Source organism: Somniosus microcephalus, chromosome 18 (genome assembly GCF_052327205.1).
Source record: "Somniosus microcephalus isolate GS21.2 chromosome 18, FLI_Smic_1.0, whole genome shotgun sequence".
Classification (NCBI taxonomy): Eukaryota; Metazoa; Chordata; class Chondrichthyes; order Squaliformes; family Somniosidae; genus Somniosus; species Somniosus microcephalus.
Genome location: NC_141004.1, coordinates 18,107,794 through 18,351,586, shown reverse-complemented (window position 1 = coordinate 18,351,586; position 243,793 = coordinate 18,107,794). Strand labels below are relative to the sequence as shown.

Here is a 243,793-nt window from a genome sequence, read left to right as displayed (position 1 = left end):
ACCGGTTATATCTCTAACTTTTTCCAGTTCTGGCGAAAGGTCATTATTTGGAGACGGTAACTCTGTTTCTCTCTCTCCACAGGTGCAGCCTGACCTGCTGAGTATTACCAGCATTTTCTGTTTTAATTTTGGTTCAGTTACTAACTGGCTGGCAATAAAAAAAATACCTTTGATTGCTTTTTTGTCAGCACATTATCTGCATAATTTTATATAATTGTCTACAAGTAACCATTTGATCTGAGTGAATAATGTTACTGGTGCAGGACAAGGAGCAGGTGAACTACAACTCCCATGGTGCCTTTTGGATGAGACATTAAACTGAGGCCCCGCCTGCTCTCTCAGGCGGACGTAAAAGATCCCATGGCCACTATTTTGATGAAGAGCAGGGGAGCTATGCCCGGTGTCCTGGCCCATATTTATCCCTCAATCAACATCGTTAAAAAAAAGGATTATCTGGTCATTATCACATTGCTGTTTGTGGGACCTTGCTGTGCGCGAATTGGCTGCCGCGTTTCCCACAATACAACAGTGACTCCACTTCAAACTTCATTGGCTGTAAAGCACTTTGGGACATCCTGAAAGGCGCTATAGAAATGCAAGTTCTTTCTTTTATACACAAATTGGCCGCCACAGTTCCTATATTATAACAGTGACTACACTTCAAAAGTACTGCTGTAAAATGCTTTGGGAGAGCCTGTGGTCATGAAAGGCGCTATAGAAATACAAGTCCTGTCCGTTTTTCCTTTAGTATTGCAAAAAGAGTTAGTGAAGTGTTGCGCATGTTATTTTTGCGTATCCAAGCTAATTGTTCTGTAATCAAGTGAAATCTGCTGCACTAATTTTATGCTACTGTTTAACCTTTTCTTTTGATAGATACTTTTCTTCTTAAGCAGTCCCTCGGAACCGAGGATGACTTGCTTCCATACTAAAAATGAGTTCTCAGGTGACTGATAAGTCCAATGCAAGACCTGCAGTCTCTGTCACATTTGGAGCAGAAGGGGCGGGTGGTACGTTTCATAGTTCTCTCCCCACAGGGGCTGCCTGGCCTGTTGAGTATTTCCAGCATTTTTCTGTTTTTCACATAGAAACATAGAAGATAGGAGCAGGAGTAGGCCATTCGGCCCCTCGAGCCTGCTCCGCCATTCAATGAGATCATGGCTGATCATCCAAATTCAGTACCCTGTCCCCGCCTTCTCCCCATATCCCTTGATCCCTTTAGCCTTAAAATATATATCCAACTCCTTCTTGAATATATTTAATGAATTGGCCTCAACTGCCTTCTGTGGTAGAGAATTCCACGGGTTCACCACTCTCTGGGTGAAGAAATTCCTCCTCATCTCTGTCCTAAATGGCTTACCCCTTATCCTTAGACTGTGACCCCTGGTTCTGGACTCCCTGGTCATCGGGAACATCTGTCCTGCATCTAGTCTGTCTAGTCCTGTTAGAATTTTATAAGTTTCAATGAGATCCCCTCTCATTCTTCTAAACTCCAGCGAGTACAAGCCCAATCAACCCAATCTCTCCTCATACGTCATTCCTGCCATCCCAGGTATCAGTCTGGTGAATCTTCGCTGCACTCCCTCCATGGCAAGAACATCCTTCCTCAGATAAGGCGACCAAAACTGCACACAATACTCAAGGTGTGGTCTCATCCTTCCTGCATCTAGTCTGTCTAGTCCATTTTTTGGTTTGTTACTAACTGGGCTGGCAATAATAATTTTTTTTTTTAAATACCTTTTGATTGCTTTGTGGATGACGACGACTCCCGCGGTGGGTGGTATTGGCAAAATGGCGGCGGGTGCGAGAACTACAACTCCCGTGGTGCCCTGGGGGATGTCGATGGGTGCGAGAACTACAACTCCCGTGGTGCCCGAGCGAGATGGTAGGGCGGTTTCCGGTGGCGGTGGCCAGGATGTGAGGCGGGGAGTTTCCGCTTTTAAACGCTAACTGTCAGCGCTCGAGCGATGCGTTTGAAGTGCTAACGGACCCGGACGAAAACCTGAGGCGGCATCGTCGTTTAAACTTTTTTTTCCTCACCGCCTCCTCTACAGTTTCCTCCTCAGGTTTAAAAAAAAAAAAAAAAATTTCATTCGGATGTTGTGAGGAGAGCCAACGCCTTGGACTCGATCTCCGCGAGGAGGAAGGTTGTGGAGGCGGTGCTGGTCCGGGCCCGGTCCGCCGTCTCTTTATTTGTTATTTTCTGCCCTCCTTGGGGTTGGGATTAACCCCCACCACCCTCCTCCAGTTGCCGGGATGGGTTGCACCATGAGCGCCGAGGACAAGGCGGCGATGGCGAGGAGCAAAATGATCGACCGCAACCTGAGGGAAGACGGCGAGAAATCGTCCCGGGAGGTCAAACTTCTGCTGCTGGGTAAAGAGAGAGAGAAACAAAATCTCCGGGCTGGAGTTTTATTACAAAATATTACGTGCAAAAAAAAAATTGGTGTTGCTGTTTGGCCGATTTCGAGATTGCACGCTGTAACTGATGCTGGGCATCCGGCGCCTTTAAGATTTAGCAATTTTTACCCCTCTCGCTATTCCCACCCCCCCCCCCCCCCCCAAAAAAAATGGGCAATTGGGATTGTGAGCAGGGATTTGGATTATAGTTTGGGGAGGTGACCCAGGGTGAGGTCGGTTTTAAAGGCAGGCGGCAGGGAGGCAGACATTTTACTTGGGTGGTGGTGAGAAGACAACCCACTGATGTGGGGACGTGCACCTAGCCCAGACTGGAGAGAATTGGAGGGCTGGTGAACACCGGGGCGGGGGTGAGGCACGGCGCTAGTTGGGAACGGTAGCATAGTGGTTATGTTAGTGTGTGAGTCAGTGGGCAGAGGAAACGCTTCAAGGACACCCTCGAAGCCTCTTTGAAAAAGTGTAACATCCCTGGCCCAAGACCACACAAAGTGGAGGAGAAGCATCCGGGAAGGCGCCGAACACCTCGAGTCTCTTCGCCGGGAGCAAGCGGAAGCCAAGCGCAAGGAGCGCACGTCAACCCAAGCACCCCGCCCCTTCAACCACCGCCTGCCCCACCTGTGACAGAGACTGTAGGTCCTGCATTGGACTCATCAGTCACCTGCGAGCTCATTTTTAATGTGGAAGCAAGTCATCCTCGGTTCCGAGGGACTGCCTAAGAAGAGTACCCTCGTCTCGGAGTCAGAAGGTTGTGTATTTCAAGTCCCACTCCAGAGACTTGAGCACAAAAATCCAGGCTGACGCTCCCAGCGCGGCACTGTCGGAGGTGCCTCCTTTCTGATGAGATATTAAACCGAGGCCCCGTCTGCGCGCTCAGTGGATGTAAAAGATCCCACGCCCACTATTTTGAAGAAGAGATTGGGAGTTAGCCCCAGTGTCCTGGCCAATATTTATCCCTCAATCAACATCACTAAAAGAAGCATTATCTGGTCATTATCTCATTACTGTTTGTGGGAGTTTGCTGTGCGCAAATTAGCTGATGCGTTTCCCACATTAGTGACGATACTTCAAAAAGTACTTCATTGGCTGTAAAAGCGCTTTGGTGGTCATGACTGGCGCTATATAAATGCAAATCTTCCTTTCTTTCTGGACTAGTAATCCAGAGGCCTGAACTAATGATCCAGAGACACGAGTTCAAATCCTACCGTGGCAGCTGGGGAATTAAAGTTCTCAGTTAAATAAATCTGGAATAAAAAGCTAGTATCAGTAATGGTGAAACTACCGGATTGTCGTAAAAACCCACCTGGTTGACTTAGGAAGGGAATCTGCTGTTCTTACCCGGTCTGGCCTATATGTGACTCCAGACCCACAGCAATGTGGTTGACTCTTAACTGCCCTCTGAAATGGCCTAGCAAACCTCGAGGACTACAGTAGTTCAAGAAGGTGACTCACCACCACCTTCTCGAGGGCAATTAGGGATGGGCAATAAATGCTGGCCTTGGTATCGATGCCCTCATTCAATGAATGAAGAAAGAAAGTGGTGTGGAAAGACAGTGGCGTGGAAGTCAGTGAGCTTGGTGGGGTACTGGGAGCAGGAATTCTAAGATATAACTGGTGATCAGAAGTGTGGATAAAATCTTAAACTGGATCAGGCTATAAATTGCAGTAGTAAGGAAATGCATAGCCCAGGGCATTTATTTTAAATGGAAGTCCTACTGAGCAAGTTTTAAATTAGGAGTTGGAACTATTAAAAATAGCTATTTCAAATCCTGAGGCGGTGAAGTAAGCATTAGTGTTTTTTGTGCTGAATTTGAGCCAATCATGTTTTTGTGTGTACAACAGCAAAAAAGTACATCTACCCATATAGGCATCCTATTTATGCATCTACAACAACAATTCAGAAATCGCTTTTATCTTTATGATGATGACTAGCATATTCCAATGTAGAAAATTTTGTCCAAACCCCAATTAAAGCCTAACCGCAGGCTGTTTACTTAATTCAGACTTTGTGGCCTTCAAAGGGTCATAGCTCAACATTACCGGAACAATAATGTGTCGGGCATTACATGATGTCAATTTTAACTTGGTGGTGGGGAGGAGCGGGGGGGGCCGGGTGCGGGGGCCAAAGCGGTGAAGATCCAGATGGCAAGGCTCGGGAGATTTTAACTCATTTGAATACCCAAAACTGATTCCTGTCCAAAGACAGTTGGAATAACATCAACGCCAGCGGCCGGGAGTGGAAAGACGTGGGGGGTCGGTTTGGTCGCTGCCGGGGACCCACTGAAACGATATCCAGCAAAGTAAGTGAGGTGGGGGGGGAGAATCAAGATCGATCACAGTCGGCAGAGGGGTGGCAGCCAGGGGAAGAGGAAATCCAAGGTATCCTTGAGCCAGCAAGAGAACTGCTACTCCGCCTGGTCCACAAGGATTCAAAAGTTCACCATTTCAAATTTACCATATCTTCCGGCCCCTTGCAGGCCTCCCGAACACAGAAGCTAAAATGTCATTGCAGCGCTGATGATGTAATCGGGCCGCGATTTTAAGATTTAAAGGTGGGCCCCTGCCTGCAGCAGGAGTCTCGGCCAATTTCAAAGTCGGTGAAGATGAAATGTCGCCGGGCGGGAACAGTGTGGCCTCTGATCGATATGTGGACTTGGACAATTTTACACCCACCAATGCACTGCCCCATCCGGGGGGGGGTGGGGGGAGGAGGATAGAACAGTGCATTGTGGGAGCAATGATGTGGGATATCCACATTAGACAGGAGTTATATTCCTGATGTACGGCAGATGGGGTTCAGTACCATTTGGTAGTTAGTGTGTGTTAAACTAGTATGGTGAAGTTAGCAACTGGTTGAGTAATTCTATTGCAGGATTCGCTCAAAATAGGCCACTTATGGATAATTGCAGTGTGATTTTCCTAAAAGATCTTTTCTAAGTGGTACATGTGCAGCAAAGAAGATATGTTATAGTAAAACCATCTTATGGGAAGAGTGGTAGGTTTGTGTGGGGAATATTATAGAAATATGCAGTAGGTCTGCCATCATCTGAACATGAGAACGATTCACATTTTGGGTGGAGACTATTCAGAACAGATATAGTGGGCCTATGCTGAAACCATTGACCTCTCTTTTTGCTCTTTAGGTGTTAGCTGGCCTGCTGTGTACTTCCAGCATTATCTGCTGTAGTTCACATTTTGAGCATTTATTTTCCCCTTCTCATCTTCTGTATGTTGCCTTATGAAATGGGTCCCAGTTTATATGGTGGGGTTGCAGGGTTCATGTGAATATTTTTTATCAAATGGGTGAACCTCAAGGTGCTACAATGTAAACTGTCCCGTGGTGTGATAACTAATTTCTGCTACAGGAAACTTTGTGTTATCCGGAGGCTAAATGTCCGGCAAGCTCGAGCCACCGGCAAAAATCAGGAGCCGTTTTTTTTCTTTTCGTTGCTTTTTTCTCCACAGTCAAGCTCTGCAAGGTCTGTAGCTAAGCAACAGCTTCAGCTAGAGATGCTACAGAGACGCTTGCCGACTGTTTAGAAGCTGTTGCTAAGCAACAGGGTTTGTTGATTCTCACGGAGCTGAAAATCTCCGTATGTTTCAACATTAGCGCTGGAGTGTCCGGCAGTTTTGAGGGAACGGCAACAGCTCGGTCCCGTCGGTGCCGGATAGCACACAGTTTCCTGTATTTGTTCAATAATACCTGGCCCCTTTGCTTAGAAATGTCCATCTGCAGGCTAAAAACTTATTGTCACCAATGACACGTTGATGGTCACCTTTAAAAAAAAATTTTTGAGTAAAATGACTACCTTCCCTTGATTTAATTATAGTAACCTGTTGATATTTTGAATAAAGTTAAACTTTGCAGGTGTCATTAATGCATGAACAGGGTAGATGCTGGGAGGATGTTTCCACCTGGCTGGAGTGTCTAGAACCAGGGGTCACAGTCTCTGGATAAGGGGTCGGCCATTTAAGATTGAGATGAGGAGGAATTTCTTCACTCAGAGGGTTGTGAATCTTTGGAATTCTCTGTCCCAGAGGGCTGTGGAGGCTCAGTCTTTGAGTATATTCAAGGCTGAGATCGATAGATTTTTGGAATCAAGGGATATGGAGATTGGGCGGGAAAGTGGAGTTGAGGTTGATGATCAGCCATGATCTTATTGAATGGCGGAGCAGGCTCGAGGGGCTGTTTGGCCTACTCCTGCTCTTATTTCTTATGTTCTTATGAATATTTTAATTAATGCTGCTATTCTGAAGCCTGATAATCCAATCTTGTCTCGCTATATTGAATGGGAAAGTAAAATTAATTATGTAGAGTTACCATAGCAACTTTGTCTGCAAGAAAATTACTCAAGTTGTGACTGAAGAAATTGAAATACTCAATAGAGGGGAGTAAGATTTAATGCTGAGTGTTGGACCAATCATTTTTGGACTCTAGATTCATATGATCCACTTGCTGAAATGTCCTTGCTGAAAGATTAAATTCCAGTGACTGTACGATAAATATAATCTGCTGTGGGAAGTAACACTGCTTTCTTTTATGTTTAATCTTGTTCATTTGGCTTTCTTTCCTTTTTGCTATCTGTACAATGAAAACAGCTTATAAATGACATTTATGTAGCTTGCTGATTCTCTGCATTATATATCCTACAGGAAAATGGTTCATGTTTCATTGTGAAACAACATTTTCAGCATGCTTCCTTTTTCCGATTTTGGTCAGATTTGCGACCATTTTAGGCTATATCCAAGGACGCTATTCATCCACTATAACATTGTTCTCCTTTCCGTTCACAAATGGGAAGGACACTGATCGATCACATGGTCAAATTTATGAGCTAGGGAATGAACATAATACAAAAAAAAAATGTTTGTTTTCCCCACAGGTGGAAATGAATTAATTCTTTCTGGGCTGTCAGTCATAAATGTGTCTCCCTTTTAATTAATCACATACGAGAGGTAGACTTAAAGGGGAAGGAAAGTACAGAAGTAATTTTGGTACACAGCACTCCTTCATCTAATTTTCAAAAAAAACTCTACTTAATACATGACGCATTTGTGAAGTGTTCATTTCCTCTCCCATTGCGACCAGCCATTTCAATTCTCTACTTGCATACCAAGCTATTCTGGTGAGATATTATGGTCTGCCCTTGAAGCAGCAATGCAAGAGTTCACAGTTTGGACAGACCTGAAGGGGAAATTAAATACTTCCAAGAAGGTATCTTCTACCAGGTAAAAGCCTGGAGGATACATTTTTTGTTGTTGTAAATAAAACTGGTAGAATAATTTGCACTATTATTGACATGGTTTGTTGCTTCAAGATAGGAATGCCTCTGTTTCCATTTACACTAGTTCTTGATGTAGAGGCAACCTGTCTAAAAATGTCACGTTTGATTTCCCTAATGTATAGCATAATATGATTAGTAGCCTGGTGAGAAGCACATAAATAAGGAGTAAACTCATCTAACAATTCAGCAGCTTATCCAGTCATTGGGTTTTAGCCGATGTCTCTGCTGAGTTAGCTGACCTCAGCCAGGGTAGTGTGAGGCAATATTAGGGCTAGGAACTATACAAATAGTCAACACTTTGAGGAACAGAGAAGAAATATTGTCAAGGAAGGGGGGGTGGTGATGGAGAAGGAGAAAGTTTTTAGTGCTTTGTGTAATGTTTGTTTAAACCTGTAACTTCTGATTCCCTGCAAAGAAAATTGTAAAAATGTCCAGAAAACTGGTAATGAGCAAACAAAGTAAAAATGAGAAAAGGCCATTTACCCATCTAGTTCACCTAGCCAGGACATGCAAAATAGAAAGATGGTTGTGTCTTGGTGATTGTTGTTGGTGTAGTTACTTCAATCCGCATTTCACACCTCATCTAGAGCCGTCTTTTGTCTCTCCACTAGTCCTGTCACCATCTCGTCTCATCTTGAATACCTCTTAATGCCTCTTCACTTCTCTTTGTTCTTTCATCCCCATTTCCCAGCCCCCAAACTGGCCTTTTAATTTGTTTCATTTCCTGTGTTTTTTCTCAGTCCTGACGAAGGGTTTCGACCTGAAACGTTGACTCTATTTCTCTCTCCACGGATGTTGCCTGGCCTGCTGAGTTTTTCCAGCATTTTCTGTTATTTCGGATTTCCAGCATCCGCAGTATTTTGCTATCGTACTTCAATCCACAACAGTTAGACTGAAATTAGTACAGTCTCTGAGTTTAAAGGAGGGGAATACAACGATGGTTTCTAAAAAAAAATCTTCAACAGTAAGCTGTAATCAAGAGCTTTTCTAAGATGATATTGGGCAGAACTTGAAACTTTGGCTGAGGCGTAAAACAGGCAATAGCAGCTTGTCTGTGTTATACACCCAGCCCAATTTTCCTTTCGATTGACCTCAATGTAAAGGAAAATGGGCGGATTGTATAACGGGCGACTGATCCACTACCACCTTTTTATATCTCTGTCAAAGTTGAAAGTTACGCTCCGGTTTAGATATTAAACCAGGATCAGAGACCAATCGTTTACTGAATTTATCAGGTAATTCTTTGTTTTCATTCTGCCTGATATGGAAAAGCCAAGCAAATAGCCATTAAAGCAGCTCACAGGAATTTATTTTTTGATTTAGTCTGTTAAATCTGAAAATGACTCAATCTGGAATTGGATTTGGAAATTCGAGGTGTAGAGAAATACATGATACTTGATGGCAAATTTTTACGGAATTGAATTTTGTGGGTCCTGCTCACAATTATCTAAATGTATTAATTAAGAGTTGCATATAGCACACATTTCCTGTAAGTGTCATATTTACTTTCTGATGACATTAATTTGAAAACAGTCTAACCACTTAATGTGAGCGACACCATGTGGGATCTGCTAATAGTAAATTAAGTATGTAGTGATTTTCTACTAAGTATTCTGTCATTTTACACACTCAAATCAAAATTTATTAGATTGACCCGGAATTTGCGGTCAACAGTGAAGCAAAAGCGTTCGCCGCTGGCCCCAAAGAAAGCTACCCAGAGATCTCGCGGTCTTTGTGATGAGAAGTTTGCCTTTTTGCTGCACAAGTGATTTCAGTGCAGTATAGTGAGGATTCCCTAATGTGATTTGCTGTGACGTCAACAAGCTGTCTAAGCAGCCAATCACATTGCAGAATTCTCGCAGATGGGGAAGCAGGAAATGAGAATCTGCTTTTATCCCGACTTTTAAAAAATGTTAGAGAGCAAAACCAAGATTGGAGCTTTCACATGGGTATACAGTAGAACCTGAAACATCATGAGGACTTAAAATAAAAAGGTTTTTTATATATTTTTTTTTAAGTTCCTTTAAAATTGTAATTTTTATCATCATGGAGAAATTCGACACTCCACAAAATTAAAATTAGTTTTTCAGGGCCATAATGTTAAAACCCCAGTTACACCTAATCCAATAAGGCCTAACATCTAATGGGGTATTTAGCAGTGATATTACCACAGAAAAGCCCAAGTTTTCGTCACTTTCACTGATTGCTGGCTATGGGGGGGTGGTGTCGAAGCAGTGAATGACTGACCGCAACTTAGGATTTCTGCATTTAGATACTATATCCTGAAATTGCAGTCAGTTATGCACCACAAATTCCGGCCCTATATCTTTTTAGTCTTGCTGTAAACTGAGAAGCCAAATTATCTTTGGACCTATATTTGTGGCTTTCAGCTTTCACTAGAAAGATTTGCTCACAGTCCCTGAAAATCTCATTACAGGGCCTAAGATTTGTGTTTATTCAAAGGATTTGTCCATTTTATAGTGATAAACTTTTTTTATTTTAAAGAGCTAAATAATGTAATTCCAGATGAAATTGCAATCTGCTAACATGTCTCAACAGCTTGACTTAAAAACTCGTGCCAGTAAACATTGCTTCAGACTTGTTAGAAATGAAGTAATAACTCCTAAATATAATAGCTTATTTTTCTCAGTACAAAAGAATACTTTTTTAAATGCTTGTAGTTTTACTGAGGATAGTTTTATATATTAAACTTTATACATTAAACTATTAATTCTTAGAGTGCTGTTTGGTAACTAGAACTTGTGTGCAACTTGATGATTAAAGGCAACCTCTTTATTTCCTGCAGGCCAGGCACAGGGTGGTTTTGCCCTGATGCATGTTTTGCAGAATGTGCTTTGTTGGGCTTAAGGTACTATAATCCATGTGGTACCAGACCAAAATGAATGGTCTAAACTGCCTGTCAGACCACAGTTGGACAACTATACAGTACCTCAGACCTTTCATAGGGCTTGTTATATTGCCTGTGCTAGTAACACTGGCTGTTGTTGTCTTGGCCTCATCCAGCCAGCTGAAAGTAAATTTGCCAGGATTCACCAAGACCCAATTAAAAATGGTTATTCCTGGCTGCCATTTCAAGTTTATTTTCATGTTGCAGCCAGCTGTGTGAGACCAGAGTATTGGGAGCCAGCTCCACTGATTCAGGTCTTAGTGCAATGTAAAAGCAGCTTCATGCCGTTGCAAGATAGGTGTTATGCATGGATCCTTGAGGTTTACGGTCTCCCTTGATACTAAGGATTAGTCATTTCTTTTGTCCCCTGCAGCTTCAGACATGGAGTGGGGGGGGAAGTTTGCAAGGCCCTGGCAATCCAGGTTAATTTGGTGTGTCCAAAGTCTGAGATTCTATTTTTTTTTATTTATATATATATATATATATATATATATATATATATATATATATATATATATATATATATATATATATATATATATATATATATATATATATTTATATATATATATATATTTATATATATATATAATGGGGTGGCAAGGGAGAAGGGAATTTGCTGTAGTCAGAGCCAGCAATGGGCTGACAAAGTGTTGAGATTCACTAAATCTCTTGGGGTTTCCTATGACTTACCTGACCAGATTCTAATCATTAAAGCACAAAGAAATTCCTTAACTGACATATTTTAGTTTATACCTAAAACAAGGTCTCATGTTGTGTTGCTTATCATTTATTAGAAGCAGAAGAAAAATCCTATGGATTCATAGGGCAATTGTAATTCCAATAACTAAATTAATTAAAAGAGGGGTTGTTCTGTTCACTATCCTGGACAGGTTACTGAAAACTAGATATCAAGGCTAATGATACTTTTGAAGGCACTGAGAGTGGGTCTCATCCATGAACATGATCTAGGATATGAGAACTTAAAAATCTGGTAGAAAAAACAAAAATATAAAAACTTAAACCACGTTAGTGAAGCGTGACATTACATTTTGTTTTTGGGCAATTTTAGTTTACATTTTGAAAAGAGCAGCATTACAAAATGCTAATTTAGGTGACAGCATATTATTGAGCTATGAAAATGGGTTACCATTGCTCTGTTATTTCTCACATGCATTGACTCCTAGATAGTCCCCAGAGCAATACGAATCCTGTGCCTGTGGTGTAGCAGCAAGCATAAAGAATTAAATAACTTGCAATCGTAAAAAATAAATACACTGCTAAGAATGTTCTGCAAATTAACTAGTGTTTTCTAAAGCTGAAAGAGTTGGTCGTCAGGTAACACAAAAGAATAAGACTAGTTATCATGTGTTTGTCACACCCTGCTTTCCAGCATGTTGAGAGTACTAATCACACTGCCATATACAAACACTGATGCAAGTCTCTTCCCTATACTTAAAGGGCTTAAATCTAGACAAAATATATGTCCCATCACATGTTACAGTAAGGAGATGACTCATTACTTATTCACTGAAATTGAGAACTGCAGTAGAGGTTTATATGTTAATTAGTCTGGTAATACATGCATGTTCTACAATTAGTTCATAATGTTCCTTATACAGGAAACTTTTTTTTATCCGGCACCGACGTGTTGCCGGTTCATCAAAAATTCCGGATAACCGAACGCTATAGTAAAAGATACGGAGCTGAGAGCTCCGTATAAAGCAACAAACCCTATTGCTTAGCAACAAGTGCAGAACAACGGCCACAAGTTCCAAGCGTCTCTGTAGCTTAGCAACAGCTGCAGCCACACCCTTGCACAGCACCAGGTGGAGGAAGGCAAGTACAATATGAAGTAAAACCTACTCCTGAATTTTGCCGGTTAATCGAGATTTCCAGTTATTTAGGTGCCAGTAAATCGAAAGTTTCCTGTATAAGCTTTAATAAGGCCATGTCTATGCAAACCCTTATCAAAATACGGGAAAAAACCCTCTCTTTCCCGGCCCTTTTTCTGGTAAGTAGCAGTTTAGTTCATTGTTGCATCTATACTGATACCATGGCCCGGATTTTGTGGTGCTGATGACCCAGAACTTGCGATCTGCCAAGGTTCACCTTGACACAACAACTGCACTGACTCAAAAATCACCTTTTGCTGGTGCAGAGTTGGGCTAACTACTGCCCAGCAAATGTCCACGAAACCCTTGCCCCTGGTGAAAGCGGGGCCTGCTTTCACCAGCGTAAAGGTTAATGTAAATCTTAAATTTAAAAAAAAATCATGCACAAACACTTAAAATTCATTTATGCAAATTTTGGTCTGGATTAAAATGTTTAAAATTATTTTTCAGGCAATTACATTTTTATTGTGTATATGCTTTATTGAAGGGACTTTTAATTAAATTTGAAAAAGAACATTTATTTTTATTGCAGTTGTATAAAATATTTAATTATTTGGGGATTCCTAATATGCTTACGGGGATTCTGTTCGTAAACTGAATCTCCATAAGCATATTAGGAATCCCCCTTTCTCATTGGAGGACCTGGCCCACGTGATCCCAGGGATGCTTCCGAACCGCCTGGGATCTGTGGGCCTTTACGCAGGCGTACGCCGCCAGGCCCAGGACCCAAGTCTCTGAAGCCAGGGAGCCTGAAGGTAAGTGCAGATATTTTTAGCGGGTCGGAGGCGTACTCCGGAGATGCGCCTCCGACTGCAAATTCTGGGCCTGGGAAAAGAGGACTTGAATGCTACCACTTGTGTTCCTGTTGTCTATCTGAATTAAAAATGATATTCTTATGTAGGTAACAAAATTACATTCTGCTCAATCTTTTGATTTGTCGGATGTTATGTTACTGTTGTAATTTCCACAAGCATTGCTGCCCGACCTGCTGAGTGTTTCCAGCATTTTCTGTTATTTCAGATTTCCAGCATCTGCAATATTTTGTTGTTCTAAAAGATTGAAGTCTGTTTAAAATTTTTTTATCTGATTTGCTTCAAACTGGAACAAAAGAGTTAGGGTAAATGGGTGTTTCTTAGAATTTACATAGGATATACAGCACAGAAACAGGCCAGGCAGCACAGAAACAGGCCAGGCCATTCGGCTCAACCAGTCCATGCCGGCGTTTATGCTCCACATGAGCCTCCTCCTGTCTTTCCTCATCTAAATCTATCAGTATAACCCTCTATTCCCTTCTCCCTCATGCTTGTCTAGCCTCCCCTTAAATGCATCTATACTATTCGCTTCAACCACTCCCTGTGATAGTGAGTTCCACATTCTCACCACTCTCTGGGTAAAGAAGTTTCTTCTGAATTCCCTGTTGGATTTCTTGGTGACTGTCTTATATTGATGTCTTCTAGTTATGCTCTTCCCCACAAGTGGAAACATTCCCTCTCTATCCACTCTATCAACATTTTTCATAATTTTAAAAACCTCTATTAAGTCACCCCTCAGCCTTTTTTCAAGAGAAAAGAGACCCAGCCTGCTCATCCTTTCCTGATATGTATACCCTCACATTTCTGGTATCACCCTTGTAAATATTCTCTGAACCCTCTCCGGTGCTTCTATATCCTTTTTTTATAATATGGCGACCAGAACTGTACACAGTTCTCCAAGTGTGGACTAACCAAGGTTTGATACAGGTTTAGCATAACTTCCCTACTTTTCAATTCTATCCCTCTGGAAATAAACCCTAGTGCTTGGTTTGCTTTTTATATGGCCTTGCTAACCTGTGTTGCTACTTAGTGATTTGTGTATTTGTACTCGGAGATCCCTTTGTTCCTCTACCCCACCTAGACTCGCACCCTCCAAGCGATGTGACCTCCCTATTCTTCCTACCAAAATGTACTACCTCACATTTATCTGTGTTGAACTTCATTTGCCAATTATATGCCCATTCTGCAAGTTTATTAATTTAGAGGGGTTCGAAGTGTATACCTCAGTGGTCAGGCAAGTTTAGTTTGCATTTTTTTTCAAAAAGCGAGCCAGGAGTTACAAATGTCAATGTAAGTAACAGTGTATTATTGAGCTATGAAACTGGTTTACTTATTGTCCCACTATTGATCACATGCATTGGTCTCTGGGCTGTGCCCAGAGAGATAATGACTGAATCCTGTGCCTGTGGTGTAGCAGTAAGCATAAATAAATAACTTATTTGCTAACACTGTATAGTGGTAAGAATGTTCTGAAAATTAAATAGTGAATAGTGCATCCAGCACATAACTATATTCAGAGATGTCAAAACTTGAAGTAGCTAAATGGAAAACAACATTTATAGGTTATACATTTTGTGTCACCTCTGAATGTTCATCTATCATGTAACAAATCTGTAAAATGGCTTTGGATTAGGTATAGGGAACACAATCGTGAAATTTATTGATAACACAAAGTAAAGGTTTTGGAAAACCAGTGCGAAGGGCTGTAAAGGACTTCAGTAAGATATAGGTTAGTGAAATGGGTAGACAGGTGGCAGCTGCAATCTAGTGTGGATGAGTGTGAGGTACAGGAAACTCTTTTTATCCGGCACCGACGTGGTGCCGGTTCATCAAAAATTCTGGATAACCGAAAGCTATAGTAAAAGATACGGAGAGCTGACAGCTCCGTATAAAGCAACAAACCCTGTTGCTTAGCAACAAGTGCAGAACAATGGCCACAAGTTCCAAGCGTCTCTGTAGCTTAGCAACAGCTGCAGCCACACCCTTGCACAGCAACAGATCGAGGAAGGCAAGTACAATATAAAGTAAAACTTACCTGAACCTACTCCTGAATTTTGCCGGTTAGCCGAGATTTCCGGCTATTTAGGTGCCGGTAAATCGAAAGTTTCCTGTAATTTTTTTTTGGAGAACAAAGAAAGGAATGGGAGTATATTCTCGATGGAAAATGCTGAAAGATGTGGATGAACAGACCTAGGGGTTCAAATACATAATTTTGTAAAAGTGTTAAGTGCAGGTAGATAAAGCTGCAAAGCAATTTTATAAATGGAGGCATAGATTACATCAATAAAGTAATTGTAAATTTATACAAGACATTGTTTAGACTGCAGTTTGGGTATTGTGGTTTTGGGTGCCCCATTATATAAAGTACAGCAACCATTTGCCAGGATGATCTCTGGAATGGGATGCTATAGTTGAGGAGTGACTTGAGGTTCTAGGGGGTAATAATTGGGTAGAGCCCCCTTTGGGCTGCTTCCTTCACCTTCGTGCCCCGAAAATGTTAGCGCCCCGCAGCTGATTTTTCCCAGGTAGCGCCCCGCGTCCCTCTTGGGGCGCTACGTGTCGCAGCGCCACGGTACTACAAGCCTTCCTCCCCTTATTAAAGGGGAGGGGCCTGGCACAGCGCGCCCCGCCACCCAGCTGGGCCACCAGGGATCGGGAGTGCCGGCAAACGAGCCCGGCACACGGAGAGCAGCCGGCACCCCGCGGGGGAGGGGGCAGGAAGAGGGCTTCACGGGGGCCGGGGACAGCAACGGGGACAGGTGCTGGCAGGCAGCCAGCAACAAAAATGGCCGCCTGCCACCTCCCCTTTAACCAGCGCCGCTCCGGCTGCAGGTAGTCTCCCCTGACCCCATCGGACATAGCGTCCGGCGGTAAGTTGGGGGGTGCCACCCAATATTACAGCCGGGGCGCTGCGCACGGCGCTAACGGTCGCTAACCTCCTGCTGAATTTCACGGGAGGCGTTAGCGGTGCCACGCCCAGGTGCTGGTTGATTTGCGCCAAACGGGAGGCGCAAATCAACCGAATTTGGCCCCATAGACTTTTTTCACTTGAGCAGAGAAGCCAAAGAGGAAATTTAAGAGGTTTTTAAAATTATGAATGATTTGGATGGGGAACAGAGAAAGACTGCTTCTGCTGATTGCCCCTTCACAATCTCCGAACACCCATAGAGGTAAATCTCCTTTCTGGACTATATGGTGCCATCCCACAGCAGGTGGAATGTACTGTACTGTACCATACTCCTCTTCCTATCTTCAGCCACAGTTCATGGTCACTTTTACTGATACCAGATTGTTACTGTTTTGTTTAAATTGAATTCAAATTCTCATCCTGCCATTTTTGGATTTGAACTCTCGTTCTCTGGGTTACTAGTCTAGTAACATAACCAGTACATTACTGTATCCTGGCCTCCAATGCTGTAAACTTCTGTAATTTTAAATCTCATCTAAATCTGCTCCATAGTAAAAGATGCCCAAACACTTAGTGCTGAATGCAACTAAAATAAATTATTTTATGCTTTACACAATTGGGATGTAAATATTATGTTTTAGATGCAATGGTGTTTTGTATATCTGTACCTTTTTTTTTAAATGGTATTGGAAAAACTGGAATAATGTCCAGGTCCTTGATTTTCAACACTAAAATGGAGGATTTTTACATAGAATATACAGCACAGAAACAGGCCATTCAGCCCAACCAGTCCATGCAGCTTTTATGCTCCACTTGAGCCTTCTCCCATCCTTGCTCATCTAACTATCAGCATAACCCTCTATTCCCTTCTCCCTTGTATGCTTATCTAGATTCCCCTTAAAAATGCATCTTGCGATTCACCTCCGCTACTCCCTGTGGTAGCGTATTCCACATTCTCGCCACTCTCTGGGTAAAGAATTTTCTTCTGAATTCCCTATTTGATTTCTTAGTGACTATCTTATATTGATGGCCTCTAGTTTTGCTCTTCCCCACGTGGAAACACTGTGTCTACTCCATCAAAACCTTTCATAATTTTAAAGACCCCTATTAGGTCACCCCTCGGTCTTTTTTCAAGAGAGAAGAGACCCAGCCTGTTCATCCTTTCCTGAGCAGTATAACCTCGCCATTCTGGTTTTTGTAAAGGACACAATTGAAGGACTGGTTTTCATTAACATTTGTTGCCTGCTGCAAAATGGTCTGAAAGTATTGTGATCTGTTCTGTTCTTGTTCATATCTTGATGGAACTTAAGCTTTTGCCATATATATCTTGGTATGTGTGATTTTAACAAAAGAAAAAGATCTGAAGGCACCTGTTACTTTGGTTTTCAGTGTCAATTTGGTTTAACTCAAAATCTGAGTTCCTCCAAATTCAATCTAATAGTCATCACATTATGTAGATGTTTTCACAAAATGGATTGTCTTTCTGAACATTAAGATGGCAGTTCTATAAAAGGTCAGCCAACAAATGTTAATCATTTTTTACATTTATAATATGATTTTAGTAACTGTTATGACCTCAAAACTTCAGCAGAAGGATTCAGTGAAATGCTTAGGCAGAATATTTTCCAGTAACAAGATCTATTTTTGGCAACAGAAATCATGATTTGTGGGATTTAGATAAAAGCATAGATGCTAATGCAAATAAATGCTTGATAGGATTGTTTGGAACTCTGATTTGAAAAGGGTGGACCTACCAATATTATTGAACAATAGGGTTGATAATAATAGTTTTAAAGTACTGCCTAAGCAATTCTTTAAAGATATATTAAATTGTGGATTTTTTAGTGATTTTAAACATGGGATCCTGACCATTTAGACACAGTTCAGTGGCAATCTACCGAATATGTGCACAGATCTCATTGTATGCACTCCTACCAAAAACGACAACTATCATTGAGTGTGATTTATGTATACTCCAGAACTCTTGGTATGTTCTAATGAGACACAGTTGGTTTCCTTCTGTAATTGATGAGGACTCGTTTGTGTTTTCATCTACAGAAGTATCTATTTAGCATTACTGGATTCAGATTTAAATATAGCAGAAGGAACTTTTGATTAGAAGTCAGTTGTTTAAGTCATTGTAAGGTGTTAAATATATGTACAGTACAGGTAGACTATCCTTTATCCGAACTTCCGAAAACCTCTAAAAACTGAAAGTTTTTTTGTTCAGCGTAAGTCGTGCGCACGACATGACCAGAGTGGCGCACGACTTACGCTGAGCAGGGCAGAGGGTCACGGAGTTCCCTCCTGGGTAGGAGATTGCAGGCCGAGCCGGGCAGTGTGAAGGAGGTACCGGGAGAGTGAACCCAACAATACAGCGGCCCGTCGATAGCTGCAGCGGCCTGTCCGATATTCTTTTCTCTTTTTCCCCCCCCCCCCCCCCCCCCCCGACCCGACCCATATTCTTTTCTCCTGACCCGAACCGCGGCCCGTCCAATATTCTTCCCCCACCCCCCCCCCTCCGGAACAATCGCAAGAGGTAGCCTGAAATTTTACAATTTATATTAAATACAAAATTCCCAGTCTTATAATAATACCTTTTGAAAACCGAAACTCAGCTGGTCCCAAGGCTTTCGGATAAGGGATAGTGTACCTGTATATGTAAACAGGAAGTGTCCAACTTTCTACGCAAAGTATTTACCACATTCAGCTATTATATAGTGTTGAAATAAGTTACAGCATAACTGTAAAATGTTAGAGAATCAGTTTTTAGAAAGTGTTTCCACATGAAATTGGAGGGACAATTGTGTGATGTGCAGCAATTTTCTCTGGCTGGGGAGACCCCATGCTTACAGACCAGCAATGTGGTTTTTGCAAAGCATAAGGAGCTTGGTTATTTTTCTGCCAGTGCTGAGAAATGTATCCTAAAGTGGAAACTGAGTGGACTCCAGAACACCCAGAGGTCTTTCAAGTAAAACTATTTTTGTAATACAAGAATATTGGTGAAAATCCTGTTTTCCCATAAAACTGTTGAGGGTGTCATATAGAAGGTACCTTTTCCAGAACAATATGCTAACAATGCAATGTGTAGTCCTTTGATCTTATGTCAGCATTCCATCTGCATAAAGTAACACTTGGTGATAGCTGCACATTTATTGCTCTGATGGTTACATTAATTGGATCACCTGAAGGCACTTTGTCAGCTAGGCTCAGTTGGTAGCACTCTTTCCTCTGAGTCAGAAGATCATAGGTTCTAGTCCCACTACAGATTTGAACATATAGTCTAAGGTGACACTTCAGTACAATACTACGGGGATGCTACATTGTTGGAGGTGCTGACTTTCCAATGAGACATTAAACCAAGGCCTCCATCTGCCTACTTGGGTGGATGTTAAAGATCTCATGGCAATATTTGAAGAGCAGGAAACATTCCTCCCTCAACCAGCACCATTCATTCATTTGTGCCTAATGTGCATATTGGTTGCCCCGTTTGCATTAATAACACGTGACTGTGCTTTGGAAGTGACCCATTTCTTGTAAAGTACTTAGAAATATCCTGAGGCACTATAAAAGTTCAAGTCATTCTTTAAATTGCTGATAGCCTGCTGTCATCGAAGTAGGCAGTGACCTAAGTAGACCGGCTCCAAGCTCCGTCACCATAGTCCGTACAAGTGATGGTACATTGGAGTTTCCCAATTCCAAATCTTTGCCCTGGCATGAAGTTGAGCCACGGGCTGACTGAAGGCCATGCAGGAGGAGGGGGGGGGGGGGGAAAGAGAGAGTCGATCCCACCCTGACAGCTCTCCCAGTTGGATACACAGCTACATTGCCCTTCTTTCCCATCCACCCCTACACCCCCTCCACTGAAGGGGCAGCACGGATAGAGAAGAAACTTGGGGCACAACACTTTAGAAAAGCAGCCACTCAGATGGGGGCACTATAATTGGCCTCTACCCCCAGGCAAGGGAGGGTTAAACTAGTCCGTATCCCCTCTGCTTAGCTGTAGCTTGGTGGTAGCACTCTTGTCTCTGAGTCAGAAGGTCATGGGTTCATGTCCCACTCCAGAGACGAGCCCATAATCTAGGCTGACAGTACTGAGGGAGTACAGCACTGTCGGGATGTGCTGTCTTTCGGATGAGACGTTAAACGGAGGCCCTCTCCGGTGGATGTCAAAGATCCAATGGCACTATTCAAAGAAGAGCAGGGGAGTTCTTCCCTGTGTCCAGGCCAACATTTATCACTAATCCAGATTGTGGTCATTTATCTCATTGCTGTTTATGGGACCTTGCTATGTGCAAATTGGCTGCTGCGTTTCCTACATTACTACAGTGACTACACTTCAAAGTATTTCATTGCTGTAAAATGCTTCGGAATGTCCTGAGGTTGTGAAAGGCGCTATAGAAATGGGAAACTACATTAAAAGGTATGACAGTGGATAAGCAATGGCTAGCATTTAAAGAATTTATACATAATTTACAACAAATATACATTCCTTTTAAGGCATGAAAACCCCACAGGAAAAATGGTCCGACCGTGGCTAACGAGAAGTTAAAGATAATATTAGATCACGGGAAGAGGCTTATAATGCTGCCAAAAAGAAAGGTAACATAGAATATGAGAGTAGACTAGCGAGAGATATAAAAACGAACTGTAAAAGCTTCTATAGGTATGTAAAAAGGAAAAGGTTAGCAAAAGTAAATGTGGGTCCCTTACAGGCTGAGACAGGAGAAATTATAATGGGGAATAAGGAAATGGCAGAGAAATTAAACAAATATTTTGTCTGTCTTCACGGAAGAAGATGCAAAACAACCTCCCGAAAATAGTGGAGAACCAAGGGTCTAACGAGAATGAGGAACTGAAAGAAATTAGTATTAGTGAAATTAATGGGACTGAAAGCCGATAAATCCCCTGGACTTGATGGCCTACATCCTAGGGTTTTGAAAGAGTTGGCTATAGAGATGATGGATGCATTGGTTGTCATTTTCCAAAATTCCATAGATTCTAGAACGGTTCCCGTGGATTGGAAGGTAGCGAATGTAACCCCACTATTTAAGAAAGGAGGGAGAGAGAAAACGACGAACTACAGACCAGTTAGCCGGACATCAGTAGTAGGGAAAATGCTAGAATCCATTACAGTATTAAGAACATGGTAACAGGGCACTTGGAAAATAATAATAGGATTGGGCAGAGTAAACACGGATTTATGAAAGGGAAATCGTGTTTGACAAATCTGTTAGAATTTTTTGAGATTGTAACTAGCAGAATATATAAGGGGGAACCAGCGGATATGGTGTACAGTATTTGGATTTTCAGAAGGCATTCGATAAGGTTATTAAACAAAATTAGGGCTCATGGGATTGGGGGTAATATACTAGCATGGATTGAGGATTGGTTAACGGACAGAAAAACGGATTGGAATAAACGGGTTACTTTCAGGTTGGCAGGCTGTGGGGTACTGCAAGGATCAGTGCTTGGGCCTCAGCTATTCACAATCTACATCAATGATCTGGATGAGGGGACCAAATGTAATATATCCAAGTTTGCTGGTGATACTGGGTGGGAATGTAAGTTGTGAGGAGGATGCAAGGAGGCTTCAAGGGGATACAGACAGACTGTGAGTGGGCAAGAACATGGCAAATGGAATATAATGTGGAGAAATGTGAACTTACCCACTTTGGTAGGAAAAATAGAAAAGCAGAGTATTTTTTAAATGGTGAGAGATTGGGAAATGTTGGGTGTTCAGAGGGACCTGGGTGTCCTTGTACACAAATCACTAAGTTAACATGCAGATACAGCAAGCAATTAGGAAAGCAAATAGTATGTTGGCCTTTACTCTTATACTCAAATCCTCTTGTAATAAAGATGTCTTACTGCAATTATATAGGGCCCTGGTGAGACCACACCTGGAGTATTGTGTACAGTTTTGGTCTCCTTACCTAAGGAAGGATATACTTGCCATAGAGGGAGTGCAACGAAGGTTCACCAGACTGGTTCCTGGGATGTGAGGGGGGTGGGGGTTTGTCCTATGAGGAGAGATTGAGTAGACTAGGCCTATATTCTCTAGCGTTTAGAAGAATGAGGTGATATCATTGAAACATACAGAATTCTTACAGGACTTGACAGGGTAGATGCAGGGAGGATGTTTCCCCTGGCTGGGGAGTCTAGAAACAGGGGGTCACAATCTCAGAATAAGGGGTCGGCCATTTAGGACTGAGATGAGGAGAAAATTCTTCACTCAGAGGATGGTGAATCTTTGGAATTCTCCACCCCAGAGGCCAGCGAAGGCTCAGTGGTTGAATATATTCAAGATAGAGATCGATAGATTTTTGAATATTTAAGGGAATCGAGGGATATGGGGATAGTGCAGGAAAATGGAGATGAAGTAGAAGATCAGCCACGATCTTATTGAATGGCGGAGCAGACTCAAAGGGCCAAATGGTCTACTCCAGCTCCTATTTCTTATGTTCTTAAGTCTTTTGACTTCTGCACTGTTTAATTTTTAGACGGTTGCTGGTTGCGCTGTAGAGATTAGTTTGTCAATAAACACAGGGATTGGCTTGCTATGTTTACTATAATCAGCATTCTTAACCTGATGGCACATTCATGGGCCCATGTGGTTCTATGCTGACATTGGTTCCCCAAACACTTAGGCATTTTTACCACAGAGTACAACTAATAGAGGAGCAGTGGGTTTCATGTAGGCTGCATTTCCTGTGATATAAAGTGGAAAGCCAGCTTGTTCTCTAATCTCTGTACCTCCCGCAATCTTTGAGGAAGGTGTGGACAGTTATAGTGGACCTGCTGCCATTGGGCCACATTAAGGTCTTGGGGTTAACATCTAGTCATAGAGAAGGTGTCAGACTCCATAGGATTGCAGTGTGGCTGAGATCATCCTAAAATTTTGCCTGGTACGTTGGGGCTCTGCTCTACTGTTCAGCATAAATTTTCTGTTCTAGTGTATTTACGTTGCCATTTTGCGGTCAGCAGTAACTGAAATAAGCAGCAAGTATTCACTACTAACAGTTGGTTCTGGCCATTGCATTTATATAGCACCTTTTTAAAATAGTAGTAAAATGTCCCAAGGTGCTTCACTGGAGCGTTATCAAACAAAATTTGACACCAAGCTACACGAGATATTGGGACAGGTAAAGAGGTAGGTTTTAAGGAGTATCTTAAAGGGGAAGAGCAAGGTGGAGAGGTATGGGGAGGGAATTCTTGGGCTTGGGGCTGAGGCAGAAGTATATACTCTCATGTCTGGTTTAAAAATATTGAAGTATGATTTGGTTATCTCCAATATCTAAGCAGGAGTTCTAACTTGACAATTACCATCTCCATTTAGTAAAAAGAACAAATTTAACAACTGGATGCCTATTTAGTCATAACACTGCTATCCCCAGCTGTGTGGTTTATAGTATTTCTTATGACAATTGCATTAATTAACGTATTTTTCCACATCATACTTGTGAAAGCTGGCAGAATAGGTGAGATAATTTGAAAGTGGCAAGTCACTTGCAAATGGTAATTCAGTTAATTCCATTGGTTGCATTACTTGGTCAGGATCCATGCAGCTTGATAAAAGTGTAATTAAAAATGTGTTTTCAGTTAGAATTGACAGTAAAGTTTGTCTTTGAATAATCTATAGTGTTTCCAAATGTTTGAATGCTTCTGTAAAGATTGCTTGGGCCAGATTTTGCCAGAAAAAATTGGGGCTTGTACATTCCAGTTTAAATATATTTTTAATGGCATGACGATAAGTCTTAATTACTGTCAAACAACCTCTCTGGCACTGAAAAGTAACTAACACTGAAAATTAACTAACCAGTGTGGAGTCTCATTCCTTCAGATTTTAATGTTGGAGATTTTTTTTTAACTATCACTCTTAATCCAATATTTCTTTCTTTCTCTAGCTTTCTGTACCTGATTTGACATTGAATTAAATACTCTAACCCTTCCTGGTTCAGACTCTGTGTTGCTCATTAACGATTCATCACTCTGGTTAAGGAGATACACCGTTGCTTGCTCTGTTCACATGCCCTGCAGAGCGCACTGCGCTTTTTCAATAGTTGGTTGAGAGGAACTTCAATGTGTAAACCCATAAGGAAGTCTATGTGCAAGTGTAACAGTTCGCCACCGACTGCAAAATCCAGCCCCTTATATTAACAACATTATAGTGCCTTGTGTACATCTCAAGTCAGGAGAGAACACTGTATCTAGGGCTGTGGGGGAAGGTATAACTTTTCGAACGGTGACAATCACAGGGTTTAAAAACAACTTTACAATTTACCCAAATGCAAACACTATTCCAAATACTGTACATGCTAACCACACATTGCAAAATATAATTTTGTTTCCTGAGCTTTAGGATTTTTCAATAAAATTAGGCGTGCCACTGCTGTTTTGTATGATACTTGGTATTCTTTAACTCAAATTGCTGCTACCTTTGCCAAATCGCCAGCATTTTCATAGTTCAGATGGATTTATTCTGAGAACAGGTATGCACCATTATCCTTTACATATACCTCCTGACAACATTGAAGATTTTGTGGAGTGTCGTGCTTCGTTGTAGCCAATTTTACAAAGTATGCTTCTTGCAATTCAGAGTTGTGTGAAGATACTGAGATGTGACCGTAACAATTTTCATTTTCTTTTTCTTTGCAGGTGCTGGAGAATCTGGAAAAAGTACCATTGTAAAACAAATGAAGTGAGTCTGATACATCATCAGTACTGATAGTTTTTGGTCTTGGTTTCTTGTGTTGATACTTCAGAATTTAAAAATCAAGTGCACACTTAAATGTAGGCCTTCTTTGTACTGTTCACGTTGGTATTTTAACATAGCTTTAGGTTAAATGTGGAACTGTGGCCGCATCACCACTTCTGCCCTGGGAGTGTTTGATGGGACAGTGTAGATGGAGATTCTGAAGGGGATTGACAGGGTAGATGCTGAGAGGTTCCCTGGCTGGAGTGTCTAGAACTAGGGGGCATAGTCTCAGGATAAGGGGTCGGCTATTTAAGACCGAGATGAGGAGGAATTTCTTCATTCAGAGGGTTGTGAATCTTTGGAAGTCTCTGTCCCAGAGGGCTGTGGATGCTGAGTCTTTGAGTATATTCAAGGCTGAGATCGATAGATTTTTGGACTCCTGGGGAATCAAAGGATACGGAGATCGGGCGGGAAAGTGGAGTTGAGGTCGATGATCAGCCATGATCTTATTGAATGGCGGAGCAGGCTCGAGGGGCCGCATGGCCTACTCCTGCTCTTATTTCTTATGTTCTCCCTTCAGCCCATCTCCATGCTATATTGAGATGCTCTGTAGTCTCTCATTGCATTTTTTTCTTCCTTCAATTTGGTTGAGGGTAATATTGATTATAGTTACACAATGTGTAGCTGCATTATTCTCCTCCTGCATAAAGCTAGCAGTAAAGCTATAAAGTAAAATTAAAATATTATTTCTAACTTATTTTCATACTACCATCTTTGATAGAAATTGGTATTGTAAGTTGCCTATTGTGTGTATATAAAGGGTAAGGGATACTGGTTGGTGCAATATGTTCGTGCACTGCCCTTTGGCCTCAGACCTGTTTGGATTCAGTCCAAGGTGACCCTTGCCAAAATTTACAGATTAATTTAAGTAGCATTTTACTTATGGCTGCTGATAAACTGGGAAAGGAGTTGCCTTGCTATGCCTCCAGATTAATATTTTTAGATTTGATGCCATCTTAGTTACTACTGATGAAGGTCCATAAAACCTCAGTTGTTCCTGCTTTTGTGTATGTAGCTAGATGCCTGGGCAAGATACTTGGGGCATTTTCCTTTGGGCTTAGAGTGCAACTAGGTTTGACTGAACAGGATGCATCTTTATGATGCAATTTGCAGCAAACAATATGAAAACTAGTTTGGTAGTTGAGAGGAACCTCTGGCTTTACTACTGGGCAACAGTTTCAGGCTCTCTGGTTTTGATTACGAAGCTGCTCTTTGAGAGATGGTCTGGATTTGGACTTACTACCTCATAGTCAGTGCCAGCTCCAATTGAAATCCTCTGCAAGGTGCATACATGGTTATTGTTTTTGCATGGTAGGAAAATAGCACCAATAGAATTTCAGTAAACTCTCACCAGTAGAATACAAGTTAAAACAAGTTTATACATGCCAGTGCTGGCAAGGCACTGTTATTTTCCAAGATCAGACTGTAGGAAGTCAAATCTATGCCACGTCCAGTGGAACTGCTTGCTGATGTTGCTGGAGCTGACGTGTTGAGTGGGGAGATCCAAGACAGTGAGTCACTGTGGGGAAGAAAAAGATTGCATCTGCAAATATTTTTTATAACCATGTTTTCACGTTATCTAACTGGAAGCAGTTCTTACTGTTGAAAGCACTCTTTTCTCTCCCCATATTTGGCCTTAATTTAGCCTTCCATCTATGGCTAGTTAATTCAGAGAGAGAACTTTATGGTTGAACAATTCACTGATTTGAGAATAATTTTATATGGTGGTATGGTTTCAGTTTGTCTTTAGTCCTAAACTTGAGTTTAGTTCTGTATTGCATTCTTGACATGACTTTCTAGTGCTATTTTAACTAATTGTTTCTCCTTTTCCCTTGCAGAATCATTCATGAGGATGGGTACTCTGAGGAGGAGTGCAAACAGTATAAAGCAGTGGTTTATAGCAATACAATTCAGTCCATCATTGCTATAATCAGGGCCATGGGGCGGTTGAAGGTTGATTTTGGAGACCCAACAAGAGCAGTGAGTACATATAGATGATATTTGAATCTAACTACATTCGGGTACTGACGAGCTGAAGTATTATAGAAGAAAGTAGAATAAAGACTTGGAATTTTTTTCAGTGACATTGGTTGATATTTAAGTCATCCAGTCGATAATTTTCTGCTTTTAAAGATGTGGGAAAATGGAGAATATTCAAGACTTTACAGAACAACAATTAAAAGAGAACTGGTACTTCTATTAATGAATGGAAACAGAAGCCATTATGAGCAGTGTTGGAAAATCTATTTTATGATTGACCATCATTTTAGAGACTGCTAGTTTATAATCTAATATTATTGATTCACATTTGAACCTGCATTTAGTGATTTGAGTCTGTCCCAAATAAATATTAATGTACATTTAGAGAAATGGCTTAATCTTTTAGAAATCTATTGGGAGGGGTGTAACACAATGGCCAGAGCCTGTAATGATATTATTTGTTATACTTTCATACCCTTGTAGTATCAAGGTGTATCTAATTATCTACCTCCTTTGTCTATACGAAAGGCTCTTTGTCTAATCTAAAGGCTCTGAGTTTAGATCTGTTGCAACAGTTCTGGGTGTAAGAGTACAAATGAGAAAGATTGAGTAGAAGCAGAGAGCAGAATAAAGCATGACAACTGTCCAAGCCCCTAAATTCAACAAAGGGAAATTATGGTTCTGCATATTCAGTATGGACAACTGTAGTGGTTAACTAGTGTCTAGTCCCATGAATGGTTACCATAAGATATAAAGTTGCAACAAAAGTCAGTGAATTAAAAAGAAACCATACAAGAGGTTCTGTATAAAAAGCAATTTTAATTTAGTCAATTTTTCATAACTTATGACCCAGTATTCAGCATTGCATACTGAATTGACAGTTTGACCCATATAACCACAATTTTGCTTTGCTGGAATTAAGTGAGCCACTTAATTCTGCTTCCTGTTTCCACCATGTACTTTCATCCAAAGTGGCAAAGGTGTTGAGATTGCAACAGACTATACTAAAGCCACTTAAATTAGATAGAGAAGGGTGGGTAATTAGACACACTTTGCTATTATCAGGATATGAAAATACGAAAACGACATACTCTGGATGAGAAGGCACTGGAGGTACAAAAGGGATGTGTAAACCACTAGGATACATGTGCATCTTACCAGGGTGAGGATATTGTATTATTGCTGACTGTAAAGCCCCTAAATGAAACTAGTTTCCCCAATTGAGGTGGACTCATGTGACATTAAATAGTGCTGACAAAGGCCACAAGAAAATTTTCTTTAAACTTGAAATGCCACATTTGCATAGTAAAGGAATTGTTTTTGAGGTTAGATATCAAGTAACCTTTTACTGTCAATAGTGGCTGTGAGTTTACCCAATCAGTAGAATGAATCATACAGACCAGGAATGTCCTAAATTTGTGGTAATGTAAACTGCAACTAGAGATGGTCTCAAAGCTCCTGGGTAAGATGGGAGCAAAAGCAACCTGGTTTTCTGCACCTAATGGCTATCCAGTGACTCCGGCTGGGAGTGCATGTATGGATGCCAAGTGAGGGCAATATCAGGCCAAATTGTTATGTCCCCATGGTCAAATAGCTTGCTGACACTCCTTATCGAGCTTGCATCTGAGTAATGGCCCCTTGGGTGTGGTGCCAGAGGGCATTCGGCACCGTTTCAAATCTTACCCAGGAAATAATCCATACCATTAGGAAAGGAGAACGTTGATAAAGGAGACTTAAAACAAAGTACCTCCTGGGCAGTGTGAGTGAACTTTAGCCTCCACCTGATCTGGATTGCACAGGTACAGGAAATGTTTGCTGATATTTGCTGGGAATGTTCTGTAACCTAACACTGACCATCACTTACTTTGAGAACAAAAATTACAAGTAATTCTTCTGGTAGGGATGGTGCCAAAGTTAAAAATAAGATCATTTCATTTTTTCCTTTGAGTTTTTTTGGACTGATCTAAATTTGTAAACTATGCAACATTTTATAGTTGGCTACTGGAGCTGAAGAAAGACTGAATAAAATGGGTTTAACTGACACCTGGCTGAAGCCAGAGGATGGCCAATAGATTCAGATATTGGAGCTTTGAGTGTTCAGGGTTTTTTAATCATATCACAGGAAAGATCGTGTTGACTGTTGCAGTTTTAGTCATTAGCCATTTTTGACCTCAAATTAAATCTTTAATTCTTAGCCTGCAGGTACACTTTATTAATTTGGCAAAACTATTTTTCCAGACAGATGTGGTATAGCAAACATTGTTAAATGATGTAAAGTCAGTGTTCGAAGATTTAAATGTACCTCAGGGCAGTGTCCTAGGCCCAACCATCTTCAGCTGCTTCATCAATGACCTTCCCTCTATCATAAGGTCAGAAGTGGGGATGTTCGCTGATGAGTGTACAGTGCCATTCGCAACTCCTCAGATAATGAAGCAGTCCATGCCCGCAGACCTGGACAACATTCGGGCTTGGGCAGATAAGCGGCAGGTAACATTCGCACCGCACAAGTGCCAGGCAAACGGCATTACCATCGCCAAATCCCCCACCATCAATATCCTGGGAGGTCACCATTGACCAGAAACTTAACTGGACCAGCCATATAAATACTGTGGCAACAAGAGCAGGTCAGAGGCTGGGTATTCTGTGGCGAGAGTCTCGCCTCCTGACTCTCCAAAGCCTTTCCACCATCTACAAGGCACAAGCCAGGAGTGTGATGGAATACTCTCCACTTGCCTGGATGAGTGCAGCTCCAACAACACTCAAGAAGCTTGACACCATCCAAGACAAACCAGCCCGCTTGATTGGCACCCCATCCACCGCCTTAAACATTCACTCCCTCAATCACCGGCGCACCATGGCTGCAGTGTGTACCATCTACAAGATGCACTGCAGCAACTCGCCAAGGCTTCTTCGGCAGCACCTCCCAAACCCACAACTTCTTCCACCTAGAAGGACAAGGGCAGCAGGCGCATGGGAACACCACCACCTCCAAGTCACACACCATCCTGACTGGGAAATATATTGCTGATCCTTCATCAGCGCTGGGTCAAAATCCTGGAACTCCCTCCCTAACAGCACTGCAGCAGTTCAAGAAGGTGGCTTGCCACCACCTTAAGGGCAACTAGGGATGGGCAATAAATGCCAGCCTTGCCAGCAACGCCCACATCCCATGAACAAATAAAAAATATATATATATTCATTCTTTGGTAATTTCCAACCACTTTAAAGCACTTTTTTTGTATGTAGGACGATGCCCGCCAGTTGTTTGCCCTAGCGGGGACCACAGAGGAAGGGATCATGACAACAGAACTTGCAGGAGTAATCAAACGATTGTGGCAGGACAGTGGTGTTCAGGCTTGTTTCGGTAGATCCAGAGAATATCAGCTGAATGACTCCGCATCGTAGTAAGTATCGTTTTTTAATGCTAAAATTATTTTGGTAATGCAAGTTTGGTTATCTAACACATTGCCAAATTAAGCTGCGAGTGAGCAGCTTCTGTGCCTCCCTTTTGGTATTTATTTTGTGCACACCATATAGATTGAATTGCTGTAATCACCTTTACTAAGCTTTGATGCTTACCAGCAGTTATAGCAGTCTTGGATTATTTGTCTCAAGCTAGAGATTGATCAAAATTCTAGATGCCTTTTACTGCAATGATATTTAGTGTAGTGTGGCTGACTGCCATCTATGTTTGAAACTTTAGTAAGACTGCTTGCTAGTTTTCTTTTGATACTTCATTTGGAATGTGCATGGATTAGATGTTAAATAATGGTCCCTTCTGCCTAAATAGGCGAGCCCAAAGCTCCCATTGCATTATTCACAAGAGGAACAGGGACTTCCCTGATGTCCTGGCCAATATTCCTTCCTGGACCACCAAACCAAAACTGCTGAACTAGTTGTTCATTTCATTTGTTATTTGTGGGACCTTGCTGTGTACACATTGGCTGCTGATGGCCACTTATGTAGACCATATTTTTTTTCAAATTCATTGGATGTCAAATACTTTGACATCCTGAGCAGGTGCTACCATGCTATATAAATGCAAGTTCTTTACTCATAACCACCTAACTCCAGAGGGAGGGGGGCTGCTAACTGAGCCAGGTTGACTCTAATATAGATGCACAAGAAAGCTATTTTCCACTTTGTAGATTTTTGTTTTGGTTAGTTAGCCAAAGAGCCTATAATATTTGGTTGCCTGACTAGTCTTGTTGTCTATGTACCTTTTTAAGGGAATAACTGGTCTTAGACTGCAGTACCGGCAGTGACCACCCCTGTACAAAAGGCCCTAGCAGGCTTCTGTATTTTCAGTCTGACGCTGCCTCCTGTTCAGTAAAGTACCTGTTAAACCGTTCTCCCGAAGTCCGTGTATTATTGAGGCGCGGACTTTACAGTGGCGACGAGTAAGTTCGAACTCACCTGCAGTGTGGCATCATCTCACGGGGATCTCTCCTGAAAGGAAGGTCCTGGAAGGTCGTAGTCTGAGCAACGGGCGTCGACCGAGGGCAACCGCCCAAAGAATCCATCGGTGTTCGGAGAATTGCGGGAGAGACTGTGGTTCCAGCGAATCGTGCTGGTAGCAGGTAGCGCGCTGACCCTTCCGGACTGCGGCGGGCTCAAGCTCGATCGAGCGGCTCTACAAAACGGGCCGCACAGCGTCGCCGGAAAAGAAAACGCGAGAGAGGGTGGAGCGCACAGGGCGGGTCAGTGCTCAAGAACAGGACAGCGGAGAGAAACTAAAGGGGGGGGGGGAAGGAAAGCGAGACGCGCCGAAGCTGCGGGTCGCCGCCATTACCCCGTACAACGCTAGGAGCAGCGTGGTAGTAAGGGGAAGAAGCAAAAGCGCAGGAGGCGCCATTTTATCCCGTTGGGGAAGAAGCAAAAGCGCGGGAGGCGCCATTTTAAATCGCCCAAGATGCCGAAAAGTGGCAGTATCACTGCTTTCGACAACGAGGTAGAAGACTGGACCACGTATGTGGAAAGAATTGAAGTGTACTGCAAGGCAAATGAGGTGGCCGATGGAAAGAGGGCGTCGGTATTATTAAATCTGATGGGTGCGAGTACGTACGGCCTATTGCGGAATTTAATTACCCCAGCTAAACCAATGGAGAAGTTTTGAGGAGATTGTTCATATCTTACAGGAACACCTAAGCCCTACACCACTGCTGATAGCAGAAAGATTCAAGTTCCATAAAAGAAACCAGCACAAAGATGAGAGCAATGCTGACAATCTTACGGAACTACGCAAGTTATCGAAGCACTGCCAGTTTGGAGCAGGACTGGCAGACACCTTACGGGATAAGTTTGTCTGCGGGCTCCAGAGTGAAGGAACCCAGAAACGACTACTTTCAAAAAAGGACCTGACGCTAGAACAGGCTTTCAGCGTGGCAGTATCCTACGAAGCAGCAGCACGGGGAGCTGCGGAAATACAACAGAAACCACAAGAATACAGCGCTAACGAAATGGCGTATGGAGCCGAAAAGTGCTATCGCTGCGGCAGAACAACCCGTGAGCAGAAGGACTGCTGGTTTAAAGACAAAATATGCAGGCAATGCGGGAAAATGGGACATATAGCAAGAGTCTGCAGGTCGGGAAAGAAGACCAACACAAGAACTACTAAGGAACAGTACAGGAAAGTAAAGAAACTGACGGATAGTAGTTCAGAAGATCAGGAGAGTGATAAGGACTCCGGGAGCAGGCGACTAAGTTGTTTAAACTTACACAACGTGATCGCAAAGGAAGATCACCGAACCATTTGGGTCACCCTCATGATAGCAGGGTCCCCAGTAAAGATGGAATTGGACACAGGATCAGCCCTAACTGTCATGAATCGACGAGACTGAGTGGCTATTCTCACACATACCCTTAAAGGACACGTCCATTGTATTGAAGACATACACGGGGCAAAAGGTTTACCCCAGAGGAAAAATAAGGGTGCCAGTTGAATATAACAGAAAGGAAACACAGAAACTATACATGTATATACTACGAGATGGAGGACCACCATTATTGGGACGTGAATGGATCTGAAAACTACAATTGGATTGGCATTCCATTCTGGCACTAACTGACAAAAAAGATGATGACGTCGCACCTGGACGTCTGTCACAAATTCTATCTGACGCGGAAGAGGTGTTCCAACAAGGACTTGGGACTCTAAAAGGAGTAAAGGCAACCATAAAGATTGAGGATAACGCAACCCCAAAATTTTTCAAGGCCAGACCGGTGCCATACGCGATACGCCCAGCTGTGGAAGCTGAACTGGAGAGTCTGGAGCGTTCGGGGGTGCTGTCTAAGGTGGACTGGAGCGAGTGGGCCGCACCCATCGTTCCTGTAATGAAGAAAGCATTGAGCAGCACGCCTGGGGAGCCAAGGAAGGTTCGCATCTGTGGGGACTTCAAGGTGACTGTGAACCCAGTCCTGCACACAGTACAGTATCCGCTTCCGCGGATAGAAGATATTTTCACCTCACTCTGGAGGGAAACTTTTTACAAAGATTGACCTGGCTCAAGCGTATCTACAAATGGAGGTGGAAGAAGCATCCAGGAAATACCTCACGATAAACACTCAAAGGCCTTTACCAGTACAATCGACTGGTATTCAGGGTAGCATCGGCCCCGGCTATTTGGCAGAGGGCAATGGAACAAGTCCTGCAAGGGATCCCGGGGACCCAGTGTTATTTGGATGACATCCTGGTTACGGGCGACAATGAACACCTTGCCAACCTGGAACAGGTGCTCACGAGATTGCAGGAATATGGGCTACGAGCCAACCGTCCCAAATGCGAGTTCTTCAGGAGACAAATCTCGTATTGTGGCCACATGATTGATGAGGAAGGGTTGCATAAGTCGCCGGACAAGATTGAGGCTGTAGTCAAGGCTCCAGCACCGGAAAATGTGTCGCAACTGAGGTCGTTCCTTGGGTTGGTGAACTATTACCATAAGTTCTTGCCGAAGTTATCTACAATTCTGCACCCACTGAACGCCCTGCTTCAAACTGGTGTAACATGGAAATGGAGTGATGAGTGTAAGCGTGCCTTTCAGGAATGTAAATGCCTAATCACTTCAAAAGAAGTATTGGCCCACTACAGCCCAACACTACCGATTTAGGTTGGCATGTGATGCGTCACCTTACGGCATTGGAGCGGTGCTGTCACACAAATTCCGTGACGGTTCAGAGAGGCCAATAGCCTTTGCATCGCGCTCGCTAACCTCAGCCGAGCGTAACTACGCCCAGATTGACAAGGAGGCCCTCAGCCTGGTGTGGGGGGGGGGGGGGGGGGTGTGAAGAAGTTCAATCACTATCTGCACGGGCAGAAATTCACCCTACTGACTGATCATCAACCCCTGGTCTCAATTTTTAACCCAAAGAAGGGCGTTCCGGTGATGACGGCGCAACGGCTGCAAAGATGGTCACTTTTTCGAGGGGCACATCAGTATGACAGAGTACAAGGGTACGAAACAACATGGAAACGCTGATGGGCTGTTGCGCCTACCGTTGCCTACGGCGGAAGAAGCACCTGCAGTGGACCCTGTGGAGATATTCCATGCGACCATAGTCGAATGTTTGCCTGTTACAAACGCAAGTATTGAGAAGGAAACCCGAAATGACCCGACACACACACACACTGGTCTATGATTTGACGGTGAAGGGATGGCCAGCATACGGCGACTCACTTGCCAGCATTCTCGCCAAGGAGAGAACAGCTGTCAGTGTGCCGGGGAACCTTGATGTGTGGATCCCGAGTGGTAATTCCACCAAAGTTGAGAGATAGAGTACTCAATGAGGGTCATCTGGGAGGGGTAAATATGAAGAGCCTAGCCAGGGTGTTTGTGTGGTGGCCGGGAATCGATAAAGAAATCGAGGATATGACCAAGAGATGCACAGGATGCCAGAAGGTCCAAAACGCTCCACCACAGGCCCCGCTACATCCATGGGAGTGGCCCTCCTCTCCATGGCAACGGGTACACATTGATTTCGCTGGTCCATTTATGGACTCAATGTTTCTAATCGCTGTGGACGCCCATTCGAAATGGCCAGAAGTCATTAAAATGTCCTCCACCACCACGGAGAAAACTATTGCAGTCCTAAGGACCATCTTCGCCAGGAATGGGTTGCCAGAACAGATTTGTTCTGACAATGGCCCACAGTTTGTGTCTGAGGATTTCTGGAGGTTCCTGAAGAATAATGGGGTGAAACATTACACATCTGCCCCATATCATCCAGCCACAAATGGATTGGCTGAGCGGTTTGTTCAGACCTTTAAAAAGGCCATAAAGGCAATGTATAATGACGACATACCACTGCAACACAAGGTGGATAACTTCTTGTTTGCTTGCTTACCGGAATGCGACTCATGCAGTAACCAACCAAACTCCAGCCGTACTGTTTTTCAACTGGAGACTATGATGTCGCTTTGATTTGCTCAAACCAAACATAAGACGAGATGTTGAGGATAAGCAGTTCCAGCACATAAATGAGAAGCCAACCAGGAGCTTCAAGATACCGAACAGAAAAATGGCAGCCAGGAACGATATGCACACAGCAGGGACGTTGGAGAGAGCATCGTGAGACGCCATACTGACCAGATTCTAGAGTCACAGGAACAAGCCAAACCTGTACCACAAGCATGTGCACCTGGTAATGAGCCCGAAGTACAGATTGCGTCTACCTCAGAAGCAGGGGTATTGGAAGCTGACGAACCAACCAATGACAATGAGCCAGAATTGACTCCACCGCCAGAACAGGATACTCGAGAAAGGCGCTATCCAGTCCGGATCAGGAAGCCTCCTCAAAGACTGAACTTATAAATGACACTTTCAGTTGATGTATATATTACTGAGGAAATTGTAATTGTAATTATTATTTAGTTGTTAAATCAATGTTATGTACTGTTTATCTAAAAGGGGAGGAATTGTGTATGTACCTTTAAGGGAATAACTGGTCTTAGACTGCAGTACCGGCAGTGACCACCCCTGTATAAAAGGCCCTAGCAGGCTTCTGTATTCAGTCTGACGCTGCCTCCTGTTCAGTGAAGTACCTGTTAAACTGTTCTCCCGAAGTCCGTGTATTATTGAGGCGCGGACTTTACAAGTCTGAAATTATGTTTTGGAGGCATTAATGTAGACGTACTTCTATTGCTTAGTAATTGTTGTCTAGTAGCATATGAAGACCATTTTCACTCCAGTTCCAGTTTTTGGAAACGTTAGTGTTAAACCAATGGCTAATCTGATGCTGCATTTACCTTGCAGCAATGCTGCCACTAGCAGCCTTGACTCCAGTAGCAGTGGTGCAAGGTAAATGAGATTGTTGCTTGCCAAATATATCTCAATAGTGGCAACTGCTGCTGTTACAACAACTATTTTATATGTCTGCATCTGGGCCAAGTGCCTGACCTGTGATCTTCCCCAACTTTATGGGAAGATCATCAACCAGAAAACTTGTCATGATCATTCCAATTGCACAAGTGCTGTTGTTTATCTGTTGCAATATAAATGGGGTGAACTCTTAGAGCACTGTTGCTTTATACAATAAATAATAATGGCAACATGAGTCTTTGTTGATCTTCGTGGGTTGATGGTAGTTTGACAGGAAGGATGTGGTACCACCCATTTTACTGTGTTTTACAGATTCAAATGTTGCTTGTGTGAACCAGATTATCATAAGCTAATTGCTTGTTTGAATTTAAAAGTGGCCTCCAAACTTAGATGTTCACTACCTCTTTTTCTCCTGCGCCCCCCCCCCCCCCCCCAGCCTCTCCTTCCTTCCCCCGGCCTCTCCTGCCCCCTGCCCCTCTTCTTTCCTCCCCCCCCCCCCCCCCCCCCCCGGCCCCTCCTGCTGAAGAGGTCTTTTCTTTTCATTTCAATTGCTGTGATTGTACCAACAGGTGAGCAGTCACATTCCAAATCTGACATACACATGGAGAGTTAACAGCATACAGTCACTTTTGTGTAGAGTAACATTAGTTCTCAAATATTAGAAACTCTCTCATGGTCATCTAAAGGGAAAGCGAGAGTAAACCTTGGAAGATATTGTACCCTAAATCATTTTAGGACCAAAATGTGTAATCACGTTTTGAAGATTAGGCAAGGTGAACAGCCTAGAGACACATAGTAGTAGCACAGCAATACCAGATGGATAATTTGCATTCCTGTCCCCCAGCAAGATGTCTTATTTCCAACCTAAGAAGTGCATCTCTTATTAGATTAATGTGAATTTTTCCAGTTCCCACAACAGCTATCTTATTGATCTGAGTTGGCTAGTCAGTGCCAAATTAAGGCGAGTTTTGTGTTGATTAATTTCTTTTATTATTGGGCTCAGTATCTCCTCTAACTCATTTCCCCCAGATCTCATCAACATATACTCTTCAATCAAAACTATTTAAATCACTACAGATGTAGCAAAAGAGATGTTTAAAAGTGCTGTGACAATGGGGCTCCCTCTTGGAAAATGAATTGAATTGATTAATGTATTTTCATTAAATGCATTCATTGTAAATTATTTTCTTTAGTTATTTGAATGATTTGGATAGAATATCCTTGCAAAGCTACATCCCAACTCAACAAGATGTTTTAAGGACCAGAGTGAAAACTACAGGCATAGTGGAGACACACTTTACCTTCAAGGATCTGTATTTTAAGTGAGTAATAATGCTCTTTAATCACAAGCAGTATATGTACCATTTGTTATTTTACAAACTGTGTAAATATGCAGTTCTTTCACAGCCATAAATTCTTGAAGATGGCGATCATATTGGACTAAGAATCAATTTTGAAAAGTTTTAATATCTATCTAATATAAATATATCATGACCAGAAATTGCTGCAATGTCACGGCGAGCGAAGTTAATTGGACTTTTTACCTCACCGATCAGATCACATTATATTTGCACTGGAATGGTGCAGCAATTTCAGTGTCTCATCTGGGACCCCTTGAACGTCGTGCCCGTTGGTCGATGTCCTTAACTAATGAAAGAAATGGGTAGATAAAGAAACTGAGTGAACAACGGAGAAAGAAATCGGGTGAATTAGAGTCAAATTAGATATAGAAAAAGAAAGAGAGTGGATTAAGAGAGACAGAAAGGAAAAGTAAGAATTTTTTTTTAAAGAACAAGCAGAAGACGACATTGTAACCGAGTTGCCTTTGGGAATTGTTGTATTGGTCCTTGAGAAGTTAATGAGTGAATGGCAGAGTAGGTGTGCGAAATGTACCGACATTCTTCAACCATGAAGTATAGAACCAGCAGCCCCATCCACGATGATCAGGAACAGTCAAACTGCTTTCGTGGGAACATAGAAATTGCTACACGAAATAAGACCGCGGCCCATCGAGTTGCCTTCTGCCATCCTGGTAGTCGCATGATACAATGATAATGGAGTTGTTGGGAAAACCCCAGTGGTGACGAGCTACAGGAACCATCGGTCCTAAGTCACCTTTCCCTCCCAAGCACGCTACACTCACCATGACTTGTCTCAAATTACTCATATATACTGTATCCCCAAATTATTTACTGAAAGAAATCTAGCTAATTTGGATTTTGTGAGTAGAAACAGCTTTGCAACCTGAAAATTATTGCCTTCTGACACTAACAGGAGTGTGGGTGATAAGACTGGCATAAAAATACTGACAAGATATAAAAAGTTTAGAAGCCTATATAACAATTCACTACCTGCTGAAGTGAGATTCCACAGCTTCATTGTTCCCTTACTGAGCTTCCAAGATTGAGTGTCCTGTCAGGACATGTCAAATCACATCATCAACAGGGTCCATACGACATGAATTACCAGCCCTAAATGGCTGTGGAGAGATTCACTTGCATTAACGGCGTATATCCAGCAATTTCACGACATGCAACTAATTTCAGTGGTGACGTTGCAATTTTTTCCGTTTTGTCGAGGCTAACGGCAGAGTGGTGCAAATCGTCCAGCAGTTTATGGCGAATCGGAACTCGTGGTTTGTCTATCCCTCGTCACAAATTGTTGGATTTATTACGAACTAGTAATGGCGAGCGTTGTTAATTCACCATTATTTTTCCAGCAATTTCTGGCCCATGTATGTAATATGTGAAAACTGGTCATTGTAAAATATAGTATTGTTCCATCAGTTCGCTTTTGCAGCTGTAATGGTTGAATAACATGCCACAAGCATGGAACAGAGTATTTTCAGTAGCTGCTTTTATATGTTGCTAGTTGGGTCAGTTCCTGGGAGATTGTAGTTCATGAGCGAGCTCCTAGTGTTTACATCGCTAAATCTGACTTGCTTGTTATCTTAGCGGCAGACTTGTAGATCCACAAAAATGTAAGTCTACTAACTTCGAGTGTAATGCCGTTTAAATGCCAGATGCCTGTTCACCAACGATGGTCTCCCAAAATTCTGCCTAACAAAAATGATTAATATAGGGCAACATAAGTAGCTAACACAAGTTATTTATCTTGCGGTGGTGACGCTAAAGGTTGGTTCAGAGTGTCACCTGAGAGGAAAAATTGAAACTGAGTAAGAAAGCATTTAGTAGTTAGTATTTGGGTGCTTTTATACTGGCGCATGATGTGTTGTGTTTATTGATATCAGAAATAAGCCATGAGGTGACTAGGTGGTAAGATCTATCAGTGATTGGTGTGCAGATTCAACATCCTTACTGACCTTGGGTTATGACCTTGGTATGCTGAACAAAGTTTAAATTTCAGTACTATCCAGATCTTGAGCCAGAATTGCATTGTACAGAAAGCGTTTGACAATAATTAGACTTCAATACACTGAACACTAGAAGAAAATTCATGGTACTGTAATTCAGAACCTAGCTGTCATTCCTGGAGTTTTTTTAAAAAAATAGCCTCACTTTCTTCTAGTTTAAAATATTCTCGTACCTTTTTAGATGATCTCTTCTTAAAACGGTTTAACTATATAAGCATTTCAGTGAGAGCAGCTGACCTGGAGGAGACGGTGCTCATCATTGTTCAGTGCCTTACAGTATTGAAGAAGCAAAACAGGTTATCTACATTTCTCCTGTTGTGACACGTGTGGTAACCTAGGAACATCTAATTTCATTGGAATAAGACAAGTCATTACATTTTTAGCCATAAAACTACAGGGATGACTGTTTTTATTTTTTTTTAAAACTTGAGTTACAGAGCCCGTAATAGCTTCATGGAGTTTTTTTAAATACCTCCTCCCGGGTGATCTTGAGTATTGAAGTTTAACTGCATCTACGGTTTTCTTCTTGTTAATTTTCTCAATTTATGGTTTTGCAAGAGATGATCATCATCTGATACCTCACCTAAGTGGTAATTATTCACGGCATGTGTTTGCACATTGCATGAAGCAAGGGTCTAATAAGAGTACTACAGAAGCATTTACATTTTAAAGCACTGGGGGCTTGATTGAGAACAATTGAAAATTCTAAATTGTACCACCGATGAAAATAAGTTGAACAAACAGCACTTCCTACCATTGTCAACTTAAAATTGAGCGCGCCCATCTTTGGTTGAAATTGGCAATGGGGAGCAATTGAGCAGAGAGTAGATGTTTTCATTCTTGGATGTTAATCCATATGCTTGCACCCAACCTAAAGGTTTTGTATGAATTAGGATTCAAATTATACTTGTATATAAATTATTGCCAGATGAAAGGTCTATATGTAAGGACTCGCAGTCTGCTGTTGAATCCTGTATGCCAGCAAGGTGCTAAATTAGGGATTAAGTGATTTTGATGCTAATGTTAGATATGCAACGTAACTGAAGAGAACTAGGAGGAGGGCCAATGCAGAAATATGTGCTAATACTGCTTTTGCACCAGGAAAGTTGGTTTCTTCTCATTACTGTCCAGGCTAATTCGTCAAATATTTGTTTTCACAAGTACATGACTTGTGTGAAACACTTAGTTTACATTGGAAAAAACTTCCCTTTTCCTGTATATTAGAGTTCTCCTTTTTAAAAACTTATTTTACATTGCCATTTATTCAACCCTCCATATACACAAAACAAATCCATATACTATGCCATATATGCCAAGGATACTTTAATACTATCCAATATATGTACGTCTCCAATATGTAATGAGTTACAGTAGAATAGATTTCAAGTTGAAACTCCTATCCATAAAGCATGTACTTTGGACATGCGATTTATGGCAGAACCCCGAGAGAACCACACGCTCAAGATTTTTTTTTAAACATATGCGGCTTTATTCCTTGAGTGGGTGTATCACATTCAGTATTGCTGTAACTTGTTGCCAGTATGTTACTTAGAAATCTGCTGTCCTGCAGGAACTTGAGTATATAGATTTTTACAAACTAAGCGTGCAAATTCTGTGGTGAAGTGTGTGTGTGTGTGTATATATATATATATATATATATATATATATTATTTCTAAAATTATTCATTATAATGTCTGTGCAGCACATTACTGTGTCAAAACTCATTGCATACAAACTTAATTTGTTATATTTTACAGAAGACTAGTAATGTTTGGCAGTTTTCATTCATTTGTTGCTTTTAAAAGTTTTACGGTTATCTCTCTGTCCATTTAAGGATGTTTGATGTAGGAGGACAGAGATCAGAACGAAAGAAGTGGATTCACTGCTTTGAAGGTGTAACGGCAATAATATTCTGTGTGGCACTGAGTGATTACGATCTTGTGCTTGCTGAAGATGAGGAAATGGTGCGTGCGTCTTGTGTTCTAATTCATGTCCGTCCGCCAGCAGCGAAATAGGTCAAGATTGTGTCTTTACAGGATTTCGTAAACTGCCTGCTGCAATTGTGTACATTAAAATTGAGAGTTATGGTAATTTCAAAACTTGTTCTACAAGTGGTTAAATCAATGAAATTGCTGTTCATAAATATAAAGAGCAAGTATTTAGAACAATATTCTGTCAAAAAAAAAGTATATTCCATCAAGTTTATTCTTGCTGATCAGTGGAGCAACTGACCTGGAACAGTTACCAGCTAAACGCTGAACATATGAGCAGCTTATATCCTGAGCAAAAGGGACTATACTTGGTTAAAATACTTAATTAAAATCAACTGTGTAGTGGTGCAGGACATTTAAAAACTCAGGTTTTGGAGCTATGAGAAGCATTTAAAGCAATTTTAACTAGGGAAACTTTAAAAATGGAATGTATTTCAGGCTGTACCACAGGGTGAGGGAAGAAAGTTTATTTAATTTCTTTAAAAGCAAATCAAGATCCAGCCAGCAATAGTTTAATAAGGAGGCTTGCAGGAACACACAAAAATACTTTAAAGGATATAAACAAATAAAGTAAGAGAATTCGAGTAAAGTCAGCGGGTAACAGAAGAACCCAGAAAACTTTTATAACCTAATAGTAGGAGAAAGGTCAGTGAACAGTTGGGTATATTAAAGGATAAAGTGGGTAAAATATTACAATCAGGATTTGGCAGGCCTACTTCAATTTTCACAAAGGAGGACTGTATATAAATGCCAGACATAGTAAATGGGACTGGTAAGGTTTGGCTCCAGTTTATGGTCAAGACCACAAAATATGAATGCATTTTCCAAAACACTAAATAAGTTGCACTAGTGTTTTAGTCCTAATGTTTTCATATTTTTGGGACCTCGCTTCTCAGTCAGTGGTCAAAGCTGGACTGGTAGTCATCATTGTGACCAGGTTTTGACTATATAGCCATATATTATTTAAAGGAGAAGGAAACACTAACAAGAAACTTTATATAGAAAGTAATTTAATTCCCTATCTCTTTTATATAATTTTTTTTTTTAAATCAATGCACATCACTTGCTTTTTAGGAGATCACTTTTTGTAGTCTATTTTCAGGCTTATAGAGGTAGATCTCTCCATCAGCCATTAATGGCATTTTGATGGCTGGATGATTTGAAATCAAACCCCAGACCAGTGCAAAGCATTAGCTTGCATTGAAATCAATGGCGCTATATCAGTAAAAATGCATGCATTCTTCTTCCCCACCCCATTATAACCTGATAAGGGGACCTGGCTAGTCTTCATGAGACAGAAGTCTGCAATAAAAAAATAAATACCTCCTAAAAAAATAAGTGACGATCTGGTAATTTATATGTTTTTTAAACACAAGGTGGAGGAGTACTTGTCCTAGCTTTACAGTGTGACATTTTATGTAGTAACATTGCCCAGTAATTATTCAGTATATTTTGTTTTTCTCCAGGCAAGTCATGTTATGTGTTTAACTAAGAAAAGGATTAAAGTGATAAAAATCTGTGCATTGTTTACTTTGTAAATACAAGCAATAGAATTTTCTTTCCACAGAACCGAATGCATGAGAGCATGAAACTTTTTGATAGCATCTGCAACAACAAGTGGTTTACAGACACATCCATTATTCTGTTCCTGAACAAAAAGGATCTATTTGAAGAGAAGATTAAGAGAAGTCCTTTAACAATTTGTTACCCAGAATATGCAGGTAATGTCTTGTTACCCACCTTAAAATAACAGTTTGTTGTCTGATATGGAATCATTTTAATCAAAATTAGATTTAGTGGTCTACTTTGTCACATTTTTTAGTATTAAATATCAGTGAATACCATGCAGTTACACAAATGGAAGAAATGTGTAAATCCACCTAAACTGTATAGAATGGCAGATAGCTTGAGGTGAGTTACAGGCCTGATCACACCTAACTAGGAGTATGTTAAGGCAGTAATGCTATACACACAGGTTCATTTAACATGCTAGACCTCCAGCAATTTTTGAACTGTATTGTACAGTACCTGGTAATACCATTGCTCATATATTCTGTAGAAATATTTACCACTTTGTCAAGTCATTATCGAAACTAAATTCCATTGCCGATATCTGCAGATTTTGCCATCTATCTGAAATAATACAGGATTCTATTTGCAGTATTGGTATTTTTCCCCTCTTCCAGCCTAATGCAAAATAAACCACTCCCTTTGCTTTTGACCAGGATCCAACACTTACGAGGAAGCCGCAGCATATATTCAGTGCCACTTTGAAGATTTGAACAGGCGAAAAGAAACCAAGGAGATCTACACTCATTTCACATGTGCCACAGATACCAAGAATGTGCAGTTTGTGTTTGATGCAGTGACGGATGTCATCATCAAAAATAACTTGAAGGAATGTGGATTATACTGAGACTTGTTATTGAGAGCATGTCCAGGTGAGAGAGTCTGAGCTAACTACAGACTCACTACTAGCACACAAAATATGTTTGATTTTTAAGTGGGTTTTAACTTGGAATTTTTTTTAACATTACCGTGCCCTGCTGAATGTAAAGCTTACATTTTTCTAACCTGTATTTTACTTATAGCAATTTTTGAAAACCTCTAAAATTACTCTTTTTTAGGTTTTTCTTTTGTTAATTAAAAGGAGCCTGCAAGTGGACCATTTTATACCCTGGTTATGTTGCCTGCCAAAGGGGACAGCAGGTTTGAAGAGAAATGACTGACGTCATGAGGGAGGCTGCATGCAAGATATTCATTCAATACTAAATATGTATTATGGACACTTTTAAAATTGCATTTTAGGCTGAAATCAGCAAGTACATAATGTACTTGTTCTGACTCAGCATTGTGTTCAAGAAAGTTTTGTTCATTCTTGTTTGTTTCTGTTCTTTTTGTCTTAACGTTTATATGCAATTGAGTTGATTGACCAAAAGATGGTGAAATCTATGACCATTAGATTGCTTTTTTTGGAAGGCATTTCATTAGGTGTTCTTGATACGCATTTGTTGCCAGACATATCGAAACTTCGTAGCATCATGAATTGTTGAAACTTGTTTTGCCATAACTGGTCATCGGTCCTTTTACTGGTTCTAAAGGACCGATACAAAATTCAAGGATTATATTAATTTGTGTGTTTGTTAACCTACAAGAAGTTGCATCCTATGACATTGATGGTAGAACTGATGAACCCACCAAAAAGAAAACCCAACTGTATAGTACAAATGTCTGTAGGCCAACGGCAATGCAAATTATTTCAAGCATATTTGCCCAGGTAGAAAGCAGTATTAAGATCCACGGAATATAGTGACTTACGAACTTCTGATGTAGTATTATCCTGCAGTTGTGGTTAGAATTATGCACTGCCATTGGGAGTTCAAGTGCCATCTATTGTTCAAGGTTTGCCAAATATAAAAACATATCATGGCTAAAATCTAGCCAGTTAAAATCAGGCCAAACTTTTCTGATGAATTGCCCATTATGTTGCTGTATCTTACCTACTTTTATTTCAGATTTAATCCCTGCGGATCTTTTTTTTTAATGCAGGGATTGTGATCGGTTAAACTATCAGTTCATGCCTCCTGTTCATACCAGAATGTTAGAAACAGCCATGACCTAAAAGATTTTTGAATATCATAGTTATGATCTGTGGAGTAGTATGACACTACTGTCACTTGATTATTTTTATAATATAATACAGCACTGCCATATAGACCACAAGAAATAAAACCCAATCATGAAAAACCTAACTAAAATATATATATTTTTTAAAAAGATAGTGGTTCTGTAGGAGCTTCCTTTTTTCTCACTGAAAAGGCTATTTATCCCAAGCATTCAACCAGCCTTGGCCACAGTTCGGAATAACTTGTGCCCTGGTTGTTCCTTTTGCCTTAGAATTGTTCAACGTTGATTGCCACAACTGATGGTTACATTTACACTGATTTATAATTAGCCATCCTTAGAGACCATCTTTTCCTTTCTCCCCCCCCCCCCCCCCCCCAACCAAAAAAAAAATTGCGTAAAAATGATGATGAAATGGAATGTCTGCAAGTCGCTGTGTGATTTTATTTTTTAGGAAGGCTCCGAACTCTCATCTAGCAGACCAGTTTTTTGGTGTCAGTCAGAAAAGCCAATCCATGTTCTGGTGTCCACTGAAGTGTTTGAGTATTAATCTGTTTAATCAAGAATTGGAATACTTGTTGAGGAATTTTTTTTTAATATTGAATTGCCAGTGTTACTGCTTTCTTTTATGCCAGGAAAACTCGCCTCCAACAAATACAATTTTAAGGAGCAAAATTAAAATTGGTGCCAAACCACATTTAGCACATCGCAGGTTGAGTGATGGAGCCAGTGGTGATTTGGATTCGAATTTTTAAGTGACTATCAATCAAAAAAAGGTTGAGGCTTCGCTATGGTGAGGCCTGGCCTTGGGTCCCATGGTGATTGTATTTCCAAATGGCCATAGCGGATATTGGTTTTTGTTAGAATTTCTATTATGCCAGCTTCTCTAGGTTTTTCCCCTCGCTGCTCCTTACATCTGAATGGACAATGTTTATTGTTTAATTTCCTATTATTCCTATATTTGAGATAAAAAGTCAAGTTTTATAACGGTTCCATGGAGCATGGGGCGGAATTCCTTCTGTCATTTCTGTCAGAGTCTGCCAATCTGCTGGGATAGGCCTCATAGACGGTTAGAAGAATTTTGTTCACGTAAGAATTATGATATCAAATGTGATACCACAAGTTATTATTTACACGGGAGTGGGATACATACTTGGAGACAGATATTGAAGGGTACGAGTAAGAGCTGAAATGTGGGATTAAAGTAGACCGTCCTAGACACACGTGCCAAACGGTGGCTTCCTGTACCCAATTTCTATGATTCGTGCATCTCGGCAGCGGTCCTTTGGGCAGCAATTGATGTGTGGCTCATAGATCAGTGGGGAGGAGGGTTAGTTTAAAAAACAATAAAGTGGCCAATTTGATGAGTTGTGTGCAGTACAAGATATGCTAGACAAGAACTTGGTAACCTGCATTATTTCAGTGTAGTACAATGCTGATTGAATTACTAAGATCTGCAGTTTGCTGTAACTGCAGATTCTGTCTGGAAAAATGACCTGTTGTATATCAGTATTCATGTCATGTTAAAATGTAGAATATCTCAATGCAGTGAGAAAAGTAACCAATGCATACTCTGTGTAAAACCATTTCATTTCTATAGGTGTGCTGTGCATTAAGAATAAAGATAATTGCCTATTGTATTTTTATGATTATAGGCTGTGGCTTATGACTTTTTTTTTTACATCTCAACAGTTGGGTCTGTTGTCTTCAACCTTTTATGTATGCAATTTTTTTCTCATTCCAATTTACAGCCTTCTACCTAATTGCTGATTTATTGCGACCAGATAGGTCATCTGCTAATTTACAGCAGAGAATGCCCGGTAGAAATCTCTCCTGTAGGGTGATATGTGGGATCTCTGGTTTCATCTGAAACGTTGTACGTGTGGGATTGGTGATGAGCTGTTGGGAGAAATAAAGCTAAGTACAGCTGTGGAGGTGGGAGTCTGAAAAGAGACTTGGTACTAGAGAGTGTTTCAGCATTAAAGGAGAACATGGTCTGTCTGCTTCAAGGGATGACTAACGATTTAAAAAGTCTCCATATGGTTGCTTCTGTTGGGCTTTGGGTGTTTTTTTAAGATTGAGTAATGGTAAAAATATTCTGAAGGCTGTAAAAACAGGGACTTGCACACAAGGCCAGCCACACTTCCATTGCATATGTACATCTAATATCCTGAGAGGAGAATTTGAGGGCATTTACCTGAAAACTTGCTGATAACTGGAGGCTTGTATATGTAAATAAATAATGAGGGTTCATTTCCTAACCAGTTCCTAATCTCCATTCAGCTGTTGGGAAGAGTAACTAGCAAAATAAATGGACTTCTTGCCAGGGAAAATGAATATTACAAGTTGGGCAGTTCGCACACAACTTTTCACAGCAAATTACAGAAGGCTATTGGCAGAGACTTTAAATCGGATTAGCTGACTGCTTGTCCTCTGGGGATTTATCGAGGAAGAGCTTGGTTTGCTGTATATGATATTCACTCATCTGTTCACTTTGTGTCCATTTGATGTCCTTGGTAATACCTCGGCATGTTTCAACATTGATGACTACTACTAAGTTGTAGTTATTTGGATAACTTTATTTTTGACAATGAACTGTGATATTTTCTAATGGCTCTTCTAATCATCCAATGTATTAATCGTCTTTTTTTTTTAAACTAAATACCTTTCCGAGCTATTGCCTGAGTATTTTGTAAATTTGTGCCAAACTGCTATTCTGTCAATTTTATTTCATTTTGGTGAACTGTAGCTGTTTTTAACATAGTGGATACTTTCCTCTGCTGGAAATGTTGCTTTATGGGTTAGACTCTGTCTTGTTTGTACAGACTTCCTTTGTTACTGTAGTGGCAGTTCTAAATGAGAAAAATATAAACAATTTGGAGCTTGAGATTGTCACTGGACTCAATTCTTGCTTTTACTCTCAGTACTGCAATAAATATTTGCTAATTCCTTTTTTTTTTTAAATACAGCCTCTTTGTAATGAACTGTCATTTGTTACCAGCACCTTTGCAGGGGAAAATAAACTAGCTAAGATGCTAAATATATCTGGGGGAACAGAAATCATCTGCATCACAACTTGAGTCTGTCATTATTCAGTCATATGATACAGTTGTAAATTTCAAGTGGCTATCTGGCCATCAAGTTTTCCCAAGCAGGGGCCTTACCTTTAAATCATTCCCTTTGTGGTGCTGTTACAACATTCATGTATCACCATAATGGAGCATTCTGGTTTGGGCTCCAATACTGTGTTCACAGCAAATAAAGGCAAATTCTTCACCAGACAAAGTCTTCTGTAGTCCAAAGCCTGAGCCATCAGAAAGCTTGAGTCTGTGCAATTCTTGTCTGTAACTGAGCTGAAGTTTTCATGGGAAGGAAATATCTGGGATTGTTGTTTACAACCTTGTTCTGTTTTAAGAAAATCTATTTCAATGTTAATATCTGTACCATCTGAAACTTAGAATCTTGGGTGAAGCAGACCCTAATTCTCTCTCTAATAAGTAGACCCCCCCCCCCTGCCCTTATGTACAATTCAGTTAGCACCTTGGACAAAACCCCTACATCCTGACTAATTTGCAGACAATCAGCCTGCTCTGAACCCATAGACTATTCTTCTCTCAACCTTAATTTTGTAAGGAAAGACCACCTCTAGTGACTGTTATTTCAAAATGATAAAAATTAAAACACACATTACAGTTACCAAAACTGAAAAGAAAGCTGCAATATGAGTACTATCAATGATGCCTTTTTGCTATATCCTGCCATTTAGAGAAAATGCAGGGCACTCGTGTTGCTGTTTGTACATGGGCAGTGATGTTTACTGCTTGCTTTAACTGCATCAGTCCTTCAAGGTAGGAACTCACTGACTATAGCTCCTGAAGTTTGTACACATGGATTCAAAATCACACCATTATTACCTCCTGACTTTATCCCAAAACTCAACCAGTATCAACTATGGGTAATCGCCCCCTAGTATAAACGCTCACTCATTTGCTCATGTTTATAGCTGACCTTGTAAAATAATTCATGTAATCATAGTCATTGATAAGCTCTCCCTTCAAAGAACAGCTAGTAAGTTTTAGAACCATGTGAATATTGGGTGAAACTCTGGTGTGATATTTTCCACAATTGTTTAAGTGGCTATTTTTCATGACTGATACTAGACTATTGTCGGGCTATTTTATGTACCACAGTGCTGCCAGTGAATGTGGAACCATATGGTGACTAGAGTCGGTGTTTTGACAGAGCAGAGAACCGGAATCAATTCCTTCTTTTGAGAGAAAGCACACCTCCATATTAACCAATTATTTAATCCCCCATCTCGCCCATACATATTAAATCCTGTCCATTCCACTCCAGTAATAAAATCTTTAGTTGATGGGTTAACAGGTTAGAGTCACTTTTATCCCTATTGACCCCTTTCCAGCTTTATTTAAGTGAAAAGACAGCCACCTAAATACAAATGCCAAACTGCCTTCTGTGATAGAGAATTCCACAGGTTCACCACTCTCTGGGTGAAGAAATTCCTCCTCTCAGTCCTAAATGGCTTACCCCTTATCCTTAGACTGTAACCCCTGGTTCTGGCCTCCCTGGCCATCGGGAACATCCTTCCTGTATCCAGCCTATCTAGTCCTGTTAGTACTTTATCTAAACTCCAGCGAGTATAAGCCCAATCGCCCCAATCTCTCCTCATGCGTCATTCCTGCCATCCCAGCTATCAGCCTGGTGAATCTTCACTGAACTCCCTCCATGGCAAGAACATCCTTCCTCATAAGGTGACCAAAACTGCACACAATACTCAAGGTGTGGTCGCACCAAGGCCCTGTACAACTGCATCAAGACATCCTTGTTCCTGTACTCAAACCCTCTCGCTACACAGGCCAACATACCATTTGCCTTAACTGCCTGCTGCACCTGCATGCTTACCTTCAGCGACTGGTGCACAAGGACACCTAGGTCTCGTTCCACTTCCCCTTCTCCCAATCTATTGCCATTCAGATAATCTGCCTTCCTGTTTTTGACACCAAAGTGGATAACCTCGCATTTATCCACATTATATTGCATCTGCCCAATCACCCAACCTGTCCAAATCATACTGGAGTTTCTCAGCATCCTCTTTACAGCACACACTCCCAGCTTTGTGTCGTCTGCAAACTTGGAGATATTACATCCTTGACCCTTGCACCAGGGAGGCAACATACCATCCTGGAGTCTCGTTTGCGGCCGCAGAAACACCTATCTATTCCCCTTACAATAGAATCCCCTATCTATCACTATAGCTCTCCCAGTTTTTTTCCACCAGTCCTGTGCAGCAGAACCACCCATGGTGCCAGGAAGTTGGCTGCTGCTGCCTTCCCCCGATAAGTCATCTCCCTCAACAATATCCAAAGTGGTATATCTGTTTGAGAGGGGGATGGCCACAGGGGACCCCTTCACTATCTGTCTGCGCCTACTACTCTGCCTGGTGGTCACCCATTCCCTTGCTGCCTGTGCAGCCTTTACCTCTGGTGTGACCAACTCCCTAAACGTGCTATCCACGATGTCCTCAGCATCGCGAATGCTCCAGTATGTATCCATTTGTAGCACCACGCCACAATGGGGTCTGTCAGTTGCTGCAGCTGGATACACTTCCTGCACACATGGTCGTCAGGGACACAGGAAGTGTCCCTGATTTCCCACATAGCGCAGGAGGAGCATGCCACGGGGCCGAGCTGTCCTGCCATGACTTACCCTTTAATTAATTTAAATTATATACTCAAGGGCCCTTGGTTACTAGCACTCCCTGATACACAACAGAGACCTTATAAACAATAACCACAAAAATTAAGACCTATATTTTATAAACTATTAATCTTAACTGTCAAACTATAGAGTAGTTTAAATACTCACCTGGCAGTACTCACCCAATCAGCTGCTTCCTCTTGCCCACGTCACTTTTTGAATCATGACGTGGCTCCGGAACGCCGTCACCACTCTGTGAGACTAGTAAGCCTCTAAAAAAAAAAACACAAAAGTGAGTTTAAGTACTCACTGTACCACTGCTCCTCCCGACACTGGCCTCTGTATAAATTTTTTTTTTTTAAACTATTGCATCCAACCATCATTCTAACTGTTGTTTGAGATCTCAGCTGATTTCTCCACATCTACAGTTGTGATTCCCAGCACGTTCTGGTCTGTTGGAATTTATATTTGTAATAGTACAGACAGAGGCTGGAGTCACTGTCTATAGAATCATGCAGCACAGAAGGAGGCCATTTGGCCTGTCATGTCTCTACCAGCTTTTTGAAAGAGCTATCCAATTAGTCCCACTTCGCTGCTCTTTCCCCATAGCCCTGTAAGTGTTTCCTTTTCAAGTATGTATCCAATTCTCTTTTGAAAGTTGCTATTGAATCTGCTTCCACCACCCTTTCAGGCAGCGCATTCCAAATCATAACAACTCGCTGGGTTTTAAAAAACAATCCTCATCTCTCCCCTGGTTCTTTTGTCTATTATTTTAAATCTGCATCAGTGGAAATAGTTCTCGTCTTTACTCTATCAAAGCCCTTAATAATTTTGAACTCCTCTATTAAATCTCCCCCTAAATCTTCTCTGCTCTAAGGAGAACAACCCCAGCTTCTTTAGTCTCTCCACATATTTGATGTCCCTTATCCCTGGTACCATTCTAGTAAATCGCCTCTGCACCCTCTCCAAGGCCTTGGCATCCTTCCTAAAGTGTGGTGCCCACAATTGGACACAATACTCCAGCTGAGGCTAACCAGTGATTTTATAAAGGTTTAGCACAACTTCCTTGCATACGCCTCTACTTATAGAGCCAAGGATCCCTGAAGCCTTTTGTTGTGATATATATAGAAATAAGGGTTCTGGATGCAGGAGTCGAACACTTGCGGGTTTATTAAAGAATTTAATGAATCAGCAGGGATGCTGAAGGTGAGGAAGCTTGGAGAGCAGGAGGTAGCACTAGGACTGTTGCTCAGGATACTGAAAAAAGACATTGCTTCCTCAGTATTAAAGTACTGATTATCAACCCCTGCGAGGGCCTCAGAAGTTAGGGACTGCATCATAACACGATGCTGCAGAACGGTTTGCGTGGCTCCCCATTGATCACGCACCTTTACCTCCAATTTGGCATTTTGCTTTCTGAGGTGCTTATTCTCATGGATTAAATGCTGATCATCAAGTCTATTCTGCTCCACTTGAAACAGGCCTGAAATCCCTCCTAAAGATGGCCACTTCTACCTGTAATTTATCTGTGTTGAACAGCTCCAGTGGGACCCAATTGAATTTAAATTAGATCAAATCTCTGAGTGACCCAGTGCTGCTGCACAACAAACAACAACTTGCATTTATATAGCGCCTTTAGCATCCCAAGGCACTTCACGGGAACGTTACCCACAAAATTTAACACCGAGCCTGATATTATGACAGGTGACCAAAAGCTTGGTCAAAGAGGTAAAAGTTTTAAGCAGCGCCTTAAAGGAGGAAAGGTAGAGAGATGGAGAGGTTTGGGGTGGGGGGGATTTCCAACACTTAGGGCCTCGACGGCTGAAGGCACGGCCACCAAATGGTGGAGCGACGAAAATCGGGGATGCGCACGAGGCCAGAATTGGAGGACAGCAGAGATCTCTCGAAGCCTCACGGCCGCTCAGCTATCTGCCGGTCCCACACAGCCCAGGACCCGCTTTTCAAATGAGAAATTTCGGGCCGGTGTGAAACTTTGAATGGGCCGCGCAGCCCGTTAAAGGGACCGCGCACCCCTAAAAAAAAATTAGGGGGGGGAACATTGGTTATAGGGCTGCAGGGGGTTGCAGAGATAGGGAGGGGTGAGGCCGTGGAGGGGTTTAAAAACGGACGAGAATTTTGACATTTTAAATTTTGCACTTTTGAGATGTCGATCGGCTGCAGGGTGGAGCGGTAGAATACAGGTTAATAACCACCTGGTTAATAACCGCCCATCCCTTTCTCAACTCAGCCAGGTTATCGGGAGATTGAGAACCAATCACCATTGTGAGTGAAGGAAATTCTGAGCGTGCCTGGGCCAGCTCCCGTAAGAAGAAAATTCTACACCAGAAAATTATTTAAATGATAATCACTCCCTGTTACTGTAGGTCACAAGTTGAGATGAAGCCTTCCGCAGATGTTTAATCAAAATTTAAATAATACATGTTCTGTTAGTGAAGCTTTTAATAGAATGTTCATTTGCGATTTAATATGCAATCAGTGTCTAGCACAATTACATATTACTTACTGCCAAGGCAAAATACTGAGGATGCTGGAAATCTGAATACAATTTTCTGCCACTGAATATTCCCCAGGCTTAGTTTTATGCTGCTGCCATACCAATTGAATTTAGTTACAGTAAGCTGTCTTCATACACTCTCTAGCCACCAGGGTCAGTTTTATGAGACATCTGCCTTGCGTCCTTACAATTGCGTTCATCCCACACTCAAGAAATTCAGCACAGTAACATAAATGACATTGCGCTGGTTGAACCTCAGGTGCAGTAAAGCACTGAATCAGTCCTTGCACATTCTGGTCACGGTGGCAATGTTCTTCCGAGTGAAGCCCAAACACAGTAAAGACAGCTGTCGTGCTGAATGAACCTGAGACATAGTCACTTACTGACATCGCACTGAACGAACCCGAGAAGACATAGTCACTTACTAAATTGAATCCAACACATTTCAGTCCCAGGCAGAAATGTGTTAGTGAACCAAGCTCAGGCACAGCACTGGATTGACATCACTGAATTAGCATCCAGCGGAATAATGTACTTCAGTCTCACTGAATGAACCTCATCTCACTCAGATTATATTCTTTAGAATATGCACGTCTTTCCAAAGATATATGTTCTTTTGTTTTGATATAATGCCTTTACCATTTGTTTAAAGGATAAGAATCCTTCATCGTCGCTGGGTCAAAATCCTGGAACTCCCTCCCTAACAGCACTGTGGGAGTACCTTCACCACACGGACTGCAGCGGTTCAAGAAGGCGGCTCAACACCACCTTCTCGAGGGCAATTAGGGATGGGCAATAAATGCCGGCCTTGCCAGTGATGCCCACATCCCATAAACGAATTTTTTAAAAATTGTAGAATCTTACAGCACAGAAGAAGGCCATTGGGCCCATCATGCCTGTGCCTTCCCTTGTCCAAATAGTCCATCTGAAACTTTGAGGCTTTCTTTTCCCTCTCGTGAGGATTTAAAAGTATTTGAATCGCTGCTGGTATTACAAGAGAGATCTTAAATCCACCAGAATAGTTTTTAACAACTGCGTGGGCTTGATTTTGTGAGACACACATTTAGAGTTACATACCATGTCATTATCCTCGACCAGCACCATGTCATATGCGCTGAGAGCGCCACAGAAAATAATGCAGTTAACTCCTTCAAAACAGTGCATCCACTTCTTCCGCTCTGACCTCTGCCCACCAGCGTCAAACATTCTGAGGTTAGAGCAGAATTGAGCATATTACTACATTGGTATTTCAAGAATCTAAAAAAAGAGTGGCACTGCTTATTGTGCTGTACCTGTAAAGGTATAGGCCCCGTTCAGGTGTATCATTTCGGATAAAGTAGCTGTTTAGTTTTTTTTAAATTTTAATTAGAAGGTCCATATAAAGGAAAGCCTTCCTGAATGCCAACCCTGGGTGGAATGGCAGGTCAGATGCTGGCCATTCACGCTTGGGACCTGGGTTTTAAAGCAGCCCAGACTGATGACCAATGCTCCCTGTAAGCTGCGCTTTGTTCTGCCAGTCCTGTTTCTTTTAGTGCGTTGTCCCTTTAAATTTCCACCCCTGCGCGGTACTTACAATGGAGAAGCCGGTGAGCGGCCTTTCCCATTACTGCGCGGCCGCGCAGCTTAGAGGGAACATTGCTGATGGCATAAATGTCTTTTACGCTGCCGTAAGGGTCCCGTGAGAAATTATTTTGGCAGTCTCAATCCGGTTCCTAATGGGCATGGATCTGCAGGCTGACCTTAATTCAATCCTAATTGACAATCACACTCAGAGAGGCCACAGGATGGTCAGTACAAAAAATATCACCCGGAGCGCTTTTGTGAGGTTGGAGCTGAGGCATGTTGGCGGAGAGTAGAGGGGGTGGGGAGCTTTATTCCGCATCTGGTTGGTTGTACTACACCTGGCAAGGGAGTGCTTAATGCTGGCACTATGCTCCTGCAATGGGAAAAGTTCTATTCCCCAGCACCAACATCCCTCACCTTGATAGGAAATTGTTTTTTAAAAGTGTACGCCCCTTACAGCTATACACTCGCAATAAGTACCACAGACTTCAAGATTAATACCATTCAAGGAATGTTTTATAAAATTTTAAGTGCAACTTTTTTGTAGTCATAGAAACATAGAAGATAGGAGCAGGAGTAGGCCATTCGGCCCCTCGAGCCTGCTTCGCCATTCAATGCGATCATGGCTGATCATCCAAATTCAGTACCCTGTCCCTGCCTTCTCCCCATATCCCTTGATCCCTTTAGCCTTAAGAAATATATCCAACTCCTTCTGAATATATTTAATGAATTGGCCTCTACTGCCTTCTGTGGTAGAGAATTCCACAAGTTCACCACTCTCTGGGTGAAGAAATTCCTCCTCATTTCTGTCCTAAATGACTTACCCCTTATCCTTAGACTGTGACCCCTGGTTCTGGACTCCCCGACCATCGGGAACATCCTTCCTGCATCTAGTCTGTCCAGTCCTGTCAGAATTTTATAAGTTTCAATGAGATCCCCTCTCATTCTTCTAAACTCCAGCGAGTATAAGTTGTTTTAAGTATAGTCAAGTTTTAAGAGAAACTCACAGAAGTCTATTTAACTTGGATCGGAGTGATGCAAGGTGAATCTGATCTCCGAGTGTTTTACAAAACATCTCTCCACATACAAGAAGCATTATGGCTAGAAGCAGTGGACCACTGCAGAACACCTATTCTACGAGGATGTCAGTTTACTCATTGGCCTGGAATTTGCGGTAGGGATGACAGTGAACTCGCAGCATTCCCCGTCATTCCGCAGTTGAAACTGACCACAACTTCGGGATTTGGCGCGACTCCGAAACAGGATGCGCTGTGCCCACCCCCCAACAGAGCTGGAAATCCGTGTAATCACCCAAATCAGGGAAACTGACGAAAACTTTGGCTCTTCTGCAGTAAGCACGCTGTTACATTCCCCACTAAACATTAGACCTAAAAGGGATTCGGTGTAACTGGGGTTTTGACAGCGTTATTACTGCTAAACAAATGCTAAGAGCCTGGAAAACTAAATTTAATTTTATGCAGTGTGAAATTTTATAAAAATTAAAATTAAGAAACTTTTCAAAACAGATATTTTTAATTTTTGTTAAAGTTTACCCATCTTTATTTCAGGTTTGCCTTTTCCCCATGTGAGAATCCCAATCTTTGTTTTGTTCTCTCTGACATTTAAAAAAAGTTAGAATTTTAAGAGCCTACTCCACTTGTTCGCTGACTGTGAGAATTCTGCCTTTTGATTGGCTGCTTAGACAGCCTGCTGATGTCACAGCAGCTCGCACTAGGGGATCCCCATTAACCTCCATTGATTTGAAGTGAAGGTCGGAAAACCCGAAGTTCTCGACACAGGGATGGCGGGATCCTTGTGCGGAGCGTACTTCGGGGCCAGCAGCGAGCACCTTCGCTTCACCGCTGACCGCAGATTGTGTCTGACTGCTAATGGGATTCATCTGAACTCTGCCTGGTGGACAACACTGTTAGGTAGACATGGAACCACAACTCTCAGTGCTTGCATATTTCAGGAGGTTTGGACTAAATGATAAAACCATGCAGCTCTTTACCTGAAGTACAGGTCCTGGCAAGAGAATTGTTCTTCAGTAATACCCGTGGTCTTAACTCTGGACCGCAAGACGTCTTGCTCATTTGGAATATAGCCAGCTGCTGTGATTCTGTCCAGATTATTCAAGTAGCTGATGGGGAGAAGCAAATCACATCTCTAGACCGTGTCCGTTCTATTTCCCGCACTTCTGCTCTCACCCCTTCCCCTCCCTCCCAGAACCATGATAGGGTTCCCCTTGTCCTCACCTTTCACCCCACCAGCCTTCACATTCAACGGATCATCCTCCGCCATTTCTGCCACCTCCAACGTGATCCCACCACCAAACACATCTTCCCCTCACCTCCCCTTTCAGCATTCCGAAGGGACCGCTCCCTCCGAGACATCCTGGTCCACTCCTCAATCACCCCCAACAGCCCTTCTCCTTCACCTGGCACCTTCCCGTGCAAGCGCAGGAGATGCAACACATGCCCTTTTACCTCCTCCCTTCCCACTGTCCGGGGCCCCAAACACCCCTTCCAGGTGAAACAGCGATTTACTTGTACTTCTTGCAATTTAATATACTGTATTCGCTGCTCACGATGCGGTCTCCTCTACACTGGGGAGACCAAACGCAGATTGGGCGACCGCTTTGCGGAACACCTCCGTTCAGTCCGTAAGGGTGACCCTGAGCTTCCGGTCGCCTGTCACTTTAATTCTCCACTTCACTCCCACTCTGATCTCTCTGTCCTCGGCCTAATACATTGTTCTAATGAAGCTCAACGTAAGCTCGAGGAACAGCACCTCATCTTTCGATTGGGCACTTTACAGCCTGCCGGACTCAACATTGAGTTCAACAGTTTCAGATAATAATCCCTGCCCCCATTTTTCATGCAGTATGATTTTGCCATTCCCATTTGCAACGTTTTCACAGCATGTTCTTTCAATTCCTTCCTCCCCTCCTAAATCCCCCACCCCTGTCTCTGCGCCTGCTTAATATCTGTTACATTTCCAGCTTTTTCCAGTTCTGATGAAGGGTCCCAGACCTGAAACGTTAACCCTGTTTCTCTCTCCACGGATGCTGCCTGGCCTGCTGAGTATTTCCAGCATTTTCTGTTGTTATTTTAGATTTCCAGCATCCGCAGTATTTTGCTATTACATCTCTATGCATACCTGATTAATACCTCATCATTCTATCGCTAAAATCAAAAGTTACAATAATACCAGAACTAAGACTGAGGCCCCAGTAGCTGACACACCATCCCCTCAGAAAAGCTCTTCATGCTCAAATGGGGTGGGGACTCAACATGACAGATCACCGCCCCTTTTTCCAGCTCATTACGCCCTGTGAATTGATGAACACAGGGCGTAGCTAACAGAAAAATCGGCCGTATTGTCTTGTTCCCCTACAGCTCATGCCTCTGCATCGCATTTTGTAGATAGAGCCTTGAAGCTTAGAGGCCAGCCTCAGCCGAGTGGCAGCATTCTTACGCCTGAATCAGAAGGTTGTAGGTTCAAACCACACTCCACTGACTTGAGCACCTAATATAGGCTGACACTCCAGTACTCTCCTGAGATCCACGCTGAATGCCATGCGCCGCCATATGAACACTCTAGACTTCTCTCTTCAGCAGCACCGACTCACTCTATCCCCAGGGCCTGATAATCTACATCCTAGGGTACTTAAGGAAGTGGCCCTGGAGATAGTAGATGCATTGCTGGTCATCTTCCAGAACTCGATAGACTCTGGAACAGTACCCATGGATTGGAGGGTAGCTAATGTTACCCCACTATTCAAAAAAGGTGGTAGAGAAAAAGCGGGGAATTATAGACCGGTAAGCCTGACATCGGTGGTGGGGAAAATGCTAGAGTCCATTATAAAAGATGTAATAGCAGAGCACTTGTAAAGCAGTGACAGGATCAGACAAAGTCAACATGGATTTACAAAAGGTAAATCGTGCTTGAATAATCTACTGGAATTTTTTGAGGATGTAACTGATAAAATAGATAAGGGAGAACCAGTGGATGTGGTGTATTTGGACTTTCAGAAGGCTTTCGATAAGGTCCCGCATAAGAGATTAGCATGCAAAATTAAGGCACATGAGATTCGGGGCAAGGTATTGACTTGGATAGAGAACTGGTTGGCGGACAGAAAGCAAAGAGTTGGAATAAACGGGTCATTTTCCGAGTGGCAGGCAGTGACTAGTGGGGTACCGCAAGGATCGGTCCTAGGACCCCAGCTGTTCACAATATATATTAATGACCTGGACGAGGGAATTGGATGTAAGATCTCCAAATTTGCAGACGACACAAAGCTGGGTGGGAGGGTGTGCTGTGAGGAGGATGTCGTGAAACTCCAGTACGATTTGGACAGGTTGAGTGATTGGGCAGAAACATGGCAAATGCACTATAATGTGGATAAATGTGAGGTTATCCACTTTGGTGGCAAAAACAGGAAGGCAGATTATTATTTGAATGGCAATAGATTGGGAGAAGGGGAAGTGCAAAGAGACCTGGGTGTTCTTGTGCACCAGTCGCTGAAGGTAAGCATGCAGGTGCAGTAGGCGGTTAAGAAGGCAAATGGTATGTTGGCCTTCGTAGCGAGAGAGTTCGAGTACAGGAACAAGGATGTCTTGCTGCAGTTGTACAGGGCCTTGGTGAGACCACACCTTGAGTATTGTGTGCAGTTTTGGTCGCCTTATCTGAGGAAGGATGTTCTTGTCATGGAAGGAGTGCAGCGAAGATTCACCAGACTGATACCTGGGATGGCAGGAATGACGTATGAGGAGAGATTGTGTCGATTGGGCTTATACTCACTGGAGTTTAGAAGATTGAGAGGGGATCGCATCGAAACCTATAAAATTCTGTCAGGCCTGGACAGACTAGATGCAGGAAGGATGTTTCCGATGGCTGGGGAGTCCAGAACCAGGGGTCATAGTCTAAGGATAAGGGGTAAGCCAATTAGGACTGAGATGAGGAGGAATTTCTTCACCCAGAGAGTGGTGAACCTGTGGAATTCTCTGCCACAGAAGGCAGTAGAGGCCAATTCATTAAATATATTCAGGAAGGAGTTGGATATATTTCTTAAGGCTAAAGGGATCAAGGGATATGGGGAGAAGGCAGGGACAGGGTACTGAATTTGGATGATCAGCCATGATCTCATTGAATGGTGGAGCAGGCTCGAGGGGCCGAATGGCCTACTCCTGCTCCTATCTTCTATGTTTCTATATCTCAAAGCTGTCCTGGTCTGCTGTTCCATTTTGTCCTTCGCCTCATTCGGCGCTTTAACAAAAAACTTTTTTTCTTCCTTTCAGGTGTCAAGGATCGCAAGCTTCAACAACTCTTGGACACCAACGCCCCTCCGGAACCTTCTTCCCCGTCACTTTCCTCTGATCCCATCCCTTCTCCCAATCTTACCCCCTGCCGCATTTTCACTATCCCCTCTGACCTTCCCCTCTCTGACCCTAAACGATCAGTCCTTAGCAAAGGCCTGAGCTTCATCCCCTTACGCCCCCACCTCAATGAATTTCGAGCTCGGCACGATGCTGAGCTCTTTTTCCACCGCCTACATCTCCGTGCCCACTTCTTTGGCCAGGAGTCTTCCCCCCGCACGGCTGACCCTTTCTCCCGCTTTCAGAATTCTCGTTCTACCTGGACCCCTCCCCCTGGCCTCTTACCCTCTCTAGATCTTTTCATTGCAAACTGCCAGCGTGACATCGGCCGTCTCCATTTCTCTGCTCCCCTCACTCACTCCAACCTACCTCCCTCTGAACTTGCAGCACTCCATTCTCTCAGATCCAACCCCAACATTGTCATTAAACCTGCTGATAAGGGTGGTGCTGTTGTTGTTTGGTGAACCGACCTCTACCTAGCGGAAGCTGAACACCAACTCTCCAACACCTCCTCCTACCTCCGCCTGGACCTTGACCCCACTACCGAACATCAAGCCACCGTTTCCAAGACTGTCACTGACCTCATCTCCTCTGGAGATCTTCCCCCCATGGCCGCCAACCTTATAGTTCCCCAACTCCGCACAGCCCACTTCTATCTCCTTCCCAAGATCACAAACAGGACTGCCCTGGTAGACCCATCATTTCAACCTGTTCTTGCCCCACAGAACTTATCTCTTCTTATCTCGACTCTATCTTTTCTCCCCTTGTCCAGTCTCTTCCCACCTACATCCGCGACTCTTCCAACGCCCTCCGCCACTTTAACAGTTTCCAGTTTCCTGGCCCCAACTGCCTCCTTTTCACTATGGACGTCCGATCCCTCTACACCTCCATCCCCCACCAGGACGGCCTGAGGGCGCTCTGCTTCTCCCTTGAACAGAGGCCAGTCCCCATCCACCACCACCCTCCTCCGCCTGGCTGAACTTGTTCTCACATTGAACAACTTCTCCTTTGACTCCACTCACTTCCTCCAAATCAAAGGTGTTGCTATGGGAACCCGCATGGGTCCTAGCTTTGCCTGCTTTTTCGTGGGCTATGTGGAACACTCTTTGTTCCAATCCTACTCAGGACCCCTCCCTCACCTCTTTTTCCGGTACATTGATGACTGTATCGGTGCCGTTTCCTGCTCTCGCCCTGAACTAGATAATTTCATCCATTTTGCTTCCAATTTCCACCCTTCCCTCACCTTCACATGGTCCATCTCCGACTCTTCCCTTCCCTTCCCTTCCTCGACTTCTCCATCTCCATCTCTGGGGATAGGTTATTGACAAACATTCACTACAAGCCCACTGACTCCCACAGCTACCTGGACTACACTTCCTCCCATCCCGCTTCCTGTAAGGACTCTATTCCATTCTCCCAGTTTCTCCATCTCTACCGCATCTGCTCTGACAATGGCACCTTCCATACCAGTGCTTCTGACATGTCTTCCTTTTTCCTCAACCGAGGATTCCCCTCTACTGTGGTTGACACAGCCCTTGACCGTGTCTGTTCTATCTCCTGCATTTCTACTCTCACCCCTGCCCCATTCTCCTGGAACCATGCTAGAGTTCCCCTTGTCCTCACCTTTCATCTCACCAGCCTCCACATTCAATGGATCATCCTCCGCCATTTCCGCCACTTCCAGCGTGATCCCACCACCAAACACATCTTCCCCTCACCTCCCCTTTCAGCATTCCGAAGGGACTGCTCCCTCCGCGACACCCTGGTCCACTCCTTTATCACCCCCAACACCCCTTCCCCTTCGCCTGGCACCTTCCCGTGCAAGCACAGGAGATGCAACACCTGCCCTTATACCTCCCCCCTTCCCACTGTCCAGGGCCCCAAACACCCCTTCCAGGTGAAACAGCGATTTACTTGTACTTCTTGCAATTTAGTATACTGTATTCGGTGCTCATGATGCGGTCTCCTCTTCATTGGGGACACCAAACGTAGATTGGATGACCACTTTGCGGAACACCTCCGTTCAGTCTGTAAGGGGGACCCCGAGCTTCTGGTCGCCTGTCACTTTAATTCTCCGCTCCACTCCCACTCAGATCTCACCATCCTCGGCCTCTTGCATTGTTCCACGGAAGCTCAGCGTAAGCTCGAGGAACAGCACCTTTCAATTAGGCACTCTACAGCCTTCTGGACTCAATATAGAGTTCAACAATTTCAGATCATAACCTCAGCCCCAATCATATATATATTTTTTATCCACACTTTTTGTCTGTGTTTTTTTTTTCTTCTCTCCCACAGGGCAGCTGTCTTTCACTCTGCCAGCGCAATTTACACTTCATCTAGAGCCATCCTTTGTTCCTTAACCTGTCCCATTACCATCTCCTTTTGCCTTGAATACCACTTAATGGCTAGAAATTCGGTTGGTAGCGCCACCGATTAGCGCCTAAAGAGGCCGAGATGTGGGGCGCCAGCCAATTTCCGGGCGGGCGCAGGGCGCCTAGCCCCATATTGAGCATGCATTTAGCGCCGGCGCTAAATCTTAGCGCCCGCTCATGGGCACAAGCAGATTATGACGTCATTTGAGTATGCAACGCCTTTTGGGCGCCCCGGACCGGAATTCAGTGGCGCCCCCCTCCGTAGCGCCTGGCGCTAATAGTGACAGCTTACCTGGAGCCTTACCAAGTCACTCTCGGGCTGGAGGAGCGTTATTTAAAGGGGACTGGTGTGGTTTAAAAGCGGCAGCCATTTTTGGAGCACAACTTCCTCAAGAGCTACAAAGAGTTGCTGAGCTGCACACTGAGAGCCATTTGACCACTGAGCCAGCGCAGGCAAATGAACTTCAGCCTTCTGACCATCACCTTGCTGTTGGTGAGCCTTAACAACGGGGAACCTTCCTGTGGGCACTTATTATGGGGGCTGCATTGGAGGGGAACGTCCTGCTGCTGAATCATCTGGAAAGGGCACTGAGACGCTGGGAGAGGGGGGCGGGCATGGCCAGATGGAGGAGGGCCAACAGATGTCGCCACAGCAGACCTTACGCTGGCAGGGTTTTCCGACAGCAGTTTTCCTACATGAACATGCCGGAGGAGCAGTGTGTCAGAAGGCTGCGATTTAGAAAGGAAGTGGTGACTGAGCTGTGCCAGCTGCTTCAGCCAGATCTGCAGCCTCAGATAAGGTGCAGGACATCTCTGTCGGTGGCTGAGAAGATGCCTGCTGGCCTGAACTTCTACGCGAGCGGCTCTTCTCAGGCTGCGCATCAGAGGCTGATCAGAAGTAGCTTCTAGGCCCCTCTCACAGAATGCTTGCTGCCATTCCAAGAACAGGAATGGAACCGGTCTGATACCCCCAAGCCTGTGAAGGGCAAGATGCATGTAAATAGCAGACATGGCCATTGTAAATGAAGAAAGTGTTTCATTACACAACATGAGAAAGCTATGGCAACAGAAAGCAAAACTAATACACTGACACATAACTGCCTCTCACACCCGGGAGACTGTCCAAAACATAAATCACATTCCGACCATTTTCCTTGGCCTTGATTCCACTGCGCCAAACAAAGCATCCAATGCCCCATCAGTGAAGCGTTCCACCCTCTGCCTCACCCTTTCCATGTCTTGCTAGGCTGGTGCGCCACAGGTAGGCTCCCACCGATTTGAAGGCCTACAAGGCAGTGAGTGTGTCTGGTGATGCCAATTGACCTGCCCCTTTAAGAGCTGGCCGGCGCCAGTGTGTCTCAGGGAAAGTGATTATTGACAGCATCTGCGCTGCGCCCCGCCGCTGCGAAATTGGGTTGCACCACCGGGTTAGTGCCTTAGGAGTCTCGTGCAGCGCCTGATTTAGCGCCGCAATCACCTTCAGGGGCGCTGCAACCCAATATCACGCTAGGTGGCGCTAAATTGTGCCTGGCGCTAAACTTTGCGCTTCGCCAGGACTAGCGCCCCAAACGGGGCGATATCGAATTTCTAGCCCAATGTCTCTTAACCTCTCCTGTCTTCTATCCTATCACAGACCTTCCCTTTTGTTCTTTCATCCCCTCCCCCCATTTCCCAGCCCCTACACTTGCTTAAAAATCTGTTCCACTTCCTGCTTTTTTCCAGTTCTGATGAAAGGTCATCGACCTGAAACGTTAACTCTGTTTCTCTCTTCACAGATGCTGCCTGACCTGCTGAGTATCTCCAGCATTTTCTGTTTTTATTTCAGATTTCCAGCATCTACAGTATTTTCTTTCTGTACTGAGGGAGTGCTGCACTGTCAGTAGTGCCATCTTTTGGATGAGACGTGGATGTAAAATATCCCATGGCACTATTTGAACAAGGAAATGGGAGTTCTTCTGGTGTCCCAGCCAATATTTATCACTCAACCAACATCAGTAAAGGAAAAGATTATCTGGTCATTGATCTCAGATTGCTGTTTGTGGGACCTTGCTGTGCATAAATTGGCTGCCGCTATTACAACAGTGACTACATTTCAAAAGTACTTCATTGGCTGTAAAGCACTTTGGGACGTCCTGAGGTCGTGAAAGGCGCGTATAGAAATGCAGGTTCTTTCTCACTGCAGAATAGTCTGTTTTAATTCGCTCACAGAACGAACCCTCCCACAGCACGGAGTTCCAATAAAAGCTAAGAAACCATTGCATTGGAAGTTGATAGCTAAATATTTTTCCAGCCAATGTCATTCCAAAGCTTAAAAAATCTGCTTCTGACATTTGAACGAACTGTTGTGAAGAAGAGTTGTTAAAATATAAAAGGTGAATAATTGGAAGTAGTTTAAAAGAAGTGATTAAAAGTGAACTCATTACAGTTATAGACACGGGCAATTTGTTATTTAATGACGGTGACGGGTATGATTTCAGTAAAATGATTCCAGATATAAGGAATGTAAGTTATGAGTGGTTGAGCTTTGAAAGGGAAGATACTTCAAGGTAATCTATGGAAATTTTCAAGATTTTGAAGGGAATTGACAAAATTGATCTAAATTATTGACTGTGGTGAAAGGTTCCAATACCAGAGAACAGAAGTTAAAAATAAGGAAGTTAGAAGTAAAAAAAGGAAGTCAAACAGAACATATTCATACAAAGTGCAAGCTAGTTGTGAAATCAGTCACCAGGAAAGGCAATTGAAGTAGACATTTTAAATACGTTCGAGAATAATTGGATGTATCTGAGGAGAGAAGGGATTGAGGGGTATGGGGTGGAGGTAGATAATAGGACGGGCCGAGGAAAAGGGGCCAGGCTTGTTTGGGCCTAAAGGCCTTTCCCAGTTCCTAAAAAATTCAAATGTCCTTCAATCTTATGAGGTCACAGTTAAACTTAGTGACAGGCCTTGGGAACAGAACACATCAGATCCTACTGTTTGATTCTGCTGGGTGTCATTCCACTTAAATGAAGAAAGTACCAACTTTAAGACATCACGTTGTTAGAAGAGGATACATTTACAGCAAAAATAAAACTGTATTGAGCAAAATAGTGCTAGCTGTCGGTCTACTTTCCAGTGCGATATGTCAACATCCTCAGCCCTGTTACAGTATATAAAAAGGAAACCACATTGGTTCCGCTGTGATACCATGTTTACACAACCCACACTCAACCAAACATTTTCACAGCATTGTCCCTTGGGTGCTATGTTTTTGAGTTCACTTGTTTAAGTATGCGGTGCTTAAGGGCATGTTAAATCACACTGCTTACCAGTGTATGGATAGGTGTTGTTATTCACACACTCAACTGTACTTAACATCAAAAGTCATTACCATCAGTGACCTATTCATTCACTTCCTGCCATTAATGAAGAACCTCAGTCTGAAAAGAATTTCCAAAACAACTCCAATCATTTATTAAATGATAAATGGCAATTGCTTCTCACTTGCAAATGTCTCCGTCACACTTCTGCAATGGTTTAAAAAGAAAAAAGACTTGCATTTCTACAGCGCCTTTCACGACCACCGGACGTCCCAAAGCGCTTTCCAGCCAATTAAGTACTTTTTGGCGTGTAGTCACTGTTATAATGTAGGAAACGCGGCATAACCTCGGCCCCTATTAAATTTTTTCTTGTAATTTTTCCACTCTTTCCCCCCCCCCCCCACTTTCCTTTTGTTTCTCTCTCACACCTGGCAGCTATCTCTTGCCCTGCCAGTACACTTTACACCTAATCTCAGCCTATTACCATCTCGTCTATCTTCGAATACTTTTTATTGTCTCTTTTACTTCTTTTGTTTCTTTCACTTCTTTTGTCCGATCGCAGCCCTGCCTTCGATCTATTTTCTTTTCTTTCCAGTTTTGAAGAAGGGTTCGACCCGAAACGTCAACTCAAATTTCTCTCCACGGATGTTGCCTGACCTGCTGAGTTTTTCCAGCATTTTCTGTTGTTATTTCGGATTTCCAACATCTGCAGTATTTTGCTATCGCACTGGGGATACCTCCCCTACTCTTCTTCAAAATAGTGCCATGGGATCTTTTATGTCCACATAAAGGATGTAAATGCGCTGGAAGCAGTTCAGAGAAGGTTTACTAGACTAATACCTGGAATGGGCGGGTTGTCTTATGAGGAAAGGTTGGACAGACTAGGCTTGTATCCGCTGGAGTTTAGAAGAGTAAGAGGTGACTTGATTGAAACATATAAGATCCTGAGGGGTCTGGACAGGGTGGATGTGGAGAGGATGTTTCCTCTTGTGGGAGAATCTAGAACTAGGGGTCACTGTTTAAAAATAAGGGGTCACCCATTTAAGACAGAGATGAGGAGAAATTTTTTCTCACAGAGGGTCGTGAGTCTTTGGCACTCTCTTCCTCAGAGGGCAGTGGAAGCAGACTCTTTGAATATTTTTAAGGCAGAGTTGGATAGATTCTTGGTAAGCAAGGGGGTGAAAAGTTATCGGGGGTAGGCGGGAATGTGGAGTAATCAGATCAGCCATGATCTGATTGAATGGCGGAGCAGGCTCGAGGGGACGAGTGGCCTACTCCTGCTCCTAATTCATATGTTCGTATGAGAGAGCAGACAGGGCCTCGGTTTTAATGTCTCATCTGAAAGACGGCACCTTCCGACAGCGCAGCACTCCCTCAGCACTGCACTGGAGTGCCAGCCTAGATTTTTGTGTTCAAGTCCCTGAAGTGGAACTTGAACCCAGAACCTTCTGACTCAGAGGAGAGGGTGCTACCAGCTGAGCCACAGCTGACACTTGCTAACACTTTGGATGCCAATATGAGGATGGCGGGCGGGCATGTGGTTAATCAAAATGACCTAATTAGGATGAGATTCAATCAATCCCAGACCACCCCGTCACTCCAATCTATCCAATCCAATAGTTAGGGTGAGCTTAGTCTTCTCGACCAATTGATTTGGTTTACAGGAGAGAACTGTTTTACCTCGTGATAGAGCATAATCTGACAAGAAATTAAATAGGGAATTCAGGAGAAACATCATTACCCAGAGAATGGTGAGAATGTGGAACTCGCTACCACAGGGAGTGGTTGAAGCGAATAGTATCGATGCATTTAAGGGGAGGCTAGATAAGCATATGAGGGAGAAGGGAATAGAGGGTTATGCTGATAGAGTTAGATGAGGAAACAAGGGAGGGGGCTCGAGTGGGGCATAAACACCGGCATGGACTGGTTGGGCTGAATGGCCCGTTTCTGTGCTGTATATCCTATGTAATATGTAACCCTCATGTGACAGTACTTCCAATTAGCTGGCCATAGAATTGAAACAGTGACACCAATTTTGTGTGTGTGTGTGGGTGGGGGGGGGGGGGTGGGGGGGGGTTTGGGGGGGGTGCATTAGATGCTCCAGTAACAGCAGTAGAATCATGCATCACCGATTTCTTTTTGATGTACCCACTGTAATGTATGTATCTTTAAGGGGGGAACTACTTTCTACAGCTCATGTATACTGTAGTACCGGCAGTGACCACACCTGTATATAACGCTAAGTAGTAATCTGTTGTTTCAGTTGCAGTTTGAACCACGTTGAGTAAACACCTGTTGTACCGTTCTCTGCAGTCCTTTTTCTTATTATTACACGGACGTAACAGTGGCGACGAGCAAGTTCGAACCTACCTGCAACTCTGCATCACCTCCCAGGGATTCGCTCCTGGAGAACAGTGGAAGAAGGTCGAGTCCAGAAGCACGGGCGTCGACCACGGGCAACCGCCCAGTCATCCAGCGGAGATTTCAGCATCGCAGGGGAGGCTGTTGAGAGCCAGGCTTGGCTTTCCAGTCATGGTGGTCCAGCGAAACGGGCTGGCAACAGGTACTGCGCAGACCCTTCCCGGACTGCGACGGGCTAGAGCCCGACCAAGCGGCACATAAAAAGGCCGATCAGCGTCGACGGGGGCGAGAGAGAGGGCAGAGCGCACAGGGCGCAGGCGGTGTTCAGGACCGAGCGGCATCAACGGGGGAGAGAGGCGAGAGAGAGCAGAGCGCAGCCGGTGTTCAAGGGCCGAGCAGCGTCAACGGGGGAGAGAGGCGCGCAGGAAAATGCGAGGCGCTGCTATTGCCACGAGGACCGCAGAGAGCGGCGTTGGCAGCAGCGCAGGAGCAGTGCACGAAACCCACAGGGCATCGGCATTTGCCACGAGGACCGCCGAGAGCGGCGTTGGCAGCAGCGCGGGAGACGCCATTTTAAGCCGCAGCGGGGAAGAAAGGAAAGCGCGGGAGACGCCATTTTAAGTCAGTCTAACCACACCCAAAAATGCCGAAGAGTGGCAGTATCACAGCGTTCGACAATGAAGTCGAAGTTTGGACGACATATGTCGAACGCATAGAAGTATACTGCAAGGCGAATGAAGTGCCAGATGACACGAAAGCGCTGGTATTGTTGAATTCAATGGGTGCAAAAACCTATGGCTTACTATGAAACCTAGTAACCCCAGAGAAGCCAGTAGAAAAGGATTTTGAAAACATAGTGTCAATCCTACAGGACCACTTAAACCCCACACCGCTGCTGATAGCAGAAAGATTTAAGTTTCACAAAAGGAACCAGCATAAAGATGAAAGTAATGCTGAGTATTTAACGGAACTGCGCCAGCTATCGAAACACTGCCAGTTTGGAACGGGACTAGCAGATACCTTAAGGGACAAGTTTGTGTGTGGGCTTCAAAGTGAAGGAACCCAGAAACAGCTTCTATCAGAAAAGGATCTTACGCTGGACAAGGGTTTCAGCATTGCGGTATCATATGAAGCGGCAGCACGGGGTGCTGCAGAGATACAACAGAGACCGCAAGAATATGGCACAAACGAAATGTCATATGGAACAGAGAAGTGCTATCGCTGCGGCAGAACAACACACGACCAGAATGATTGCTGGTTCAAAGACAAAGTGTGCAGACAGTGTGGAAAAGTAGGACACATAGCACAAGTCTGCAGGTTGGGAAAGAAAACCAGCAAAAAGAAACCGACCAAAGGGAAGTACAAGAAGGTACATAAGATAACGGAGAATAGTTCAGACAAACAAAAAAGTGATAACGACTCCGAAAGCAGGGAACTGAGTTGTCTGAAACTACATAATGTGATCACAACGGAGGATCACCGAGCCATTTGGGTCACTCTCAAGATAGCAGGAGTCCAGGTAAAGATGGAATTGGACACAGGATCAGCTCTAACAGTCATAAACCGACGGGACTACGAGCGGCTATTCTCACACATACCCTTGAGAGACACGAAAAATATTTTGAAGACGTACACGGGGCAAAAAGTCTACCCCAAAGGATAAATAAGGGTGACCGTTACATATAACGGTAAGGAAACACCAAAACTAGACCTGTATGTATTGCAAGATGGAGGACCACCATTACTGGGACGTGAATGGATCCGGAAAATACAACTGGATTGGCATTCCATACAGGCACTGACTGTGGCTGACAAAAAGGATGATGACGTCACACCTGGGCGACTGTCAAAGATCCTAACTGACGCGAAAGAAGTGTTCCAGCAAGGACTCGGAACATTAAAAGGCATGACAGCGATGATTAAAATTGAAGAAAACGCAAGCCCAAAATTTTTAAGGCCAGACCGGTACCTTATGCGATCCGTCCAGCCGTCAAAGCAGAGCTGGAGAGTCTGGAATGTTCAGGTGTACTGTCCAAGGTAGACTAGAGCGAGTGGGCTACACCCATCATCCCTGTGATGAAAAAGTCGTTGAGCAGTACGCCTGGGGAACCAAGGAAGGTTCGCATCTGTGGGGACTTTAAGGTAACAGTGAACCCGGTCCTTCACACCGTACAATATCCACTTCCGCGGATTGAAGATATTTTCGCCTCGCTATCTGGAGGGAAACGCTTCACTAAGATTGATCTGGCCCAGGCGTATCTGCAAATGGAGGTAGAAGAAGCATCAAAAAAATACCTCACAATCAACACCCATAAAGGTCTCTACCAATACAACCGGCTGGTATTCGGGGCAGCATCAGCTCCGGCTATTTGGCAGAGGGCAATGGAACAAGTCCTGCAAGGGATCCCAGGGACCCAGTGTTATTTGGACGACATCCTGGTCACGGGCGAAAATGACAGTGATCACCTTGCCAACCTGGAGCAGGTGCTCACTAGATTGCAGGAATATGGGCTCCGAGCTAACCGCCCAAATGCGAGTTTTTTAGAAAACAGATCTCGTATTGTGGCCACGTTATCGATAAAGAGGGGTCACATAAGTCCCCAGAGAAGATTGAGGCAGTAGTCAAGGCTCCAGCACCGGAAAATGTGTCACAACTGAGGTCGTTCCCCGGGCTGGTAAACTACTACCATAAGTTCTTGCCAAATTTGTCTACAATACTACACCCACTGAACACCCTACTGCAAACTGGGGTGCCATGGAAGTGGAATGACGAATGTAGATGAGCTTTCCAGAAGAGCAAAACACAAATCACATCGAAAGAGGTATTGGCCCATTACAACCCAGCGTTACCAATTCGGTTGGCTTGTGATGCGTCACCCTACGGCATTGGAGCGGTGCTGTCGCACAAATTCTCGGACGGCTCAGAGAGGCCAATAGCCTTTGCGTCATGATCACTAACCTCAGCCGAGCGTAACTACGCCCAGATTGACAGGGAGGCACTCAGCCTAGTGTGGGGAGTGAAAAAGTTAAATCACTATCTGCACGGGCAGAAATTCACCTTGCTGACTGATCACCAGCCTCTTGTCTCCATTTTTAATCCGAAGAAGGGCGTTCCGGTGATGACTGCGCAACGACTACAAAGATGGTCACTTTTTCTAGGGGCACACCACTATGAGATTGAATATAAGGGCACGAAACAGCATGGAAATGCTGATGGGCTATCACGCCTGCCACTGCCTACTGCGGAGGAAGCACCAGCAGTGGATCCTGTCGAAATATTCCATTCGACTATAGTTGAATACCTACCGGTAACTAACGCTTGTATCAAAAAGGAAACCCGAAATAACCCGACACTGTCTCGGGTATATGATTTGACGGTGAAGGGATGGCCAGCATATGGCGACTCACTGTTGCCAGCATTCTCGACAAGCAGAGAACAGCTGTCAGTGTGCTGGGGGACCTTGATGTGTGGATCCCGAGTGGTAATTCCACCCAAGTTAAGGGAGAGAGTGCTCAATGAACTTCATGAGGGTCATCTGGGAGGGGTAAAAATGAGAAGCCTAGCCAGGGCTTATGTGTGGTGGCCGGGAATCGATAAACAAATCGAGGACCTGACCAAGAGCTGCTCAGGATGCCAGAAAGTCCAAAATGCACCACCACAGGCCCCTCTACACCCATGGGAGTGGCCCTCATCTACATGGCAACGGGTGCATATTGATTTTGCTGGTCCATTCATGGACTCAATGTTTTTAATAGCCGTGGATGCGCACTCGAAATGGCCTGAGGTCATCAAAATGTCCTCCACCACCATGGAGAAAACTATTGCAGTTCTACGGACCATTTTTGCCAGGAATGGCTTGCCAGAACAGATTTGCTCCGACAACGGACCACAGTTTGTGTCCGAAGAGCTCCGGAGGTTCTTGAAAAAGAATGGGGTACGGCATTACACATCCGCCCCGTATCATCCAGCCACAAATGGATTGGCTGAGAGGTTCGTAATGACAACATTCCGCTGCAGCACAAGGTGGACAATTTCCTGTTCGCCTACCGGAATGCGACACATGCAGTCACCAACCAGGCCCCAGCCATGATGTTCTTTAACCGAAGGTTAAGATCTCGCCTGGATTTGCTCAGACCAAACGTATGAAGAGATGTTGAGAGTAAGCAATTCCAGCACATCCATGAGAAGCCAACAAGGAGCTTCAATTTCGGGCAACCAGTCTTGGCCCGCGACTACCGAACAGAAAAATGGCAGCCAGGAACGATATGCACACGGCAGGGCCCACTAATGTACACAGTGGACGTTGGGGAGAGCATCGTGAGACGCCATGCTGACCAGATCCTAGAGTCACAGGAACAAGTCAACCCCATGCCTGGCCCATACGTACCTGGTGATGAACCCGACGTACAGGTAGCATCTACCCCAGAAACAGTAGCATCGGAAGCTGATGAACCAACCGACGACAGGGGGCCAGAATCGCCTCTGCACCAAGAGCAAGACACTCGGGAAAGGCGCTATCCAGAAAGGATCAGGAAGCCTCCCCAAAGACTGAATTTATAAATAGACTATTTTCAGCTAATGTTGCATGTTAAAAGTGTTAATTGTAATTAGTTTAATATTTAATTGTTAATGAGTGTTATGGTACTGTTAATCTAAAAGGGGAGGAATTGTAATGTATGTACCTTTAAGGGGGGAACTACTTTCTACAGCTCATGTATACTGTAGTACCGGCAGTGACCACACCTGTATATAATGCTGAGTAGTAATCTGTTGTTTCAGTTGCAGTTTGAACCACGTTGAGTAAACACCTGTTCTACCGTTCTCTGCAGTCCTTTTTCTTATTATTACACGGACGTAACACCCACCGCTATCCTATCTCAGTATATTTGTAACACACTGTCGCACAACAACCAGTGGTGGTCACGCATGGTACAAAATATGAATACGATCGGGAAAAGAAGGCAACAATTCTTCATGGTAGGTATATGTTGCTTTCACTTAATTACTACAGGCTAGATTCACTGGTGAGATTAGTGGCAAACAATGTGCTAGCATGATATTCCTCTGTCCACTATTTTAATAGAGGCATTAATCAGTTTAAAGCAAAAAGGTTAATCCCTCCACTAATGTAACAGATAGGAATGCTATAAGTCTTCATCCAGCAAAACCTCTCCCCAAAACCTTTCCACCATCTACAAGGCACAAGTCAGGAGTGTGATGGAATACTCTCCACTTGCCTGGATGAGTGCAGCTCCAACAACACTCAAGAAGCTCGACACTATCCAGGACAAAGTAGCCCGCTTGATTGGCACCCCATCTACCACCTTAAACATTCACTCCCTCCACCACCGGCGCACCGCGGCTGCAGTGTGTACCATCTACAAGATACACTGCAGCAACTCGCCAAGGCTTCTTTGACAGCACCTTCCAAACCTGTGACCTCTACCACCTAGAAGGACAAGGGCAGTAGGTACATGGGAACACCACCACCTCCAAGTTCCCCTCCAAGTCACGCAACATCCTGACTTGGAAATATATCGGCCGTTCCTTCATTGTTGCTGGGTCAAAATCCTGGAACTCCCTCCCTAACAGCACTGTGGGAGAACCTTCACCACACGGACTGCAGCGGTTCAAGAAGGCGGCTCACCACCACCTTCTCAAGGGCAATTAGGGATTGGAAATAAATGCTGGCCTTGCCAGCGACGCCCACATCCCATAAACAAATATTTTAAAAATATTGCCATCAGTAATTTCTAGCCTAGTGTTGGTTACAGGGCGAAACATACTAGGAGGCTGAGTCATTGAGCTGATATTCTGCTGCCCTCTCAAAGCAAGCCGGAACTCCTGAGTCAGCCCACAGCTTCTTTACAACATTCACCAGTTCCTTGGGCATGGTTCCTGTAGTGTATGTCTCCGTCTACCTTTAAGAAAACCATTGTATGTAACCGTTCACCTTTAAGAGAACTATTTTAGGTGTGGCACTACTTTGTTGGCTTCTGTATACTGTAATACCGACGGTGACCACACCGGTATATAAGTGCTGTGTCAGGATTATTTGGCAGATTCGCCCTGACCTTCGAATAGTAAAGTCCTGTTTTAAGTTACTCTTGGAGTCTGTGCATTAATTAACTAAACAACCCACAGACTTTACAGTGGCGACGAGTCCGATCGTACCCTGCGGCAACAATACGTCCGAAGCAGTTAACGAGCGTCGAGAAGAGGCAACCGCCCTCGTCGTTCTGCTGGGAGAAAACTCAAGGCTGCAGAACTAGAAAGGAGGAAGAATTTAGAGACAAAGACTTCCATCAGCAACAGGCACTGACTGTCCCTTCTGCCACGGTGAGGAGTGAGCCGATCAGCACGAGAAGCAAGGCGGCCACGGTGACTGTGAGTAAGGGAAAGTAAAAAGAATAACCGGAGGATAAGGGCGGTGCACTCGACCACGGTCGAGGGGGAAAGGAGCCGGACAGAAGTCGGGCCCAGAGGCGCTGAGACTGGGGCAGCGTGGAGCAAGGAAGCCGCGGTACAGACAGGCTGGGGGACGCAACGGCGTCGTGAGACAGCTAGACCGCGACCGGCGAAAAAGGCCGGGCAGCGACCGAAGCCACGAAGCGCTGCGACCGGGAACGTAGGCGCGGGAAGAGATAAACTCAGCCGCAGCCGGGGAGGGAAGCACCGGACTGCGAGAGGGCTGGGAGGCGCGATTGGGAGCCGAGCGAGCGGGAGAAGCAGAGCCGACCAAGGGAGACTGAGCGAGAGCCAGTCCAGCGGCTGAAACTGTTCTCCGTCAACGGGGTGTGCCCAGCGCCGGTAGAGCCGAGCGAGCGGGAGAGAGGCAGAGCCCGAGCAAGGGGAACTGAGCGAGAGCCAGCCCAGCGGCTGAAACTGTTCGCCGTCAACGGGGTGTACCCAGCGCCGGTTGCCCTGCCGAGAAAAGGGAAAGCACTGAAGCCGACGCGCAGGCTGTGAACCTGAAAGCCAGCGGCCGTCGCCCGTGGGGAAAGTGTACCCCTCCCGCCAGGGGAAGAAATGCGGGAAGCCGCCATTAGGCGGAGAAGAAGACAGAAGCGGGGAACCGCCATTGAAGTGGGCGGGGAGAGAAGATAAGCGCGGGAAACCGCCATCTTCGCGGGAACCGCCATCTTGAAAAAAAAAGAAAATTTAAAGAAATAATCCGTGGTGTTATCAGGAAGAGAGGAAGATGCCTAAGCGTGGTAACATCAACGATTTTAATTCCGAGGTAGAAGACTGGGCCACGTATGTGGAACGCATTGAGATCTATTGTGAGGCCAATAAAATAGAAGAAGATGACAAAGCTATAACCTTGCTAAACTCGATGGGCGCGAAGACATACGGGCTCTTGAAGCATCTACTATCACCGGCTAAACCGGCGGATCAGACTTTCGATGATATTGTGGCTGTTCTGAAGGATCACTTGAACCCCACACCGTTGATGTTGGCGGAACGATTCAAATTCTATGCGAGAACGCAACGGAAAGACGAAAGCAACGCAGAATACTTGGTCGAACTGCGTAGACTAGCGAAATACTGCCAGTTTGGAGGGAATCTGACAGAGGCATTGCGAGACAAGTTCGTGTGCGGATTGGTAAAGGAAGGAACGCAAAAGCGACTACTCGAAGAGAACGACCTTACACTTGACAGGGCTGTCCTTATTGCAGCATCGCACGAAGCCGCAGTGAAGGGAACTGCGGAAATGCAGCTAAAGACAGCGGCACTCAGTGTGGATCAAATTACCTCGACAACAACAAAATGCTATCGTTGTGGGAAGACAACACACGACCAGAACCAATGCTGGTTTAAGAACCAGGAATGTAGGAAATGTGGCAAACTGGGTCACATAGCTAAGGTATGCCGGTCAGGGAAGAAGACCAACAACCAAAGGACCAACAACCAAAGGAAGCCATCACAGGAAAAGTACAACAAGGTACACAAGGTGGCTGAGAAGAGTTCAGATGAACAGAATTCGGACTCAGACCCAAACGGCCAGGAGCTGGGTAGTCTGAGAATTCACAATGTGAGTAAGGAAGCTGACCTACAAACTATCTGGGTCATGCTAAAAATAGCTGGAGTCCAAGTGAAAATGGAGTTGGACACTGGATCAGCTCTATCAGTCATAAATCGAAGGGATTACCACCAGCTATTCTCACATATACCCTTAAGAGATACCAAGTTCGTATTGCAGACATACACGGGGCATAAAGTATACCCCATGGGAAAGATAAGAGTCAAGGTGAGAGATAGGGGTAAAGAACACCCAAGAATGAACTTATACGTACTACCTGAGGGAGGACCACCACTTCTAGGATGGGAGTGGATCAAGAAAATAGACATGGAATGGCACTATCTAAAAGCCATAACGAGTGAGGACTCGGTGCAGACAATCAGCTCAGATTCTGAATCGGATGACGATAAGACCAACCCAAATGTGAAAGACAAGGCTAAAATGGACTTGCCGACTAAGGTTGGAAAAACGAAGGCATGCAGAAAGGCTTATGCTCCAGAGAAGAACAAAGTTTCAGAACAGATCTCCACCAAACAACGACAACATAGTTTGACAGAGAATTCTGAGTCTGTTCAGTTTAAGGACATATCCATGACGGAAGAACACTGAGCTCGGACTCAACTTTATTTCAAATCACGACAACAATTAGAACAATTGAGTTACCATCTCGTACAAGAGATGAAAACAATGAAAAAGTTCTATGACACCGAATGGGAGAATCTGGAAAGACAACAGAAGCAGCTAGCTCAAGCAGAGAGCGACCATAGAGCCATCGTGACCAATCACCGATCACATCTCCCTTATGATGTTCAGGAGTTAGAATATTTGCAGAAAGAAGCAAATGAAGAGGAATCTTCAGGAAGCCAGGATTTTATTCCAGTTCTTCTCTACGACTCCTTACAAGCAGAGTTTGAGAAGTTGAAGGAACAGTATGAACAGGCCCAGGCTACAATCCTGGAGGGGGTTAACTCGGCAACCTCCGAAAAGCTAGTTTCAGTGGAAGCATATGAGCAACTAAAGGTTGAACATGAACAAGAAGTCCAAAGGCTGCAGGAAATTCTTAATGAGCTCAAGGCCAAGACAGACTCATCGGTAGAAGTTCCATCCATAGATGAGAAATTAGAGGTGAAAGACATGGCAGAACATGAAAGTCAAGATGTCCAAGAACTCATAAAAATATTGAAGGAAACCCAAGACAAATATGAGGCGGCAATGACCGAGGTTCAACAACTTGAAGAACAGATTCAACTGGGAATTCTTTCAGTGGAAGAAAAGGCAACTGTAAGAAACACAGAGACTGTAAGAATGGCCCCTGAACATGAGCTAGAGAGCATCAAGGCGCAACTTCTCCGAGCGCTTAAAGCCAAAGTACAAGAGGAAAAAAAGGTGAAAGCATTGGAGGAAAAGGTGGATGAAATGGAGAAGACTCTGATCCACAGGGTCCCCGTGGAAGAGTTAGCGGTCAGCCAACTCCTTCACATGCTGAGAGACAAGACTCTGCAAGGGGAACCATTTGAACACGAGCTTCAATCTTCAAAGGGAAGGGGTTCGGAGCTCTCAAAAGTTTGGGGAATAGTTGAGGTTGCAACACAGATTTTACGGGGCTGTCGAAAGTACGCTGAATCACGTCAATGTGAACTGCAGAATGTTGAAACAGCTGCTCCAGTAGAAGGATTGAATAGCCCGATCAATCAATCCCCGATGGAAGGGGAAGTATTGGAATCACAAATGAGGTCATTAGTGAAGGATTGGCAGGAAACCCAGGAAGAGCGGGATGAATATGAACGCATGAAGAAGTCTCTTCAGGAAAGATGTCTAGGGAGGGAACAACAGTCGGCTAACGTCCGGTTGGGTAAGGAAGAAGTAGCAGGCCCTCTCGCTAGACTAGTTCAGGACGACACCGAATATTACCATGACCTGTTGAGTGACACGGAATATTACGAGGACTTGGTCTGCCCAGCTTGTGATGAAAACTCCCAAAGTGCAGAAATCAGGATGAAGCACTTAAAGTCTAAGGAACATAGGGAGATGGTGGCGCTACAGCTGGCAGCTGATAAGGGAGCCCCGAGAGTCTCCAAGAAGCAGAAAAGAAAAAGACGAAGCAGAAAGTGATAACCATCTAAATCATTATCACTTCTACCAGATCATGTACGTGGGCCCTACGAAGGGAGCCAAATCAGTTGGCAAGTAGGAAAAATTACCAAGGCAGTCCAGCTGTTTGTAAAAGTCAGCACTGCTGGTTCAGCAGGACGGAAGTTCAAGCTGTTAAGTCAAGGGAAAGACTATTGGATGAGTCACGCTAGCAATGTGAACCAGCTACACCACAGAGATGTTGTTCGGACCGAGTCAAGACCAGAGACTGAATCTGTGAACTGTTCCCGCAGAGACTGAATCTGTAAACTGTTTCCCGCATAGATTATACCTGTGAATTGTTTTACATGAAGTTGAATATATGTTATGTTTAATGGGGGACTAAGTATGTTGTAAGCTAAAAAGGGAGGATTGTAGTGTATGTCTCCGTCTACCTTTAAGAAAACCATTGTATGTAACCGTTCACCTTTAAGAGAACTATTTTAGGTGTGGCACTACTTTGTTGGCTTCTGTATACTGTAATACCGACGGTGACCACACCGGTATATAAGTGCTGTGTCAGGATTATTTGGCAGATTCGCCCTGACCTTCGAATAGTAAAGTCCTGTTTTAAGTTACTCTTGGAGTCTGTGCATTAATTAACTAAACAACCCACAGACTTTACAGTTCCCTCTTCAACAGTATCTGCAATGTTAAACAGCTGTCTCCCAGCATCCTAGAAGCACAAATCAGAACAAAATAGGAGTTAGGAAACTGGAGAGTGTAATCAATCATTATATCACTCCCAACGCTGACCAAATCAGGAAGACCCATTCGCTGTACGATGACTCTATACAGCCTGAATTAACTGTAAATTAACATATTGTCTCTCAGTTCAGCAAACATCAGCTGCCCCACAGTCTACATTGTTCCAACACAAGCAAGTTTTTTTTTGTCAAAATCAATGTTGGTTGATGGAGATAAATTCTACCTGATTTTATAACATAATCTATATATATGTATATAAGTGTTTGCTGTGGCTCAGTTGCACCACTCTCGCCTTTGAGTCAGAAGGATTTGGGTTCAAGTCCCACTCCAGAGACTCGAGCATGTAATCTAGGCTGACACTTCAGTGCAGTACTGAGGGAGAGCTGCACTGTTGCCGTCTTTTGGATGAGACGTTAAACCGAGGCCACGCCTGCCCTCTCAAGTGGACGTAAAAGATTCCTTGGCACTATTCCAAAGAAGAGCAGCGCAGTTCTCCCTGGTGTCCTGGCCAATATTTATCCTTCAACCAACACCTAAAACAGAGGACATGTTCATTTATTTCATTGCAGTGCGATACTGAGGGAGTGCTGCACTGTCGGAGGTGTCGTCTTTCGGATGAGACGTTAAACCGAGGCCCCGTCTGCTCTCTCAGCTGGACGTATAAAATCCCATGGCACTATTTGAAGAGGAGCAGAGGCGTTATCCCGGGTGTCCTGGGCCAATATTTATCCCTCAACCAACATCACTAAAAAAACATTATCTGGTCATGATCACATTGCTGTTAGTGGGAGCTTGCTGTGCACAAATTGGCTGCCATGCTTCTGCGATTACAACAGTGACTACACTCCAAAAGTACTTCATTGCTTGTAAAGCACTTTCAGACAACCCGAGGTCGTGAAAGGCGCTATAGAAATGTAAGTCTTTGTTTTCTTTTTATATTTAATCATTCCACATATGACAGAGGAGTTTGTAAGTGCAGCACAGGGGAAGTTAGCAGATATTTGTTAAGGAAGAGGCTCTGCTCTCAGCAGTGATGCAAAAGTTTTTAAAAAGTATTTGTTTTTGTTTAAATAGTATAAAATTGAAGTACCAATTCACACTATTCTTTGCAGTAAAATTAGAATAAAAAATGTACATTGTTCTGTGAAATAAAATAGTAGCTAACATTACTAACTTAAACACCACAGAAAATGATTAGTTGTACTTTTTAACCTTCGAAACAGTCACTCCAAAAGTAACCCATTAATGCAATTATTATTATTTATTTCTGAAATCTCATTCTCCCAACAAACTATAAAATCAGAACATGGTACGGAAAAAAAGAAAGGCTTGCATTTCGATAGCGCCCTTCACGACCACCGGACGTCCCAAAGCACTTTACAGCCAATGAAGTACTTTCTGAAGTGTAGTCACTGTTGTAATGTAGGAAACGTGGCAGCCAATTTGCGCACAGCAAGCTCCCACAAACAGCAATGAGATAATGGCCAGATAAACTGTTTTAATTATGTTGATTGGGGGATAAATATTGGCCAGGACACCGGGGATAACTCCCCTGCTCTTCCTCAAAATAGTGCCATGGGATCTTTTACATCCACCCGAGAGAGCAGGCGGGGCCTCGGTTTTAATGTCTCATCTGAAAGACAGCACCTCCAGAGAGTGCAGCACTCCCTCAGCACTACACTGGAGAGTCAGCCAAGATATTTGTGCTCAAGTTTAATCAGGCCTTCCGTGTCTTGTACAGTCCATTGTTTTCAACAGCACCGCAGAGAATATTTATTGAGAACTAATGGCAAAGGTCACATAACAAAGAGCAACGTAGAGCACAAGATGCAGCTCTTCCCCACATTTCCACAGAAGGTCACAGAGGAGAGCTGAAATTTGAGTAGTTTGGTCTGTTGCAGTGGATTCTCTGGCCACGACTGGATAGGTATGGGAACCACTCAGCTGGACAACGGAGGTGTGGTATTGCAGGAGGATGTTGTGATCAACCGTGTCAAAGGCTACAGACAGGTCGAGAAGGATGAGGAGGGATAGTTTACCACAGTCACAGAGGATGGCATTTGATTAGGGCCGTTTCAGTACTGTGGCAGGGGCGGAAACCTGATTGGAGAGGTTCAAATGTGGAGCTGCATTTTGGCCCCAATTTTAACTCCAAGTGGATTCCCCACTCAGGCCCGAGTTAAAATTACAGACGGGTCTCAATGATGTCATCGGGCCACAGCATGCATCTGTAAAGAAGGACCCTGTTGGCTCCGGGCGGGTGTCCTTGCTGCCCGCTCAGGAGAGCAGGTTAAAATTGAAGATATTGCGATCATGGCGGCTTTCAGACAGGTAAGAGCCCGGACGATTTTAACTGCCCACCCGGCAGGTTTCTGTTATGCGAGTAGGGTTAAACTCACCGCACCCCCACCCCAGGACCATGTAATGATGATGCATCATACACACTCACACTCCAGAAGACCGTGTTGTAAAAAGGGTGGAGTGTACATTTTGCCAAATGCTATGTGTCATTAAAAATAATGGACTGTTCTTGCCCAGGCATATCAAAACATAACATGGAGCTTTAGCTGGAGCATGAAAAGGTCTCCCTTGTATAAAATATTTTAACCAGGATATGTGCTCACCACATTTGATGAATCCCCATAATCGATCCCAATGATGGACATGGCTCGAATGATAGCCAGGATAGACTGAAGGATATTACCATTGATGATGGTTATAAAGGCCAGACATTCTTCATTTGTATAACCATCTTGATGGATGATTCTACAAGAAAAGCCAACATACTCTGTGAATTATTTGATAAAGATCATTGTGCTTGTTTTATGCTTCATGTTTTGTACTTTCCACCCCAAGTTTCTGTCCTCATGAGCACAGTGCACCTATTCTACCCTGACTGGTGTAAGAATACATCATCGCTGTTAAGTAACTTGACTAAACTCAAAGTTGACCAAATTTAATGGACCGGCATACCTTGAGAGACTGGGGGCCGTGTTACTGGGCAAATTCCGTAAAAATCACAGATAAGGAAGTGGAGCCTTGAGAGTTCTGTAAAACAAACCTTCGAGCCATTGTTAACAGGAACTTCTTCAGACAATGGCGTAACCGGCCTTGAGGCCCACTGACTGACTAACAGATAACGAGAGGTGAAAGAAAAGCAACTACTGGCCATTATTAACGTGGTCTGGGACACGTGCGCATTGGGCGGGCTGTTAAGTTTTGGGGTATAAAACGTGCAGTCAGAAGGCACTCGGGGCTGCCACAGTGAGTCGGGCGATTTGATTGGTCGCACAGAGAAGAGAACCTACTAGTCACCACTGAACTGATCACTCGCTGGTGTTAGTATGTATGTATGCTTGTAATCGCTATTGATTTTAAGTAAAGAATAGTTACCCTGAAATCTTTGTCTCGAGTTGTCTGTTCCAATACGGGTGCGAACTCTAAGTACCGTTAGGCTGCAGTAAAAATTTACACGTCTTACATTGGACAAAGGGTCCACCCTATGGACTTTCTCATCGATGTCATCAATGCTGCTCCATGGTCAATATGCAACACGGCGTGTTTGAGCATTGACGGAAATGATACTGCCCTTAGTGTGGAGACTTTCCACCGGAAAACTGTGTTGGCTTGGTAGTCTGCACCCTTGCTGACAGCCTGCTTTTTCCTTCTTCTAGCCTCATAGGAACATAAGAAATAGGAGCAGGAGTAGACCGTACGGCCCCTCGAGCCTGCTTGGCCATTCAATAAGATCATGGCTGATCATCGACCTCAACTCCACTTTCCCGCCCGATCCCTATAGCCCTCCATTCCCTTAGTGCCCAAAAATCTGGTGTGCCGGTTATGCCGGTATCGAGAAAATTGCGCCAAAAAGATAGCGAACGCAACAGAGCGGAAACTCCAGGCCAATGTGTACAAACCTTTATTGGATAAATACAGTGAATTTTAGTCTCCCCATCAGCAAGAAGTGCTGTAGTCTCTACAGGTAAATTAAGCCTGGCTGGGCACCGTGGCAGATATCTTAGTGCCGGAATGAAAAACTATCAGAAGAGAAATTAGGGTTTTCTATATTGACCGGAGCTGTACTGTTTTGAACAATTGGAGAACAAATTCTTTATTTCCTTCTTTAGTAAAGATACCCTTAAAAGCTATCTCAGTTATGGCCGAGACTGGGTGCCTACTCAAAGATGGCTTGGAGATAAAGTAGATATGCAAATCAGCAGAGTCTAAAATTTAACATTTCAAATTAGTTTAAGAACACTGACCACAATTTAACAGGAAGCAAACTGTCCCTTATTCATGAAAGGAACTTTTCCATAACTTGTTTTCATCTTAAAGTCTTTCTTAAGTGTAGTTTAATTCTAGGTGTATGTACCTGTATATGTATTAAGAAATGGCTTGGATTAAAGACGTTTATATTTCGGGGCTATATCATGTATAACATTTTTAGCAGAAGGTAGGGCAGTTCCACTTCTCTATAGTTAATAGTTAAATCTTGGTGAGATTGGAGCTGTGTGGGACTGTCTGTAAGTGTGAATTTGTAATCTGAATTTCGTACATGTGGGAGGAAATGTGCAATTACAGTTTGACCTGCAAATGGCGTCATGTACTAATGTGTTAGTAGTGTAGATGGGCACGCTGTGACCGCAGCATGTGGTGAGGAACTGACGCGTGTATATTTGCGTTTGGAGTGCCCGAGTTATTTTAACATTGAAATGCAGTTTTACGATTAATAGGCTCATGTTCAGCGAAATGGTTAAACTTTTGTATCTTCTCCTTAAAAAAAAAAGGTAAATGCCGAAAATTTAAACTTACTTCATTTGGTTTGACGATGGTGCTTTTTCCTGATGCGCCAGCACCTGCAACATCGAAAAGCAACAGTTAGCACAAAAAGAGGAAGAGCAGGCTGCTGTGGGAAAGGCTCCACGCAGGTTATAAGAACATAAAGAAAAGTCGGAGATGGGGAACTGGTTGGCACAGTGGGTTTGACATTGGCCTTTCACCTCTGAGATGCGGCACTAAATCCAGCCCTGAAGAATGTGGTGAAGTCTACTCTGTTTGCTGACTACAATAGCACTCTCGCCTCTCAATCAGAAGGTTGTGGGTTCAAGTCCCACTCCAGAGACTTGAGCACAAAAATCTAGGCTGACACTCCAGTGCAGTGCTGAGGGAGTGTGGCACTGTCAGAAGTGCCGTCTTTTGAATGAGACATTAAACCGAAGTCCCATCTACCCTCTCAGGTGGACGTAAAAGATCCCATGGCAATATTCGAAGACGCATTCTCTCCAGTGTCCTGGCCAATATTTATCCCTCAACTAACATCACTAAAAAACAGATGATCTGGTCATTATCACATTGCTGTTTGTGGGAGCTTGCTGTGCGCAAATTGGCTGCCGCGTTTCCTACATTCCAACAGTGACTGCACTTCAAAAGTACTTCATTGGCTGTAAAGGGCTTTGAGACGTCCGGTGGTCGTGAAAGGCGCTATAGAAATAAATGTAAGTCTTTTTTTCTTTTAATAGTCTAAAGTGAGTTTGGTCAGTGTCAATTCAGATCTTAGTGGACCTGTTCCTACAGCATGAAACTATGCTTAATCTTAGCTCTAGTTGGCAAGCTAACTCAGGCCATAGGATGGCTGGTGTGGGGAATGTGGGCAGTTGGGGGGAAGTCACACTGATGCAGTAAGGGATGCTCTTCTGAGACTACAGCAAAATGCAGCGGATGCTGAAACACCAGGAAGTGGCACCAACACAGTCATCAATGTATTGGGAAAAGAAGTGTGGGGGGGTACCTGAGTAGGACTGGAACAAAGAATGTTCCTCATTCTTCTGAGGTTGCGGCTGAGGCACATTAAACGTGTGATGAAATACTCTCCACTTGCCTGGATGAGTGCAGCTCCAATAACACTCAAAAAGCTCAACACCATCCAGGACAAAGCAGCCCACTTGATTGGCACCCCATCCACCACCTTAAACATTCACTCCCTCCACCACCGGCGTACCGTGGCTGCAGTGTGTATCATCTACAAGATGCACTGCAGCAACTCGCCAAGGCTTTTTCAACAGCATCTCCCAAACCCGCGACCTCTACCACCTAGAAGGACAAGGGCAGCAGGTGCATGTAAACACCATCACCTCCAAGTTCCCCTCCAAGTCACACACCATCCCGACTTGGAAATGTATCTCCATTCCTTCATTGTCTCTGGGTCAAAATCCTGGAACTCCCTCCCTAACAGCACTGTGGGAGTACCTTCACCACACGGACTGCAGCGGTTCAAGAAGGCGGCTCACCACCACCTTCTCAAGGGCAATTAGGGATGGGCAAGAAATTCTGTCCTTGCCAGTGACGTCCACATCCCAGGAACAAATAAAAAAAAACATTGTTGGGGCACAGTAGAGGGAGTTTTACTCTACATCTGGCTATGCTGTGTCTGATCCTTGAATTGTTTGATGTTGACCCTGGGTGCTTGGATTGGGGGGAGTTCCAATCCCTGTCACTACCACTGTTTTGTTTCCTCTCCCAGGAGATTGCTGTGTAGGGGGGGTGGGAGCAGGGGATAAGAGGGTGATGGTGTGCAGAAGCTACACCATGTCAGACTGGGATGGGCTCGATTGAGCAGTTGGCCTTTGGCTGACCTTCTATTATGTATGTACATTATGGGCTTGAATTTCATCGGGCCGTTGAGACGGGATTGGAAGCGTGTGGCGGGTTAAAATTGCAAAAACTGGCAGGCGGGCCCAACCCCGCCTCCAAGCAATTTTCAAGAAATCGGGCAGGATTTTCATTGGGCCGTGGAAGCGGGATTGGAGGCGTGTGGGGGGTTAAAATCTCGAAATCGAGGGGCACGAACCCATTCCGCACCCAACCCGCCTCCATGCCAGTTTCAAAGGAGGCGGATACCCGACCTGTGCTGGGATCCGCCTCCCCGAGGCGGGAAGGGGATTAATGCCAATTAACTGCCTGTTAACAGTTTTTAGCCTAATCCCTATTTTTATTCCTGAAGTGTGGGATTCCCGACGGCTCCAAACCACGGCAAGTTAGTAAGGCGGACCGTCGGGCTGAAGGGTTCGAGATGTCCGGTGTTCAGGTGAGTGATGGGTGCATGAGTGCAGAGGTAAGTGTGTTTGGTGTGTGTAAAGTGTTTAAAGAAGTTTAATTACATGTAATTACCTTTACAGCCTTCCTTCCTTCAGGTCTCAGGAGTCCCTCATCTCACCGGCACAGAAAGCAGAATGGCCGCGAGCTGTCAAAAGTTGCAGCATTCAGCTTTCTGTTCCGGAGAGATCTCTAAATCAGCCTGAGAGGAAGGAATTAACTTGGAGTACAGATTGTCAGTGTTTGACAGCTTCAAAGAGCTGTCAAACGCTGATATTTCATCTGTCAAAAGCTCTTGACAGATGAAATATCAATCTGTGACGTCACCTGTTGTCGGGCGGCCCTTAATTGGCCTGCTGAACCCGCTGGGCGTGCTCAACAAGGTCAATCAAGTGAAAATCGCGTGAATTGGCCGCATCTCGATGGAGGCGGGACTACAACCCGAAAGTTGTAGTCCCGCCTCCTTCCCGACTTCTGAATGAAAATCCAGCCCATCGTGTCTACTGGTCCCATCTCTGTCCCGCCTCCAAGAGGCAGGATAGGCCGTTAAGGCCCTTAACAAGCACTAAATTGCCTCTATAATGCCATTTTGGAAGGCCTTTGTGATTTTAACCCTTTTTCCACGTGAAGCACGCCTGTTCTGAAACACGACGGTGAAACCTGGCGGTAGCACGATTGGATTGCTGACTATCAGCTGCAGCTCAACCACTAAATAGGATATTTGATCAGCCATCATTTGCAGATGGCAGGACTTTGTTGTCTCAGGTCTGGGGAACTTTTAGAAGGCATAACCACAGCTGTGGAAGTTTGGAGCCTGACACCCATCTCCAGTGTGACCTCCTGGGAAACCCCTCTCGCCACCTTCACTGAGCGCTCCCTCAACTGAGGCATATACCAGAAGCATGGGAGGCATTTATTTCCTTCCCTTCTGGACATCAGATGAGGAAGAAGACCAGCCGCGGCACCAGCAGAACCAGGAACAACAGCAGCACCAATAGCAGCAGCAACAACAGGAGCGCCAAGCTGCTGCTCACCCACCTGAAGCTGCACAGGCCAGAAGAGGTCAGCGCATAGAAACCCATCGGCGCAGGAGATACCCCCCAAACAAGGTCTACAGACACAGGGTCAGCTACCTCAAAATGTCTGAGCGGCAGTGCCAAAGGCGGCTCCAACTTTCGCGAGAGGTAGTGGGTGACATCGGCGCAATGCTGCAACAAGACCTGGAGCCCAGAGGACCAGGTGGACAACCCTTACCAGGGGCCGTCAAAGTCACCACTGCACTCAACTTTTTTGCCTCAGGCTCATTCCAGGGATCAGCAGCAGACATCAGCGGCATCTCCCAGGCAGCCACACACACTTGCATCACGCAGGTAACCGATGCCCTCTTTGCCATCACGCACAATCACATCCATTTCATCAAGGATCAAGCAAGTATCACGGCGCGTGTGGTTGGATTAGCTAATCTGGCAGGCTTTCCAAGGGTGCAGGGCATCGTTGACTGCACACATGTGGCCCTTAAGGCACCCCATTGCAATCCAGGTATTTTTGTCAACCGCAAGGTCTTCCACTCCCTTAACGTTCAGCTGGTGTGTGACCACAAGAAGGAGATTTTGCATGTTTGTGCCAAGTACCTTGGCAGTTGCCATTGTTAAGTCTGTGTGTTATAGTGAGAATTACTACACAGACCACAAGAGTAAATTCAACAGGTCTTTACTGGTTGGAGGTCGGACTATACTGAATACAATATTATTACACTGTGCTTATATACCGGTGTGGTCACCACCGGTATTACGTATACAGCAGCCAAAGAAAGTAGTACCTTTCTTAAGGTGGACCAGGCTTAAGTTCTCTTAAGGTGGAACAGGTTACATACACCACAATCCTCCCTTTTTAGCTTAACAGTCATATCCCCAAATAAACATAACATATATACATATATAACTTCAGGTATAACAGTTCAAAGGTTCAGTCTCTCAGGAGGCTTTCTGATTCGGCTTGGATAACGCCTTTCAGTGGTCTCTGATTCTTGTTGTTGAGGTGCCTCCTCTAGTTGGTTGCCAATGGATTGGGTGTCATCATCATCAAATACATTCTCGGCCGAGGTAGATGCTTCAGGTTCATGAACGTCTTCCACAGCTGTCTCTGTCACAAACATGGGTTCGACCCTTGCTCTCGACTCTACCAGTTGATCCGCATGACGCCTTATCACATTATGACCAATATCTACGGTGTACATCAGAGGTCCTTGTCTGGCCCGGATTGTTCCGGACTGCCATTTGTCGTTTCCATAGCCCCTTGCCATCACTGGTTGTCCTACGTCGAAAGTTCAAGTGGTCTTGCTGTTAATATGCCGAAACTGTTTGTTTTCCACTTCCCTCCGCACATTTGGTTTTAACAAGTCCAATTTGGACCGCAACCTCCTGTTATAAAACATCATAGCAGGACTTTGGTTAGTCACGGCATGATCGGCGTTTCTATATGACATCAGGAACTTATCGACCTTGTGTTGCAGCGGAATCTGATCATCATTCATGGCCTTAATAGCCTTTTTGAATGTCTGGACAAATCTTTCAGCCAACCCGTTTGTCGCCGGATGATATGGGGCAGAGGTATAATGTTTAACTCCATTCTTCTTTAAGAATTGTTGGAATTCTTCCGATACAAACTGTGGTCCGTTGTCCGAACAGATCTGTTCTGGCAATCCGTTCCTTGCGAATATTGTTCTTAACACCGCAATTGTCTTTTCTGAAGTAGTGGTATTCATCTTGATGACTTCTGGCCATTTGGAATGTGCGTCCACCGCAATTAGGAACATGGAGTCCATGAATGGACCAGCAAAGTCAATGTGTACACGTTGCCATGGGGCTGAAGGCCATTCCCATGGGTGTAGCGGTGCTATCGGAGGTGCATTTTGCACTTTTTGACACCCAGCGCAGCTTTTCGTTAACTCCTCAATCTGTTGGTCAATACCCGGCCACCATACGTAAGCCCTAGCAAGACTTTTCATTTTAACTCCCCCCAGATGACCTTCATGTAGTTCTTTTAAAACTCTTTCCCTTAACTTGGGAGGAATAATCACTCTTGTCCCGTACATCAAAGTACCATGGCAGACGGACAGCTGGTCTCGCCTTGCCGAGAATGCCGGTAACAGAGGATCACCCCGTGTTGGCCATCCTTTCACTGTCACCTCGTAGACTCTGGACAGTGTCGGGTCCAACCTGAAACGTCAACTCAAATTTCTCTCCACGGATGTTGCCTGACCTGCTGAGTTTTTCCAGCATTTTCTGTTGTTAGTGTCGGGTCGTTCCTGGTTTCTCTTTCAATACTTGCGTTGGTGACAGGTAAACATTCGATAATGGTCGAATGAAATAACTCAACAGGGTCAACTTCCGTCGTGTCTTCATCTTCAGGTAGTGGCAGGCACGACAGGCCATCAGCATTGCCATGCTGTTTCGTACCTTTGAATTCTATCTGATATTGATATGCCCCTAAGAAAAGAGGCCATCTCTGGAGATGCTGTGCTGTCATCACCGAAACACCCTTCTTAGGGTTAAAAATGGACACCAACGGTTGATGGTCCGTCAGAAGTGTGAATTTTTGGCCCTGTAGGTAATGATTAAACTTCTTCACTCCCCATACAAGGCTAAGGGCCTCCCTATCGATCTGCGCATAGTTGCGCTCAGCGGAGGTCAATGATCTGGATGCAAACGCGACTGGCCTTTCCGTGCCATTTGGCAATTTATGTGAGAGTACTGCCCCAATACCATATGGAGAAGCATCACAAGCCAACCGAATAGGCAGTGTCAGGTTGAAGTGAGCCAACACTTCCTCTGAGGTGATCAATTCTTTGCTTTTGCGAAATGCCTTCTTACAGTTTTCGCCCCAGTCCCATGGTACCCCTTTCTGTAAAAGAGCATTCAATGGATGCAGCACCGTGGATAGATTTGGCAGAAATTTATGGTAGTAGTTAATTAATCCTAGAAACGACCTCAACTGAGAGACATTCTCCGGAGCGGGAGCCTTTACAACTGCCGCTATCTTGTCAGGAGACTTATGAAGCCCCTCCCGGTCAATGACATGACCACAGTACGAGACCCGCTTCTGGAAGAACTCACATTTCTGCCGATTTACCCTAAGTCCATACTCTTTCAGTCTGTTGAGCACCAGTTCCAAGTTAGCGAGATGCTGTTCATCACCATCACCTGTGATCAGAATGTCGTCCAGGTAACATTGTGTGCCTGGAATTCCCTGTAATACCTGCTCCATGGCCCTCTGCCAAATTGCTGGAGCCGATGCCACACCAAAAACCAGCCTATTGTACCGGTACAACCCTCGATGCGTGTTGATCGTGAGGTATTGGCATGACTCTTCTTCAACCTCCATCTGCAAGTACGCCTGCGCCAGGTCTATCTTGGTGAAGTGTTTCCCGCCAGACAGTGAAGCGAAAATATCCTCAATCCGTGGAAGCGGATACTGCACCATGTGAAGCACCGGATTAACGGTGATCTTGAAATCTCCACAGATGCGAACCTTCCCTGGATCTCCTGGCTTATTGTTCGCAGGACGTTTCATAACGGGAACAATGGGCGTAGCCCACTCACTCCAATCTACTTTAGACAGTACCCCTGAATGTTCTAGTGCTTCCAGCTCCGCTTCAACCGCAGGTCGTATTGCATAGGGTACCGGTCTGGCTTTAAAAAATTTTGGTTGTGCATGTTCATCAATCTTGATGTTTGCCGTAATTCCTCTCAGTGTTCCCAGTCCCGGCTGGAACACCTCTTTAGCCTCATCCAATATTCTGGACAATCGTTTAGGTTTGACAGCTGTTTCCCCGGAATCTACCGTTAGTGCTTTCAAGGAGTGCCAGTCCATATTCATTTTCCTAATCCACTCCCGTCCTAGTAGTGGTGGACCTCCTTTAAGTAGCACATATAAGTCCATTACTTGGCTTCCTTCGCCCTTGTGGACCACTTCTACCTCTATTTTTCCGATGGGGTACACTCTTTGCCCCGTGTACGTTTTCAATATAATCTCCGTATCCTGTAAGGGAATATGTTGGAATAACCTTCTGTAATCTTTCTTATTCATGACCGTCAATGCCGATCCAGTGTCCAATTCCATTTTTACTTGGACTCCTGCTATCTTAAGAGTGACCCAAATTGTCTGGAGGTCTGTATCCTTACCAACGTTGTGTATTCTTAAGCTATCCAGTTCATTACTGCTAGCATCTGAATCTGACTTCTGTTCAGTCAAACTGTTCTTTGTCACCTTGTGTACCTTTGCATATTTTCCTTGCGGTGACTTTTTATTGCTGGTCTTCTTTCCTGACCGGCATACTTTAGCTATGTGGCCAAACCTGCCACACGTTCTGCATTCTTGGTTTTTAAACCAACACTGGTTCTGATCATGCGTTGTCTTTCCACAACGATAACATTTGACAGAACTCAAACCCAATTTGTTTGTACCGAGTTCCGGTGGCCGTAGCTGCATTACTGCCGTGCCTCTCGCTGCGGCCTCATGTGCTGCTGCCATAGTGACCGCCTTCTCGAGAGACAGCTCATTCTCCTCGAGCAGTCGCCTTTGTGTATCCTGTTTAAATAAACCACACACAAATCTATCTCGAAGTGCCTCTGTCAGTCCCGTTCCAAACTGACAATATTTTGCTAGCTTACGTAATTCCATCAAATATTCAGCATTGCTTTCATTTTGCCGCTGTCTTCTATCGTAAAATTTAAATCGTTCCGCTAGCATCAGCGGCGTGGGGCTAAGATGATTTTTTAGGACAGTAACAATCTGTTCGAACGTCTTATCCGCCGGTTCATCTGGTGATAACAGGTGTTTCAATTGCCTGTATGTCTTCGCACCCATTAAGTTTAGTAATGTTAGTGCTTTATCTGTCTCAGGAATTTTATTTGCCTTACAATAGTTTTGTATGCGTTCTACGTACATAGTCCAGTCTTCTATATCACTGTCGAAGGCATTAATGTTCCCATGTTTAGGCATCATAGCAATTTATCGTATTTTTAATGTTATCTAAGATGGCGGCTTCCCGCTCTTGCCGTCGTCCTCCGCCCACAAAATGGCGGTTTTCCCACGCTTGGCGGTCTTCACCCGTCCCCCGACGCTGTCTCCGCTTCACCGCGGCTCTCGCGCCTTCAGTTTCCCCAGACGCTGCGCCTTTAGCCCGAATGCGGCCCTTATCTCCGGTCGCGATCGATGTCCCGCGCTGCGCCTCTCGCTCGAAAGCGGCCCGGCCCTTATCTCTGGTCGCGATCGACCTCACCGCCCTTATTCCTCCGTCTTCCCAGCCCCGTCTGTACAGCCAACGCGGTTGACTTTCTGTCGCGTTGCTGCCCGGCTTACCCACCACGAGGTAGTAGAAGAAGCTGACAGTCGCTGATGGAGGCTTCGAGGTCAGGATGTCTTCTGCACTCCGGTTGCTCGATGCCTGCCGCTCGACGTGTCTTCCCGTAGGTGATGAGGGTGGAAACCTCTCTTCGACGTCCTGTCTGTGGACGAAGTCGCCGTGGAAATTACTGCCGCAGGGTAAGAATCGGACTCGTCGCCACTGTTAAGTCTGTGTGTTATAGTGAGAATTACTACACAGACCACAAGAGTAAATTCAACAGGTCTTTACTGGTTGGAGGTCGGACTATACTGAATACAATATTATTACACTGTGCTTATATACCGGTGTGGTCACCACCGGTATTACGTATACAGCAGCCAAAGAAAGTAGTACCTTTCTTAAGGTGGACCAGGCTTAAGTTCTCTTAAGGGGGAACAGGTTACATACACCACAGCCATGACTCCTTCATACTGCACCAGTCTAGTGTGCCTCCGCTCTTCAGTCCACCAGACCAACTTAACGGATGGCTGCTTGGAGACAAGGGCTATCCCCTGAAGACGTGGCTAATGACGCCGTTGAGGAGCCCATCCAACGAAGCTGAGGAGCGCTACAACTCCAGCCACATGTCCACCAGAGCCATCGGTTTGCTGAAGATGCGCTTCAGATGCCTGGATAGATGAGGTGGAGCCCTGCAGTACTCAGCTGCCAGGGTCTCCAGAATCGTCGTGGTTTGCTGTGCACTTCACAACATGGCACAGCGTCGTGGCTTGCAGATTCCTGAGGACCAAGTGGCTCGTCACATATCCTCCTCAGATGAGGAGGAGGAGGAGGAGGAGGAGAGCGAAAATGAACATCTTGCAGAGGCCCATCAACCAGCGGCAGCAGTAAGCGAGAACATTGCTGCTCGGGATGCAAGGAATGCACTCATCTTGGCCAGATTTGCTTAGCCTAGCCAATCAAGCACTTTTGCCTCGCAGCTTCTTATCTAAGCATCGACAATGACCAAGAACCAGTGGATTCCTAGCAATCTGACCCACATACTGACAATTGCAAGTAATCCTAAGCCCTCAATGTGGAAGTCCCATTCGTGAAATGACACACGCCACAACTACAGCAGTAGCCATCAGATTTTTTATTTACAGTAATCATCTGATGGCTTTTTATTATAAAACATCAAATTTCACCCAAGTGACTACCCTTGTGACTATTTGTGCACTATCTTTCTCTTACGCGTGCTCCTACGTGGTGCTTCCCCTTTGGCTTCAACAGATGTGGAGGTCCCTTGCTCGCTTTCTTGCTGCTCCTGTCTCGACACCTTTGGCGGGCGTCCTCTGGAGTTGCAAACCTGTGAGGGCTCGCCAACAGTCTGCTGCTCCTGCGGTTGTGCAGGGGTTCAGACGTCGATCTCAGTTGGGTGCGGACTCTGGTGGGGCTCTGACCGAGGACTTGTCAGTGGCATGGAAGTGTGAGCACTTGGAGAGGTGCCCCCACTTCCTTGTTCTCTGCAAACAACATCCCTCTCATGGGTCAGGTCCACCTCAGCGCTTGCAAGTGGATTGAGAGCACCTTGCTGCACATCAGGGGGGCCATGGGGACCCGTATCTGCACTGGCAGTCCTACTCAGAAGGACTTCCATGAAGGTCTAGTTTCTGTGTTCAATAGATGACCATCGCTCCTCCAGAGATGTCATTCTATTCTGAACACTCACCATGTTTTCTGCACTCTGGCGACTTATCTCCTCCATGGCCGCAGTCATCCTCTCGTCTACTGTAGCTATCCTTTCGGCGGAGGTTGCCATCCTTTCCATGGTTATGCGTTCATGCGCCAATGACTCCACAAAGGCTCTGCTCATGTTCGCAATGGACTCCTCCATTCGCTCCACACTCGCAGAGACCCTGGAGACAAAACCTGCCAGAGACTCCTGCATCTGTTCCTGGAGTTCCAGCACCACTGATCTTATGGATGATCCCAGAGGCAGAGGGTCGGCATGCAGCTGAGCTGAGCTGAGAGAGTCCTGCGCCCTCCGACTAGGACTCTCCACTGCTGTCCCTATCTCCACAATCTGCTGATGCTCACTTGTGAGCTGTGATACACCAGGTGACAACACTACTCTATCTCGCGATGTTCCCTCCGAGGTGTGAGTGTCTGCGCTGGTGCTGGGTGCGGTGAATTCTGCTGACGCTGCGCCCTCAGAGGTTGCAGATTCCTCTGAGGAGTGAGGAAGCTCATGCTCTTCCTCCTGGATAGTGGGAATGGGTGCTTTTGGGATGGTCCTGTGCGGGAGTAAAGGAAAGATTCAGAGATGTGAGGCCAAGGTTACATGCACATTGCATATTGCAGATGATCATAAGTCCATCTGTTGGAGCTTCAGAATCATTATCAGTGACTCATGCAATGTCATTGAGAGAGATGATAAACTGTTCTGTCACCAGCTTGCTGTGATGCGCCCATCTGTCCGTCCCCCACTTAGGAATCTTCCTCCACTCCTACGATCTCCAGGACCGCCTCCTCCCAGGTGGTGAGCTGGGCTACTGAAGGTGGCCCTCCTCCTGTCCTCGCTCTTTCCCTCTTATTGTGAGCTCTCTTTTCCTGCAGTGAGGGAGACAAGTGGAGTTTGAGTGAGAATGAAGGAGTGAGTGTAGCGAATCCATAGCATAGATGCTTAGAAGGAGACAAAGATGGAGTGAGGTGGCAAGACCAAGGGACCTCCCTGTGTGTTGTAAGTTGTAATTGCATCACAGTGATAGGGAGTGTGAGGGCTGCATAGTCGAATAGTTAGGTGAATGTGACCATAGAGAGACAGGGAATGGGTAAGGGTGCATGGGTGTCAGTGTCAAGTGGGATGTGGAGGAAGAGATTGCTAAAGCTGAGTGCTGGTGAGGAGAGGCAATGGGGATCAGATTGAGAGTGATGGGAAATTCATACTCACTTTTCCAGTGCGCAGAAGGTCATGAAACCTCTTCCTGCACTGAAGCCAGGTTCTGCGGGTTACTGACAATGAGTTGACCTCCTCTGCCACCTGGCTCCACACAGCCTTGGTTTGCTGGGGAGGCTTCTTCCTCCCTGAAGAAGGGAAGAGCACCTCTTTATGTGCTCTTGCTCCCTCTACTAAAGCCTGCAGGGAAACGTCATCAAAGCGGGGTGCAGACCTAGGTCTCTGGCTGGCCATTCTTCCTGCAGGTGCCTCTCACTGCAAAGGCAAAAGGTTGGCAGTCTGCAGAAGAAGCAAAGCTTGTTGCAGACCTTAAATGTAGCAGCAATGATGATATCATCGGAGGCGACTTTCAGACTGGAAAAACTCATTGGCCATGGGTTCCCACACGTTGGAACTCAATTGGCCAATTAATTTAAAATGGCATCATTTTCCCACATCGATTTAGAATCAGGTGGCTAACACGAAATGCGGATTACACAACCCCAGCCCGCCCCAGTATCAAAATCCAGCCCTATGACTCCAAACGCTGGCTCCAACTATTGGCTTCAAAAGTTGAAGAATGAGATCTGAATTGGTCTGAGGGGCTTAGAAGGTCTAATCACAATCGAGTCATTTGGACACTGCCCAAAAGGAGAAGTAACTAACACTCAGTGCAAACTGACCTAAAGCTGCAGTAATACTGAGATTTTGACAAATACTGAACCCATTCAGGATTTATTTCCGAAAATGCCATTGAACATCAAAACTGTTTCCCTGTGATGGAAGAAAATAGGAATCACAAGTTGTCAAAAAACAGAAGAGAAAGAACGGAAGGGCTCTCAGTGTCCCTCTCATTTAGCAGAGCTGGAAATAAAGAGCTTGCCTTTATAAAGATCTAGGCTGACACTCCAGTGCAGTGCTGAGGGAGTGCTGCACTGTCGGAGGGGCTGCCTTTTGGATGAGATGTTAAACCGAGGCCCCGTCTGCTCTCTCAGGTGGACATCAAAGATACAATGGCACTATTTTGAAGGAGAGCAGGGGAGTTATCCCCGGTGTCCTGGCCAATATTTATCCCTCAATCAACATCACTAAAAAAACAGATTATCCGGTCATTATCACATTGCTGTTTGTGGGAGCTTGCTGTGTGCAAATTGGCTGCTGCATTTCCTACATTACAACAGTGTCTTTTTTTTTATTCGTTCATGGGTTGTGGGCATCGCTGGCAAGGCCAGCATTTGCTGCCCATCCCTAGTTGCCTTCTTGAACCGTTGCAGTCTGTGTGGTGGGAGTGGGGTTCCAGGATTTTGACCCAGCGACGATGAAGGAACGGCCGATATATTTCCAAGTCAGGACGGTGTGTGACTTGGAGGGGAACTTGGAGGTGCTGGTGTTCCCATGCGCCTGCTGTCCTTGTCCTTCTAGGTGGTAGAGGTCGCGGGTTTGGGAGGTACTGTCGAAGAAGCCTTGGCGAGTTGCTGCAGTGCATCTTGTAGATGGTGCACACTGCAGCCACTACACTTCAAAAAGCACTTCATTGGCTGTAAAGCGCTTTGGGACGTCTGGTGGTCGTGAAAGGCGCTATATTCTTTTCTTTATAGTGTTTCTCAGGACATCCCAGCTTGCTTCACATTGATTGAATTACTTGTTTGAAATGCAGTCACTGTGAGTAAATACAGCAGCCAATTTTCATACAGCAGGGAAGTAGATTATCTGGCCTTGCCAGTGATGTGATTTTCCTTAAAGGAAAGGGAACCTAAAGTGATTTCCTCCGCACCCATCCACAGTGGGATGGAAGCTTTTCTTATTGTATACAGGGAAGTTGAACTGCAATCAAAGAATGAGGACTTTCCCATCCTTTTGCTTTACAAAGCTCATTGACGCACTTCTGTCACGAAATCATGAGATTGCATTGCTTGCACTCGCTGCCCAATATATGTGTGAAAGCAGAAGCACAGAGTAGATGAAAGAATTTGTCGAAAAGGGTTCATTGGTGATTGAATGCTCAGGGGTTTCTGCATGTTAATGAATGTCCACACTCTACTTAAAAGAAATAAGTTTGAAGACCGGAGCATTTGTGGAGGAGCGAGTGTGTATCATCATGTGATGCTAATTATCAGTAACTGCTCTCAGTGGAGAGAACAATCACTTTGAAAAAATATTTTGTTGAGCAGAAATTATAAAAAGGAACAGATGCTGGGAGCAAAATATCAGGAAGATACTTTGGGGGAAAAATTGGGTTGCTTTGCAGCTCCCGTTATAATGGGGCGCAAAGCACCTAGCGCCCGGGTGTGGAGTCGCTAACGCCTGCAGTGAAATTCAGCGGGAGGTTAGTGGCGGCAGTAGCCGGTAGCGCCCCGTGGCGCTGCACCTCCGGTGATGACATCATCGTCGTGCGCAGCGCCCCGCTCGCTAACTTCGCTCGCGCCCCCTGAACTACTGCCGGACACTATGTCCGACAGGGTCTGGGTGTTGTGTTTGAGGCCGCAGCAGCGCAGATTAAAGGGTGGGTGCCGGGCGGCCATTTTTTTGGGGGGCTGCCCGCCAGCACCTGCCCCCTCTGGCCTCCCCCTGCTGGGGTGCCGGCTGTGATCAGTCGAACTGTTTTCCTGGCACCCCGCTCCCCGGTGGACCAGCAGGGCCCTGGTGCACGCTGCGCTAGGCCTCTTCCCTTTAATCAGGGGAGGGGCCTGTAGTACCGCGGCGCTATGTGCCGATGCTCGTGCCGCTGTTGCACATTGCACTGCGATATTGAATGGGAGCGCCCCAGGAGGGAGGGGTGAGCGCTTCCAGTAGCGTCCCACTCCTGCTTGGGGCGCTACCATTCAATTTACGGTGCGGGGGTGCTACCTTTTTTGGGGCGCTACTTTTAGCGCCCCGGCGAAGTTATCGCCCCAAAGGGGGTGCCACCCAATTTTTCCCTCTTCATGTATTAACTGTGAGTTAAGCAGCTGTCCTGAAGGGTAATCGGGGTGAGCTATGCGGTAAGATTAAAACAATACAACCTCAAGTGCCTTGGAAGAAGTTAGTTTAGTTGGGATGAGGTAAAAAAATATTGAATGGTATAGAAAGAAAGACTTGCATTTATATAGCACTTTTCACCACCTCAGTACATCCCTAACTGCTTTCCTGCCAATGAAGTACTTTTTGAAGTGTTGTCACTGTTGTAATGTAGGAAACCCGGCAGCCAATTTGCGCACAGCAAGCTCCCACAAACAGCAATGAAATAAATGACCAGATAATCTGCGTTGGTGGTGTTGGTTGTATGTTGATATAGACAAGTTCGAGCCAGAATATTACTTAAAAGTAAACGAGTCAAGGAGGGGCAGAGGCCGCAAGTTTGAATTGGTGAAAAGTAAGTCTAAAACAGATATTAAGAACATCTTCACTCAGAGTGATAAATGTTTGGACTATCTGTGCTTCAGTAGATCTAAAACAGCTCACAGAAATTATCAATCCACGCTCCCCCCCACCCCACCGCGTTTTACTTGTTTAAAGCTGGCTTTGTTAAAGGCCAATTACAAGGAACTCGGAGAATTACCAGGGGAGGAGGACGTAAAGTGAGGATTGAACACCAACTCAGACATGGCATCATTCTGTTTCATGAATGGGAAGCTGCCAAAGAATAACTGGGGTTTTCAGGGAGTCTGGGTATTAAATGTCAAATAAACAAGGTTGTTAAAGTGTAACAATTTTACACAAGTTGACACTTGTGAGGAAAAAATATTTTATTTACCTCGTGCCCGAGGAAGTGTAGTTGTTCCGGCCACACAGAACATAGTCCCGTTCACAGACGAGACATCACAGAAGGGAAAGAAATCTTGTGGCGTTTCTGCTGTCCTTAAGGATCATGTTGCTCATTTGTAAGAGTGCCAAAGTGCTTTTGTTTCTGTGGACAGTTTAGGTCTCCTTATCTGAGGAAGTATATACTTGCCTTAGAGGTGGTGCAATAAAGGTTCACTGGATTGATCCCTGAGATGAGAGGGTTATTGTTGGATCTGTGATTCAGAGGATATGCTGTTATTAAATAATCACATGGATGCTGTACATTAACAATAAACAGGTCTTTACTGGAGGAGGGTAGTCTCAAGACTGGGGGTACAGAGGCATGCACAAAGCTTATATACCGGTGTGGTCACTGCCGGTACTACAGTATACAGGAGCTGTAAAAGTAGTTCTGACTTAAAGGCACATACACTACAATTCCTCCCCTTTAAATTAGTAATACCCCTAATATTCAAATAACAATTAACATTTCAACATGTACATTAAACAACAAAAGTCCATTTATAGATTCAGTCTTTGGGGCGGCTTCCTGACCCTTTCGGGATAGCACCTTTCCGGAGGTTCTTGTTCTTGGTGCAGAGGCGATTCTGACCCCTTTTCATCGGGTAGTTCATTGGGTTCCACTGCTACTGGGTCTGAAGTAGATGCTACCGGTATGTCGGGTTCATCCCCAGGTACTTGAGACATGGGGTTGACGCGTTCCTGTGACGCTAAGATCTGATCGACGTGGCGTCTCACAATGTTCTCCCCGACATCCACTGTGTCCATTAATGGCCCCTGCCTTGTACATATCGTTCCGGGTTGCCATTTCTCTGTTCAATAGTCACGGGCCAAGACTGGTTGTCCTACATTGAAGCTCCTTGTCGGCTTCTCATTGATGTGCTGGAATTGTTTGTCCTCAACATTTCTTCGCACATTTGGTCTGAGCAAGTCCAGACGAGATCTCAACCTTCGGTTAAAGAACATCATGGCCGGGGTCTGGTTGGTAACTGCATGTGTCGCGTTTCGGTAGGCTAACAAGAAATTGTCCATCTTATGCTGTAGTGGAATTTCATCGTTGCACATGGCCTTTATCGCCTTCTTAAAGGTTTGTACGAACCTCTCAGCCAATCCATTTGTGGCTGGATGATACGGGGCGGATGTGTAATGCCTTACCCCATTCCTTCTCATAAATTTTTTGAACTCGTCGGACACAAACTGTGGTCCATTATCAGAGCAAATCTGCTCTGGCAAACCGTTTCTGGCAAATATGGTCCGTAGGACTGCAATCGTTTTCTCTGTAGTGGTTGAAGACATTTTTATCACCTCAGGCCACTTTGAATGAGCATCCACTGTTATTGAGAACATTGAATCCATGAATGGACCAGCGAAATCAATATGCACCCGTTGCCATGGAGAGGAGGGCCACTCCCATGGGTGTAGAGGGGCATGTGGTGGTGCATTTTGGACCTTCTGGCATCCTAAGCAGCTCTTAGTTAGGTCTTCGATTTGTTGATCGATTCCTGGCCACCACACATAAGCTCTAGCAAGGCTTTTCATTTTCACTCCACCCAGATGACCTTCATGTAGCTCATTTAGCACTCTCTCCCTTAACTTGGGTGGAATCACCACTCTGGATCCACACATCACTGTCCCCTGGCATACTGACAGCTGTTCTCTTCTGGATGAGAATGCTGGCAACAGTGAGTCACCATATGTTGGCCATCCCCTCACCGTCAATTCATATACCCGCGACAGCGTCGGATCATTTCGGGTCTCCTTCTCTATATCCGCATTTGTTACTGGCAATCGTTCAATTATTGACGAATAAAATATCTCGATAGGGTCCACTGTTGGTGCTTCCTCCACAGTAGGCAGTGGCAGGCGCGATAGCCCATCAGCGTTCCCATGCTGTTTCATGCCTTTATATTCTATTTCATATTGATTCACCCCTAGAAACAGGGACCATCTTTGTAACCGCTGTGCAGTCATCACTGGAATGCCCTTCTTAGGATTAAAGATGGAGACAAGCGGTTGGTGGTCAGTCAGCAAGGTGAACTTCTGCCCATGCAGATAGTGGTTGAATTTTTTTACTCCCCATACTAGGCTGAGGGCCTCCATGTCAATCTGGGCGTAGTTGCGCTCGGCTGAGGTTAGTGACCGAGACGCAAAGGCTACTGGCCTCTCCAACCCGTCTGGGAATTTGTGCGACAGCACCACTCCAATACCATAGGGTGATGCATCACATGCCAAACGAATTGATAGTGCTGGGTTGAAATGGGCCAACACCTCTTTTGATGTGATCAATTCTTTACACTTCTGGAAAGCTCGTCTACGTTCGTCATCCCACTTCCATGGTACCCCTGTTTGCAGTAGGGTGTTCAGTGGGTGTAATACCGTAGACAAATTTGGTAAGAACTTGTGGTAGTAGTTTACCAGCCCGAGGAACGACCTCAGTTGTGACACATTTTCTGGTGCTGGAGCCTTGACTACTGCCTCAATCTTGTCAGGGGACTTATGTAACCCCTCTTCATCGATGACGTGGCCACAACACGAGATCTGTTTCTGGAAAAACTCGCACTTGTGGCGATTAGCTCGTAGCCCATACTCCTTTAATCTGGTGAGCACCTTCTCCAAGTTGGCGAGGTGATCACCGTCATTTTCGCCCGTGACCAAGATGTTGTCCAAATAACACTGGGTCCCTGGAATCCCTTGCAGGACTTGATCCATTGCCATTTGCCAAATAGCCGGAGCTGATGCTACTCCAAACACCAGCCGGTTGTATTGATAGAGACCTTTATGAGTGTTGATCGTAAGGTATTGTTTCGAAGCTTCTTCTACCTCCATTTGCAAGTACGCCTGGGCTAGATCAATTTTGGTGAAGCGTTTACCTCCAGATAGCGAGGCGAAAATATCCTCAATTCGTGGAAGCGGATATTGTACCATGTGAAGGACTGGGTTCACTGTCACCTTAAAATCCCCACAGATGCGGACCTTCTTTGGTTCCCCAGGAGTATTACTCAACGACCTCTTCATTACAGGAACGATGGGTGTAGCCCCTCGCTCCAGTCCACTTTGGACAGTACTCCTGAACGTTCCAACCCTTCCAGCTCTGCTTCAACAGCTGGTCTGATCGCATAAGGCACTGGTCTGGCCTTCAGAAACTTTGGGCTTGCATTTTCCTCTATTTTAATCATTGCTGTTATTCCTTTTAGTGTTCCTAGTCCCTCCTGGAACACTTCTTTTGCGTCAGTTAGCATTTTTGACAGTCGTCCAGGTGTGACGTCGTCATCCTTTTTGGCCTCAACCTTCAGTGCCTGTATGGAATGCCAATCTAATTGTATCTTCCGGATCCATTCACATCCTAGCAGTGGTGGTCCTCCATCTGGCAATACATATATATCCATTTTAGGTATTTCCTGGCCTTTATATGTCACTTTCACCCTTATTTTTCCTTTGGGGTAAACTTTTTGCCCCGTATACGTCTTCAAGACAATCTCTGTAGCTTTCAAGGGTATGTGTGAAAATAGCCGCTTCTTGTCTCTTTGATTTATGACTGTTAGAGCTGACCCTGTGTCCAATTCCATTTTCACTTGGACTCCATCTATCTTGAGTGTAACCCAGATAGTCTGGTGATCCTCCATTTCGGTTACCTTATGTAGTTTCAGACAACCCAGCTCCTTGCTTCCGGAGTCTGTGTCACTTTTCTGTTTGTCTGAACCACTGTCCATCACCTGGTGTACCTTTTTGTACTTCTCCTGTGGAAATTTCTTACTGTTGGTTTTCTTCCCAGACCTGCAGACTCTTGCTATGTGTCCTGCTTTCCCACACTGTCTGCACATTTGGTCCTTGAACCAACAATCTTTCTGGTCATGTGTTGTTCTGCCGCAGCGATAGCACTTCCCTGTTCCATAGGACATTTCATTGGTGCCATATTCTTGCGGTCTCCGTTGTATCTCTGCAGCGCCCCTTGCGGCTGCTTCGTGTGATACTGCCATACTGAAAGCTTTGTCCAGCGTAAGATCCTTTTCCGACAGAAGCCGTTTCTGGGTTCCTTCACTTTGTAGCCCACACACAAACTTGTCCCTTAACGTATCTGCTAGTCCCGCTCCAAACTGGCAGTGTTTCGATAGCTTGCGCAGTTCCGTTAGGTACTCAGCATTGCTTTCGTCTTTGTGTTGGTTCCTTTTATGGAACTTAAATTGTTCTGCTATCAGCAGCGGTGTGGGGTTTAAGTGGTCCTGTAGGATTTCTACTATGCTTTCAAAATTCTTGTTTACCGGCTTCTCTGGGGTTATTAGATTTCGCAGTAACCCATAAGTTTTTGCACCCATGGAATTTAACAAAACCAGTGCTTTATTAGCATCTGGCACTTCATTCACCCTGCAGTACACCTCAATACGTTCCACATATGTCGCCCAATCTTCGACTTCATTGTCGAACGTAGAGATACTGCCACTCTTCGGCATCCTTGGGTGTGAGTTAACTGTCAAAAATGGCGCCTCCCGCGCTTCCCCTTCTTCTCCGCTGGCACAAAATGGCATCTCCCGCGCTTTCCTTCCTTCCCGCGCTCGCCCTTCTTCTCCGCTGCGGCTTCTAAAAATGGCGTCTCCCGCGCTCTTCCTTCTTCTCCGCGGCTCAATGGCATCTCCCGCGCTCCCCTTTCTTCACCCTGCGGATCCTGTTCAGCCCGTGAGCTCTGGCTGTGCTCTGCGCATTCTTCTTTTTATATTTTTCGACGCCGCTCAGTCTAGAGCCCGGCTGTTTCTTTACCCTCTCTCTCTCCGGTTTGTTTTCTTTTTCTCGACACCGCTCGGTGTTCAACCCCCGGCTGTGCCCTGCGCTCTTCACCCTCTGTCTTACCCCGTCGACGCTGCTCGGCTTTCTCTCCGCCGTCGGTCGGCTCCAGCTGCCGCTGCTCGGGAAGGGTCTGCGCTGGACCTGTCGTCGGTCTCTTGCTGCTCGTCGTGGCTGGGGAACCAAGCCCGGCTCTCCACAGCCTCCCCTGCGAAGGTCAATCTCTGCCTGACGGCTGGGCGGTTGCTCGTGGTCGACGCCCATGTTCCTGGCCTCGACTACTTTTTTTTTATGTTGCAGGTAGATTCGAATCGACACTCGTCGCCACTGTTGGATCCGTGATTCAGAGGATATGCTGTTATTAAATAATCACACGGATGCTGTACATTAACAATAAACAGGTCTTTACTGGAGGAGGGTAGTCTCAAGACTGGGGGTACAGAGGCATGCGCAAAGCTTATATACTGGTGTGGTCACTGCCAGTACTACAGTATACAGGAGCTGTTAAAGTAGTTCTGACTTAAAGGCACATAAACTACAGTTATCCTATGAGGAGAGATTGAGCCTATACACTCTGGAGTTTAGAAGAGTGGGAGGTGATCTCATTGAAACTTATAAGATTCTGGGGGGATTGACAGGCTAGTTGCGGAGAGATTGTTTCCCCCTGGCTGGAGAGTCTAGAACTAGAGGGCATAGTCTCAGGATAAGGAGTCGGCCATTTAAGACTGAGATGAGGCGGAATTTCTTCACTCAGAGGGTTGTGAATCTTTGGAATTCTCTGCCCCAAAGGGCTGTGAATGCTGAGTCTTTGAGTATATTCAAGACTGAGATCGATAGATTTTTGGACTCTAGGGGAATCAGGGGACATGGAGATTGGGTGGGAAAGTGGAGTTGAATCGATAATCAGCCATGATCTTATTGAATGGCGGAGCAGGCTCGAGGGGCTGTGTAGCCTACTCCTGCTCCTAATTCTTATGTTTCTATGGTTTCCAACCCATATATGGTCTGTGTGGTCAAACAATGCAGATTAAATGCAGATCTCTGTGTTGAGGAACAGGGTGGACCAGTGGCTTGGACGTTGGCCTTGCTCCTCTGGGACTTGGGTTCCAAATCCAGCCCGGACAGAGCAGCTGAAAATCTCCTGTATCTGCTGGCTGTAAGTGTCCTTTGTAAAATGAGTTTGGACAGTCTCAATCTACAGCACAACACTGTCCCTAATTCTGCTGCTCCAGGAGGGAATACTCCTCTGTAATGTTGTTGTGGCAAAGTAAAAAGAGGTTTATATATACTAGAGCTATAGCTAAACTGAGAATGACTAACACTGACACTGTTTGACTGCAATGGGAAGAGTTCCATCCTAAGCAGTAACATCTCTCACTGTTAGGAGCACAAAAACAAACTTCTGTAAAACTGTTATGCGGCGCGGCGCAGCGCAGCATATATTGTGAAAGTACCTGATAAATACATGCCTGTTATTTTCCTCCCGTTCAATTGTAAAAGTCCCAACTCCCTGGTACTGGGGCAGATATGGTTAAAATTCCTTGGATGTAGTGGCTTGCAGAAGCCCTCCACCTAATATTTAACAGCGGAGTCCTGGCTAAGAACTGTGCCAAGTTTCCACCTCTGTTTTTCAGTTTGGCAGGTTTGCCGGGAAAACCAGGGAAATGCGAAATTGAAGGAAGCATGTCCAATAAAAATATGCAGCTCTCTACTTTAAAAATAAACCTTTGGGCCCTGTCTCGCATTTCCCTTTACTGCACCTATTACCATTTGATGGACAGTCGAACTGCTCTCAGGGTCTCTCTCTGCCTGCGATGCTCCGTGACTAGCCACTAGGTGGCAGGAGAGCGCGGAATTTCCTCGCTCCCGTTTTCCTTCCTTTCCTGTGTCAAGAACAGAATATGTGGCGACGAAGTGCGTCTGCCTACTAATTGTGACAAAATGGTTAACTCAATTGGGTGAAGTTCCTCTGCTCGTTGTTAATAAAAATGGTTAACCGTGTGATGAAATATATGCCTTCATCAGCCCATGTGTTTTACCTGCTTGTTTTGTGTGAACCGCCCCCTTTTGTTCCTATTGTGTGTATTGGCTACGCCCCTGTCTTTTGCCATATAAAGGTCTCAAGAGCTGTATGAGTCATTCCTACCAGACGAACCCGATGTGGGAAGACCTGTAATGCTGCAATGTTCTTAGTGATTAAAAGCCTTCAGTTGAATCCTTGTCTTTGAGTTATTGATGGCGTATCAAACCGTTTTCACAGAAAGCAATTTTTTGGCCTTTTACTATTTAATTGGCTAACTCGTTATCCCATCTAAGACACACCTACACATCTCACTGGTCGCTCTGATTTACCCCAATAGTCGACAGCTGTGTCCTCCACAAAGTAAATGATCAATTCCATTCAGGGCAACATAAACTTGGTCTGGGGGCTTTGTGCAGGAGTTCACCAAACCCAGCACTGAATATGAAATACTGAGACATTTTGGTTTAATTTGCAAATAGCTAATTTTTCTTTTGGGAAAACGCTGCAGTAAAAAAAAAATGGCTCTGTACATGCAAAAAAAATCCCTCTCTGCATATTTTACATCTCTCACCATTAGATCATTGCTGTGGATGGTTGGATGAGGGGGGGTTGCTATCGGCAACCACATCAAAAAGGTAGGCCTCTAGTTTAGCTTATCTTTCAGTTGTAATGTAACAGAAAAATCTCATGATTATTGAATGATATCCAAGACCATCTGGGCTCTGTTCTTCCTGCTCTTTGATGAGGTCTGCCTTTAAATTTGCTGTATTTCTGTAAATATTTGTTTTCAGAGTTATGTGCTTTCACGTAAATGAATGCTTTCTGGTTCTTGTGGATGTTTGGTCATCTTGTGATTCTGCCTTAACCATACCTCTGACACCTCTGGTTCTCTTGGTGGAGAAATGTTTGTTCCGTTGGACTGTTCTATATTGTGTGTTGCATAGAATTACACAGAATGTAAAGCACAGCAAGAGACCATTCGGCCCAACTGGTCCATGCTAGTGTTTCTCCTCCCCCTCCCCCAATAAGTGTGTACTACATTATTTATTTGTTCCTCTATTTATCCCATCTTTACAACACAACGATCTGAGGCACCTCTGCACCTGGATAACTAGATTGGTCTTTTCTTGGTTTATTAAATAATGGCAGTTTGTCCTGTAAACATTATTGATTTACCTGTAAAAGTGTATTATTATATTTATATTGTTGACCATAAAGCTGTTTTTGAGGCTTTATCCTTTTTTTTGTGGTCAATGAATGTAATGGATTTACTATGTCATTGATGAGTTGTATAAGTACTGTTGTACTTGAATGTTAAAATTTAAAAAAAGGACAACAGGTACTACCAAGCAAAAATGAAGAGTTACTAGATTGCCAGTAGGACTGGCGTAAAATTGTTTTTCACTATGGGTACCTGTTCTGTTAATATTGTTGATTTGTCTGTAAAATTTACCACTGCATTTGTACTGTTAATCCTAAAGCTGTTTTTAAGGCTTTGTTTTATTGCGGCTAATGAATGTAATGGATTTATTATGTAATTGATGAGTTGTAACAAGTACTACCATATTTAAATAAATATGTTTGACTCAAAAAAAAAATAACTAGATTGGTAAATAATTGCATTGTGTGATGTGTGGGATTTGATGCCAGATGCAGGAATGGGAGGCTCGTTGTGCAGATCAGAAATGCTGTACGATGCAGAAATATTTGTAACCTATGCTGTGTGTGTGTTTTTTCCTGCGTCCGTGCTTTAATATAAAATTCGTGCCCTTAAATATTAATTGAAACTCTTTGGTGTTAAAAGGGAATTTGCTTGCGTCTGAACTCGAGGCAAGGCAAAGATATTTACTGACATCTCATGCTCAGTGTCAGCCCATGTGTTCTTAACAGATATGCTGTAAAAAATTCTGATTCATGTAGATTGTGTTTGGGTTCTGTCGTCACTTAAGCTGTTCACCAGAGCAGGTATAATGAGCCAACCGGTGCTAAAATTTCCATGATTTATGATCTATGTCGACTTTAAACAAGAAATGACTTGGCGATATTAGTAGATGGTTAGCATGGTCGTGTAGTGCTGCTTTACTGTTTTTGTGGAGGCTTTAATCCATTTGCAATAAATGGGTTAAGGCCTGCGTTAATGTAAGAGGAATGTCATCCAAATTTATTGTGCCAACAGTAATTTCTAGGTTTTAATTAACCCATCATCCCTACCAATCTAACCATGGCACCTTTAGTTGGGATTGTGGACTATCTAGTAATAATCATGCCTCTGTTTCCATTGGACGTTAGACTGGAGTGCTGGTGACCAAGTGATGAATGTGAATGCATCTCAGTTGCTGGGCAAGTGGGGGAGGGGAACAGTCCAAGCCCTGCTGGTCTAGTTGCAGCTATACTTTAGGTGAGCAGATTAGTGGCAGGAGGAGGGATTCTGATTCACGGTGGTCCCCGTCAGGAGGTGTCTGCTTTCTTTTAACAATGTGGTTGCAGGAGAAGTGGATTTGAGGGAAAGATGAACTACAAATTGAGCGTGCAAGATCCTCCTGCTCGGGCTTATGTAGGCTCCTGACATACTTGCTGATTAAATGTTTACTCTGACTCTGAGCCAGCAGGTTAAGCTCTTCATTCCGAGCGGTAATCTTCTTAGTGAATCAGAGGCTAATCTGACAAAGTTGTGATGCCACCACCGTTTTCCCCCCCATTGCACCTCCCATCATTCCTAAACTCACTAGGATGTCTCTTCCTGCCTCCTGCTTCAGCGGAGATCAGCCTTAATAAAGTGGGACAGTTGTGCATTACTAACGGGACATGATGACTTCTGAGGCCATTTAAAGTGAGCTTATGTACGCATGTCGATAATACCGTGATCTTGTTGGCTTCCAAAAATAGTCAAATGACAGGGACGTTTTCTCCCTGCTACACACGTAGCAAAGCACTCCTGAATAGTGTATGGTCATCTTGATGGTACAATCGGTTGTTGCCTTTTTCCTTTCGTGCGGTGCCAAGGCTTGGTTTAAAAAAAAAATTGAAGGAAACGCTTCAAGGACACCCTCATAGCCTCCTTGAAAAAGTGTAACATCCTCACCGACACCTGGGAATCCCTGGCCCAAGACCGCACAAAGTGGAGGAGAAGCATCCGGGAAGGCGTCGAATACCTCGAGTCTCTTCGCCGGGAGCAAGCGGAAGCCAAGTGCAAGGAGCGCCCGTCAACCCAAGCACCCCACCCACCCGCCCCCTCAACCACCGTCTGCCCCACCTGTGACAGAGACTGTAGGCCCCGCACTGGACTCATCAGTCACCTGAGAACTCATTTTTAATGTGGAAGCAAGTCATCCTCGGCTCTGAGGGACTGCCTAAGAAGAAGACATTTGTTTTTGTTCTGGATTTGGTGTTGTGTTTATATTTGTAGTCAAGTGAGGGCAAGACCAGATAAGAGTGGACTGAAGGAAAAGAGTTGGCTGGTGGTATTAAAGACAATGGTGATTAGGATTGGAGGTGGCAGGGGTGGTTCAGGTGAAGGCCTCTTCGATGAGTTGCTCTCGGAGAGCTCTGGCAGTTCTGGGCACTGGTGGCCAAAGCTGCTCCTGCTGCCCAGGTGGTAAGAGCTGGTCCCTCATGATGGCAAAGTTATGGAGCATGCAGCAGAGGACCACAAATCTGGATACCCGCTCGGGGTTGGTACTGCACAGCTCCTCCCGAACAGTCCTGGCAGCGGAAGCATTGCTTGAGCGTGCCGACTGTCTGTCTGACGTTTCTGGTGGCAATTGTAGGCCAGTCCTGGAGTTGTGTCCGGGTTCCTGACATGAGACATGAGGTTTGAAGGCGGTAGCCCTTGTCGCCAAGTAGCCAACATGCAACCTGGTGGCCCGGCTGGAACAAGGGCAGCACAGAGGACTGGCACAGGATAAATGACTCGTGACTGCTGCCAGGAAACCCGGCACGGACCTGCATGATGCGCTGCGTATACTTGCAAACGAGCTGGGCATTGAGGGAGTGGAATCACTATCTCTATTGACAAAGCTGCCAGGTTGGTGATGGGGAGCACGCAAGGCAATGTGGGTGCAGTCAATTGCACCTTGCATGCTGGGGAAAGCCTGCAATGCGGGAAAAGCTTACTGCTCCTTTACCCTGCTCCACTCTGCCCATTGCAAAAGAGAGATAAATGTTCGTCCTGGCATAGGGGGTCTCGGTGACCTCCCTGATACAGCGGTGGACTGCAAATTGTAAGATGTCGCTAATGTCACCTGCTGCAGCCTAGAAGGAGTCGGTGGCATAAAATAATTAAGGGTCACCGCAACCTTGACGGCCGCAGGCAGTGCTGTCACTGCCCTAGTGCAAAGGCTTGAGTTGCAGCTGCAGCAGGTGACATAGCTCATGATGGCCTTTTTTGTGAAGTGAGAAGTTCAGGTAGGAGAAGTGCTCCCTGAGTACCCGCTGTGGGGATGGCCTCCTGCACAGTGCACCTCTTCTCCTCCTCCTCCTCCCTCTTCTCCCTGAGTACCCGCTGTGGGGATGGCCTCCGAAAAAAAAAAGGCTTGGCGCCAATGAGTTTCATGGCCATGGTCTTTCAGGTGAGATGTTAGTGAGGTCCCCCCTCTCTACTCTGGAAGATCCCATGGAACTATGTGAAGAACAGCAGGGGAGTTATCCTGGCTGATATTTATCCATCAACCAATTTCACTAAAACAGATTATCTGGTTATTTATCTCATTTGCTATTTGTGGGACCTTGCTGTGCACAAATTGGCTGCTGCATTTCCCTAAGTGGCTACATTTATAAAATACTTCATTGGCTGCAAAGTGCTTTGGGACGTCCTGAGGTTGTGAAAGGCGCTATAGAAATGCAATTTCTTATTCAGTCCATGAAGTCTCTTTTTTTTTCTCCATGTGACCTGCCTAATCGAATCCCACTATTTTACTTGCTCCCCATATTCTTTAATAGTTTTTTTTTCAAGCAACTCTAATTCCCTTTTAAAAGAATTTAGGAACTATTTCATATTCTAACCACCCTCTGTGTAAAGAAACATTTTCAAACCACCCCTTTAATTCTTTTTAAGGATATCTTACATTTACAACCTCTCGTTACCATCTCACTGATCAGTGGAAACAGTCCATCATTGTTTACTTCATCATAACCCTTCATAAACCCTTTGCAATCTTGAGGAACTCTATCAGGTCGCCCATAATCTTCTCGGCTCTAATGGGAATAGGTTCTAGCTTCTGAAGTCTGTCTGTCTTCATAACTGTCCCTATCCCTGTAACTTCCTACAACCCGCCCATATCTCTGCGCTCCTCCAATTCTGGCCCCTTGCGCAACCACCAGTGCTTTCAGCTGTCCAGGCTCTAAACTCTGGAATTCCGTCCCTAAACCTCTCTGCCTCCTTGCACCTCTCTCCTCCTCTAAGGTGCTCCTTTAAACCTCCGTCTTTGACCAAGTTCTTGTCCTAAAATCTCCTTATGTGGCTCGGTGTCAAATTTTGTTTGAAAACGCTCCTGTGAAGCACCTTGGGATGTTTTACCATGTCGAAGGCGCTGTATAACTACAAGTTATTGTTGCTCTGGTCACATCCTTGAGTCTGCACCTCCTTAATTGCTTTTTTATATCATTTTCTGTAATTGGATGCCAAAAACTGCACACAACACTCCAACTGTAGCCTCGTAAAGGTGTTGTATGAGTTCAACATGACTTCCTTGCTTTTGTATTCTGTTCTTCCTAGATAATTGGCAAAATATCCAGAAGGGAGAATTTTTTTTTAAACACAGCGAGTTGTTATGATCTGGAATACACTGCCTGAAAGGATGGTGGAGGCAGGAAAAATATCCCAGGCTATGGGGAAAGAGCAGAGGAGTGGGACCGATCGGATAGCTCTTTTATTTGCCACGGTGGGCCGAATGGCCTCCTTCTGTCCAGATCATTGTACAAATAGTAAATGAGAAGCCCTAGTATGACCCCTGTAGAACACTGTTTTATTATACCTTTACATTCTGAGAAAATCCCCTACCCATTACCCCATCCCTTTATTTTCTGCCCTCTAACCATCTCTCGTGTGTCGTTACATCTGCCATATGTCTCTTGTGCAACACCTTAGCAAATGCTTTTTGAAAATCCATGTAATTAAAATCCATTGGATGCCCTTTATCTATCATCATAACCAAAGTTGCTCAAGCATAAACTGCCTTTTTGAAATCTGTGCTGACTGGCTCTGATTAACTCGTGCAAAAAGCAAAACACAGCGGACACTGGCAATTGGAAACAAAAGCCAAATGTTGGAAACACTCAACAGGTCAGTCAGCGCAGAACAGACAAGTTAAGGTTTCTGGTGCGGACCCTGTTTCAGAGAGGCAGTCAAGCGTAGCGATGCAATCATAAAGGAGGGCGGAAATTGTACATAATGAACAAACTGAGGAATCGTGAGTGGGAATGATGTAACAAATAATGGGTAGAGTTATTAAGGCATTAATGAAATAAAGGGTGTGTAACTAGCAGTGAGTGAGGCTTGCCCTTCCCTTGCCGCCTCCCTGTGAAAACGCAGGAGATGGAACACCTGCCCATTCACCTCCTCCCACACGGTTGTCTCGGGCAACATCTGGGATTTCCCCAGGCCTTCCACTCCCTTTACTATTCACACACCCCTTGTTTCTTTAATGACGTAATGCTTCTATCCATTGAGGTTGATCTGTAATATTATTCTACCCGTATTCTTCTTTTATTTATCGAATATTCATTCCCCCTTTCCTTTTTCTGATAGTATTAATATGCCTGTCCACCTCCTTATTTCACAGTTTTGATGAGACCGCACCCAAAACATTAACTAGCCTGTTTCCATCATTTCCTATTGTTTCAATTTCTGATCAACTCCTGTTTAGTCATTTAGTCCCATATTATAAATCATAGTACTTTACCAACAACTGAAATTAGACTAACTGGCCTATAATTTGCTGTCTTATCGCTGTCGCTTTTTTTTGACAAGAGGGGAATGTAGCAAATGAATGTTCAAGTATCTCAAATTTTCTTAAAAACCATTTCTCTCTCTTTCATTGTGAAATAATCTTATCAATGTCCATGTACCTTTCTCTTCCTGTCTGTTTCTAGTCAATGGTACTTAAATTATTTAAATGTTGCCCATAGTTTTTACACAGTTTTACATCTTTTTCAAAATTTATTCCAACTTTTAATAAATCCAATCCCATCCTCTTTACAGGACATTTCCAATCCAAGATTATAACCAGCCATACCGTTTATTCTGCCCTTGCAGTGCGTTCCTATGCAAAGCTAGACAGGTAGCTAACAACTTGATATCTTCCCATAAAAATCACAAGGCTTGACTTTTCTTGTAAACTTTACTGAAAGATTCTTATTGTGAAACTGGAATACAATACAGAAATGGAAGCACACATTAGTACACAAGCACATAACTGATATGCATACACAAATTTAGGTAAGCCTGAGCAACACAGTACATTTGGCATGTAACTTACCAAAACACATGGAAACACAGCTTACTGTGAATATACATTTAGCAAACTGAAAGGCATTCTCTTACATTCACTTTAAATTAGCCCTGTACATAGTGCATCAAAATACAGCTACAAGTTAACCAGCTAGACAGAGAGCGAGCACTTCACGGCTAGCTGTGTAAGTTTGCTTACAGAGAAAAGTTACAAACTAAACATTTCCTGCAAAATATAGTGTACACTAATCATCTATAGCATTCTCAAGTACTTACAGACAAATAGTGTCCAAGGCCAGAGCATAGCAAGAAAATAACTTCCCAGACCATGTGTGGCTGCAGGCCTGTGATATACAGTAGTTTACTTTACTGCACTTTACTGTGCTTTACTGCACTTTACTGCACTTGCTAGGTACCAAATATCCACTAGGTGGCGGCACACAATGGAAATCGACCCAAATTACTCAAACCCCTGAATTAACTGGAAAACTAACATAAATTCCTAAAGGAAGGCAGCACACTCCCCGCTTCGTACAATTCCATTGTACCACTACAGATACAAAACAAAACCTAAAGAAAACGTCCTTTGGCTGCAAACATACTCAGAATCCTTTCTCTAGGTTTCTTCAGAAAGGAGGACTACGATCTCTGAGACTGGCCTCAGAAACACTTTGATAGTCCCCTCCTTGACAATCTTCACCTCCACCTTGCGGACCCTCTTGTCCCTGCTTGGCAGAGTTTTGACAACCAGTCCCACTGGCCATTCATTTCTGTGTGCTTGGCTGTCTTTCAGCAAGACAACATCTCCCACTTTGACATTTGGCTTGTCTTCTGTCCATTTTCTACGGCTCTGTAGGGTGGACAAATACTCTCCTCTCCATCTCTTCCAAAAAGTGTCTGCAAGACACTGGACTTGCTTCCACTGCTTCCTGTGCAGCTCAGCCATGTCGAAGTTTCCAGAGGGGGCTGAAATAACACTCATCTTTTGAGTCAGGAGCATCGCTGGGGCGAGGACTGCAGGCATGTCTGGGTCGGTGGACACCGGCACCAGGGGTCTTGCATTCATGACTTCAGCCATGAGAGTGCTCAAGACGTCGTGTGTGAGATGAGTAGGTCCCGTCCGAAGCAGTATAGCATCCAGAATACGCCTGGCAACACCGATGAGCCTCTCCCATGAACCACCCATGTGGGATGAATGCGGGGGGTTAAACACCCACGTGCATCCTTTCTTTTGGAGGTAGCTTCCTACCGCTGCATCATCCGTGTGGATGTCCAACTCCTTACAGGCACCCACGAAGTTAGTCCCTCTGTCGGAGCGGAGAAGTTTGGCTGGACCACGGATTGAGAAAAACCTCCTCAGGGCATTGATAAAGCTGTCTGTTGACATGGATTCAATCAGCTCAATGTGCACAGCTCTGGTAGACATGCACGTAAAGAGCACTGCCCAGCACTTGCTGCCTGCACTACCTCCTCTTGTGCGACGCGTCATGATGGTCCATGGCCCAAAGACGTCAAGGCCCACGCTGGTGAATGGAGGCTCTGGAGTGAGTCTGTCGGCGGGCAAGTCTGCCATCTTTTGGTCCTCTAACCTCCCTCGTAGCTTGCGGCAGGTAACACACTTGTGGATAACGGAAGAAACCAGACGCTTGCTCCCGATTATCCAGTATCCGGCTGCTCGGATAGCTCCTTCTGTTATGTGTCGTCCTTGGTGAGCCACTTGCTCATGATAGTATCTCACGAGTAGTGTGGCAATGTGATGGGTGCGCGGGATGATCATAGGGTGCTTTTCTTCTCTTGACAAGTCTGTGGATGATATGCGCCCTCCGACCCGAAGCAAACCATCTTCATCTGTAACTGGGTTAAGCTTTTTAAGTGGGCTTTGCTTGGGGAATGTCTGTCCCTCTTCAAGACATTTGAATTCCTCCTTGAAGACATCATGCTGGACAGAGTGAATGATCACACCTTTGGCTTGTGAAAGCTCACTTGTGCTGGATACTTCTTTAGAACATTTCCATCCTTTGCATTCTACGTTGTCCGAATTCCTCTTGAAGGATGCTGCTACATGAATGAGTCGGGCTGTGGTTCGGCAGAGTGTTCTCCAGCTTGAGAATCGCTCGAAGCGTTGTGAGCCCAACTGAGATTCTGAGGCTTTGGTGACCAGGGTCGTAACTTCAGGCCGAATCTCAGTATCAGCTTCAGGCTCCACAAGGGTGAAGGGATTGGACTCAGGAGTCTCCTCTGTGTTGACATTAGACAGGAAAGAGGGGCCCGAGAACCAACTGCTTTGCTGTAGGTGTGCTGCTGGTATAGACCTGGTAGCATGGTCTGCAGGGTTCAGGTCTGTGGGGACGTAGCACCACTGGTCAGGGTGAGTGGATCGTCTGATACAAGTCACCCGGTTGGAAACATACACATAAAACTTTCTTGTGGAGTTGTGGATGTAACCAAGTACAATCTTGCTGTCCGTGAAGAACTTGACGGCGCCCACATCGATGTCAATCTCGTCTCTGATCAACTTGTACAGCTGAACAGCCAACACAGCTGCACAAAGCTCGAGACGTGGAATGGTGTGGGCAGGCCGAGGGGCCAACTTGGACTTCCCCATAACGAATCCCACATGGTATTTCCCGTCGGCGTCAGCTGCTCTCAAGTAGGCCACAGCTCCTATTGCTACTGTGGAAGCATCTGAGAAGATGCACAGCTCTCTTCTCTGTGTTGAAGACAGCGAGACTGGAATGTAGCACCTCTCTATGTGCAGGTCTTCGAGAGCCTTCAAGGACTCCTTCCATAGGTTCCATTTTGCTTCTTTTTCTGGGAGGAGTGGAGCATCCCACTCACTCTGATCAGATGAGAGTTCCTGTACTGATGCTTTTCCTTGCATTGTTATGGGAGCTACGAACCCCAAAGGGTCGTACAAACTGTTGACTGTGGACAGGACACCTCTCCGTGTGAATGGCCTTTCTTCACGGGACACCAGGAATGTGAAGCTGTCTGTTTCCAGGTTCCAGGAGAGCCCCAGGCTCCATTGAAGGGGGAGAGGATCCACTCCAAGGTGCAAATCCTTCAGATCCTTAGCACGGTCCTCTGCAGGGAAGGCTTCCATCACCTGTCCACTATTCGATGCTACCTTGTGTAGTCTCACGTTGGACTCTGCCAACATCGCTCTGGTTCTTGTCAGGAGATCTATTGCTGCTTCAGGTGTGGTAACCGAGGTAAGACCATCGTCAACATAGAACTGTCTCTCAACAAAATGCTTCGCATCGGAGCCATATTCTTGCTCACCTTTCTGAGCGGCTCGCCTCATGCAGTAGATGGCCACAGCAGGTGAAGGGCTGTTTCCAAACACGTGGACCTTCATCCTGTACTCCACCACATTCTTGTTGACGTCGTTGTCCACATGCCACAGGTAGTGGAGATAGTCCCTGTGGTCTTCTCGGACGATGAAGCAATAAAACATTTGCTGCACATCTGCTGTCAGGGCTACAGGTTCTTTCCTGAACCGCAGAAGAACTCCAACAAGGTGTTGTTCAAGCCTGGGCTGCTGAGGAGTACATCGTTCAGAGACACTCCTTCACATTCAGCACTTGAATCGAACACAACTCGTAACTGGTCTGGCTTTTGTGGGTGATGCACACCGAATGTTGGCAGGTACCAGTGTTCTTTACCTTCCTCCAGAGGTGGAGCAGGCTCGGCTTGGTCGTTGTCCAGCATCTTCTGCATGAACTCTATGTAATGGCCCTTCATTTCTAGCCTTTTCTCCAGTGTTCTCCTGAGTGAGCAGAGGCGCTTCATAGCTTGTTCCCTGTTACTCGGAAGACGGCGTCTAGGAGAGTGAAATGGTAAGGGTGCCACCCAGCTGTGTCCATCGTCCTGGTAAACCTCCTCATCCATGATGGTTAGGAAAGCTTTGTCGTCCATGGATAGTGCTGGCTTGTCATCATCCTTGGACCTTTCAACCACTGAGCATCCTAGGCTGTCTGTGCTCACAGTGAGGCCTGCCTCTTCCTCACAGGCAGAGGAGGTTGACCTATGATGCTGTGTCATGCCATCGTAGTCTTCCTTTACCTGGATCCTGTTTGGGCATGGGCTGAGAAAGGATGTGCGACCGTTGTGCAACACGTTTGCTTTATAGACGTTGACATCCGCTGGTTTGTGGACTGTTCCCAGGCAAACTCCACCCACGAGGACCCATCCCAGGTCAAGCCGCTGCGCATGAGGAGCATTGTGGGGCCCGTTGATTTGCTCACACACCTTGTGCACCCTTAAGATGTCTCTTCCCAAGAGCAGGAGGATTGGAGCGTCCGGGTCCACAGCTGGAATCTTGTTGGCAACTGGCTGTAGGTGGGGCTGATGGCGTGCGACCTCTGGGGAGGGAATTTCCGTCCTATCATCTGGCATCATGTCACACTCAATTAAGGTGGGGAGGGGAAGCTGTAGTTTCCCATCCATGGACTCGATCATGAAGTTGCCAACTCTCCTACCCGTAGTCTCTTGTCCCTGAACAGGTTTTTAGCGTGTATGGAGCTGCGCTGGCCTTGACTTCAAAGAGATTGAAGAATTCTGTCTTCGCTAGAGACTTGTTACTTTGCTCATCAAGCACTGCGTACATCTTGATTGCCTTCTCCTTTCTCCCTGCAGGATATGCTTTAACCAAGCAGATTTTGGAGCATGAGCGTGGGCTGCTTGCATTTCCACAAACCTCTGTACACTTGGAGGTGACTGAAGAAGATGCGCTTTCGCTTTGCTTCCCGCTATCCTCTTTGTCAACCGCAGCGCACTCGGTGGTCGAAGGAGGAGGACCTGGATGCAGGGCTGCGATGTGTTTTTCACTGTTGCACTCGAAGCACTTGATTGTCGCGTTGCAATCTTTTGCCATGTGCATAGTCAACCCACAACACCTGAAGCAGATGCGATTCTCTTTCAGGTATGATTTGCGCTCATCAATAGGCTTGTCTCTAAAGCTTCGACACTTTTTGAGTGGGTGGGGCTTCTTGTGTATTGGACACTGACGATCTGGGTCATCCACTTTATTCCCAGCAGAACTGGATTGGTTGACTGAGGGTTCGGCTGGAACATCTGTTTTGTGCACGCTCACAGAGGCTTTATTGCTGTACTTTGTGGGTTTCTCTGTTCTCGAAGGAGCGTAACTGCTGGAGGTGGAGAAAGTGAAACTTGGATCATTCCTCACCTTTGCCTGTTGTTGGACGAACCTGGAGAAGAGAGAGAAGCGGGGAAATGCCACTCCGTAGTCCTCCTTGTACTTGGATCCCTTAGCTATCCATTTCTCTTGAAGGTTGTAGGGGAGCTTTTCCACTATTGGGTTTACCCCACGAGCTGTATCCAAATACGAGAGGCCTGTCGGGTAACTTTCTCCCTTCGCACACTCCAGCTCGAGGAGAATGTCACCCAGTTCTCGAAGCTCGACATTATCTTTGTTGGTTAGCTTCGGAAAGTCCTCAATCTTCTTAAGCAGTGCGTGTTCAATGACTTCTGGTGTCCCATAACAGTCTTCGAGACGTCACCAAACCAGGTTGAGGCCTGCTGTGGGATTGCGGACGTGCGCTGAGCGAATTCTCCTCGCCTGTTCTGACGACTCCGCTCCGAGCCACTTTGTCATCAAATCTAGTTCTTCTCTGGCTGACAGATTCAAGTCCTTGGTGGTACTCGGGAAGGATGCTTTCCATGACCAATAATTTTCAGGACGGTCATCAAATTCTAGAAGACCTGAACTTAACAATTCTCGGCGGATGGGGTACCTAGCGAGGTCTTGTGCACCTTGTGGCTCGGGTGAGGACTGCTTGGCTGGATTGGCTGAGTGCTGTGGAGGTCTCTGCAGGTAAGTCTTTCTTGTTTCTTCTCTTTTAAGCTCAGTGTCTCCGAAAACAGGCTGTTTGTTACTGTGGTGAGTAGCTGGTTCTGCTTCGAGATACCTGGATGTTTCCTTGAAGAACAATTTGGAGTGTTGTTGGACATACTCACTTGTACATTGCACTGGACTGAGGGGCTGTTCCAGAACATATGCTTCATGGCTGTGCTCCCCGCCTTCGTTCTCCTCACCTTCTTCATAAGCTTCAGCTTCAGCGGCAGCAGCAGCTCTCTGGCCTTGGAGAATGTGGAGACTGGCGTCGAGGTCAGCTCTCTGCTTCATCACACTAGCGTCGAGGTCAGCTCTCTGCTTCATCACACTAGCTTCTTTTTCAGCGAAGGACAATTGAGCCTGGGCAGCTTTTGCCTTGGCATGTGCTTTGGCGGCTGCAGAAGCTGTCGATGACGACGGTCTGCTGGACCGCCGAGATGATCTAGAGGATGCTTTAGAGGACTGTGACTTGGCATCATTTGCTCGAAGAGGCTCATGCTTCTCGGTTGGCTGGTCGACGTCCTTTATGGTATATTGCCTTCCTGAGCGTAGACTCATGGTAGCTGAGTGGTATCTTCTTGTGCTTGAGCCCGCTGTGCTGTTGTCTTTTCACTATTCTGCCCTTGCAGCGCGTTCCTATGCAGAGATAGACAGGTAGCTAACAACTTGATATCTTCCCATAAAAATCACAAGGCTTGACTTTTCTTGTAAACGTTACTGAAAGATTCTTATTGTGAAACTGGAATACAATACAGAAATGGAAGCACACATTAATATACAAGCACATAACTGATATGCATACACAAATTTAGGTACGCCTGAGCAACACAGTACATTTGGCATGTAACTTACCAAAACACGTGGAAACACAGCTTACTGTGAATATACATTTAGCAAACTGAAAGGCATTCTCTTACATTCACTTTAAATTAGCCCTGTACATAGTGCATCAAAATACAGCTGCAAGTTAACCAGCTAGACAGAGAGCGAGCACTTCACGGCTAGCTGTGTAAGTTTGCTTACAGAGAAAAGTTACAAACTAAACATTTTCTGCAAAATATAGTGTACACTAATCATCTATAACATTCTCAAGTACTTACAGACAAATAGTGTCCAAGGCCAGAGCATAGCAAGAAAATAACTTCCCAGACCATGTGTGGCTGCAGGTCTGTGATATACAGTAGTTTACTTTACTGTGCTTTACTGCACTTGCTAGGTACCAAATATCCACTAGGTGGCGGCACACAATGGAAATCGACCCAAATTACTCAAACCCCTGAATTAACTGGAAAACTAACATAAATTCCTAAAGGAAGGCAGCACACCATTCAATGACACAATATTGCAATAGCTTCCAGTGTAGGTATCCCAATACATGTGCTTCTGTTGTGTAGCCACAGTCCCATTCCTTTTTATTGATTATTGGGACCTATGATTGCCTATTATCTGTATCACTTAGCTCATCATTGACGGCTACTACAATTCTTTCCAGCTCTCTTCAACCTACAATCCAGGTTCTCCATGATGTAGCTTCTGGTGAACACAAAAGCACATGGTTCACCCAATCTCCTCAGCAAAATCCCTTCATACTTGCGGGGCACCAGTGCTGGAATCCTCAACAATTGTTTCTCTTGTATTCTCTGACCACTCTTAATACTGTTGGAGAACTTTGGGGGAAAAGAATTGCCTTGGTCTGGATGACATAGTAAACACCATCTTCTTCAATGGCGTTACGCACAGCGGCCAAAGGAATTCTCCCCCCCCCCCCCCCCTTTGTGATCTGTACACTCCTTTTATGATTTGATTCCCCCCTGACATTCTCATTTCCACAGTGCTACCTCTTCCTTTGCTCTATTTTAAGTTATTTAACATTGGCCTTTAATAACTATTCAGTGTAACTCTCATTCCATTATTCTCCTTCGTTTTCCTTTAAAATCTTTCAGGACGTTCTCTCAATCTCCGTTCTTCACTCTGACACACATTCAGTTTCGGAGTTATCGGTAAAGATTTCTTACTTCCTCATTTTCGTTAAACAAATTAACTCCTCTTTTAAGTAATGCCATCTGTTATTTCAACACATGCATTTCCCTCTGTTTAAAGCACAGAAAATGTTTCCCTTTCTGTTCTTTATCTGTGGTCTATAATATTTGTAGACTTCTACATAATGCTTGCAATACTTAATTTATCAATAATGAGGCACTATAATCACACACTGATATAATAACTTCCTGTGGGAGTATTTAAACTGAAACAGACGCACTTGGCTCAATTTAGTTAATACCTTCCAACTCCTTGAACACCCCTCTCCACCACGCAAGGTATTTTCCTGTGCCACTGGGAGTCAGGCTCCAGGAAATTACTGCTTTATATCCAGAAGTAGGTATTTAATTTATTATAATAGGAAGCTATACCTATTAAAATTTACTCTGGCAGCTAGACATCATCCAGTCAGCCCTGGATTCAGCCTACAGTCCAAGAATTGAGTACAGGGTCCCCAAAGACAACAGAACCAAGCATTCATCAGCCATAATTTTAACAGTATATACACAACAGCCTGGATTGCACATGCAATAAAAAAAAAAATTATATTTGTTTATGGAATGTGGGCATCACTGGCAAGGCCAGCATTTATTACCCATCCCTAATTGCCCCTGAGAAGGTGGTGGTGAGCCGCCCTCTTGAACTGCTGAAGTCCATGTGGTGAAGGTGCTACCACAGTGCTGTTAGGTAGGGAGTTCCAGGATTTTGACAGAGACTATGCTGTTAACAAGACTATGCTGTCCCCATGAGGGACACAGTGATTGATATTCATTCAACTCTAGAGGTGCAAACCGTGTCGTCCAATATTACAAAACCATTCAAAGAGTTATATACATTAAAGGACAAGGGCAGCAGGCGCAAGGGAACACCATCATCTCCAAGTTCCTCTCCAAGTCACACACCATCCTGACTTGGAAATGTATTTCCGTTCCTTCATCGGCGCTGGGTCAAAATCCTGGAACTCCCTCCCTAACAGCACTGTGGGAGTACCTTCAGCACACGGACTGCAGTGCTTCAAGAAGGCGGCTCACCACCACCTTCTCAAGGACAACTAGGGATGGGCAATGACGTCCTTGCCAGTGACGTCCACATCCCAGGAACGAATAAAAAAAAAAAACATTGTTGGGGCACAGTAGAGGGAGTTTTACTCTACATCTGGCTATGCTGTGTCTGACCCTTGGATTGTTTGATGTTGACCCTGGGTGCTTGGATTGGGGGGAGTTCCAATCCCTGTCACTACCACTGTTTTGTTTCCTCTCCCAGGAGATTGCTTGGCGGTGGAGGGGATGCAGGGGAAAAGAGGGTGATGGTGTGCGGAAGCTACACCATTTCAGACTGGGATGGGCTCGATTGAGCAGTTGGCCTTTGGCTGACTTTCTATTATGTATGTACATTAGGGCTAGATTTTCGGGGAGCCGTCAGGCGGGGTTTCAGACGTGTGGGGAGGGGGGGGAAATCCCAAATTTGGGGGTCCCGCCACCATCCCGCCCAAAACCCCGCCCCACGTAAGTTTCAGGGGCGGCGGGTACCCGCCCCGCACTGGGACCCGCCGAAACCAGGCGGGAAGGGATTAGTGCCAATTAACTGCCTGTTAACAGGCAGTTTTTAGCCTAATCCCTATTTTGAGGGGTTTCATGTGGGTTTCCCGACGGCTCCAAACCACGCCAGGTAGAGCAGGCGGGCCGTCGGGTTGAAGGAGTTGGAGGGGTCGCGATGTCGGCGCTCAGGTGAGTGATGGGTGCATGAGTGCAAACGTAAGTGTGTTTGGTGTGTCTAAAGAGTGTAAAGAACTTATACTTACCTGTACTTCCCTTAACAGCCTTTCTTCCTGTAGCCGTCGGGAGCGCATCACTCAGCCGGTACTTAAAGCTGAACGGCTGCGATCTGTGAAAAGTGACAGCCTTCAGCTTTGAGTGCCGGTAAGAGTTCTAACTGAGTCAGCTTAGAACTCAGACTGTCAGTGTTTGACAGCTTCAAACAGCTGTGAAACATTGATATTTCATCTGTCAAAGAACTCTTGACAGATGAAATTTCAGTCTGTGACGTCACCTGTTGCCGGGTGGCCCTTAATTTCAGTCTGTGATGTCACCTGTTGCCGGGTGGCCCTTAATTGGCCTGCTGAGCCCGCTGGGCGGGCTCAACAAGGTCAATCAAGGGAAAATCGCGCGGATTGGCCGGACGTCGAAGTAGGCGGGTCAAAAACCCGAAAGGGGAAGTCCCGCCTTCTTCCCGACAGGTTCGGCAAAATCCAGCCCTATGACTCCAAACGCTGGCTCCAACTATTGGCTTCAAAAGTTGAAGAATGAGATCTGAATTGGTCTGAGGGGCTTAGAAGGTCTAATCACAATCGAGTCAATTGGACACTGCCCAAAAGGAGAAGTAACTAACACTCAGTGCAAACTGATCTAAAGCTGCAGTAATACTGAGATTTTGACAAATACTGAACCCATTCAGGATTTATTTCCAAAAATGCCATTGAACATCAAAACTGTTTCCCTGTGATGGAAGAAAATAGAAATCACAGGTTGTCAAAAAACAGAAGAGAAAGACTGGAAGGGCTCTCGGTGTCCCTCTCATTTAGCAGAGCTGGAAATAAAGAGCTTGCCTTTATAAAGATCTAGGCTGACACTCCAGTGCAGTGCTGAGGGAGTGCTGCACTGTCCGAGGGGCCGCCTTTTGGATAGAAACATAGAAACATAGAAGATAGGAGCAGGAGTCGGCCATTCGGCCCTTCGAGCCTGCTCCGCCATTCAATGTGATCATGGCTGATCATCCAAATTCAGTACCCTGTCCCTGCCTTTTCCCCATATCCCTTGATCCCTTTAGCCTCAAGAAATATATCCAACTCTTTCTTGAATATATTTAATGAACTGGCCTCCACCGCCCTCTGTGGCAGAGAATTCCACAGGTTCACCATTCTCTGGGTGAAGAAATTCCTCCTCATTTCAGTCCTAAATGGCTTACCCCTTATCCTTAGACTATGACCCCTGGTTCTGGACTCCCCGGCCATCAGAAACATCCTTCCTGCATCTAGTCTGTCCAGATTGAGATCCCCTCTCAATCTTCTAAACTCCAGTGAGTATAAGCCCAATCGACACAATCTCTCCTCATACGTCATTCCTGCCATCCCAGGTATCAGCCTGGTGAATCTTCGCTGCACTCCCTCCATGGCAAGAACGTCTTTCCTCAGGTAAGGTGACCAAAACTGCACACAATACTCAAGGTGCGGTCTCACCAAGGCCCTGTACAACTGTAGCAAGACATCCTTGTTCCTGTACTCGAACCCTCTTGCTACGAAGGCCAACATACCATTTGCCTTCTTAACCGCCTGCTGCACCTGCATGCACAAGGACACCCAGGTCTCTTTACACTTCCCCTTCTCCCAATCTATTGCCATTCAAATAATAATCGGATGAGATGTTAAACCGAGGCCCTGTCTGCTCTCTCAGGTGGACATCAAAGATTCCATGGCACTATTTTGAAGAAGAGCAGGGGAGTTCTCCCTGGTGTCCTGGGCCAATATTTATCCCTCAACCAACGTCACTAAAAACCCAGATTATCCGGTCATTATCACATTGCTGTTTGTGGGAGCTTGCTGTGCGCAAATTGGCTGCTGCGTTTCCTACATTACAACAGCGACTTTTTAAAATTTGTTCATGGGATGTGGGCGTCGCTGGCAAGGCCGGCATTTATTGCCCATCCCTAGTTGCCCTTGAAGGGAGTGGTGAGCCGCCTTCTTGAACCGCTGCAGTCCGTGTAGTGAGGGTGCTCTCACAGTGCTGTTAGGGAGGGAGATCCAGGATATTGACCCAGCGACGATGAAGGATTGGTGATATATTTCCAAGTCAGGATGGTGTGTGACTTGGAGGGAAACGTGGATGTGGTGGTGTTCCCATGCGCCTGCTGCCCTTGTCCTTTAATGTATGTAACTCTTTGGTTTTGCAATATTGGACGACACGGTTTGCACCTCTAGAGCTGAATGAATATCAATCACCGTGTCCCTCATGGGGACAGCATAGCCTTGTTAACACTATGGGGTGACATTTCCTGTATATTTGTGCCCAGAGGCACACATAATCGGGATGTAAAGCAAATACCCAGCATAAAGGATCAAGCAAACTCGGGTGCAAGTATGTCACCCATGTAATTACGCTAAGCCCGTCTACCGATCCTGCGCCAGAACGCATCTCTGCTCAATATAATGGCCCAACATTAGCGAACGGAGGCTTCCCGCGGGCGGACGCCTCCGGCCTGTAAAATATCAACGTATTTACCTGGTGGTCCGGGAGGCGTGGAGGCTTGCGGTCCTGGGCCTCTCTGGGTCTGCGCAGGCAGAGGCCCAAGTATCCCAGGGGCGTAGGTGGTTCGCAAGCACCCCTGGGATCATGTGGGCCAGTCCAACCATTAAAAGAATTGAATCCCCATTCATACAGAAACCCCATGGGCTAAAAATTGAGTAGCGCCACCATTTGGGGCGCTAACTTCGCCGGGGCGCTAAAAGTAGCGCCCCCACACCGGAAATTGAGTGGTTGTGCCCCAAGAGGGAAGCGGGCACTACTGGAAGCGCCGCAGTATTGCAGGCCTTCCTCCCCTTCTTAAAGGGGAGGGGCCTTCTGCAGCATGACCCAGGGCCCAGCTGGGCCCCCGGGGATCAGGAATGCCGGCAGAAGAGACGTGCCGGACTCTTGGAGTGCGGCCGGTACTCCGCGGGGGTGGGGCGTTCAGGAGGCCAGGGATGAGAGCGCAGGCAGGTGCTGGCAGCAACAAAAATGGCCGTCCTGCACCTCGCCTTTAAATTGCGCCCTCGCAGCCAGAGGTAGGACCCCCTGACCCCGTCGGACATAGCGTCTGGTGGTAAGTCGGGGCGCTCCTGAAGATCGCGAGCGGGGCACTGCGCACGGTGATGTCATCGCCGGCGGTGCAGCGCCATGGGGCGCTACCGGTTAGCGCTGGCGCTAACCTGCTGCTGAATTTCGCGGGAGGTGAGGGCCACGCCGCGCCCGGGCGCTAGTTGCTTTGCGCCCCGTTAGCGCCCTCTTAGGGGCGCAAAGCATCCCAATTTTTTCCCCCATTAGTATGAATGGGGATCACTTAAAAAATACACGAACACATGAAATACATTTTTTATTACATATTTTAAATGAATTAAAATGCCATTTAATTTTTTTAAATTCAAAAAATTAAATTGTTGTTTTAACGGGGCTAAAAATAAACTTTCCTTATTTGTTAGGGTTTTTAATGTATAAATGAGTGATAACATTTTATTTTTCTATTTTTTAAACTCTTAAGCTGCTAAAAGCAGGCCTTCCGTCTGCTTTTACCAGGCGTAAGAATTTCACGGGCATTCAGCGGGCGGAAGTTGGGCAAATAGCACAACTCTCCGCTCGCGGAGGACCATCTCCCGGGGATGCGGGCGGACCACAAGTTCCGGATTTCGCACGCCTAAACCCGGAGCTAGCACGGCCCCTACGGACGTGTGCGCACCCGCAGGGGTCGCAAAATACGGCCCAATAGCTCTGCCCCCATGCTTTCTGTTATACCCACTGGAAGAGCTGTGGCTGGGAATCCATTCTGTCCATGCAGATGAGATGTCACAATTCTGTAATGCAGATTAGATGTCACAATGCCCAGTGGGAGACACTATTGACAGGATAATATGGTAATCGTTAGAAGATACTGTATATGGATACCATTACACCCACTCCAGAGCCTTCAGCACATTATCTAGGCTGACACTTCTGTGCAGTGCTGAGGGAGTGTTGCATTGTCGGAGGGGACATCTTTCAGAAGAGACATTAAACCGAGGCCCCATCTGCCTGCTTGGGTGGATACAAAAGATCCCACGGCACTGTTCAATAAAGAGCAGGGGAGTTCTCCCATTGTTCTGGCCAACATGATCCCTCAAACAACAGAAGAATATCTAGTAATTTATCTTATTGCTGTTTGTGGGACTTTGCTGTGCCCAAATTGGCTGCCGCATTGCCCTACATTCCAATAGTGACTACAGTTTAAAAAAAAAAGTACTTCATTGGCTGTGAAGCACTTTGGGACTCCGAGGTCATGAAAGGTGCTATATAAATGCAAGTTATTTTTCTCTTTCTTATAATAGGAGTCACTGCATGTGGATATCACTTTCCCTATTGGGAGTGTAATGTATATACCTTTTAAGGGGGGAACTACTTTTCACAGCTCATGTATACTGTAGTACCGGCAGTGACCACACCTGTATATAGCACTGAGTAGTAATCTGTACAGTTCAGTTCCAGAGTGAGCCACGTTGAGTAAGCACCAGTTGTACCGTTCTCCTGCAGTCTGTGTCTTACTACTGACGGACACAACATTGGCGACGAGGCAAATTCGATCCTACCTGCATCACCTCCCAGGGATTCATTCCTGGAGACAAGTAGATTGGAGGTCAAGGCCAGAGACACGGGCGTCCACCATGGGCAACCGCCAGTCATCCAGCAGAGACTCGAGAATTGCGGGGGAGGCTGTTGAGAGCTAGGTTTGGCTTTCCAGTCGCGGTGGTCCAGCGAAACGGGCTGGCAACAGGTAGTGCGCAGACCCTTCCTGGACAGCGGCGGGCTAGAGCCCGACCGAGCGGCACAGCAAAGGGCCGAGCAGCGTCGACGGGAGAGAGAGAGAGAGAGAGAGGGCAGAGCGCACAGGGCGCAGCTGGTGTTCAGGGGCCGAGCAATGTCGAGGAGAAGGAGAGAGACGCGCAGAAACTCGCGAGGCGCCGCCATTGCCACGAGGACCGCCGAGAGCGGCGTTGGCAGCAGCGCAGGAGAAGCGCGCGAAACCTACAGGGCACCGCCATTGCCATGAGGACCGCCGAGAGCGGTGTTGGCAGCAGCAGGGGAGGAAGGAAAGCGCGGGAGACGCTGTTTTAAGCCATCTTAAACCACACCCAAAATGCCGAAGAGTGGCAGTATCACCGCATTTGACAATGAAGTCGAAGATTGGACTACATATGTTGAACGAATAGAGGTATACTGCAAGGCAAATGAGGTGTCAGATGACAAGAAAGCGCTGGTATTGTTAAATTTAATGGGTGCAAAGACGTATGGCTTATTACGAAATCTAGTAACCCCAGCGAAGCCAGTGGAAAAGAGTTTTGGAGACATAGTGACGATACTACAGGAACATTTAAACCCCACATCGCTGCTGATAGCAGAAAGATTCAAGTTTCACAAACGGAACCAGCATAAGGATGAAAGCAATGCTGAATATTTAACAGAACTGCGCAAACTATCGAAACACTGCCAGTTTGGAACGGGACTGGCAGATACCTTAAGGGACAAGTTTGTGTGTGGGCTTCAAAGTGAAGGAACCCAGAAATGGCTTTTATCTGAAAAGGACCTTACGATGGACAAGGCTTTCAGCATTGCGGTATCATATGAAGCAGCAGCACGGGGCGCTGCAGAGATACAACAGAGCCCGCGAGAATATGGCACAAACGAAATGTCATACAGAACAGAGAAGTGCTATCGCTGTGGCAGAACAACACACGACCACAATGATTGCTGGTTCAAAGACAAAGTGTGCAGACAGTGTGGAAAAGTAGGACGCATAGCACGAGAGTGCAGGTCGGGAAAGAAAACCAGCAATAAGAAATCTCCAAAAAAAAAAGTACAAGAAGGTACATAAGGTGACGGAGAATAGTTCAGATGAACAAAAGAGTGATACTGACTCCGAAAGCAGGGAGCTGAGTTGTCTGAAACTACATAATGTGATCAAAACGGAGGATCACCGAACCATTTGGGTCACTCTCAAGATAGCAGGAGTCCAGGTAAAAATGGAATTGGACACAGGATCAGCCCTAACAGTCATAAACCGATGGGACTACGAGCGGCTATTCTCACACATACCCTTGAGAGACACAAAAATTATTTTGAAGACGTACACGGGGCAAAAGTCTACCCCAAAGGAAAAATAAGGGTGACCGTTATATATAACGGTAAGGAAACACCAAAACTAGACCTGTATGTATTGCAAGATGGAGGACCACCATTACTGGGATGTGAATGGATCCGGAAAATACAGCTGGATTGGCATTCCATACAAGCACTGACTGTGACTGCCAAAAAGGATGACGACGTCACACCTGGGCGACTGTCAAAGATCCTAACCGACACGCAAGAAGTGTTCCAGCAAGGACTCGGAACACTAAAAGGCATGACAGCAACAATTAAAATCGAAGAAAACGCAAGCCCAACATCTTTTAAGGCCAGACCGGTACCTTATGCGATCCGCCCAGCTGTCGAAGCAGAGCTGGAGAGTTTGGAACGTTCAGGAGTACTGTCCAAGGTAGACTGGAGCGAGTGGGCTACACCCATCGTCCCTGTGATGAAAAAGTCATTGAGCAGCACGCCTGGGGAACCAAGGAAGGTTCGCATCTGTGGGGACTTTAAGGTAACAGTGAACCCAGTCCTTCACACCGTGCAATATCCACTTCCGCGGATTGAAGATATTTTCGCCTCGCTATCTGGAGGGAAATGCTTCACTAAGATTGATCTGGCCCAGGCATATCTGCAAATGGAGGTAGAAGAAGCATCAAAAAAATACCTCACAATCAACACCCATAAAGGTCTCTACCAATACAACTGGCTGGTATTCGGGGTAGCATCAGCTCCGGCTATTTGGCAAAGGGCAATGGAACAAGTCCTGCAAGGGATCCCAGGGACCCAGTGTTATTTGGACGACATCCTGGTCACGGGCGAAAATGACAGTGATCACATCGCCAACCTGGAGCAGGTGCTCACTAGATTGCAGGAATATGAGCTCGGAGCTAACCGCCCCAAATGCGAGTTTAAAAAAAAAAAAAAAAAAAAACGATCTCGTATTGTGGCCACGTTATCGATAAAGAGGGGTTACATAAGTCCCCAGAGAAGATTGAGGCAGTAGTCAAGGCTCCAGCACCGGAAAACGTGTCACAACTGAGGTCGTTCCTCGGGCTGGTAAACTACTACCATAAGTTCTTGCCAAATTTGTCTACAATACTACACCCACTGAACACCCTACTGCAAACTGGAGTGCCATGGAAGTGGAGTGGCGAATGTAAACGAGCTTTCCAGAAGAGCAAAACACTAATCACATCGAAAGAGGTATTGGCCCATTTCAACCCAGCACTACCAATTCGGTTGGCGTGTGATGCGTCACCCTACGGCATTGGAGCGGTGCTGTCGCACAAATTCTCGGACGGCTCAGAGAGGCCAGTAGCCTTTGCGTCACGATCACTAACCTCAGCCGAGCGTAACTACGCCCAGATTGACAGGGAGGCCCTCAGCCGAGTGTGGGGAGTGAAAAAGTTCAATCACTATCTGCATGGGCAGAAATTCACCTTGCTGACTGACCACCAGCCTCTTGTCTCCATTTTTAGTCCGAAGAAGGGCGTTCCGGTGATGACTGTGCAACGACTACAAAGATGGTCACTCTTTCTAGGGGCGCACCACTATGAGATTGAATATAAGGGCACGAAACAGCATGGAAATGCTGATGGGCTATCACGCCTGCCACTGCCTACTGCGGAGGAAGCACCAGCAGTGGATCCTGTCGAAATATTTCATTCGACTATAGTTGAATACCTACCGGTAACTAACGCTCGTATAGAAAAGGAGACCCGAAATGACCCGACACTCTCTCGGGTATATGATTTGACGGTGAAGGGATGGCCGGCACATGGCGACTCACTGCCAGCATTCACGACAAGGAGAGAACAGCTGTCAGTGTGCCGGGGGACCTTGATGTGTGGATCCGGCGTGGTAATTCCACCCAAGTTAAGGGATAGAGTGCTCAATGAGGGTCATCTGGGAGGGGTAAAAATGAAAAGCCTTGCCGGGGCTTATGTGTGGTGGCCGGGAATCGATAAACAAATCGAGGACCTGACCAAGAGCTGCTCAGGATGCCAGAAAGTCCAAAATGCACCACCACATGCCCCTCTACACCCATGGGAGTGGCCCTCATCTCCATGGCAACAGGTGCATATTGATTTTGCTGGTCCATTCATGGACTCAATGTTTTTAATAGCCGTGGATGCGCACTCGAAATGGCCTGAGGTCATCAAAATGTCCTCCACCACCACGGAGAAAACTATTGCAGTTCTACGGACCATTTTTGCCAGGAACGGCTTGCCAGAACAGATTTGCTCCGATAACGGACCACAGTTTGTGTCCGAAGAGTTCCGGAGGTTTATGAAGAAGAATGGGGTAAGGCATTACACATCCGCCCCGTATCATCCAGCCACAAATGGATTGGCTGAGAGGTTCGTGCAAACCTTTTAAGAAGGCAATAAAGGCTATGTACAATGACAACATTCCACTGCAGCATAAGGTGGACAATTTCCTGTTCGCCTACCGGAATGCGACACATGCAGTCACCAACCAGGCCCCGGCCATGATGTTCTTTAACCGAAGGTTAAGATCTCGCCTGGACTTGCTCAGACCAAACGTACGAAGAGATGTTGAGAGTAAGCAATTCCAGCACATCCATGAGAAGCCAACAAGGAGCTTCAATGTAGGGCAACCAGTCTTGGCCCGCGACTACCGAACAGAAAAATGGCAGCCAGGAAAGATATGCACACGGCAGGGCCCACTAATGTACACAGTGGATGTTGGGGAGAACATCATGAGATTGATATACCTATCAATTCATTCCATGAAAAGCGACGAGTTAAGATAGTAACTATAGATTTTTATTGGCTAAATAACAGAGCCCACCCTCGTGGGTGATCGGTTCCAACAAGGAAGAATACTAGCCAAGCGGTCACCTTTATACCTGGGCAAGCAGGCGGAGCCATGGGCGGAGTCAGCTGAGGTATGCCTAGGTATAACAGCGTGCGTGGCAAGAGGTAACCTTGTGTAGTGATAACAACAGTGTAAACAGTGATAACAACAGTGTAACAATAGTGAACGAATGTGAACGGTAACAGTGGTTTACCACAGAGATGCCATGCTGACCAGATCCTAGAGTCACAGGAACAAGTCAACCCCATGCCTCGCCCATACATACCTGGTGAGGAACCCTACGTACAGGTCGCATCTACCCCAGAAACAGTAGCATCGGAAGCTGATGACCCAACCGACGACAGGGTGCCAGAATCGCCTCCGCACCAAGAGCGAGACACTCGGGAAAGGCGCTATCCAGAAAGGATCAGAAAGCCTCCCCAAAGACTGAATATATAAATGGACTATTTTCAGCTAACGTTGTATATTAAAAGTGTTAATTGTAATTAGTTTGATATTTAATTGTTAAATGAGTGTTATGGTACTGTTAATCTAAAAGGGGAGGAATTGTAATGTATATACCTTTTAAGGGGGGAACTACTTTTTACAGCTCATGTATACTGTAGTACTGGCAGTGACCACACCTGTCTATAGCACTGAGTAGTAATCTGTACAGTTCAGTTCCAGAGTGAGCCATGTTGAGTAAACACCTGTTGTACCGTTCTCCTGCAGTCTGTGTCTTACTACTGACGGACACAACAGGGAGATACTGTACAGAGATGGTACTGTGCCCATGAGGAGACACTATGGACAGGACGGTGGCATAGTGGTTAGCACTGTTGCCTCACAGCGCCAGGGACCCGGGTTCGAATCCGGCCTCGGGTGACTGTCTGTGTGGAGTTTGCACATTCTCCCCGTGTTTGCGTGGGTTTCCTCCGGGTGCTCCGGTTTCCTCCCACAGTCCAAAGATGTGCGGGTTAGGTTGATTGGCTATGATAAATTGACCCTTAGTGTTAGGGGGATTAAATACGTGGGGTTACGGGGATAGGGTGGGATATGTGTTGTAGGGGTTACGGGGATCGGGTGGGATATGTGTCGGTGCAGGTTCGATGGGCCGAAATGGCCTCTATCTGCACTGTGGGGTTTCTATGATTTCTGTGATAATACTATACCCATTTTGAGATACTGTAGTCTGGTAACATTACAAACACTGGGAGATATTACTGTTGGTATAGGAGTGCATTCATTGAGCAGATGCCACCATACATGATGGTGTCAATAGTACTATGTCATGGAACCTTTTTTACTTCCATCTGAACAAGGCCTTGATTTAACATCTCATCCAAAGGACACAATGCAGCACTTCCTCAGTATTGCACTTAACTGTCAAACAAGACATGTTTCCAAGTCACGAAGTGGGGCATGAACCTTCGGACTCCGCTGAGAGCCTGCCAATTCTGCACATTTCAGGATAGCACCAGCTCACGCTGTACTATTTTTGGTTTTAAGTAGCACTGAATGTACTGGGATATCACAGCATGATCAGTACTCTACACTTTAGCTGGAGATGCTGCAATCCAGACAACACATGACGCTATAATAACTAATATTACAGTACGGACAGCCATTCCCATTTGATGATCTTACATTCTGGGTAGTAGCAAATACAGAAGCTATGGCAACCAGGATAGCGCTGTACTGCACAGTCTATTGGGAGATACTAAAGTTAGTCAACATTGTACTTTTATAAAAAAAATTAAAAAAAACGAATTCTCTGGATCTGGCTGTCGCTGGCAAGGCCGGCATTTATTGCCACCCCCAGTTGCTCTGTACAATGGGTGGTTTTCTAGGCCACTTCAGAGGGCAGTTAAGAGCAATGTTCCGCCTAAGGTGCGCAGCAAATTTAAAGGGCCCGCACAGAAAAAAAAAAATTAGAAGGCAGCATTGGTTAAGAGTCAACCACATTGGTGTGGTATGGAAGTCACATATAGGCCAGACCGGGTAAGGACGGCGAGTTTCCTTCCCCGAAGGGCATTGGTGAACCAGCTGTGGGTCTTTTTTTATTATGATGACGATCCGAGAGCTTTGTGGTCACTTTTACTGGTTTAAAAGCGGCAGCCATTTTTGGAGCACAACTTCCTCGAGAGCTACAAAGAGTTGCTGAGCTGTACACGGAGAGCCATTTGACCACTGAGCCAGCGCAGGCAGATGATCTTCAGCCTTCTGACCATCACCTTGCTGTTGGTGAGCCTTGACAACGGGGAACCTTCCTATGGGCACTTATTATGGGGGCTGCATTGGAGGGGTACGTCCTGCTGCTGAATCATCTGGAAAGGGCACTGAGACGCTGGGAGAGGGGGGGGCGGGCATGGCCAGACGGAGGAGGGCCAACAGACATCGCCACAGCAGACCTTACGCTGGCAGGGTTTTCCGACAGCAGTTTTCCTACATGAACATGCCGGAGAAGCAGTGTGTCAGAAGGCTGTGATTTGGAAAGGAGGTGGTGACTGAGCTGTGCCAGCTGCTTCAGCCAGATCTGCAGCCTCAGATAAGGTGCAGGACACCTCTGTCGGTGGCTGAGAAGATGCCTGCTGGCCTGAACTTCTACGCGAGCGGCTCTTCTCAGGCTGCGCGTCAGAGGCTGATCAGAAGTAGCTTCTAGGCCCCTCTCATGGAATGCTTGCTGCCACTCCAAGAACAGGAATGGAACCAGTCTGATACCCCCAAGCCTGTGAAGGGCAAGATGCATGTAAATGGAAGGCATGGCCATTGTAAATGAAGAAAGTGTTTCATTACACAAAACGTGGTTCCTTCAAAGATGAGAAAGCTATGGCAACAGAAAGCAAAACTAATACAATGACACATAACTGCCTCTCACACCCGGGAGACTGTCCAAAACATAAATCACATTCCGACCATCTTCCTTGGCCTTGATTCCACTGCGCCAACCAAAGCATCCAATGCCCCATCAGTGAGGCGTTCCGCCCTCTGCCTCACCCTTTCCATGTCTTGCTAGGCTGGTGCGCCACAAGTAGGCTCCCACCGCTTTGAAGGCCTACAAGGCAGTGAGTGTGTCTGGTGATGCCAATTGACCTGCCCCTTTAAGAGCTGGCCAGCGCCAGTGTGTCTCAGGGAAAGTGATTATTGACAGCACCCTCGCTGCGCCCCGCGGCCGCGAAATTGAGTTGCACCGCCGGGTTAGCGCCTTAAGAGTAGCGTGCAGCGCCTGATTTAGCGCCGCAATCACCTTTAGGGGCGCTGCAACCCAATATCGCGCTAGGTGGCGCTAAATTGCGCCTGCCACTAAACTTTGCGCATCGCCAGAACTAGCGCCCCAAACGCGGCTATACCGAATTTCTAGGCCTATACCTCTATTCATGAAGCCAAGGATCCCATAAGCCTTTTTAACTGCTTTCTCAGCCTGCCCTGCCACCTTCAACGATTTGTGCACATATACCCCCAGGTCCCTCTGTTCGTGCACCCCCTTTAGGATTGTACCCTTTAGTTTATATTTCCTTTCCTCATTCTTTCTACCAAAATGTATCACTTCCCACTTTTCTGCGTTAAATTTCATCTGCCACATGTTCGCCCATTCCACCAGCCTATCTGTGTCCTCTTGAAGTCTATCACTATCCTCTTCACTGTTCACTATACTTCCAAGTTTTGTGTCATCTGCAAATTTTGAAATTGTGCCCTGTACACCCACATCCAAGTCATTAATATATATCAAGAAAAGCAGTGGTCCTAGAAACCGACCCCTGGGTAATACCACTGTATACCTTCCCCCAGTCCGAAAAACAACTGTTCACCACTACTCTCTGTTTCCTGTCACGTAGCCAATTTCGTATCCATGCTGCCCCTGACACTTTTATTCCATGGGCTTCAACTTTGCTGACAAGCCTATTATGTGGCACTTTGTCGAACGCCTTTTGGAAGTCCATGTACACCATGTCAACCGCACTGCCCTCATCAACCCTCTCTGTTACCTCACCAAAATACTCGATCAAGTTAGTTAAACACTATGTCCGGAGGCACAAAAATCAAGAGCCCATTGTGACTTGTTATAGGTACTGCATTTCATATTTTACAATATCTGTAACCCTTCTAGAATAATTTTTTTTAAGCATCAAGGCTGAATTATATTATAATTCAAAATGCACCCAAAAAAGGGAGGGGGAGAAATGTCCAACCCACTGTCTCGGGAAATCCCCCTTGCATTTTCTGCGCACACATTTCCCCTTCAAAATTTGTTTTAATCCACCACCATAAAAAATGCATTTTTGAGGACTTCACTTCCCTGCAGTACAAGTGATGAATATCCTCGCAGGGACTTTGCTTGGGGATTCTCCCGCGCGCCCACTGTCGCCCCAGCAAAAGATCAGTGGAAACCTCGTTTGCGCATCTAGCCAAGATTTCTGACAAGGTTACAGTGGCCGAGTGGGAGAATCCCCGCAGAAATTCCCAGGGATTGGGTATATCTGCAGCGTGAGATGCAATAAGCCTTGATTCTTGCCTATGATGCGAAAACCATCTTTTTACATTTTACTTTTCATGGGCAGGGTGGGGGGCGGGGGAGGAAATGTGAAACACTGCTGAAAATCCTTGAATTCTATTGAATAAAACAGTAAAGCAGTGGCCCTGGTCACAAGCTTGTATTCAGGGCTGTTTTTAATTTAATAGTTGATCTTTGAATTGTCAGTTTTTTTTGAGCTTTAGGGCGATTTGACGTTAACACTATGCTGTGTGACCAGATGATTATCACCATTAATAATCATACCTTACTCTGGATGTTTGGTGAGTGCTTTAACAATGGAAGATTCACAACAGAAGCTTCATTAGTCACTACTCCCTCCTGACAAAGCCTAGCCCATCTTTGGCTCTCTATTGCCAAGACCCCTTTCAACCTGGCTAGCTCAATCCATGAACCTTTTATATCTTCTTTTGAAGCCTTGGTGCTGAACTTTGTCAAATACCTTCTGAAAATCTAAGGGCATTATTACCGGATATCCAAAATCCACTGATATTGTTAACCCCTCAAACAATTTCAGTGGACTTGAGGCTTCACATGACAAGAAGTAGCTTGGACATAATGCAGTGCAGATTCACCAGAATTATACCAGGGCATTAAAGGGTTAAATTGAGATTCCATAAACTTGGTTTGTATTCTGTTGAGTTTAGCAGGCAAGTGTCGCACCTCCTGACTCTCCAAAGCCTTTCCACCATCTACAATGCACAAGTAAGGAGTGTGATGGAATACTCTCCACTTGCCTGGATGAGTGCAGCTCCAACAACACTCAAGAAGCTCGACACCATCCAGGACAAAGCAGCCCGCTTGATTGGCACCCCATCCACCACCTTAAACATTCACTCTCTCCACCACCGGCGCACCGTGGCTGCAGTGTGTACCATCTACAAGATGCACTGCAGCAACTCACCAAGGCTTCTTCAGCAGCACCTCCCAAACCCGTGACCTCTTCCACCTAGAAGGACAAGGGCAGCAGACGCATGGGAACACCATCACCTCCAAGTTCCCCTCCAAGTCACACACCATCCTGACTTAGAAGTATATCGCTGATCCTTCATCGTCGCTGGGTCAAAATCTGGAACCCCCTCCCTAACAGCACTGTGGGAGTACCTTCACCACACGGACTGCAGCGGTTCAAGAAGGCGGCTCACCGTCACCTTCTCGAGGGTAATTAGGGATGGGCAATAAATGCTGGCCTTGCCAGCGACGCCCACATCCCATAAACGAATTTTTAAAAAAAGGTTGAGGGCTGTTCTGATAGAAATGTTTCAAATAGTAAAGGGAATCGATAGGGCAGATACACAGAACTATTTCCTCTGGTGGGGAATCCAGAACAAGGGGGTATAATCTTAAAATTAGAGATAGACCATTCAGGAGTGAAATCAAGAAGCATTTTATTGCACACAAAGGGCAGTGGAAATCTGGAACTTGCTCCCCCAAGACGCTGTGGATATTGAGTCATGAAGATTTCAATTGACCGAGACCGATAGATTTTTGTTAGGTAAGGGTGTCAAGTGATATGGAGCAAAGTTGGGTCAATGGAATTGAGGTACAGATCAGCCATGATCTAATTGAATGGCAGTACAGACGCGAGGGGTTGAATGGTCTACTCCTGATCCTACGTTCCAGTGTAAAATTTTCTATGCAGCAAAAAAGGATTTTCCAAATACAAAGCTTGCTTTATTTGAGTACATTATGGCGGGGGCATGTTTTGTACAGGCACTGCAAGGATCTGGCCATTTTACATAGGATTACATAGGATATACGGCACAGAAACAGGCCATTCGGCCCAACCAGTCCATGCCGGCGTTTATGCTCCACACGGGCCTCCTCCCGTCTTTCCTCATCTAAATCTATCAGCGTAACCCTCTATTCCCTTTTCCCTCATGTTTGTCCAGCCTTCCCTTAAATGCATCTATACTATTCGCTTCAACCACTCCCGGTGGTAACGAGTTCCACATTCTCACCACTCTCTGGGTAAAGAAGTTTCTTCTGAATTCCCTATTTGATTTCTTGGTGACTATCTTATATTGATGGCCTCTAGTTATGCTCTTCCCCACAAGTGGAAACATTCTCTCAGTATCCACTCTATCAAAACCTTTCATAATTTTAAAGACCTCTATTAGGTCACCCCTCAGCCTTCTTTTTTCAAGAGAAAAGAGACCCAGCCTGTTCATCCTTTCCTGATGTGTATACCTTCGCATTTCTGGTATCATCCTTGTAAATTTGGAGGGCATTATCCCGTAATATCATTGCTTTAAACTGGAGGCACTGACCTTATTGAGAGATCTGGTCAGGAAGGAGTTACTGAGTCCAACAGAGTTGAGAATAAGAATTACCAACAAATATCATTAACCTAGGGTGCTCAATTATGGTTTCTTCAGCTGTGCAGATTAATGATGAGTTATAAGATCATTCGTATCACTGCTGATTGCAAGAAATATAATTACATAATGAAGGATGGATCATTATGCAAAGTGCAACAGGAGGAAAATAATTGCTCTGTTATCTGTGGCTGCATTTTGACCACATCCCATAAAACGCTCCCGACCACTGTTCCCAGAACAGATGTGAGCACAGTGTTCGAGGGGCAGCAGCAACATTCAGAGTATCAACCTTGAAAGTACCGACATGGGCGATAAGCGCGCAGTACATGACTCAGCTGCAAATTGTGCTTGGCATTGTTGGTCCTAACTTGGTGAAATGTCGGAAAAAGTGACCTTTACATACAAGCTGTAGCAGCACTGGGGGTACAGACCAAAAATAACCAACTAGACAGATGGATGTACAAGAAACTTTTTTTTATCCGGCACCGACGGGGCTGGTGTGGTGCCGGTTTATCAAAAAGTCCGGATTACAGGGAGGTATAGCTAAAGGGTACGAGAGCCCCGTACACGGCCACAGATCCAGGCTTCCCTGTTGCATAGCAACAGGTGCAGGAACCCCGGCCACAGACCAAGCATCCCTGTTGCATAGCAACAGGTGCAGGAACCCTGGTTACAGGGCCGCAGATCCAGGAACGGCCACTAATATGAAGTAAAACTTACCTGAACCTACTCCTGAATTTTGCCGGTTAACAGAGATTTCCAGTTATTTAGGTGCCAGTAAATCGAGAGTTTCCTGTAATGAGTAATCCTCAATACCAACAGATGGTTACTATAATGCCACCAAACTCATCTTAATAGGAATTGCTGGACGCAATAAGACCACGGTCTTATCTAGTTCGCCTTCTACCACACTGATACGACGACAATGGAGTGGTTGACTAATCCTAGCAATCAATCTCCATCAATTAGTCTACAACAGAGCCTAACATTGGGAATCTGTTCCTCCCAAGCATGCTACACTCACCACGTGTCATGCTCATATATACTGTATCTCAAAATGCTATTTTCTGAAAGAAATCTATCTCATTTGAATGAATGGGTTCGGCTAGTCATAGCCACACTTATGGACAACACAATATCAACACATCATTGCTGCCTTTATTTCCAACATTACAACAGTGACTCCACTTCAAAAGTACTTCATTGGTTGTAAAGTGCTTTGGGACACCTGGTGGCTGTGAAAGGCGCTATATAAATGCAAGTCTTTCTTTCTTATTTCATGGTCACTCTGTTCTTCCAGAGTATATGCAAATACATAATTTTTTTTAAAAAGCAGGCACTTCACTAGAAAAAGAACCATGAGATAAACACAACGGAGGTTGTTGGCCATGGGGTCTACAGAACAGAGGCTGCCAGGAATAAGACAAAGAGAACAGAATGGAGGCCATCGGTCATGGGATAAATAGGACTCACAGCCGCCAGCAGTGGGATAATTAGAACTGAGGCTGCCAGATACTAGCAGCAACTCACGCTAAACCCAAGTCCTTAATACTTTCAAATGCATTCTGTAAATGGGTTGATGACTATGTTAAAATAGCGCAGGCAGAATTTAACGCAAAAAGTGGTGTGCTAAATGTAGTGATTGGAAAGAACTTGTATTTAAATAGCGCCTGATCACATCCTCATGGTACCCGCAGAGAGGACATTAAACCACAGTATTTTTATTTAAGTGTAAGCTGTGGCTCAGTGGGTAGCGCACTCTCGCCTCTGAATCAAAAGGTTTTTGTGGGTTCAAGTCCCACTCCAGCGACTTGAGCACAAAATCTAAGCTGACGCTCCAGTGCAGTGCTGTCTTTAGAACAGACATTAAACCAAGGCCCAGTCTGCCCCCACCCCCCCGGATGGATGTAAACATAAGAAATAGAAGCAGGAATAGGCCACTTGGCCCCTCGAGCCTGCTCCGACATTCAATAAGATCATGGCTGATCTTGGGCTCAAAGCCACTTCCCTGCCTGCTCCCCATAACCCTTCATTCCCTTATCTTGCAAAAATCTGTCTATCTCTACCTTAAACGTATTTAATGACCCAGCCTCCACAGCTCTCTGGGGCAGAGAATTCCACAGATTTACGACCCTCTGAGAAGAAATTCTTCCTCATCTCAGTTCTAAAAGGGCAACCCTTTATTCTAAAACTATGTCCCCGAGTTCTAGATTTCCCCACAAGGGGAAACAACCTCTCTGCATCTACCTTGTCGTGCCCCCTCAGTATGTTTCAATAAGATCACCTCTCATTCTTCTAAACTCCAATGAGTATAGGCCCAACCTGCTCAACCTTTCTTCATAAGACAACCCCTTCATCTCTGGAATTAACCTAGTGAATCGTCTCTGAACTGCCTACCATGGCACTATTTTAAAGAGCCAGGGGAGTTCTCCCCGGTGGCCTGGTCAATATTTATCGCTCAACCAACATCACTAAAACAGGGTGGTATCTGGTCGTTATCACCTTGCTGTTTGTGGGAGCTTGCTGTGCGCAAATTTGATGCCGTGTCTTATGTTCATTAATAAATAGACATTCTTATTATGAACACAGCTAGCTTTTGCTAGTTACTTTATTGAGCCCATGTGGACTAGGTACAGTATCTGTGGAGGCTTCCATCTTGACTGCTGCATTGTGGGTAGCCTAGTGCCTCATGGGTAATGTAGTCTTAATATATATACAGCTGGGTAGTGTAGTCTTATATACAGCTCTACACAGCTCTACGACTCCACCTAGTGGCCACTATAGAATGACATGTTATTGATCATTACATCCCCCTTTCTTTGAGGTTTAACAAAATCAATATCAATCAACTTTCAAGAAAACAATAAAGATAATATCAGTAACACTTTTGTTAGTGCTCTATAAACATAAACATTTTCAAAACAGTCAACACATTTTCAAAGCTTTACATTGTACTCAAAGATTAAGTCTATCAGGCTCTTTTACTTCACGTGTGGATCTTCTCAACACAGGTAAGTCTGATGTGTCTTCATGAGATTGTTCTGGCGGTGAATGACAAGATGCAGTTGCGGCATTGTCATCAATCTGGTCTTGAATAGTCTCTTGTGTTTTTAGGAGGGAACGGCGGTTCCTCCTGAGAATCTGTCCTTCCTCAGTTCTAACAGTGTATGACCTTGGTCCTACTTCCTCAAGAACTGTAGCTTTCCTGTTCCATGCATCTGGATCCTCAATCCTGACAACATCATCCCTTGTCAATGGTTTTAGAGTTTTGGATGACTTGTCATAGTATGATTTCTGTTTCAGCTTTAACAGTTGAAGTCTCTGTCTCAGTTCCTCACTTTGCTGTTCTTTTGCACAGCAGGGTAGCGTGGTGCGCAACTTGCGACCCATTAGTAGTTCAGCAGGTGAAGAACCACAGTCTAAAGGTGAGGCTCGGTGGGCGAGATAAGGATCAGACTTGCTTTCTGTCGCTTTCTTCAGTAGCTGCTTGAGAACTTGAACACCTTTCTCTGCCTTACCATTTGACTGAGCATACAAAGGACTGGATGTGATGTGCTGAAAGTCATAATGTGCTGCAAACTGTTGCCACTCCTTACAGTTGAAGCACGGACTATTGTCGCTAACGGCAATCCTGGGAATTCCATGTCTGGCAAAGATGGATTTCACATGCATTATGACACTGCTTGCTGTGGTGCTTGAGAGCAGCGCCATCTCAGGATAGTTAGACTAGTAGTCAATCACTATTAGATAGTCTTTATCATTTAAATGAAAAAGGTCCATACCAACCTTTTGCCATGGTGCTGTTGGTATGTCAGCTACTATCATTGGTTCCTTTGCTTGTTTGTTCTGGTTGGGTCAAAGAAGGTGAGTACAGGTGTGGTTGTCAGCACTGTTTTGAGGTTTATCCACTCTTGTTCATGTCTTTCTGTCCATGCGAACTCATTTGTTTTATGTAGCAGGTCTCGCAGACAGGCTGTCTTGGCTGACAAGTTAGGAATGAACTTTCCAATGAAGTTTATCATCCCCATGATGCGTAGCACTCCTTTTTTGTCAGTGGGTCGGGGCATTTTGAGTATGGCGTTTACTTTTTCCATATCTGGCTCTATTCCTTTACCAGATAGATTATCTCCTAGGAAAGTGACTTCCTGGATGCCAAACTGACACTTGGCTTTGTTGAGCTTCAGTCCATTCCGGCGTATGCTCTGTAGCACTTTAGTCAGTCTCTCATTGTGTTCTTTCAGTGTGGAGCCCCAGATGATGATGTCATCAACATAGACCCGAACTCCTTCCAGACCTTCAATTATGTGTTCCATCGCTCTATGAAAGATTTCAGATGCAGATATTATCCCAAAAGGCATTCTGAGGAAACAATACCTGCCAAATGGTGTGTTGAAGGTACAGTATTTGGTGCTCTCTTCATCCAGTTTTAGTTGCCAAAATCCTTGTGAGGCATCGAGCTTTGTAAAGTATCTGGCACCTGACATTTCACTGGTGATTTCTTCTCGCTTGGGAATCTGGTAGTGTTCACGTTTTATGTTTGCATTTAAGTCCTTTGGATCCATGCATATTCTTAGATCATTGTTCTTTTTCTTTACACATACCATGGAGTTAACCCAGTCTGTTGGCTCTTCGACTTTCCTGATGACTCCTAGTGTGGTCATTCTGTCCAGTTCATTCTTGAGCCGGTCACGCAGAGGTGTTGGAACTCTTCGTGGAGCATGTACCACTGGCTGAGCATCCTCCTTTAGCTGGATCTTGTACGTGAATGGTAGAACTCCAAATCCTTTGAACACATCCTGGAAATTATTCACTACAGAATCCACTGAGTCATCTGGTCTGCTTATGGCACAGTTTATATGGTAGACTCTTTTGACCAGTTCTAAGTCCTCACAAGCTTTGTCACCCAGTAGTGAATCAAGCCTTTCAGCCACAACAGAAAACATGAGATGATGCACTTTGTCTTTGACTGTCACTTTAAGTCTGCATACACCTAAGCTATCTATTTTCTGTCCATTATAATCCTTCAGTAGTACTGACTTTTTCTGTATTTTTGGCTTTTCTTTCATATTGTTAATGTCACTCATACTGATTAAGCTTGCTTTTGCCCCAGTGTCTAGTTTCAAGGTAACTAATGCTCCATTTACCTGCAGTGGGATCATCCATTTGTCCTCTTTTACTGCATTAACTTTATGTTCAGCATTGTCCATTTCTGAGGGCTGCACATTTTCTGTATCCTTTTTGATATTGTCACATGACACCATTCCTACAAAAAATGTCTCACTTAAATCAGTGTCCTCAATTACATTAACTCGTTGCCCTTTCTTAGTTTGTACTTTTGAAAAGCATTGTTTGGCAAAGTGATTCTTTCCATTACACTTTGTGCACATTTTTCCAAATGCTGGGCATTGTCTTAACTGGTGTTTGTAACCACAGCGTATACAATTTAAAAATTTCATCCTCCGATTTGCTTTTCATTTCTGTTCTGCCCATGTTTCTTCCCCTTATAGGACACAGCACCGACAGCAGCATTATCACTCATTACAATCGCATCATCATTGATTTCACTGAAAGTCTTCGCGTGCTTTCGAGCTAGCTCGCTGGCTTGGCATATTTTCACTGCATTTTCCAAATTTAGTTTGGTTTCTCTCAACAGACGTTCCCTGATTTTTTTATCATGAATACCAAACACAATCTGGTCACGAATCATGGATGATTTCAGCTCAGAGAAATTACATGTCTGTGCTTTCAGTTTCAGATCAGTTATAAAGCTATCAAAAGTCTCATTTTGTTGCTGTGTCCGAGAACAGAAGGTGTATCTTTCATATGTCTCATTCCTTTTGGGAGAGCAATGTGCATCAAAATTTTTTAGCACATCTTCTAATTTTTCTCTGTTCTCAACTGGATTAAATACAAATGTATTAAATACCTCTATCGCCTGTGGGCCTGCCACCGTAAGCAGCAACGCTATCTTCCTTGCGTCTGGCTTCGTACCGAATCCGATGGCTGCAATGTAGATTTCGAATTGTTGTTTAAAGGTCTGCCAATTGTAGTCGATTTTTTCTGTGAGTTTCAAACGCTCTAGTGGCTTCAAATTCTCCATGTCGCTTTTCACAATTTTCAGCAGATCTTCACCACTCTGGTACCATCTTATGTTCATTAATAAATAGACATTCTTATTATGAACACAGCTAGCTTTTGCTAGTTACTTTATTGAGCCCATGTGGACTAGGTACAGTATCTGTGGAGGCTTCCATCTTGACTGCTGCATTGTGGGTAGCCTAGTGCCTCATGGGTGATGTAGTCTTAATATATATACAGCTGGGTAGTGTAGTCTTATGTACAGCTCTACGGCTCCGCCTAGTGTCCACTATAGAATGACATGTTATTGATCATTACACCGTGGTTCCTACATTACAACAATGACTACACTCCAAAAATACTTCATTGGCTGTAAAGCGCTTTGGGACGTCCTGAGGTCATGAAAGGCGCTATATAAATGCAATTGTTTTTTAACTACTCTATTGGGTTTCATTCTTACCCCATTTCCACTAGTTAGGTGTTTCCAAAGTCCTACTTAATCATGTGTTCTGAATAGTGTGGCACACTGCAGTGCAGTAATTGTATGTTATCGGATACCTCATTAAACAGTATAACCAACTGGTTAAAGGTGCAGATAAAATAGTTACTTCAGCACCTGTCACAACTAATAATTTCTATGGTAAAGTCATTTACTCTCTCGCACATTCATTCAGCCTTCTTTAAAGGTTTGATTTAGGTATTTACCCTGTGATATAATTTCAAATTCACAAAGAAAAATCAGAAAATGAATTTACTTTTGCATAATTAGCAAAATTGAAAGCTTTCATAATTTTTTTTTAACAACCTGGCTTCCTTTTAAATCTGCTCAGATTGTTTCCCAGCTGAATTACCTAGAAGCGAAAGCTTTACCGTTCTGGCTTTCTTCTCCGCATCTTCCCGTAGTTTCTTTTCCAGTTCCTTTGACCTCTTGGCTAGCTCCTTGTCCTCTGCGCTCGCTCCGCTCCCCACCTGCGAATCGTCTGTAACTTCCAGTAGCAGTAGCAGATGGAAATCCTTCAGATGGAAAAAAAAAAGAAAGCTATTTTTGCTGGCGAGTGGTTTGGGCTGAGCTTGGCCGCCTGTGCAGGGACTCCAGCTTGTTCCACGCTAGTCACTTTATGTCCAAGCATGCACGCACTGCTATCAGAGCTTTCCTCTTTGCTCTTCTGACCTAATCATCCTTCCTCTAACCTAATCTCTTAGTTGGGATTATAGAGTTTGATCAACCACCTGAACAGAGAAATCCAATTCAAACCAAGGACGCAGAAAGGTCGTAAGAACATAAGAATTAGGAGCAGGAATAGGCCCCTTGGCCCCTCGAGCCTGCTCTGCCATTTAGTAAGATCATGGCTGATCTTGGGCTCAAAGCCACTTCCCTGCCCGCTCCACATAACCCTTCACTCGCTTATCTTGCAAAAATTTGTCTATCTCCACTTTAAATGTATTTAATGACCCAGCCTCCACGGCTCTCTGGGGCAGAGAATTCCACAGATTTACGACCCTCTGAGAGAAGAAATTCCTCCTCATCTCAGTTCTAAAAGGGCGACCCTTTATTCTGAAACTGTGCCCCCGAGTTCTAGATTTCCCCATGAGGGGAAACATCCTCTCTGCATCTACCCTGTCGAGCCCCCTCAGTATCTTGTACGTTTCAATAAGATCCCCTCTCATTCTTCTAAATTCCAATGAGTATTGGCCCAACCTGCTCGACCTTTCTTCATAAGTCAAACTCCTCATCTCTGGAATTAACTGAGTGAATCGTCTCTGAACTGCCTCCAATGCAAGTATATCCTTCCTTAAATAAGGAGAATTGGACGTGTGATGTGGTCAGACTTTCAAATTCACGCTGAACAAAAAATAATTCACAAGATGATTATGGATGGGGAAGGCCATTTGGCCCACCTTAATCCATCCATTTGGAACTATTCTAAATCCCCCCTCCCCAAGTGAGAAGTGATTCCAGAATTTTGCCTCCACTAGTCTATCTGGGAATCTTTGCCATATATTGGTGACTCTTTTTTGTGTGAAGAACCTCCTGATATCGGTTCTAAAATGACCTTGGATTGGTTTGAACCTGTGGCCCCTTCTGCAGGTTAATTTAAATTAATTATTCCAGACATACCCTTTCCATACCATTTACTATCCTATGCTCCTCTGTAAGGTCACCGCTCAGGCGTCTCATCTAAGCTGAAAAGCCCAAGCTTCTCCAGTTGTTCCTCATACCTCCGAGCTCTTGGCAAAAAGAATTGGGCTCGTGGCTCATCTCCTCACTGTCTCCCCAACTTCAATGTTTCCCTTATTTCCTGTCGACCAGCACTGGAGGCAGTATTCAAGGTGCAGTCTGACCACAGCACTGCCTTCTCTGACTTGTATTGCACTGTTGTCGCTATGTCGTTCAACATCCTATTGGCATTGTTGATTGTAGCTCCGCCTTGACTGGACGTGATTATGGTTGAGCCTACTAAGACTCCTAGGTCTCTCTCCGCCTCATCCTTGGCTATTTCAACATCACTCATGGAGTATGTGTGCTTCCCAATTTTCCTTCCTGTGTGAAGCACTTTAGCCTTTTCAGTATTAAATTTCATCTGCCATTGTTCTGCTCACTTACATATTTTGTCCAACTCGTTCTGTAATTCCTGAGCTACCTCTTTCAATTCCATTGCCCGCTTCTAGTTTGGTATCATTTCCAAAGTTAGCCAGCTTGCATTAAGTTTCTGAATCCAGATCATTTATGTAAATGAGAAACAATAGTGATTTATTCTTTCTCCCACCCCACCCCCATTCCCACTCGCCCTTCCCCCCACAACCCTGAGATAACTCCAGCAAAGACTCATAGGCCTAGAAATTCAGTATAGCCACTTTTGGGGCGGTAAAGTCGGGCGGCCGCTAAAGTTTGCGCCCGGCGCAAAGTCACGCCCCCTTCGCCGATATTCAGTCGCAATGCCCCAAGAGGTTGCTGCTGCGCTAAAACAGGCGATGCACGACTATCTTTAGGCGCTAAGCCGGCGGTGCTGAGCGATACCACCGAGGCCGGGCGCAGCGCAGGTGCGGTGAGTTTTTGATTGACGGCAGACACTCTGGCGCCGGTCAGCTCTTAAAGGGGGAGGGTCGATTTGTTTGCCTGCCACGCCCTGCACACTGCAGCCCTCAACCTAGGCCTGACCACTTCAGCTTCACCTGTACAACGTCCAGGACTATGGAGAAGGCCAGGGAGAGAGTGCAGCGCTTCAGCGACGGTGACCTGAGGGTGCTGGTTGGCGGAGTGGAGCGCAGGCGCCATGTTTTGTACCCAGAAGGTGGCAAGAGGCCGCTGCCCAGCGCCTACCGGAAAGCCTGGAGGGAGGTGTCCAACAGGGTCTCTTCCAACAGCGTGGTTGCCAGGACTGCTGTGCAATGCCGGAAGAAGTTCAACGACCTCACTCGGGTTGTCAGGGTGAGTACCCTTTCCAGTGTCCTCCTCATCCTTGCATGTGCACCTCACATTATGGGCAAAGGGACCTGAAAGCCCTAATGGCCAGCCCTCATCCAGCAGCTATGGGACTGGCATGAAAATCACTTGCACATTCAGCACTTTACACACTGTCCAAGCTATTCGACCATGGGAGGCAGTGCAGACAAGATCAGGGCTACACACTGTCCAAGCTATTCGACCATGGGAGGCAGTGCAGACAAGATCAGGGCTACACACTGTACCAGCTATTCGACCATGGGAGGCAGTGCAGACAAGATCAGGGCTACACACTGTACTTAGAGGCCGTCCTTTCTCTTGCAGGCCAAGGTTGCGCACAACCGGCGCAACCAAACTGAGACCGGGGGAGGCCGTCCTGACATCAAAGAGCTCTCCGACCTCGACCAGCATGTGGAGCGCATTATGGGAGGCCGGCTGATTGGCCCCGTCGCCACTGGAGATGCCGACCCTGTTCTGGGCACCAATGGTAAGGGCATGACCTTTTGGACCTCTCTCGTTCCACTTGCGCATCAGATCAGCATCCTTTGCCACTGTCCGACCAATGCGGTGAATGGCACCACTCATGCCTCCCTCGCTGCCGCCCTGTCCTCACTCTAAAGCTACTCTTGTGCCTTCCTGCTTTCAGATGGTGACTCGCCAGGTGAGGAGGCGGGCCCTCAAGCTGCTACTGTCAGCCCTTCGGAAGACGAGGAGGAGGAAGAGGAAGCCGGCCCATCAGTGCCACCCTCAGCCGCGCCAGCCTATGCCGATGTAGGGGACACGTCTTCCCTGGAGGGGAGCCGGGGGGAAGGGTCGGAGGAGAGTGAAGCTCCGGGGCCCAGTGGCCTGCAGCAACGCGGGAGGGGTGGGGAAGCTCGGCGGACTTCTCCCCAGAGGGTGAGTGCGGCCTCCAGTCCTGCGACGGTCAGCGCAGAGGAGGTGCGCCTCCTAGAGGAAATGGCCGTCCAGGCTGAGCGCAGGCACACTGAGCTCATGGCTGCAGTGGCACGGATGCCTGACTCCATAGAGTCACTGGCAAGGAGTGTGCAGGAATTCGGGTCAGCACAGGCCAGGAGTCTGCAACAATTCAGTGCAGCACAGGCCAGGAGTCTGGAACAATTCAATGCAGCACAGGCCAGGAGTGTGCAGGACATCAATGCAGCACAGGCCAGGAGTCTGCAGGACATCGCGGCAGCACAGGCCACGAGTCTGCAGGACTTCACGGCAGCACAGTCGGCTTCTAGCCAAGTGCTCAGTCGTGCCGTCCATTCACTGGCTGGTGTATTGCGGACACAGACCAGGGCCACACGGGCACTAACTGCTGCCACCCTCGCTGGATCAGCCAGGCCTCGCCAGGGCACTCGCCGCGCAGCAGCAGCCCAGCAATCTGTCCTTCAGCTGGTTGCTGCGCATGCTGCACTGCTGGCCCGTGCGAGTGCCAATGTGTCAGGCGACCAGCGAGCACCTGCGATCTGCCAGGTTGCCACCATTCCTGCAGCCGACACTGCCACTCCGCCATTGCAGCTGCCACGAGCTGCTGGACAGACTGCTGCTGCCCAGCCACAGTTGGAGCAGTCAGCAGCCGGCCCCTCCAAGGCCAGAGCTGGTGCAGGCCGACCCCCAAGGGCATCTGCTGTCTCGCCATCTGCCCCTCAGCAGCCTTCCCCCAGCCTTGCTGCAGCCACTGGGCTCCCATTGAGGAGGAGCAGCAGGGCGGGCAGGGGCCAGGCAAGGATGCGCAAGGCATCGCCCTCGCAGGGCAAAAAGTAGAGGTATGCACAAATGCCTGGTGCTTGTTGGAAGGCCGACACTTGTGCAGTTGTTTGGGTGCAAGGCCGAGACTGGTGTCTATCTTTATTTGTGTAAGGCCGAGACTGGTGTCTATCTTTATTTGTGTAAGGCCGAGACTGGTGTCTTTCTTTATTTGTGTAAGGCCGAGACTGGTGTCTTTCTTTCTTTTTGTAAGGCCGAGACTGGTATTTTTGTGTTTTTGGAGGGGGCTTCTCCACATGAGCATGTAATGTGGGAAGGGCAGAGGTTTTCAATAAATTTTTGTTGTTAAATTGCAGTGTGCATGGTTTTTTGGTAAAGTCCTGGTTGCCCTGCTCGGCTGAGGGCTTGTGGAGCGGCTACATTCATCTGCTGACATTGGCACAAGCCAGTCCCTGAGAGGGGGCCTAGAACCGACGTTCAATAAGCCAGCGACGGGCGGCCCTTGCACTTTGTGCCTCCCTCCTGTGCTGGTCCTCCTCCTCCTCCTCCTCCTCCTCAGGTGGTCCTCCAATGTGTGGTGGCAGTGGCTGAGTCCTGTGGATAGCCAGGTTTTGCAGCATGCAACAAACGACGACGAAATGGGAGACTCGCTCCGGCGAATACTGCAGTGCTCCCCCGGAATGATCGAGACAGCGGAACCGTTGCTTCAGGACGCCGATTGTTTGTTCGATGATGTTCCTCGTCGATTGATGGCTCTCGTTGTATCGCTCTTCAGCAGGGGTGCTGGGCGCATGGAGCGGGGTCATCAGCCAGGTACACAAAGGATAGCCTTTGTCCCCGATAAGCCATCCTCGTGGGTGAGGCTGGGCCTGGAACATGTCTGCCACAGAAGTCTGTCGGAGGATGAAGGCATCGTGGCTGCTGCCTGGAAAGCGGGCATTGACAGCTAGGATGAGCTGCCTGTGGTCACACACCAGCTGTACGTTCAGCGAATGGTAGCCCTTCCGGTTGCGGTAATCCTCGGCATTCTCCAGAGGTGCCCGCAAAGCCACATGCGTACAGTCAATGGCGCCCTGCACCATGGGGAAGCCCGCGAATGCTGCAAAGCCCATTGCACGCTGTTGCTGCTTGGCAAGGGCCATGGAGAAGGAGATGAACTGACGTCTCCTTTTGAAAAGGGCATTGGTCACCTGGCGGATGCAGCAATGCACGGCGAACTGGGAGATGTTGGCAATGTCGCCAGTAGCGGCTTGGAAGGAGCCGGTGGCATAAAAGTTGAGAGCCACCGTCACCTTCACTGCCACCGACAGAGACGTCCTGCACCTCAGCTGTGGCTGCAGATCACCGGCAAGCAGCTGGCAGATCTCTGTGATCACGTCCCTTCTGAATCGCAGCCTCCGAACACACTGCTCCTCAGACATCTGGAGATAGGAGAACTGCTGGCGGTATACCCTGGGTGGGTAAGGCCTCCTTTGCCGACGCCTGTTGCCCCCTCTCCGTCTAGCCAGGGCTGCCAGTCTCTCATGGCGTCTCTGAGCCCTTTGGATGTAATTGAGAAAGCCAGCGTTTACACCCATTGCAGCCCCCATAATATGCTGGCAAACAAGGAGATGTCAATGAAGGCAAAAACTTTTTGAAAGCTGTGGCCTGAAGCCAGAAGTACCTGTCCGAGTGTTGGGCCAAAGCAGAAAGCTATCTACCTTGGTCTCTCGCCAAAGATCCGTTTCGCAAGGTGTGCTGCAAAATGGCAGCGTTTTATATTGCAGGATGAGTGCCCTTTAATTTGCAACCCCCGCGCCCCGCATCAGCTGAGCACCGTTCCACTTCACAGTCGCTAGGGGCGCCAGGTGCACAATGGGGCGGCGCGACTGAAGTTCCGGTTGGGGGCGCACAAAGGGCGTTGCACGAGGAAATGACGTCATGATCTGCGCGCGCAGCTGAGCGCGCACAAAGACTTTGCGCCACCGCTAAATCTCTAGTGAAGTTGGGGCGAGGCGCAGTTCGCGCTTCGCCCGGGCGCAAGCCGCCTCGCGCCCGGAATCTACTCCTCCTAAGGCGCTAATGGCTGGCGCAACCAACTGAATTTCTAGGCCATAGCCTTTAGCTAATTTCGTATACATGCTTGGGGTTTACCCTGAACCCCACAGCTTTTGGTTTTGCTAAATAAACTGAAAGATTTACTTGTAATGGTCTTTGTCACCAGGAAAGCAATGTTCTGGTACAGCCATATACATAGAAAAGGCTGCAGATGGAATCCCCGTCACATGGAATACACAAAGACTGATATTGCTTCCACATTGGAGAAGAGTATACTGGACTATTCAAGTGCTTTTGCTGGAATGTGAATGAGCAGCTTGACTATGCAAAAAGCTGACGGTCTTTTACACGAGTGCAAAAAATGTGAAGCTGTGATTCAGTCTGTTGTATAACAATACCAAGTTTCTGTTTCTTCAGCAGATGAAGGATTATAATCCCAGCACATTACATGTCACACCTGTCGAAAAGTACTTGTCTCCTGCCTCCCCAAAGCAGTGAATTTCGGAACAGGAACTCGATTGAAAAAAGATTGAGTCTCCGTTACTGTGGCAGTGTGCACCGATGCTCCAATGCAACGCCCCATTGCATGACTACCCATTCAAATCTTCTGATTGGTAGACCTGTTTATTGGTCCCTTCCCACATTGGGACAAGGGCTGATGTTCTTCTAGAGGTTTTAGGGTAAACTGGCATTGGCCAGATGTTGAAGAGAATCAGGGATGTCTGTGTTTAAGTAGCGCGGTCATTTTTCAAATGCAACTTATCAAGCAAGTTCTGTCAGGTGTCCTCCCTACTGTCTTCCCATTTACAGTTTCCGCCCCCACTCCCCTGAATCTGCAGCACAAGCATACTCCTCGTCCAATGGATTTAGACCAAATTCAGGATTTGGACCAAGTTCCAGAGTAGGATTGTTGCATGCAGCTGAATGTGACTACAGAACGCGGACTGGGATCATTGCTCCTTTGATCCACGCTGACTAGTTTGATTGCTCCCGAGGACCCTTTCTAAGGAATAGCAGATAGAAACCTTAAACAACCATGATGGTCTTCTTTAGAAACTCCACTTTAATTTACTTGAACACTGGACTGTAACGACTATTGCACAAAATGGGCTGGACTGCGCCATAAGGACAAGGATGTATGAGATAAATGTTCAATTATTTTTTTTTATAAAGCACAGTATTTTTCTGATTAAGCAGCCACCATTTTCTATTACATTCTCTTCCAACCTACTGAATATTTTTTCTGCAATTTTTACCCCTTCCTCCTGTCCTGAAGATACTGGAGAGTGGTTCCTCTGGGCAAGCACCCTGCAGAATTGTATCTTATTGTCCATTACTGATGCAGGGACATTTACAGTCAGGCTACCCGAGGGGGAAGGGAATCCGAGCTAGGCCAATTCTCTTTCACTTGATGTCCACAGATGCTGAATTCTACTACACTGCACTTGTAATACTTTCATACAGAAAAGTGCCAAATGATTATTTATATTAATCACATTTTAAATTTATATTGATGTTACTTTCAAATTTAACTCTATGGTGAGAGCGGTAAAATTTTGCATCACATTAAAGTAGGAACATAACATTTGGCTTCAATGCTAAGAATTCTATACAATTTAGTGCATCTTTCTGATTCCACCTCATGTATAATGCTCTGAACATTTAAAGTTTTATTTTATTTTAATTTCCAGATATTCTGTAATGGAAAATGATGTCATATTTTAAAAGATGCCTCGCCCATCCAAACCCAAAGAGCTAATTATTTGTTTAACATTTGATGGTGCTCTGTTATTTCAAATGGGAAAATTAATTGAAATTATTATTTATTTCCCTTGACTGATTAAATTTGATGACCTAAGGTTCGGAACAGCATAGAGTAACTCAAAAAAAAAACTGAAGGAAGTTCATCCTAGATCTAGCTGAGTGAGTGATCTTGCACATCACACGTACAGGCTGTAACTGATGTGCTTGTGTATTGTGAGTTGAATCCAGTATGGAGTGGAGCTGCTCCATTTACAATGCAGGTTCTTAGCAGGAAGCATGTATAAGTGAGAAAGTTTCTGTCTTCACAAGTGCAAGCTTTTTTTCATTGATTGTATAAGGTGTGAAGAACAGAAGAGATGCAGCAGCATATCTGGTAATTGTTCACATTGCACTGCCTACAAATTAGAAACCACCCTAGAAATGGATTATTTCATCGAATCATAGAAATTCCAGCACAGAAGGAAACCATTTGGTTCATCGTGCCTTTGCTGATGCGAGCTGCCTATCCTCTTATTTCCTTGCTCTTTTTCCAATCTTTTTCATGTTTTTCTTTTTCAAGTATTTAATTCTGTCATGAAAATTTAGGACAGAGATGAGGAGGAATTTCTTCACCCAGAGAGTGGTGAACCTGTGGAATTCTCTACCACAGAAGGCAGTAGAGGCCAATTCATTAAATATATTCAAGAAGGAGTTGGATATATTTCTTAAGGCTAAAGGGATCAAGGGATATGGGGAGAAAGCAGGGACAGGGTACTGAATTTGGATGATCAGCCATGATCGCATTGAATGGTGGAGCAGGCTCGAGGGGCCGAATGGCCTACTCCTGCTCCTATCTTCTATGTTTCTATGTAATAGTGGTCAATTGGTCTGACAATGCATATTGTGATGGTAAGGGTCAGCGTGGCTCAGTTGTGAGACTCCTCTGAGTCAGAGGTTTGTGTGTTCAAGCCCCACTCCAGGTCGTCACATAATGCTTCAGCTCCGTGTGGAGGGGGTTCTGAATTGCTGGAGGTGCTGTCTTTTGGATGAGATGTTAAACCTCTGCCTGTTCAGGTGGACTTAAACAATCCCGTGACGCTATTGGAAGAGGAGTATGTTCTAGTCAGCATGGAAGAGGACTATGTTCTAGTCAACATCCATCCATCAACCAGAACTGCCAAAATTAATTGGTCATTTATCTCATTGCAGTTTCTGGGACCTTGCTGTGCACAAATTGGCTGCCCGCAAAAGAAAATAAATTAATTGTCCGTGAAGCACTTTGGGAAGTTGTGAAAGATGCTAAATAAATGCAAGTCTCTTCTTTCTGAAGTGAGGAAGAGGTGGAGGGAAGTGTTACATCTGTCGTTACTTGTGTCTCCTGGAATTACTTGTGGTAAATGGAACGTAGCAGCACAACTGGGCGCCTTCATTGTAGCCAAGATCACAGAGCAGATCACAGACCAGTGACTCCACTCAAGCAGCAAGAGTTAGTATCTGAGAGCTAGAGCACGACTGCCTCCAAGAAAGCCTCATGAACAAGCCCCCAAAGTTGGCCAAGAAGACTCGCTGTCTCCGTGCACAACGACCCCTCCCCACCCCCACCCCCACCTAAATACAATCTTCTTGGCGGGGCCGCCATACTCTACCTTGCAGGGAACCCTGGGCACAATTGCTGTGTAAGCAATGGCCCGAGCAAGATCCGAGGCCCAGTCCCTTCCATGTAATCTTGTCAAGGGTTCAGTGTGGAACAGCTTACTGTGATGGTGGGGGGGGAGGGGGAGGCAAAGCCAGGCCACTAAAGCTTAATGAGCTTTAACAGGATGATGGAGGGAGCCTGATTAAAGAGTCATCTCGTGCAAGCTTATGGAGATTTAGTGCCCTTGGGTAATTGTCAGATGTAATCATTGCTGCCTTCAGCATTGGCTGTCGAAGCTTTTCTCAGTCAAGGAATTTTCTTTCCCCCCTTAAGTCAACCTTCTGTAAAACCTGTTCACAGATGAACTTCGATGTTGGGACAGGGACTGTGGAAGAAGCAATGGAGCAGAGAACATTCACCAGGTGCTGGTTTATGATGGAAGCGTTCTGAATTACTGACTGGCTCCATGTAATAGCTGCAGTTTGCTTGGCGTGTTCTTGGCTCCTTGTAATTGGGATCTGGCTGTGGAGAGGGTGTTTGCCCTATAGCAGCTTACTGTCAAAGTATTTTTTTTTGGTTTTTAGTTCATTGAACCTCCCTGTATTTTTTTTCTTATCTTGACAATTTTCCCACATCCAACAATTTTCCCACATCCAACAATTTTCCCATATCCCTTCGATTTCTGGCGAGCACTGGGCTAGAGTTCCACAAGCCTCGGGGTGCTCTCCAAGTAGCTCGCCAATATTTGTGTATAAACTTTGACAGTGAGTGTTCGACTGCAGGAGGCATCACAGCTGAGCCCAAACCTGATGCCCTCACATATGGACTTCCAGCCTGGGTCACTGGACAGTGATGAGGACCCCTCCCTAACCTAGGAGTGCCAAGGCCAGCTGTAATACCCCTACTGCCACTCCAACTGCGATAGACTAACTTGGCACTTACTGGAGATGGAATCTGGGCCTTCCTTATTTATATGGCTCAGTTACTCACTGGATATACTCATTGAACCATCGGACTTTGGACTCCTTGGGGTAGAAATCTGACCTCGTTGTGCCTGTTTATGGGCGCACTGAGGGCCAATTTCAGGGTCCCATGTCCCGCGCCTAAAGTATGCCTGAAACAGGCGATAGGCCCCTTGAGTCTGTCAATGAGGGGCCGAGTGCCTGTTGTAGGCCTCCTGGCCAAAATAGGATCAGCTGAGTTGGATTCTTCGAAGGTGGGAATTTCTTTTAGAGAGGTTCTCCCCGGTGTCCTGGGCAATATTTATCCCTCAACCAACATCACTAAAAACAGATTATCTGGTCATTATCACCTTGCTGTTTGTGGGAGCTTGCTGTGCGCAAATTGGCTGCCGCGTTTCCCACATTACAACAGTGACTCCACGTCAAAAAAGTACTTCATTGGCTGTAAAGCGCTTTGGGACGTCTGGTGGTCATGAAAGGCGCTATAGAAATACAAGTCTTTCTTTTCTTTATTTAAAAAAAATCATTGCTGTGGAGCCAGGAGACACACGGTTTCCCGACTCACCGCCCGAACTGCCATTCCACCCCCCTCCCTCGGGATTTACCTGCTGCAGTGGCTCAGTTGGTAGCACCCTCGCCTCTGAGTCAGAAGGTTGTGGGTTCAAGTCCCACTCCAGAGACTTGAACACAAAAACCTAGGCCGACGCTCCCAGAGCAGCGTTGAAGGAGGGCGGCACTGTTGGAGGTGCTGTCTTTTGGATGAGACGTTAAACCGAGGCCCCGTCTGTGCGCTATTTCAAAGAAGAGCAGGGGAGTTATCCCCGGTGTCCTGGGGCCAATATTTATCCCTCAATCAACATCACTAAAGCAGATTATCTGGTCATTATCACATTGCTGTTTGTGGGAGCTTGCTGTGCGCAAATTGGCTGCCACGATTCCTACATTACAACAGCGACTACACTTCAAAAGTACTTCATTGGCTGTAAAGCGCTTTGGGACGTCCAGTGGTCGTGAAAGGCGCTATAGAAATGCAAGTCTTTCTTAAAATGGGCAAGCAGCCTGTGGAGGTGCGACGGGCTCTGGCAACTTGCCCAAATAGTATTAATGTGGCTCGAGGCCCAATTTCCAGCCGGTCTTGGGGCCTCTCAGTTGTGGCTTGCAGAAAGTGGGGCCTAAAAGAAATTTCAACCCCCTCGCTTTTAAAACAATCTGTTCTTCTTCACTTTCACTTCTGACCGGGAAGGTGGGAGAATCCCAACCACTGACTTGTAGGTGCTTACCGTTACTCTCGCACAATCACCATGAAGTCACAGAAGCGAGCTCGGTGCTAGAATTCCCGCCTCTGGGTCAGAAGGTGGAGGGTTCGAACTCCCACTCCAGACGGTCACGGCGAGTGTGGAGACCGACGCTCCAGATCGGAATCCTGGGTTGACATTGAGAGGATACTTGCGTCCAGTGTGGGTGCCCCCCCCCCATATCGTATGGGTTGTTGGAGCCAATAAAACCCTCTCACCATATAGGACTAATGGTTATAGCCATTGCGCGAGCATTCATGCCACGGCCTGTCAGACTGTGAATCCTTCCAGTATTCTCCAAGGGAGGAGTGCAAAGTTATGATACAATGAATACATAGGAGATACAGCACAGAAACAGGCCATTGGGCCCAATCAGCTTGTGTTGGCGTTTACCCTCCACATTTAAAAAAAATTCCAATATGGGATGTGGGTGTCGCTGGCAAGGCCAGCATTTATTGCCCATCCCTAAGAAGGTGGTGGTGAGCCGCCATTTCAGAGGGCAGTTAAGAGTCAACCACATTTTGTGGGCGGGAGTCACATATAGGCCAGACCGGATAAGGGTGGCAGATTTCCTTCCAGTGAACCAGATGGGTTTTTATGGCGATCGGGTACTTTCATGGTCACCATTACTGATATTAGCTTTTTTTCCAGATTTTTTTTTTAATTAAATGAATTTAAATTCCCCAGCTGCCATGGTGGGACTTGAACTCTCATGCTCTGCAGATTATTAGTCTAGGCCTCTGGATTATTAGGCCAGTAACATAACCACTATGCTACCGTGCCCATCCTATATCCCTTCTACCCCTTTTTCCTTCATCCAATCTAATCTTGAATGTTGACAGTTTCTGCCTCAACCACTGATTCTGGAAGTGAATTCCACGACTCTGTGTGTGAAGAGGTTTCTCCTGCCCTTGGTTCTGAATAACTGTGAGCCATACACTGGGCTGGGTGTCAGTGAAATAACCCCATTGTCCAACCAACTTTCAGAGCAAGACTAGTTATTGGGCTTGCATTGCTCCTCCAATATTAAACTCCTTCCATGGCAAAGTTTTCATCCAAGTCGCCTCCTATGTGCGTTTGAATTTTAATCACATCTAATCATATTTCACACCCCATTCCGGAGACTTGAGCACAAAATCCAGGCTGACACTCCCAGTGTGGTACTGAGGGAGTGCTGCACTGTCGGAGGTGCCGTCTTTCGGATGAGACGTTAAACCGAGGCCCCGTCTGCTCTCAGGTGGACGTAAAAGATCCCACGGGCTCTATTTCGAAGAAGAGCAGAGGAGTTATCCCCGGTGTCCTGGGGCCAATATTTATCCCTCAAATCAACATCTTAAAAAAAAAATATTATCAGGCCATTATCACATTGCTGTTTGTGGGAGCTTGCTGTGCGCAAATTGGCTGCCGCGTTTCCCACATTACAACAGTGACTCCACTTCAAAAGTACATCATTGGCTGTAAAGTGCTTTTGGACGTCTGGTGGTTGTGAAAGGTGCTATAGAAATGCAAGTCTTTTTCTTTCTTGGCCTCTTGTACATAATCATCGTATTCGAAACTACTAAATGGCAATTTAAAACATAACAAAGGTATGTACATACTTTTCCCATCAATTTTTAATCTTTTGCTGTATAATCCTATCCACAAACACCCTGTTATCAAAGGCATGTGCAGAGAATCACACTCCAGAATGGGTGCTATAATAAATAACTTGCATCACCCACCAGGGGGCAATAGATCCTTTAAAAATAATAATTCTTTGTACAATATATCATAGTACCATAACCAGGGGGACACTGCAAATCAGTATCACAGACACATATAAACACAGGCTGAAAATTTGGACACAATTGCAGAAATAAAACCAACATTTAAAAAAAAAAGAAAAACAAATAAGATATCAATCAATAAATTGGTCAGGTGGGCAGGACAGTGGCAGATTGAATTCAATCTGGAGAAGTGTGAGGTAATGCATTTGGGGAGGGCTAACAAGGAAAGGGAATACACATTAAATGGTAGGACACTGAGTAGTGTAGAGGAACAAAGGGACCTTGGAGTGCATGTCCACAGATCCCTGAAGGTAGCAGGCCAGGTAGATAAGGTGGTTAAGAAGGCATACGGAATGCTTGCCTTTATTAGCTGTGGCATAGAATACAAGAGTAGGGGGGGTTATGCTTCAACTGTATAAAACACTAGTTAGGCCTCAGCTAGAGTACTGCGTGCAGTTCTGGTCACCACATTACAGGAAAGATGTGATTGCACTAGAGAGGGTACAGAGGAGATTTACAAGGATGTTGCCAGGAGTAGAGAATCTTGGCTATGAGGAAAGACTGGATAGGCTGGGTTTGTTTTCCTTGGAAGAGGCTGAGGGGAGACCTTATTGAGGTGTATAGAATTATGAGGGGCCTAGATAAAGTGGATAGAAAGGACCTATTTCCCTTAGCAGAGGGGTCAAAAACCAGGGGGCACAGATTTAAAGTAATTGGTGGAACGTTTAGAGGGGATTTGAGGGGAAATTTGTTCACCCAGAGGGTTGTGGGGGTCTGGAACTCACTGCCTGAAAGGGTGGTAGAGGCAGGAACCCTAACCACATTTAAAAAGTACTTGGATGTGCACTTGGGATGCTGTAACCTGCAGGGCTACGGAGCAAGAGCTGGGAAGTGGGATTAGGCTGGAGAGCTCTTTGTTGGCCGGCGCGGACACGATGGGCCGAAATGGCCTCCTTCTGTGCTGTAACTTTCTATGATTCTATGAAATACTTAATATACCAGTGGGCATGGAAAGCTAGCCATTTGTAACGTTCTTTCTAACAAGTAGCTTCTTCCAGATAATTCCATGTTTTTGTGCTAAAGAAATTTGAATTATTCAATCATCTGAATTAAGCATTTTTGTAAACTGCAGCAAAGCGGGATTTTACTTTTTAAAATAATTTGGAATTTTCAGAATTTTAATGACATGACAAGAGTTGATTGGAGATAGAAAGCTGTTGTCAAGTGGGAGACGAGGTATAAAGCTGTGGGCTGAAATTGTGCTGTGCAAGTGTCAGCCGTGGCTCAGTGGATAGCACTTGTGCCTCTGGGTCAGAAGGTTGTGGGTTCAAATCCCACTCCAGAGACTTGAGCACAAAAATCTAGGCTGACACTCCCAGTGCAGTACTGAGGGAATGCTGCACTGTCAGAGGTGCCGTCTTTCAATTAAGACATTAAACTGAGGTCCCAGGGTTGTTTCCCTGAGAGCAGAGAAGGCTGAGGGGGGGGGACCTGATTGTGGTGTACAAAATTATGAGGGGCATAGATAGGGTAGATAGAAAGGAACATTTCCCCTTAGTAGAAGGGTCAATAACCAGGGGGCATAGTTTCAAGGTAAGGGGCAGGAGGTTTAGAGGGGATTTGAGGAAAAACTCTTTTCACCCAGAGGGTGGTTGGAATCTGGAACTCACTGCCTGAAAGGGTGGTAGAGGCAGGAACCCTCACAACATTCAAGAAGCATTTAGATGAGCACTTGAAATGCCATAGCATACAAGGCTGTGCTGTGTAACTCTATGGGCTTGAATTTCCAAGCCCCTTGGAGGTGGGAGCGGTGGGAAAATTGCAGAATCAGGGGGCAGGAACCCATCCCGCCCCCAACCCACCTCCGTGCCAATGTCCCAGGAGGTGGGTATCCGACTTGTGCTGGGAGCCGCCTCCCCGAGGTGGGAAGAGAAGGGGATTAATGCCAGTTAACAGGCAGTTTTTTGCCTAATCCCTATTTTTAGCCCTGAAGTGTGGGCTTCCCGACGGCTCCGAACCACGCCAAGTCAGCGAGGCGGACCGTCGGTCTGCAGGGGTTGGAGGGGTCGAGATGTCCGTTGTGCAGGTGAGTGATGGGTGCAGAGATAAGTGTGTGAGGTAAGTGTAAAGTCTTTTAATAAGTTTTACTTACCTTTACTTTCTCCTGCAGGCTTCCTCCCTTCAGGTCTCTGGAGTCCCTCAGCTCACCGGCACAGAAAGCAGAATGGCCGCTGAACTGTCAAAAGCTGCAGCCTCTGCTTTCTGGTCTGGAGAGATCTCTAACTGAGTCTGAGTAGAAGGACTCAAGTTAGAAGACAGATTGTCAGTGTTTGACAGCTTCACAGAGCCGTCAAATGCTGATTTTTCATCTGTCAAAAGCTCGTGACAGATGAAATGTCAATCACTGACGTCACCAGTAACTAGGTGTCCCTTAATTGGCCTGCTGAGCCCGCTGGGCGGGCTTAACAAGGTCAATCAAGGGAAAATAGTGTGGGTTGGCCACAAGTCGATGGAGGCGGGACTACAACCCAAAAAGTGGGAGTCCCGCCTCCATCATGTCCCCATTGATAAATTCGAGCCCAATGTCTCTATGACTCCCGTCTGAGAAATGTGAACTCTGTTTTGTTCTCTCTGCTGATGCTGCCTGACCTGCTGAGTGTCTCCGATCTACTTGTAGCTGGCAGGTCAGATATAGCCCCACCCTTTCCATGAGTTTCAACAGCACACAGCTATTGGGCCTCGGGCGGTTCATAAAGGCAAAAGAAAATAGATGGATGTCAAGCCAAAAAAAAGGATATTGAGAAGGGTGACCAAAAGAAGGAGTTTCAAGGAGGGTCTTGAAGGAAGAGTGGGAGCTGAAGAGGCAGAGGGGTTTTGGGAGGGAATTCCAGAGTGTGGGGCCTAGACAGCTGACAGCATGGCCGTCAATCCTAGGGTGAAGAGAGGGCAATGTACAAATAGATCGAGAGATTAACAGTTTTTCACCTACAATTGATTAAGCATTTATGCTGTATTGACTAGATTTGAATGACAGTCTGTCCAGCTAGATGGAGGATTATATAAGGTTAAGCATAGACAAAAGATGATGGAAAGTTGTGTGGAATAGGATAGTTCCTTAGTGGCTGGGACGATGGAAATGCCTCATCAAGGAAGTCAAAGGCAAATAACGTAGAACATAGTTAGATGAGGCCCATTCCAAGGTATGAGCACATAATCAAGGCTGATCGTTCAGTTTAGTTCGGAGGGAGTGCTGAATTGTCAGAAATGCTGAATTGCTGGAAGTGCCACCTTTCGAAAGAGGCAACAATCTGGTGGACATGAAAGATCCATGGTACTTTCTTTTTTGAAGGTGATGATGATGAGCAGGGAGTTCTCCCGGTGTCCCAGCCAACATTAATCCCACAACCAGCACAACCCAAACAGATTAACTGGTGCTTCATCTCATTGCTGTTTGTGGGATCTTGCTGTGCACAATTTGGTTACCACGTTTGTCTACAAAACAACAGGTTCCGAAGACGTCATTAGCTGTGAAGTGCTCTGGGATGTCCCAAGAACTTGCAAGTCCTTTCTCTCTTAAGGCAGCTGGATCTTAATTTACCTTTTTGTGGGACAGGGAGCAACTTTGCAGAATTTTCCCAGGAGGCAACATGGTGTTGGACAGAGTCCACGGTAAACACCAGCTGCACGCGACTTGTAGCTTTGGATGTCTACACAGGGTGTCCCGTAATCTACCAACCTCTGATGTACAAGCTTTAATGAGAAAAACAATGTTCATATATTTTCAGTGGTTTCTGGCTATTAATGTAGACCACAACTCCACTAACCACTTAAGATGGAAAGGTTGAAGGTCACTGCTGCAGATCATTTATTCCATTCGACGGTATCCGTCCTCTTCCACACACTAGCACGTTATCACAAGGGAGTTTTTCATGACCTGTTGACTCTCTCTTTCAGACGAACCTTTGGTGAGTAACTCGCAAGACAGCATCTCTTCACGGAGCAGGCTTAACATGTCCAAGGAGCCCAGCGTTCCTGTAAAAAGCAGGGAGTGCAAATTGTTAATGACAAGTTAAATCCACTGATTGTTCCTCCTTTTTTTAAAAATATCTCGCTGTTGTGATCCCTTACCATGTCCAGCACTGTAGCAGGAGTCCAAAGTGTTCATTAAGATTTTCCCCAACGACCGTCTGGAAATGTTCTGTGAGCGAGTAGAATAAAAAGTGAGCATGACTTGGAACAAAAGAAACTTCAAGGTGGAAGATAAGGGTTGGAAACAAAGACCTTAACATAAAAACATAAATAGGAGCAGGAGTCGGCCATTCGGCCCCTCGAGCCTGCTCCGCCATTCAATAAGATCACGGCTGATCTTCTACCTCAACTCCACCTTCCCACGCTATCGCCATATCCCTTGATTCTCTTAGTATCCAAAAATCTATCGACCTCTGTCTTGAATATACTCAACGACTGAGCCTCCACAGCCCTCTGGGGTAGAGAATTCCAAAGATTCACAACCTTTTGAGTGAAGAAATTTATCCTCATCTCAGTCCTAAATGGCCGAGCCCTTATTCTGAGACTGTGACCCCTAGTTCTAGATTCCCCAGCCAGGGGAAACATCCTCCCTGCATCTAGCCTGTCAAGCCCCTTTAAGAATTTTATACATTTCAATGAGATAACTTCTCATTCTTCGAAACTCTAGGGAATATAGGCCGAGTCTACTCAATTTCTCCTCATAGGACAATCCTCCCATCCCAGGACAATCACCCCCCCCACCCCCATCAAGGCACACAGCAGTGGGTTCAAGTGGTGAGCAATTAAACTCAACCACCTTGAAATGCATTGCCCACTTGAAACAGATTTGCTTCCAGCCAGTCAGTTTGGGTGCCTGCATGATTTCCAGAGCAGTTGGTAACAACAATAAAAAAAAATGTCGCCATGTGAATGGACCTCTGGATGTGCAGAGGGTGGAGGCAAGTAGTCGCAGGATCCACATACAGAAATGCCAACTCAAAATCACTGCCAGAAGTTACTGAGCTCATATGTACTCTGAAAATTCCATCCCTTGTTGTCAGAGGAAGGCTGGAGGAGCTATAGGTAGCAGAGCATAACCTGCACGTGTTATGGCCATCCTGTGATGGCAGGACTGTCGTATGAGGAGAGATTGGGTCGACTAGGCCTGTATTCACTAGAGTTTAGAAGAATGAGAGGGGATCCCATTGAAACGTATAAAATTCTGACAGGGCTAGACAGACTGGATGCAGGGAGGATGTTTCCCCTGGCTGGGGGGGGATCTAGAACGAGGGGTCACATGCTCAGGATACGGGGTAGGACATTTAGGACTGAGATGAGGAGAAATTTCTTCACTCAGAGGGTGGTGAACCTGTGGAATTCTCTATCACAGAAGGCTGTGGAGGTCAAGTCACTGAATATGTTTAAGAAGGAGATAGATAGATTTCTAGACACAAAAGGCGTCAAGGGGTATGGGGAGAGAGCGGGAATATGGTACTGAGATAGGGGATCAGCCATGATGGCGGAGCAGGCTCGAAGGGCCGAATGGCCTACTCCTGCTCCTATTTTTCTATGTTTCTACCCTGGATTCAGCTGTAGCTGTCCTCAAAACTGTCCTTCAACCCAGCCCCATGCTTTGTGGGTCTTCTTGACAAAAGGCCAAGCCTCTGGTGGCACGTAGACCCATAGGACTGTCACTGCTGGCAGCAAGCGGGCACATTCCATGCCATGACAAAGTGCTGCCAATCCCCAAACTCACGCATGAATAAAGCACCTGTGAGGATGGATCTCCACCGTAAGGGTGATTGATGTACAGAGTCCAATTTGAAATGCATGAAATCTGGGGTGCTTTTTCTAGATGCCTACTTGAGATGATAGTGCCCAGAAATGCTGTATCCCCGCACCCCCTTTCACCTAGTGACAGAGGGGCTGGCCACACAACCCGCAGAGTGAACGAGACCGGCTTCCACCTTGTAAATGCCACAATGGGACTGACCCAACCCGGGATGCCACACACCCACCCTCTCCACCACAGAGCCACGGCCAGCAATTAACTCGAACGTGGATTCCCAGCCAAACCCCTAAAGCCCTGCCTGCCTGTTTAATGCATGGGGATGAGATATCAACGTCTGAAGTGCTGTGCGCACACCAGGCCAATCCCACAATCTTGTGCACCGAGCAGGGAACTGCGCTCACGTGCAGGGCGCTTTAGTAATTTGCACGGCGTCCATTTATAATCATGGGCCGCATGCTCGCACTTTCCCGTAATCCATTCCCTACGAGCACAGCTCCTCGGGGGGTGTGTGATCAGCCATGATGTAAACTAATTGAACCTGATGTCAGGTAAAGTTCAAAAACAGAATCACTAGTCTGATGGAGCTACGGGCATTATTGGTGCGTTATGAATGTTAAGACACACAATCTGTCAGCAAAAATGAGCTGAGACTAACGTCCTTCAGTAGAGAACCCCCCCCAAGTAGAGTTGAATCTAATCCTACAGACACTCATTAGATCCTACAACAATGAAGTTAACAGCAGGTGTTCATCCGAGATAATTACCAGCGCTCGCAGCTGCTGCAGGAGCTGTAGTGCGTCAGTCAGCTTCTCTTCGATCAGCGAGAGTCGCACACGATCTGTTTCGACCATCTGGAGTTCCATTCTCAGCATTTCCACTTCCTCCCCTTTCAGCTGCAGCTCTTTTGACATTGAGCAGGCCACCTGTGAAACAAGGTACAATTCACACTGAGACTTTGGCAGTCGAAAGAAAGAAAGACTTGCATTTATATAGCGCCTTTCAGGACCTCCCGAAGCGCTTTACAGCCAACAAAGTATTTTTTGAAGTGCAGTCACTGTTGTAATGTAGGAAATGTGGCAGCCAATTTGCGCACAGCAAGCTCCCACAAACAGCAATGAGATAATGACCAGGTAATCAGATTTTAATGATGTTGGTTGAGGGATAAATGTTGGCCAGGACACCGGGGAGATCTCCCCTGCTTTTCTTCAAAAGAGTGGCATGGAATCTCCACTTGAGAGGGCAGGTGTTTTACGTCTCATCCGAAAGACGGACAAGCGATCACAAGTACAGATTGTCTCCAATACAATCCTGTGATTCCCTGTGTCCAGAGTTATTCAACTTGTTACTTATTTTCTCCCCTTCCCCTTTTTAAGATTTTCCCATGTCGTGCAATATACCCAGCCAAGATTTGGCAGATAATCTGCCCCACCTGTAGGTTGGTGGGACACAGGTCTTGAGCTGCCATTCACCGCACAGTGAGTTCCAGCTCTCCGCTATGAGGGCATGTCAGACCAGCCGGGAGGAAATATCCGAGGCCACGACAGTCCAGGCCACTCTCATGTATCTCCTCGTGGAAGGTTATAGATTCACAATAGTAAAAGTCTAGAATCCGGCTTCACCTCCCCCTCTGCCTGGGAAGCAGGATGAGCTGGTGGACAATTGGGAAGCCGGAGTGTGGGGAGAGAGACAGGATCAGAGGCTTCTGCAGGATGGGGAATCTGAGCAAGAGGAAAGTAATGAGTCAACAGCATTTTCATTAATTTTTTTTTTTTTTAAACACACCAGATTCCTGTTCCCTAGGAATAGGGAGCTACAATCCCACAAAACATGACTGGCTGGGGTTGAATGCAATGCCTATAGTTTCTAGGACGCAATTAGAATATATTCCCAGAAACCACACTTGAGCTAAGGCAGCTGTCCTTTGTGGGACTGGGGCATGTCTAGCTCGAGAGTTATGTAATAGGGAGACCAGTTTGAACCTTGAGATTTAATTCCAAACAAAAAAATACTAATAGCTGATGGTGTTGACTTAAGTTGAGCAAATAAGGCAGGAATTCGGGCGTGTAAAACTTGTTCAGCATGTGCTGAGTCCTGCCTAAACGAGCGAGCCCGTCTGCCTGAACAACAACAACCACTTGCATTTCGCACAAAAACATCCCAAAATATTTCACTGAGGCGTAATCAAAATTTGGATGCCGAGCCAAAGAAAGAGATATTGGGAGGGGTGTCCAAAAGAGGTGCAATTTGAGAAACGTTTTAAAGCAGGATGAGCTGGTGGACAATTGGGAAGCCGGAGTGTGGGGGGAGAGACAGGATCAGAGGCTTCTGCAGGATGGGGAATCTGAGCAGTGAGTCGACAGAAAGTGGAAAGTAATGTTCAACAGCATTTTCATTCATTTTGATTTTTTTTTTAAACACACCAGATTCCTGTTTAGGGACGGTCTAGCATGGGACCAAGGCAGCTGAAGGCACAACCACCAATGGTGGGAAGGAAGGGGTGAGGGGGGGGGCGGGGGTGAGGCATACGTGGCCAGAGTCAGTGGAAAGGACACTTCAGGAGTTTGTTTGGCTAGAGGAGATGGGGAAGGGCAAGGTCATGAGGGATTATACAGTAGGAGGAGGTTGAGGTTGAAAGGGAGTGCCTGAGGATAGGGAATCATTTACAATGTCGTCTAACACTGGAGCCAGGAAGAGACGTTGGGGTGTCGGCAGTATCGCGGGGATGGGCTCAAGGGAGCAGAAGGTGGGTCTCGTGGATTGGATGAGCACAGAAAGGGCATTGGGGAGAAATTAGAGAGAAATTGGAGACATGAGTTCTGGACTAGGGCTGGGGGAAGGATTGGCTTGGTAGACAAGGGGAAGAGGCTGAGGGAGCTGAATGGATGGTGTCTCTCTTAATGACAAAGAAGGTCATGAACTCCTCGCACTTATTTGCATAAAGTTAATAATCATATTGGTTCAACTGGCTGATTTTGTATTTCTAATCTCAATGTATGCTCCTTGATTCTAAACAAAAATCTAAATCCCTAATGGTCTGGTTCAGAACAGCAAAGGGGGTAACTGGAGTGGCAGGCTAGATGGACCAGTGCTGGTCTTCTGCCTGAAATACACGAGTATATGAAATTCTCATTCTCATGTTTAAATCCCTCAGGTCCTCGCCCATCCCCAGTCCTATAACCTTCTCCAGCCCAACAAATGCCCGAACTCTCTTCCTTGGACTTGTGCATCTCCTTCATCCCTTTGCTTCACTATTGGTGGCCGTGCTTTCAGCCACACTCGCATTCCCTCCCTAAACTCCTCTGCCCCTCCTCCTCCTTTAAGACCCTCCTTAAAACCAACCTCTTTGAACAAGTTTCTGGTTCAAATGTCTCCCTCTTTGGCTTGGCATTCATTTTTTGATTACTCCTTTTATGAAGGGCCTTGGGAAGTTTTTTCCACATTAAAGGCATGATATAAATGCACGTTGTTTATCAATTTCCAACCCTGTGCCCTAAGGTTTCAACTGATGGTTTAAATTTGTGGGGGGGGGAATTGGGTTGCTTTGCGCCTCCCGTTAGCACCCCGGGGGGGCACAAACGGGGCACAAAGCCCCTAGTGCCTGGGCACGGTGTCGCTAACGCCTCCCGCGAAATTCAGCAGGAGGTTAGCGGCGGCGGTAGCCGGTAGCGCCTTGCGGCGCAGCGCCTCCGGCAATGATGTCATCGCCGTGCGCAGCACCGCGCTCGCGCCCCAGCCGCAAACTTTGGTCGCGCCCCCGTGTGTTATTGCAGCTGCACCCATCCAAGTATGTAGTGAGTATTCCATCACACTCCTGACTTGTGCCTTAGGGGTGGTGGAGAGACTTTGGTGAGTCACTCGCCACAGAAGACCCACCCTCTGACCTGTTCTAGTTCTTGCTGCAGATTGTTCAAAACATTTATTACTGCGTAAGAGATTTTTTTTCCTTAATTTACTGTCCCGTAATCCTACTTTACTGTCATTTTAAAGTAATATTCAGGTTTGTCCCAGCTATAACATTCACTATTTAGTACGACTGAACGAGGTTCCTCTTAACCTCCTCTTCCTCGGGTTGGATAAATACTGTGGCAACAAGAGCCGGTCAGAGGCTGGGTATTCTGCGGCGAGTGTCTCACCTCCTGACTCCCCAAAGCCTTTCCACCATCTACAAGGCAGGGGTGTGATGGAATACTCTCCACTTGCCTGGATGAGTGCAGCTCCAACAACACTCAAGGAGCTCAACACCATCCAGGACAAAGCAGCCCGCTTGATTGGCACCCCATCCACCACCTTAAACATTCACTCCCTCCACCTCCGGCGTACTGTGGCTGCAGTGTGTACCATCTGCAAGATGCACTGCAGCAACTCGCCAAGGCTTCTTCGGCAGCACCTCCCAAACCCGCGACCTCTACCACCTAGAAGGACAAGGGCAGCAGGCACATGGGAACACCACCACCTCCAAGTTCCCTTCACACCATCCTGACTTGGAAGTATATCGGCAGTTCCTTCATCGTCGCTGGGTCAAAATCCTGGAACTCCCTCCCTAACAGCATTGTGGGAGTATCTTCACCACAAGAAGGCGACTCACCACCACCTTCTCAAGGGCAATTAGGGATGGGCAATAAATGCTGGCCTTGCCAGCGACACCCACATCCCAGGATTGAATTTTTTTTTTTAAATGACAAAGGAAAATCGGGCAAGGATGCCTACTGACACATCCCCATCCCTGCCAGCGCTGCAGTACCTGTTCCTCCTCTACCCCCCTCAACCTTGCTACAGGGATCTTGGGCATCCATCCCTTGCCTTTCCTTCCCCATTTAAATGAGGGGCACGGGAGCGGTTGGGGGGGGGGGGGGGCAAGGCCAGGGAACTTGACTGATTTCCCAGCCTCAACTGCCACCGACCCAAGAGACCACCAAGACATGGGTGGCGGTGGATCCTGCAGTAGCAGCAACAAGCACGCTCTGCTGAATTTTGGAGGGAGACTATGGTCATTATCTCTGCTTTGAGGTCCCTTGACTCGTGAAGAGAAATTTAATAACCTTTGGGCTCTTCTGCCCCTTTTAACTGTTCCTTCTGGTGGTGCAACAGACATCCTACTGCAGCACCACCATTTCTTCCTCTCTTCTTCTATCCAACCCATAGACTCTAGAATCTAGGAAGAGGAGGTTAAGAGGAGCCGCATTCAGTCGTACTCCCTCCTTGTGGCAAGAAGCCTGCCCTGCCCAAGTAATGACCTCCCAACCCAGTAAAATAGGTTGGATTTACGGCATCAGATGAAAGGCCATGCCCCAACTGTCCGCCTGTGGGAAGACCAGTCCAAGTAGAATATTCAGCTTTGTTTATCTCTAGTCTTTCTTCTTCGCTCATTTGCTTTACGCCTGGGATCAGTCCCGTCACTCTTCCCTCCACCCTCAGTATTTGCATGTTCTTTTTTGTGGCGATCAGAACTGAACACAACACCACAAATGATTGCAAGCAAGTCTTTCCTCGGCTCCCTGCCCTGATGACGTACCTGGTTAGTGAAGCATCACGCTGTACCTGAGAACATTCTACTTGTGACTGCCATACCTTATAATCTACCCTCGATTTGAGAGCTAACAATGGGTTGCTTCAAGTGCACTCAAACTACAGAAAATGCATTGACACTTAAAAAAAATCTTAGTTGACTAAATTGAAAAAACTTGCTTTCTGGAACCATGAGAAAAGCCGAGTTTATTTCCCAGCGTTTCCCACAGTAGAGACACTGTCCTAGTAATACAGGGACCTCGAAATGACCTATAAACTTTGGGCTAAAAATTGAGTAGCGGAGGAGGGAAAGAAGGAAAGTGAGTACATATTTATTAACCAGCAGTGCATTGTGCAAGTCTGTAATTTTTAGATTTGCACCATTTGGCAGAGTTTCCTGATTATCGTCCATACCTTCTCTATCTCAGTCTGGAGCTCTGCCACTCGTCTCTCCTTGTTCTTTAGCTGTGCTGCGAGTTCCCCTTCTCTTTCCATCAGTGTGGGGGAGGTCGTGGCACCACTCTTCTTGTTGCCACAGCTGCAGTTGTGAGACAGCAGTCGTCGTAATGTGCTACTATGGCACCTATTGAATGCGAGGAGAATTTAAAATAAGCCCCAAGTTACCAAACCTCCAAAATCTGCCAAATCATTAGCATCCCCACACAGCTGTTGCTTGTTCATGGGAGTGCTGTTAATATTAAGTGAGGGATTAAAGAGGATATTGCACAAATATTAGAAAACAAAGCAAAGAGTTAGATAGGCTCAACGGTTTTAGAGAACTAACTTGCATTTATATAGATCCTTTCATGACCTCAGGATGTCCCAAAGCACTTTACAGCCAATGAAGGACTTTTTGAAGTGTCCTCACTGTCCTAATGTAGGAAATGCGGCAGCCAGCAAGCTCCCACAAACAGCAATGAGATAAATGACCAGATAATCTGTTTTCAGTGATGTTTGGTGGGGTGGATATATATTGGACAGAACACCAGGGAGAATTACCCTGCTCTTCTTCGAAATAGTAACCGCGGGATCTTCTGCATCCACCTGAGAAGGAAGATGGGGTTTTATCTTGTTCCTAAATTGTTGACCGCTATTGATTGGCGTCGTCAAATATGGACGGTGATAAATGGGACAGTTTCAGTTCCATCACGTACATATTTATCACTTTCTGGTAAGTCGGAGATATTTACCTCGTGTGTCAAGAATATCTCTTGAGATTTACTGCCTCTGCCTTGCGATTGTGGTATGAGAAGGAGTTGGGAGAAGACGGCTGAGGAGTTAGTTAGCTTGGTGTAACATTGTAAACTCTTTATTAAGCAATGCCGTGTCTTTCAGCAGCAAACTGCAGGCCAGTGTTTAAAGCAAAGTGGGACACTCCTGAAATCCATGTGGAACAGCAGCGGAGAAACGTTGGGAATGAAGTATCTAGAACAAAGCCCTGGTGGGGGGGGAGGAGACTAAGGGTGCATTTACATAGTATTTACAGCACAGAAACATTCGGCCCAACAGGTCTGTGCTGCTGTTTATGCTCCGCTCCTCCCACCTTACTTCATCTCACCCTATCAAAGATCTTGCAGATGTCACCAGCTTGGATTTGCTGTCATTTTCCAGTAATTATGTCTTCTTTATCTCTGAAATTTTGATCCTAATCATTTTCATTCTTACAGACAGTTAGTCCTCCACTAACTTCAGCGTTTAAAAATGATAGGTATGAAAATAATTAAATACTGAATGTGCGGCGGTTTCACACGGCACTGATGCTGCAGGGCAACGTCCTGAGTGCATGCAGGCAGCGAGGAACCTCTCGCTCCAACGACGCCTAACCAAATCGTGTGCAGCCCGCTACGCACTGGGGGCATCCCTGCCGCCAACACGTACTTGGGGAAACTATCCCAGTGTAAGTGTTGCCTGAAGCCTGGCCTGATACCGGAGCAGAATGGGGTGAGAATCCCCAGAGGAGGGAGTGTCACTCCGCTTCACCCCGGAGTCAGGTCGAGTCTTAACAGCCGATGTATGCTGCACCGGTTTGGCAGCAAAGTCAACACCAGACCCATCTCTTAATGTCTCTTCTTTCATCCCCTCCCCCATTTCCCAGCCCTCAAACTGTCTTTTGTTTCATTTCCTGCCTTTTCTCTCAGTCCTGACGAAGGGTTTCGACCTGAAACGTTGACTCTATTTCTCTCTCCACGGATGTTGCCTGGCCTGCTGAGTTTTTCCAGCATTTCCTGTTGTTATACCAGACCTATAGGTCAGGATTGTCCTCCTCTGTGCTCCCCATTCATTCTAATGGATGGGAAGTCATGAGCTGGAGGGCACAGAGGGTGAAAGTTGTGACTGGAGTGCAATACCCCCCGAGCGAAACGTCCTGGGGTGCTTTAAAATATGGGCGGACCGTTGTGGAAACTTGACACTCTCTGGTATCATACTTTCAGGCACCTCCCCTTTCACTGGGATGGTTTTCAACTGCAGAAAACAGCATTCCTGTTTGGTCGAGGTGTGCCGTGATAATTCCAAAATTAGTACTTCACAAAATAAAACCAGAGCAGACTGCTTTTAAAGAGCTAAAGTTAAACTCCCCACCCACTACATTTGGGTTGGTCGGCTGGGCTGCAAGTGATCTCTTCTGGTCCCTGTACATTCCAATCTTCCTGATGCTAACTTCAAAATAGCCTTGCCCTCTTAATTCAAAATTGTTTCACTCAGATTATCTGAAAATTCACATTTTAGTACAGAAGGAGGTTGACTAGGGTTTCTCCTTGATGTTATACCCTCCTCCCTGCCTTTGTTACCTCTAGACTTGACTATTCCAACGCACTCCTGGCTGGCCTCCCACATTCCACCCTACGTAAACTTGAGGTCATCCAAAACGCAGCTGCCCATGTCCTAACTCGCACCAAGTCCCGTTCACCCATCACCCCTGTGCTCGCTGACCTACATTGGCTCCCAGTTGAGCAGCGCCTCGATTTCAAAATTCTCATTCTTGTTTTCAAATCCCTCCATGGCCTCGCCCCTCCATATCTCTGTAATCTCCTCCAGCCCCACAACCCCCCCCGAGATATCAGCGCTCCTCTAATTCTGCCCTCTTGAGCATCCCTGATTATAATCGCTCAACCTTTGGCGGCTGTGCCTTCTGTTGCCTGGGCCCTAAGCTCTGGAATTCCCTGCCTTAACCTCTCTGCCTCTCTACCTCTCTTTCCTCCTTTAAGACGCTCCTTAAAACCTACCTCTTTGACCAAGCTTTTGGTCACCTGCCCTAATTTATCCTTATGTGGCTCGGTGTTAAATTTGTTATCTTAAAATACTCCTGTGCAGCGCCTTGGGGCGTTTTACTACGTTAAAGGCGCTATATAAATACAAGTAGTTGTTGTTGTGCGAATCTTACTCACCCTTCTCCACTGTAGCTATCTCTCTTCATTTCCATCATCTGACATTGCTGCTCCTCTGAACACCTCTCTTCCTCCTCGTCCGAAGCAGCTCGGCCCTCGACTGCTCTCAGTAAATGTTCCTCATCTGTGGGGGGGGGGGAAAACAGGTTAGAGTAGGTGCTGTCTAAAGTCCAATCAGACTCGTCTGTTTGGATCCTGTTCAAATCTCAACAACTGGTCCAGCAGCTGCTACATACCCTATCCTGGCCGATTCTGTCATAACATCATTCGGCTGTTTCTGATACAATTTCATCCAGGTGAATAAAGTGCAAGACCTGTTATAACTTCCTCCAGCTAAAATTATACAATTTTAAACTTCATTTGAAGTCTCTAAAATTATGAGGGGCTGAGATAGGGTGGATAGGAAGGACCTATTTCCCTTAGCAGAGAGGTCAATAACCAGGGGGCATAGATTGAAAGTAATTGGTGGAAGGATTAGAGGGGAGTTGAGGAGAACTTTTTTTCACCCAGAGGGTGGTGGGGGTCTGGAACTCACTGCCTGAAAGGGTGGTAGAGGCAGAAACCCTCATCACATTTAAAAAGTACTCAGTAATGCACTTGAAGTGCCGTAACCTACAGGGCTACGGACCAAGAGCTGGAAAGTGGGATTAGACTGGATAGCTCTTTTTCAGCCGGCATGGACACAATGCAGTTTCTGTGCTGTAAATTTCAATGATTTCTATGATTCTATATTGTCAGGGACACAGACTGTTCCACAACTGGTGTTACTGGCATTCTGTGGTGAGTCAATAAAGAGGCATTATTCAAGTGGCCTGCGACTTGATTTTTATTTGTTCCCATGAGATGGAACTCTCCACTAGCCCTCCCACCTTCCCCCTCGCTCCCTCAAAGAAGAACTAACCAGCAGACTGGCTGACTGCCAACAAAACTGGTTCACCCCGAGCTTTGTAATCCCTCAAAAGTGTTCAGTGAGTAGCTGAGCTCTTTGGACACGGAAGGTCCTAGGTTCAATCCCTGGTTTGTGCTGAATTAATCATCTAATTATTAATTTAATAATCCCTGCAGGAGGTGTGCACACCTGGTTGTCAGGTGAGGCCGTAATTGAGGTTGGCTGTGATGCCCCTCATGATGAATAGCCGACCAAGACACTCTCTCTTCAGGCTTCTGTATAAATAACGGTTACTTGACTATTGTGCTAGAGGGCAATGGGCAACTGTGGAATCGTACCTCAGAGAGACAACACCTTCAGGGGTGAAGACTGGGGGTGGGGGGGAGAAAATTTAGTGAGCGGCAAAAAAATCAAGGCAATTTGGATTATATTTTATAGGGAATCTCCCAGAAGACCTAATTTGTTGCCAGCCTTCAGAGCTTTGACACTGGACGTCACTCTCCTGGTGTGAGAATGCAGTTGATGCAACTGGGTGATTCCGCAGTCCAGCATTCCCAGTGAGGAGTGGCACTTGCATGGAGCATAGCTGTGGAAATTGCAGGTCTACAATGCATGATTCTCTGCCCATTAATTGAATCCCCCCCACCCCCCCGCCGAGTCCAGTACATATTTTTCATCCTAGTATAATCGTCAATTTAGGAAGAGACCTTGTCCAGGATTAACCCAGTAATGAATAGTACAAAGTTAAAGGGAATCCTCCAGAGAACTCTTGGGCACATCTACTTAAGAACCATTGACAACGACACCTACAGCAAAATGAACCGAAATAATTAAGTTGGACAGAATATGTTTATAAACACCATTAAACGTGACTTGTACAAATAATGCCCTGTGGGCCTGTTATGGTATCAACCAGATGGATTGGGCCACTAGTCCTTGTTGGGGGCGGTGGGGGGAGATCCAAAACTAGGGGTCTTAAATATAAGATAGTCACTAATAAATCCAACAGGGAATTCAGGAGAAACTTCTTTACCCAGAGAGTGGTGAGAATGTGGAACTCACTACCACGGGGAGTAGTTGAGTATAGGTGCATTTAAAGGGAAGTCAGATAAGTACGTGAGGAAAAAAGGAATAGCAGGATATGCTAATAGGGTTTGATGAAGATGGGTGGGAGGAGGCTCGTGTGGAGCAGAAACACTGGCACAGACCAGTTGGGCCGAATGGCCTGTTCATGTGCTGTAAATACTAGGCAATAGTCCTGATGTGACCTTGTGGCTCCTGTTACAACCTATTCCAACTGAATGATCGCGATCTCCTCCACGAATCGGGGGTTGTATTGTGCACTCTCAAATTTGATGAATACCTGTTCAATCATTTTATCTGACGCAGGGTTTTCTTTTCAAAATTGAAATTACCTTGATTACAGGAAGGATGTCCATCCGGCCGGCTGCAATATTCCCTGCTTTCCGAGGCGGAATCTGCTTTCCCAGTCGGCGATCTCCGTGCTTGTTGGTGGGAGGGACTCCAGTTACTCTGGCTGGAGCCACAATACTTCTGACAGAGCTGTGGGTGGTTGAGCGAAGCCTTTTTGCCTTGACCACCTTGTGATCTTAATGGAAACAAATCGACGTGTGTGTCAGTATTGGCCGGTGCCAGGATGGGGGGGCGGTGGGGGTGGGGGGTCGGGGAGCGGGGAGAAGGTGTTTAACATTAAATCCTTTCTATCACATTACCTCTGATAACCTAGAACCTATTCTGGCAACATTTGCCAAAACCTGTTGTGGTAATTTTATTTACATGTTCTTGGGATGTGGCATTTATTGCCCATCCCTAGTTGCCCTGAGAAGGTGGTGGTAGGCTCTTGAAGTTCTTAACAATTTTTTTTTTTTACAACTGAATGGTCAGTACAGAGGAAATTTTAACGTTATCCACATGGTATGAGACTGTTGCCGTGTGGAAACATAGAAACATAGAAGATAGGAGCAGGAGTAGGCCATTCGGCCCCTCGAGCCTGCTCCGCCATTCAATGAGATCCTGGCTGATCATCCAAATTCAGTACCCTGTCCCTGCTTTCTCCCCATATCCCTTTAGCCTCAAGAAATATATCCAACTCCTTCTTGAATATATTTAATGACTTGGCTTCAACTGCCTTCTGTGGTAGAGAATTCCACAGGTTCACCACTCTCTGGGTGAAGAAATTCCTCCTCATCTCTGTCCTAAATGGCTTACCCCTTATCCTTAGACTGTGACCCCTGGTTCTGGACTCCCCCACCATCGGGAACATCCTTCCTGCATCTAGTCTGTCCAGTCCTGTTAGAATTTTATAAGTTTCAATGAGATCCCCTCTCATTCTTCTAAACTCCAGCGAGTGTAGGCTCAGACCAGGCAGGTTCCCCTCCCCGAAGAACATGGGTGAACCAGTTGGGTTTTTTTTTTCAACCAATCTTGTTTATTTCCCCCACTGGTGCCAGTTCACGAATGATCAAAAATGATTGAATTCAATTCCATAGCTTGCTCTGGTTAGCTTTGAACTCCTCACAGTGAAAAGAATCAGTTAACTGTTTTTAAAGATCATTTCTGGACCATTCTTTTTTTTTTCTGCTCCCATTTAGATTCCATGAACTATTATGATAATTGCTTTGTTTTTATTTTCTTTCACTACAGCTCCCGTTTGTAGCACCAATGGATTTCCCAATAAATCCCCATCTATGTGAGCTTTTTGGAGAGGAAGAGGGAACCAGAAAAAAGAATGACCGGCTAGATCAGAGATATTCTGTGCCCATCTGCCAGTACCCTCACATCTGCATCTATGAACAGTGGTGCACATGCCACAGAAGGTGAATGCGTGCAGAGGCTCCAACCCATAGTTTGTGGCTTCACACCCAATGGCGTAGATATGAGGGCCTAGAAATTAGGTTTGCCTCCGCCAGGGCTTTTCCGCCCGAAGTTTTGCGCCCGCGATAATTGCCGCTGCGCCCGCCAAAAATTCAGCTGCCCCGCGCCCAGACGGCTGCGGGCGCTAATGGAGGGTTTCAGCGCCTCGCTATGGGCGCTGAATGCAGGTTTGCGGCGCTAATCCCCCACTGCGGCACCTGATGCGGTGCGGCAGGCTGGAGTACTGCAGGCCTCCTCCTTCTGTTAAGGAGGAGCTGCCTGCAGCCGACCGCTGACCGGTCGATTCGCCCGACAAATGAGCCTGGCACCTCGGAGAAGTGCCGGGCTCGCGGGCCACACACATCAGTGCCGCGGGGGGGTGGTGGAGGAGTCCGGGGAGGGAGGTGCGGGCAGGCGGCCGCCGGGAAAGCGGCCGGCCGCCGGGAAAGCGGCCGGCCGCCGCTCCACCTTAATGCGCCGGTGCTACGTGCTGCAACAACCCGTTGAACAATCGTTGGTTGCGGCTGCCACGGGCGAGGCGGCCGCAACTGAATTTGGGCGTCCGGCCGCGTTACCACGGCAACCGGGACGCTGCGCACACCAATGACGTCATCGGTGCCGGCGCAGCGCTACCGGCTAACGCCGATGGTAGGGCCCAACGCAATTTCGATCGCGGCTATAATTCCGGCGCAAGGCCCTCTAACGCCTCTAATTGGGCGCTAACCCCACCGAATTTCTAGGCCGAAGTGTCAAGCTGTAATGCTAGACAGTTCTTTGGAAGCATGCCAATCATGGTATTTTTTTTGTGGGCGTTGCTGGCAAGGTCAGCATTTATTGCCCATTCCTAATTGCCCTTGAGAAGGTGGTGATGAGCTGCCTTTTTGAACCACGGAGGGCAGTTAAGAGTCAACCACATTGCTGTGGGTCTGGAGTCACATATGGGCCCAAGCCAGGTAAGGACAGCAGATTTCCTTCCCTAAAGGACATTAGTGAATCAGATGGGTTTTTACAACAATCTGGTAATGTTCATGGTCACCATTACTGACACTAGTTTTTAAAACCAAATTTATTTAATTGAATTTAAATTCACCAGCTGCCTGTGGTGGGATTTGAATTCATGTCTCTGGATCATTGGTCCAGACCTACTAGATTACTAGTCTACTAACATAACCACTATGCTACCGTACTCGTATGCCATGTTTTCAATGGTACTACTTCACTGAACACGTGCCAGGATGATCCAATTGCCAGCTTGGCTTAATTGGCCACATCCACCAACCATATCAGCAGACATTGCTTCACCTAGCTAGCAACAACCAGGGGATGGTGGGGGGTGTGGGGGGGAATGGTCTTCACAGAATCTGGGTCAGCAGAGAGGCACATGCAGAGCTCGTTCCATCTACTGTAAGAAAACCTGCAGCAAAGTCTGGGATAGCCAGTGACTGTGACGGTCAGCTGTATCCTTGAACCTGCCTCCACCTCTTTTTTCCAGGCATGCTGTAATGCTGAGCTTTGGGGATGGGGGCCCACCCTCCTCGCAGCCACCTCATGCAGTACCACTTCCACTTCAGTATGATTTGGACAGGTTGGGTGATTGGGCAGATGCAGTATAATGTGGATAAATGCGAGGTTATCCACTTCGGTGGCAAAAACAGGAAGGCAGATTATTATCTGAACGGCAATAGATTGGGAGAAGGGGAAGTGCAACGAGACCTGGGTGTCCTTGGGCACCAGTCGCTGAAGGTAAGCATGCAGGTGCAGCAGGCGGTTAAGAAGGCAAATGGCATGTTGGCCTTCGTAGCGAGAGGATTCGAGTACAGGAACAAGGATGTCTTGCTGCAGTTGTACAGGGCCTTGGTGAGACCACACCTTGAGTATTGTGTGCAGTTTTGGTCGCCTTAACTGAGGAAGGATATTCTTGCCATGGAGGGAGTGCAGTGAAGATTCACCAGACTGTTACCTGGGATGGCAGGAATGACGTATGAGGAGAGATTGGGTCGATTGGGCTTATACTCGCTGGAGTTTAGAAGAATGAGAGGGGATCTCATTGAAACTTATAAAATTCTAACAGGACTAGACAGACTGGATGCAGGAAGGATGTTCCCGATGGTGGGGGAGTCCAGAACCAGGGGTCACAGTCTAAAGATAAGGGGTAAGCCATTTAGGGCAGAGATGAGAAGGAATTTCTTCACCCAGAGAGTGGTGAACCTGTGGAATTCTCTACCACAGAAGGCAGTTGAGGCCAATTCATTAAATATATTCAAGAAGAAGTTAGATATATTTCTTAAGGCTAAAGGGATCAAGGGCTATGGGGAGAAGGCAGGGACAGGGTACTGAATTTGGATGATCAGCCATGATCTCATTGAATGGCGGAGCAGGCTCGAGGGGCCGAATGGCCTACTCCTGCTCCTATCTTCTATGTTTCGGAAGCCCCCAAGCGGGGATCAGCTGCTGAGCTGACCCATCACTTGCTTTTCAGACTCGTACCTGCATATTGTTTTTCTTTTCCTCTTCATTTTTGCTCGTCCCTTTTCCAGCTCTCTCCTCCTTCAGCCTCAGGAAAGGCTACCAATGGATTGAGATGCCTTTTAAGCCCTCCTACTTTGCAACTTCCCTTTAATTATCCGCACCCTTTTTAATTTTCGCAAACACCACAATTTTCTGCTTCCCTGCACCAGCCCAAATCTGCGCCTGGAGCCGTGAAGAATTATACAAATGAGCTGGCCCAGGAAAGTTGCAAATAGTTTGCACATTACCATTATACTAGCTCTGAACTGCATTGCACCAGTACACATACACTTTATGTCATTTCTGTTTAGTTTGCAAGATCTGAAGATAGGTTAGGATGATGATGAGGGCTCTTCACCCCACTGAACTCACCCAAGCCTACTGTCTTCCTATTATAGCTCTTAAATGAGTCCAGTGTCCTGATCTTAACCACTCTTCCTGCAACCTGTTCCAACTATTGACCACCTTCTGTGTAAAGAAACTGGATGCTTCAGAAAAGTACTTGCATTTATGTGTACAGCCCAGATATAGAAACATAGAAAAATAGGAGCAGGAGTCGGCCATTCGGCCCTTCAAGCCTGCTCTGCCATTCAATATGATCATTGCTGATCCTCTATCTCAATACCATATTCCCGCTCTCTCGCCATACCCCTTGATGCCTTTTGTGTCTAGAAATCTATCTAGCTCCTTCTTAAATATATTCAGTGACTTGGCCTTCACAGCCTTCTGTGGTAGAGAATTCCACAGGTTCACCACCCTCTGAGTGAAGAAATTTCTCCTCATCTCAGTCCTAATTGTCCTACCCCTTATCCTGAGACTGTGACCCCTCGTTCTAGACCCCCCAGTCAGGGGAAACATCCTCCCTGCATCCAGTCTGTCTAGCCCTGTCAGAATTTTATACGTTTCAATGAGATATCCTCAGAACAACAATATTCCTTTGTCTATGTAGGAATTCTTTCGCTGACAGAATGTCACACACATGGACAGAGACGTCAATAAACAATAATTGTGTGGTTCTCGCAAAAATGGCTCTGAATTTCACAATCTCGTTGCTATTTTCTCTCGTCACTCCCTCATGGAGACAGGAGAAGAATATTTCATTTTGACTCGATCGCTATAGCCTTGTGAAGTGAGCAGTATATTTACTCTGTTCTCTATCGTGTATCTCGGCTGTCTGGTTGTGCTGACTTTAGCAGATGATCTATGCCCCCTTAATGAAGTGTTACAAGTTGCTGTGGTTTCACTCTAATAAACAGCAGTTTAGAGACAGCTGATGACAGCAAAACCTGTTGCAAAACACCAGGCAAGTCCAGACCACTTCACTCATCTTAAAAAGAAAAAAAAATATGAGCTCACTGTGGGCACAGTGATTGTTCATGGGGTTATGAAGGAACCGTGACTATTTTATCAGCTGTCTTGTCCAAAGATGGATCACAATGTAGATTGATTGCAAATTAGCCCCTTTCTGTATGGCGCAGACTTTCCACACCCCACTTCACTCTAGTCCACTCAATTAATTCCATTCTGATAGGCTCCTCTCCATTACACTTTATCCCTCAACTGAACATCACTAAAACAGATTATCTGGCCATTATCACATTGCTGTTTGTGGGACCTTGCTGTGCGCAATTTGGCTGCTGCGTTTCCTACATTACAACAGCGACTACACTTCAAAAGCATTTAATTGGCTGTAAAGTGCTTTGAGATGGTGTAAAAGGCGCTATATAAATGCAAGTTTTTTTTCTTTTTATCCCTTTAACCTCATTTACCCCACTGCACTAAACTCCCCTCCACTTCATTCTAGGCCGTAGGAGTGAATTTCTCCAGCTCGTCCGCCATAACTTCAGAAGAGCCCGGATAAAGGAGTTTAGACATTCCACAAACCTCTGGATCTGTGGCCCCAATGAACAGCAGCATAACTGGTTAAATGGCAGCTAGCAGATCCTGGAAACCCCGAGACACTCTGGAAACATAGAAACATAGAAGATAGGAGCAGGAGTAGGCCATTCGGCCCCTCAAGCCTGTTCCACCACTTGAGATCATGGCTGATCATCCAAATTCAGTACCCTGTCCCTGCTTTCTCCCCATATCCCTTGATCCCTTTAGCCTTAAGAAATATATCTAACTCCTTCTTGAATATATTTAATGAATTGGCCTCAACTGCCTTCTGTGGTAAAGAATTCCACGGGTTCACCACTCTCTGGGTGAAGAAATTCCTCCTCATCTCAGTCCTAAATGGCTTACCCCTTATCCTTAGACTGTGACCCCTGGTTCTGGATTCCCCCGCCATCGGGAACATCCTTCCTGCATCTAGTCTGTCTAGTCCTGTTAGAATTTTATAAGTTTCAATGAGATCCCCTCTCATTCTTCTAAACTCTAGCGAAATATAAGCCTAATCGACCCAATCTCTCTTCATACGTCATTCCTGCCATCCCAGGTATCAGTCTGGTGAATCTTCTCTGCACTCCCTCCATGGCAAGAACATCCTTCCTCAGGTAAGGTGACCAAAACTGCACACAATACTCAAGGTGTGGTCTCACCAAAGCCCTGTATAACTGCAGCAAGACATCCTTGCTCCTGTACTCGAATCCTCTCGCTATGAAGGCCAACATACCATTTGCCTTCTTAACCGCCTGCTGCACTCTGTCCCCTATTGCCTCCGGCGCTATAGTCTTTGCGTTCATGGGGGTAGAGGCATCGATCAGCTGGTTCCTGGCTGCTTAATTAGCCGGGGACGGTAGCACAGTGGTTATGTTACTGGACTAGTAATTCAGAGGCCTGGACTTAATGATTCTGGAGACGTGTAGTTCAAATCCCACCACAGCAGCTGGGGAATTTAAATTCAGTTAATTAAACAAATCTGGAATAAAAAGCTAGTATCACTTATATTGACCATGAAACTACCATGATTGTTGTAAAAACCCATCTGATTCACTACTGTCTTTTAGGGAAGGCAATCTGCTGTCCTTACTCAGTCTGGCTTTTATGTGACTCCAGACCCAGCAATGTGGTTAACTCTTAACTGCCCTCTTCAGGCCAGTTGTACCATACCGCTTAAAGAAGTATCACCACATGGACTGCAGCGGTTCAAGAAGGCGGCTTACCACCGCCTTCTCAAGGGCAATTAGGGATAGGCAATAAATGCTGGACTTGCCGGCCATGCCCACATCCCGTGAACGAATAAAAAAAAAAACTGGGAACCTGCTGAAGCTTCCATTGAAGATCCCACTTGCGCCATTGGTGCGCTCATGATGTTGCTTCAAAGGACTCAAGTCACACCTGTCAGTTGCCACATGGGCTCAGAGATTGATTTCCGAGCCTGCACGTTGGTGTGATGTTCCTCAAACATCCTTCTTTTCGGGAGAGATCTTTTGTTTGTTTCTTTATAATTTAAGGCGAACTGAAAAAGTGATCTTTTTGCTGAAACTAATGGTATTAATTAGCTCCTTTGGTAGGCATTATTTGAATGGGAGTCGGATGGAGTAGGAACACAGATGTAAGCAGAGACTTGCTGCCTTTGAAATTATTCTGTGCAAATATTAGCAAACAAATTCATGTCCAATTCCTTTGTTTGCTACTTTTAAGTGTTAGCCCATTTAGCACAAGATCACATTCTGTAACTGTTCCTGTTATCTCCCTTTCCTGTTATTTTCAGAAGGAGACAGCTCTTGTTAAGCAATACATTTTATTACTTTTACGTGTTTTGGTATTCCCTTCCGCCCTTTAAATAAACAAGAAGTGTATATGGTAGACGGCACTATTGAGTTAATAATAAGAAAACGAGCCTTCAGGCAGGAAGAATCAAATGCTCCTTAGTCCTGAACATGACACAAACTCAATAGTATGGATCTTCGCATTGTAAAAGCATTCAAGCAAAGATTGCTTGGTACAGTTGGTACACGTTGCAACACTAGCCAGTGCTCAATACACCTGAGCTGTGGTGTTCAAACACTGGAATGTAATTTCAGGACTTGGTCCATTTTTTTTAAGGTACAATATTTGTCAATGTGTGGTCTTGCCAGCAGTACGATCCAGGAGCATGCGGTTCCAAACTGTGTTTGCCCTGACAAGAATACTAGATGCACTGTGATGTAAAAAGACTACTGGTTTGAGTATAAAACAAGGCTCAGCAGTCTTTTTACATCAATTTAATCAACTGTTTCACAACCATGAGATTCTAGTTACATCACTAGTTCCTGGTTACAGAAAAGTCCTCGGAGAAGCTGGGCCCACGCCCGAGTATTTATACTCCTTGGACGGCGCCACCAGCTGGCCGCCCAGTGTTACTCCATGAGTCATTTCTTCATGAATGGTAAGATTCATGACACATTGTATAGACACACCCGTCTCAGAAACCTCTGTGTTTCACTGTGTAGATGGAGGGGTAAAAAAAGTCACCAGTGTAAGGATCAATGGTTGAGAGAGGTTAGTCTGTCAAATGATCTTTTTTCCCTTTAAGGATCAGTAATTGATGAAGGTTCATCTAGCTAATAAGGGTGAGTATCTGCCTTGCAGGTCTAAGCTCCCACAAGATCATAAAATCTTGGCAGTCATCAGATGGGAACAATAGTGCCCACCAATCCTGGCGGAATCTACATTTACAAGCAGATTAGGTTCATAGTAAATGATTGATTCTTTAATTTAAATAGGCAATGCGGTTGCAGCACACTGACTGAAAACAACACACCCACTTTAAACATTACCGTCTATAGGGCAACTCGTATTCAGAAAGATGGCACAGTTGGCGTTTTAATGCACTGTGCCATATTCCATCGAATGATGGGATTGTACCTGCAATCTCCCACATGGATGAAGATTTCCTCTAGTCACAAAATAGAGCAGAAAGATTTAAACAGCCACTCCCTCCACCGCCAGCGCACCGTGGGAGCAGTGTGTCCTATCAACAGGATGCACTGCAGCAACCTCCTAAACCGGCCACCACCAAGAAGGACAAAGGCAGCAGGTGCATGGTAACACCACCACCACCACGTTCCCCTCCAAGTCACACACCACCCTGACTTGGACATCTATCGCCGTTTCTTCGCTGTAGCTGCGTCAAAATCCTGGAACTCCCTACCTAACTACACTGGGGGAAGTACCTTCACCACACGGACTACAGCGGTTCAAGAAGAAGGCCTACCACCACTTTCTCGAGAAACTTGAGATGGCCAATAAATGTTGGCATTGCCAGCGACACCACATCCCGAGAATGAATTTTAAAAGAAGGGACTATCTCCTAGTCCTTCCTTTTAGTGAATCATAAACATGTTGTACCTTAGAACAATTTCACTAGAAATAGCAAAAAATAAGAAATCTTCCCTCTGGTGTCTGCAATGACGTAGCGGCCAGATGGGATCCCTTTGCCTGCCCCTGGCTCTTGTCTGTCATCACAGGTAGCAGCAGGTGGGGCTGGATGGAGATGATTCAAGCAAAATATATGTTTTGAATCTTTACTGCCAAAAGATAGTGACTTTCATCCCAATAGTCTGAGCTGGATTTCAAGCCAAACCCCATCAGTTTAAAGTCAATGTACTGCTCATGTTTATAACCAGCTATTTGCTGCAGGCCCCATCTGCTCTCTCAGGTGGATGTAAAAGATCCCACGGCAGTTTTCCAAAGAAGAGCAGGGGGGGGGGTTCTCCCCGATATCCTGGCCAATATTTATCCCTCAATCAACATCACTAAAACAGATCATCTGGTCATGATCACATTGCTGTTTGTGGGAGCTTGCTGTGTGCAAACTGGCTGCCACGTTTCCTACATTACAACAGTGACTACACTTCAAAAAGTACTTCATTGGCTGGAAAGTGCTTTGGGACGTCTATGGTCATGAAAGGCGCTATAGAAAGGCATGAGGCCCTGAAGTCATTTGGAATCCGGACCAAACAAAAAAGTTTATTAATGGATATGATTATTCTCATAATTCATCACAAGAACATAAATAGGAGCAGGAGTTGGCCATTCGGCCCTTTAAGCCTGCTCCGCCATTCAATAAGCTCATGGCTGATCTTCTACCTCAACTCCACTTTCCTGCCCGATCTCCATATCCCTTGATTCCCTTAATATCAAAAATCTATTGATCTCAGCCTTGAATATACTCAACCACTTGAGCATCCACAGCCCTCTGGGGTAGAGAATTCCAAAGATTCACCACCCTCTGAGTGAAGAAATTTCTCATCTCAGGCCTAAATGGTCAACCCCTTATTCTGAGACTGTGACCCCTGGTTCTAGACTCCCCAGCCAGGGGAAACATCCTCCCTGCATCATTTGTCATTTTTGATGTATAACAAATGATTTAAACAATGTGTTTGAACTGTTTCCACCCACACAAACACACACACACACACCGCCACCACTGACCTGTATCTCTCCAGCTCCTCTTCCAGCTCTTGGACTCTGCTCTGTAACTCGGGGACCTGCTTAGCTCTGCTTTCCAGCTCCTTCACTTTCTCCAACCCACCCAGGAGAGCTGTGCTCGCACGTTCTGCTTTCTGCCTGATCTCGGCGTTGCCAGCTTTGAGTGCCGAGAGGGTCTGCTCCCACTGCCCCAGCAGACCGTGGGCTTCCCTCAGTTCCTCCTCCAGCTCCTGGTTGAAGCGCATGGCCTCGTCGATCTGCCCATCTCGGGAGGACCTGATCAGCTCCAGCTCCCGCAGCAGGCTCTTGAACCCTCTGCAGCTCTGCTTGAGCGACCGGATCTCCTCCCCGGCCTTGGCTCCCTCCTTCTCCCTCTTCTTCGCCCAGCGCTGGGGGTCGAGCCCACCCCCGCTGTAGACCTTCTGCAGCCCCACCTGCAGAGCCAGGCACCGCGCGTCGCTGCCCTGGAGAGCACCCCGGAGATCCTCCACCAGCTCCCGCAGGCTGGCATTCTCCAACTCCAGCAAGCTGGGGCTCCTCTCCCCTTGCTCCTCGGCGCAACAAGGGGTCTTGTGGCTCCGCTTGAGGATGGAGTTAGACCGCCGGCACAGCTCGGCGCCCCGGCCGGGACCCTGGCTCTCCAGCCAACCCTTGGAGAGGTCGAAGGAGACGCACTTCTTCCTCCTCCTCCTCCGGGGACATCTCAGGCGGATCTGCCTCTCGATGTGCTCCGTCTCCTTCCCCACCGGCAGCCGCCCGGGGTTGCGCTCGGAGCGCTGGTGGAAATGCTCGCACAGCCGGGCGTGGAACTGCCTGAAAGTCACCACCTCGGGCAGCTCGGCCACCAGGGACCGAGCCTGCTCGCCGTCCAGCAGACCCAACACCGAGCAGAGCAGCCGAAAGTCCTCCCCCGAGATCAGCCCATCCCCTTCGTAGTTGAGATGGTGGAAGATCTCCTGCAGGTACTGGTCAACGCCGGTGGCCAGCACCACGACCTCGTTGTCCACTTGGCCACTCTCTGGGCAGAAGTGATGGGACAAGGTGCTGACCAGCCAGGCCGTCCTGCGCACTGGACGGGCCACCAGCTCCGAGCAGCCCAGCATAGTCACAGAAGTAGGAACCAGATTTTCTTAAAATGTCATTGCTAAAATTCTCAATTTTTTTTTAAATCCAAAAGTTTTGTGCCTGCGATCAATAAATTTAGATGTGAATCTTCCAAAAGATTGTCACAAACTAATCGATTGGAAAGTTGATACAACTCCTGGGCCAAGTTTTTTCTTTTTAAAGTTAGGAAGTGCAAAAGATAAGACACGAGGGTTTTTTTCCACCTTTGCAACAACACTGCCGAGACTGCAGGCTGCTCCCCCGTTGATTTTTTTTTACTGCTGCTGGTTCTACTGTCACTGTAAATATTCGCTGGAAGTGTTTAATTAAAGTGCCATTTCCCTACAACTGGCCTCAAAGGACTTGCTAGCAGTGCGATGCTGAGCTGAAGGGTGGAACGAGATGAAGCGAGGCGGTTTCCCTGGGGTCCTAGTGCTATATATATATAAATAAATATATATCTTCCTGGCATAGAACCAAATTTGCGGTAAGGTTGACTTGTAATAAGCGCAGGGCACAACAGATCTTTACAGTCTGCAGTTATGCTCAGTTTCCAACCTTACCCCAGTTGCTTTAATTACTCTACAAATAAATTAGGATGAACCTGGAAGGCTTATCGGTGCGTGCACAAAAAATAAGGTGTGGTGGAGCCACTGAGTGACTCTGGGCAACTGTATATAATTCCCTTTAACAATGTTCTAACACCAGCCTAAGCCTGTACCATGATGTTAGACATTACTTTGTTTTGTATATAGTGTTTTGTATGTACGGGGCGTGGCCCCTTTAAGAGCGCTGGAAAATGCGGGTAAACGCGATGACGTCACGTCGCAAACCACATGACTGCAGTCCTCGTGGAATCTCCATCTTGTTAAGACCTGTTTTCGTGGTTCTCCTGTATCGATCTCAACAAACTGTTTACATTAAAGACCTGTTTGATTGATCTCCTGAGTTGACCTCAGTTATTAGTTAGGAATTCGTCAATTCCTACAGAGGTACATTATACTACAATTGTGACCTTTAACCCCACACAATAAAATTATACTTACACACACAACTGTGCGTGTCTTTACAATAGCAACATGCTGCGGGTGCTGGAAATCTGAAATAACAACAGAAAATGCTGGGAACACTCAGCAGGTCAGGCAGCGTCTGTGGAGAGAGAAACAGATGGATTGAAGCAATCAGTTCACAACATTGAAAGGTTTCAAAATGTTTACCCCAGGTAGGACTTATTCAGGTCTTGAATATCCAAGGGTGGGCTGCCATTCCTCTCCCAATGGGATGGCGAATGCGGGAGGGAGCCTTGCTTAATCACAACGTATCCTGTTTGATCCTGAGGCCACCTGCCATGATAGGGTTGATTCTGTGATCCGACACTTCCACTTGATTGATTAACTGATCTTGGCTTTCTAATGCCATTTCAGCAAACATGCTGTTCAATAACCACAACAAAAAGAAGTTTCCTCTATACAGCGCCCTTATCTTAGTAAAACTTCCCAAGTTGCTTCACAGGAATGTAATCAAACAAAAATTGACACCAAAGCCAAAGAAGGAGGCATTAGGACAAGTGGCCAAAAGCTTGGTCAAATAGGTTTTTAAGGAGTGTCTTAAAGGAGGAGAGAGCGGCGGAGAGGTTTAGGGAGGGAAAGCCAGAGCTTAGGGCCCAGACAACTGAAGGCACGGCCACCAATAGAGAGGCAAAGGAAACTGGGGTTGCACAAGAGGCCAGAATTTGAAGGAACGTAGAGTTCTCGGAGTGTTGTAGGGTTGGAGGATGTTGTAGAGATAGAGAGGGGTGAGGCCATGGAGGGACTTAATACAAGGATGAAAATTTTAAATGTGTGCCGTTGCTGGACCAAGAGCCAATGCAAGTCAATGAGCACAGGGGTGATGGGTGAATGGGACTTGGGGCGAGTCAGGATATGGGCTGCGGAGCTTTAGATGAGCTGAGGTATACAAAGGGTGGAAGGTGGGCCAGGAGAGCTTTGGAATAGTCGAGTCTGGAGGTAGCGAGAGCGTGGAGGAGGGTTTCAGCAGCAGGTGGGCTGAGTCAGGGATGGAGACGGGCGATATCATGGAGGTGCAAATAGGCGGTCTTGGCGATAGAGGGGATATGGGGTCGTAAGCTCAGCTAAGGGCAAAATAAGATGGAGGTTGAACAACTACCTCATCCACAAAGTTGCAACATTAGAATGAGATGACAAGTTGGCCAGGAAATTATGAATGTTTACATAAAATTTCGTGAAAATTCATATTACAGGTATATAAATCCCCTATGTTGGGCCATTGGAGTTCTATACAAGGGGTTAATCCATGGGATTCTATACAAGGGGTTAATCCATGGGATTCTATACAAGGGGGGTTAATCCATGGGATTCTATACAAGGGGTTAATCCATGGGATTCTATACAAGGGGTTAATCGATGGGATTCTATACAAGGGGGGTTAATCCATGGGATTCTATACAAGGGGTTAATCCATGGGATTCCATACAAGGGGGTTAATCCATGGGATTCTATACAAGGGAGGTTAATCCATGGGATTCTATACAAGGGGTTAATCCATGGGATTCTATACAAGGGGGGTTAATCCATGGGATTCTATACAAGGGGTTAATCCATGGGATTCTATACAAGGGGGTTAATCCATGGGATTTTATACAAGGGGTTAATCCATGGGATTCTATACAAGGGGGTTAATCCATGGGATTCTATACAAGGGGTTAATCCATGGGATTCTATACAAGGGGTTAATCCATGGGATTCTATACAAGGGGTTAATCCATGGGATTCTGTACAAGGGGGGTTAATCCATGGGATTCTATACAAGGGGTTAATCCATGAGATTCTATACAAGGGATTAATCCATGGGATTCTATACAAGGGGTTAATCCATGGGCTTCTATACAAGGGGTTAATCCATGGGCTTCTATACAAGGGGTTAATCCATGGGATTCTATACAAGGGGTTAATCCATGGGATTCTATACAAGTGGGGTTAATCCATGGGATTCTGTACAAGGGGTTAATCCATGGGATTCTATACAATGGGGTTAATCCATGGGATTTTATACAAGGGGTTAATCCATGGGATTCTATACAAGGGGGTTAATCCATGGAATTCTATACAAGGGGTTAATCCATGGGATTCTATACAAGGTGTTAATCCATGGGATTCTGTACAAGGGGGGTTAATCCATGGGATTCTATACAAGGGGTTAATCCATGAGATTATATACAAGGGGTTAATCCATGGGATTCTATACAAGGGGTTAATCCATGGGATTCTATACAAGGGGTTAATCCATGGGCTTCTATACAAGGGGTTAATCCATGGGATTCTATACAAAGGGTTAATCCATGGGATTCTATACAATTGGGGTTAATCCATGGGATTCTATACAAGGGGTTAATCCATGGGATTCTATACAAGGGGGGTTAATCCATGGGATTCTATACAAGGGGGTTAATCCATGGGATTCTATACAAGGGGTTAATCCATGGGATTCTATACAAGGGGGGTTAATCCATGGGATTCTATACAAGGGGTTAATCCATGGGATTCCATACAAGGGGGTTAATCCATGGGATTCTATACAAGGGAGGTTAATCCATGGGATTCTATACAAGGGGTTAATCCATGGGATTCTATACAAGGGGGGTTAATCCATGGGATTCTATACAAGGGGTTAATCCATGGGATTCTATACAAGGGGGTTAATCCATGGGATTTTATACAAGGGGTTAATCCATGGGATTCTATACAAGGGGGTTAATCCATGGGATTCTATACAAGGGGTTAATCCATGGGATTCTATACAAGGGGTTAATCCATGGGATTCTATACAAGGGGTTAATCCATGGGATTCTGTACAAGAGGGGTTAATCCATGGGATTCTATACAAGGGGTTAATCCATGAGATTCTATACAAGGGGTTAATCCATGGGATTCTATATAAGGGGTTAATCCATGGGATTCTATACAAGGGGTTAATCCATGGGCTTCTATACAAGGGGTTAATCCATGGGATTCTATACAAAGGGTTAATCCATGGGATTCTATACAAGGGGGTTAATCCATGGGATTCTATACAAGGGGTTAATCCATGGGATTCTATACAAGGGGGTTAATCCATGGGATTTTATACAAGGGGTTAATCCATGGGATTCTATACAAGGGGGTTAATCCATGGGATTCTATACAAGGGGTTAATCCATGGGATTCTATACAAGGGGTTAATCCATGGGATTCTATACAAGGGGTTAATCCATGGGCTTCTATACAAGGGGTTAATCCATGGGATTCTATACAAAGGGTTAATCCATGGGATTCTATACAAGTGGGGTTAATCCATGGGATTCTATACAAGGGGTTAATCCATGGGATTCTATACAAGGGGTTAATCCATGGGGTTCTATACAAGGGGTTAATCCATGGGATTCTATACAAGGGGTTAATCCATGGGATTCTATACAAGGGGGTTAATCCATGGGATTCTATACAAGGGGTTAATCCATGGGATTCTATACAAGGGGTTAATCCATGGGATTCTATACAAGGGGTTAATCCATGGGATTCTATACAAGGGGTTAATCCATGGGATTCTATACAAGGGGTTAATCCATGGGATTCTATACAAGGGGGTTAATCCATGGGATTCTATACAAGGGGTTAATCCATGGGATTCTATACAAGGGGTTAATCCATGGGATTCTATACAAGGGGTTAATCCATGAGATTCTATACAAGGGGTTAATCCATGGGATTCTATACAAGGGGTTAATCCATGAGATTCTATACAAGGGGTTAATCCATGGGATTATATACAAGGGGTTTATCAATGGGATTCTATACAAGGGGGTTAATCCATGGGATTCTATACAGGGGGTTAATCCATGGGATTCTATACAAGGGGTTAATCCATGGGATTCTATACAAGGGGGGTTAATCCATGGGATTCTATACAATGGAAATAGATAGAAGTATATGTTTCAGTCAGAGACCAGTCTAGACATTGGGAAACAAACATTTATTTCCAGAGAGTTTTGATTATAAGTGGGATGTACTGTTTAATTATAAAAATTGCATATACAATGCATTATGTAGAGTTAGGACACTTTATGAAATAATTGATGTGTAGAAAGACTATTTAGTTAAGTAAAAAGAACTTGCATTTACATGATGCCTTTCACGAGCCGAGGATGTCTCAAGTGCTTCACAGCCAATGAAGTACTTCTTGACATCTTGTCACTGTTGTAATGTAGGAAAACACAGCAGCAATGTGTGCACAGCAAGATCCCACAAACAGCAATGCGATCATTGACTAGATAATCTTTCCTAGTGATGTTGGATGAGGTATAAATATTGGCCAGGATACCGGAATTCCCCTGCTCTAGTGCCATAGGATTGTTTATGTCCACCCAGTGTAATCTATATATATAAAAGAGCTCTTCTGTCTGTCCCGATGTCTGTCTGTCTGTCTGTTCTCTATACGTTTGAAAGTTACAGAGCGTACCGACGCGCGCATCGCCTCAAAAGAAAGCTTGTGATTCCGGTCCGGTCATAGGCGTATTTACGTTTCGGCCGCACAAAAATCCCGCCCGCGGTATCCGAAAAACGTTCAGCCTTCCGCTCATTAGCATCTCATTAGCGACCGTGTGACGTCGAGGTCGACCAATCGGACGGCGGGTTCCTTCCTACAGTTGAGTGTCGAGTGACTCGACGATTGACCAATCCTACGCTTCGGTGACCTGACCGGTCGACCAATCGGTGCATGTGTGGGCGGGCCTTATCCTTCTGAACCGAGGTGAGTGGCCGCCATCTTGATTTTTCACGATTTTTTCCCCACACTTTCAGTGTGTTAGGGAAGTAAGGTAAATATTTGAATTATGTGTTAGGGAATTAATTAACAATTTATTTGAGTTTTATATTGTGTTTAGCAACCCCCCCCCCTCCTCACCCTTGCGCAGGGGGGACTCGGGGCCTGAAGCTAAAAAATTTCCCTCTCTCTCTCTCCTTCTCCTCTTCCCTCTCTCTCCTTCTCCTCTTCCCTCTCTCCTCTTCCCTCTCTCTCCTTCTCCTCTTCCCTCTCTATCTCTCTCTACTTCCCCCTCTCAGGTTTCACGGTGTCGCGGACGGAGCGCGGGCGGGCCGCCCGAAGTTTCCCGCTCGCTAACGGCCGCCAAGCCGCCCTTGCCTGCTCCCCGCGGGCCGCCTCGCGCTGCCCGCACTGACCGCGCATGCGCCGCCCGCACTGACCGCGCATGCGCCGCCCGCACTGACCGCGCATGCGCCGCCCGCACTGACCGCGCATGCGCCGCCTGCCCGCAGCGGCCGTCCATCAGCCGCGCGATACGCGGGGGACCTCAGCTCCGGTCCGTCCCGGCCTCAGAACCCGACCGTGCCTTAAGCGCTAGGCCCTGCACGGCCACTATCGCAACGGCACCGGACCTCAGGCGCTAGGCAGGGGGAGGGGCCGGACAGAGGGACAGAGGGGAGTGGGGGAGCGGGGGAGGGGAGGGGAGGGGGTGGGGGAGGGTAGGTGTGGGGGTGGGGGAGGGGAGGGAGGGAGGGAGGGAGACAGGGGGGGGAGGGAGACAGGGGAGGGAGAGGAGGGGAGGGGAGGGAGAGGAGGGGAGGGAGAGAGGGGAGGGGAGGGAGGGATAGGACAGGGAGAGGACATGACAGGGAGAGGGGGGACACACAGGGGCAGGGAGACCAAGCGCCCCAAAATTGCCCTCGCAACGCGGGGCTCCCCAGCTAGTATATAATGTAAGATAGATTGTATAAGGTGTGATTTATATAGTAGAATTATGTGGCTTGTAAGATATGTGGTGCAGCGTTTGTATGCAGTGTGTGTTTTATGTAATCTTCAGTGTGTATTGGAAATTATGTATGTAGTGTTTTATATATGTTGTATCTAATGGATATTATGTATATAACATGTATGTATTATGTCTTCTACATAACATCAAATGAGTAGTGTGTGTGCATGTGTGTGTATATATAATTATATAGTCTCATTAATTTCAGTAATTCTGACAAAAAGATTCTTAATAATACCAGTCATGTGATGGCATACAACGTCAACAACAACTTGCATTGATATACCTCCTTTAATGTAGTAAAATACCCCAAGGGGCGTCACAGGAGTGTAACCAGACAAAATCTGACACCAAGCCAAAGAAGGAGTTCTTAGGAAGGGTGACTAAAAGCTTGGTCAAAGAGGTATGATTTAAGAAGTGTCTCAAAGGGGGAGATGGAGGTGGAGAGGATATTCCAGAGCTTAAGGCCTGGACAGCTGAAGGCGTGGCTGCCAATGGTTGGGCAAAGGAATGCACAAGAGGCCAGAGTTGGAAGAACGCAGAGTTCTTGGGGGGTTGTAGGGCAGGAGGAAGTTACAGAGATGGGGAGTGGCAAGGCCATGAAGGGATTTTAACACGAGGATGAGAATTGTAAAATCAAGGCGTTAATGGGCCGGGAACCAATGTAGGTCAGCAAGCAAAATAACAACAGAAAACGCTGGAAAAACTCAGCAGGCCAGGGCAGCATCCGTGGAGAGAGAAACAGAGTCAGCGTTTCAGGTCGAAGACCCTTCGTCAGAACTGGAAAAAAAGCAGGAAGAGGGATAGATTTTAAAGCAAGTGGGGGCTGGGAAAAGGGGGAGGGGATGAGTTTTTGCAGGGTTTTCTGTTGTTATTTTGGATTTCCAGCATCCGCAGTATTTTGCTATTGTAGGTCAGCAAGCACATGGGTGATGGATGAATTTTTAATTTTTTTTTTTAATTCATTGATGGGATGTGGGTGTCGCTGGCTAGGCCTGCATTTAGTGCCCATCCCTAATTGCCCTTGAGAAGATGGTGGTGAGCCGCCTTCTTGAACTGCTGCAGTCCATATGGTGTAGGTACACCCACAATGCTGTTAGGAAGGGAGTTCCAGGATTTTGGCCCAGCGACAGTGAAGGAACGGCGATACAGGTCCAAGTCAGGATGGTGTGTGGCTTGGAGGGGAACTTGTAGGTGGTGGTGTTCCCATGCGTCTGCTGCCCTTATCCTTCTAAGTGGTAGAGGTCGCGGGTTTGGAAGGTGCTGTTGAAGGAGCTTTGGCGAGTTGCTGCAGTGTATCTTGTAGCTGGTACACACTGCAGCCACAGTGCGCCGGTGGTGGAGGGAGTGAATGGTTAAGGTGGTGGATGGAGTGCCAATCAAGCGGGCTGCTTTATCCTGAATGGTGTCGAGCTTCTTGAGTGTTGTTGGAGCTGCACTCATCCAGGCAAGTGGAGAGTATTCCATCACACTCCTGACTTGTGCCTTGTGGATGGTGGAAAGGCTTTGGGGAGTCAGGAGGTGAGACACTCGCCGCAGAATTCCCAGCCTCTGGCCTGCTCTTGTAGCCACAGTATTTATATGGCTGGTCCAGTTCAGTTTCTGATCAATGGTAACCCCCAGGATGTTGATAGTGGGGGATTCAGTGATGGTAATGCCATTGAATGTCAAGGGGAGATGGTTAGAGTGTCGCTTGTTGGAGATGGTCATTGCTTGGCACTTGTGTGGTGCAAATGTTACTTGCATGATTATCCCCCTCCCCTCACCACACATGTAATTATAGAATCTCAAAAAAAATGTTTGTTTCACATTTTCCAATGTCACTACATCATCTCAACTTAACCTGTAATTCGCTCCCAGCCATCTATTATCCTACATTTCTAACATCTTCCCTGCTTCACATACTTAATCCAACTCCCTGAGATAAGCTACTCTATGCCTTGATTTTTTTTAAAATAAACATGTTGAATGCAAGCTTAAATCAGTCTAGAAATTATTATTTCAATTTGAGAAACACTGTACTTTGGATTTGTACACGATGGCGCTGTAGATGGTGAGTCAGAGTTTTGGTTATTTTATTATATGGGCCCACTAAGCCACAAAAGCAACTGTCCCTCTCACTCCCCATCGGCACCGCATCAGTGTTTCTCAACCTTTCTCTTAATCTATCCCCTCACCACTCAACAAGGTCTCTGTCTCTGTCTCTCTGTCTCAACAAGATGTCTCAACATGGTGTCTCTCTGTCTATCTCAACAAGGTGTGTGTCTCTCTCTTTCTGTCTCTGCCAACAAGGTGTCTGCCTGTCTGTCTGTCTCAACAAGGTCACTCCTCTCTCTCTCTCTCTCTCTCTACCCCCCTCCTTTCAACAGTGGGGTAGTGGAGGAACTGTCATGATAGGTGTATCTTAAGGATTCTTTTTTGCTGGAATGTAATTGTCTAGAATTTGTTTGATCGAGATGATTGGGAATGAAATTGAAATGGGGAGAAAGATTTTCCATAATACAATTGATAAAGTACAGCCAATTAGAAAGGAGAAAAACACAACGACATAAAGACCCAAACAAGGAGAGAGAGAAAAATTGACAGACTGACTCGACATCCGAAACGAGAATAGTGATTGCAACAATATGACGAATTGTTAGATTATCACCATCTGCATCTATGTTCTTCTTTATTAACTTCTTTTCCTTTGTAAATGATTGCTAATTTACAAAAACAAAAACCACAAGATTCTAGGAGACAAGCAAAACATATTGAAGGTGTAGATCCTGGTGTGTTTGATTAGTAATAGCTTTGATTAATAATAGCTTTGAAATAAAAGTATTAGCAGCTCAAAGGGCTTTGTCTTTTTAAGTAAAATCTGTTATTTCATCTAGAAAGAAAGGTGGTGTACAACCCACATTCCTTCACAATGAATTTCAGAATGACTCCTAGTTCCTAAATGGAACCTCAGACAGCTAGCTCCTCTCTGATACAATCACCAGTCATATCGGCTGTCCTGAACACCCACTGACTAATCATTAGGCAGAAATCTAACCCGTAGGAAGAAAAGAACACACCTGGATTGCAGATAAAGTTTCTCCTCCGCAGTATGCATCATTTACCTTCCGCTCTCTTAAGCCAATGGCTGAGGCAGGGAGTACAGTAGCAGAAATATTTAGTGTCTCTTTTTTTCTTTTTTGTCATCGTGACAGTTTTTGTGTTTCAGTCATTCCTTTTAATCATCCAGTATGCAACAATTAAACAGAACCCACATCCTGAGTACACCGATACAAAGGAGAACACCCAATCTGTGCACAAGAATCCTATACACACTATTACACCTGAGAACCAATATCAGGGGGGGGACTTGCAGCCTGTGCATAAAACCAATATACAGCCTGTGCCCTATGCACAGACACAGGGCCCAAAGATTAGAAGTGGTGAGTATAGATGGAGCCATTTATTTTAGTGAACGACCTCTACTCTATATGTGTGTGTGTGTTGCATTCCTTTAAAGCAACATTAATTGTCTAGATTATTCTCTTTAACCCTACCAGTGTTAAGGAGGTTTTCAAATGTAAAAGTAAAGCTTGAATTACAGAGTCTGCAGCACAGAAACAGGCCATTCGGCCCAACTGGTCTATGCCGGTGTTTATGCTCCTCACGAGCCTCCTCCCACCTCTCTTCACCTAACTCCATCAACATATCCTTCTAGTCCTATCTCCCTCATGTGTTTATCTAGATTTCCCTTAAATGCATCGATGCTATTTGCCTCACCTACTCCTTGTGGTAGCGAGTTCCACATTCTTACCTCTCTTTGGGTAAAGAGGTTTCTCCTGAATTCCCGATTGGATTTTTTGGTGACTGTCTTCTATTCATGGCTCCTAGTGTTGGTCTCCCCCCCACAAGTGGAAACCTCTCCCATGAATTACTACACAGTGAGTTTCTTCATCTCGTCCAAGTTGATATGGGAAACATTGTGCAGAGACCTTCCCATAGGGAAGGGTGGAATCATTCGGTGTTGAGACTTCCCATGTTGCTTGCTCTACCCTCTAGACCGAGTATTCTTCTTAGGCAGTCCCTCGGAACCGAGGATAACTTGCTTCCACATTAAAAATGAGTTCTCAGGTGACTGATGAGCCCAATGCAGGACCTACAGTCTCTGTCACAGGTGGGGCAGACGGTGGTTGAAGGGGCGGGTGGGTGCGGTGCTTGGGTTGACATGCGCTCCTTCCGCTGTTTGCACTTAGCTTCCGCTTGCTCCCGGGGAAGAGACTCGAGGTGTTCGGCACATTCCGGATGCTTCTCCTCCACTTTGTGCAGTCCTGAGCCAGGGATTCCCAGGTGTCGGTGGGGATGTTACACTTTTTCAAGGAGGCTTTGAGGGTGTCCTTGAAGCGTTTTCCCTGCCCACCTGGGGCTCTCTTGCTGTGTCGGAGCTCCGAGTAGAGCGCTCGTTTTGGGAGTCTCGTATCGGGCATGCGGACAACGTGACCCGTCCTTCGGAGCTGATCGAGCATGGTCAAAGCTTCGATGCTGGGGATGTTGGCCTGAGCGAGAACACTGACGTTGGTGCGCCTATCCTGCCAATGGATTTGCAGGATCTTGCAGAGGCAGCGTTGGTGGTACCTCTCCAGTGCTTTGAGGTGCCTGCTGTATGTCCATGTCTCTGAGGCATACAGCAGGGCAGGTATTGTGGTGTATGTAACCTGTTCCACCTTAAGAGAACTTAAGCCTGTTCCACCTTAAGAGATGTACTACTTTCTTTGGCTGCTGTATACGTAATACCGGTGGTGACCACTGGTATATAAGTACTGTGTAGTGATATTGCTGTTAGTATAGCCCTGACCTCCAACTAGTAAAGACCTGTTGAAACGTTATTCTTGTAGTCTGTGTCAGTAATTAATCTTAAATACAACTAGAACACACAGACTTAACAGTGGCGACGAGTCCGATTCTTACCCTGCGGCAGTTTATATCCACGGCGGCTTCGTCCACAGAACGGGCGTCGAAGAGAGGCATCCACCCTCATCACCCTGCTGGAAGACACGTCGCGCGGCAGGCATCGAGAACCCGGAGTGCAGAAGATATCCTGAACTCGAAGCCTCCATCAGCGGCAGTCAGCTATCTTCCTTCTACCTCGGTGGTGGGTAAGCCGGTCAGCGACGCGAGCAGAAAGTCGGCCGCGTTGGCTGTACAGACGGGGAGGGAAGACGGAGGAATAAGGGCGGTGAGATCGATCGCGACCGGAGATAAGGGCCGGGCCGCATTCGGGCCAAAAGGCGCAGCGCGGGGGCATCGATCGCGGCTGGTGATAAGGGCCGGGCCGCATTCGGGCCAAAAAGGCGCAGCGTCTGGGGCAACTGAAGGCGCGAGAGCCGCGGTGAAGGCGAACGCAGCCGGTGCTAATAACCGGGCTGCAAGAAGGGCTGCGAGGCGCGACATCGGGGAAGCGCGAATGCCCGAGGGAGCCGCGGTGAAGCGGAGACAGCGTTGGGGGAGTTACTAACCGCTGGGAAAGGGGAGCAGCAGCGGCACGCCAAACGCCATTGCAGCCAACGGGTGAAGAAGGCGAGCGCGGGAAAGACCGCCAAGCGCGGGAAACCGCCATTTTGTAGACGGAGGACGAAGACAAGAGCAGGAAGCCGCCATCTTGGAAAAAGGGAAATCACTAAAAAAAATTGCAACGATGCCTAAACATGGGAACATTAATACCTTTGATAGCGACATCGAAGATTGGGCCACGTATGTAGAACGCATACAAAATTATTGTAAAGCAAATAAAATCCCAGATGATGAGAAAGCACTAACTTTATTAAACTTAATGGGTGCGAAGACATACGGGCAATTGAAACACCTTTTATCACCAGATGAACCGGCGGAGAAGACGTTCGAGGAGATTGTTACTGTCCTGAGAAATCATCTAAACCCCACGCCGCTGATGCTAGCGGAACGATTTAAATTTTACAGCAGAAAGCAGCTGAAAGATGAAAGCAATGCTGAATATTTAATGGAATTGCGTAAGCTAGCAAAGTACTGTCAGTTTGGAATGGGACTAACAGATGCGCTAAGAGATAAATTTGTGTGTGGATTATTAAAAGAAGATACACAAAAGCGACTGCTCGAGGAGAATGAGCTGACGCTTGAGAAAGCGGTCACTATGGCAGCATCACACGAAGCCGCAGCGAGAGGCACAGCAGTAATGCAGCTACGGTCACCGGAACTCAGTACAAATCAATTGGTTTTGAGTACTGTAAAATGTTATCGTTGTGGAAAGACAACGCACGATCAGAACCAGTGTTGGTTTAAAAACCAAGAATGCAGAACGTGTGGCAGGCTTGGCCACATAGCTAAAGTATGCCGGTCAGGAAAGAAGACCAGCAACAAAAAGTCACCGCAAGGAAAATACATAAAGTTACACAAGGTGACAAAGAACAGTTCGAATGAACAGAAGTCAGATTCAGATGCCAGCAGTAATGAACTGGGTGGCTTAAGAGTACACAACGTTGGTAAGGATGCAGATCTCCAGACAATTTGGGTCACTCTTCAGATAGCAGGAGTCCAAGTAAAGATGGAATTGGACACTGGATCGGCATTGACGGTCATGAATAAGAAAGATTACAAAAGGTTATTCCAACATATTCCCCTACAGGATACGGAGATTATATTGAAAACATACACGGGGCAAAGAGTGTACCCCATCGGAAAGATAGAGGTAAAAGTGGTCCACAAGGGCAAAGAAAGCCAAGTAATGGACTTATATGTGCTACCTGAAGGAGGTCCACCACTACTGGGACGGGAGTGGATTAGGAAAATGAATATGGACTGGCACTCCTTAAAGGCACTAACTGTAGATTCCGGGGAAACAGATGTCAAACCTAAACGATTGTCCAGAATATTGGATGATGCTAAAGAGGTGTTCCAGCAGGGACTGGGAACACTGAGAGGAATTACGGCAAACATCAAGATTGATGAACATGCACACCCAAAATTTTTCAAAGCCAGACCGGTACCCTATGCAATACGACCTGCTGTAGAAGCGGAACTGGAAGCGCTAGAACGTTCAGGTGTACTGTCTAAGGTAGATTGGAGTGAGTGGGCTACGCCCATTGTTCCCGTTATGAAACGTCCTTCGAGCAACAAGCCAGGAGAACCAGGGAAGGTTCGCATCTGTGGAGACTTCAAGATCACCGTTAATCCGGTGCTTCACACGGTGCAGTATCCGCTTCCGCGGATTGAGGATATTTTTGCTTCGTTGTCTGGCGGGAAACACTTCACCAAGATAGACCTGGCGCAGGCGTACTTGCAGATGGAGGTTGAAGAAGAGTCACGCCAGTACCTCACGATCAACACGCATAGAGGTTTGTACCGGTATAATAGGCTGGTTTTTGGAGTGGCATCGGCTCCAGCAATTTGGCAGAGGGCCATGGAGCAGGTATTACAGGGAAATCCAGGCACACAATGTTACCTGGACGATATTCTGATTACAGGAGATGGTGATGAAGAACACCTCGCAAACTTGGAACTGGTGCTCAACAGACTGAAAGAGTATGGACTTTGAGTTAATCGGCAGAAATGTGAGTTCTTTCAGAAGCGGATCTCGTACTGTGGTCATGTCATTGACCGGGAGGGGCTTCATAAGTCTCCTGACAAGATAGAGGCAGTTGTAAAGGCTCCCGCTCCAGATAATGTCTCTCAGTTGAGGTCGTTTCTAGGATTGATTAACTATTACCATAAGTTTCTACCGAATCTATCCACGGTACTGCACCCGCTGAACGCTCTTTTACAGAAGGGGGTACCATGGGAATGGAGCGAAAACTGTAAGAAGGCATTTCGCAAAAGCAAAGAATTGATCACCTCAGAGGAAGTGTTGGCTCACTTCAACCCGACACTGCCTATTCGGTTGGCTTGTGATGCTTCTCCATATGGTATTGGGGCAGTACTCTCACACAAGTTGCCAAATGGCACGGAAAAGCCAGTAGCGTTTGCATCCAGATCATTGACCTCCGCTGAGCGCAACTATGCGCAGATCGACAGGGAGGCTCTCAGCCTTGTATGGGGAGTGAAGAAGTTTAATCATTACCTGCAGGGCCAAAAATTCACACTTCTGACAGACCATCAGCCGTTGGTATCCATTTTTAACCCTAAGAAGGGTGTTTCGGTGATGATAGCACAGAGACTCCAGAGATGGTCCCTTTTCCTAGGGGCACATCAATATCAAATAGAATTCAAAGGTACAAAGCAGCATGGCAATGCTGATGGGCTGTCGCGCCTGCCACTACCTGAAGAAGAAGAGACGATGAAAGTTGACCCTGTTGAGTTATTTCATTCGACCATCATCGAGTGTTTACCAGTCACCAATGCAAGTATTGAAAGAGAAACCAGGAACGACCCGACACTGTCCCGAGTCTACGAGGTGACAGTGAAGGGATGGCCAACACATGGTGATCCTCTGTTACCGGCATTCTTGGCAAGGCGAGACCAGCTGTCCGTCTGCCATGGTACTTTGATGTACAGGACAAGAGTGATTATTCCTCCCAAGTTAAGGGAAAGAGTTCTAACGGAACTGCATGAAGGTCATCTGGGGGGAGTTAAGATGAAAAGTCTTGCTAGGGCTTATGTATGGTGGCCGGGTATTGACCAACAGATAGAGGAGTTGACGAAAAGCTGCGCTGGGTGCCAAAAAAGTGCAAAATGCACCTCCGATCGCACCGCTACACCCATGGGAATGGCCTTCAGCCCCATGGCAACGCGTACATATTGACTTTGCTGGTCCATTCATGGACTCCATGTTCCTAATTGCGGTGGATGCACATTCCAAATGGCCAGAAGTGATCAAGATGAATACCACTACTTCAGAAAAGACAATTGCGGTGTTAAGAACAATATTCGCAAGGAACGGATTGCCAGAACAGATATGTTCAGACAACGGACCACAGTTCATGTCGGAAGAATTCCAAAAATTCTTAAAGAAGAATGGGGTGAAACATTATACCTCTGCCCCATATCATCCGGCGACAAACGGGTTGGCCGAGAGATTTGCACGGTGGCATAGTGGTTAGCACTGTTGCCTCACAGCGCCAGGGACCCGGGTTCGAATCTGGCCTCGGGTGACTGTCTGTGTGGAGTTTGCACATTCTCCCCGTGTTTGCGTGGGTTTTCTCCGGGTGCTCCGGTTTCCTCCCACAGTCCAAAGATGTGCGGGTTAGGTTGATTGGCTATGATAAAAATTGACCCTTAGTGTTAGGGGGATTAAATACGTGGGGTTACGGGGATAGGGTGGGGTAGGGGTTACGGGGATCGGGTGGGATATGTGTCAGTGCAGGCTCGATGAGCCGAAATGGCCTCTATCTGCACTGTGGGGTTTCTGTGATTTCTGTGATTTGTCCAAACATTCAAAAAGGCAATAAAGGCCATGAACGATGATCAGATTCTGCTACAACACAAGGTGGACAATTTCCTAATGGCATATCGAAACGCCGCTCATGCAGTAACTAACCAAAGTCCTGCCATGATGTTTTATAACAGGAGGTTGCGGTCCAGGTTGGACTTGTTAAAACCAAATGTGCGGAGGGAAGTGGAAAACAAACAGTTCCGGCATATTAATAACAAGACCACTCGAAGTTTCGACGTAGGACAACCAGTGTTGGCAAGGGACTATGGAAACGAAAAATGGCAGTCCGGAACAATTCGGGCCAGACAAGGACCTCTGATGTACACAGTAGATATTGGTAACAATGTGATAAGGCGTCATGCGGATCAACTGGTAGAATCGAGAGCAAGGGTCGAACCCATGGCTGCGACAGAGACAACTGTGGAAGACGTTAATGAACCTGAAGCATCTACCTCGGCAGGGAATGTACCTGATGATGACATCCAATACATAGGAAACCAACTAGAGGAGTCACCTCAGCAACAAGAATCAGAGACCACTGAAAGGCGTTATCCAACCCGAATCAGAAGGCCTCCTGAGAGACTGAACCTTTGAACTGTTTATACCTGAAGTTATATATGTATATATGTTATTATGTTATGTTAAATGGGGATATGACTGTTAAGCTAAAAAGGGAGGATTGTGGTGTATGTAACCTGTTCCACCTTAAGAGAACTTAAGCCTGTTCCACCTTAAGAGATGTACTACTTTCTCTGGCTGCTGTATACGTAATACCGGTGGTGACCACCGGTATATAAATACTGTGTAGTGATATTGCTGTTAGTATAGCCCTGACCTCCAACTAGTAAAGACCTGTTGAAATGTTATTCTTGTAGTCTGTGTCAGTAATTAATCTTAAATACAACTAGAACACACAGACTTAACAGGTATCACTGCTGTTCTGTAGACCATGAGCTTAGTGCCGGGTTTGAGGTCCTGGTCTTCAAACACTCTCTTCCTCAGGCGACTGAAGGCTGCACTGGCACACTGAAGGCGGTGTTGGACTTCGTCATCGACGTCTGCCCTTTTTGACAGTAGGCTCCCGAGGTATGGAAAGTGGTCCAGGTTGTCTAAGGCCTTGTCGTGGATTTTGATAATCGGGGGGCAGTACTGTGTGGCGGGGGCAAGTTGATAGAGGACCTTTGTCTTATGGATGTTTAAAGTAAGGCCCATACTCTCGTACGCTTCGGTGAAGGTGTTGACGATGGTTTGGAGTTCGACCTCCGAGTGAGCGTAGACGCAAGCGTTGTCTGCATACTGTAATTCGACGACAGAGAATGGGACAACCTTGGATCTGGACTGGAGGCGACGGAGGTTGAACAGTTTCCCGTTTGTTCTGTAAATTAGCTCCACTCCAGTGGGGAGCTTACTGAGGGTGAGATGGAGCATTGCAGCAACGAAGATCAAGAAGAGCGTTGGAGCGTTGACACAGCCTTGCTTGACCCCGGTTCGTACGTGAATTGGGTCTGTGGTGGAACCGATGGTCAGGATCACGGCTTGCATGTCATCGTGAAGCAGACGGAGGATGGTGACAAACTTTTGAAGGCAACCGAATTTGAGGAGGACACTCCATAATCCCTCACGGATGACAGTGTCGAAGGCCTTTGTGAGATCAAAGAAGGCTGTTCCCTGCATTTCTCTTGTAATTGACGTGCGATGAAGATCATGTCTATTGTGCCCCTTAGTGGGCGGAATCCGCATTGTGACTCTGAGAAGTGATAGTGTGTTGGAGGAGGTTTGAAATAAAAAGAGGAAAGCTTTATTTCTTTTAATTGGGAAAAAAAGCAAATTAAGATCGTCGTGCGACCTCCAGCTGTAGACTGCATTTGGACTGACAAAAAGTTACATGTTTATGAGTATGTTAAGGTGATATAAACTCTGATCTACGCCAGTTCTCTGTGCTGCAGCAGTTTCAGGACACAAGTTCGATTCCCTATGCTGTTAACCCCATATCTCTGAGGAAAGGCACTAAAGAGAAACTAGGCAGATGGAGAGAAAATCAGAGGGTCATTTTGATATGTCTTCTGATGGTCGGTTTGGAGCATTATTGTCAAAGACATGGAAACAGGTCACCTGCCTTCTGGGCATAGGTGGTATAATGCCAGAGAAAGGCAGAAGAATTGGTCCCCACTTGAGTTTCTACCTCCTCAACAGCCTGATCGTGTATCTAACTATCTATTGCATGAGTAACTGTTTCCTTAATTGTTATGCCAAATTGATGGCAGTTTTATCTTGTGGGCCCATGTCTACTAAAAACTGGATTGAGACTTCACAGACTCCTTTCAGAGGAGACCTTTGTGTCAACAGTCTGGACTGGATTTGAACTCCGGTCCCAGAGGTGAAAGATCATTATTTAAGCCGGAATTAATGGCCACTTGGTTGAGGTACTGAAGGGCGATGAGGACCCACAGACCAGAAAGGAGGCACCACCTTGGGAATGGTAGCATAGTGGTTGTGTTACTGGACTAGTAATCCAGAGGCCTGGACTAATGATTCGGAGACATGGGTCATGATTTCCCCTAGCTCGGTGAGTCTGGGGCGGGTGATGTCGGTGGCGGGTCCCGAACCCGCTGCTGGCTCCAGCCCACTCTGTAGAATGATTTTACGTTGATTGGGCTTGCTAAGCCCGCCCAGCGCGTTTCCCGGCCAATTGAAGGAAGCGGGTCTGATGACGTCATTTGATGACGCGTCATCAGCCGGTTTCCTTAAAGGGACCTTGCGCAAATTGATTTTGACATTTGTGCTGTCAGTGTTCTACAGCAATGAGGTGCTGCAAACACTAACAAGCACTGCACAGTGGTGCATGGCTGCACCCAGGTTCTCCCATGACTCCTTCCATATGCTTATGGAGGGAGTCAGAGCACGCAGGGAGGTCCTCTTCCCTTCCCATGGGTGGAAGAGACCTCCCCAGGAGATCAACGCAGCCTGGTTGCACATTGTAGAGGAGGACACAAGCAGGGATGTGGTCAGGAGGACCAGGTTGCAATGGCGCAAACCTTTCAATGATCTCATTAGATCACAAAACGTTAGTACAAAGCCACACTCAACCTCATCCTGCTGTGCCACTCATCACATCCCCATCACTCTGCCTTCCCCACCCTACTCCTGCACATCATTACTCACACCAACGTACCTTGCACCTCCAACCATCCCTCTCTATCTACATTATCACTTCCCCCATCGCACTAGCCACCCCTCACACTCACCCTCACCCTAGTCCAATCATACCAACTAACAACACACTTGGATGTTTTATCCAATGTTCATGTAAAGTTTCTGTTAATGTGGTGTCAATCATTGAAGCCTTTATTTTCAACACTTTCCATTCTTGGACAGATTTGTGTGCATCTTCGGAAGTGGTTTAGTGAGTTGCAGCGAATGGTGAGACATAACGGTACCCCCCGCACTGGTGGTGAGTGTGAAAGGAATGGCTTGGTCATTGTAGGGATGCTTTATAGTGTTGGTGTGGGGTGTTGCCAACCTGGCACATTATTTGGCAGCCAGGGTGTACAGCATCAAGTAAAGTAAATCTGGCTATGGTGAAGCTATCCCTGGCGTCCCGGGCAGCAATGTGGTCGGGTGCTGATGCCCTGTCTCCTGTGCGGCACCAGCTGATTGCGGAGAAGGTTGGTGGTGATGTTGGTGCTGCTGGTGTTGGGGCTGATCGTGGTGGGATTCTGAGGACCAAGGTGAGATAGTTTCAAGGGCACTGATGCTGATGTAACAGATAGCAGGTGAACTTGAGATGACAGAAGCGATCTATCAATGGTGAGAGAGGTTGTTCCAATGAGGTGACACTGGATAGGAAGTTTGCTCCAAACACGTGCAACCGGCACAAAGCTCAATCTGTCTTGCAAATGCAGTAAGCAACAGCTTCTGAGCTTGGAAAGTGAACAGCTGTGAGATGGGAGCTTTTATAGCACATTTGCATCTGTCGAGTAATGAGATGATCCCATGGCCATTCAACTTCCGACCTCATTACCTGACGTGATCCCCGAGCAGCGTGGATCCCGTGGGCAACTTCATAAAATGGTAAAATGAGCTCAAAATACTGTTTAATGATCACAATGACCTAAATTGCCTCCCCTGCCACTGCGTGTCAGGTCTGTTCAGTGCCAACAGACCCGACATTTGGGAAAGTAGTGTTAGAATAAGATTTTGCTGGAAAAGACACAAACAACAAATTCGCTGACTGGGACTAATTGAATCACTGCACAATGAGACATGCCACGCCAACGCATGGCTGGAACAAAGTTCATCTCGTGTCCTGTTATCACAGTCCCAAGAACTAACAAGGTTCACTGGTGTCCTATTATCGAACTAATCACATTCCGCCGGTGACGCGGACGAAAACAAGACGAAACGAAGACCTTTCACAATCACTGAGAACTAACAAGGTTCACTGGTACCCCATTATCGAACTAATCACATTCCGCCGGTGACGCGGACGAAACAAGACGAAACGAAGACCTTTCGTAATCACTGAAGAGGCAGAATTGGCAACACGAGTGTGTAAACTCCTGACTGGAGGAAAATAACGATATGCGCTAATAAACGAATTGATTGGATGAATGTAAATGATCTAAAACCAACTTCTTGGAATTGTATATAAGCTCGGCACGTACTACAATCGGGGAGAAGGTGCTCTCGCAGACCACGTGGTTGCAGACGCTTCTCCCAGAGCTCTGTCATTTAATAAAGTTGTCTCTCTTACTCAAAGTCTAGTTTCCGAGGAATCATTTTTCCTACAACAGTAGCATGGCGGCGGGATGACAGCGGGTTCCCGAACCGCTGTCGGAAAACATTTTTCTCACCCGACCTGCCACCAAACGCGCCCACTGAACCCCTGAAAAATCCCCCCCAAGAGTTCAAATCCCACCACGGCGGCTGGGGTTTAAGTTCAGTTAATTAAATAAATCTGGAAAAAAAAGCTAGTATCAGTAATGGTGACCATGAAACTATCGGATTGTCACAAAAACCCATCTGGTTCACTAAGGTCCTTACCTGGAAAGCTGCCGTCCTTACCCAATCTGGCCTATATGTGACTCCCGACCCACAGCAATCTGTTTGACTCTTTCTGCCCTTTGAAATGGCTTAGTGAGCTGCTCAGTTTTATCAAACCGCTACACCTTCACCACATGGACTGCAGCGGTTCAAGAAGGCGGCTCATCACCACCTGCTCAAGGGCAATAAATGCTGGCCTTGCCTGCGATGCCCACATCCCACGAACGAGTATTTAAAAAAAAAGCCACTGCACTACCCAGTCCCGTGGTGTACTCAGTCAAACAAACTCTCAGTGGCAGAGTGGTACAGAAATTAATTTTGCCACCCCATTTTCTTCTGATACTCTAATTTGCTGGGTGTGCTTGTGATAGGTCATCTGATTTTATTTTGCTAGGGAAGCTGCCTTTTGTGCACTGTTATCCTACCTCAGTGAAGATATAAACTGATACAGCAACAGGAGCACTTAAGAAATTGAGAATAACGAGCATTTTATGAAAAGAGACGACAGTATACTTTGTTGTCTCGCATCTAATGCCTTATGGCAAACTATATGAATGGATTCCAATTTTATCAACACAGCTAAAACAAATCTTTGTATCTCACGTTTCTTATTGGCTATCTTATAACTGGTCCTTTCAGGCATATTCATTTGGACAAAGAACTAACTACACAATGAACTCTTACAGGAACTTTGGTACTGAGCTCTGAATAGATGACTTGCAATCTTACAAATGTTAATGATCTTAATTATGTGACACTGGCAAATCTAGACAGAAGACCAGAAACACAAGCAAATCTAAATGCGGACTTGGATCACTGCTAATTTTAGCAAGGATAATTTGTCTTTTGCCATTGTTGAGGTTAATAGAGTCTTTGGTGGCTCCTTTCTGGCTCATGTTTTGACGTTCGTTAGAGCCATTCACATCAAACCAAGGCTAGTTTCTTCGTCAATGGTGAATTTATTTCCTCTCTCCAATTTTCTCCTCTCCTCTCCATAACTTTTCTGACGGTGGCGACTTCTTTCTGGTGTGTGGGTCCTCATTGCCCTCCGGCACCTTAACCAAGTGGCCATTGTTCATGTGTGTGATGGTGAGTTTCAGCAGGCTATTTGACATCATAGCCAAGCCTTGCCTGGTCATCACCCAAAGACCACACCCACACACACTCCTACCAATCAGGACCAACGACACTGGCAAGCTACCCTTCCCTACCCTAGGGATGCTGCAGCCAATTTCTCAGCACACATTGGGTATTGAACTGGCCTGTATGGCTCAAAGGAAGTAACTTTAGCTTTAAGCCAACACCCAAAGGTTCAGAGCAGTTCATTTCAGGACTCAGTATCCATCAGTCTCGAACAGGGTCTCCTAGCACACTTGCACGACTAGAAGTGAACATTTTCCTATTGCTTCCTCTCAATAGTTTGGCATCAAAAAACAATCCCCCTTCTACCATAGGCCCTTATGGGTGAGAAATCTTTGCGGGCACACGATCTCCCCCATCCCGACTTAGAAATCCCGCCCCAGTAAATATTGGGGCCGTAGAATCTTACGACAGAGAAGGAGGCCATTCAGCCTATTTAGGACTGAGATGAGGAGAAATTTCTTCACTCAGAGGGTGGTGAATCTTCGGAATTCTCTATCCCATAGGGCTGTGGAGGCTCAGTCGTTGAGTATATTCAAGGCAAGAGAGCGATAGATTTTTGAATATTAAGGGAATCAGGGGATATGGGGATAGTGCAGGAAAGTGGAGTTGAGGTAGAAGATCAGCCATGATCTTATTGGATGGCGAAGCAGGCTCGAAGGGCCAAATGGCCGACTCCTGCTCCTAATTCTTATGTTCTTATGTCTATACTGGCTCTTTGAAAGAGCTATCCAATTAGTCCCACTCCCTGCTACTTCCACATAACCCTGCAAATTTCTCCAATTCTCTTTAGAAAGTTACTATTGAATCTGCTGCAACCGCCCTTTCAGTCAGTGCATTCCAGATCATAACAACTTGCTTCCGCTGACCAGAGGACTGAGCCGAAAATCCATTCTAATAACTAATCATTTTTTTTTACAAAAGAGAACCTTCTATTTGGGAAGTTTATGCACATTGCAATTGTTGGCTTGCCGTTGCTTCTTTCGGTAGGTGCCTCACTGAGCATCACGGTACAGCTGCTTCTGGGCATTCCTGCTTACCGCTTGCATCTTCTGGCTCTTCCCAGCTGCATCAGGTTTTAATCGGTTGTCCCCATCTGTACATGGTGGATTAGATTTTTGTCTTTACACCTGAGCCTAAAAGCATCATCTGGGCAGGTCGCAGAAAGGTAACTCAGATGGGGAGGACCTCTGTGCTCTGTTCAGGTGACACCGGCGTACCGTGGCTGCAGTGTGTACCATCTACAAGATGCACTGCAGCAACTCGCCAAGGCTTCTTCGGCAGCACCTTCCAAACCCGCGACCTCTACACCTAGAAGGACAAGGGCAGCAGGCGCATGGGAACACCACCACCTCCAAGTTCCCCTCCAAGTCACACACCATCCTGACTTAGAAGTATATCGCCGATCCTTCATCGTCGCTGGGTCAAAATCCTGGAACTCCCTCCCTAACAGCACTGTGGGAGTACCTTCACCACAGGGACTGCAGCGGTTCAATTAAGCGGCTCACCACCACCTTTTCAAGGGCAACTAGGGATGGGCAATAAATGCTGGCATTGCCAGCGACGCCCAGATCCCATAAACGAATAAAAAAAAACTTTATGCCCAAGCATGTAAAATGAAAATCCACCCCAGTGATATCCTAACTTGTCCGTCTTTGCTCCCAGCTGTAATTGATCATCTCTGGCTATTGCTGTGTGGATATCATTACTCCCGGCTGCCTGCACTGGATATATGCAGATATATCTGCTTACACTTAGCCATTTAGAATAGCCATGGTTTGTATTTAGCTGCCTCTAAATGTTGTTGGCTGTTGTGGTCCAGATCATCCTTGACATTCCTTGTTGTTTCTGACCATTCCTGACTTGAATCGTTCTAGTTAATTTCAGCCTGTTCGAACTCACTCATAAGGCCACAATTGGCACTGAAACATTAAATAATTGCACACAGCCATTAGCTGTGGATTTCCAATAACATTCTTCCCCCAATGCAGCCAATTACATTCCTCCACCGAACCAGTCCAATCGCCACCACAATCCCCCACCCCGCCCTGCCATGTAGCCCAGTCACATGCTCTTTCTCAACGGAGGGAAATAAAAATCTCCTCCCCCAGTATAATCCAATCACACCACTCCTCTCCAATTCTGCCCAATCATACTCTTTGCCTTGGATACAACCCAATCACAGTCATCCCTAAGTACAGCCCATTCATATCTCAATGAGACTATTGCTACAATATAGCCAAAGAACCATAGATGTTTACATCATGGCAGGAGGACTTCAACCCATCATGCTAGAACAATCCAAAACCAATCCCATCGTATTTATCTACTTCAAATGTTTAGCTATTTTGCCTTCAAAAGAGAAAATGGTTTCCACCTCAATCACTCCATGCTCTAAGAAGTCTGTGCATCAATAAATTTCTCCTACTGTCTCTCCTCACTCTTATGGTGAGGATTTTAAATTGATGATTGCTTATCACTGTCTTCCCAACATGAACAAATAGCCTTTCCATAGCCACCCAAACAAAACACATCGTAATTTAAAAAAACATCTATAAAATCTCCTCTTGGCTCCAGTGGACATAGTCCCAGTATCTTAAGTCTTTGCTCATAACTGGAGTATCTCATTCCTGACATCATCCTGCTGAACCTACTCTGTGCTTCTCTGAGGTGTTCATGTGCTGTCTATAATTGGGCATCCAAACCTGCGCACAATATTCTAACTGTGATCTAACTATTGCCTTGTGCACATTTACCATAACCTCTTTACTCTTGTACTCCATGCCCCTAGTTATAAACCCAAAATGGCTGTGACTTTTTTATGACTTTATTTACCTGGACTTGCACTTTCAAGGAATTATATATTTGAAACCCAAGGGCCTAGAAATTCAGTTGTTAGCGCCAGCCGCTAGCGCCTTAGGAGGAGGAGAAGTGGGGCGCGAAGCGGCTAGCGCCCGGGCGCGGCGCGATCTGCGCCTCTCACGAACTTCAGTCAAGATTTAGTGGCGGCGCAAAACCGCAGCGCCCGCTCAGCTGCGTGCGCAGATCCTGATGTCATTTCATGGTGCAACGCCCTTGGTGCACCCCGAACCGGAACTTCAGTGGCGCCCCCCTTCTGTGCGCCTGGCACCCCCAGTGACTGGTTGAGTGGAACGGTTCCCAGTCGCTGCGGGGCGCGGGGGGCGCTATTTAAAGGGGACTCTTCCTCCATTCTTTGTGGCAGCCATTTTGTTCCACTCCTTCTGTGTGAGAGAGAGATATTTGGAGAGAGACAAAGGGAGAGAGCTTTCTGCTTTGACTCAGTGCTCGCACAGGTACTTCTGGCTTCAGGCCAGAGCTTTGCAGTTGGATTTAACTTTCAGTGCCACAGCCTTGAGTCGCCACATATAATGGGGGCTGCAATGGGTGGAAACGTTGGCTTTCTGCATTGCATTCAAAGGGCTCAGAGACGCCGAGAGAGAGTGCCAGTCATGGCCAGATGGAGAAGGGCCAACAGGCATCGGCACAGGAGGCCTTACCCACCCAGGGTATACTGCCAGCAGTTCTCATATCTGAACATGTCTGAGGAGCAGTGTGTTCGGAGGCTGCGATTCAGAAGGGAGGTTGTCACTGAGATCTGCCACCTGCTTCAGAGAGATCTGCAGCCACAGCTGAGGAGCAGGACGTCTCTGTCGATGGCAGTGAAGGTGACGGTGGCTCTCAACTTCTATGCCACCGGCTCCTTCCAATCCGCTACTGGGGACATTGCCAATATCTCCCAGTTCGTGGTACATTGCTGCATCCGCCAGGTGACGAATGCCCTCTTCAGAAGGAGACGTCAGTACATCTCCTTCCCCATGACCCTGGACAAGCAGCAAGAGCGTGCAATGGGATTTGCAAGAAAACCGGGCTTCCCCATGGTCCAGGGCGCCATTGACTGCACGCATGTGGCTTTGCGGGCACCTCTACAGAATGCCGAGGATTACCGCAGCCGGAAGGGCTACCATTCGCTCAACGTCCAGTTGGTGTGTGACCACAGGCAGCTCATACTAGCTGTCAATGCCCGCTTTCCAGGCAGCAGCCACGATGCCTTCATCCTGCACCAGACTTCTGTGGCAGACATTTTTGAAGCCCCGGCTCACCCAGGAGGCTGGCTTCTCGGGGACAAGGGCTATCCTTTGTGCACCTGGCTGATGACCCCGCTCCGTGCGCCCAGCACCCCTGCTGAAGAACGATACAATGACAGCCATCAAGCTACCAGGAACATCATTGAGCACACAATCGGCGTGCTCAAGCAACGGTTCCGCTGTCTGGACCATTCCGGAGGATCCTTACAGTGCTCGCCTGAGCGAGTCTCCCATTTCGGTGTAGTGTGCTGCATGCTGCACAACCTGGCTATCCTCAGGACTCAGCCACTGCCAGCAAACATTGGAGGACCACCAGAGGAGGAGGAGGAGGAGGAGGAGGAGGAGCACCAAGACGGGAGGGAGGCACAAAGTGCAAGGGCTGTCCGTCGGCGGATTGTTGCAACTCGGTTCTAGGCCCCCTCTCAGGGAATGGCTTGTGCCAATGAAAGAACATGAATGAAGCCGCTCCGCAAACCCTCAGCCGGTCAAGGCAACAAATAGTTCAAAGTGCAAACATGGACAATCTGAATAAAGAAATTTTTTATTTTACAAACTCTGTGCCCTTCCCGCATGACAAACAAATTCAGAGAAACCCCCCAAAAAACAGTCAGACACATAACTGGCTCTCACAACCTTGAGAAAATGAAAAAAACAGTTAAACAAAAATGACCATGATCCTCGGCCTTCATATAAAAAACAAACACAACATTCTCGGCCTTCATATAAAAAACAAACACAACATTCTCGGCCTTCATATAAAAAACAAACACAACATTCTCGGCCTTCATATAGAAAAAACAGAACATTCTCGGCCTTCATATATAAAAAACATTTTGCCACACCGTCTACTTTTTCGTCTGCGAGGGTGATCCGCCTCGCTTCTGCGATTGGCCCCTTCCCGACCTGCAGCTCCTCCTCAATGGGACCCCAGTGGCTGCAGCAAGGCTGGGGGAAGGCTGCTGAGGGTCAGATGGTGAGACGGCAGATGCCCTTGGGGGACGGCCTGGACCAGCTCTGGGCCTGGAGGGCCTGGCTTCTGACTGCTCCAACTCTGCTTGGGCGGCAGCAGTCTGTCCTACGGGTGGTGGCAGCTGCACTGGAGGAGTGACAGTGTTGGCTGCAGGAATGCTGCCAACCTGACAGAGCACAGGCACTCCCTGGTTGGCCGAGACACTGGCACTCGCACGGGCCAGCACTGAAGCATGCGCAGCAATCTGCTGAAACACAGACTGCTGGGCTGCTGCGGCGCGGCGAGGGCCCCGTCGATGCCTGGCCGATCCAGCGAGGGTGGCAGCAGTTAGTGACCGTGTGGCCCTGATCTGCGTCTGCATCACACCAGCCAGTGAATGCATGGCACGACTGGGCACTTGGCTGGAAGCCGCCTGTGCTGCCCCGAATTCCTGAACATTCCTTACCAGTGACTCTATGGAGTCAGGCATCCTTGCCACTGCAGCCATGAGCTCAGTGTGCCTGCGCTCAGCCTGGGCGCCCATTTCGCCAAGGAGCCGCACCTCTTCTGCGCTCGCCATAGCAGGACTGGAGGCTGCACTCACCCTCCGGGGAGAAGGCCGCCGAGCTTCCCCACCCCTCCCACATTGCTGCAGCCCGCTGGGCCCCGGAGCTTCACCCTCATCAGACCCTTCCCCCCTGCTCCCCTCCAGGGAAGACGTGTCCCCATTATGGCCATGGGCTGCATCGGCTGAGAGTGGCACTGATGGGCTGGCTTCCTCTTCCTCCTCCTCGAATTCAGAATCAGACACAGTGCCAGCTTGAGGGCCCGCCTCCTCACCTGGCGAATCAGCATCTGAAAGCAGGGAGGCACAAGAGTTGCTTTAGAGTGAGGACAGGGCGGCAGCGAGGGAGGCATGAGTGCTGCTATGCACTGCATTGGTTCGAGAGTGGCAAAGGATGCTGGTGTGAGGCACAAGTGGAAAGAGAGAGGTCAAAAAGGTGATAACCTTACCATTGCTGTCCAGAACGGGGTCGGCATCTCCAGTGGTGACGGGGCCAATCAGCCAGCCTCCCATAATCTGCTCCACTCGCTGCTCCAGGTCGCTGAGCTCTTTAAGGTCAGGACGGCCTCCCGCGGTCCATTGCTGCTGCCTGCGATTGTGGGCCAGCTTGCCCTGCAAGAGAAAGGACGGACTCTAAGTACACTGTCAAGCCCTGATCTTGCCTGCACTGCCTCCCATGGTGGAATAGCCCTGACAGTGTCAAGCCCTCATCTTGCCTGCACTGCCTCCCATGGTGGAATAGCCTTGACAGTGTCAAGCTCTCATCTTGCCTGCACTGCCTCCCATGGTGGAATAGCCCTGACAGTGTCAAGCCCTCATCTTGCCTGCACTGCCTCCCATGGTGGAATAGCCCTGACAGTGTCAAGCCCTCATCTTGCCTGCACTGCCTCCCATGGTGGAATAGCCCTGACAGTGTGTAAAGTGCTGAATATGCAAGTGATTTTCATGAGAGTCCCATAGCTGTTGGATGAGGGCTGGGCATTGGGGCTTTCAAGTCCCTTTGGCCATAAAGTGAGGTGCACATGCAGGGATGAAGAGGATACTGGAAAGGGTACTCACCCTGACAACCCGAGTGAGGTCGTTGAACTTTTTTCTGCATTGCACAGGAGTCCTGGCAACCATGCTGTTGGAGGTCACCCTGTTTACCACCTCCCTCCAGGCTTTTTTATACTCGCTGGGCAGCAGCCTCCTGCCACTATCAGGGAAGAGGACAGGTCGCCTGCGCTCCACTGCGCCAACCAGTAGCTTCAGGGCACCCTCGCTGAAGTGCTGCGCTCGCTCCCTAGCCTTATCCATAGTCCTGGGCGTTGAACTGGTGAAGCAGCTATGTTCAGGCCTTGATTCAGGGCTGCAGTGTGCAGGGCGGCGCAGCAAAACAAATCGACCCTCCCCCTTTAAGAGCTGACCGGCGCCAGCGTGTCTGCCTTCAATCAGCAACTCGCCACACCTGCGCTGCACCCGCCCTCGGTGGTAGCGCCCCGGCTTGCCGGCTTAGCGCCTTATGATAGTCGTGCACCGCCTGCTTTAGCGCAGCAGCAACCTCTTGGGGCAAAGCAACTCAATTTCGGCGAAGGTGGCGCTAAGTTGCGCCGGTCGCTAAATTTAGCGATTGCCCGGCTGCAGCGCCCCAAACGTGGCGATACTGTTTTTATTACCTATTCACTCTAACTCTGTTTCCTGTCCATCAACTAACTTTCCATGCATATCGCAACATTCTCGCATACCATACAACAGAACAAACTTCCTATGCGTCACCTTATTACATAGTAAAAAAGTATTTACAGCACAGAAACAGGCCATACCGCCCAACTGGTCTATGCCGGTGTTTATGTTCCACACGAGACTCCTCCCACCCTTCTTCATCTAATCCCCTTAACATATCCTTCTATTCCTTTCTCCCTCATGTGTTTATTCAGCTTCCCCTTAAAGGCATCTTTGCTAGTCGCCTTAGCTACCAAAAAAGCAGATTACTGTATCTGGTCATTATCACATTGCTGTTTGTGGGAGCTTGCTGTGCGCAAATTGGCTGCCGTGTTTCCTACATTACAACAGTGACTATACTTCAAAAGTACTTAATTGGCTGTAAAGCGCTTTGGGAAGTCCTGAGGTCATGAAAGGCGCTATATATATCTTTTTTTCCCCTGTGGTAGCAAGTTCCACATTCTAACCACTATCTGGGTAAAGACGTTTCTCCTGAATTCCCTCTAGAATTTATTAGTGACTATCTTATATTTATGGCCTCTAGTTCTGCTCAACCCCACAGGTGGTACCCCACACCTTCTCTATGTCTACCATATCAAACCCTTTCATAATCATAATCAGCTTACCCCTTAGTCTTCTCTTTTCTAGAGAAAAGAGCCCCAGCCTGTTCAATCTTTCCTAGACACAAAAGGCATCAAGGGTTATGGGGAGAGAGCGGGAATATGGTATTGAGATAGAGGATCAGCCATGATCATATTGCATGGCGGAGCAGGCTCGAAGGGCCGAATGGCCTACTCCTGCTCCTATTTTTCTATGTTTCTATAGTTATAACCTCTCCGTTCTGGTATTATTCTAGTAAAGCTTTTTTTGCTGCTTCTCCAGTGCATCTATATCCCTTTTTATAACATGGAGACCAGAACTGTCCCCAGTGCTCCAAGTGTGGTCTAACCAAGGCTCTGTACAAGTTTAACATAACTTCTCTGCTTCTCAATTCTATCCCTCTAGAAATGAACCCCAGTGTTTTTTTATGGCCTTATTAACCTGCGTCGCTGCTTTTAGTGATTTGTGTATCTCTACCTCCAGATCTCTCTGCTCCTCTACCCCATTTAGACACTTATTTTCCAAGGAATATGTGACCTCCTTATTCTTCCTACCAAAATGTACCACCTCACACTTAGCTATATTGACGTTCATTTGCCAATTACACGCCCATTCTGCACGTTTATTAATGTCCTCCTGTATTCTGTCGCCGTCCTCCTCTGTATTAACGGTACCTCCCAATTTGGTGTCGTCCGTAAATTTTGAAAATTGTACTTCCGATTCCCGAGTCCAAATCCTTTATGTGGAGGATGAAACTATTACAGAGAAGTTAAATAAATATTTCGCAATAATGGTGAACAACAGCGGTCCCAGCACTGATCCCTGTGGAGCCCCACTTTCCGCCTTTTGCCAAATTATTGAATGTCTTTTGAAAGTCCATGGAGAGCACATCTAATGTCCTCTATCTATACAGTCCATGACTTCTTCAAAAACCTTTATTAAATTTATCAAGCTTGATTTTCTTTTTATAAGTTCATGCTGGCTGTCCTTGATTATCCCATGCGCCTCTAAATGCTCATCAATATGCTGTTGAATTTTGGATTCTAAAAATGTGCTTATAATTGACGTTGGACTAACCGGTCCATACTTGTTTTCAGCTTCTCTCCCAATTTGAGTAGGAGTGTTACACTGGCTGCCTTCCACAAAATGCATAAGGAGGGTTGAACGATTATATTCAGAGACTTTGGTGTCTCCTCTTTCACGTACTTCATTAGCCTAGGGTGCAACCATCAGGGCCCACTGACTAATCCACATTCAGCTCTGCTCGTTTTTTCTTTTGCCAACAGCTATCTCTAACAATTTTTTCCACATCTTCCTCGAGTGTACTTACAATCTCACTGCCACCGCCATTTGTAAAAAAAAAATTGCTAAATATTTATTTAACTTTTCTGTAATAGTTTCATCCTCCACAACTAAATGCCCTTCTTCATCCATGAACTGTCCTACTCTCTTTAACTATTCTTGTCCTTTTTAAGGTGCTTATAAAAGTCCCTATTTCCTTTTATATTATCGGTCTTTCTTATTCTCTCTTAGCCTTTCAATGTCCCTGATCACCTCTAACTGCACTTGCTATATTCTTTAGTATCATTATCATATTTCAGTTTAGTTTTAATTTTTCTATTGATCTAAAGAACCTCATTCTTTCATGGGCCTCCTTTATAGAAATATATATTTTTAGAAATCCATCCATGTCATATTTAAAGATTCCCCACTGCTGATCCATCATTCTGTTTGTTAACTTTTCTGCCCAATGAATTTGGGCTGGGGGGCAATTTTACCCTAACCTGCCCGTCGAGAAACTGACACGATTGGATGCAATGCTAGTTTTAGACCCGGCCTGATTTTACTGCCCAGTGGGCAGGGTGTAAAACCGGTGTTCCACCCGATCCTGTGGGTTAAAATTACCCCCAATCTCACTAAACTTTGCCTCATCTTTGACTCTTCATTATCTTTTTCCATGTTCACATTGTACCTAACTGTGTTGTAGTTGCTAAATCCCAATCATTCTCCGACTGTCACATCAGCTATTTCTTCACCGACTGAACTCAATCAAACAAGGCTTCTTTTTTCAAAAACCTTTCGTCAGAACTGGTAAACGTTGGAGCAGTAACAGATTTTTAAGCAAGTGCAGGGGCAGGGAAAGGGGGGAGGGGAGGAATGAACAAAAGGAAAGGTCTGTGATAGGCTGGAAGGCAGGAGAGATTAAAAGGCAAAAGGGATGATGGTGTGAGGCAAAAGGAGATGGTAATGCGACAAGTTAAGAAACAAAAGATGAGTCTAGAGGAGGTGTAAATGGCGATGGCAGAATCATCAACAGCTGCCATGTGAGAGAGAAAAGAAAACATAGGGGCCGAGGTTATAGTCTGAAATTGTTGAATTCGACGTTGAGTCCAGAAAGCTGTAAAGTGCCTAATCGAAAGATGAGGTGCTGTTCCTCGAGCTTACGTTGAGCTTTGTTGGAACAGTGCAAGAGGCTGAGGACGGAGAGGTCAGAGTGGGAGTGGAGCGGAGAATTAAAGTGACAGGCGACCGGAAGCTCGGAGTCACGCTTGTGGACTGAAGGCTTCTTTTTTGTTGTACGAGAAACATACCAATCTAGGAAGCAGTTTTGAGTGCATTCTAAAAAGTGTTCCCACTTTGACCACATACACTGTCTGCATCCTAGTCTATCTTGGGATAGTTAACATTTACCTTTATCCCATTCTCTCTTGGCAAACAACACACCTTTCCAATCCATTAAAAAATTCCACCTCCTCACCCTCCCAAAGCACCACACTCAATGTTTTTTTAAAAAAGTATTTCCACAAACATTTGTCATTCTTTATCCTGCTTCTTAGCCAGTTGTTACAGATGTGTGCACATGTCTGTGGTGAGGCAGGGAAGTGGGGCTGTGCCTAGTTGACCAGGGGATTAACTTAAAACAGGTTGGGTTTAAAAGAATAATCGATTGGGCGTGGCGAGAACACTGTTGCCTTTGATTCTACGCAAGAAACTAGAGTGTTCTTTGATCCTGGACTTTTTAATAATTAACTGACTGTCAAAGCTTAACCAATGCTGTCAGTACCGCAGCCATTGTGTCACATCACTGGCTGCCGTGCAGCCCCACAACACAAAGCAGTCATCTAATCACTAAAGTCTACTGCTGTTCCGTGTTTGATGTTTATGGGTCATTGTAAAGTTTCTTTATGTCTGTTTATATTTGAGTTTAGCATTAGCGCTCCTGTTAAATGCTCAGAGTCAAAAGTGACACTGGAACTCTCTTTGAAATGCTCGTTCTATCTGGAACATTTTTGAAGATGGGATTAATAACCGTGATGGTGTTTTGTGTCCATTGCCGTATATCGAAACACGGCAAAATATCCTAAAGCAGCCCAGTAGGAAGAATCAAAATGAAGTTCAGATAGCATAATTCTCTGCCCCAGAGGGCTGTGAATGCTGAGTCTTTGAGTATATTCAAGGCTGAGGTAGATAGATTTTTGGACTCTAGGAGAATCAAGGGATGTGGAGATCGGGCGGGAAAGTGGAGTTGAGGTCGAAGATCAGCCGGGATCTTACTGAATGGCGGAGCAGGCTCTTATTTCTTATGTTCTTATAATCAGTCCGAATTCTAATCAGTACAAACCTCTTTCAATTGGAAGTACAATTGAGCCAATAAAGTTTTGGTTCCCTTGTACAGCAACAGGTGAAAAAAAATTCCCAATTTCTCAAACTTATCATTCTGAATAAAGCAAGAGTTCTGCTATTTAAAAAAAGGAGCAAAATAAAAGGTGACGTATTTTTCTGACTAGGGCCAGAGTGAGTTCTCGGATTAGATTTGATTGCCCAAGGAGGTCGAAGAGGAATTTCCCATATTTTCTTCGCCCCCCCCCCCCTCCATTTGGCCTGGGTTGTTAATCTGGTTTCTCGCCTCGCCTCGCCCATGAGGTCACATGGTCTTTTTTAGGTGGGGTGGGGTGGGGATTGTGATGCACAAGGTATCACAATTGTGTGGGGTGGGCTGGATGGACCAGAGGGTCTTGTCCTGTCTGTCATTGTTCATAGATTTGTACGACCCCCCCCCCCCCCCATAATGAGCCTGACTAGGCTTTAGGCTCCAGATGGTTCAACTATGGGCTGGCTAACTACAGCCATTGCTTTCCTCATTGTCTTTGTGTAACACTGCACTGTATCAAGGGAAAGGAAGTCCTCATATCAACCAATCAGTTCAATGGAAGTGTAGTTTTATCTGAATTAAGATTCTTTCTAATAATTGTGGCCACCAATATCACGGGCAGAAAGGTCTGTGATATATTACATATTACAATGTTTCCCCATCCGCTGAAATAAAACTGCCGAGATCAGAAATGATAAAACTCACTTCTTTTAGTCACCTTGAGAGACAATTGTAAGAAGTCACACAACACCAGGTTATAGTCCAACAGCTTTATTTGAAATCACAAGCTTTCGGAGCGCTGCTCCTTCGTCAGGTGAAGTGAAGAGTTGCATATAAGCACAGCTTATATAGTCAGAGAGTACTACCAGATGATTACAGGTAATCTTTCTAACTGCCCTTTATCACACCTCGGCAGAGAGATAATCACAGCAATCACAGGTGTGAATGGTGTCCAAACAGGTCAGTCAGGAAAACATTACATCAAAGAACAATGAGGTGGGGTCACAAGGGGTCAAATGTTGCAGATGCTGGGGTCTGTATGAAAAACAAAAAACTATTTTTTTGCTGGAAATCACAGCAGGTCCAGCCGCATCTGTGTAGAGAGAACAAGCCAACGACAACTCGAGTCTGGATGACTCTACGTCAGGTGGGGGTACATGTAGCGTGACATGAACCCAAGATCCCAGTTGAGGCCGTCCTCATGAGTGCGGAACTTGGCTATCAGTTTCAATGAGAGACAATGGCAGCGATTGCTTCCACATTTTACAATATATAAAAAAAAATGCCTTGACATTGTACACTTGGAACTAAATGAACATTGAACACCTTTTCCTAACAGCCGCGAGTAAGATTAGACCTTCATCCGGCTGGGCCAGATTCAAAGGCCTGTTCATTGAATCGTAGCACAGCAGGAGGCCATTCGGCCCATCGTGCCCTGTGCTGGCTCTTTGAAAGAGCTCTCCAATTAGACCCAACCCCCGGCTCTTTTCCCCATAGCCCTGCTCCAATGACATTGTCAAATTGCACCCATTGGCCTCGATTTTAACTGAGCCGTGGAGGCGGGCTTGGAGGCGTGCGGGGGGTTAAAATCGCAAAAACTGGCGGTTGGGACCCCCCCGCCTGGTTCTCAACTCCGAGCCATTTTTACTCAGGCGTGTCTGATGGTCCTGAATCCGTCCCGCGTCCAACAGGTGGAACTGGTCTTTAAGGCCCTTAATCACCACTAAATGGCCTCTATAATGCCATTTTAACAGTCCCTTGCACTTTTAACCCTTTTCCCACATAAAACACGCCTGGTGGGAATCACGACTGTGAAACCTGGCGGGAGCACTATTGGCTTGCTGACTATCAGCTGCAGGTCAACCATTAAAGAGGAGATTTGATCAGCCATCATTTGCAGGTGGCAGGATTTTTTGTCTCAGGCCTGGGGCAACTTTTACCAGGCTTAACCACACCTGTGGAAGGTTGGAGCCTCACACACATCTCCAGTGTGAACTCCTGGGAAACCCCTCTCGCCACCTTCACTCAGCGTTTCCTCAACGGAGGCATATGCCAGAAGCATGGGAGCCATTTTTTTCCTTCCCTTCTGGGCATTAGAGGAGCTCCAGCACCAGGTGCGGCAGCAGCAGAACCAGGAACAACAGCAGCAGGAGTGACAGGCTGCTGCTCACCCACCTGAGGCAGCACAGGCCAGAAGGGGCCAGCGCCTGGAAGCCCATCGGCGCAGGAAATACCCCCCAAACAGGGTCTACAGACACAGGGTCAGCTGCCTCAACATGACTGAGCAGCAGTGCCAAAGGCGACTCCGACTTTCGCGAGAGGTAGTGACTGATAGCTGCGCAATGCTATAGCAAGACCTGCTGCCCAGAGGACCAGGTGGACACTCCTTACCAGTGGCCATCAAAGTCACCACCGCACTCAACTTTTTTGCCTCAGGCTCATTCCAGGAATCATCAGCAGACATCAGCGGCATCTCCCAGTCAGTCGCACACACTTGCATCACGCAGGTAACCGATGCCCTCTTTGCCCTCGCGCACAATCACATCCATTTTGTAATGTATATACCTTTAAGGGGGGGGAACTACTTTGTACAGCTCATGTATACTGTAGTACCGGCAGTGACCACACCTGTATATAACACTGAGTAGTAATCTGTACAGATCAGTTGCAGTGTGAGCCACGTTGAGTAAGCACCTGTTGTACCGTTCTCCTGCAGTCTGTGTCTTATTATACACGGACGCAACATTGGCGACAAGGCAGGTTCGAACCTACCTGCAACTCTGCATCACCTCCCAGGGATTCGTTCCTGGAGATCAGTGGATTGGAGGTCAAGGCCAGAGACTCGGGCGTCGACCACGGGCAACCGCCCACTCATCCAGCAGAGACTCGAGAATTGGAGGGGAGGCTGTCGAGAGCCGGGCTTGGCTTTCCAGTTGAGGTGGTCCAGCGAAACGGGCTGGCAACAGGTAGTGCGCAGACCCTTCCCGGACAGTGGCGGGCTAGAGCCCGGCTGAGCGGCACAGCAAAGGGCCGAGCAGCGTCGAGAGAGAGGGCAGAGCGCACAGGGTGCAGCCGGTGTTCAGGGGCCGAGCAGCGTCGGAGAGAGGGAGAGAGAGACGCGCAGAAACCCGCGAGGCGCCGCCATTGCCACGAGGACCACCGAGAGCGGCGTTGGCAGCAGCGCAGGAGAAGCGCGCAAAACCTACAGGGCGCCACCATTGCCACGAGAACCGCCGGGAGCAGCGTCGGCAGCAGCAGGGGAGGAAGGAAAGCGCGGGAGATGCCATTTTAAGCCATTGGGAGACGCCATTTTAAACCACACCCAAAATGCCGAAGAGTGGCAGTATCACCGCATTTGACAATGAAGTCGAAGATTGGACTACATATGTCGAACGAATAGAGGTGTACTGCAAGGCAAATGGGGTGTCAGATGACAAGAAAGCGTCGGTATTGTTAAATTTAATGGGTGCAAAGACGTATGGTTTATTACGAAATCTAGTAACCCCAACGAAGCCAATGGAAAAGAGTTTTGAAGACATAGTAACGATACTAAAGGAACATTTAAACCCCACACCGCTGCTGATAGCAGAAAGATTCAAGTTTCACAAACGGAACCAGCATAAGGATGAAAGCAATGCTGATTATTTAACAGAACTGCGCAAACTATCGAAACACTGCCAGTTTGGAGCGGGACTGGCAGATACCTTAAAGGACAAGTTTGTGTGTGGGCTTCAAAGTGAAGGAACCCAGAAACGGCTTTTATCTGAAAAGGACCTTATGCTGGAAAAGGCTTTTAGCATTGCGGTATATGAAGCAGCAGCACGGGGCGCTGCAGAGATAAAACAGAGACTGCAAGAATATGGCACAAACGAAATGTCATATGGAACAGAGAAGTGCTATCGCTGCGGCAGAACAACACATGACCAGAATGATTGCTGGTTCAAAGACAAAGTGTGCAGACAGTGTGGAAAAGTAGGACACATAGCACGAGTCTGCAGGTTGGGAAAGAAAACCAGCAATAAGAAACCGACCAAAGGAAAGTACAAGAAGGTACATAAGATAACGGAGAATAGTTCAGACGAACAAAAGAGTGATAATGACTCTGAAAGCAGGGAACTGAGTTGTCTGAAACTACATAATGTGATCACAACGGAGGATCACCGAACCATTTGGGTCACTCTCAAGATAGCAGGAGTCCAGGTAAAGATGGAATTGGACACAGGATCAGCCCTAACAGTCATAAACCGATGGGACTACGAGCGGCTATTCTCACACATATCCTTGAGAGACACAAAAATTATTTTGAAGACGTACACGGGGCAAAAAGTCTGCCCCAAAGGAAAAATAAGGGTGACCATTATATATAACAGTAAGGAAACACCAAAACTAGACCTGTATGTATTGCAAGATGGAGGACCACCATTACTGGGATGTGAATGGATCCGGAAAATACAACTGGATTGGCATTCCATACAGGCACTGACTGTGGCTGACAAAAAGGATGACGACGTCACACCTAGGCGACTGTCAAAGATCCTAACTGATGCAAAAGAAGTGTTCCAGCAAGGACTCGGAACACTAAAAGGCATGGCAGCGATGATTAAAATTGAAGAAAACGCAAGCCCAAAATTTTTTACAGCCAGACTGGTACCTTATGCGATCCGCCCAGCCATCGAAGTAGAGCTGGAGAGTCTGGAACATTCAGGTGTACTGTCCAAGGTAGACTGGAGCGAGTGGGCTACACCCATCGTCCCTCTGATGAAAAAGTCGTTGAGCAGCACGCCTGGGGAACCAAGGAAGGTTCGCATCTGTGGGGACTTTAAGGTAACAGTGAACCCGGTCCTTCACACCGTACAATATCCACTTCTGCGGATTGAAGATATTTTCGCCTCGCTATCTGGAGGGAAACGCTTCACTAAGATTGATCTGGCCCAGGCGTATCTGCAAATGGAGGTAGAAGAAGCATCAAAAAAATACCTCACAATCAACACCCATAAAGGTCTCTACCAATACAACCGGCTGGTATTCGGGGTAGCATCAGTTCCGGCTATTTGGCAGAAGGCAATAAAGGCTATGTACAATGACAACATTCCGCTGCAGCACAAGGTGGACAATTTCCTGTTCGCCTACCGAATGCGACACACGCAGTCACCAACCAGGCCCCAGCCATGATGTTCTTTAACCGAAGGTTAAGATCTCGCCTGGATTTGCTCAGACCAAACGTACGAAGAGATGTTGAGAGTAAGCAATTCCAGCACATCCATGAGAAGCCAACAAGGAGCTTCAATGTAGGGCAACCAGTCTTGGCCCGCGACTACTGAACAGAAAAATGGAAGCCAGGAACGATATGCACACGGCAGGGCCCACTAATGTACACAGTGGACGTTGGGGAGAGCATCGTGAGACGCCATGCTGACCAGATCCTAGTCACAGGAACAAGTCAACCCCATGCCTCGCCCATACGTACCTGGTGATGAACCCGACGTACAGGTCGCATCTACCCCAGAAACAGTAGCATCGGAAGCTGATGAACCAACCGACGACAGGGGGCCAGAATCGCCTCCGCACCAAGAGCAAGACACTCGGGAAAGGCGCTATCCAGAAAGGATCAGGAAGTCTCCCCAAAGACTGAATATATAAATAGACTATTTTCAGCTAATGTTGCATGTTAAAAGTGTTAATTGTAATTAGTTCGATATTTAATTGTTAAATGAGTGTTATGGTACTGTTAATCTAAAAGGGGAGGAATTGTAATGTATATACCTTTAAGGGGGGGGAACTACTTTGTACAGCTCATGTATACTGTAGTACCGGCAGTGACCACACCTGTATATAACACTGAATAGTAATCTGTACAGATCAGTTGCAGTGTGAGCCACGTTGAGTAAACACCTGTTGTACCGTTCTCCGCAGTCTGTGTCTTATTATACATGGACGCAACACATTTCACCAAGGATCGCGCAAGTGTGACGGCGCGAGCGGTTGGATTAGCTCATCTGGCAGACTTTCCAAGGGTGCAGGGCATCGTTGACTGCACACATGTGGCCCTTAGGGCACCTCATCGCAATCCAGGTATTTTTGTCAACCGCAAGGGCTTCCACTCCCTTAACGTTCAGCTGGTGTGTGACCACAAGAAGGAGATTTTGCATGTTTGTGCCATGTACCCTGGCAGTTGCCATGATTCCTTCATACTGCGCCAGTCTAGTGTGCCTCCGCTATTCAGGCCACCAGACCAACTTCACGGATGGCTACTTGGAGACAAGGGCTATCCCCTGAGGACTTGGCTAATGACGCCGTTGAGGAGGCCAGCCAACGAAGCTGAGGAGCGCTACAACTCCAACCACATTTCCACCAGATCCATTATCGAGCAAACCATCGGTTTGCTGAAGATGCGCTTCAGATGCCTGGATAGATCAGATGGAGCCCTACAGTACTCAGCAGCCAGGGTCTCCAGAATCGTCGTGGTTTGCTGTGCACTTCACAACATGGCACAGCGTCATGGCTTGCAGATTCCTGAGGACCAAGTGGCTCCTCACATACCCTCCTCAGATGATGATGAGGAGGAGGAGAAGGAGGAGGAGGGCAAAAACGACCATCCTGCAGAGGACCAACAACCAGCGGCAGCATTACGCCAGAACATTGCTGCCCAGGATGCAAGGAACGCACTCATCCTGGCCAGATTTGCTTAGCCTAGCCAATCAAGCACTTTTGCCACACAGCTTCTTATCTGAGCATCGACAATGGACAAAACACTACGGATTCCTAGCTGTTTGGCCAGCATACTGACAATTGCAAGTAATCCTAAGCCCTCAATGTGAAAGTCCCATTCGTGAAATGACACACGCCACAAATACAGCAGTAGCCATCAGTCTTTTTATTGACAGAATTCATCTGATGGCTTTTTGTAACAATACATAAAATTTCACCCAAGTGACTACCCTTGTGACTACTTGTGCTTTATTTCCCTCTTATGCATGCTCCTATGTAGTGGTTCCCCTTTGGCTTCAGCAGATGTGAAGGCCCCTTGCTCACTTTCCTGCTGCTCCTGTCTCAACACCTTTGGCGGGCGTCCTCTGGGGTGGTGAGCCTGTGAAGGCTCGTCAACAGTCTGCTGCTCCTGTGGCTGTGCAGGGGTTGAGACGTCTATCTCACTTGGGTGTGGACTCCGGTGGGGCTCTGACCGAGGGCTCTGCAGTAGCATGGAAGTGTGAGCGCCTGGAGAGGAACTCCCACTTCCTTGAGGTCTGCCACCAACTTCCCTCTCATGGGTCAGCTCCCCCTCCGCGCCTGCAAGTGGCTGGAGAGCACCTTGCTGCACATCAGGGGGGCCATGGGGACCCGTATCTGCAATGGCAGTTCTACTCAGAAGGACTTCCATGAAGGTCTGGTTTCTATGTTCAATAGATGCCCATCGCTCCTCAAGAGATGTCATTCTATTCTGAACACTCACCATGTTTTCTGGCGACTAACCTCCTCCATGGCCGTAGCCCTCCTCTCCTCTACCATAGCCAGCCTTACCACGGAGGCAGCAATCATTTCCACGTAGGTAGCCATCCTTTCCGTGTTGATGCGTTCATGTGCCAATGACTCCACAAAGGCTCTGCTCATGTTCGCTATGGACTCCTCCATTCGCTCCACACTCGCAGCGACCCTCGAGACAAAACCTGCCAAAGACTTCTGCAGCTGTGCATGGAGTTCCATCACCTCTGATCTTATGGATGGACACAGAGGCAGAGGGTCGACATGCAGCTGAGCTGAGCTGGCAGAGTCCTGCGCCCTCCGATGAGGACTCTCCACTGCTGTCCCTGTCTCCACAATCTGCTGATGCTCACTTGTGAGCTGTGATACACCAGGTGACAACACTACTCTATGTCCCGAAGGTCCCACCAAGGTGTGAGTGTCTGTGCTGGTGCTGGGTGCGCTTATTTCTGCTGACGCTGCGCCCTCAGAGGTTGCAGATTCCTCTGAGGAGTGTGGAAGCTCAGGCTCTTCCTCCTGGACAGTGGGGATGGGGGCTCTCGATGGTCCTGTGGGGGAGTAAAGGAAAGAGTTAGAGTTGTGAGGTCAAGGTTACATGCACATTGCATATTGCAGATGATCATAAGTCCATCTGTTATAGTTTCAGAATCATTATCAGCGACTCATGCAATGTCAATGAGAGAGATGGAAAACTATTCTGTCACCAGCTTGCTGTGATGCACCCGTCTGTCCGTCCCCAACGTGCACATCTTTTTCAACCCCGACAATTTCCAGGACGGCTTCCTCCCAGGGGGTGAGCTGGGCTAATGATGGTGGGCCTCCTCCTGTCCTGGCACTTTCCCTTTTATTGTGAGCTCTTTTTCTGCAATGAGGGAGACAAGTGGAGGTTGAGTGAGAATGAAGGAGTGAGTGTAGAGATTGCATAGCATAGATACTTAGAAGGAAACAAAGATGGAGTGAGGTTGCAAGTCCAAGGGCCCTCCCTGTGTGTTGTCAGTTGTGTTCAAAGCATCAGAGTGAGAGGGAATGTGAGGGCTGCGTGGTGGAATAGTTATGTGAATGTGAACATAGAGAGAGAGGGAATGGGTATGGGTGCATGGATGTGAGTGTCAAGTGGGATGTGGAGGAAGAGATTGCTAAAGCTGAGTGCTGGTGAGGAAAGGCAATGGGGATCAGATTGAGGGTGATGGGAACTTCATACTTACTTTTCCAGTGCGTTGAAGGTCATGGAATCTTTTCCTGCACTGCATCCAGGTGCGCCGTGTGACCCCCAAGGAGTTGACCTCCCCAGCCACCTGTATCCACACAGCCTTGGTCTGACTGGGAGGCCTCTTCCTCCCTGATGAAGGGAACAGGACCTCCCTGTGGGCCCTAGCCCCATCCACCAATGCCTGTAGTGCTGCCTCATCAAACTTAGGAGCTGCTCTTGGCCTCCCGCTGGCCATTGTTCCTGTAGGTTCCTGTGCCATCAAATGGAGAAAGCTTGGCAGTCTGCAGAAGAAGCAAGGCTTGCTGTGGACCTTAAATGCAGCAGCAATGATGACGTCATCGGAGGGGACATTCAGTCATGAGAAACCCATTTGCAAAGGCTTCCCACACGTTGGAAATCAATTGGCCAATTGAGTTAAAATTGCATGAATCTCCCACAGCCATTTAGATCCGTGTGGGAAACACGAAATTCGGGGAACACACAAATAGCCTGCAGCTGAGTTAAAATCGAGGCCATTGTGTTCCCTGCTGTTAACATTACATAGTCAGGAAACCAAACTAAGATCAGTAAAGTGGTCAGCATTCCCAAGCAGTACTAATGACAGCTCCGCCAAGACCTGGCAATGATCTTGGATCTGTATTAATAAAATACCAGAAGAAAAGAATGATTAATTGTAGCTAGTTCTGACTTGTGTGTAGAACGTGCCAAGAATTGTGCTCATTCACTTCGGAATGAAGCCTATTTTCTTTTTGAATGCAGACCAAGCATTCCAGCGTGGCTACATCAGGCAGCTTCTGTGTAATTACAGGTTCGAAGGTAGACTTCCAGTGTTTAAAATGTTAAATAACACAATGAAGCCGAAGGATTTTTTTTTGTCTGTGGTTGTACCAGGCTGCCAAAAAAAAACCTGTTTCCAGATTGTTCCTTCCTGCGCACAATACTGCTCTCTACAGTTCACCAAGCAACTTGGACGAGACTGCAAATTTAGCCCGTAATTGCTCAGATGTGCCAGCTGTCCTATTGCAGAGCCTCTCGTTTTACTGTACTTGCGTTAGAGAGATGTGAAAAGAGAAGAGGATGGGAAATTATTGGTCAAAGAAGGTTTCTTGGAGATAATTCAGTATCAATATCGCTGTGGGAAGGAGTTGAGACATTCTTTCTATTAAATCTTAACTGGGGGTCACCATATGTAACAGATTACACGGTACTCACAGACACTTACATTAATACGTTTAACACTCACATAAAGATTTTCCTTAATAAAAAGAAAGACTTGCACCCTTCACGACCTCAGGACATCCCAAAGCGCTTTACAGCCCATGAAGTACTTTTTGAAGTGTAGTCACTGTTGTAATGTAGGAAACGCAGCAGCCAATTTGTGCACAGCAAGCTCCCACAAGCAGCAATGTGATAATGACCAGATAATCTTTTTTTTTAGATGTTGATTGAGGGATAAATATTGGCCAGGACTCTGAGGAGAACTCCCCTGCTCTTCTTCAAAATAGTGGCCGTGGGATCTTTTACATCCACCTGAGAGAGCAGACAGGACCTCGGTTTAACGTCTCATCCGAAAGGCGGCAGCTCCAACAGTGCAGCGCTCTCTCAGTGTCAGCTTAGATTTTTGTGCTCAGGTCTCTAAGGATTGATATTGACACGCAGCATTTTGGTAGCTCTACTGAGGTTAACTGTTGGAAGTAAGCTTAGGAAAAAACAGGAGGGGTGAGTCAGGGATTTGTTGAACATTGTATTTAGGCAATATTTAAGCAATATGTTATCCTTGGCAAACTGCTTAGGTGGGCAGGGTGAAGTGGGTCCTAATCATTCATCAAGACTGAGATCGATAGATTTTTGTTAGGCAAGGGTGTCAAGTGATGTGGAGCAAAGGCAGGTAAATGGAATTCAGGTAGAGATCAGCCATGGTCTAACTGAATGGCTGAGCAGGCTCGAGGGGCTGAATGGCCTACTCCTGTTCCCAATGTTCCTATCAGTTAATCCCAGGTTCCCTTTGGCTGTGGTGGGGCCAGGGCTTAAGGAGGTCTGTGGGGAAGGATTAGGTGGAATACACTGAAAGAAAGAGGCCTATAGTTCCTGGTCCTATCCTAACCTCAGGTTTGAGATGTGTTACTTTGTATATGTGGTGTCAGCTGTGGCTCAGTGGATAAGTGTGCCTGCCTCTGAGTCAGAAGGTTGTGGATTCAAAGTCCCGCTTCAGAGACTTGAGCACAAAAATCTAAGCTGACACTCCAGTGCAGTGTTGAGGGAGTGCTGCATTGTCAGAGGTGCCGGCTTTCAGATGAGACGTTAAACTGAGGTCCTGTCTGCTCTCCCAGGTGGACGTAAAAGATCCCATGGCACTATTTCAATAGAGCAGGGGAGTTCTCCCCGGTGTCCTGGGGCCAATGTTTATCCCTCAATCAACATCACTAAAAACAGATGATCTGGTCATTATCACATTGCTATTTGTGGGAGATTGCTGTTTGTGGGAGCTTGCTGTGCGCAAATTGGCTGCTGTGTTTCCTACATTACAACAGTGATTACACTTCAAAAAGTACTTAATTGGCTGTAAAGTGCTTTGGGATGTCCTGAGTTTGTGAAAGGCGCTATAGAAATGCAAGTTTTTCTTTGCATTAAGTTACATTTTTTTGGTAAGTGAGTGTTAAACCTATTGACTTATCACTAAAGTATTTGTGCTTCAGGTTCTGCAGTATTGCTTGTTACCCCCCACACCTCAGCAGTGAGTTACACGCTCCAGTCAGGGAAATTGCACAATAATTGGCTTTAACAAGCTCAGTGAACTGGTAACGATCCAGTTACATGAGAATATTAAGCTCGGAATGAACAAAAACAGGCCATTCGGCCCATCAGGCCCACTCTTTCCACAGTCCGTACATGGCTACCTCAAATCAGTTAGTTTCATTCTCTCTATTTTACAATCCCACCGGATTTGTCCCCATTAATTTGGGGCCTTGTTTGAGTTGATCAAACCTCTGGCCCATGTGTAATATTTTCCATCTGTCCTAACTTACTATTAGGCTACACTTAATCCAATAACAGTAGCGCAACTGAGATCATTATAAATCCTAGAGTCCAGCTACAGGGGCAGAGTGCAAAAAGATTTCAGTACGTAGAAACTATTGGTCATAAAAAGAAGTCATAACACCTTAAAGCAACCATGGCATTCATGATGGGTCATGTCATTGGTAAGTTTAAACTGGATTAATAGCAAACTAATGTCAGTTTATTTTGGAATTTGCACACAATATTCTTCTCTTGCTTTTGCCTGAATACATCACAGTTTATTTAACTTAGCTTAGCTGAGACAATTCACAGTGTCTTTGGGCAATTTAAATGTGGCCATGCCAGAATACATATTTTTAATTGAAATGTGACTGAATTCTATTAAAATGGATCTCTCCCACTGTGGCCATGACAATGCCTCCTGCTGCAGGCTGTTCTGAATTTCCTTCCTCCACAGCCAGACCATGAATCAGTTTTGTCTTCCATTGTGTGAAGATTGATGCTTCCTTTTGTGTTGCCAGGTTACACAGAAGGCAGCAAGACACAAAACATTTGGGAAACTTATGGGAATTATGCAGACCACCCCCCCCTCTCAAAGTGGCCCAAGCATTGAAATTATTAGTTTAAGAACTCAAGGGGCCGTAATTTGCGCAAGTTCCGAGTTTAGGCACGCGAAGCGCTAAAACCCGGAACTTCGAAGGGCCTCCGCGGGCGGAGAGTTGCGCTATTTGCCCAACTTCTGCCCGCTGAACGCCCGTGAAGTTCTTATGCCTGGTAAAAGCAGGAGTAAGGCCTTCTTTTACCAGCGTGAGAGTTTTAAGAAACAGGGAAAATAAAATTTTAGCAATAATTTTATACATTTGAAAACCTGTGGGGTAAGGAGTAAGTTTATTTTTAGCCCTTTTATAACATTTATTTTTCAAAAAACTACATTTTTGTTTTAAATATTTAATTAAATGCCATTTTAATTAATTTTAAATGTGATTTTTTTTTTATTTATTTGAAGTGTACGTGTATTTTCTGGGGTATTCCCAGTCATACTTATGAAGGTTCCGTACATATGGAATCCTCGTAAGTGACGTAAGAAAACTACTAGGCACTTGGTCTAAGCGTTAAACAAAGATTTAATCAACTGTTTTACAACATGGAGGTCTAGTTGTGTCCTTCACTAGTTCCTGTTAAGAATGTCCTGCGCAAGCTGGGCCCGTGCCCGAGTATTTATACTCTCCCTGGACAGCGCTACCCGCAGGCCGCTCAGTATTATTTCATAAGTCTTTCTTTCATGAATGACTGAATGATTCATGTCGTATGAACGAGGATTCTCTTCTGTCATTGGTTGGGTCGGCCCACGTGAACCCAGGGGTGCTCGCGAACCGCCTGCGCCCCTGGGATATGTGAGCCTTTTCCCACCTCCTGAATGCAGATATTGCCTGTTGCTGGATGAGAGCAAATTCATTCATCTAAGGCTAGTTTATAATGGTTGACATAGGATAAATTCTACTAATGTGGGCTCTTGACATGGAGCCTTGCTCACCTAGGAGCAAATATCAGGAAATCACCGGCACATCCCCACGATTTGCTGCTATGTGCTCCCGGTAGTTGAGGCATTCATAAATTTTACCTGATAAAATCACTGACTGCATCATCACGCTCTCATTTTATAATACAGGCTTTTCTCTTGCCAATGAATGTGCTGCAAATGTATGTTTTACTGAAGGAACTGACAGAATTTGACAATCACCTTTCGACTTTTATGATAAGCCGCCTGTGCTGCCTTTCTTTAGGAATTTATGTTAGTTTTCCAGTTAATTCAGGGGTTTGAGTAATTTGGGTCGATTTCCATTGTGTGCCGCCACCTAGTGGATATTTGGTACCTAGCAAGTGCAGTAAAGTGCAGTAAAGTAAACTGTATATCACAGACCTGCAGCTCGACACATGGTCTGGGAAGTTATTTTCTTGTTACGCTCTGGCCTTGGACACTATTTGTCTGTAAGTACTTGAGAATGTTATAGATGATTAGTGTACACTATATTTTGCAGAAAATGTTTAGTTTGTAACTTTTCTCTGTAAGCAAACTTACACAGCTAGCCGTGAAGTGCTCGCTCTCTGTCTAGCTGGTTAACTTGTAGCTGTATTTTGATGCACTATGTACGGGGCTAATTTAAAGTGAATGTAAGAGAATGCCTTTCAGTTTGCTAAATGTATATTCACAGTAAGCTGTGTTTCCACGTGTTTTGGTAAGTTACATGCCAAATGTACTGTGTTGCTCAGGCTTACCTAAATTTGTGTATGCATATCAGTTATGTGCTTGTATACTAATGTGTGCTTCCATTTCTGTATTGTATTTCAGTTTCACAATAAGAGTCTTTCAGTAAAGTTTACAAGAAAAGTCAAGCCTTGTGATTTTTATGGGAAGATATCAAGTTGTTAGCTACCTGTCTAGCTCTGCATAGGAACGCGCTGCAAGGGCAGAATACCGCCTTCTTCCATCCAAACAAGAAGTGTCCAAACCTTTTGGCACGGTGACTCCTGCATTAGTCGTGGCTCAGTGGGTAGCACTCTCGCCTCTGAGTCAGAAGGTTGTGGGTTAAAGCCCCACTCCAGAGACTTGAGCACAAAAATCTAGGCTGATGCTTCAGTGCAGTGCTGAGGGAGTGCGGCACTGTCGGAGGTGCCGTCTTTCGGATGAGACGTTAAACCGAGGCCCCGTCTGTTCTCTCAGGTGGACGTAAAAGATCCCGTGGCACTATTTTGAAGAGCAGAGGAGATCCCCCCCCCCAGTGTACTGGCTAATATTTATCGCTCAACCAACAGCGCTGAAACAGATAATCTGGTTATCACATTGCTGTTTGTGGGAGCTTGCTGTGCACAATTTGGTTGCCACGTTTCCTACATTACAACAGTGGTTACACTTCAAATGTATTTCATTGGCTGTAAAGCGCTTTGGGACATCCTGAGGTCGTGAAAGGTGCTAATTAAATGCAAGTCTTTCTTTCCTTTTCTTAGTTAGGTGCCCTGTGATCTGCATATAAAGATTTAGGGGGAAAAATTCGGTTGATTAGCGCCTCCCGTTTGCTCCCTAAGAGGGCGTTAACGGGCCGCAAAGCAACTAGCGCCTGGGCGTGACGATGTTTGCGCCGCTCGCGAAATTGACCAGAGTTTTTGCAGCGGCGCTAAACTCTACCACCACGATCTCCTGCGTCCGCAAATCATGATGTCAGTCGAGCGTGCAATGCCCCGGTAGCGCCCCAGACCGGATATTGAGTGGTGTCCCCTTCCTTTCTGCCTGCCACTAGCAACGACAGGTAGAGGGGGATGTTTTGCAGTCGGGAAGGGGCTGGAGGAGCGCTTATTAAAGGTGGCTTCTTCCTGCCTTTTTTTGTCTGAGACATTTTTGCACCACGTATTCTGAGAGAGAGACAGACTTCTGGAGAGATTCAATGCTGTGAGAAGGAGTTTTGGGTACTGAGCAGCACTTTGCAGGTTCATTTTGATTTGACCTTCCTTGCATCGATTTAGAAGAGACTATGGGGGCTGCACTCTGAGCTCTTTCCCTGGGCCTCTCCATTGTTCTTTCCAGCAGATTTGAAGTTCAGGTCTGTACAGGCTGAGATTCAAGGCTGCAATGAGCAGGGTGTGGATGGAGAGCAAGATTGACCCACCCCTTTAAGAACTGGCCAGTGTGCCTGTGTTCCATTGCTGACTGACATCACCTGAGCTTCGCCAGCGCTCTGAGGTAGCGCCTCGCTCCTCGGCGTTAGCGTCTTAAGACAGGTGTGTAGCGCCTGATTTAGCGCTCCAATCACCTCCAGGGGCGAAAGAAGCCAAGTTTGCAGTCGGAGGTGATAATTAGCACCAGGCGCTAAACTTTGCGTCCAACCGATAATTGCGCCCCAAACGGGGCGATACCGAATTTCTCCCCCTAAATGATTGTTCCCATTATTTTGCAAATATTTCACGCTGCTGATACCAGCAGATCATAGTGTTCAGGTTCAGGATTCATCCACCAAAGAGGAATCAGCCCCTTCCAAACTTCTAGCCGACTAAAATTCAATCAGGTGAAACCAGCAGAGTAAGGATTATCAGTGCTCAGAGAAACGAGGTTTCCCGGGCCCCTTAGACCAGATTGCCATGGCTCACTGACCACATATGGCCTGTGGGTGGTGGTTTGGGCCCCTCGGGGGAAGAGCCTTCGATTGACACTACCGCTGGTGGAGCCTCTCACACTGTAGGGAGCTCAACGGAAAATCACAGCTGCATTTCTCATCAGTTTCGACAGATGAAAAACCGTGAGCAAAGCACCCTTCAATTATCCGATGAAGTCACCCGCCGTGTGTGTCTGAGGCCCCATCGATGACGAGGGCTCCCTGTAAACTTCCACCCATCGGATCTAAAACATGTTGGGGGGTTTTTTTCAAAGCTTTTTTGGTATGGAATCCAAGATGGCTGCCAGCCAGCAAGGCTTTGAAATGTTTATTCCATAGTGACCTTGAAATCCGTGCAGTCAATTGTAATCAGATTTTACACCTCATTTCTTGGCATCCCAGTCATACTTTTACCAAGAATGCTGAATGGTAAGAGTTCAACCGTGGCCACAACAGTTTAACGAGCTCGCAAACAGAATGCATTCTAAGTGTGATTTATCGGCCTGTAAGCTGGTTTGATTTTTTTTCCTTTACTCTGTCCACAATCAATTTTTCATTTCTAACTATTGGGCTGATTTAACGGAAGTGCTGAGTATCTGAGTATGCGATATATGGGAGCTGACATTTCATCAATGGGATTATAATTTTTTTATAGCACCATCGGACGTGCACAGCTTTATATGCAGTTCGTGTCTTCATTTCATTCATATTCCTGCACATGTTAAAATGCCAAATTAACAGTTTGCCGCTAACACTTATTTTATGTAATGGCTACCTTCTAATCACTAAAACAAAACAAAATCAGGAACTGCAGCTCACTAGCAATTCATATAAAATTAATTCCAACAATTTATGATTTTTCCCCCCCCCAATTTTAAACAGTTTGGGGGTGATTTTGCCAGCCCTTGTATGCAGGGCCTCATCAAACTGCAGAGAATGTCACTGTTTGACAGCTTCACACTGGGCGGGCTTAACAAGGTCAATCAAGGGAAAATAGCGTGGGTTGGCCACAAATCGATGGAGGCGAGACATTGACCCGACAAGCAGCAGTCCCGCCTCCAACGCGCCCCCAGTCACAAAATCGCCCCCCTTTAAATCACTGAACAACAACACAGACCAGAACTGAGCCTTACAGATTGAGCAAGGTGTCGGGTCTCAGCCATATCTTGTGCCGAGGTAGCTGATGTCAGTCGGGATGATGCTATATGACGTAAGAAAACTACTAGGCACTTGGTCAGAGTATTAAATAAGGCTTTAATCGACTGTTTCACAACATGGAGATCTAGTTGTGTCCTTCACTAGTTCCTGTTTACCAAATGCCCCTGAGCAAGCTGGGCCCGTGCCCGAGTATTTATACTCTCCCTGGACAGCGCCACCAGCAGGCCGCCCAGTATATTTCATAAGTCCTTTCTACATGAATGGCACGATTTATGTCACTATATAAACGCAAGCTTTTGTTGTTGTTATTGTAATTGGCCTCAGTACTCTGGGCTACGGAGGGGAAAAGGCAGTCAAGATTCCCATTGATGGCCATCCAATGAATGACCCCTGCTGGAACGTCGGAATGTGTGAATGTTGGGCTGGGCTGCCCCCATGATGGAACGTCTACTCTGGGATTTTTCCAACTGGCCCTATTTTAATGTTGACAGTAACTCTTTTAAAGTACAGACAGTTTTACAATAACGCTGCTCGGAAAATCTAGGTTTCAATGTCTATGTTCAAACAAAAAGAATAGCCATTTAATGAGCTACAGGTCAGCCAATGGTGTTGCTGTACCAATTCTGCTGTGATCCCTTGAACACATCCTCTATGAGCTGACGTTGGAGTTTCTTTGTTGTCTCTAGTCCAACCTTCCCCTGCGCCCTACTGGTGGGAAGAAGCCTCCTTCCGAGAGGCCAGTTGAGACATTTTTAACTTGACTGAAACATTGCCTGTCTTGTTTTGCCTTTGGACTCCATTGGTTAGTATGAAGAAAGAAGCTGCATTTATATAGCGCCTTTCACAACCTCAGGACATCCCAAAGTGTTTTACAGCCAATTAAGTACTTTTTGAAGTGGAGTCACTGTTGTAATGTAGGAAACGCGGCAGCCAATTTGCGCACAGCAAGCTCCCACAAACAGCAACGTGATAATGACCAGATAGTCTGTTTTTTAGTGGTGTTGATTTGAGGGATATATATTGGCCAGGACAATGTAGAGTAAATGGTGGCAGAACTTGCACTAGTTCTACATGAACAAAGTACATATGCAGGGGTGAGTCGATTTACATAATTCACGTTCAAGGGGTAAGTGAGTGAATTTACATAATACATGTGCAAGGGGTAAGTGAGTCATTTTACAAGAGTTAACAACCAAAGCTACCACTGATGTCAAACAATGTAAAAATCCAAACTATTATTTTAGGTTAGATTTAATTTTATACGTCTCTGGCAGTGCTTTAAAGGGAAATTTCAGCCTCCGAGCAGCTCCTGTTTAACACACCGAACGCCCCACCAAAGATCTATTTCCCACTGTTCATTTATTGTGTATAAAACCAACTATACAGAAAAAGCCAGACTCAAAGATGGAAAATACGGCCCAATGTTTACCTCTCACTGCAGGCACTTACTGCTTTGGATAGATCAGATTACAATATAACATGGAATCTACATTGCAGCTGGCTGATCAAATTAGGATAAACTTCGCTCAAAGAATGCTAAATGTTTGCCATCATTTAAGAAAGTACGAGAGGCAGGATCAGGGCTTTCCAAAGTGACTGGTGTCAAGTGTGAGTCTCAACTCAGTGATAGTGCAGTCACCTTCCAGTCAGAACATTGTGGGTTCACACCTCACGCCGGGACACAACTATAAAATCTAGGCTGAAGCTTTAGTCCAGTGCGGAAGCAATGCTGCATTGTTGGAGTTGCCGTCTTTCGGATGAGGCGTTAAACTGAAACTCCATCTACCTGCTTGGGTGACTGTTAAAGATTAAGGGGTAGAGTTTCCACTTTGGGCAATTCCGGCGCAAATTGCGCCCAAAATTGCACCCGTTTTGAAGTGTTTTTTTACCCCCCCGAGTTTCTGCCCAAATTCATTTGCATATCACCGAACACAAAACCTGTCATGAACCAGCGTTTGAAAACATATTTTTTTTAAATTTTGCTTTAAAATATTCCTTGATATACTTAAGAATGGTAACTTGGTAAAGTTTGATGAATAAAGCTGAAAATGGGTTTATCACAAATATTAAGCATTTTGAATCAATGTTTTTAAAACTGGCGCAATAGATCGCAGAAACTCGAGTTGCGCTGAACGCATGTTCTTTTGCGCCCGTTACACCGATTTCGGCCGAATTCCAGCGCAGTCAAGTGGAAACTCCAGGCCCCCATGTTGAAGAAGAGCTGGGGAGTTCTCCTGGTCAATATATACCCCTCAACCAGCACATATTGATTGGTCATTCATCTCATTGCTGTACGTGGGACCCTGCTGTGTGCAAATCGTCTGCCACATTTGCCTACATTACAACAGTGACTGCACTTTAAAAGTAGTTCATTGGCTGTGAAACACTTTGGGACGTTCTGAGGAAGCGAAAGGTGCGATAGAAATACGAGATCTTTCTTCTTTTTTTCAAAATACAATTGGCTGCTGAGATTTTATGTACCAGGAGGATAAGCTTTGAATGGGTCACTGTATTAGAAATAGAAACTAAATCAATGTCAGCAACTTCACAGTGATAGAAATAGAGATTACAACCCATCAATCTACCCACCAACCCACTAGGTTACTTGTAGAGGCAGCAACACTCCACATCCACCTGCTGCATTAGAAACAGAGACAGAGGCTGCGATTTTGCAAATGGATGCGGCTTGGGAGTGGGTCAGCTGGTTTCCGGGTTCCAGTCCCGCCCCCAACTGCATCCGGCCTACGGACGTGATTTTACATCGATTGGCCTTGTTAAGCCCACCCTGCGGGCTTGCCGGCCAATTAAGAAGAAGCCGGTCAGATGACGTCATTTGATGACGCATCATCCGCCGGTTTTCTTAAAGGGACCATGCACAATTTTTCTTTGACAGCTTATTTCTCAGTGTTTGACAGCATTGAGGTGCTGCAAACACTGACGCTGACTGTTCACAGGTGAGCTCTTGCACCCAGGCTCTCCAGTGACTTCCTTCTTAGGCTAGAACAGATGGCAGCTGCAGATGCGACCTGTCACTGGTGAGAGAGGTTCTCCCAATGAGGTGGGACTAGACAGCCAATTCAAAACTTGTTACCTACGGAAAAGTGTAAATGCATTAAAAATGATTTCCCGAACATTTCCTTACCTCTGAAACTCACCAGTGCACCATTGGATCCTTCACATCACTTCTGCAACTGTCATCAATGCAGAAACATTACAGCAGACTCACAACACGCCACACTTACCTCAAGTGGTGTCCGGATGTCGAGGAACCCTGAGGTAGAAGCGGCAAAATTGAAAAAGAGCCTGTTAACAAGTATCAAGTACCTGTTAACAGCCAGGTAAGTGGCTATAATCCTCTTCCCGCTGCTAGGTGTCGGGTCCATGTGTAAACCGGGGACCCGACACTTGGGAAGATTGATTGGAGGTGGGTTGACGGCGGGTTTCCTGCCCGCTGTCAATCATTGCCATTTTGATAGCGGTCCCGCCTCCAATCCGCACTCTGAGGACCGGCAAAATTCCAGCCAGTATCACTACTAGTTACCACCAAACCACTCACTACAATAAAAGAAAGATAGACTTGCTTTTACATAGTGCCTTTCACGACCTCAGGACGCTCCAAAGCACTTTACAGCCAATGAAGTACTTTTGAAGTGTAGTCACTTTTGTAGTGTAGGAAAGTGCAGCAGCCAATTTGCGCACAGCAAGCTCTCACAAACAGCAAAGTGATAATGACCGGATTATCTGTTTGTTTAGTGATGTTGACCGAGGGCTACATATTGGCCAGGGGAGAACTCCCCTGCTCTTATTCGAAATAGTGCCATGGGATCTTTTACCTGAGAGAGCAGACAGGGCCTCGGTTTAACATCTCATCCAAAAGACAGCACCTCCAACACTGCAGTACTCCCTCAGCACTGCACTGGAGTGTCAGCCTAGATTTTTGTGCTCAAGTCTCTGGAGCAGGACTTGAACCCACAACCCTCTGACTCAGAAGTGAGGGTGCTACCCACTGAGCCGCGGCTGGACACAACTAGAAAGAGCGGCTACAACACAGACAGCCCTCACCAAACCACCGGCCTCCCGTATTAGAAAGAGGGACTGCAACAGAGGCAGAATCCAATAACCCACACCCACGACATTAGAGATAAAGTCCATATCACAATCAGCAACCACCTGCACCATTAGCGAGAGGAGCCCATCACAAGTTTACAACAGGTTTCCACTATTGCAACATTTTCCCAGATTCCCACGGATGTGGAAACTGCACAAGAATCTCCTTCCTGTGAAGCTGACGATACAACATTCTCCTCTCATCACTCTTCTCCCAACTAGCTAGCATCTGTACACCGGAACTTTTTTATATAAAAAAAATTGTAAGTTGCACTATTTTGCTTCTTTGGAGAGGCCGAGAACGATTGAGTGCTGAGGGAAATTCGCCGTTTGCATGGTCAGCTCTTTTCTGGTAATCTAATCAAGGCTTTTCAGCTAAGCTTATATTTCAGTACAGGTATAAGCTTATAGGTGAGGTGCTCCAGGAACAGCTCCTC

At 45.9% G+C, this 243,793-nt stretch overlaps 2 protein-coding genes and 1 pseudogene across 2 annotated transcripts; 1 reads left to right on the top strand and 2 right to left on the bottom strand.

The window, feature by feature from the left end:
- Window positions 1-1,879: 1,879 nt before the first annotated feature.
- On the top strand, window positions 1,880-48,148 carry LOC147105066 (guanine nucleotide-binding protein G(i) subunit alpha-3-like). The gene is made up of 9 exons (XM_086011129.1): window positions 1,880-2,371; window positions 24,879-24,921; window positions 26,817-26,958; window positions 30,205-30,362; window positions 37,466-37,594; window positions 41,481-41,610; window positions 43,205-43,358; window positions 43,863-44,078; window positions 44,265-48,148. The coding sequence occupies exons 1-8, from the start codon at window positions 2,254-2,256 to the stop codon at window positions 44,051-44,053; spliced, it is 1,065 nt and encodes a 354-aa protein (XP_085867255.1). The 5' UTR covers window positions 1,880-2,253; the 3' UTR covers window positions 44,054-44,078; window positions 44,265-48,148.
- Window positions 48,149-49,244: 1,096 nt separating this feature from the next.
- LOC147105065 (guanine nucleotide-binding protein G(t) subunit alpha-2-like) lies at window positions 49,245-147,443 on the bottom strand (annotated as a pseudogene).
- Window positions 147,444-159,686: 12,243 nt separating this feature from the next.
- Window positions 159,687-188,298, bottom strand: LOC147105064 (EF-hand and coiled-coil domain-containing protein 1-like). Its single transcript, XM_086011128.1, has 7 exons — window positions 187,184-188,298; window positions 176,857-177,050; window positions 174,553-174,676; window positions 171,581-171,749; window positions 166,426-166,584; window positions 163,990-164,059; window positions 159,687-163,893 (listed from the first exon to the last, which is right to left on the bottom strand). The coding sequence occupies exons 1-7, from the start codon at window positions 188,281-188,283 to the stop codon at window positions 163,763-163,765; spliced, it is 1,947 nt and encodes a 648-aa protein (XP_085867254.1). The 5' UTR covers window positions 188,284-188,298; the 3' UTR covers window positions 159,687-163,762.
- Window positions 188,299-243,793: the final 55,495 nt, after the last annotated feature.

What these genes read in the sequence shown, in the direction of transcription:
- LOC147105066 (XM_086011129.1), top strand. Translation starts at nt 2,254, where the DNA reads ATGGGTTGCACCATGAGCGCCGAGGACAAGGCGGCGATGGCGAGGAGC. An exon ending in GGTCAAACTTCTGCTGCTGG is followed by an intron (nt 2,372 to 24,878) that starts GTAAAGAGAGAG and finishes TTTTCTTTGCAG; the next exon opens with GTGCTGGAGAATCTGGAAAA. An exon ending in CTGAATGACTCCGCATCGTA is followed by an intron (nt 30,363 to 37,465) that starts GTAAGTATCGTT and finishes TATTTTCTTTAG; the next exon opens with TTATTTGAATGATTTGGATA.
- LOC147105064 (XM_086011128.1), bottom strand. Translation starts at nt 188,283, where the DNA reads ATGCTGGGCTGCTCGGAGCTGGTGGCCCGTCCAGTGCGCAGGACGGCC. An exon ending in GATAGCTACAGTGGAGAAGG is followed by an intron (nt 171,750 to 174,552) that starts GTGAGTAAGATT and finishes CGCATTCAATAG; the next exon opens with GTGCCATAGTAGCACATTAC. An exon ending in TGCAGCAGCTGCGAGCGCTG is followed by an intron (nt 164,060 to 166,425) that starts GTAATTATCTCG and finishes ACTCGCTCACAG; the next exon opens with AACATTTCCAGACGGTCGTT.